Source organism: Bufo bufo, chromosome 1 (assembly GCF_905171765.1).
Source record: "Bufo bufo chromosome 1, aBufBuf1.1, whole genome shotgun sequence".
Lineage (NCBI taxonomy): Eukaryota > Metazoa > Chordata > Amphibia > Anura > Bufonidae > Bufo > Bufo bufo.
Window position 1 is genome coordinate 277,734,084 of NC_053389.1, and position 250,759 is coordinate 277,984,842.

At 44.1% G+C, this 250,759-nt stretch overlaps 2 protein-coding genes across 3 annotated transcripts; one reads left to right on the plus strand and one right to left on the minus strand.

Moving 5' to 3' along the window:
* The first annotated feature begins 79,484 nt into the window (after positions 1-79,484).
* LOC121007699 (matrix metalloproteinase-21-like) lies at positions 79,485-167,531 on the plus strand. Of its 2 annotated transcripts, none has more exons than XM_040439824.1 (8): positions 79,485-79,564; positions 154,191-154,489; positions 157,857-158,505; positions 160,379-160,518; positions 161,348-161,489; positions 161,824-162,081; positions 165,661-165,833; positions 166,924-167,531. In XM_040439824.1, the coding sequence occupies exons 2-8, from the start codon at positions 154,319-154,321 to the stop codon at positions 167,227-167,229; spliced, it is 1,839 nt and encodes a 612-aa protein (XP_040295758.1). In that variant the 5' UTR covers positions 79,485-79,564; positions 154,191-154,318; the 3' UTR covers positions 167,230-167,531. The 2 variants fall into 2 exon arrangements, with proteins under 2 accessions (XP_040295758.1, XP_040295750.1); XM_040439816.1 differs by lacking the exon at positions 79,485-79,564 and adding an exon at positions 139,512-139,728.
* Positions 167,532-183,410: 15,879 nt separating this feature from the next.
* On the minus strand, positions 183,411-222,895 carry UBLCP1 (ubiquitin like domain containing CTD phosphatase 1). Its single transcript, XM_040439837.1, has 10 exons — positions 222,573-222,895; positions 221,402-221,493; positions 217,369-217,454; positions 216,480-216,595; positions 214,489-214,587; positions 211,073-211,110; positions 198,964-199,062; positions 195,196-195,312; positions 191,844-191,971; positions 183,411-183,881 (listed from the first exon to the last, which is right to left on the minus strand). The coding sequence occupies exons 1-10, from the start codon at positions 222,751-222,753 to the stop codon at positions 183,854-183,856; spliced, it is 984 nt and encodes a 327-aa protein (XP_040295771.1). The 5' UTR covers positions 222,754-222,895; the 3' UTR covers positions 183,411-183,853.
* Between the last annotated feature and the right edge of the window lie 27,864 nt (positions 222,896-250,759).

Below are 250,759 nucleotides of genomic sequence, written 5' to 3' on the forward strand. Positions count from 1 at the left end.
AGTCTATGGGTCCGCAAAAAAACGGAATGCATACGGAAATGCATCCGTATGTCTTCCGTATCCGTTCCGTTTTTTGCGGAACCATCTATTGAAAATGTTATGCCCAGCCCAATTTTTTCTATGAAATTACTGTATACTGGATATGCCATACGGAAAAACGGAACGGAAACGGAAACACAACGGAAACACAACGGAAACAAAAAACTGAACAACGGATCCGTTTAAAACGGACCGCAAAACACTGAAAAAGCCATACTGTCGTGTGAAAGAGGCTTTAGGGTGAGAAATTGGAAAAAGTGCTGTGTAAACAAGGGCCTGCATCCTGGCTGTGGGTCACCCAAGGTTGAAAAGCATCAATTTTGACGTAAATTTGTTTTCCCTTAGTCCTAACAGCAGCACAAGTGGGGTATTTGCCCCTGTGAAGCTGGTCAGGACAGGCGGAATTTTTAATGAACAAAAAAATTTCTGCCTAAGTATCCTAATTAGTAATTAACTAATTAAGCCCCTACCCCATATAACCCGGCCCCAACTGGACGGGGTTGCTTTATAACAAGTAAATGATAAATCACACAAGGGGAGGGAAATTTGTGTGCTGTTAGGACTAAGGGAAAACAAATTTACGTCAAAATTGACGCTTCCCTTACGTCCTAACCAGCAGCACAAGTGGGGAAGTAGCAAGAAACCTCACCCAAATTGGGAGGGCTCCCTACTCCCCTCTCAGTAGAGGGCAGCACTTAAAACGGATTGTCCAAAGGCCATTCCCTCTGCCTGTCTAGCCTCTAGACGATAATGCGAGATGAAGGTGTTCAGAGAACTCCACGAAGCGGCTGCACAAATCTGATCTAAGGGGATCAGTTTCTTCTCTGCATAAGAGGTGGATACAGCCCTGGTAGAATTGGCGGAGACAAAGGAAGGAGGCGTCAAATCTTGGGACAGAAAGGCCAGACGGATTGCTTCTTTAATCCACCTGCTCAGAGTGGGTTTGGAGGCCTTCAGACCCCTGTTTTTCCCTGCATAGGTCAGAAGGAGGTTTTCCGATCTTCTAAATTCGCTTGTTCTGTCCAAATATATTCTAAGACCTCTTGAGATGTTTAATGTACGGAGCCTTTCCTCCTCGGGAGAAGTCGCAGCCGGTGAAAAAGTGGGCAGACATATCGTCTGATTGATATTAGAAAAAGTAGGAACCTTCGGTAAAAAGGTTGGCAAAAACCTTAACAGGACCTTGTCCTGAAGGATTTTTAAATAGGGCTCAGAAGCCCCCAGAGCCTGAAGTTCCCCAATTCTCTTAGCTGATGTGATAGCTAGTAAGAATGTGATCTTTAGGGATAGGAACCTCAAGTCCACCTCATTTAAAGGCTCAAAAGGGGGGACACATAACCCTTTTAGAACCACCGTTAAATCCCACTGTGGGATTGGTCTCAGGATTCTGTGTTTAAGCCTTTCGGCTCCCTTCAGGAACCTCTTGATTAGGGGGTCCTGATAAATCGGTCTGCTAAGGCATGCCGATAAGGCAGAGACGTGAGCTCTGAGAGTAGATGGGCTTAGACTCTTGTCTAGACCATCCTGGAGGAATTGTAGAATAGCGGAGAGAGGAGGGTCTGAGGCAACTACCTCTCTGTTATTACACCATTGCAGGAATATTCTGTAGATTCTAGAATACTTCTTGCTTGTAGATTCCGCTCTGGAGTGAGAAATTGTTCTCAGGACCTCCACAGATAACCCTCTAGCTTCTAGAAGGGACCTGTCAATCTCCAGGCTGTCAGATTGAGCCTCCTCAGATCTAGACAGGGACCTGTGTCCTGATACACAAGGTCCTGTATTAGGGGAAGTCTCCAATAATTGCCCTGACTCATCTGCATGAGCTGGGTGAACTGAGACCTCTTTGGCCAGAATGGCATGATGGCGATCACCGAGGTCTGGTCTTGCTTTATCTTCATCAATACCCTCGGTATCATGGAAATTGGAGGGAAGATGTATGCCTGCCTGAACCTCCAAGTTATGGACAGAGCGTCTATCGCTACCGGGTTGTCCTCCCTGTAAAGGGAACAGAACTTGCTCACCTTGGCGTTCAATCGGGTAGCCATCAGGTCGATTTCCGGGGTGCCCCACCACTGGACAATCATGGAGAAGATACTCTTGTTCAGGGACCACTCCCCTGGAACTGGTAGACCCCGACTCAGGCGATCTGCGACCACATTGAGATCCCCTTTGATATAGACTGCCATTAGGTGGGACAGGTTGACCTCTGCCCAAGAGAGAATAGAACCCACCTCCCTCAGGAGGGTTTGGGATTTCGTCCCTCCCTGTCTGTTCAGGTAAGCGACCACAGTTGTGTTGTCTGTCCGGACTCTCACCGCCTGACTGCGGATGAGAGGAGCAAAATGAAGGAGGGCTAGTTTGAACGCTCTCAGCTCTCTCCAATTGGATGAGACGATTCTCTCCTGGGGATTCCAAGTACCTCGTACTGGGTTGTCCTCCAGATGGGCCCCCCAGCCCAGCAGTGAAGCGTCCGTGGTCAGCGTGACCCAACGAGGTTGGATCAGAGACCTCCCATCTTTTAGGTTCTTCCACCACTTGAGCGAAGAACGGACTTCTACCGACAGGGAGTGCATTCTGTCTAGGTCTTTGGGCTTGCGACTCCAAGCTGCTAAGACCTCCTCCTGAAGGGGGCGTAAGTGCCATAAGGCCCAAGGAACTGCCTCTGCAGATGCTGACATGTGGCCTAACATCCTCATAAGAACCCTTATGGAGACTCGTTTAGGCGGTATAAGAGACTGTGCAGCTTTTATTACTCTGTCCCTCCTCTGTGGGGACAGGTACAGGGTCATCAGTTGTGAATCGATCACAAACCCCAAGAACGTTCTCGTGGTTGAGGGGACTAAGTGCGACTTGTCCCAATTTATCAACCAACCCAGACCCTGGAGAATCTGGAGAGCTTGTTGAAGCTGACTGCAGGACGTCTGCGTTTGCGGCTTTTAAAAGCCAATCGTCCAAGTACGGTACGACCTCTAGCCCAAGAAGTCTTAATTGGGCAACCACAGGAGCCACTACCTTTGTGAAGGTGTGCGGAGCTGAGGATATGCCGAAGGGCAATACAGCAAACTGGTAGTGCTTCACTACCCCTTGCAAGGCCACAGCAACTCTGAGATATTTCCTGTGTGCTGGGCAGATGGGAACATGAAGGTAAGCATCCTTCAGGTCTATAGTTACCATCATATTTCCTGGGTTCAGGATGTTTATTACAGAGCGAATGGTTTCCATCCGGAAACGCTTCTTCCTGATGAAACGATTTAGATAACGTAAATCGATGATCATCCGCCAGTCTCCTGATGGTTTTGGTACCAGAAAGATGGGGGAATAAACCCCCTGCCGCCACTCGCGAGGAGGAACCTCCTCTAATGCTCCTTTCTGTATATACTGGAGAACCGAGTCTTCCAGGATTAATTGTTTGTCGGGTGCTAAAGTCCTTGTTAGGACGAACTTGTCCCGAGGAAGGGAAATTAAATCTATAGTGTACCCTGATGCTATCACTTGTAGCACCCAAGGGTCTGGAATTTTACCACATGACAGGAGGCTTCCTATTTTGCATTAAACTCTCTTTACTAACTCCATATAGCAGTAAAGAAAAGAGAAAAAACGATGACCAATCAAAATGCAATAGGAGGTATATAATGCACTGCGGTGAAACTCCTCCTCCTCTTTCTTTACTGCTCCATCAAGCAGACAGGTCAGAGTTTTCAGCTCTTCTATTCATACTTGTTTTAACATGTTTTAACCTTTGGTTATGAGAGGGGTTTTGATACTAGGGGTTTACTTATCTCCCAGTGTGGGGTTTTGTCGGGACAGGTGTTTTTTCTTTATCCGGCTCACTGCGCTTTGGCCTTTTCGGCCAGGCCGGTCCGCCGTTTACCCTCGGCGGTTTCGTCTCCCCTCTCCCTCCCCTGGGGTAACGCTCACCCCGTTTACATAACATAATCTATCTTACAACGTTCCTACCTGACCTCTCTTCTCCCGGCGCGCGCGGGATTTTTCGCCGCCAGACGTCTGTAGCGGCCATCCGAGATCTCGCGAGATCTGAGGCCGCCATCTTGGATGACGCCGTGTCTTTGCTCATCCGACGTTCGGCTGTGACCAGCATTTCCAGCTTGTCAGCCTACTCTTCGGCACTCAGGTGGGGGTCGCCAGGTCAGTACCGGAGTCTGTATTGCTGCTCTCTAGGGTTGAATACCCGGTGCTTCAGGGTGAGGCCCTGTTTGCTTACTGCTGCTAACGTGGTGTGACTCATACATCCACAGTTACCTGGGTGTAACCCAGAGACAAAAAAAACCAATTACCCTGCTGGGGTTATAGGTACTGCTGGTACCATATTTTCCATACAGACCGACCCCTAGCCCTCCCTGCCCTGTGCCGTGTGCCATCAAAGAACATCCGCCATGGATCAGAGCGCGGCAAATTTTCAGGCCATGATAAATGAGGCTGTGGCGGCCTCCATGGAGAAGGCTCTCTCCAGGGTTATGACGGCCTCTACCGATCAACTGAAGAACCCCACGGTGGCCCAAGCCCAGGACTACGATTCAGAGGCTTCAGGATCCCAGGCCTGTGCCGAAGCCCGACCACCTAAACGCCACTGGAAAGGTGATAAGGGGACCACCAACTCAGACAGGGGCAAGGCGCCTAAGCATAGCCGTAATGTTCCCTCCGCTCCCTCTCCAAGACATCATTACTCCTCGGACGAGGAGGATAAGCTTCCGCCTTCCATGAATATCGTGGATTCGTGGCAAGCCGCGGACTCCGACTCTCCAGAAGACTTTTGGGGATCGGACGACGGTTCACAGACCGGATTTCGTCAGGACGGTCTTACTGACCACAGGCCTCTTCAGGACGACCCAGTACCAACACTGGACGAAGAGGAAGCCATCTTAGACCCCTCAGGCCAACGTCTTTTTGACCCTAGAAACATCCGCCACCCGCGTTCAGGGGACTGGACACCGCCTGAGCACTTAGCAAAGTTTATGCACCTGTGGCTGCGCAAGCCTATGGACAAGACGGTGCGCAACCGTCTGCGTTCCGAGTGTCCTCGTCCTTCACTACCCGATCTAGTGGCTCAGACACCGGAATTTGATCAAGTCATGACCACCTTTATGTCTAGAGGAGGTCGCGATCCCCGTAAAGGGGTAGAAAAGGCATTCCATGGGGCTCAAGACAAATTACTGGACTCCATCGGTCCACTTTCCCGCATCTTATACTTGGCGGATGACGCCCTCACGCGAGCTGACCAGTTCGATACCAATATGGTCCGTGAATGGGCGCACGATATTCGCGAATGGGCACAGTGATGCTTCTGCTTCGTGGGTAACGCCAACGTATCCCTCTCCGCTGAGAGGAGAAAAGCAGCACTACTCCGCTTAGACGGAAAGTTGGTGGAATTGGGCACCAAGGAACTTGGACCACTGGCACAGGGCAAGCTCTTCGGGGACGCCTTCTTGAAGGAGCTCAACAGGCATGTGAATGTCTTCACGTCACTCAACAAAGCACAGACCTCTATGAAACGAGTCTTCAAGGGCAACCCCCAAAGGGGTGTTTTTGGAAGGGCTGGCCGCTACAGGGGCCGTGCAGCCAGCCGCTTCTGGCCTTTAGGCCCCCGATCACAGAGACCCCAGCCGTTTTACCCAGAAGTGGGCTACAGACAGCCTCCCTCCTTCACCAGAGGAGCCGACAGAGGTCGGGGATCACGTTTCCGTGGCAGAACACGTTTCAACTCCACAGGTAAGTCTTTGGTCTCAGGTACCCCTCGCCAATCTTACTGCAGGTCGTATTTCTCGTTATTTTCAGAACTGGGCGACTATCTCGACAGACGCTTGGATCCTTCAGACGGTGCGCGGCTACATCATAGACTTCGTGGGTTTCCCGGAGCAGACGGTCCCGCCACGTTCTTTAAACTGCTCCACGGAAGACGGCCAGCTCATCGAACACGAGTTGCAGGAGCTCCGCTCGAAGGGAGCAATAGAACCGGCTCACGACCAGGGGGGGTTTTTCAGCAATATCTTCCTGGTGAAGAAGAAGACCGGGGACTTCAGGCCAGTCATAAATTTAAGGAGGCTCAACGCCTTCGTTCTATACAGGCACTTCAAAATGGAGGGCATCCACCTCCTAAGGGACCTCCTCCAGGACGGAGATTGGTTCACAAGACTGGACCTCAAGGACGCGTATCTGTCGGTGCCCGTCCATATGGCCTACCGACGTTTCCTCAGGTTTCTATGGCAGGACCTCCCCTGGCAGTTCACATGTCTTCCATTCGGCCTCAGTTCAGCTCCATGGTGTTTCACCAAGCTGCTGAAGCCAGTGGTCGCTCATCTACGCACACAAGGAATTCGGTGCATTATTTACCTGGACGACCTGCTTCTGTTTTGCTCAGACAAGTCCAGACTGGGTCTACACACACGCTTTACCGTGGATTTCCTGACATCTCTGGGTTTCGTGGTAAACTTCATGAAGTCAGAACTATACCCAAGGCAGACGGTACAGTTTTTGGGCTTCGTGATAGACTCCAAGTCCAGCACGTTAAGTCTGCCAGCGTCAAAGATCACGGCCATCAAAAAGGAACTACGCAGGGTCATTCGGTGTCACTCCATTCCACTACGTGCTCTGGCTCGGATTGTAGGTCTACTTTCCGCTTCCATCCAGGCCATATTCCCGGGACCGCTTCACTACAGGGCGATGCAGCGTCTGAAGACCTCCTTTCTCCACCGGAATCCTTCCTATGATCAAACGATCCCGATAACGGAAGAGGTCAGGGAGGAGTTCAGGTGGTGGCTCGACAGTATGGAGGCATGGAACGGCCGGGCCATCTTCGGGAACTCGCCCGACATCGTTCTGGAATCGGATGCCAGCCTTTGGGGTTGGGGTGCAACGGACGGAGGCGAGTCTACAGGAGGCGCCTGGTCCTCTCAAGAGACCTTTCTCCACATCAACTGTCTGGAACTCCTCGCAGGGTCATTCGCAATCCGCAGTCTGGCAAAGGGCAGATCAGACTGTTGCATTCTTCTCCGAATGGACAACATCTCGGCGGTTCGTTATATCAACCGACTGGGCGGAGCCCGGTCTCGACTCCTATCCGAAATAACGAAGGAGATATTCGACTTCTGCCTTCCCCGCAATATCTCGCTCAAAGCGGAGTACCTTCCGGGGGAAACGAATCTGACAGCGGACTGGTTTTCACGTCATTGGTGGGACAACAGCGACTGGAGACTGGATCCTCGGATCTTCCGAAGGCTCTCTACCAAAAGGGGCCCCTTCAGGCTGGATCTGTTTGCCTCCCGCAACAACAGACAGACTCAGGATTATTTCAGCTGGCTCCCGGATCCGGAGAGCAGGGCAGTGGACGCGTTTCTCCAGCAATGGCCAGTCGTAGGGGCGTACGCTTTTCCCCCATTCTCCATGATAGCGAGGACGATTCAGTACCTGAGGAGTCAACGTGTCTCTCTGCTTCTCATCGCCCCCCTTTGGCGGAGTCAACCGTGGTTCCCGGACCTCTTAGCGCTGTCCTACACCGATCCACTACTCCTACCATCATATCCGTTACTCCTCACGGATCCGAAAGGGAATCCCCATCCCATGGTGCTCGAGGACCGTCTCACCCTGGTGGCTTGGACTCTTTCAGGGGAGCCTGGCAGACCAGCGGCTTATCTCAGACGGCTAGAGACCTCATTTGGGACTCCTGGGCTCCCGGGACCAGAAGATGTTACCTTTCAGCTTGGGATTCCTGGTCCTCTTGGTGCGGTGAACGGGACCTCGATCCATTTACGGCACCTGTGACGGCCATACTTAATTTTCTTTTTTACACCTTTTCTCTATGGGCCGCTCCTATCGTTCCCTCAATGTAGTTCGCTCTGCTATTTCAGCGGCGCACGTTCCCGCCTCGGGAATCCCGGTTGGTAGGGACCCGCTGGTGTGTCGTCTTCTAAGGGGTATACGTCTACAGAGGCCCCCAGGACCTAAATACTCTCATCTGTGGGACGTAGAACTAGTCCTGCAGTTTCTGAGGGATTGGCCGTCGAATGATAATTTGTCTCTTAGACAACTTTCGGCCAAGTTAACTCTATTACTTTGTTTGGTTTCTTTCAGACGGGTTTCTGATGTACGTGCTTTTGACATTGACGCCTTTTCGGTGTCCCCCGATGGAGTTACCTTTAGGGTGTCTAGACGTACCAAATCGGACTCGTCATCAGTGTTTTATCCTTTCTTTGCCTCTGAACCGCAATTATGCGTTGTTTCTACTTTACACCGTTACGTGGAGGTCACTTCTGCCCTTCGGGTCTCGGCCTTGGGGCAATTGCTTGTGTCCTATGTTAGACCTCACGTTCCCGTCTCTACTACCACGCTTGCCAGGTGGATACGATGGATCCTGTCTCTGGCGGGAGTGGATCCCACTTTTGGGGCACATTCGGTACGCGGGGCAGCTGCCTCGTCGGCCTTCTTGGCGGGTGCTTCTCTTTCAGACATCCTTCGCTCGGCGGATTGGTCTAGAGAGTCTACTTTCCGGACATTTTACGGCTATGTGTCTACTAAATCAGCGTTAAAAATGCAAAATAGGAAGCCTCCTGTCATGTGGTAAAATTGAAGATTATGCTAGCGTTAGTGTACTTATAATCTTAATTTTAGTAATGACAGGAGGCGAGTATTTTCCCACCCTTTTATCCCACCTTCAGGTTTGCGGTCTCGTGTAAGTACTTTTTTAGTTTGGTGTGCTCACATTCTTGTTCATCCTTTTCAGGTTGGGGGTGTGTTGTTTTTATTTGGACAATATTCGTTGCGTTGATGTGATGTTGACAGTAATTATATTTCAGGTCATTACTGCATTCGGATTCATAATCCGGTTCCTGATCCGTGTCATGTTTCCTTTTCAGTGTAAACCCGCAATGATAGCAGTGTCGTCTTAGGATGGACGTATTTGGGTCGACCTTCGGTTGCTGAGGATCTTCGTTCAAGCAAGTTACCCTTTGGCGCTGGTTCAAGTTTGGGGGATCAACCTTCTTTCCGCGAGACTCCTCGGTTTGGGGCTCTGCTGTTGTCGTGTTATAGACGGTTGGACTTTGTACTCTAAGTTACCTGATGTCGCGTATGAAAGAGGAGGAGGAGTTTCACCGCAGTGCATTATATACCTCCTATTGCATTTTGATTGGTCATCGTTTTTTCTCTTTTCTTTACTGCTATATGGAGTTAGTAAAGAGAGTTTAATGCAAAATACTCTCCTCCTGTCATTACTAAAATTAAGATTATAAGTACACTAACGCTAGCATAATCTTCAATTTTTTGCATCCAAAATTTTTTGGATAGACTCAAACGTCCACCGACTGGGGGACTGAAAACCGGTCCTTCCTCTGGGACCCCGGGGGGTGGGGAAGGGGAATTGACGGGCTGTAGAGAGTCATAGGTCAGCCCTGCGGTTCCCACGACCGCGACCCCTACCTCTCTTACTACCTTCAGAACCCCCCTGAAATCTTCCTCCTCCTCCTCCTCCTCCTCTACCTCTTCCTCAACCCCGAAAGGACTGCTGGGGGAGGGATTTACCTTTTTTGTCCGCTAAGTTCTCCATGAGAGAATCTAATTCAGAACCGAACAATCTCCCCAGCTCATAAGGAAGGGAGCAAAGGTTAAACTTGGACGTGTTGTCCGCCGCCCATGGTTTTAACCAGAGTGGGCGCCTGCTGGAAGAGGAGAGCGCCATAGACTTGGCCGCTAATTTTAATTGCTGTTGGGAGGAATCTGATAGGAAATCAATGCCCAGTAAGAGAGTTTTAAATTGGTCCAGGATGTCGTCCCGGGCAACCCCAGAATCCAAGTCTGATTGGATTCTGAGAGTGCGTGCACGGACAAACTCTGATGCTTCAGAGCACGCTATAGCAACCGAGGCAGAGGCGGAGGCAGCTGAGTAGTTGCGTCTAAGCGTGCACTCTGCTCGTCTGTCTAGGGGGTCCTTTAGGTTGCTGCTGTCGTCTGCGGGGACTAGAGTCCTTTTAGAGAGCTTTGATATGGCCATGTCCACCTTTGGAGGTGGAACCCAGACTAAGGAATACGCATCCTGTAGAGGGAACATCAGTTTAAATCTTTTTGTTAATACTGGCCCCTTCTCCGGGTGTTTCCACTCGGTCGCCATTAATTTCTTTAAAGACTCGTCCACTTTAAAGGCCCTTGGCCCCCTAGAGGTGGACTGTGGAGCTTCCCCTTACTCAACAGCATGGTCCCTCGACCTGATGGAGCGTAACAGTCTTTGAGTTTTTTCGGCCGGAAAAAGGAAGGCCGAACTCTCTTCCTAAGAGGAAGAATTATCCTCAATGGAGACGACGTCTTCAGACATGGGTACAGGACCAGGAGAAGCCTGTCTGGGCCTCTTGTTAGAGACTGCTCCCTTGATCTCGGCAATGGACGTATCCATGAACTGTTTCATCCATGAGAACATATCCACCACCGTTGGTTCTGGGTCCACTGGTCTGGGACGGCAGCCTGGGCATCGGTGGAATTCGTATGAATCCGGTAATGGGGTGCTGCAGCTGGAGCAGGCGAGATGCTTCTGCTTCTGGGTAGATTTGCCTAAAACACAGACAACAGAATAAGAATTTGGACCCAAAACGGTACAAAAAAGGGAGAGCAGTACCTTACCGTGAGGTGGCGATGCCATCTTAGAAGAAAGCAAGGTGACTTCAAGGAAAACTTCCTGAGCGCAGGAGTAACCAACAGCAGAAGTCAGTTGAGCTCAGAAAACTGAGAGCAACATTGACCTGCCTCACACAGGTGCCTTAAATAGCACAAGGGGGAGGAGTTTATCATCACTCCCCCACCCAGGGGGTGGATTCCCGGTTAAAAGGTACAATTTTAATAAATATAACATAACCTTCCTAATTCCCCCGTTAGGTGCCCCAGCAAAACTGAGGCACGAACTTAAGGTGTATTTTGAACAGGGGAAGCACTGAGCACAGCGCTGGAGGTCGGAGCCGCGGACCTTGAAGTGACGACAATGACGCACTTCCGGTACTCGCGAGACGCCGGAGGAGCGAAGCGACTGCTTTAGCGGCACACGAGGTGAAAGGCAGGAAGCCAAACCGCCGCCATCTCCCCCCTGCATCCGATATGACTGTAACACAAATGGGCTCCGAAGTGATCCACCGGAGGCACGCTCCCACAGAGGTAGGAGAGGGCAGGTTCAGGATACCTAGAAAAAACAAAAAGGCAGAATTAAAGATTATAATAACCATATTATAACTCTATGGCTAACAATGGGAGACTCCAGAATGGAGTCTAGTCTGTCCTGAAGTCCACAGGACAATAAAAAAGCAACCCTGTCCAGTTGGGGTCGGGTTATATGGGGTAGGGGCTTAATTAGTTAATTACTAATTAGGATACTTAGGCAGAAATTTTTTTGTTCATTAAAAATTCCGCCTGTCCTGACCAGCTTCACAGGGTCAAATACCCCACTTGTGCTGCTGGTTAGGACGTAAGGGAAAGATTCAATCCCTTCAGGACCCAGACAGTTTTCTTTTCTTCTCCCCGCTTTCCAAGAGTCCTAACTGTTTTACTTTTCTATTCACATAGCCAGATGAGGATGTGTTTTTGTTGCAGGAAAAGTTGTATTTTTTTTAATGGCAGCATTTCATTTACCATGTCATGTATTGAAAAATAGAAAAAAGTCTTTGTGGAGTGAAATGGAAAATAATTCTGTCATCACTTTTTTTTTGTTTTGTTTTTACAGCGTTCCTTATGTGCTAAAAATTACATGATGACCTTATTTTGTGGCTCAGTACAATTGCAGCGATGTATGTAGTTTTTAGTATATTTTATTACTTTTTTAACTACTTTTAAACTTTGAAAAATGTGCAGCACCATGTTCTGACACTAATAACTTTTTTTAAGTTTCCATTGACAAAGCTGTACAGTTTTCATTGATACAATTTTAGGTACATATCACTTTTTGATCACTTTTCTTAATTTTTTTGGGGGGGGATCAAGGTGATAAAAAATGTCAAGTCAACCATTTTTTCTTTGTGGCATTCACCATGCATTATAAAATACAGTGTTATTTTTTAATAAATCTGATGGAACAATACCATTTATGTTTATTTTTATATGTAAAATTGGGAAAGTGGTGATTAGAAGTTTTAATATTTTTGTGTTTTTAATATTTTTAAAAACTTTTTTACAATACTTTGTAGTCTCCTTAATCGCTTCAACACCAAGCTAGTTTTTAACTTCAGGACCAGACTATTTTTAGCAAATCTGACATGTGTCACTTTATGTGGTAATAACTTTAAAATGCTTTTACTTATCCAAGCGATTCTGAGATTGTTTTCTTGTGACACATTGTACTTCATGACAGTGGTAAAATTGAGTCAAAATTTTTTATTTTTATTTATTAAAAAAATACCAAATTTACCAAAAATTTTAAAAAATTTGTAAATTTGCAAATTTCTATTTCTCTACTTTTATAATAGACAGTAATACCTACAAAAATAGTTATTACTTTACATTTCCCATATGTCTACTTCATGTTTGGATCATTTTGTGAATGCCATTTTATTTTTTGGGGACGTTAGAAGGCTTAGAACTTTAGAAGCAAATCTTGAAATTTTTCTGAAAATTTCCAAAACCCACTTTATAAGGACCAGTTCAGGTCTGAAGTCATTTTGTGAGGCTTACATAATAGAAACCACCCAAGAATGACCCCATTTTATAAACTAGACCCCTCAAGGTATTTAAAACTGATTTTACACAGGGAGCAATGAGGAGCGTCTGACGTGTGACGCTATGCTCCGCCCCCCGTCCCCCCTGCACGCCGGCCGCTGGATCGCTCGCTCGCTGTGCATGTTTGCGATGCCGCCTGAGACACCGCCGATGCCTGGGTTCTGACCTCTGCCTGTTGCCGCCGGGAGCCGCCTGATGAAGATGCCGCCGTTTGGGTGGTGAGTCGCCGACGCGGTCGGTGGTGAGGAATTGAGAGGACTTACACCAGAGGAGCCGGTGAGCTAACGGAGCTGGAGCGGCTGGGACTATAAATGTGAATAGGGGGTGAAAGATGGAGACCGCAGCGCTTGGCTAGGATTTGCGGGGCTGTTCGTCTCCTCTCCCTTTGGAGTGAGCCTACTGCTTTATTTCTCACATGTCTGCACTGATGTCCCCCATTGTATAACCGATAGCGTCAGAGATATCCCAAAAAGGGGGTGAAGAAAGAAGGAAAGAAAGAAAGAAGGACGGAGAGGAGAGAGAGGGGGGGGATAAAGAGAAGTAGAAAGGGAGAAGGAAGAGGAAAGAAAAGGAAGGAAAAGAAAGGAGTGAATATAGAGGTGCCGGAGTGCGGCGAATGGAGGATGGAGGTTGTTATGTAAAATTGAGGGGTTGAGTGTCTTCAATATCGGTGGAAGAAAGAAAGTAACAAGTGAGGGAAGAGGGAAGTAAAAACAGAGGAAAAAAAAGAAGTAAAAAAAAAAAGGGGGGGAGTGAAGATATTTAGTCGGTTGTCGGCCATAGTGCACAACAGCCGTTTTATTTATACCCCCACTGCTTCTTCTATCTGGACTTTGACCCTAACCCTCTGAAGAAGTTCTTCTATAAGACTAACCTCCTCTCTAACATCTCCAAACTCTCCCGGACTAACCAGGGACTAACTCACTCCTATGCAGCTTCACCCTCACATTTAACCGTAAAAAACGGACATTTGTTTTGCCAAATATCCATGACGTTTCCATTCCCTTTTTGTGGAATGGTGGACATTGCCCTTTCTGATTAATTTTGTGCGATATTTCTCGATACTAGGAAAACGTCTATAACTTGGTTGCTGGACTTTGTTTTTTTTTTTTGTTTTTTTCTCTTTGTAATATTAACTTTTGTCACTAACAAACTTCCTTCCTTTTTTTTTTTTAAGTTGAAACGTATGGTTATGTCTAACTGATTGATTTTTGTAATATTTCACTATACTGTGAATTTCAGTGGGACTATATTCTATATTCTTACAGATTTAAGGTTTCCTACGAGAATCACAGTTTTGTAACGTGGAAGAAGAGGGAGGGAAAGCGAAAAAGGGAAAAAGTGAGAAAAGGGAGCTTAAAATGCCACCCAAGAAAAAGGAGGAACAGCGCGGCCCTACTGGTGGAAGTGGCAGGAGATCAGTAACAGGGTTAGAGAGAGGGTCCAAACAACAGGGATTGAATACATTTTTGGTTCCAAATTCACCAGGTTCTAGTTCCTTGCAGAAAGAAAAAACTACAGAGCCCCAGGGTTTGATGCATGAGAACGGGTCTACAGGTGGGGTGGGAGTGCGGGGACCCTTGGCGCTATCTACAGAGATAGATGCAGGAATGGTGAAGCACATATTTTGTCTCGAGGATGGAAAACGTAATGGGCAATATAGTGACACAGATCGGGGCAGTGCAAACTGATGTCAGTGTAACACGGGATGAGATGGAGAAAATAAGGCAACGATTGCATGAGATGGAAAAAAGGATCCCTGCTCTGGAACACTCTGTTCAGAATTTAGAGAAGGAGGTTGTACTTCTTAAACAGATGAATGGCAAGATGGAACAAAAACTAAGAATCCAATAAGATAGATCAAGAAGAGCCAATATAAGATGTGTAGGGATCCCAGAACGGGCTGAGGGGGACAACTGTATGGAATTTATGGAGGGATGGATAAAAGAGAATTGTAGGGAGGGTACTCACTCCCCATTATTCACTATTGAAAGAGCACATAGGGTCCCCACAAAAAGGCGGGTCCCAGGGGATTATCCCAGACAGATATTGGTGAAATGTTTACTTGCCAAGAATCGCAATATAATACTATCTGATGCTAGAACCTCCGAAAAATACCAGATACAGGGTGAAGAGATAAGATTTTTTCCAGATTATTCAGCTAACACTAATGCCCATAGAAAACGCTTAAACAACACAATGTAACTCCAAGTCAATCACACTTCTGTGAAATCAAACTGTCCACTTAGGAAGCAACACTGAGTGACAATCAATTTCACATGCTGTTGTGCAAATGGGATAGACAACAGGTGGAAATTATAGGCAATTAGCAAGACACCCCCAATAAAGGAGTGGTTCTGCAAGTGGTGACCACAGATCACTTCTCAGTTCCTATGCTTCCTGGCTGATGTTTTGGTCACTTTTGAATGCTGGCGGTGCTTTCACTCTAGTGGTAGCATGAGACGGAGTCTACAACCCACACAAGTGGCTCAGGTAGTGCAGCTTATCCAGGATGGCACATCAATGCGAGCTTTGGCAAGAAGGTTTGCTGTGTCTGTCAGCGTAGTGTCCAGAGCATGGAGGCGCTACCAGGAGACAGGCCAGTACATCAGGAGACGTTGAGGAGTCCGTAGGAGGGCAACAACCCAGCAGCAGGACCGCTACCTCCTCCTTTGTGCAAGGAGGAACAGGAGGAGCACTGCCAGAGCCCTGCAAAATGACCTCCAGCAGGCCACAAATGTGCATGTGTCTGCTCAAACGGTCAGAAACAGACTCCATGAGAGTGATATGAGGGCCCGACGTCCACAGGTGGGGGTTGTGCTTACAGCCCAACACCGTGCAGGACGTTTGGCATTTGCCAGAGAACACCAAGATTGGCAAATTCGCCACTGGCGCCCTGTGCTCTTCACAGATGAAAGCAGGTTCACACTGAGCACATGTGACAGACGTGACAGAGTCTGGAGACACCGTGGAGAACGTTCTGCTGCCTGCAACATCCTCCAGCATGACCGGTTTGGCATTGGGTCAGTAATAGTTTGGGGTGGCATTTTAATAGAGTAATAGATACAATAGATAAGTTATTTTTTTTTTTCTGGTTTGAATATTAATTGGGGGAAATCTCACATGATGATATTAGGAGATGCGCAATCACAGGGAGATTCAAGGGTGCATGTGCTTGAAAAGACGAGAGTTTTAAATATTTAGGTATACCAATCTCCGGAAATATAGAAGAATATGAAAAACTAAATGTATTCCCCATAATAAAAGAACTTAGAACTAAAATACATATTTGGAAAAGATTACCGATGTCAATACAGGGTCGGGCAAATCTAATAAAAATGGTTTTCCTCCTAAAAATACTCTATGTTCTACAAAATGCCCCACTGAGATTACCGCAGAATATTTTTAAGCTACTCGATAGCCTAATAGGGGATTTTATTTGGAAAGGTGCTATCCCTAGGATAAAAAATGAAAAAGAGAAGTGCTTCAGCTCCCAGTAAGAGAGGGTGGATTAGCTGTTCCAAACTGTTTTTTTTATTATTTAATAATACAATATGGTCAGATAAAAGGTAGCTTGAACTGTTTAGTGGGAAGGCAGGAAGTAAATAAACTGGGTTGGAGAGAGGAATGGAATCACTTAGAGGTATTGGAATCAGGCACACTAGGGAAAAATAATACAGCAAATAGAATATTAAATTCACTGGAGTATATATGGGTGGAAGTTAAAAAAATATTAGAGATTAAAGGTTTTTTGCACTATACACCTATTTGGAAAAATTTTAATTTAAAGGAACTGCAAACGATTAGGATTTATATAGATTGGGGAAAAAAAGGGGATGAAGTATCTAGGCCAGATATTTGAGGAAGATAAACTGAAGGACTTTAATACACTGTCTAGGGAATTTGGGATCCCCCAAAAGGATATTTATAAATACTTCCAGCTCAAGAATGCGTTGAGGACAGTGGTGCAGGTAGACAAATATAGAAGGGAAAAATCAGACAGATTACATAAATTTACCAATGGAGGAGAAAAAGGAGGAACAACTGCAAAAAGATATAGGATTTTGATGGAGGGAAAGAAAAAACGGATTATATTACTTGCCGGAAAAAAATGGGAAAAAGAACTACAGTCTTTTACGGAAGAGAAATGGAAAGATGCTCTTAGAAGCTATGCTATGGTGTCGGATAGGGGTTCACATAAGATATCACAGTTTTTTATAGTGCATAGATTGCATCGGTCCCCTTGGATGTTGAAGAGAATGGGCGTGAGAGCTACAGACAAGTGCCCAAAATGTAGGGGAGAGAAAGCAGACTTAATACACTGTTTTGCCCCAGACTGTTTAGATATTGGACAGAAATAGCAGAGACAGTATTAGCATTTTTGAAGGTTCAAATATTTGAAGATCCAGTAATCTGCATATTAGGGGCAACTGAACATCTGAAGTCAAACAAAGAGACACGACTGGTTCTGAGTAAGGTACTATTTCAAGCTAGACTCCTTATACTTAGGAAATGGGTAAAGGAAGATCCTCCGACAGTGGGACAGTGGCGAGAAGCAGTTGTCAACTTGATTAAAATGGAACGGGTGACAGAGAGACATAGTAAAAAATCACAAAAACTTGATGAAATATGGAAAAAATGGTTACTTTAGAGCTGGAAGTTCTTTTTTTTTATTTCTTTTTCGACCCCCTCCCTCTCCCTATGGGTGGTGGGTGGGTATCTGGGATGGAACGGGTGGGAGGAGAAAAGAGGAAAAAAAAAAAGGGGAAAAAGTCATTATAATATTTACCAATTTGTAATATGGACTTTTATACTGTTGAATTGTTGTGTTTTGGGTATAAAAGTATATGTTTTTATAAAGTTGAAATAAAAAGAGTTTAATAAAAAAAAATTTTTAATGATAATAAAAAAAATTAAAAATAAATGATTTTACAAACTTTGTTAACCCTTTAGGTGTTTCACAAGAATTAAAGGAAAATGAAGATGAAATTTCAGAATTTCACATTTTTGGCAGATTTTCCATTTTATTCCATTTTTCCAGTAAGAAAGCAAGGGTTAACAGCCAAATAAAACTCAATATTTATTACTCTGATGCTGTACATTACAGAAACACCCCATTTGTGACCGTAAACTGCTGTACGGGCAAATGGCATGGCGCAGAAGGAAAGGAATGCCATATAGTTTTTGGCGGGCCATGTCACATTTGATGCACCCCTAGAGTAGAAACTTAAAAAAATTACCCCATTTTGGAAACTACAGGATAAGGTAGCAGTTTTGCTGGTACTATTTTAGGGTACATATGATTTTTGGTTGCTCTATATTACACTTTTTGTGAGGCAATGTAACAAAAAATAGCTGTTTTGTCACTATTTTTATTTTTTGCTATTCACAATGTTCATCTGACAGGTAAGATCATGTGGTATTTTTATAGTGCAGGTTGTTACGGATGCGAAAATACCAAATATGCCAAAATTACATAATAAAGCATTTTAGAAATATTTTTTTTTTGTGTGTCCATATCCTGAAAGCCATAGTTTATTTTTATTTTTGGGTGACTGTCTTATGTAGGGTCTCATTTTTTGCGGGATGAGATGACGGTTTTATTGGTACAATTTTGGAGTGTATATGACTTTTTGATCGCTTGGTATTACACTTTTTGTGATGTAAAGTAAAAAAAAATGGCTTTTTTGACACCGTTTTTATTTTTATTTTTTTACGGTGTTCATCTGAGGGGTTAAGTCATGTGAAATTTTTAGACAGCAGGTGATTATGGACGCGGCGATACCTAATATGTAAACTATTTTTTATTTATTAAAGTTTTACACAATAACAACTTTTTTGAAACAAAGAAAATCATGTTTTAGTGTCTCCATATTCTGAGAGCCATAGTTTTTTAATTTTTTGGGAGATTGTCTTAGGTAGGGTTTCATTTTTTGCGGGATGAGATGATGGTTTGATTGGTATGATTTTGGGGTGCATATTACTTTTTGATCGCTTGGTATTACACTTTTTGTGATGTAAGGTGACAAAAAATGTATTTTTTACACTGTTTTTATTTTTATTTTTTACGGTGTTCACCTGAGGGGTTAAGTCATGTGATATTTTTATAGAGCAGGTCGTTACACACGTGGAAATAAATAATATGTCTACATTCTACATTGGGGTCCATAGGTCTGTGATCCGTGACAGTCTTCCTTGTTTTTTGGAGGATCCACGTCCTGAATTACAATGCAAGTCAATAGGGACGGATCCGTTTGACGTTGACACAATATGGTGCAATTGCAAACGGATCCGTCCCCCATTGACTTTCAATGTAAAGTCAGGAGTCCCTTTTATACCATCGGATCTGAGTTTTCTCCAATCCGATGGTATATTTTAACTTGTAGCGTCCCCATTACCATGGGAACGCCTCTATGTTAGAATATACCATCGGATTTGAGTTAGATCGTGAAACTCAGATCCGACAGTATATTCTAACACAGAGGCGTTCCCATGGTGATGGGGACGCTTCAGGTTAGAATATACTAAAAGAACTGTGTACATGACTGCCCCCTGCTCATTGGTGGCCAATGTGGCCCCCCCTCCCTCCCTTGTATTTAACACATTGGTGGCCAGTGCGGCCAGCCCCCCCTCCCTCCCCTGTAGTTAACACATTGGTGGCCAGTGCGGCTGGCGCCCCCTTCCTCCCCTGTAGTTAACACATTGGTGGCCAGTGCGGCCGCCCCCCCTCCCTCTCCTGTAGTTAACACATTGGTGGCCAGTGCGGCCGGCCCCCCCTCCCTCCGCTGTAGTACTGTAGATTCATTGGTGGCCAGTGGGCCACCCCCCTCCCTCCCTTTCCTAATTAAAATCTCCCCCCCTATCATTGGTGGCAGCGGAGAGTACCGATCGGAGTCCCAGTTTAATCGCTGGGGCTCCGATCGGTAACCATGGCAACCAGGACGCTACTGCAGTCCTGGTTGCCATGGTTACTTAGCAATTTTTAGAAGCATTGTACTTACCTGCGAGCTGCGATGTCTGTGACCGGCCGGGTGCTCCACCTACTGGTAAGTGAAAGGTCTGTGCGGCGCATTGCTTGTAGCACAGACCTGTCATTTACCAGTAGGAGGAGCGCCCCGGCCGGTCACAGACATCGCAGCTCGCAGGTAAGTATAATGCTTCTAAAAATTGCTAAGTAACCATGGCAACCAGGACTGCAGTAGCGTCCTGGTTGCCATGGTTACTGATTGGAGCCCCAGCGATTAAACTGGGACTCCGATCGGTACTCTCCGCTGCCACCAATGATGGGGGGGAGATTTTAATTAGGAGGGGGAGGGAGGGGGGGCCCACTGGCCACCAATGTGATAACTACAGGGGAGGGAGGGGGGCCGGCCGCACTGGCCACCAATGTGATAACTACAGGGGAGGGAGGGGGGGCCAGCCGCACTGGCCACCAATGTGTTAACTACAGGGGAGGGAGGGGGGCCGGCCACACTGGCCACCAATGTGTTAAATACAAGGGAGGGAGGGGGGGCCCACTGGCCACCAATGAATTTAAAACTGGGGAGGGAGGGGGGTGTGCCCCCTCCTGCCTGGCACCACATGATCTCTTACAGGGGGCTATGATACGCACAATTAACCCCTCAGGTGCAGCACCTGAGGGGTTAATTGTGCGGATCACAGCCCCCTGTAAGAGATCGGGTGCTGCCAGGCAGCAGGGGGCAGTCATGTACACAGTTCAAAGTATGTTCTAACTAGAAGCGTCCCCATCACTATGGGAACGTCTCTGTGTTAGAATATACTGTCGGATCTGAGTTTTCACAAAGTGAAAACTCAGCTCTGAAAAAGCTTTTATGCAGACGGATCTGCGGATCCGTCTGTGTGAAAGTAGCCTACGGCCACGGACCACGGACGTGGATGCCAATCTTGTGTGCATCCGTGTTTTTTCATGGACCCATTGACTTGAATGGGTCCGTGAACCGTTGTCCGTCAAAAAAATAGGACAGGAAACACGGATCACGGATGCTGCTGCAAAACTGTGAATTTTCCGATTTTTCCACGGACCTATTGAAAGTCAATGGGTCCGCGAAAAAAAACGGCACAACGGCCACGGATGCACACAACGGCCGTGTGCATGAGGCCTTAGTGTCTCCATGGTCTGAGCGCCATAGTTTTTTTTTATTTTTTAGGCGATTGTTTTAGGTATGGGCTCATTTTTTGCAGGATAAGATGGCGGTTAGATTGGTACTATTTTGGGGGGCATATGCCTTTTTGATCGCTTGGTGTTGCACTTTTAGTGATGTAAGGTGACAAAAAAAAGTTTTTTTTGGCACAGTTTTTATTTTAATTTTTTGACAGTGTTCACTTGAGGGGTTAGGTCATGTGATATTTTTATAGAGCCGCTCTATACGGACACGGCGATATGTAATATGTCTACTTTTCTTTCTTTTTTTCCTAACTTTTACAAAAAATTTTTTACTTTATTTTGGGAAAAGGATGCTTTTTTTTACTTGAAACTTGAGGTTCACTTTATTTTACTTTTTATATTTGTCCCACTGTGGGACTTCCTCTTTTCAGGGTTTGATCCCTGTTTCAATTCAGTACAATACATTCTGTACACACCGCACACACTGATCCCGGCGGATGCAGCAGGGGTCCAGCTATCAGTAACAGCCGGGCCCGTGCTGCGGATTGGGCGGGTGCAGCTCCTGCACCCGCCCGATCCTATCACGTACATGCATGTGAGGATGCAGCAAGGAGCCACATTAGCTCACGTACATGTACGTGATAATACAGGAAGGGGTTAAAGGAGCTGTCTCACTTCAGCAAGTGGCATTTATCATGTAGACAAAGTTAATACAAGGCACTTACTAATGTATGGTGATTGTCCATATTGCCTCCTGAGCTGGCGTCATTCATTTTTCTATCACATTATACACTGCTCGTTTCCATGGTTATGACCACCCTGCAATCCAGCAGTGGTGGTTGTGCTTGCACACTAAGAGAAAAAGTGCGGGCCTCTCTATGTGGCTGCTGTAAATTATATCTCTAAAATGCTAAAATTCACTCCTATGACCATGCCCAAGGCTAAAGACTGCTCAGAAGTGTCTGCTCCAATGATGATGCCCAAGGTTAAAGACTTCTCAGAAGCAGCGGCCCCCTAGTACAAGTCATACCTCTTCTGCTGCACTCCTCCCCACCCCCTGGCAAACAGAAGGAAACTTAAGATGTGGCTGTGCTGGTTGCTCCCCTTCCTTCAATCCTAACTGCACCAAGGGAATTTGCCCACCCAACTCCTCCCTCTACCCCACTACGTCCTTGGAAATATAGAATAAAGCAATCTACAATCAGAAAATATGTGTAGAGTATCTGTTTTTATTAGTAAAACATACATAAGAATTTGTTTATGAACCAGTCTTAGAGATTATCTTGGTTCATAAACAAATGTTGGATTATCACAATTTTTGGACTGTCATATGCCGAATTGTGGAGTTAGTTAGGATTAAAAAACATGGCTTCCTTTTTCTAAGAACAGTGCCACACCTGTCCATAGGTTGTGTGTTTACTGCAATAACACACCTCCCAACTTTAGAAAATTGCAAAGAGGGTCAATATGTGCTGCAATTTTTTTAATAGTAGACCACGCCTCTAACTCCACGCAAAGCATAACTATACATGCCCAGTCCCCTTAATGCCCACACACAACTCCCTTTGAGCCACCACACAGTAGTAATGCCCACACTGTGGCCACTTCACAGTAGTAATGCCCACATTGTGCCCCCTTCACAGTAGTAATGCCCACATTGTACTCACTTCACAGTAGTCAAGAACATATTGTGCCCCCTTCAAAGTAGTTATGCCTACATGTGCCCCCTTGACAGTAGTCATGGCCAGATTGTCCCCTTCACAGTAGTAATGCCCACATGTGCCCCCTTCACAGCAGCTATGCCCCGATGTTCCCTCTTCATATTAGCAATGCCCAAATGTGCCCCCTTAATAGTAGCAATGCTCACATGTGCCCCCTTCACAGAAAGTAAAAAACAAAAAAAACAGTAAATACTAACCTAGCTCTGCAGCCAGCCAGTCGCAGGGGGAACACGTGAGGTTCACAGTAGACCGATGAGGGGTCAAAAAGGGGAAAAACACACAGTTCATCAGTTTACTCACGGTTAGCAGATAGCCTCCTTGGGCTGGCAGCACAGTGTTGAGGTGGACAGCACAAAATCCTCTGGGGCACGCTCTGTGGTAGGAAGCATCAGCCAAGATGGTGGTTGAGGTGCCCTTGATGTTAGGGGTGCTTGTTGCGGCTGAGTCCCTTGATGGTTTTTGTCATGACGCCAGTACCGTTAATGGTGGTACAACCATAGGTAGTAATAATGAGGTAGACAGTGGTAAGATGCAACTCACAACTTTTACTTTAGAGGTCTTTCAGTTGCAGCAGTACAATTATGCAGTCTTTAGATGATAGAGGAAATTCTGCAAATCCACTGTTGTAGGCTTGTCAGGTTTTGTGGTTTTGGAGCAGTGGGTTAGGTGTACCTGGTTCCTTTAGATGCTTTGGATCCTATTCCTTGTCTTTCCCTACAAGCTGAATATTTGTAGACAGGAAAACTCAACTGTCCCTTAGAAGGTTGGTGTGGCTGCCTGAAGCTATAAAACCTCCACCATGCAAAAGTGTCTGTGGCCCTCAATAATGGCTCTTATCACCGATGAATTCCTAGGAATGCTTGTTTCTCTTCCAGGGAGGCAAACTCTTCTCCTACTTCCAGGGATGCAAGTCTATAGTCCAGCTACAGAAGGAAAACGCTCTTCTGCGCCTAACATCTGAGTAAACACCTCCTATCGAAGTTGGCTCCACTCACTAATCTGTGTTGCGAAGTCTTCACTCTATCTTTCCTCCCACTAACTTGATCTGACTACCTCAGATCTGCTCTCTTCTGAACTACATCCTGGTTTCAACTACTCTGCCTCCACTCCTCAACTGACTAACTAGGCCTGACCTGAGTATATATAGGACCTGAACTTTATCCCTATCTAGTGGCGGGATGTATTAATTACACCCAATAGGCCTGTTAACAGGGATTTTGCAGATACACAAATGCAAAGTTATACATGACAACCTAGTGCTTGTAATAGAGTAAAAAGCGCTTTTTAAGCAGTGCCCACACACACGTAGTGGGACGCTGCAGTTCCTCCGATGATTACAGCTCAGCTGACGGTGCTCCCCAGCAGGCACGATACTGTTACACATTGCACTGCTGGGCTGTGTAGGAGGAGTCCACAGGCTGATTCCACTGCTCCTCCTACAGAGCCAGCAGTGCGATGTGTGACAGTACATTGTGCTGATGCTTTGGAGCGCCAGCAGCTGAGCTGAGCGGTGAAGCGGGAAGCGGATGGCTCCCTGCTTCACCATTACAATCAGCTGAGAGACATACCTCAGCCATTCCGGGACCGCAGGACAGCCACTAAAATCCGGGACTGTTCTGATGGATCCAGGACGGTATGGAAGTATGCAATAACAGGCACAACCCATGACCCGTGTGAGGCTGTTTATAGAAGCAACCATGTTTTTCTGATCCTGTACAACCCCTTAAAACAAGTTGTCCCATGACAAACACTTATCCCTTATCCACTGGATAGGGGATAAGTGTCTGATCGGCGGGGTTTGAGTGCTGTAGTTCTGCCAATCACAAGAACAGGGGCCTGTGTTTCACCATTTGAATGTAGCAGCGGTCATAAATTTGTGTGGCTGCTCCATTCAACTCTATGGGACTGCCGAATGCTTGTACTTAGAATGTCCAGCAGTCCTAAAGAAATGAATAGACGAACAGTGGACATGTATAGCAGTGATGCATTGAAACAGGGGAAGAAAGGGCAAGCATTCTCACGATGGCCAGGGCCCCAGCAGTCAGACCAGACACTTTTCCCCATCCTTTGGATTGAGGATAAGTGTTTGTAATGGGACACATGGGAAACTTTTTAATTCAATTTTAAACAAGAAGTCTTGCAAACTCAAGGATTACCCATAGGTGGCAGCAAATCACCCTGAAAAGAAAAGGCGGAAATCTTCTTTCACTTTTTGTTTCCTTCTCCAAGACAAACAAGACCCTTCACTCTATGTATATAATTATTGGGATAAAGGATGTCTTTTATAATTCATTGATTTTGCGGAGGCAGAAACAATAAGTAAAAGCTTTGACAAATTGACATATTACCTAAATTCAAATGCCACATTAATCCTTTAATTCTCTCCATATGTCAGCAGGAATGCTGCACTTTGCTATGTTAGCCATTTTCATAACTGAAACACGTTTGCACCTGCAGCAAAACAAGCAGGGTTTATACATTATTCTTGCAGGGGAGTGAGCATATAGCATTCAGAAACCCCAGGAAAATGCTTGTCCCCTGCAATTTCACCCAATGTTACTGGCAGAGGCATGCCTTGAAGCTCCAATGCAAAATCTGTGAAAGGGTCTCCAACCTACCCTGTGCCTTTTATAATACTGGCATCTTCTTACTCGGCGGAGGAGTTCCTCACCAGGCACCGGAGCTGGAGCATAACGGCTACTTCTGCATCCCTTATAGCAATTGAGCAGTTCAATTTATTGTGGAAGGTTATACCTCCCAATCTCCCAGGATCTGTGGGACAGTCCCAAATTTCAGAGGCTGTCCCACGGTCTGGGGAAAGCTGTGGCATGACCCATTCTCAAAATCCTGAGAACACAGATACGGTTGAATACAGTGGTGAAGCAGAGAGTTGTCAGCCATTCTCCAGCTTGTGTGCTCCACAGCAGGTGCAATGCAGTGAAGACATCACTCCTGCTGTGCTGAGCAAGAGAGAGCACTGGTTGGAGCATGATGTACTCCATTCATCAGGGGAACGGGGCTAGGTGAGTATTGCAAATCAGTCTTACTATTACTTGTATTATTTAAAAGGAATGTCACCTCCAGCAAGGCCTAATAAGTACAGTAATGCATATATGGAACACAGGCCGCCAACTCTGGATCAGTAATTTATATGATACACAGACGTATTCCTCGTTGTGCGCCTCCAAATCAGCCATGGAATTCATTGAGAGGACTCCTGTGTATGCACACATAATGGAGAGGACTGCAATGGAGGTCCTCTCTATGCCGTTTGTGGGGAATGGGGGTGAGTATTGACATAAAAAGGACTGATATGGAGTCAGCGGCAGGTGCTCTATACAGTGCCTTTTTTCGTGTTTTGGTGCCTTACAACCTGGAATTAACATGGATTGTTTAAAGGATTTGCATCATTTAATTTGCAGAACATGCCCACAACTTTGAAGATTTTTTTTATTTTTATTGTGAGGCAAACAACAAATAGGACACAATAACAGAAAAAGTCAATGTGCATAACTATTCACCCCCCTAAAGTCAATACGTTGTAGAGCCACCTTTTGCGGCAATCACAGCTCCAAGTCACTTTGGATAAGTCTCTATGAGCTTGCCACATCTTATCACTGGGAGTTTTTGCCCATTCCTCCTTGCAAAACTGCTCCAGCTCTTTCAAGTTGGATGGTTTGCGCTTGTGAACAGCAATCTTTAAGTCTGACCACAGATTTTCTATTGGATTGAGATCTGGGCTTTGACTAGGCCATTGTAACACATTTACATGTTTCCCCTTAAACCACTCGTGTTGCTTTAGCCGTGTGTTTGGGGTCATTGTCCTGCTGGAAGGTGAAACCTCTGTCCTAGCCTCAAATCACGCACAGAGTGGTACAGGTTTTGCTCAAGAATATCCCTGTATTTAGCACCATCCATCTTTCCCTCAACTCTGACCAGTTTCCCAGTCCCGGCTGCTGAAAAACATCCCCACAGCATGATGCTGCCACTACCATGTTTCACTGTGAGATTGGTGTTCTTTGGGTGATGTGATGTGTTGGGTTTGCGCTAGACATAGCGTTTTCTTTGATGGCACCTTCCTCCATACATTTTGGGAGTCTCCCACGTGCCTTTTCGCAAACTCACAACGTGCCTTTTTGTTTTTAGCTGAAAGTAATGGCTTTCTTCTGGCCACTCTGCCATAAAGCCCAACTCTATGGAGTGTACGGCTTATTGTCGTCCTATGTACAGATACTCCAGTCTCTGCTGTGGAACTCTGTAGCTCCTCCAGGGTTACCTTAGGTCTTTGTGCTGCCTCTCTGATTAAGGCCCTCCTTGCCCGGTCCGTGTGTTTTGGTGGGCGGCCATCTCTTGGCAGGTTTTCTGTTGTGCCATGTTCTTTCCATTTGGTTATGATCGATTTGATGGTTCTCCTGGGGATGATCAAAGATTTGGATATTTTTTTATAACCTAACCCTGACTTCTACTTCTCAACAACATTGTCCCTTACTTGTTTGGAGAGTTCCTTGGTCTTCATAGCAGTGTTTGGTTAGTGATGCCTCTTGCTTAGGTGTTGCAGCCTCTGGGGCCTTTCAAAAAAGATGTGTATATATAATGACAGATCATGTGACACTTAGATTGCACATAGGTGGACATCATTTCACTAATTATGTGACTTCTGAAGGTAATTGGTTGCATACGCACATGCCAATTTTCTGTTTTCTATTTCTAAATAATAGTTTTATTTATATATTTTTCTCATTTCACTTTACCAACTTAGACTATTGTGTTCTGATCCATCACATAAAATTCAGATTAACAAAACATTGAACTTCAGTCTGTAATGTAACAAAATAGGAAAAAAGTCAAGGGGGGTGAATACTTTTGCAATGCACTGTACATGCATTATCATACTTAATAGGGCTTGTAAAGGTGACAGAGTCCCTTTAAACTAAGGGGGCAGCACTACAGTAAGAGCAGCACTAAGGATGCAACACTATTGGCGAGGGGGCACTAAGGGGCCAGAACTAACATAAGAAAGGGCATCAAGGGGATAGCACTTTTGTGAGGGGAGAACCAAGGGGACAACAGTATTCTGAGGGGAGCACTAAGGGGGCAGCACTATTGTGACGGGGCACTAAAGGGGGAAAACTATTGTAAAGGGGTACTAAGGGGTTATTCTTACTGTAAAGGGACATTAAGGGGGCATGACTACTTTGAGCTGGTACTAAAAGGACATAGCTACTTTGTGGGGACACTAATGGGGCATCACTACTGTGAAGGTGGCACTAAGGGAGCATAACTACCATGTGTGGGCACCAAAGGAGCATTCTATTGTGAAGGGGGAATAAGTACTGTGTGAGGACACTAATAGGGTATAACTTCTATGTGGGGGCACAAAGACGACTGAGCGGAATTAGGCATGAATAGATCGGTATTAAGTGGAGTTAGAGGCATGGCTTAGTGTAAAAAAAAATCCATCTGCCGCATGATGACCCCAATAGATGAGATAGGAATTACCTGTAACACTTACATTATATATTAGGATGACTGCAAAAAGTGCGTCCACAGAGAAATCTTCAATGCTACCTAATGTAAGAGTAGGGAGTAGTCCTTATACAACTGTGTATGGGCGGAGGCTTTCCCTTTTTTATAATGATAGGTGCAGCAGGGAAAAGACCAGCTCAACTGCCATGCTTGTCAGTCGGTGAACACGTGGTGAGCGCATGTGGCAGTCCTGAGAAAGGGACAGAGTTGAACACAAATGGTGGCAGAGTTTGTGCAAATTTACCCCAAAGTGGATGGTTTATGGAAGATTTCTGGGCATTTTATGGTGTTCATGGAGGTGGAGCTTGGCAGTCTAGGGCAGTTCCTGGGCAGTCTTAAATGCTATAGTATGTTGCCAATTTGTAGGAGACATGACTGTATAGGGGTATTTTGATTTGATTCTACCATTTGATCATATTTGCCACATTCCCTTTCAGAGTGTGTCTGCATTTCATATCTAACCCTTCCCCTCTCTGCTTTTTTTTCGGCTTTTTTTCATGCATATGGTATGACCCTCAGTCAGTGTCTGGCCAGTGGACTTCTTGCTCCTAAAGGGTCCATTCAGACGACTGTAAGTGTTTTGTAGTCCGCAGATACCGGCCGTGTGTGTTCCGCATTTTGCAGAACGCATACAGCCAGCCCTATATAGAATGAAGGAACGTTGTGCTGTCAGCATCTTTTGTGGCCCAATTGAAATTAATTAATGGGTCCACACCCATTCCGCAAAATTGTCATCTGAATGCACCCTAAACCTGAGGGTTCTAGAGCAGCCTTGTGTTGCCTGTGCCGCTGACGTTCCCATGAGCATGGCTAATACTGATTTATTTAATTTGTATCGGCATGTATTCAGAATGAAAGGGAGAGATGGTTGGGCTGATTTCAGGGCTGACTTGGTGTCTCCTCAGTCCAATCTTAGCTCCTCATGTGTTGAACGACAGGTGTACCTCAAGGAAATCTTGCCCTTCAGCACATGTGAGCCTAAGCCCAAGGTCCTCTAAGCAGGTTTGGTGCATTAAAGCCCACAGGATGCATTTAGATCCTTTACCCCCTTCTTCAGCAAACCTGGTGGCACTAGAAGCTGTTGCCCACACTCCTTATTTTTTCAGCCATGACGGCTTAGACCACTTTCACACTAGCTTTTTGGCTTTCCGTTTGTGAGATCCGTTCAGGGCTCTCAAAAGCGGTCCAAAATGGATCAGTTTTGCCCTAATGCATTCTGAATGGAAAAGGATCCGCTCAGAATGCATCAGTTTGCCTCCGTTCAGTCACCATTCTGCTCTGAAGGCAGACACCAAAACGCTGCCTGCAGCATTTTGCTGTCCGATGGATGAAGCGGAGCCAAATGGACACGTCCTGGCACACAATGTAAGTCAATGGGGACGGATCCGTTTTCTCTGACACAATCTGACACAATAGAAAACTGATCCGTCCCCCATTGACTTTCAATGGTGTTCAAGACAGATCCGTCATGGCTATAGAAGACATAATACAACCGGATCCGTTTATGACGAATGCATGCGGTTGTATTATTGTAACGGAAGCGTTTTTGTAGATCCATGACGCTAGTGTGAAAGTAGCCTTAATCCCCTCTTAGGCTGCACATTGCTGACCATACGGAGAGGATGGGTGCACTGGCTGTTCCCTGAGTAAGGTCTCATGGACTTGAACGTGGGGCCACTGTGCTTGTATTGTGGATTGCAAACTCACTTCAATGAGTCCATGATCTGCAAGATGCGGCGAAAGATAGGACATGTTCTATCTTTTGCGTTGGGTAGGTGCAGCGTCCCACTAGTGTATGTGGGCACTGCAAAAGCTTGTTATGTCATATGTTATATCATGCTGTATTTCATTCTTATGTAGAATCCCTGTTACCAGGCTGTCAGATGCACTACACACATCCCACCACTAGATGGGGATAGCACCACAGTATATATGCAATGAGCAGGACACTGGGTCAGTGGGCATGCTATGCAGTGGGTCAGATTTAGGTGTAAATAAGTTTGTGACGCCAGTTGCAGCTTGCGCAGGTACTGTAGCAGGGCCCTTTAAGATGGTATGAGCTCATGTACTAGGTTAGGAATGCCAGAGGGGGATATTGTCTTTGTATTGTGTCAACGGTGTCTACAACCTGTAGTACGGCTGGACTCCTGTATCCTGGCTCACATGCAACAACATTGAGTGCTGTAAATAGGAGTAATGTAGGAATGATGGAATTCCACACAGAAAAGAGGGTCCAACTTGTCTTTACTTGATGTTATAAGATGCAGCCTTAGATCCATACAATGTTACAGCAATAGTCTTTAGGTCCCAGCAGGTGTTGGCAATATGTGGCAGGAATTATATATATATTCTGCATCTGGTACATACGCCTTTAAGAATCTGGCAGGTATCTGTCTTCTGCTCTGTTTATGTGGTCTGCTTGGTTTGGGCCTGACTAGCTATGGAGGTACTTATCTTCTCCTTGTATTTGGAATCTGTACTTACAGGACTGCTCGCAGGGAATGGTGGTTTCTTCCTGGAGATCTAGTAGTTCTGAAGATGGCTGCTTTCTTTGTCATCCAGCTGAGGTAAGGAACTCAGGCTGGGAAAGTTGATCTTGGGCCTCAGGGAGAGGCTTGGATCCCTGGTTGGGGTCCCTATTTCTGGGAGCTCCTATTCACACAGCCTACCCCAACAGGGGGTGGCTGGTACACTGCCTAGAACTTTCTGTCCTCCCTCTGAAGTAGGATGTGGGAACATTCCACTCCTCCTCAGATAGGGGGAAGCTAGCATGGAATGGTTTATTCCAGTCTAGGTATACTAACTGGCTTGATTCTGCTACATACTGCTGCCACCTGCCGGTGTATATGGATATTACAGCATAAATACAATGCAACAGACCTGGAAAATGCACATTATGGGAAAAATGATGCAAACTTATACCAGATGACATTATGCATTTACCTAACATTATGAAACAGGGGAACTGAAGTTTAGTGACATACTTCAGGATGTTACATATATACTACAGTTCAGGCCTAGTGAGGGGAGTTAGAGTTAGAGTGTGAAAGCAGGAGGAGATAGAGTTAGGAGCAAGGGGGAAGGAGAGGACCCCCTCCTCTCAGCTCTCTCTTGGGCTCCACGGCCCAGAGGAGCCAATTCATGGTCTCAGTGTCAAGCAAGGCCGAGGTGAAGTCTTTATTCTACCATCTACTCTTCCGGAGTGCCAAGTGGATTTTACTAAGTTTATTGTGGAAAGACAAAGGAAGGACAAAGCCATTATTCTAGGTTCTAGGCGCCTTTGTAATAAAGTGAAGGTTTATTAGCTTCCAGCAGCCTCACCGTTACTTCAAGAACAGATAGGCCATCTGTTGCATCACTTGTGTGTAGAAGAAAAGGACTTGAATCACCCTTACTGATATTGGAGCAAGGCAAAGAGCTGAATACTAGTGAGTACACAACCTCCTAATATAGCCTGAGATATAGCCACATATACAGCCTGTTACTGGGATTTGCCTCATCCAACCTACATGTTTATCAGAGACTGTTTTATAACTGGATGTAAAATTGCTTGCTGTCAAGACCCTGGTTACAGTAAAGTTCTTATTTAGATTCAAACCCTGCCTCATTCTTCTATCTCCATACTACAACCACTCTCATCATTTTGCACCATCAAGGTGCTGGCGTCACGACATTACCTAAGTCAGGGACCCGGCCGCACAAGCACCCGGAAATTCAATCACCATCAAGGGCACCTCGATCACCACCTGGCCGGTGTCCCCTGTAATAGAGTGGGCCCTGGAGAATCCAGTGCTGTTCTCCCCTTCACTGCACTGCTGGCCCAGGGAGGCATCTGCTAACCGTGAGTACCCGAAGAACTGTTGCACCCATCGGCCAACCGTGAACCCCACGCGTTCTCCCCTGCGGACCGGCATGTTGCAAATAAAATTGACGTCACGAACAGGAATCAAATCCTCTGTGCCTAGTAAAGAACAGGATCTAATTCCTCTGTGCCTTATGTGAATGAGCCCCATTTGTTTGACTGTTTTGTTGGGCTAAAGAACTGTTCAAACTACTTGAAATGTGCATAAATATACTGTGCCAATTGTCTACTTTGAAATCGCACTGTTAAAACTGGAAAAATCGCAGATTTTTGTGTCACCAAAACTGCTTGCTGTGACTGAATTGACTTTTGTTTTGGACCCAAAATGGCCGCCGGAGGCCTTCTTGTCTAATCTATGGCGCCATCCCTTTGCAAAACATCCTGCTTGGCAGGAAAATTAAGTGCCGCCCCTTGAAAAGTGCGGGAAAATTATAGCGACATATACAGCCTGTTACTGGGATTTGCCTCATCCAACCTACATGTTTATCAGAGACTGTTTTATAACTGGATGTAAAATTGCTTGCTGTCAAGACCCTGGTTACAGTAAAGTTCTTATTTAGATTCAAACCCTGCCTCATTCTTCTATCTCCATACTACAACCACTCTCATCATTTTGCACCATCAAGTTGCTGGCATCACGACAATACCTAAGTCAGGGACCCACAAAAAAAGAGGGTTAGTCAGCACCTCCCAGTGCGCAGGTGCACGCCGCCATGGCAAAGACCTAGAGGAAAAAAAGGGAAACAATGCGGCAGCACTCTGCAAATCAGACAAAGTACAACAATGCTTACAAAAATTGTAGTGCTAATACTACGCTTAAAAAGCGAGATGCTTGGTCAATGCATTTTGTACAAAACCATCTAAGCCCGTATGCCAAACGTCAAGGCGATCTCTGTTACACGGGTCCTAACACTAAATACTACCTGTTATGCGCCATAATGACCGCCATAAAATTCAGGGAGTGTTGGACCTACATGCATGTTGGATCCACTCTGCCTTTTTCCGTTTTTTGTGCCAAAATGGCCTCCATTACAAGGGATGCAGGTACCAACATGCATGCTGAGCCCACTCTATACCCTTCCTGGTGCTAAACAGCTTCCAATGAATGTAGTGAGAGCAGGCCACAGCTTTATACTGAAAATAATTAAAATCAGCCTATGGGGCAGACAGGCTAATCAGGAGTGCACGACTCGCTGGAGTGCCACATCTCCAGCATTGTAAATCTGCAAAAAAAGAGGGTTAGTCAGCACCTCCCAGTGCGCAGGTGCACGCCGCCATGGCAAAGACCTAGAGGAAAAAAAGGGAAACAATGCGGCAGCACTCTGCAAATCAGACAAAGTACAACAATGCTTACAAAAATTGTAGTGCTAATACTACGCTTAAAAAGCGAGATGCTTGGTCAATGCATTTTGTACAAAACCATCTAAGCCCGTATGCCAAACGTCAAGGCGATCTCTGTTACACGGGTCCTAACACTAAATACTACCTGTTATGCGCCATAATGACCGCCATAAAATTCAGGGAGTGTTGGACCTACATGCATGTTGGATCCACTCTGCCTTTTTCCGTTTTTTGTGCCAAAATGGCCTCCATTACAAGGGATGCAGGTACCAACATGCATGCTGAGCCCACTCTATACCCTTCCTGGTGCTAAACAGCTTCCAATGAATGTAGTGAGAGCAGGCCACAGCTTTATACTGAAAATAATTAAAATCAGCCTATGGGGCAGACAGGCTAATCAGGAGAGCACGACTCGCTGGAGTGCCACATCTCCAGCATTGTAAATCTGCAAAAAAAGAGGGTTAGTCAGCACCTCCCAGTGCGCAGGTGCACGCCGCCATGGCAAAGACCTAGAGGAAAAAAAGGAGACAATGCGGCAGGACTCTGCAAATCAGATCGCCTTGACGTTTGGCATACGGGCTTAGATGGTTTTGTACAAAATGCATTGACCAAGCATCTCGCTTTTTAAGCGTAGTATTAGCACTACAATTTTTGTAAGCATTGTTGTACTTTGTCTGATTTGCAGAGTGCTGCCGCATTGTCTCCTTTTTTTCCTCTAGGTCTTTGCCATGGCGGCGTGCACCTGCGCACTGGGAGGTGCTGACTAACCCTCTTTTTTTGCAGATTTACAATGCTGGAGATGTGGCACTCCAGCGAGTCGTGCTCTCCTGATTAGCCTGTCTGCCCCATAGGCTGATTTTAATTATTTTCAGTATAAAGCTGTGGCCTGCTCTCACTACATTCATTGGAAGCTGTTTAGCACCAGGAAGGGTATAGAGTGGGCTCAGCATGCATGTTGGTACCTGCATCCCTTGTAATGGAGGCCATTTTGGCACAAAAAACGGAAAAAGGCAGAGTGGATCCAACATGCATGTAGGTCCAACACTCCCTGAATTTTATGGCGGTCATTATGGCGCATAACAGGTAGTATTTAGTGTTAGGACCCGTGTAACAGAGAACGCCTTGACGTTTGGCATACGGGCTTAGATGGTTTTGTACAAAATGCATTGACCAAGCATCTCGCTTTTTAAGCGTAGTATTAGCACTACAATTTTTGTAAGCATTGTTGTACTTTGTCTGATTTGCAGAGTGCTGCCGCATTGTTTCCCTTTTTTTCCTCTAAGTCAGGGACCCAGCCGCACAAGCACCCGGAAATCCAATTACCATCAAGGGCACCTCGATCACCACCTGGCCGGTGTCCCCTGTAATAAAGTGGGTCCACTGTGAACGTCACGCGTTCTCGCCTGCGGATCGGCGCATTGCAAAGGTACGGACCCGGAAGCCCACGGAAGGGCTGCCATGTGTTTCAGTGGCATTCCTAACCTCAGTATCTGAGGAAAGGGATTTAGGGGTCATTATTTCAGAAGACTTAAAGGTAGGCAGACAATTTCATAGAGCAGCAGGAAATGCTAGCAGAATTCTTGGGTGTATAGGGAGAGGCATTACCAGTAGAAAGAGGGAGGGGCTCATGCCGCTCTACAGAGCACTAGTGAGACCTCATTTGGAGTATTGTGCTCAGTACTGGAGACCATATCTCATACTTTAGAGAGAGTTCAGAGAAGAGCTACTAAATTAGTACTTGGATTGCAGGATAAAACTTACCAGGAAAGATTAAAGGACCTTAACATGTATAGCTTGGAAGAAAGACGAGACAGAGGTGACATGATAAAAACTTTTAAATACATAAAGGGAATCAACAAGGTAAGAGGAGAGAATATTTAAAAGAAGAAAAACTGCTACAAGAGGACACAGTTTTAAATTAGAGGGGCAAAGGTTTAAAAGTAATATCAGGAAGTATTACTTTACTGAGAGAGTAGTGGATGCATGGAATAGTCTTCCTGCAGAAGTGGTAGCTGCAAATACAGTGAATGAGTTTAAGCATGCATGGGATAGGCATAAGGCCATCCTTCATATAAGATAGGGCCAGGGGCTATCCATAGTATTCAGTATATTGGGCAGACTAGATGGGCCAAATGGTTCTTATCTGCCAACACATTCTATGTTTCTATGTTTCCGGGTCGGTGCCTTCATGCTGCATAAGATAAGACGTCTCCTATGTTTCCCTGCATCTTTCGGATCGAGGACCAATTGAAGTTAATGTGATGTGGAGGGCACACGAGCGATGCCCGTGTTTTGCGGACCCATAGTAGGACCCAGGTAGTCATCCTCTTCTGAAGTCTGCTTCTGTGAAAAATCTATTTTCACTGACCTCCCCCTATTAGTGGCTGCCAGCATTGCAACAACAAATGAGGGCCAGATTTACTCAGACTGCACTTTGACATCATGTGTGCTTTATATCAGCATGTGACATCACTATATATTTTTTCCTATGCTGCAAGCTCATAGGTACATAGTGTGTGATATCATGCTGTGCATTATTCCTGTACTGTAACATTACAGTGAGCATTATTCCTGTTCTATTACATCAATAAGTATGATATCCTCTTTCAATTTTTGCTAGTGATTATGCCCCTGAAGTTAAGGGTAAATAGCTGCACTTGTCGTACCCCAGAGTGGTACCACCATTCCTACACCCTGCTACTGTCTCTAATGGCTAACAATAATGTCTGTGTATTTATTCCAGGTCCTCCTGCACTGTGCATTCATAATATTGCTATGAAACTGTTATGTTCATGTCATGTGCCTGGTTGTCCAGCAGATAGCAGTGTGCATCTGGCAGAGACAGAGAGGGATCTTTAGTTAGAATGGAACTTACCATTCCATTCTCCCCCTTTCGGGCAGAAGTGAGCTAGTCCTGTTTCCTACCAAAGGAGTGGTTGCAGGAAGCTATAGTTATTTTAGTGAGAGTGGAGTCTAGTGTTGGAAGTAGTAAGTCAAGATGGCGTAGTGATGGAAGCAGCTCATAGAGCACCATGACTCCTTACAGATTAAGAGACAGAGTATCACGAGTGGGTCAACAGTCAAAGGCACCCCACTCAAAAGGTACTAGAACAGTTCTAAAGTCCAGCTACAAGACCGAAGCCAGAGTCTAGCACAGCAGAGAAAGATAGAAGAAGCTATTCAAGTTTTCCTGACTGTTTAACCCAAAACCTGCTGGAACCAAGAGAAAGACCAAATATTGTCTGGATACAAGTGTATTCAATTAAAGCATTTGAAATGTATAAAGTCTGGAATCAAATTATTCTGTACCTCCTACTGGTTGCCACCACTTACAGAGCTGCCTAAGGGGGATGAGGAGGTAGGACCTCACTACACACTACACTATGGCACTTGCATATACTACATATTGGTGAGTTTTCTTGTCAAGCTGCTCATCCATTATGACATATCATAGGCAGGATCTCATCATTATCACCTATTGTGGAGCAGTGTAGTGAGACCCCGTCCCTTCACCTCCCTAGGCAACTCTGTAAGTGAAGGAAATCTGTCCTGCTCTCATTCTAGAACAGGTTGCTGGTGGCCATTTAAATCCCGGAGAACCCTTTTAAGTGTCCCCTTATTTATTGGGGTGCAAGCATAATGATTACATATCTGACACAGGCAAAGGTATGAAAGTTTAGCAGTTTTTCTTCTGACATCCACAGGCAAAAAACCTGAACCCAAAGAACAGTTTCAGCAGCATGGTTGTGGTTCCTTCCACCGTCTGTCAAGAGCTGAGCCTTCTATAAATATCTCTCTCGGACAGAGTACTGAGCTCTATTTGGGCTGCAGCTTCCATATCATGACCATTTGTCTGCCATTGCAGAATGCTTGTCTCTGTCTCTATTTAGTTACTGTCATCATTTGCATGTCTAGCTTGGGGACCATGCAGGTCAAGGGCTGCATGACCTGCTCTTCCACTGTCTAAGGGGATGTTCACACGGCTTCTTTTGACAGTGGAATTTGTCACACGTTCCACACAAAAAAGCGGTCTGCAACCAGGTGGAGTCCACCTCTCGTGGATTCTACATGGCCACTGGTGGTTCTTTGGCGTAGGATCTGAGCCAAATTTTGCTGTCCATGTGAAAAGCCCCTATAAATTCAGCCCAACCACTATTCTGGAGCAAGGGAGTATCTGGTTTAGCTGTGTGCTCAAAGCATGCTGGTATTCCTAATCTGTATTACACTGGGATGTATGAGAACCCCCTATAAGTACAGTGCCAATGAATGGCCCTGTTAATTGTTCTCTATGTGGTAGTATTATATAGAAATTAACTGAAGTTCAGCACTCAGTGGGAGAACATAAAACATTTAACTTGAATGCAAATAATGAAAATAGTACAAAAAAAGTTTTTGACTTGCATCCATCCTTATGTCCTAGAGGAAGCCCCTGTATTACCTCCATAGCAAAACATATTTCACCTCTGTAACAGCACAAAATACCTCTCTGGCAGTGCCAAAAAATATGACAGCTCAGCACAACATACCTTCCCAACACTGCCAGATACTACAGTCTAGAACAAAATGCCTTCCCAACAGAAACAAACACCATTGTACAGTACAAAATACCTCCCAGCAGAAGCAAATACTACAGTGCAGCACAAAATACTGCCCAGCAGTGCCAAACATCAGCACAATATATAGGTGCATCTTAATCAATTAAAATATCATTAAAAAGTTAATTTATTTCAGTAAATCAATAAAAAAATAATGAAACTCATATATTACATAGATTCATTGCACACAGTGTCATCTATTTCAGGCATTTATTTATTTTTATGTTGATGATTAGGGCTTACAGTTAATGGAAACCTAAGTCAGTACTGTATCTCAGAAAATTAAAATATTGTAAAAAAGTTCCATATTGTAAATTCATTGTGTTACACTCTAATCAGCTAATCAACACAAAACACCTACAAAGGTTTCCCAAGCCTTTAAATCAGGATGGGGGGAACCTCCGGTCCCCCGGCCCCCTGCCAGAACATATTGTGAAAATGCTAATGACCGCCTCTATTATGGAAGCAGTCTTTAGCATGCAGGAGGCACAGGAAGGTGAGACCTGCACAAGCTGTACTCACCTTTCCTGGCCTTCTTCCAGCCCCACACTGTGTCCTGACACATACAGCGTCAGGACGTAGTGCACGTAGACGAACACTATGACCTAATGCTGTGCGCTGTCAGGTCACAGTACAGCACGGCGGGAAGAAGACCAGGGAGGGTAAGTGAATCTGCCAAGAGGCAGCGCCGTCTGGAGCTGGAGAGGTAAGTTTATTTATTTATTTTAAATGCCTGAGGTCTGGTTTGGGCTGATCTGAGGATAATGGAGGGTGGCGAGGGTCTGATCTGAGGCTGGGGGTTTGATGGGGGCTGAATTGAGGCTGGCAGGGTCTGATTTGTGGCTAGGGGTCTTATCTGAGGCTGGGGGGCCTATTGGGGGTCTGATATGAGGCTGAGGGGCTGATGGGGGCTGATCTGAGGCTGGGGAGGGTTTGATGAGGGTCTGATCTGAGGCTGCGGGGTCTGATGGGGGCTGATCTGAGGCTGGGGGGTCTGATGGGGCTAATCTGAGGCTAGGGAGGGTCTGATGGGGGTGAGATTTGAGGCTGGGAGGTCTGATGTGGGTGTGATCTGAGGCAGGGTGTCTGATCTAAGGCTGGGGAGTGTCTGATGAGGGTCTGATCTGAGGATGGGGGTCTGATCTGAGACTTGGGGGGTCTGATGTGGGTCTGATCTGAGGCTGGGAGTCTGACAGGAGTCTGATCTGAATCTAGGGAGGGTCTGATTGTGGTCTAATCCATACCTCCCAACTTTGTAAACGAACAAAGAGGGACACATTATATATACCTAATCCCACCCAGTCCCCTAATGATCCACATAGTAATTATTCCCCCTTTATGCCACCGCACAGTATTTATGCCCACATTGTGCCTCCTTCACAGAATTATGCCCAGCTATGCCCCCAGTAATATGCCCAGCTGTGCCCCCAGTAATATGCCCACATTGTGCCCCCACTAATATGCCCAGCTGCGCCCACAGTAATATGCCCACATTGTGCCTCCAGTAATATGCCCAGCTGTGCCCCCAGTAATATGCCCAGCTGTGTCCCCAGTAATATGCCCACATTGTGCCCCCCAGTAATATGCCCACATTGTGCCCCCAGTAATATGCCCACATTGTACCCCACAGTAATATGCCCACATTGTGCCCCCCAGTAATATGCCCACATTGTGTCCCTCACAGAATGTAAAAAAATAAACACCACATACTTACCTTGTTCCTAGCAGCAGCAGGACATCGACTGCTCTGGTCTGTGAAGGAGGCAGAGCCATGGCTAACTGCCGGCCGGCCCCGCCCCCACACAGACCAGAGGTGTGGAGAGCCGGCAGGAATGATGAAGCAGGGAGCCGATGCCTGCGACGGCTCTTTGCTTCATTATGGCAACTGTCTCTGCTTCCTATGGACATACCTCTCTCCCATACCAGGACAGCAGGACCGCCACTGAAATCCGGGATTGTCCCACCGGATCTGAGATGGTTGGGAGGTATGGTCTAATCTGAGGCTGGGAGGTCTGATGGGAGTCTGATCTGAGGCTGATGTAGGCTGGGGGGTCTGTTAAGAGGCGGATTTGATGCCGATGGAGGGGGGCAGATGTGAGGCTGAGAAAGGGACAAAGGCAGGGACAGTTGAGAAGAAAGAGGCAGGGACAGTGGCAGGGAGAGTGAAAGCTGGGTGAACCCCTCTCTTGACACCCTTGGGATGAGCTTGGCTGCCATTAATGCCAAATAAAGAACTAAATATGTAACATTCTTAACTTAAAAATTAGACTGCTATGTGTGGTCAAAATGTCACTTGTACTATATATAGGTGCCATATGTTTCACCAAATATAGCAGTCAAATTTTTAAGTTTTTTAAGATTTTTGTATAGGCCACGAACGATGGTACAAATATCCAAATGGCCCTTGGCAGCAAAAAGGTTCCCTACCTCTGCTTTAAATGGTCCCTCAGTCTGGTTCAGCAGGCTACACAATCATGGGGAATACTGCTGACTAGATAGTTTTCCAGAAGACAGTCATTAACATCCTCCACAAGAAGGCTAAGCCACAAAAGGTCATTGGAAGGAAAAAATGTGGTTGAAAAAGATGCACAAGCAACAGAGACAGGCACAGTCTTGAAAGGATTGCCAAGAAAAGGCCATTCAAACATTTGGGGGACATTCCCCCAAGGAGTGGACTGCGACTGGAGTCAGTGCTTCAAGAGCCACCACACACAGACGTATCCAGGACATGGGCTACAACTGTCACATTCCTCTTGTAAAACCACTTATTAGAGACAACATCTTACCTGGGCTAAGGAGAAAAAGGACTGGACTATTGCTCAGTGGCCCAAAGTTCTGTTTTCAGATGAAAGTAAATTTTGCATTTAATTTGGAAATCAAGGTCCCAGAGTCTGGAGGAAGAGTGGAGAGGCACACAGTTCAAGTTGCTTGAGGTGCAGTGTGAAGTTTCCATAGTCAGTGATGGTTTGGGGAGCCATGTCATCTGCTGGTGTTGGTCCACTGTGTAAAAGCAGGTCCAAAGTCAGCACAGGAAATTGCCAGGAACTTTTAGAGCACTTCCAACTACCAGAACATTTTAGAGCACTTCATGCTTCCCTCTGCCCACAAGCTTTATGAAGATGCTGATTTAATTTTCCAGCAGGACTTGGCACCTGCTCACCCTGCCAAAAGTACCAACACTTGGTTTATTAACCATTGCATCACTGTGCTTGATTGGCCAGCAAACTCGCCTGACCTAAACCTCAATGAGAATCTATGGGGTATTGTCAAGAGGAAGATGAGAGACGCCAGACCCAACAATGTATATGAGCTCAAGGCTACTATCAAAGCAACCATTGCTTCCAGAACACCTTAGCAGTGCCACAGGCTGATCTCCTTCATGCTACAACTCATTGATGCAGTAATTTATGCAAAATGAGCCCTGACTAGGTATTGAGTGCATATACTGTACATATTTTTTAGTAGACCAACATTTCTGTAATATTCTATTGTAATTTTCAGAGATACTGACTTTTGGGTTTTTATTAGCTATAAGCCATAATCATCAATTTTAAAAGAAATGAACGCTTCGAATAGATGACTCTGTGTGTAATGAATCTATAGAATATATGAGTTTCACTTTTTTAACTGAATTACTGAAATAAATTAACTTTTCAATGATATTCTAATTTATTGAGATGCACCGGAACCTCCCCAGAAGCTTCACCTCTGCTGTAGCCAGCACTGGCTGCAATTTGCTTTCTTCCTCCTCTAGCTGTCGCTAATTAAGATATGGTGAAAGGGGAAGTGAAGATGACATGTGGGCCACAATACCGAATCAGCACGCTGCCTGGTCTTTTAGCGCTACCAAAGATACAGGAAAATACAGCACAACGTACGGTACCTTTTATATCCAGTGATGCCTCCTCTAATTGCAAATGCTCTCTTTCGTTATCTCAATTTTACTCAACTTCTGCCCACACTGCCTTCCAGCCACATGTTGTCTCTGCAGAGCTTGCCACACAAACGTTTTCAATTTCATACTTTTCCATCATCCTCCCCACCTTCTCAACACAACCCCCCCTCCTCCCCCAACCTGGTGCCCGAACAGTGTCAACCTGTTGCCACCCCCAAATTCTTTACTGAACAAATAATAGTGCCATACAGATAGTGTCCCCTTCAATAATTATTTTCATGCAGTAACATCAAAAATACATGTGCTCAGCATATAGTTCTCTTGACAGTAATAGTGCCACAAATGTAGCGTACCCTCAATGACCCTAATAATAATAGTGCTTCAGTAAGAAAAATGCTTAATTTAATGCGCCCTGTAAAAATACTGCCTCCAATAGCACCCCATTAATAATAATGCCTCCAATAGTGCCCCTAGTAGTAAAAAAATGGCCCTATAGAGTCCCCAGTAATGATAATGACTCTATAGTACCTCAATAATAATAATGACCCATTGTTCCCCCAGTAGTAATAATACCCCAATAGTGCCCTTAGTAGTATTTTCCCCCAAAGTGGCCCCATTATGTGCACCAATGATACGTCCTCTCATAGGCTCCAGGCCTTTGGCCTGTGGGCTGAGAAGGTAAATAATAGGGCAGTGACTCATCAGCTCCCATTGCAGTGTTCAACTGTATCAGCATCCTGGGAACAATGATAGAGTTGCATTCAGGAGGGCGACGTCTTAGTGAACAGCACTCAGTGAGCATGTCCACCTTATGTTGGCATCGTTGTTCAATGATCATACTTTTTTTTGGAGATGTTAAAGGTTATCTGTCAGCGGATCTGTACCTATGAAACTGGAACAGGAATCTGTGTTGGTCCCATGTTCATAAGTATCCGCATTGCTGAGAAAAATGATGTTTTAATATATGCAAATGACAGATTCCCTTTAAAGGCCTATACTTTTTGCATCAATTTTACAAATTTTCAAGAAAATTTCCAAATCCTATTTTTTTAGGAACCAATTAAGTTCTAAAGTGGCTTTGAGAGTCCTATATATTTAACTATTCCCACCCCCCATAAATCACCACATTTTAAAAACTGCATCCCTCAAAGTATTTAAAACCACATATAGAAAGTTTGATAGCCCTTTAAGTACAAAATGAATGTGAAATTTAAAGAGTCGCTGTACATTCACACAATTTCATTCATTTAATAGAGAATGGTGTAACTAGCAAATTTCTAAATCACTTCATTTAAAAAGTATGCCTGCATCCACCAGCTATGGCCACCAGCGGGCTCACTTCCACCAAATTTGCAGTCCACTGCCTGTTGTCAGACAAGATCTGTCCCTAGTAACAGAGACACAGCTCACAGGAAATGGCTGTGTGTCACAGCTAGCTGAGATTGTGAGCCTGATTTTAAAAAAAAACAGCTTCTACACTGATCCTGAAGATTATAGGAGCTTCCTATCTGTCTGCAAGCGTGATTTCCCCCACCTTATCTGTTGTGTAAGCTCCGCAGTTGAAAACAAATATAGTGGGAAGAAAGGGAAAGGACGTCACAGCAGTACAGTGCTGACAGAAGGGAGACGCTCCCTGCTTCCGAGTGCAATGAATCTAGCTGTGAAGCTGTAACAGGGAATAATATGGCTGAAAGAGACATTATGGAAGCCCAAAAAAGACCTGTTCCTTTACGATTATGCAAAAAAAATTAGAAATCGTATTACCCCGATTTTTAGAGTGCTACTTGAGTAAAATACCGGCCTCAGAATTAAAGCAGCACCTTGAGAAGTTTGGGGTCACCATTTTTTAAGAAGTTTTTCAGACACCATTTCAAAAGTTGCAGAGGCCTTGAAGTGCTAAAACATAAGAAAATTCTCAAGGAATTAATATCGAGGTGCAGTAAGCATTTTGACCCCACAGATGTTTCATAGAATTGGAAATGGAAATCATAAATTGCATGTTAGCAATAATATGTAGTTTTAGCTCAATTTTTATTTTATTTTTACAAGGGTTAACTAGACAAAAATCAAATAATCTGTAAGACAGTTTATAATACGTGGTTATAAACTGCTGTTTGGGGACACGGCAGTGCTCAGAAGGGATGGAGCAGCACCTGGATTTCCTAACATGGAATTTTCTGAAATGGTTTTTAAGAGCCATAACTTTTTTATTAATTTTTTTGTTGACAAAAATTGCAATTCTGTGATTTTAATTTTTAGTTTTTTTTATGGGTTTTATCATGTGGTATATATATGATACGATACCTTTATTCTGTGGCTTGATACTAGTATGGCGATACCAAATCTATATAGTTTTTCATCTTTTACTACTTTAAATCACTTTTTTCTTAAAAATATATTCCGTATTTTTCACCCTATACCACTTACTTTTTTTCCCCCAAAGTGGGGGGGAAATATCAGTACGTCTGATAATGAGCGCTTCCATTATGGAAGCAATCATTAGTTCAAAAGGACCAGAAAGTGGTGAATGCAGCGCTCCCCGGGCTCTGTACTCACCGTTTCCTGGTCTTCGGCTGCTCGCTGTGCAATGACTGCGGTAGGAAGAAGAGTGCCGGATGTGAGGAGCGGCGACGGCGTCTGGAGCAGGAGAGGTAAGTTGATTTTTTTAATCTGATCTGAGCATGGGGTTCATTCACATGGAGGTCTAATCTGAGGTCTGATTGGGGGTCATTCACATGGAGATCTGATCTAAGATCTGGTTTGGCGACTTATTGAGGTCTGGTCTGAGGTCTGATTGGGGGTCATTCACATAGAGGTCTGATCTTAGGTGTGATTGGGGGACTTATTAAAATTGGGAGTCTGATGAAAAATAAAATATCTTATTTTCCTCTTATGGGCAGATGCGTCTTATAGTGTGAAAAATACAGGTTTTTTGTTTTGTTTTTTTGCATCGCCATATCTAAAACCCATAACTTTCTATTTTTCCATCAATGTACCTGCTTGAGGGCTTGTTTTTTCCGGGACAGGCTGTAGTTTTTATTGGTACCATTTTGGGGGACATATGACTTTTTTATACTATTTTTTGAGAGTTGATGCAAAACAGCAATTCTTTCATTGTTTTGTCCAGGTCGATACCAATTATCTGTAGTTTATTTTATATTTTTCATTTTTTTAACCAAATATAAATCCCTGGTAGGCTTCGGTACATAGCAGACCTGGATGCCTTTGTAAGGCCTTCGGCTGACATAGCAATCATCCGGAGACTGTGATGGACTCGTGGGGGGGGCCAAAAGGAGGAGAGAGGGAGATCGCTCGCTCTGTAAACCATTTGGATGCCGTGGACGCTACTAAATGCGGCATCTAAGGGTTTATATGGCCGGGATCGGTGCCAGCACCGATCTTGGCCATTGAGGCAGGGTGTCAGCTGTATGTGTAATGACCTGCTGGGCAGCGTGTGGAGGATGGGAGTGTCAGTTGTTATGAAGGTGCTAGTAATACTAAGTTCATGGTGGCTATCTCCCCTCTGGCGCTCCATGGGGGCATGCAGTGAATGAAGGGTGCACCCATTCTTCCCTAGGGGCACACCTTGAAGCTCTTGCCTGGTGGTAGTCACTAGAGATGAGCGAATTGAAGCTGATGAAGTGCAATTCATTACGAATTTTAGGAAAAATTCAATTTGCACCGAATGCGAATTTCCTCGCACTTCGTAGTAACGAATCGCATTTTTCCTAAAATGGCGGCTGCACATGTGAGGACATAGAGAAAGGAAGTCTGGAGGGTGGGATCACCCATACTGACATGCATGCAGCCAATCAGCAGCCAGCCCTGTGATATCACAGCCCTATAAATACGGCAGCCATCTTAGATTCTGCCATTCACCAGCGTACTTAGTGCAGGGAGAGACGTGTCTGCAGACGCTAGGGACAGTGATAGAAAAATCATCATTGTGCTAAAAAAAAAAATAGATTTACAAGTGCATGGAAAGATTATTCAAGGTGTAGTGAAAGGATAGTGTCACGGCCAATTTATGTTGACCGTGACGCTGTTGCGTGCAGACTGGTTGCCGGGGGCAACGTGTAGTTTTCTGTTTGCACGTACACTTTCCTTTATTTGGTGCATTCCCTGTTTTGGTGTTCACGGGGTTAATTTAGGTGTGTCTGCTAGGTGTCTTATTTTGTTGTCTGCCTGAATAGGAGCTCTGCTCCCTGGTGGTATGTCTTTGTGTCTGTGTGAGTCACCCTTATTTATTATATTGATTCCTTGCCCTGGCTGTATGTCCCCTCCGGTGTGTCTGTTTTCCTCCCCCACCTGGTGTATGTTGTATTGGTGTGGTTGGTGTATGGAGGTTTTCTGGCGTGCTTTCCCGGAGGGGTTTAAGCGAAGACAAAACTGTGGGTTTCCCAGCCTGGAGCCTCATTCCATCTTGGCTACGGCAGGTAAGTGTGGATTGCATAGTTATGTTGCTGTGTAACTTACCTGCCGTACTGTTTATCCCATGGTCTTGCTTCCTGTCTGCCACTGGGTCTCTGGAGACACCTTTTCATCCATGGTGTAGGATGAATGGGTGGTCTCTGCCCTGTCGTTTGGCCTAGGGCATTACAGGGATAGTAGGGTCCTAGGTTCGTTAGCATGAGCCCCCTTACCATCTGAGGCAGCTCATGCGCTAGGAGTCCAGGGAGAGCTCAGGGTTACTTTAGGTGGTGACCAGCTCCTTGTGACCTGCTATCTTGCGTTGCAGCCACTTCCATTGCATGGTGGGGGGTTGTCCCCGCTCCCCGCCGTGACAGATAGAGAGGAATCATTCCACTGCATTTCTGTTGAACAGGGTTCAGTAGGGGAGGTTACAGCCTGGGTAATAGGATCAATCCTTTTACACCTTGCTGCACTGACTGGGGATCCAAATTGCCATTATTCAGCTCTGTAATTCTAGCAAACCGTTCTTATTAGGGTGCAAGTGCTGTTTGATACAGGCATTAACAGGGTTCATTACAAGGAAATATTTCTACGTTTTATTTGCCCTAGTACAGTGCAGTTATATGTTCTAAAGCATTTTTTGGCTTTTATTAGTGGAAAAAAAGGGCTTATTAGCCATTGTGTGGTGAAGTGCGAAAACTACAGCCCTTTTTGTCGTGTATTAGTGGCCAAAGTAAAATAGATTTGCCGCTCAGCGGTGCAGATATATGTTCTAAAGCCCTTTTTTGCGTGTATTAGTGATAAAGGGAAAAATATCTTTGCTGCCTAGCAGTGCAGTTATCTGTTTTAAAGACCTTTTTTACATGTATTAGTGGAAAAAGAAAAAATATCTTTGCCTCCTAGCGGTGCAGTTATATCTTTTAAAGCACTTTTTTTGCATGTATTAGTGGAAAAAGGAAAAATATATTTTTATAGCCCACTTTGCCGTGTATTAGCGGCGAAATACAAATATATTCGCCGTTCATAGTTGTACTTATCTGTTGAAAAGCATTTTGTGCAAAAATATAAAAAAAATAGGGCCTAATTGCCGTTCAGCGGTCAAGTGAGATATTTTACAGCCCAATTTGCCGTGTATTAGTGCCGAAATACAAATATATTCGCCGTTCATAGTTGTACTTATCTGTTGAAAAGCCTTTTGTGTAAAAATATAAAAAAACTTGGGCCTAATTGCCGTTCTACGGTGCAGTGAGATATTTTACAGCCCAGTTTGCTGTGTATTACTGGCGAAAAACAAATATATACTCCTTTCATTGTTGCACTTATTTGATGAAAGACCTTTTGTGTAAAAATAGAAAAAAATTAGGGCCTATTTGCCATTTAGCGGTGCAGTGAGATATTCTAAAGCCCTGTTTGCTGTGTATTAGTGGAGAAATAAAAAATATTTGATCTAACATTTGGTTATTTGATCTAACAGTATGTCAGGCAGAGAAGTGCCAGGCCCTGCACAGGAAAGTGGCAAAGGCCTAAATGTTTCTGGCGCAGGCAGAGGTCACAGCAGAGTAAGGGGCCGTGGCAGCAGGGGTCACTTCGAGAGGCCTGAGCTCCCAGTGTCAGCTAGCGGTTGTGTCGTGACCAGCAACTGAGCGGTTCTTGAATGGTTGACTCGATCTTTGACTTCGTCGCAACTTACATCAGACACCCCCAGCCAAGAGTCAGTGGGTTCCTCAGACACAACCCTTAATTGGCATAGCCTGGGAGCAGGCCCTGTGCCCTCACCTGTACCTGTGAGTGGTCAGGCTCCTGACCCAGAGACGGTTGAGGAGGACATCAGTGACGTGCAGACAGTACTCGATGATGATGATGTAGCTGATCGCACTTGGGAGCTGGGTGATGAAGGAGCTTAATTTTTTTAAAATTTCTCTCTTTATATAATAATGTAATATTATAAAATTCGGTGTCTCCAGGATAAATCTGCAGCATGGGGGCCCCGTGTGGCTGCTACACACTTTCAAAATAATCCTTCAGCGGGGTGATGCCGGATGACCGGGACGCTCCATGACCTTCCCAGGAGCTTCTGTCGGGAGCAGCGGCTCATTTCTGAGATGTCCAAATATTGCGGGGGGAATAAAAGACCCTTTCCATCTCCGTGCACCACTGGATGTCCTCCTTCCCATCCATGATAACTGGGAACTTGTGATGTTTTCCGTGACGAAGAGACCAGGGGATGGTAGTTATAATTTAAATCTTGATGAACTTCGCGACTCTTGAAGCTTTGTCTTCTCATTGTCTGTAGCTACTAGATGGTTGCTCATGCCAGGTAGGTTCCCCCAGAAGTATCTGGCTCGATGAGCAGCCGTTACCGCACAATCTTGACAGGATTCATCTCCAGGTGGAGAGAAATAGTTTTTTGGAATGCTTTCTCCATCGCAACCACGTCGTCGAATAACCAGAAGACTGGACAATTCTCTCCTGTCTTAGGCAACACTTAATTTTTTTAATTAAATTTAGTAAATATTTAATATTAAATTGAACCAAAACTTGATTACAATTATAAGCAACTAAACTTAAATTCACCAATATATTATCCCAATCTTCAATGGAAATTCCCAGACAATCAATTTGCCAAACCTTTTGTGCCAGAGAACGTGTATTATTAAACCGTGCCGAGCCGAAGTGGCCTCCTCATGCTGCTGCCACCTCCACAATCTCTCATTGTCGTGCTACTCTGGCCTCCTTATGCTGCTGACACCTCCACACTTTGTCGTGGTGCCACTCTGTGGCATCCTCATGCTGCTGCCACCTCCACAATCTCTCATCGTCGTGCCACTCTGGCCTCCTTATGCTACTGACACCTCCACACTATGTCGTCGTGCCACTCTATGGCCTCCTCATGCTGCTGCCACCTCCACAATCTCTCGTCATCGTGACACTCTGTGGCCTTCTCATGCTGCTACCACCTACAGACTCTGTCATTGGGCCACTCTGTGGTCTCCTCATGCTGTTTCCACCTCACCACTTTGTCATAGGGCCACTCTGTGGACATCTCATGCTGTTCCCACCCTCCCCACTTCCTGACTGGGCCACTATTTAGCCTTTTTGGCTTGGCTGACATCATCTTTTATTTGACCCTTCTTCTGATCTGCCAGAAGGAAGGTAAAATGAGACGCACAACGGATACTCTGTGTAGCAGCTGTAAGGCCTGTATGGTCCCATCAGAATTGGCTTATGATTTGGTAGCAAAAAGCAGGAGTGGATATAAAACACAGAAGACTTGCAAATATTCATCTCTGTTTTGGATCCACTCCTGTTTTTTTTGACATTAGCAATACTAAAGGATTACTGACCAAATGCTGACCGAGTGAAGGCAGATGCTCCACAGACCGGATCCGTTTTTTGGGGGTTATTGTTCTGACGGATCAGAGGAAGGGCAAAATAATCAGTGACGTCAACACAAACTTACTGCTGACACCCTCACCACTCTGTCCCACTTGTTTAAGTGTTTAATAGAACAGGTTCTGTAGACATCTATATGGAATCGGCTGACGACGGTGTAAAAGGAGTGCGCTCTTTCACGCTACAGTAGGATCTTGGGCCTCTGCACGGTTCTTTAGACCCGGCGCTAACATCGACCTGTAAGGCTGAGTTCATACTTAAGTTATTTGGTCAGTTTTGGCCCCGTGACATCCCAAATAAGTAAAGTGTGCAGTGGTTCTAAGAGCAACAACTGTCATCTGCGTGTCATACTGACTCACAGTATTGTTTCTCTACCACAGCAGACTCCCTATGCCTGTTACTGCAAGGCACAATGTTCTACACCACTGTAAAGGCTCTCTGCAGCCAGGAAATAGCGAATTAATTCGGATCGATCCAAATTTTTCCCCAAAAATTAGGCCAATCGGCGAATCAAATTTTTGAAAAATTCGCTCATCTCTAGTAGTCACGGTGCCCTTGGTGGTGAATAGTTTGGCAGGGTGCAAGGCAGGAGGGCTGTTGCAAATGGACAAGCAGAGGTATGATGAAGTCAATAACCAAGCCTGTTAGTTTCAATAAATAAGTATCTCTATATTAAGGAGAGATGCAAATCAGAGTAGTAGTACATAAGGTAGTAAAAGGCACATTTAATAAGGGAAGTTGTAGTACTCCCTCTCTTTGAAGATACTTTTCAGTCTCTCGGCAGAACCACGGACATGCAGGGAGGTCCCTATTAAGTACTTCTGCAGTTCTGGGACTGAAGGGTGCAGATACAGTATAAGATACGGAAGGTCAGTCAGTCTTACACTGTGGTATAGTGCTTCTGCAATATTCCCTATCACAGCACCAAAGTCTTTCTGATATAAACCTTGCTGTCTGAATTAAATGCACAGCCTTGTGAGTTCTAGACCTTCTAAATTCCTTCTCTCAGGAGTACTCTGGTAGTAGGGTTGATTCCTTGGCAGTTAAAGTCTAGGATACTGAACCACTCTGAACTTGGGAATAGCTCTTAGGAGCTTGCACATGTAGGTCTGGACTGTAGCTCAGCTAGACATACACTACTTAGCCAGGGGCAAACCAAGTCCATTACCCTAGCAACCTAACAAAATTTGCCAAGTTGTTAACCACTAGGCAAATTACGACATTCAACTCAATAACATTACATTAACTCCTTGGCAATAATTAACCCTTGGCAGTAGTCCTTCTGAGGTACTGCATGTGTTACAGCTGATGTCTGTTACTGATGGTGGCAGCTCAGTTCCTGAGCCACTGCTATCTCCATAAGTATATGGCATGGTGCACTAATGTTCAGATTGCCATGCTGTATATTTACGGCATGTTGTGCTAAGAAGTTAAAGGGGTTATCCAGGATTTTGATATTGTAGCCTATCCTCAGGCTAGAACATCAATATTTGATCAGCGGTGGTCAGACAACCTGTACCTTGCCGATCAGATGTTACTTTGGGACTACACAGTTCTGTCCTATGTGTAGTGGACAGAGCTAGTAACTGCAGTACTTCTCCCATTGAAGTGAATGCACAATGAACAGAGCCTGTAAGTCCACTGCCTACTTCTGGTGCTAGAGCTACAAGTTAACAGCTAATTGTAGGTGTGGGTGTCAGACCCTTGCCAATGTTATATTGACGGCCCATCCTGAGGACAGGTCATCAATATCAAAATCCTGGACAACCCCTTTATGGTTTATTCTCACATTCTTTTGTTGTAATTAAGCACTTTTCTTGGAATGTGAGATATGCAGCCGCATTAATTAATATAATGCATTACTGTTAAGAGGATTCTTAACATGAGATGAGATCTTGGTAAAAGGTTTGGTGTCGTTTGGGTGATCTTCTGTCTGTAGTCTAGTAGATTGAGTACTTTAGTTCTTTGATGTACTAATGTACAAATAGCTAATGTAATATATAAATAGCTATTACAGGTGAGAAGACATTTTCCTGGGATATACTAATTTGTAATTGCTGTATAGCTGTGAAAGCGAAGCTTTATCTTTGGTTAAGCAAAGTCATCTACAGTAAGTAAGCATAAAAGAGTCTATACTTTCCTTCACTTGGTACAAACGTTCAGTTCACTGCCCTCATCCTGTATCTATATACCATGGCAGAATGGCACTTGGGGCACATGCCCTGGTGGTTTTACCAAAGCTATCCCCCTAGCATCTGTGTCATTTATCCTATGCATTAATTTTGTATTTTTTTTAAAACTAATTTTCAGTTTCCATTATCCCTATACAGTGTGAAATAATGTTACTGCTACCTGTAATGACTCCCTTGTTTTTAGTGGAGAAGGGAAATATGAAGTGATGATAGAGGGAGGCTAAGTTACATGCATTTAAAGAGAGGTACAGAGGCCCTTTGGTTCCTAGTCAAGAAGAAGGTAGGTAGGTTACTTGGTGTCTAATAGAAAGAGTAGGTAGTTACCGGATGGTGTGGAGAGGGAGTAGATGGATCATCTGATTGCTAAGAGGAGAGGTATTTGGGTTACCAAGCATCTAGTGCGAAGAGCAAGTAGGTGGGTTATCTGATGTTTAATAGTGAGAATCAGATACCTTTTGGTTAGGGGGCACAGATTGCAATGCCCCTGGAGTCTAGTGGTTTATAGCATGATTCAAAGAAAATCTGTCACCAGGAAAATCACAGAAAATCTGAAAAAGTGGGGTCATTTACAAAGGCTGTGTACCAGTTTTCTGGCAATCAAAAGTCACAAGTTTTTGCACAAGCACTTTTTGCCCAGAAAAATGTTTTAGTAATTTTTTTATTTTTATTTTATATTGTAGAAAGGTAAGAGAATACAGAAAGGAAGAGGAAGGTATGTAAACAAGGGGAAACAACAGAAAAGAAATGCAGTATCTTTCTCCAATGCAATAAAACATGCCACTTTTTGTTCCTTTTAAAGAGGATTTGTCAGCATGATCAACCCTATTAAATCAGGCATATTGCATGGTAGAGCTCATCATGCTGATTAAAACAATACCTTTCTTTTGTCTGCATGCTAAACAGCTGCAGAGAAATCTGTGTCTTCATGCTTTTATTTATATACAAATGAACAAGTTGGAGCATCAGGGGGCTGGGCTGAATCCTTGGAGCACTGTTTTTGTAGCACCCTCTGTGCTCTGCACACTCTCCCCTCACCTTCATTGACAGGGCCAGACCTCGGGTTGTGTACTAGCATGTACATATCATATACACTACTTACTGTAGCCTTACCACATTGAGAAGAGTGGATTTTTATTTGTAGAAAGCCAATATACATATTACCGCTTTATTCATAGGAATAATATATGATTATAAAGAAACCAGTAATATGTGTTAGCTTAGTTATAGAAAAACCACAGTCCTGAATTTGACACGGCTGTAGCCTGGAGGTGAGTGGTCAGCCTTAGATGTAGAGATCCTAGGTTTGAATCTTGGGAGAGACTTTCAGATTTTCTTCTTTGATATTTTTTTCTCTCTCTCATCTAAGCCATAATAAAAGGCTATAGTTTTATCATATTGAGAATAATGTTTTTTATGCTTAGAAAGCTAACCTTATTTGCAAGCTTGAATTCTGATTTGGTGTTTTGACAGTTGTCCTGCTATACTCCAGTAATAACCATTAGGCTGTACACCTGTTTGCTCCACCAGTCAGTGAACGTAACTTGGGAGCTCCCTGTACTGAGAGCCAGAAACTGAGGTGCCTTCAATTCTGCTAAGCAGAGTGGCCAGTAGCGGATCTGACCGAGGAAGCTGAATTTACAACAGGTAAGCAATACCATTACACTTCCTTGACTTTTAGCTCAATATGGCAGCCAAATTGTGTTGCAGGCTTGTGTACACCTCTCCTGGTGTTGAGCCCCGTTGATATGTTGGCCAGAAATTAGATTACTATGAATATGGCTCCCCACTTATGGCACAACTACAACTCCTGGAATGCCATTTGTGACCACTCAGCTTTGGCAAAATTATGATACCTAGCATGCCGTGACTTGTTTTTGTTGTTTAAATTCCTGATATATTGCAACCCACATAGTTTTGTATGGATAGGTCAGGGTTAACAATCCCGACTCTATCCTTGTAGGAGGCTAGGAGTTGGACCTAGTCTTAACATGTTGTGTTAGCTGGGGAAGTGAGAGGAAGCCACATGTGCTCAGTCCTCAATGTAATAGGCCTGAGTTCCAGAAAATCATGCACACAATGGGGCAAATTTATGAAAATCTTCTCAATAAAAACTCTTTGTTGCCCATAGCAACCAATTACAGTGCAGCTTTATATTTTTAAGAGTAGTAAATGACATGAAAGCTGTGCTGTGATTAGTTGCATGAGAGTTGCATTTTGTCCTGATGTCAACTGTATCTGTACCAAGGACGCAGATACAGTTGAATTCAATGGTGAAACAGGGATTCATCACCCCCTGCTCCACCATTCTGCGGCTTGTGTTCGCCTCAGCATCAGGTGCAATGCAGTGATGTTATTGCGCCTGATGAGCTGAGCAAGAGAGAGTGCACAGGCCAGGGATTACCCCCCAGCCTGTGCACTCCTCTACTCAGCTCTCTAAGCCAGATGATGTCACTGCATCGTGCCTGTTGCTGAGGAGAGCATGATGTTCTCCATTCATCAAAGGAATGGGGCTAGGTGAGTATTGAGTTTTCATTTTACTAACAATATAAGGGTTTTGCTATTGTAAGGGGGGCACTAAGGGGGCAGTACGTTGTGTGCACACTAAGTGGGCATAACTACTGAGTAGAGGGGCACTAAGGGGGAATAACTACTATGTCTGAGGACACTAAGGGGACATAACTGCGGGGTCATTAAGGGAACATAAATACTGTGTGGGAGTACTAAAGGGGGCAAAATTACTGTGTGGGGAACTACAAGGGCATCACTACTGTGAATGGGATACTAGGGAGCCTTCTACTGGGAAGGGGGCACAAAGGTGACTGGATAGGACTGGGTATGTATAGATAGGCATTGGGCAAAGTTAGAGGCATAGCTTAGCATAAAAAAACTGACGTGGCGCACTACGTGTGTCCCTGCTTTTGTCCCTCCTTGAGCTTTTCAAAAGTTGGGAGGTATGGATTTTATTTATTCTACAGCATAAATTCCTTTTTTTTTGTTAATTACACCATCTTGACTTGACCATCTAGAGGGGTACCCCCTTGTTATTTTACCAGGATTTAGTATGAAAAGATTAGGCAGCTCTGCAATGTTATATAAGGTCTGTCAATAAAAATAATTTCTAGAATATTCCTATATACATTGTTTCACATGTCAGAGACCAGACGGATGACTGCCAGATTAATAGAATTTACTGTAGTTATATAAACAGTAATATATATGAAGTAAGTAGGAGAAGGCATAGAAGTAAAGGGTTACTTTGAATCCTATGTTAGCTATCATGGAGGTTTTCAGGGTATGTAAAATAAGTAGTGAAAAGGTCAGCAGTAATGGAGTGAATTGTAAACTATCTGGGTATTTCTCCCACCTGGACATATGAGCTCTCTGCTGAGATTAGAAATCTGGAACTCCCCTCTTCTCGCCTCAGAGCGCGGTTCCTGTCACAGAAACATTACAGTAAATTATAATCATTGGGAGAGGTCCACCCTCCCTGTTCACAAGCTGGCAGCTGTATCATAGGAGTCATGAGATGTGAGAAGGAATCAAACTCAGCAAACAAAATCTTGTGTTTCTAGGATGGTATAGTATAGAGTCAAGTGTTAAATCACATATAATGCCGCAGACACAATATAGATACAAAGAGTTCACTTTACTGAAGTACTGCAGTAAAGTAAAATGGCAATACAGCAGTACAGCCCAGGGGGGATACACAAAGTCTACTCTAATTAGAGGTACAGTTCTTCAATGTTCAAAGTAAACAACTATAAGGCCTCATACACACGAATATATTTTGTGTCTGCATCCGATCCAACTTTTTTTGCGGGTTAGACGCAGACCCATTCACGCCAAAGGGGCACAAAAGATGCGGATAGCACACAGTTTGCTGTCTGCATCCGTATGTCCATTCCGCCAGGGGCGGACACAGACAGCAGAGGGCCCCTCTGCAAAGAATGTGCCTGGGCTCCCCCAAGCCAAATTCTCAACCCCACCTATTCCGTCCTAACATTACTTATAGCAATACAAAACATACAGGGTAAGGCTACTTTCACACCTGCGGCACCACGGTCCGGCCACCTGATCCGGCAGAGAATGCAAGGAATTGATCGGACACAAACTCAGGCATGCAGCGGTTTGTGTCCCGTTGATTCTCTGCATTTTTTCCTGATTGTGGCCGGATCTCTGCCAGACTCCATTATAGTTAATGGGGTCGGCGGGCATTCTGTCTGCATCCAGCAGTGCTGGAGCATTCCGGCAGGCTGTTCTCTGCTGGAAGAGCCTGCCAGAATCACTAACTCAGATGTGAAGGTAGCCTAATACAGGTCCACATTCCACTTACATCCAGTGACGTCTCCTTTGATGTAGATGTTCTCTGTCCTCATCTTCTCCTTTCAGACCAGACCGCCATGATGATTTCTTTCAGCCATCTCTTCTCTCTGCAGAGTTTGACAGACAGACATCTTAGTTTCCTAGTTTTCCATCATCTTCTCACCTTCTTGAACACCCCATCCTGCCACCCCCAATACTGTGCCCGCTGTGCTCCGTATACTAGTTACACACAGAAAGTTTCCCTTCAACAATTATTGGCACACAGTGTCCTAAAAAATAACTATGCCCAGGAAACAGTGTCCCTGACACTAATAGTGTAAACATAATGTTCCCCAAAAATAATTGTGCTAAGCTGATACCGTGCCAGGGTGCCCCCCACAGTAATAGTGCTCCCCAAAGTCCCACCAATAGAAATAATTATCTACCAGACAACACGTAGTAGTAATAGTGCCCCCACAGTAATAATGACCCCACTGTGCCCCAGAAATAATAATGCTCCCATAGTGCTCATACTAATATTCATGTTTCTCATAGTCCCTCAACTGTAATAAAGCCCACCATAATGTCCCCGGTAGTAATAATTCTCTTTATAATGTGTAACAATAGAAAAATGCCCCTTTATAATGTGCGCCAGTACATAAAAATGTCCTGTTGTGTGGCAGTATAAAAAATACATCCTCTTAGTGCCCCCTGTAGAGCCAATGTCCCCATAGTGCTCTCATAATGTGTTCCAATGCCCCCTACTGCCCAAAACCCTCTTAGTGCCTCCAGTTGAGCCAAGGTCCCCATAGTGCCATATAATTTGCACCAGTATAAAATACTCCTCTATTGTGCCCCGATAGTGCGCCTCCCCTTGTCCCCATGGTGCCTAACATAATGTGCCAGTATAAAATGCCCCCATAATGTGTGCCAGTATAATGACCCCAATAGTGCTCCTATTCCCCCATTCTCCATAGTGCCCCCCATGTGTGCAGTATATAAGATAGGGCCCCCATAGTGCTGATCCCCTCCACAGTGCCCCCATAGTGCCCCCCATGTGTGCCAGTATATAAAATAGGGCCCCCCCATAGTGCTCCTCCACCTCCATAGTGCCCCCCATAAGTGCCAGTATATAAAATAGGGCCCCTATAGTACTCCTCCTCCTTTATAGTGTCCCCATAATGTGTGCCAGTATAATGACCCCAATAGTGCTCCTATTCCCCCATTCTCCATAGTGCCCCCCATGTGTGCAGTATATAAGATAGGGCCCCCATAGTGCTGATCCCCTCCACAGTGCCCCCATAGTGCCCCCCATGTGTGCCAGTATATAAAATAGGGCCCCCCCATAGTGCTCCTCCACCTCCATAGTGCCCCCCATGAGTGCCAGTATCTAAGATAGGGCCCCCCATAGTGCTGCTCCCCCTCCATAGTGCCCCCCATGTGTGCCAGTATATAAAATAGGGCCCCAATAGTACTCCTCCTCCTTTATAGTGTCCCCCATGTGTGCCAGTGCATAAGATAGGGCCCCCAGTAGATGCCCCCATGAGTGCCAGATAGGACCCCTAGCAAAGCGTAAATAAAAAAAATAAACACTTATATTTATCCTTGCCGCTTTCAACGATGAGATGCAGGCCTCTTCCGGCCTGTGTCCCACACTGTACAGCTCAGGCAGCACGATGATGTCATTGCGCCACCTGCACCAGGGTCTGATAGGCTATAGGCACTAGGCCTGAAGCCTATGAGAGGATCGGGGAAGGGAGATGTCTCTCCCCTACCCTGCAGCAGCATCCATCAGTATCGCTGTCCTAAGGACAGTGATATAGATGAATATAGAGAGATGAGCGCTTCCACAATGGAAGTGCACATCCACCCCTGCTGCCGGTAAGAAGGGGCCCACTCCCGCACTGGACCCCTATGCAGCCGAACCGGCAGCACAGGCGGTATGTCTGCCCCTGGTCGCATCCGCCAAAATATAGAACATGTCCTATTCTTGTCCGCTTTATGGACAAGGATAGGACTGTTCTATTATAGGCCGGACATTCTGTTCCGTAAAATGCAGAATGCACAGCCGGTGTCTGTGTTTTGCAGATCTGCAATTTGCAGACCACAAAAACGGCAATGGTCATGTGCATGAGCCCTAAAAAGGGTTCATGGCTCAATTCATTGATATGATAATTAGCAAAGTAGAGTATAATAACTCTCCTCACAATCTATATATCCTCCTTGATAGAGGGGTTCCTCTTATCATGTCCTGTACAGCCTCTCCTCCGGCCTGGTAACTCCACCTACTATACAGACTGGAGGACCACTCTCCACGCACCTGTGATGACAATGCGGAGAGGTTTACTGGCAACTTTACCTGCTGATAGTTTCTGCTCCATTGAGGTGCTTTTTTAGCACAACCCAGCCTATAAAGGAGTAGTAATTCCCATTACAGGTCTACACACAGCACCTTGCTTATTCAGGATATATAAGGCTGGTTTGCATGCCTCGTAAGTTGAGTTGTGTATGCTAAAAAGTACAGCGTGTCAAGTGTACTGTAGATGCAACAGGTTTCACGGTAATGATGGAGAGCTGCAGCAGCAGGTCCCACCAGTGACCCTGTTGGGTGGCGAATTGCCACCCTGTTGTCTTGACCAGTACTGGGCTGCAGTGTTGATTGAGACTGCTGTGTCTGAAGTGAGCCCTTATACAGACGTGTGCCTGGAAGCATTGCAAGTGGTTCCTGAGTCTGACTGCTTCCTGAAGTGTCCTTGTACTGAAGGTCCTGGGGATTACTGCTGTTGTGGCCAGCGGCTCTGGGTGCCCTCACTGAGTGACTAACCAATAAACTATGTACTTTTGAAGAGAGGCAATTCTACTGCCACTAGTAGCCGCCAAGCTTTGTGCCTTTAATAGGCTCAGTAACCACAAAGCCTTGCACCTATTATGGCTGTAATCATCATGTGTTAAGACCCTGTAAGAGTAAATTGTTTTAAAAATTCATTGCCATGTATCTGCCTCTTCGCTGCACCATCTTCGAGTGTGGTCCCATTATTGCATCAAAGGCCACTGACCCTCTTACAAGTACACCTACCTTGCCACAAATCTTACCCTCGGCTAAATCATGATATATTACATTGTGGAATAAGTATTAGCTGCTAAAATGCTTCCCATGACCCTTTTCCTCTTTTCCTGCTATATGTGAAGTGTGGTTTGATTCCTGAGTCTCTTATGTCTAGTGCCTTAATCTCCCAGATCCTGGTGTGCAATGCTTTAGTCTCACAGTAGCCAATGTACAGTGGTTTAATCTCCCAGGCCTGGAGTGACTCAGTTCCATTTGTAAAATGGTCTGTCTCCGATTCCCAAACATTCACAGGACAAGCACCCAAGGCAAGGGTTTCACAATGTGCCCCAATACCCTAGGTCAATGAAGTTCAGCATGATATTTGTTGGATGGACAAGAATTCATTTATTATCTTTCCGACTTGAGGTAGTTTAGTGAACTTGGGCCTCATGCCTATTTATTTAGAAACCAAGTCCCTTTTTTCTAATTTCTAAGTCTGTATGGTTTAGAATGTTGTCCCAAGAAAAATATTCTACATTTTCAAACCAGCACCTTGATCTGAATACTTTTATATAGCCACTTAGCTATTCAATATAATGTATAGCATAACCTGCTGTTTGTTCTTATTTTTATTTCTCTGTCCACCTCAGTAACATATCTGAGGTGGTTGCACATGGTCAGTGTGGCACTTGGCAGGCGCAGCACTATGAAGTGCCTTTTGTGCTGTGGCATTAGAAGAATTTTGATATCTCTGACTTTTAATCTAACCAGACTGTCTGTTACTCTGTAATGCCTCTAGCGCCATTCTATGGAAACAGTAGGTTTAAAGAGCACACCAAATGCGTCAAATAACTTCTTTATTAAATTCAACTTTTCTTCATATATAACATTGCCGCCTCCGCAGCAGATAGTCCATATACATAACACGTGTTGAAAAGATATCACAAAATGGTGGTATACATAAGATGGTGGTTCAACTGTTCAATCTTGTCATTCAACATAAAATGGTGGATATATTTCTCTCTTCAGTATCTGTACTCTCAATTTAAGTTATTTAAGCACTTACCTCTGAGAGGTATATCTGGTCTAACTAATAGTTCACTTGCTGAATTTGGTCGCAATTTGCAGTATGCAGTTAGCAGTAACTATTTGCAGATTGGTTGAGTATGATCTGGTATGGTTGTATGCAATTTGGATTGCAATATGGAATTTGAATTTGGATTGTGAACTTTTTAGTTTGCAATTGGTGGAACTGTAAGTAAACACACACATAACTGGTTCAGTATACAGTTCTAATCATTATATTACCAGTAGGAACATTATATACCTGTTTTATAGCTTTCTGCATTTTTCAAAGTGCTGCTTTTTATAAGTGCATTGGAGATATTCAGGAGACTAACTTAGAGTTTTCCACTGTAGCAGAACTTCAGCTGTGATTCTGGTGGATACTCAGACCCTGTGTTTCAAAACAGGTAAGGAATTTGTTACACAGGTTATCACTATTGTCCGATTGCAAATGAGCATAGGTGATTAAGGTGTTAAACTTGTTGTTGGGGGAGGAGCTTTTGTGAGAGTGTGTGTATATATAGCCACATAGTATTAGCTTGCCTAATTATAGCTTGCTGCCTTTTTCAAAGTGCTGCTTTTTATAAGTGGATTGGAGATATTCAGGAGGTAATCTGGAGGTGGATACAATCTAAACAAGTAAGATTTGTTTGTTTAAAATCTTTCCCCTCTTTAAAATGGCAGACTTGGTTCTGTGCAGGAATTGTTGTGCTTTTATTTCAGGTTCCACTCTTCAGAGGTTTGTATGCTGTCTGATCTGTAGACAGCTCTCCATAATGCAGCAGGAAATTGCATTTTTGAAATCTGAAATTTGGAAATTAACCGTTAAACAAATTCAGGCTGAGAACGTTGCAATGCCACTGCCACAGTGTCACGGCGGACAGGATATAAGATACACAGATAACTAAACAAACAATATTTCTAGGCGAGAAGCGTGGGATAAGGTCACCTCCTAGCGAATCCCTAACCGCTCTCCCTATTCTGCTTTGCCCACATTCAGACCCTGAAGGTGGGAATAATGTGTCCTCGTGCCTGGGCTGAGAATACCCTAGAATCCCTGAGATGGTGAAAGGGGAAAAGGGGCAGCCTGCTCCCTCAGAACCAGGAGGGGACAGACGACACTAAACAGCCTAGACAGCAAACCAAAGAAATCAGAAACCAACTTATCTTATCTGAGCAGGAAAAGCCAATCCTTCACTTCTTGCTTCCACAGCCAGACAGAAGCTATAACCCGCACGGAACCCTGGGAGTGAGAGTAATTTAAACCAACGACCCCACCCAGAGCACCTAAAGGGAGGCGGATCCAGCACGACTCCAAAACAAAACAAATGACTAGACACGTGCTGCTAATCTGGCAGACCTCCGTACATAGTCTGAGCAGGGCATGACAGTACCCCCCCTTCTACGGGTGACCTACGGACACCCCGGACCAACCTTATCCAGGTGGGATCTGTGAAAAGCCCTAACCAGTCGGCTGGCACTGACATCCAGCGCCGGAACCCACATCCTCTCCTCAGGGCCGTATCCACTCCAGTGTACCAGGTGCTGAAGGGAACCCCGAAGAACTCTAGAGTCAAGAACCCTGGAGATCTCGAACTCTAAATTTCCATCGACCAGAACAGGAGGAGGGGGCAATGGCGATGGTTCCACCGGTTTCACATATTTTTTCAATAAAGACCTGTGGAATACATCATGGATCCTCCAAGTCTGCAGAAGATCCAGCCGAAACGCTACTGGATTGATCACCGCAGATATTTTGTACGGACCAATAAATCTTGGACCCAGTTTCCAAGATGGTACTCTCAATTTAATATTTTTAGTGGACAACCACACCAGATCACCCACACACAGGTCCGGACCAGTCACACGTCTCCTGTCAGCCATTCGCTTATACCTCTCACCCATCTTCTCCAAATTCCCTTGGATCCTCCGCCAGATAGAAGACAAGGCAGAAGAAAATCTCTCCTCCTCTGGCATCCCAGAGGAACCAGTCCCAGAAAAGGTACCAAACTGAGGATGAAAACCGTATGCGCCAAAAAATGGCGACTTACCCGTGGACTCCTGCCTACGGTTATTCAAAGCAAATTCTGCTAGGGACAAGAATGAGGACAAGTCCTCCTGATTCTCAGCCACAAAGCACCTCAAGTAGGTCTCCAGGTTTTGATTAGTACGCTCTGTCTGTCCATTCGACTGCGGATGAAAAGCCGAAGAGAACGAAAGTTGAATGCCAAGCCGAGAACAGAACACCCTCCAAAACCTGGGGACAAACTGCGTGCCCCTATCAGAGATCATATCCGAAGGAATACCATGCAATTTCACAATATTATCAACAAAAATCTGCGCAATAGTCTTGGCGTTAGGCAGACTAGTTAATGATATAAAGTGAGCCATTTTACTGAAACGGTCAACTACCACCAAAATTACTGTTCTCCCGGAGGAACTCAGCTGATCCGTAATAAAGTCCATAGACAAGTGCGTCCAAGGACGAGACGGAATAGACATGGGAAGAAGTGAACCAGCTGGTCGAGTATGAGCAACCTTTGACCGAGCACAGGTTTCACAAGCTGCCACGTAATCCTCAATGCTCTTACGTAACCCTGGCCACCAGAACCTCCGGGACACCAGATCACAGGTGGACTTACCACCAGGATGTCCAGCAAGGACAGTATCGTGATGTTCCTTGAATACCTTGTATCGCAGACCTTCAGGAACAAACAACCTCCCTGGGGGACAAGAACCAGGAGCCCCCTCCTGGGCTCCCAACACCTCCATCTCCAATTCGGGGTACAGAGCGGAGACCACCACCCCATCAGCCAAAATCGGAGCAGGATCCTCTGAATCACCTCCCCAGGAAAGCTGGGAGACAAGGCATCTGCCTTGACGTTCTTAACCCCTGGGCGAAAGGTAACCACAAAATTAAACCTGGTAAAAAACAGTGACCATCTGGCCTGTCTAGGGTTCAGACGGTTGGCAGATTGCAGGTAAGCCAAATTCTTATGATCTGTATATACTGTAACGGGGTGAGACGCCCCCTCCAACCAGTGACGCCATTCCTCAAAGGCCAACTTGATAGCCAGCAACTCTCTATCTCCAACATCATAATTCTTCTCGGCGACCGAGAGCTTCTTGGAGAAAAAAGCACACGGGACCCATTTGCCAGGAGATAAACCCTGCGACAGCACCACTCCAACCCCCACTTCTAATGCATCAACCTCCACCATGAATGGCTGAGACACATCGGGCTGCACCAGAATGGGAGCAGACGCAAAACACTCCTTAATAGCCGAAAAGGCTTGCAATGCCTCATCCGACCAGACAGAGACGTCGGCGTCCTTCTTAGTCATATCAGTGAGAGGTCTTACAATGGTAGAATAGTTCGAAATAAATTTTCTATAATAATTAGTAAACTCCAAAAACCGCATCAAAGCTTTCTGATTCTCTGGTCGATCCCATTCCAGAACCGCACGGACCTTTTCGGGGTCCATACGAAAACCAGAGTCAGAAAGCAGATATCCCAAAAACGGAAGCTCCTGCACCGAAAACACACATTTCTCCAATTTGGCATATAATTTATTCTCCCGAAGAATCGTCAAAACCTGTCTCACATGATCCTGATGGGTCTTCAGATCAGGAGAGTAAATTAAAATGTCATCCAAGTAAACCACCACGAACCTCCCCACCAAATGATGGAAAATGTCATTGACGAATCGCTGAAATACCGCTGGCGCATTCGTCAACCCAAAAGGCATAACCAGATTCTCAAAATGACCCTCGTGCGTATTGAAGGCCGTTTTCCACTCATCCCCCTCCTTGATTCTGATCAGATTGTAGGCCCCTCTCAAATCCAACTTGGAGAACACCTTGGCTCCAACAATCTGATCAAAATGGTCGGAGATCAAAGGCAGGGGATATGGATCCCGGACCGTAATACGGTTCAATTCCCGGAAATCCAAACAAGGTCTCAGCGATCCATCCTTTTTTTCTACAAAGAACAAACCTACTGCCACCGGAGACTTAGATGGCCTAATATGACCTTTTGCCAAACTCTCGGCGACATACTTTCGCATGACCTCTCTTTCGGGTTGAGAAAGATTGTAAAGCCGAGACTTTGGCAACTTAGCCCCTGGGATGAGATTAACTGGACAATCATAGTCACGATGAGGGGGCAATTCCTGAGCCCCACCCTCCGAAAAGACATCCGCAAAATCTGAGAGATACTGAGGTAAAGCCGTAGTGGACACACCAGAGATAGATGTGCCAAGACAATTATCCGAACAAAACTCACTCCAACCAATGATTTGTCTCGCTTGCCAATCTATAATTGGGTTATGTTTAGTCAACCATGGTAACCCCAAAACTATAGGAGCCGGCAAATCCTTCATGACAAAACAAGACATAATCTTAACATGTGAATCACCCACCCTTAAGTGAATACCATGAGCAATATGAGTGAGACTCCTTTAAGAAAGAGGGGAAGAATCAATTGCAAAAACCGGAATCTCTCTTTCTAAAGTGCAAGTACTTAGACCCAGATTTTGAAGAAAAAGAAAGTCAATTAGGTTTACCCCAGCACCACAGTCAAGGAATACTTCAACAAAAAAAAGTCTTGAGTCTAGCGGCACCATAGCTGGAAGGAGAAAACGGGTATTACAGGGAGCTTGCATACCTGCCTGCTCCACCACACCATTCACGCTACCAAGAGTCAGGAAAGTTTTTTTTTTCTTTTTCTCTTCCACCTGCGGTTTAACAAAAGGACAAGCAAAAATAAAATGACCACTTTTCCCACAGTAGTAACATAGTTTGTGCAATTTCCTAAAGTCTCTACTACCAGAACGGCAAGAAACCTGACCCAGCTGCATGGGTTCCTCCCCTACCCCAGAGTTACCTGTAACATCACCCTGGGAAGCAGTAGAGACAAAACCACTCACAGAAGGGATCCCTTGCGCGGAGGGAGCCCTACACCTTTCTCTAATACGTCTATCTAACCGTACTGCCAAAGACTTCGCATTCTCCAAAGAATCTGGGTACTCATGAAAAGCAAGGGCATCTTTCAATCTCTCAGATAACCCCTGACAAAACTGACTATGTAACGCGGGATCATTCCACTCTGATTCGGTAGCCCATCTCCTAAACTCAACACAGTAAGCCTCTGCAGTATGTTCACCCTGTAATAAATTACGTAATCTCGATTCCGCCATCGAGACCCGATCTGGGTCATCGTAGATTAATCCCAGGGCCTTAAAAAATTCCTCCACCGACCGGAGGGCCCGAGAACCGGGCGGCAGAGAAAAGGCCCAGGATTGCGCGTCCCCTTTAAGCAGAGAAATGATTATACCTATCCTCTGACTTTCATCACCTGACGACGATGGACGCAGCCGAAAATACTATTTGCATGACTCTCTAAAACGGATAAAGTCATCCGTACCCCCTGCAAATCTATCAGGAAGAGCGACTTTAGGCTCCCCACAAATTTGACCTGCACCTGATGCCAGAGCATTCTGACATCGTGTGACCGAACCACGTAGCTCCGCAACCTCTAGGGATAGCCCATGCATGCGGTCAACTAACGCATCAATTGACGCCATCAGAAAACCCCTGAGCAATGACAGTCAAAGTGTTGGCGGGTTATAATATCGCGGCGGACGGGATCTCAGATACACAGATAAACCAACAAACCAGTTTCTAGGCGAGAAGCAGGGGAAGGGTCACCTCCTAGCAAATCCCTGACTTCTCTCCCTACACTGCTAAGCCCACATTCAGACCTTGAAGGTAGGAATAATGTGTCCTCATGCCTGGGCTGAAAATACCCTAGAATCCCTGAGATGGTAAAAAGGGGAATAGGAGCAGCCTGCTCCCTCAGAACCTGGAGGGGACAGCTGACACACAAACAACCTAGACAGCAAACAACAAAAACAGAAACCAAACTTATCTTATCTGAGCTGGAACAGACAATCTTTCCTTCCTTGCTTCCAAGGCCAGACTGATTTCTATAACCCGCACAGAACACTGGGATTGAGTGAGATTTAAACCAATGACCCCACCCAGTGCACCTGAAGGGAGGCGGATCCAGCACGACTCCAAAACAAAACTAAAAACTAAACACGTGCTGCTATTCTGGCCGATCTCCGCACATAGTCAGAGCAGGGCATGACAATAGTACTACTTAACACACCACTCCTATCTGGTGGCACATTAGATTGCACGCGCAGTGCCCCAAATTGGAAGTAGGAGGACCAACCAAGCATCTTTTTCCATCTCTCAGTTCCTAAAATCGATGCCATATACACGTCCCCTGATAGGGGACGTAACAGGGATTAAACTGATAAGAATAGAACTACTTAACACACCACTCCTATCTGGTGGCACATTAGATTGCACGCGCAGTGCCCCAAATTTGAAGTAGGAGGACCGACCAAGCATCTTTTTCCATCTCCCGGTTCCTAAAATCGATGCCATATACACGTCCCCTGATAGGGGACGTAACAGGGATTAAACTGATAAGAATAGTACTACTTAACACACCACTCCTATCTGGTGACACATTAGATTGCACGCGCAGTGCCCCAAATTTGAAGTAGGAGGACCGACCAAGCATCTTTTTCCATCTCCCGGTTCCTAAAATCGATGCCATATACACGTCCCCTGATAGGGGACATAACAGGGATTAAACTGATAAGAATAGAACTACTTAACACACCACTCCTATCTGGTGGCACATTAGATTGCACGCGCAGTGCCCCAAATTTGAAGTAGGAGGACCGACCAAGCATCTTTTTCCATCTCCCGGTTCCTAAAATCCATGCCATATACACGTCCCCTGATAGGGGACGTAACAGGGATTAAACTGATAAGAATAGTACTACTTAACACACCACTCCTATCTGGTGACACATTAGATTGCACGCGCAGTGACCCAAATTTGAAGTAGGAGGACCGACCAAGCATCTTTTTCCATCTCCCGGTTCCTAAAATCGATTCCATATACACGTCCCCTGATAGGGGACGTAACAGGGATTAAACTGATAGGAATAGTACTACTTAACACACCTTATAATAATAATAATAATAATAATAATAATAATACTAGTGGACGTAACAGGGATTAAACTGATAGGAATAGTACTACTTAACACACCTTCTAATAATGCAGAGAGAGGCAATGCAGAGAGAGGAGTCTGAAGAAGAGGAGTCAGAGGAGGAAGGTGGCTTTGAGGAGGTGGAAGACCAAACACAGCAGGCGTCCCAGGGGGCTTGTTGTCACCTTTCGGGGACCCTTGGTGTTGTACGTGGCTGGGTGGAGGAAGAGACCTTCAATGACATCAGTGAGGACAAGGAACAGGACATGGCTAGCTTGGTATCCAACCTTGTGCAAATGGGGAGTTTGCGGTTGTGCAAATGGACTGTTTGCGGTTGTTTGCGGTGCGTTAAACGGGGAGTTTGGTCTGTCACTGTGAAGCGGGCGTAACCCTTACACTACCTGATCGATACAACATCATACCTGATGTTTTAAAGCACGTTATTCCAAACAATTTAGGAATTTTAGGTGATTTATGCCCTTTATGGATTAAAACCAGACTCTGCGTCAACTATGTAATTTTCCATGGGAGTTTTGCCATGGATCCCCCTCCGGCATGCCACAGTCCAGGTGTTAGTCCCCTTGAAACAACTTTTCCATCACTATTGTGGCCAGAAAGAGTCCCTGTGGGTTTTAAAATTTGCCTGCCTATTGAAGTCTATGGCAGTTTGCCCGTTCGCGAACATTTGAGGAAATTCGCATTCGCCGTTTGCGAACCGAAAATTTTATGTTCGCGACATCTCTACTTGGGAGTCAACCAACATCTTAAGCATCTGCTTTAAGGTGCCATTAAACTGTTCGCACAGGCCATTGGTCTGTGGGTGGTACGGGCTGGTCACCAGATGTTGCACCTGTGTTTGCCTACTCCATCAATTGCGACATGAACTGGGTCACCCGATCAATGAGCATTTCCTGGGGAAAGCCCACTCTGGAGAAAATCTCCAGCAAGGCGGTGGCCACCTTGTCGGCCCGGATGGATGACAAGGCTACCGCCTCTGGGTACCGGGTGGCGTAGTCTACTACCGTCAATATGAAGCGTTTCATGGAGCTGCTGGGAATGGACAGTGGTCCAATCAGATCCACAGCCATCCTCCTGAAAGGCTCTTCAATTATGGGCAGCGTTACCAGTGGGGATTTGGGGCGCAGGTGTCACATGAACGGCAGTAGGCAGCCACATCGGCCCCCATCTTTGGCCAGTAGAAATGCTGGGCTAATCTGGCCCTTGTCTTAGCGATCCCTAGGTGTCCAGTCATCGGAAGCTCATGCACAACTCCGTCCTGAACTGATAGGGTACCACTAGCTGTTGGTCCCTAGGCAACACCTCCGGTGAGCCCTGCTGGACTGTGACCCGGTACAGCCATCCTTGGTCCCAGACCATCCACTCGAGGTCTGAGTCCGAGGGGGGCTGTGCCGCTTGCTCCTTGAGAGCGGTCAGGTTGGCGTCAGCCGCTAACGCTGCCTAAAACTCCTGACAGGACGTGGCCAGAATAGAAGAGACTGCCACATCCCCTGTCAGGTCCCCGAGACCTGTCTCCAGGCCTCCATCTGACTCAGCAGCCATGTGGTCAGAAGGGGGAAAGCCATCAGACACCTAAGGGGCACCTAGGGCCCCAGCACTCCCACTGCGCGTGACAGCAGCTATGGCCGCTGCCACCGCTGGTAGTGCCTGCTTCCCCTCAGCTTCCGACCAAGTCGCCAGTCCAGACGGACTAACCTGGCCCTCTGACATCCCAGTGGTGGAGGAACCCTGCACTGAGACTTCACCTGGCAGCCCTACTTCTCCTGGAACAGCCCTGACCTCATTTCCATCCTCCTCCCCCGCAGCTGTCTGCCCCCTGCTTGTCCCCTCAGTCACCACACCGGAGGACAACAGATTCCAGCAGGCTTGCTGGCCACATCCTGGGGCCTCAGCACAGCTGGCAGGAATTACCTCCTCCCCACTGAGGGGAGAGGTACACATTACATCCCCCACCCCCACATCCCCATCAACAGGCATGTTAGGTACATTCACAGTATCATCAAGGGGGGATATTACGTCACACTCTGGGGAATCGGACCTCGGGTGTCAGCGGCCACGTACTTAGACACAAGCAACCCCAGGTCCGTGGCTTGTGTCTGGGGGGATATTTGCGGATACCCCCACCTCCTTTACTCCTCGACTGGCGCCCCAGTCCAAATAGACCTTGGCAATGGGCAGCGCCGGTTCTACTCTTCCAATCCCGGAGACAGTAAGGGATCTCCCGGGCAGTAAATCATGGGGTGCCACCAGTTCAGGCCGTACCAGTGTCATCTCAGCGCTGGTGTCTCTAAGTCCCATGGCCACGGCCTGGCCCACGGTGACCGGTTGAACATTGTCAAGGGACCACCCACCACCCCCACCCACACACAACACAGTGGACAGTTTCCGGGTCGATGACTGGGACGGGTCCCTCAGGCGCTGTGGACACGTGGCCTTGAAGTGTCCTGGCTTTTTACACAGGTGGCAAAGTCGGTGTTCCCCCACTGACGTGGAAAGTGAAGCCGGGGCCGGTGCCCACTTGGGCCTAGGGGCAGGGGTAGCAGGTGCAGCGTGCGTCTTACCGCCTCTCCAGCCGACAGGTTTCCAGGCCTCTGAAGTCCTGTTGTTGGTGTATTTATCAGCCAGGGCTGCTGTTGCAGAGGCCCCCTTTGGCTTCCAGTCATGGAGGTACTGCTGGAGATCCTCCGGGCAAGTCCACAAGAACTGCTCTGTGGTGATGAGCTCCTTCAGCTGCTGGACGGTGGTGAGCTCCAATCCTGTGGTCCATTGGTCGACCGCTCTCAGAAAGGCCCGCATGTGATCGGCCCAGCTCTGGGTAGAACCCCGCTGCAAATTCCTGAGCTTTTTCCGGTACGACTCAGGGGTTAAGTTATACTGCCACGACTCAGGGGTTAAGTTATACTGCCTGACCAGAGCCTGTTTGATGACCTCATAGCTCAGGATGGTCTCGCTGGGCAGGTACCCGAAGATTTCAAGGGCTTTTCCCCTGAGCTGTGGCTTGAGGAATCTGACCCACTGGTCCTCTGGCAGCTGGTACTGATGGCAGTTCGTCTCAAATGCCAACAAAAAGGTGTCCAGGTCCTTATCTTTGTCCAGTAGGGGAAAATCCTGGAGATGGTCCATGGCAGCTCGTAGGAGAGCAGCTGAGCCGGCTTGGCTGGGGGGATGGGCAGGTGAAGTGAGGCCCACAGCGGATCTCACCTCCGGCAACTGGCTCCTTGGGGAGCTTTGGCTGTGATCCCCCTTGACTGGAAGAAAGTCACCTTCTACCTCCTCTCAGCCCCCTATCTGGACTGCGTCCTCCCCACCATCATTCATAGCCTCGGCCATCTCCTTGAAGTAAAAATATTATCTGTTGTAGAAATTTTAAGCTGAGCAGCTTCTTGGAGTGACCCGTGTGGATCCAGTTGTCTCGTCCCTCTAACTTCAGAGAGGTTGGCGTCATCAGCAGCACCTGGAATGGCCCAAGATATCTCGGCTCTAGTCCCGTCCTCGGATGTTTCTTTAGCACGACCCAATCACCTGGTTGACTAGAATGAACACTGGTTATTGAGTCTGGGTCCAGGAGAGACTCCCGAACCTGGTGGTGGACATTGGGTGATAACCCGTGGGGCTGCCTGTGGGCATACCTGATGGAATAAAGGAGGGTTACAGCATAACGAAACATTCAGGCCATGGATCGGCCGTGACTTTTACCTTCTTTGCAAAAATCGGACCCAAGTACCGTCAAAGAAAAGGCAGTCTCAACGTAATTCTCTATTAGGTTAGAAAAATGATTGACATTTGAGAGGTTAGAATGGTTAGTAAAAAGTTTGAAGATCGTTGTTTTCGGCACCACTTTCCCCCCTTCTCATCTTCCTTAAAACCAGGATGAAGAGAAGCTCAAGGTTAGATAGAGAGATGAGGGAGGGATGAAAGCGAGAGAGAGACAGAGAAAGAGAAAAAGAAAAGCGACCCTGTCTGTAGTGGAGGTGGAAGTGACAGTTAGGGACTCACTTACCTCGGGTACTGTTTGTTTCAGTAGGCCGGGGTTTAGTGGATCCGGCCTGTTTCAGCAAAGTCAGCCCAGATAGAGCCTCCTCTGTTTCCTGCATCGGATCCCTAAACTCAGTTTACCCCTCAGGCCAGGCGTACATCACTCGGTTCTTCCAGATTGAAACTGGGTTCTGTACGTCCTGCTTAATTACCATGATTGACTTTTACAGCCACAATTGCGCTACCCACCTTCCAGAGGGATACTCCAATTAGTTCCCTTGGACCACCTACTCCATTCTTTAAGGGGCTTCATGACCTTCACCCGGAAAACTAGATTTCATGTACTGTGCAACCATCTGACTGTGGGAAGCCTCGCTTTCCTTCCCTTGCATGGACGGCCCATTGCCCATGGCAATTAATCGACTCTAGTCTTACCCCCGCGTCCAGGAAAAACTCTGCACCAATTTAGGAGAGCACCGCCCAGTGCCTTCTTCTGCGGTGGATTGACGGACTACAACCACTATACCCCAAACTAGAAACCCTAACCGAGGTGATGTGTAACTCTATGGCTTGTTGTTCAAACACTTTTGTTACAGAATTCAGAATTATGCCAAACGATTAGTCAACAACCACAGATCACACCCCCGCGTTATGTCTCTACCCCTCACAGTGTATGCACACAACCCTTACACTGCGTCGCCAGACTAAATTGCACAGCACAATGAATATCCTCTTTCTCTACAGAATAATGTGGCTCCACCAGTCAATCTCCTGCTGATAAAGTAAAAATAAATATGGGGTTAACCTCTGGTTGTTAAAGAGAGAAGAGTCCTGGTGTGTAGAACCGTCACTTGGAAAAGAGTAATAGAAGGAAAAAAGTATGCTAAGATTGAATATAGAACTGCAGAAAAATGTAAATATAAATTAATCAAAGAAATACCCAAACAAAAATAGACAAAAATAACTGAAAATAAAACCGAAAAAGATGCCAAAATATGAAAAAGGAAAAACTTGATTACAACAATAAAACCTAAAAATAAAAATGGATTAGTAAAAGGAGATCTGTAAAAAGGAGAGAAAAAAACAACATAGAAAACTTCAGTTACAGAAAGTCTTGCTATATACATTGAGATTCAGTAAAAAGTAAATTTTTATTTAAAAACCAAAACTCAAATACAAAAATAAAAACCTTAGGAACACATACAATTGTATAGGACTGAATTAACAAATCAATGTCTTTGAGGGTTCAACTCAAATCGTAAACACTGGCAGGAGAATTTCTACCCACCCAGTCATTGAAATGTTAATTTGCCCAGCCCCAAACCAAGAAGCAGGATTTAACATTACAAGGTCCCAAAAATTGTTTTTTTCTAGGGGAAGGGAGAAATCTATTTAAATTAGGTTTTAGATAAAGACCTTAATTTCAAATTTTCACATTTTAACCGTTCATATTGGGATTTAAAATCTGCTTCATGGATCAATGACCTTGGCTGTCCCTGGGTTCTCTGCCTTTGCAAAGAACCATGTCTGGGACCATTACCCCACCTTGCTGAATAAACAACTTTACTTTTAGGTGTGGTTCTGGGGTACTTACCATACCTGTGTCCGTTGCCATTAGCAAACGTTACAATATCGTGCAATGTGCCCGTATTCCCTGCATGCAAAACAACGAATAGCTTGCCTCCCTGCACAATACCTTGTCTGGGCACATGGTAATTTGACTTGGCGCTCAACATTAACCATCCCAGCATGACTAGATCCCACACTACCATCTGTATTGGGTCCACTTACCACGGACTCATCTGAGGAATCTTCTGGCCTTGTGTTAATACTTCCAACTCCAGCTTCAGACACATTGTCCATCTCCATCCCTGAGTCGGATCCACTATCTGACCCACAGTCCTCAGACTTCTCCATGCTTACAGCCCATACATTTCCTCTAATCCCAGACACATTACTCTCCAACGGTTGCTTCAATGACTCTGACAATTCCCTTACAGCACCCTGTGCATGCGTCAGGCTTTCAGATAAACATTCATTTTCCTTGCGCAGCTCAGTATTACACCTCACAGTACATTCATAATTAGCGCTAGCTTCAGCTGCCTGCTGGACAAGAGTTCTCAATTTAACAATTTCCACTTTTAAATCTTCCACTTCTCCTTCCAAACTCAGCTTCAGCCTACAAGACTCCTGATATTTATCCGCTATCCACCCAGCAGCAAAAATCAGAGCATACTTGCCTTTCCTTTTGCGCCATTTTTTGGTACCGATCAGGTTTGCTACACAATTCTGAGCCTGCAGCCATGGATCAGTAGATCCCTGCATAGCTTAAAGAATGGTGGCCGTGTCCTTCAACTTTGCAACTTCTTTAAAAATACTTTCCATTGCACAGCAAAACAAACACCACAATGGTTGCTACAAAAAACAAAACACTAGTACCAATTTCTAGGAGTTGTCCCAATACTTTTGGCACAGAACCTTTCTACACTGTAGTACCTGTATTAATTATGCCAAACAAGTCTACAATTCAGTGTAACAGCCACAGATATACAAACATTAAGCAGAATCATCAACTATAGGACGATTTCACCGCTAAACTGACACTAATGCTCACACAATGATTCCTGTATCAGACTGGTCACTGAGCTATACCATAACTGAACACTCCACTGATATCCAGCACAAAACTTATCAAAACAAAATCAAACTGTACATAGAAAGATACAAAAATACAAGATAATTATTTTGGACAAAACTAACATTTCAGGCAAAAACAACCAAATCGCTTTCTATAGCAAACTAACCAAGATGGCCGACAAACCACATGGCCTTCACACAAAGAAAATCAAGATAGTATCTACAATATCCAGCAATAGGAACAGTTTCTATATTCCCTGTTCCCCACCCCCGAAACCAGAGCGAAACATCCACTCTGTGGGTGATTTACAGGTTAACAATATAAAAATACTCTTTAAATGTTGTCTCTAATGTACAAACACTAAAACCAATTGCTGCCTCTATAAACCTCTATAAAATTGCCTCTTACAAAATCACAGTAATATAAAAGTTAAGAAGTTACAAAAAAACACAATACCCTGTACTGCTCAGCACACAGATCACAATCTCTGTACAATCAACTCAGATCCACCAAAAACGACACAACGGAAAAACTCTTACCTTATCCTTACACAAATAGAGCGAAAAAAATTCTTTTAACAAGCAGAAATTTTCTCTGACGCAGCAGACAAAACTACAGTTTACAATTCTCTCCCTTTTACCTGCTGTGCAGAGAAAAAAATCAGTTGAAGCCTTCCAAGCTCGCCATCTGAAGTAGAAATATTATCTGTTGTAGAAATATTAATATTAGAAATCCGCTCTCATCAGGCTTTGTGTAAGGAAAGGTAAAAATCTCAACCGCCGTCAGTCAAAGGTGTTTTCATGTTAAGTTCTGCTGAGCAACCGCGCCTTCCCCCTGCCCAGTCTGTTTCTTTTATTTATCCCCAAAGGTGTAAAAGGGGCTGGCCCATAACAAGGATGCAGGAAGTGATGACATAGGAAGACAAGACACTATCATTTAGAATAACATAGCCAGCTATCAAACACATGTTTACTATAACCTACCATTACCACTGGAGCTAATTTTATCCAGCCTTGCTCAGTGATCAATGCCAGATAAAATTACTATGATCCTCATGCATGTTTATTTACAGGACAACGTCATTATCTCTAGCAACTGATCAGGCGCACTAGAGACAACAAACGCACGTTCCTTTTCATTATATTGTTCTCTTAACAAATGCATTCACTCCAAGCCAATAAATCCGCGTCTTGCGTGGGGGCCCTAGCCGGCGTCCATACATCAGCCAACAAAACACTGCTCTGCTGAACACATCAGTCTCCCCGGACCACAGCCCAGTGCTTAGCACATGGACCATTCGCCGACGGAGACCTCTGCGCCCAGCAGCTGTGACAGGACATACACGGGAAGATATCCACTCTAATGGTTTACCCTGACACTGAGAGACATGATGACAATACACAATATATTAAATACACATCCTAATAAAATTTCCACAACATCCTTAGCCTTGCTTCTTGTGTAACTTGTCATCATTGCCACGGATGGTCACTGACACGGACTGCAACCTGATGCACACACACCTTATCTAGTGTTGAGCTGATCTTAAGACTCCAGCGGCAAAAGGTACTGCTGGTCGTCTTTAGTGTCTGGGAGTATGGGTCTCACACACACTAGTATCTCGATCCCACTTTGCTGCCACCAATGTGTGATGAATACCACGCCTTGCGCCCACTTGACGTCACCTACGTCGAGCTCACGAGACGCAGTATGGTCACGGGTTACCAAACCGTGACGTTACGCCCTCCAGAGGACCAGGTAAGGTCAGCTTGGTACAGTTTACACATACACCTCCTGTCCACGCGGGCACAGAGAGGCAACAAGCTGAGGGAGCCTTTTCACTGCCGCAGTGAAAACAGCGCTGTCTCAGCCCAGGTATCTGCCACCAGCTTCTCATTTGATATAAGCCTGGTCCGCTAACGGGATTATATAGGGTGAGAAACCAACCCGGGGTAGCTTATAACTAGGCCGAAAAACAGACGTGGGGATTTGTGATCGAGATACAAGATAGCACAAGATTAAATTATATATTTAATCGCCTTAAGGGCACACTAGATATAACACAATATACACAGAGAATATATACAGTGGTCTGAGGTTACAGATACAGGTTATATAGGTACAACAGGGTTAAGCAGAGCAAAAGTCAGTTACCGGGTAAGATGAAAGTTCCTTTGGGTTGGCACAAGCCTTTTAACCTGTAGCCGGCCCCTCCCCTCCTGGCCTTTAGGGTTCATAGCCAGAAGGTCAGAAGGTCACAGGGAGATGGTTCTGGAACCAAAGGATCCGCCTGGGTTCCGGCTACAAGTAGAGTCCAAATATGGTACCGTTAGTTGGTTTCTGTGGGGAGATATGTATATCTCCCTTCCCTGGCATCCCACCATCAAACCAAGAACATGGGCACGTTCCTCATGGCCACCGGGACACAAATATGTATTCGGTTTGCGCCTGCGATGGCCGGGCGATTCATAATTCCTTATGAAATGTAGGTGCCTGCTAGGAGTTTTCTGCTATCTGGCGGTGGTTTTGAAGAAGGGCCCCCCTGTGGAGTTTGATTTTCTCTGACATCTTTCAGCAAATGGTGGGTGTGAGGACATGGATGACAGTAAATATTAATCCATATTCCTCACAGCAGACCTCAATCAATATCTGATGGAAACAGGTATATCGAACCCCTTAATCAGTATTATGTGGAAGCAGGTATATCAAATTCCTTAGGGTCCATTCACAAGTCCGTATGTGTTTTGCGGATCCGCAAAACATGAACACCGGCAATGTGCGTTCCGCATTTTGCGGACCGCACATAGCCGGCACTCTCATAGAAAATGCCTTTTCTTGTCCGCAATTGTGGACAAGAATAGGACATGAAGTGAAAGTTCTCCTGAAGTGAAAGTGGCTTAGCTGCACTTCCTTTACACACAGGTTTTTTCTTAATTATACAGTATATATCCATTTTTATGTTTTCGTTTTCAGTCCCCGCCTTCCCCGAGCCATAATTTTTTTATTTTTCTGTTTATGTAGCCTCATGAGCGCTTGCTTTTTGTGGGACAAGTTGTACTTTCTACTTATTTAATATTGCATATGATGCAGTGGGAAGCTGGAAAAAAATTCCCTAGGCGGAAATTTTTTTACCTGACCTGTTACCTTTATTCTCCAGGTCAGTATGATTACAACGATAGCACACTTGTATAGTTTTTCTTGCATTTTAATACCGAAAAAAAATAAAAACCTTATTTTTTTTTTCATCGCCATATTCTGACTCCTATAACTTTTCTGTAATTTAAGGGGTTGTCCGGGTTCAGAGCTGAACCCGGACATACCCTTATTTTCATCCAGACAGCCCCCTGAGGCTAGCATCAGAGCATCTCATGCTCCGATGCGCTCCCGTGCCCTGTGCTAAAGCGCGCAGGGCACAGGCTTTTTTGTTTTCAATAATACACTGCCGGGCGGAAGTTACCGCCCGGCAGTGTGTTTGGTGACGTCACCGGCTCTGAGGGGCGGGCTTTAGCTCTGCCCTAGCCATTTTACTGGCTAGGGCAGAGCTAAATCCCGCCCATCAGTGCCGGTGACATCACCGGGGTTCCTGTCAGCTCCATGGAGAGCCCCGGTACGTCACCGGAACTCCTAAAAATGCCTTTGCCCTGCGCAATTTAGCGCAGGGCAAAGGAGAGCATCGGAGCATGAACTGCTCCGATGCTCATGTCAGGGGGGCTGTCGGGGTGAAAATGGAGGGATGTCCGGGTTCAGCTCTGAACCCGGACAACCCCTTTAAGTGTACAGAGCTGTATGAGGGCAAAATTTTTTGCGGGAGATCTGTACTTTTCAGTGATACATTCTGAAGTCACAACTTTAATGATATACCTTAAAAAGATCCCAATTGGATCCACTATGCAAAACACAAAAAAATACATACAGGATATGTGACCGATAATTACATCCAGCACTAGATAGTGACCTGGGGTACGGGAATAATTATCCCTAAGTCTACCCCTATCCTATAACCTCAGCCCAGGGAAGGCTCCTGATGGTGGAGGCCCCCTGTCCACGTGCCTAGACTACTATCCCTAAAAAGTCCCTAGAGGGGAACTGCAGGGATTGTTCTAGAGTGCCCCAGGTATGAGGTGAGGATAATGAAGTACCGTTAGTACACTAGTTAGCTGGATGAAAGAAAAACAGAAAACAAAACACATAGTACAGACATATACAAAACATATAGATAGTCAGGGTTGACTTTATAGTCATACGCCTGAGGTAGCCCTATATGTCTGTACTATGTGTTTTGTTTTCTGTTTTTCTTTCATCCAGCTAATTGGTGTACTAACGGTACTTCATTATCCTCACCTCATACCTGGGGCACTCACCTCATACCATTATCCTCACCTCATTGGCCATTTTAAATAGTACGCGCTTTTTGGATGCGGTGATGCTTATAATGTTTTTTTTTTATTATTGTTATATTATTTGAACTTTTATATATTTTTTAGTACACTTTTTTTAAGTTACCCTAGGTCACTATAACTAGCAATTATTAGATTGCCAATTGTGTTCTGTGAGGGGTATATATACATCACAGAACACACTATTTACTATATACCAACACAGGGCTGCCACCTGCTGGTCTGTATTGGTATATACTGGTATATACCAATACAGACCAGCAGGTGGCAGCACTGTGTTGGTATATAGTAAATAGTGTGTTCTGTGATGGGTATCACCTCAAGCAGGCTGAAATATAACAGCTTCCTCTGTCTCAGCTGTGGAACGTTGCTATGGGCGCAAGAGTGCGCAGCTCCAGCTTCTGCACCGCTCAGATCCCATGGTCACATTTTGTACGGCGAAGGCCGCCAAGGGGTTAAATTTTATTATATATCTTCTGAAGAATAATGAAGAATAATGAATTAGTCATAAAATATGAATTTATCTGAATAATATTGATAACAACATGAATAAGGAATAGTTCATGTATTTTAGCTAACGTGTACTAGCAGCTTATCTACAAATGAATTTTCATTTTTAAGCTTTGGATGAAAAATTTGTTCTAATAATATTTTTGCAATATTATCTTATTTTAATTTAACAAATTTATATATATATATTTATATATATATATAATCAATCAATGAAAAAGACCGGCACTCGCTGTTGATAATTCTACAAAGAAAGAATTATCAACAGCGAGTGCCGGTCTTTTTCATTGATTCTACATTGGGACGCCATCCCATAGACTCGTGCACCGTGACCATATACAGCAGTGCCGACCTGTGATTATTATACTATATATATATATATATATATATATATATATATATAAAAATAATAATACAATTTCAAATAAATTTTAAAAAATATAAATGATAAGTAAAAAAGGAAAAACTGTCTTAATCAGACACCCAGTTTAAGTAAACTCTTCTTGGCTACATTCCCGCATATTTCGGCATAGAAGAAAAAGTAGGTCTGAAAAAACAAAAATAAAACCCACATGATTTAAAAATGGCTTAGTGTGGGAGGAGCTGAAGAGAAACAGCTGTTCAAGATTCTTTTATTTTCCAGCACAGTCATCATCGTCTTTACATAGACTACGTGAAGCTTAGTCGATTCATTGTCTACAAACCAGAGGAAGTAGTAAAAACAAGCCACAACAAAAAGGTAATTTACTTATATATGTCACATAAGTTACACAAACTCTGGAAAGATACAATGTTACGTCTTCACAATTTGTTTTAGAATTTCAGCTAATGACTTTCATGGCACTTTTATAGGAGTGGGTGTTTTCACAATGTACATTGCGAAATCCTTTGCAAAATGAAAAAAAATGAAATTTCTTTATAAAATTCACAAAAAAATGTTAAGTTTTTCGCTTAAAAGACTATTCTGTTTTGGAGAATTGCATTGCTAATAAAAAAAAAAAGAAAACTGTATACTTTAATTTATAAAACTGTGGGATCTGACTGGCTCTGCTCTGGCTGTATACATAATTTATTTATTTTTATCATTAGTGTTGCATAACCTTTTTTAGCATTTAGGGTACTTTCACACTTGCGGCAGAGGATTCCGGCAGGCAGTTCCGTCGCCAGAACTGCCTGCCGGATCTGTCAAAACTTATGCAAACTGACGTTATTTGTCAGACGGATCAGGATCCTGATCCGTTTCACAAATGCATTGAAATGCCGGATCCGTCTCTCCGGTGTCATCTGGAAAAACGGATCCGGCATTTATTTTTTTCACATTTTTTGTGGTCTGAGCATGCGCAGACTGCAAAAATGGATCCGTTTTGCCAGAACACTTGGGGCCGGATCCGGCATTAATGCATTTCAATGGGAAAAAAAGTGTTCCGGAATTTTGGACGGAGATAAAACCGCAGCATGTTGCAGTATTATCTCCGTCCTCAAAAGGCAAATGGACTGAACTGAAGACATCCTGATGCATCCTGAACTGATTGCTCTCCATTCAGAATGCATTAGGATAAAACTGATCAGTTCTTTTCCGGTATTGAGCCCCTAGGATGGAACTCAATGCTGGAAATGAATAACGCTAGTGTGAAAGTACCCTGTTTACTCTGAATTTTACAGATTTAATATCATGTTCATATCTTATTTTTCTTAGATTTCAACAGTAATGTCTTCTTAAATGTTTTAGTTTTGTTTCAATGTTTTTAGCTTTAACTTTCATTTATTTTTTACCAGATCTTTTATTTTTATATTTTGTTATATATTTTTTATTTATTTATTATGTTTGATGATGTAACATAGTAACATAGTACATAAGGCCGAAAAAAGACATTTGTCCATCCAGTTCGGCCTGTTATCCTGCAAGTTGATCCAGAGGAAGGCAAAAAAAAAAACTGTGAGGTATAAGCCAATTTTCCCCACTTTAGGGGAATAAAAAAAATTCCTTCCCGACTCCAATCAGACAATCAGAATAACTCCCTGGATCAACGACCCCTCTCTAGTAGCTATATCCTGTAATATTATTACACTCCAGAAATACATCCAGACCCCTCTTGAATTCCTTTATTGTACTCACCATCACCACCTCCTCAGGCAGAGAGTTCCATAGTCACACTGCTCTTACTGTAAAGAATCCTTTTCTATGTTTGTGTACAAACCTTCTTTCCTCCAGACGCAGAGGATGTCCCCTCGTCACAGTCACAGTCCTGGGGATAAATAGATGATGGGATAGATCTCTGTACTGACCCCTGATATATTTATACATAGTAATTAGATCTCCCCTCAGTCATCTTTTTTCTAAAGTGAATAACCCTAATTTTGATAATCTTTCAGGGTACTGTAGTTGCCCCATTCCAGTTATTACTTTAGTTGCCCTCCTCTGGACCCTCTCCAGCTCTGCTATGTCTGCCTTGTTCACAGGAGCCCAGAACTGTACACATGTGTGGTCTGACTAATGATTTGTAAAGTGGTAGGACTATGTTCTCATCACGGGCATCTATGCCTCTTTTGATGCAACCCATTATCTTATTGGCCTTGGCAGCAGCTGCCTGACACTGCTTTTTACTGCTTAGTTTGCTGTTTATTAAAATTCCTAGATCCTTTTCCATGTCAGTGTTACCGAGTGTTTTACAATTTAGTATGTACGGGTGACTTGCATTATTCCTTCCCATGTGCATAACTTTACATTTGTCAGTGTTAAACCTCATCTGCCACTTCTCTGCCCAAGCCTCCAATCTATCCAGATCCATCTGTAGCAGTATAGTGTCCTCTTCAGTGTTAATTACTTTACACAGTTTAGTGTCATCTGCGAAAATTAATATTTTACTGTGCAAGCCTTCTACAAGATCATTAATAAATATATTGAAGAGAATAGGGCCCAATACTGACCCCTGAGGTACTCCACTAGTGACAGTGACCCAATCTGAGTGTGTACAATTAATAACCACCCTCTGTTTTCTATCATTGAGCCAGTTACTTACCCACATACAGATGTTTTCTCCCAGTCCGAGCATTCTCATTTTATATACTAACCTTTTATGTGGTACAGTGTCAAATATTTTGGAGAAGTCCAGATATACGACATCCATTGATTCGCCGCTGTCAAGTCTAGAACTTACCTCCTCATAGAAACTGATTAAATTAGTTTGGCATGACCGATCCCTCATGAAGCCATGCTGATATATATGTGCTTCTATACTTTCAAACATCACTTTAAATATATGCATTTCTTTACACTCAAGCCAATGTCATCCTACAAGCAGATTAAGGCCCCTTTCACACGGGCGAGTATTCCGCGTGGATGCGATGCGTGAGGTGAACGCATTGCACCCGCACTGAATACCGACCCATTCATTTCTATGGGGCTGTTCACATGAGCGGTGATTTTCACGCATCACTTGTGCGTTGCGTGAAAATCGCAGCATGCTCTATATTCAGTGTTTTTCACGCAACGCAGGCCCCATAGAAGTGAATGGGGTTGCATGAAAATCGCAAGCATCCGCAAGCAAGTGCGGATGCTGTGCGATTTTCACGCACGGTTGCTAGGAGACGATCGGGATGGAGACCCGATCATTATTATTTTCCCTTATAACATGGTTATAAGAGAAAATAATAGCATTCTGAATACAGAATGCATAGTAAAACAGCGCTGGAGGGGTTAAAAAAAATATATAATTTAACTCACCTTAGTCCACTTGATCGCGTAGCTCGGCATCTCCTTCTGTCTCCTTTGTTGAACAGGACCTGTGGTGAGCATTAATTACAGGAACAGGACCTTTGATGACGTCACTCCGGTCATCACATGGTACGTCACATGATCTTTTACCATGGTGATGGATCATGTGATGACCGGAGTGACGTCATCAAAGGTCCTGTTCCTGTAATTAATGCTCACCACAGGTCCTGTTCAATAAAGGAGACAGAAGGAGATGCCGGGCTACGCGATCAAGTGGACTAAGGTGAGTTAAATTGAAAAAAAAAAAAATTTTAAACCCCTCCAGCGCTGTTTTACTATGCATTCTGTATTCAGAATGCTATTATTTTCCCTTATACAATCTACAGAACACCGATCCCAAGCCCGAACTTCTGTGAAGAAGTTCGGGTTTGGGTACCAAACATGCGCGATTTTTCTCACGCGAGTGCAAAACGCATTAGGCCCCTTTCACACGGGCGAGTATTCCACGCGGATGCGATGCGGGAGGTGAACGCATTGCACCCGCACTGAATACCGACCCATTCATGTCTATGGGGCTGTTCACATGAGCGGTGATTTTCAGGCATCACTTATGCGTTGCGTGAAAATCGCAGCATGTTCTATATTCTGCGTTTTTCACGCATCGCAGGCCCCATAGAAGTGAATGGGGTTGCGTGAAAATCGCAAGCATCCGCAAGCAAGTGCGGATGCGGTGCGATTTTCACGCACGGTTGCCAGGAGACGATCGGGATGGAGACCCGATCATTATTATTTTCCCTTATAACATGGTTATGTAAGTAAAATAGCACTGGAGGGGTTAAAAAAAATAAAAAATAAAAAATAAAAAATAATTTAACTCACCTTAATCCACTTGCTCGCGTAGCCCGGCATCTCCTAATGCTCACCACAGGTCTTTCAACAAAGGAGACTCAAGGAGATGCCGGGCTACGCGAGCAAGTGGATTAAGGTGAGTTAAATTATTTTTAATTTTTTTTAACCCCTCCAGTGCTATTTTACTTAGCATTCTGTATTCAGAATGCTATTATTTTCCCTTATAACCATGTTATAAGGGAAAATAATACAATCCACAGAACACCGATCCCAAGCCCGAACTTCTGTGAAGAAGTTCGGGTTTGGGTACCAAACACGCACGATTTTTCTCACGCGAGTGCAAAACGCATTACAATGTTTTGCACTCGTGCGGAAAAATCGCGGGTGTTCCCGCAACGCACCCGCACATTTTTCCGCAACGCCCGTGTGAAAGAGGCCTTACAATGTTTTGCACTCGCACGGAAAAATTGCGTGTGTTCCCGCAACGCACCCGCACATTTTCCAGCAACGCCCGTGTGAAAGAGGCCTAAGGCCCCTTTCACACGAGCGAGTTTTCCGCTCGGGTGCAATGTGTGACGTGAACGCATAGCACCCGCACTGAATCCTGACCCATTCATTTCAATAGGTCTGTGCACATGAGCATTGTTTTTCACGCATCAGTTCTGCGTTGCGTGAAAATTGCAGCATGTTCTATATTCTGCGTTTTTCACGCAGCCCTGGCTCCATAGAAGTGAATGGGGCTGCGTGAAAAACGCATCGCATCCGCGAGCAAGTGCGGGTGCGATGCGTTTTTCACTGATGGTTGCTAAGAGATGTTGTTTGTAAACCTTCAGTTTTTTATCACGCGTGTGAAAAACGCATCAAAACGCATTGCACCCGCGCGGAAAAAACTGAACAACTGAACGCAATCGCAGACAAAACTGACTGAACTTGCTTGCAAAAAAGTGCGAGTTTCACTGAACGCACCCTGAACGCATCCGGACCTTATCGTCACGCTCGTGTGAAAGAGGCCTAAGGCCCCTTTCACACGGGTGTTGCGGGAAAATGTGCTGGTGCGTTGCGGGAACACCCGCGATTTTTCCGCGCGAGTGCAAAACATTGTAATGCGTTTTGCACTCGCGTGAGAAAAATCACGCATGTTTGGTACCCAAACCCGAACTTCTTCACAGAAGTTAAGGCTTGGGATCGGTGTTCTGTCGATTTTATTATTTTCCCTTATAACATGGTTATAAGGGAAAATAATAGCATTCTGAATACAGAATACATAGTAAAACAGCGCTGGAGGGGTTAAAAAATAAAAATTAACTCACCTTCTCCTCTTGTTCGCGTAGTTCCCGGTCTCTTCTTTACTTCTTTAATGATGAGCTGTGGGCTAAAGGACCTTTGGTGACGTCAGATCACATGCTCCAATCACATGGTACATCACCGTGGTGATGGACCATGTGATTGGAGCATGTGATCTGACGTCACCACAGGTCCTAGCCGATAGTTCATCTTTTGAGAAGTAAAGAAGAGACCGGGAACTAGGCGAACAAAAGGAGAAGGTGAGTTTATTTTTTTATTTTTTTTAACCCTCAATTGATCACCTACTAAGCATTCTGTATTCAGAATGCTATTATTTTCCCTTATAACCATGTTATAAGGGAAAATAATACAGTGAATAGACTGTCACCTAGCAACCATGCGTGAAAATCGCACCGCATCCGCACTTGCTTGCGGATGCTTGCGATTTTCACGCAACCCCATTCACTTCTATGGGGCCTGCATTGCGTGAAAAACTCAGAATATAGAGCATGCTGCGATTTTCACGCAACGCACAAGTGATGCGTGAAAATCACCGCTCATGTCAACAGCCCCATAGAAATGAATGGGTCGGTATTCAGTGCGGGTGCAATGCGTTCACCTCACGCATCGCATCCGCGCGGAATACTCGCCCGTGTGAAAGGGGCCTAAGGCCCCTTTCACACTAGCGAGTTTTCCGCGCGGGTGCAATGCGTGACGTGAACGCATAGCACCCGCACTGAATCCTGACCCATTCATTTCAATGGGTCTGTGTACATGAGCGTTGTTTTTCACGCATCAGTTCTGCGTTGCGTGAAAATCGCAGCATGTTCTATATTCTGCGTTTTACACACAGCCCTGGCCCCATAGAAGTGAATGGGGCTGCGTAAAAAACGCATTGCATCCGCAAGCAAGTGCGGGTGCGATGCATTTTTCACTGATGGTTGCTAAGAGACGTTATTTGTAAACCTTCAGTTTTTTATCACGCGTGTGAAAAACGCATCAAAACGCATTGCACCCGCGCAGAAAAAACTGAACAACTGAACGCAATCGCAGACAAAACTGACTGAACTTGCTTGCAAAATAGTGGAAGTTTCACTGAACGCACCCTGAATGCATCCGGACCTAATCTGTCACGCTCGTGTGAAAGGGGCCTAAGGCTGGGTTCACACGAGCGTGTCCGGATTAGTTCCGGATGCGTCCCGGTGTGTTGCGGCAAACCCGCGCGAGTAGGAATGCAATTGCAGTCAGTTTTGACTGCGATTGCGTTCCGATGTTCAGTTTTTATCGTGCGTGTGCAATGTGTTTTGCACGCGCGTGATAAAAAACCGACTGTGGTACCCAGACCCGAACTTCTTCACAGAAGTTCAGGTTTGGGTTCGGTGTTGTGTAGATGTTATTATTTTCCCTTATAACATGGTTATAAGGGAAAATAATAGCATTCTGAAAACAGAATGCAAAGTAGGTGATCAGTTGAGGGTTAAAAAAATAAATAAAAATTAACTCACCTTCTCCGTTTGTTCGCGTAAGTCCCGGTCTCTTCTTTACTTCTCAAAAGATGAACTATGGGCTAAAGGACCTTTGGTGACGTCAGATCACATGCTCCAATCACATGGTCCATCACCGCGGTGATGGACCATGTGATTGGAGCATGTGATCTTACGTCATCAAAGGTCCTTAAGCCCATAGTTCATCTTTTTAAAGAACTAAAGACCGGGAGAACTACGCGAACAAGAGGACAAGGTGAGTTAATTTTTTTTATTTTTTAACCCTCAATTGACCTTCTACTAAGCATTCTGTATTCAGAATGCTATTATTTTCCCTTATAACCATGTTTTAAGGGAAAATAATACAGTGTATAGACAGTCACCTAGCAACCGTGCGTGAAAATCGCACCGCATCAGCACTTGCTTGCGGATGCATGCGATTTTCACGCAACCCCATTCACTTCTATGGGGCCTGCGTTGCGTGAAAAACGCAGAATATAGAGCATGCTGCGATTTTCACGCAACGCATAAGTGATGCGTGAAAATCATCGCTCATCTGAACAGCCCCATTGAAATGAATGGGTCCAGATTCAGTGCGGGTGCAATGCGTTCACCTACCGCATTGCACCCGCGCGGAAATCTCGCCCGTGTGAACGCAGCCTAAGGTGTATTAGAAGAAGTGTAAGGCCCCTTTCACACGAGTGAGTATTCCGCGCGGATGCGATGCGGGAGGTGAACGCATTGCACCCGCACTGAATACCGACCCATTCATTTCTATGGGGCTGTTCACATGAGCGGTGATTTTCACGCATCACTTATGCGTTGCGTGAAAATCACAGCATGCTCTATATTCTGCGTTATTCATGCAACGCAGGCCCCATAGAAGTGAATGGGGTTGCGTGAAAATCGCAAGCATCCGCAAGCAAGTGCGGATGCGGTGCGATTTTCACGCACGGTTGCTAGGACACGATCGGGATGGAGACCCGATCATTATTATTTTCCCTTATAACATGGTTATAAGGGAAAATAATAGCATTCTGAATACAGAATGCTAAGTAAAATAGCACTGGAGGGGTTAAAAAAAAATAAAAAATAATTTAACTCACCTTAATCCACTTGATCGCGGCCCGGCATCTCCTTGTGTCTCCTTTGTTGAAGGACCTATGGTGAGTATTAAATACAGTTACAGGACCTTTGATGACGTCACTCCGGTCATCACATGGTACGTCACATGATCTTTTACCATGGTGATTCACCATGGTAAAAGATCATGTGACGTACCATGTGATGACCGGAGTGACGTCATCAAAGGTCCTTTACCCAGGTCCTAAAGAAAGAATACAGAAGCAGATGCCGGCTGCGCTATCAAGTGGACTAAGGTGAGTTAAACATTTTTTTATTTTTTTTTAACCCCTCCAGCGCTATTTTACTATGCATTCTGTATTCAGAATGCTATTATTTTACCTTATAACCATGTTATAAGGGGAAATAATACAATCTACAGAACAATGATCCCAAGCCCGAACTTCTGTGAAGAGGCCCCTTTCACACGAGAGAGTTTTCCGTGCGGTTGCAATGCGTGACGTGAACGCATAGCACCCGCACAGAATTCTGACCTACTCATTTAAATGGGTCTGTGTACATGAGCGTTTTTTTTTTCACGCATCAGTTCTGCGTTGCGTGAAAAATGCAGCATGTTCTATATTCTGTGTTTTTCACACAGCCCTGGCCACATAGAAGTGAATAGAGCTTCAGTAAAAAACACATTGCATCTGCAAGCAGGTGTGGATGCAATATGTTTTTCACTGATGGTTGCTAGGAAATGTTGTTTGTAAACCTTCATGTTTCTTATCACGTGCGTATAAAAAACACATCAAAACGCATTGCACGCACGTGGAAAAAACTAAACAACTGAATGCAATAGCAGACAAAACTGACTGAACTTGCTTGCAAAATGGTGCGAGTTTCACTGAAGGCACCCTGAACGCATCCGGACCTAATCCATATAGTTCATGTGAAAGAGGCCTAAGGTGATTCACCATGGTAAAAGATCATGTGACGTACCATGTGATGACCGGAGTGACGTCATCACAGGTCCTTGAACTATAATTAATGCTCACCACAGGTCTTTCAACAAAGGAGACACAAGGAGATGTCGGGCTATGCGAGCAAGTGGATTAAGGTGAGTTAAATTATTATTATTATTTTTTTAACCCCTCCAGTGCTATTTTACTTTGCATTCTGTATTCAGAATGCTATTTTTTTCCCTTATAACCATGTTATAAGGGAAAATAATAATGATCGGGTCTCCATCCCGATCGTCTCCTAGCAACCGTGCGTGAAAATCGCACCGCATCAGCACTTGCTTGCGGATGCTTGCGATTTTCACGCAACCCCATTCACTTCTATGGGGCCTGCATTGCGTGAAAAACGCAGAATATAGAACATGCTGCGATTTTCACGCAACGCATAAGTGATGCGTGAAAATCACCGCTCATGTGAACAGCCCCATAGAAATGAATGGGTCGGTATTCAGTGCGGGTGCAATGCGTTCACCTCCCGCATCGCATCCGCGCGGAATACTCGCTCGTGTGAAAGGGGCCTTAGAGTTCAATTCTCATGTATATGACACTGATTTAACTTTTTTATTATTAATAATCTCGTGTTGCTATAGTGGCTTAAAGGCTTTTTTCAACCATATATAGTTATGACATATGCATAGCACGTCATCACTTTATGATGGGGCGGAGTAATTCTCAGGATCCCAGAGGTCAGACCAACACCAATATGCCATAACACAGGGATGCTCACCCTGCAGCCCTCCAGCTGTTGCAAAACTACAACTCCCAGCATGCCCTAATAGCTGTAGGCTGTCCAGGCATGCTGGGAGTTGTAGTTTTGTAACAGCTGGGGGGCCGGATCCCTGCCATAACACATGGCAATACCTCTTTAAATGGTTGAATGTGCACCAGAACTCAGCTACAAATATCACAAACAAATTTAGATACATATCTGTTGGAGTTAAGTTAATGATTTATTCCAGAAAAGGGATGTTTTGGTAAAACACAGAAAAACTTTTGAAAACACAAAAATGCCAAGGCTTCAAGGCAATTTCCATCATGTGACATTTGGCCCAAGTAGACAGTGTAAGATATATAAACCACGTGCATGAAGTCTAGTGGTTAATTCCAGTAACTTAAAGGCGATATCCACTTTTGACAATACTAGACTGTTTCAGGGAACCCTGATAATAAACAGATAACAGTATACCCACCAGCAATTCCCATGCCGTGCCACCAAAGGAGAAATCATTTATTAAAAAGTTCTTGCTGAAATGAATGGGCTGTCCATATATTGCATGGTCTTCCAGAGGGAAAGATTAATTTTTTATGGAACTACCCTGTCAAGCTAGAATTCCCTAAAAGAATGTTTGAAAATGTATTTTTCCCAAGCAGACAGCCCCTTTAAATAAGGTATAATCTCTGCATTACATCAAATGCAGCTTTTGGAGATACCGTAGTTGCATTGCGGGAATTGTCAATGCATGGAATTCAATGCACTGAAACACTGCCAGGCAAAGTATACTGAACTGTATTTGCTGACCAGGTACAAGTGATTCCGACCTTTAATCTGAAAGTCGTATACAACAAAAAAAAGTCAGCAGGAACGTGTCAACCTCAGCTGTTTAATGGTAGACTTCAGTTGGACATAAACCAGACCTCAGAATGTACTTTAATGGGATGTGACAATATTGCAGAAAGAACTTTCTGTGTCACTGCCCTCAGTAAAGAGACGTTAAATACTTTTTTCAGAAAGTGGTATTTTTTGTTTAAACTCAATATTCATAAGAAACTAATATATTACATTTTATCTTTTCCATTTTGGCAGTAAAATGCCATTGACAATATTATTCCTTTGTGTAGTGAGAAGTTATACAATTGTCTAATATACCTTCCATATTAATGTTTCATTGTTTTTAACCCCTTCCCAACCACCTGACATAAATATATACGTTGGCAGTTGGGTATGTAAAGATGGCGCCCGCTGCTGCAGCAGACACCAGGAACAAAAGTATGTAAAATGTGACCACGGCATCTGGGAGCTCAAAAACTGGAAGCGCTTACTCCCGTCCATGCAACAGCTCTCCCTAGAGGGGAGCGGGGGAGCGGGGGAGCTGGGTGGTTTTGTGTCCCACAAAAAGCAAGCTTTCATACAGCTATGTGAATGGAAAAAAATAAAAAAGTTATGGCTCCGGGAAGGCAGGGAGTAAAAAACTAAAACGAATTGCATTTCACTAATTTTGGGCTTAAAATCAGCTTTTCAATTGGTCTTTATTAAAAAAAATATTTAGCAGCTTTGCCATAAAGCATTAACTTCTGCTTAGCTCTGAGAATCATACTTTTACTATGTGCTGGTCATCTAATAAAACTAATATCCAAATTACTAATTGCTTAAAAACACTTATTTAAGCACATTCTTATCAGTAAGATAAGAATTGAGCTATAATGAGTGTTTAGGAGGTTAGAGATCAGAGATAAGAGCCATCAGCTGAGCTGCCTGACAAAACAGAGTGAAGATAGCATGCTACTAGAGAATCTCAAGGCTATATAGAGAAAAGGGTTCCAAATTTTTAATAAAGACCAATTGAAAAAATATTTTAGCTCAAAATGTGTACAATGCAATAATAAAAAAAGGTGTACATAGCCTTTAAGATTTTTGTTTGCTATAACTCAATAGTTACCTTTATTGATTACTGACAGAGGATACATATCTCTCCTGGTCATGTGATGGACACACACAGGGACTGATTAGCGATAGAATCTACAAGGAAATGTCACTCCCAGAGTTAATTACCACTGGGAGTGTCAAGTAGTTATATACCTGGCTGGCAACCACAAGTGCCGTCCGGATTCCTGAGTTCAACTGTATTACCATCCTGTGTAGAAAGACAGAACATGGCAGCTGACGCTGTCCACCACAGAGGGACAGCTTCTGAGGAGGTAGTTTCCGCTGCTGGGACATTATTTTGTGCTGCACTGTGGTTTTTGATGCTCCTGGGGCAGTTTATTGTGTTGCACTGCATATTTGGCTCTGCTGGGGTGGTATTTTGTGCCGCAATATAGTATTGCTGGACCCACCTACTTGTGTTAGCCCAACCTTCTGTCAATTTTGACCTGACTACAACATGGGGCCACTTTTAGTTTGTTTTCCAGGGCCACTTAAAGTTCCCAGTCCGCCCCTGAACACAAATGCAGGGTTTCGTTACAAGACACAGCTCTGATAACTGCACTGTAATGATAATAGATTACAATGAACTGGAAACAGGTTCAAAGTCTCTTTTGATGTCTTCCAGTGAGACCACCGAGTTTTACATTGTACAATATATTCCTATCATGTCTTTTCCCTTCCCATATATTCCACAGAGGCAGCCCAAGTGGATGCTATGGGGAGCAAGGACAGAATGGACTATTTCTAGACTAGTCTCACCCCAATGGGAAAAAAACTGCCCAGGTCTTGCAATGCTGGCAAACAAGGAAGTCTTTTCTGGGTGGTTAGGGGGTGTTGTGTCAAGGGCCCTACATTTTTATCTTTGTCCGTCATCCTCTATGTATATCTCTGATCCGTTGACCATTTTCCAGCTTGTATTCTAAATTGCACTGGAATTCTAAAGACTTAAGATTATAAAAGGGAAAATGGATCCATTGGCCTAGGACCTTAACCATCTAGAGACTTCCACCACCCCAGCCTGATCATGATCCCTCTTTCTAGTCCTGAATTCTCAGGAGCGACTTCAAACATTTTTTTCTCTTTTAATCTTCAGGATTCATGCTGTCTAATAGTATATTCACAAAATGTGCCAAATTTATCATAATGTTGCCTACTGTGTGATCGATTTTAATGATGTTAGATACTTTCTATTACTTACAGCCACTCAAGGCTGGTCTGACTTTACATAATTTTTGTGGCAAAAAACAACAACTTGTGTACACAATGTGCATATCTGGTGTAGTTTACATATCCACCTAGCCATGCCTGCTTTTCTAGACACTTTACAAAACTGTCTTGTGAGGCTCAAAAAGTGTCTAAAACCCTTAGTATATTAGGTGGCTGTCATGCATGAAAAAAACTCACAAAAAAAAGTGCCCTAAACGGGTGGAAATGCTCCAAACCCAGACACTGTGGTGTGTCTATAACCAGGTGAGCAATTCCTCTGCATGCGGTCCGCAGACAACGGCAATCCCCAGCAAAAAATGCGTACAATGGAGGATGCCGGGGCGGACCGCATGCACCACAAGAACATCTTACACAAAATGATACATTGTGCAGATGAAAAAATATATATACACAAATCACTGCAGAAAATGCACCAAAATGATACGCAACTGACAATACTAGCCAATTCCTCAAGCCGATGTTAAAAGCTGAGAACTTTGCCAATATCTTCCAGTCAGGAACATATCGGAGCCCCTCATGCACCACGTCACGGTGTCTCAGTAGCTTCTGTGTCACATGGTCTGTTGTGGCTGCGGCTCACAGCTTTATTTTACCTCACAATGCATTGGTGCTATCACTATGGAGGCATGTGAGAGCCTGGCTGTGAGTTAATTTCTAGCATTGTTCAGACCCTGTTCACACACCACAGGCGTTTTAGTGGTAGGACCCCATGCGTGCTGAGACACCATGACGTGGTGCATGAGGGGCTCCGATATGTTCCTGACTGGAAGATATTGGCAAAGTTCTCAGCTTTTAACATCGGCTTGAGGAATTGGCTAGTATTGTCAGTTGGGTATCATTTTGGTGCATTTTCTGCAGTGATTTGGATGTCATGTATGCCAGAATTCTAGAAAACTTTGTTTAGTAAATATGCCCCTGTATGTTATTAGTCATTGTATGGCATTGTTATATGCTCACTGGATTGCGGTACTATTTGATTATGAAAGTGTTGCTTGGAAATTGCATGACACTGTTATTCAACCTGTCAGAAGGTATGTGCATCCAAACCACCACCAGTTCCTGACAGCTCTGCTCATCTAGTTTCCAACAATCTTGGTGGTATTACAAGACAACTTCTAGAACTATATTATCGCTGTATGGTTCACAATTTCATGCTACATTTTAAAGACCCATTTGCTATGATTACAGCATCACATTTCTGCATTATTTTTTGATGTTGAGAAGCTTTGCAGATAAAGTTTTAGTAAGCAATTCTCTCTAAATACGAGCCTACATTTTGGCAGAAAACAGAAGCTCATGGGATTACTATCTTGGCTGATAAAACTGCATCTAGGATGATATACAGGTTTCAAGAATGCCAGTCTGTTCCAGGAGAGAAGTTTCGGACAGGCTGGCACATAGTGAGCAGCAAATCTCATGGAAGCTTCTGTGTACCTTATAAATCAATAGACCACCAGATAAAGAGCCAGAATAAAAAAAGGGCAGTTCCCACAATATGCAAACCGAATGGGCACAAATTATTGTGATAACAATCACTTTGCTTTGGCCTGCAGAAAAACAAGTGCTTATTGACTTAAAGAGGTTGCGCATCGATTTATATATCTGATCTGTGGGGGTGAGACACCCGGCACCCATGCCAATCAACTCTTTGACGAGGAGGTGGAGCTCCATGCAAGTGCCACTTCCTGGTCATTACACTATGTGTCATCTCCTGTGGAGCAGTGGTGTAGTGTAATTACAAGTGCTCGCGCCATTCAAGTGAATTGAGTGAGTACTTGCCATTATACTGGACTTCCAAGACGAAGTTCAGCGTAATGAACAGGAAGCGCACTCACATGGAGCGCCGCCTCCTCTTCAAACAGTGATCTGCAGGGGTGCCAGGTGTCGGACCCCCTCCGATCAGATATTGATCAATATAAATCGCTGCACAAATCCTGTAACCCCTTAAAGACCTGCCCATTTTCATTTTTGTATTTTTTATTTTTCCTCCTCTTATTTTAATAGCCAAAACTTTTGACATTTTCTGTTCACATAGCCATATGAGGGCTTATTTTTGCGGGACAAGATGCATTTTTAATGGCACCATTTAATATAGCATGTTTATATTGGAAAACGAGAAAAAAATTCTTAGTGGGGCAAGATTGAAAAAAAATATAACAATTCCACCAAGGTTTTTTCAGTTTTAATATCACAACTTGTGTTGAGCGAATTGAAGTTCATCCTCCCCCCTAGGGGCTATGTAGAGAACAGGGCTCCCTGGCTCTTCACCCTCTGGGTTTTGCCTCTGGTCTACCGGTGCACTTGGTTCAGTGGTAGTGCTACCACTATTGCCTAACCTGCTTATCCTTTACTGTCATGTTCATTTATTACATGTGTAATAAAGTATTCTGTGATGTGATCCTGTCTTGTCCTGTTTGCAAGACGTTCCAGAGGTCTGCCCTGTCCTCCAGAATGTAACATTATTTTACATATACAGTTACCAGGGCCCTCAAAAGGAACTAGCAGTGGCAAAAATGTTGCTTGTGCCAGCAGAAGTAGCAGGAAAAGAAGGGAGTGTGGTAGCAGAAGCCGCAGCTGCCACTATCTTCCAGCGGTCGTGTTTTGATGACCAATCCTGCTGTCCTGGAATGGTTGACTCTGCTGACATCAGAGACCCACAGCCAGGAGTCGGTGGGTCCCTCTAACACCACACTTAGTTGGCATGGCCCAGGACCAAGCTCTGTGCCCTCACCTGTTCTGAACCTGTCTCTTTCCTGCTGTTCTGCTTCCTCTTGTAGGTGTGCAAGTAGTGACGATGGCAGCAGGTGTTGCCATCAATCAGGGAGGTGGCCATGAGACTGGTGAGGGTGACATAAGTGACAAGCAGACAGTAGTGGATAATGATGTAGCCAATTGCACGTGGGACCCAGGTGAAGAGGGGGCTTCATCATAAATCAGGAGGTTTGGGTGGCAGCTTGCCTGTGAGACAGGGTCATTGTGGCAGTGAGCGACTGAGCCAGCAGGATGGCATCAGTGTGAGATCTGGAGGCAACTGTGCCTGGGGTAGTGATGATACTCAGGAGCCTATCTGTCCAGAAACAACTACCAGTGCACAGCTTCATAGAGGCAATAGCAGTCAGTTAGGGGGTTAAATGCCATACTGGCCGGTGTGGGAATTTTTCATCAAATCGCCTGAGTCAGTCAGCGTGGCCATATGTAGGATCTGTGGGCAGAAGGTGAAGCACGGCCAGGCTGCCAATGTTGGCACTACAGCCCTGCATCAACACATGGAGTGTTACCATAAAGTGGCCTGGGAAAACTATGGCGCTAATGTAGTGGTACAGCCTGATGCACCTCCCAGCGGCCTGCACTGCTTCTCCAGCATTCAAGGCTCCTCCACCTCAGCAGAAGGAAGCTGTGTTTCCTTCCCAAGGTCTACTGGTCTTGAAGCTCCCCCCCCCCCCCCTTTTCCCACTCCTTGTCACACGTTTCACCAGCAATCGATCATAGAGGCGATTGTAAAGAAACAAGAGTATGCGTGCACTCATCCAACAGTGCAGAAGCTGAACGTGCTCCTGGCCAAGTTGCTGGTACTACAGTGCCTCCCTTTCCATGTGGTTGACTCTGCACATTTCAGAGAACTGATGGCTTTTGCAGAGCCAAGGTGGAGATTCCCAAACCGTCACTACTTCTCCAAAAAAGCTGTATCAGCCCTGCATACGCACGTACAGCAGAAAGTGAGCCAGTCCTTGAGCCAATCGGTGTCTGGTACAGTTCATGGCAGCACCGACATGTGGAGCTGTAACTATGATCAAGGACAATATATGTCCTTTACGGCCCACTGGGTAAATGTGGTTCCTGCCCAGACACACCAGCAACTTGGCTAGGTGATGGCAATGCCGCCTCCGTGTTCTCACGTTGTGATTCCAGCGCCAATGTCCTCCTCTGCCTCCTCATCCTCCACCACATCCTCAACCTCTACTGAACGCATAGTTCTGAGTGGTCTTCCAGCATACCACCTATGCAGAGAACGGCGGTGTCACACTGTTCTGCACCTGGCTAGCCTGGGCAAACAGAGTCACACCGGGGAGGAACTGCTTTGCGTCCTTCAACAAGAAATTGAATCCTGGTTGTCTCCTCACCAACTAAAGATAGGAACCATGGTCACCGATAACAAGAAGAACATTCTATTGGTGCTGTGTCAAGGAAGGCTGACCCATGCGCCTTGCATGGAGCACGTCTTTAATCTGGTTGTAACTTCGTTCCTGAAGTCTTTCACCCAACTGCAAAACATCTTGAAAATGGCCAGGAAACTGTGCATGCACTTCAGCCACTCCTTGAGCTGCAAAGGCAGAATGGTATTCCCCAACATCGCCTCATATGTGACGTTTCCACACCTTGGAACTTCACCCTCCACATGTTGGACTGACTATATGACCAGAAGAAGGCCTTGAACGATTTCTTCATGATGCAGATGGACAGGAGTACTCCCCTGTATAACTTCATGACACCTGCCATTTGCTCAGGCTCTTTGAGGAGGCCACTTTATTTGTCAGTCATCAGGACTATTGGATGAATGATGTCATTCCCATCCTTCATGTCCTGGAGTAGATGCTGATAAATCAGGCTGGCCAGGAGAAACGACATGTGGCGCCTACATATCAAGGCCACCGAATCCCTGTGGGGGATGAACTGGAGGATGAGGACGACAAGGAGGACATTAACACCCAGAAATTGCATACAGAAATAGGTTGTTTATCTGTCCAAGCAACAGGAGAGGAACAGGAGGAGCAGGAGGCACATGAGGAGCTGGAGGGCGATGAGGAAGAGAAGGCAGATGATCCTGACAGACCATGGCAGTAAGCAGTGGTGATGGAAGCTGGCAATCCCTCCGATTCCTTTGAGCAAATGGCCAGATGCATGTTGAGTTGCTTGCGGCAGAGGCACTGCACCCTCTCTCCCCAGATCCAAGATCCACTGGACTATTGCACAGCCAAACTTGAATTGTGGTCCCAACTGGCCAAGTTTGCCAAGCTTTCATGCCTGGCCAGTAGTGTGGCACCAGAGAGAGTATTTAGTGCGGCGGGTGGCATACTTACCCCAAAGACAACTCTCCTTTAAACACAATATGTTGAGAGACTAAACTTTATAAAGATGAATCAGGCATGGATTAGCGATGATTTACACACACTGATGCCTGATGCATCAGACTAGATAATTCTGTCAGTAATGTTCTGACTGCAGAGTGCTGCCACACCAGAACATTGTGAAATATGGCCTGTTACGTCTAGCCACGTGCTTCAACCACTATTTTGATGCTGCCACCAGCCTGATGCCAAACACCTGCTTCCTCTGCTGGCTGATCTTGTCTTACTGCCACCTTCTTGTGATGTTTCACTGACCGCGGCACGTGCGATGTCCGTGCGGGTTCGGAGCAGCCATCGGGTCCTGGCGCTGCTGTGACGGGGACCCGATGGCAGGGAAGGCAACCCAATGCCTTCCTTAGGCATCGTGGCTGCCTTCCACGTAACCCTGTGAGATCCAGCCCCCTGGATCTCACAGGAAGCAGGCTGTAAGTGTATTACTCTGTTAATACACTTACAGCCAATGCATCACAATACAGAAGTATTGTGATGCATTGTAAAGTGGATCAGACCCCCAGAAGTTGAAGTCCCAGAGTCGGACAAAAAATAAAGTAAAAAAAAAGTGAAAAAAATAAAGTTTTACAAAAAAATTCTAAGTTTCAAGTAAAAAAAAAAGTGTCCTTTATCCAAATTACAGTAAAAAATTTTTTGTAAAGAATAGGGAAAAAAAGAAAAGTAGACATATTAGGTATCACCGCGTCCGTATCGACTGCCTCTATAACAATATCACATGACCTAACCCCTCAGGTGAACATCGTCAAAAAAATCAAATAAAAACTGTGCTAAAAAAAATTTTTTGTCACCTTACATCACTAAAAGTACAACACCAAGCAATCAAAAAGGCGTATGCCCCCCAAAATAGTACCAATCTAACCATCACCTCATCCCGCAAAAAATGAGCTCCTACCTAAGACAATCTCCCAAAAAATAAAAATAAACTATGGCTCTCAGAATATGGAGACACGAAAACATGATTTTTTTTTTGCTTCAAAACTGCTATTATTGTGCTAAAGTGAAATAAATAAATAAAAAAGTAGACATATTAGGTATCACCGCGTCCGTAAGAACCTGCTGTATAAAAATATCACATGACCTAACCCCTCAGGTGGACACCGTAAAAAATAAAAACAGTGCCAAAAAAGCCATTGTTTGGTACCTTTCATCACAAAAAGTGTAATACCAAGCGATTAAAAAGTCATATGCACCCTAAAATAGTACCAGAGAATCAAACCGTCATCTCATACCAAAAAAAGTTAGCCCCTACATAAGACAGTCACCCAAAATTTAAAAAAAAACTATGGCTTTCAGAATATGGAGTCATATTTGGTATTGTCGCGTCCGTAACAACCTGCTCTATAAAAATACCACATGTCAGATGAACACTGTAAATAACAAAAACTTAAAACGGTGCCAAAACAGCTATTTTTTGTTACCTTGCCTCACAAAAAGTGTAATATAGAGCAACCAAAAATCATATGTACTCTAAAATAGTACCAACAAAACTGCCACCTTATTCCGTAGTTTCCAAAATGAGTTTTTTTGGGGATTTTCTACTCTAGGGGTGCATCAGGGGGTCTTCGAATGTGACAAGGCAGCTTAAAATTATCCCAGTGAAATCTGCGCCCTGTCGTGTTCTCGTACAGCAGTTTACGACCATATATGGGGTGTTTCTGTAAACTACAGAATCGGGGAAATAAAATGTGAGTTTTGTTTGGCTGTTAACCCTTGCTTTGTTAGCGGAAAAAAATGGATTAAAATTAAAAATCTGCCAAAAAAGTGAAGTTCAGAAATTTCATCTCCATTTTCCATTAATTCTTGTGGTTAAGAAAGTTTGTAAAATCAGTTTTGAATACCTTGAGGGGTGTAGTTTCTAAAATGGGGCCATTTATGGGTGGTTTCTATTATGTAAGCCTCACAAAGTGACTTCAGACCTGAACTGGTCCTTAAAAAGTGGGTTTTGGAAATTTTGCAGATTTTTTGCAGAATTTTGGAGATTTGCTTCTTAACTTCAAAGCCTTCTAACATCCCCAAAAATAAAATGGCATTCAAAAAATTATCCAAACATGAAGTAGACATATGTAAAGTAATAACTATTTTTGGAGTTATTACTATCTATTATAAAAGTAGAGAAATAGAAATTTGGAAATTTGCTAATTTTTCAAAATTTTTGGTAAATTTTTATTTTTTTTATAAATAAAAATTAAATTCTTTGACTGAATTTTACGAAAGTTTGTAAAATCAGTTTTGAATACCTTGAGGGGTGTAGTTTCTAAAATGGGGCCATTTATGGGTGGTTTCTATTATGTAAGCCTCACAAAGTGACTTCAGACCTGAACTGGTCCTTAAAAAGTGGGTTTTGGAAATTTTGCAGATTTTTTGCAGAATTTTGGAGATTTGCTTCTTAACTTCAAAGCCTTCTAACATCCCCAAAAATAAAATGGCATTCAAAAAATTATCCAAACATGAAGTAGACATATGTAAAGTAATAACTATTTTTGGAGTTATTACTATCTATTATAAAAGTAGAGAAATAGAAATTTGGAAATTTGCTAATTTTTCAAAATTTTTGGTAAATTTTTATTTTTTTTATAAATAAAAATTAAATTCTTTGACTCAATTTTACCACTGCCATGAAGTACAATATGTGACAAAAAAAACAATCTCAGAATGTCCTGGATAAGTAAAAGCGTTTTAAAGTTATTATCACATAAAGTGACACATGTCGGATTTGCAAAAAATGGCCTGGGGTAGATAGGGTTAAAGAGGACCTTTCAGCTCATGTTTTAATAGCTTCATGCATTCCCCATGTAATAACAATTCTGTCGCATCTACTCTTATAGCTCTTTGTTGTGTCATTCATTTATTATTTCTACTAGAAGTTATGAATGAACTGCTAGCAGTCTGCAGTAAGAGTACAGAGGGGTGGTAACAAGTCGGGGGGGGGGGGTGTACCTGCACAGTCTAAAAATGGCAGCACTAATTGGATAGTTGGGGCAGCACCCCCAATTTGTTACCATCCCTCTGTACTAATTGCAATTCATTCATAACGTCTAGAAGAAATAATAAAGGAATGACACAACATAGAGACATAAGAATAGATGTTCCAGAATTGTTATTACATGGGGAATGCATGAAGCTATTAAAGACATGTCAGGAGCGGTGAAAGGTCCTCTTTAAAATAACTTTTTTTTCTCCACTACTTTATTGGCACTGCCTCCATGTCCTTCTTTTGTTCCACTAAAGAGTCATTGGGACACAGGTCTTGTTTTTTTTTTTTTACTAAAGACTGCTGTATGCTTTTCTTTTGGTTTAGCTAGGGGTTAGCTAGGACTGTTGCTGGCCTGCACAGCTATGCGTAGGTCCATATACTGTATGAGACCTGCCTGTCATGCTGACGCATAGTAACTGTTTCACTACCAGAAAGGACTAGCTGCAATGCACAGTGGTGTACACCAAGATATACTCTTCTGCAGGCCAGGATATAGCTGATTTAATGCGCTTTGTGACAAATTAATTCAGAACTAAGTGAAGAGAAGAGAGTTCGAATCAAATTTTTTAAAACTCTGCTCATCTCTAATTATGACGTTCACTGTGCGTTAAAAATCACATTAAGTAAAATTGGAAAAGGAGATAAAAATTTCTAATATTTTTATTTTTTTTACTTTTTAATCAATAACTTTTAGCCTCCTTAGGGGGTTATAATCTGCAATGTTCTGATAGCTTCTCCTATAGACCATAATAGAGAACTAATATGGTTTATGAGATTTTCATAACCTGTATATGAAGGAGTGCCTCATGCACACTGCCTGGCCCTGTCAATCAAAGCAACAAGGAAGGGGCTGGCCACAGAAAGGAGTGCAGCTTGGGTGCAAAAAGAGCAATGGTGCCGCCCTGATTGCAAGAAAAGCCTAATCTGCATATTAAGAAAAAGTATCATAACTCATGAACGGAGCCGCAGCTCTACAAAAGAAAAACTGTGTTTTAATCAGGTAAAACACAGCTATGTGTCTATGCAAACAGTTTGAGGTCCCTAGTGACAGATTCCCTTTAACCCCCATACAGGCATCCGGACCCATGCCCTTCCTCTCCTTCCAGACGGGGAGCTCTGCTGGATTAGTGCTGCTCCATCTACCTCATGCAGGCTGAGGCCTGCTTCCTGCCGGGTCTGCCTCTCACTGACCAGAGGGTGCGTTTTTCTCTAGCTCTTAAAGGGCCAGTGTGCAACTTAATCTTCCCCAGACTGTGTCTGGCCACCCTAGGAGGGTGCCTGAGCAAAAGTTTCTAGTTGTCTATTTTACTGCTAAGGTATGCTACTTATCTTATTCAATATCCTGTGAACCCACTTTTGCCTGCCTCTGGATTTGACCCTTCACTGCCTGACCTGACCTCTCCTTGATTTCCATACTGACCCTGAACTTCCTGCCCTGACCCTTGAACTGACCTTAGATTGCCCAAATTCTGCCTGCCCTGACCTCGGTTTGACCCAATGGTTTTGCCTTACCCCTTGGTGTTTCGGACTGGTGTCCAAGTACTATTCTCTATTAAGAAGCCTGTAAGTGAGCACTGGCTAGAGGTCTTTATACCAGCAGATCAACACCTCTGCATCACAACCAACCCCCCCCCCCCCCCCTCCCTTTTCGATCTACAGTTAGTCTGGTCTGCAATCACTCACCAGTCAGCCTGAGGGAGTGGAACAGAAATGGCACAGGAACCTGCTTTCTCAGATCTAGTGGGTCTTCCATAAAATAGAAATGTTGGGCCAGGCAAGACGTGAAGCTAACTAGATTGGATTGCTAGCTCTGCCACTCAAAAGAGCCTGAAACTGCTAGTTGCTAGACTTTGAAGGAGGAAAATTCTGTCATATGCACTGTGGCTTTGATTTAAAGGGGTTATCCAAGACTAAAAAAAGCTCCCCCATATGCCAGGCTACTCAGAATGAATATACTTACCTGGATCCCCGCGCAGCGCCTGGTCCCTGCGGTTGATGCTAGGGAGGCTCATCCCCATCTGCCATTGGCTGCTCCCCCCCAACACTAGATGTTTTTAACTGCGCACGGGGAGAAAGTGCAGCAGCCGTGCTGGGACCAGGAATGCCGCAGGGAGCGGGGAGCCAGGTAAGTATATTCATTGTTTATTGGACCTGTGATAAGCTTGGCACCCATTGAGTTGGGTTCAATGCCAGAACCAAGCTTATTTATATTTATTCATGTGTTTTCTGCTAAAGGATTTATGAATTTAGCAGTGATGTGTCCTTTTTCTTCACATGTAACACCTAAAAGATGAAAGAGTTGAAGGAGTTCTCTGGGATTTTTATGTTGATGTCCTATCCTCAGAATAGGACATCAATATGAGATTCCCAGAACCCCAGTTGATCATCTCACCAAGCACAACTCCGTACATTGTATAGTGGCTGAATGGGGCTGAGCTGTGCCTAGGGCAAGTGACTGGTATATGGTGACATCACTGGCCTAGGAAGGGGCCTATGCACTCACGGAGTACCATAGCCTCCTCCTAATACAGCTGATCTGAGGAGGAGGCCATGGTGTCAGACCCCCGCCGATCTGATATTTATGACCTACCCAGAGGATAGGTCATCAATATAAAATTCTCAGATAACTACTTTAGGTAAAACTCATGTTTCCAAGTTACAAACCTGTCCACCTGTTTCATTCTACCCTCTTTGAGTGGGGAGCCCACACACATCACTAACTAGCCAAAAAAATCCTGGGTAAGGTCAGACCCCTTCTTACACTTTAGCTCTATTTGCTCTTATTTTATATAGGGCTCCATACTACATACTTGTAGGGACATGGGACGGTAGACAACTGAAATGTATGCTGCTCAACCACCTGCTTGGGGTCCTATCAGTGAACCACTTGTGATCATCTAATTGTCACCGAGCCCTTATGACAAAAATAAAAGCATTTTTAAAAATTGATAACCCCTTTAAGCTGTTTAGCAGCACTAGCATACTTTGAAGCCATGAAGATGTTCTTCAGAGAGATGCCCTCAGAGCTAAAGACCTGTCTCTGTGCCCAATACTCCTAAGTGCGGGTTGTTTTCTATGCTATATTTAGATACACCTTATCAACAAAAACGATTCTTTCACTAGAACACATTCTTCATATTCTTACAGTGCCAACACAGATTATTTCTTACAAAAATTCTGACCATGGTGTTATTGGCAACTAACACAGACAAGCTCATCTGTTTCCAATTCACATATACGGTATTTTTATGTGCTTTGTTATGTAGAAATACAGGTGCAAATGATGAATTATTGATTTAATAACTAAATGGTTTTGCCAACTAAATGCTTCTGCCAACAGTGCCCATTGCGGAAAGTCCCAGAGGAGCCGGTACAGAGCATAAGAGTGGTAGTGGACCTGATGAGACGTTGTGTCATGGTGTACTCCTTCAGGCTCCCTGGGATCAGTGCAGTGGAAAGGTGGATTGAAGAATCAGGCCAGAAGTAAAATAATATGTAAGAGTCTCAATTTACTCAGGTCAAAATATAACTTTTAGTACATCCAGCAGTGGTATTTACAAGGTGCAATTTCTGTCAATAGATGATGAGCTATAGTGGTTTAATAAGTGGTAATTTAACAACACTTCAGATGTGCTGCCTTGCTGATGGCTCTCTCTGGTAATTCTGGCTTACAACTGTATGCTGGCACTTGTGGAGGTAGGTGTCGACTGTGTGATACATGCTTGGCCTTAGACTGGCCTGGTTGTTGTTTAGGTGATGGGTGTCCGAACTGTATTTCCTTCACATGCAGCAGGCTCGGGGAAGCTGCGGTTGCTGGTCACTCGGCCGACTAAGCAAGCAGTAGCTTCTAAGATGGAAGTAGTCTTGGTTCTGTGAATCTTTCTGAAATTGTGGTCTCACAGGAGAACTGGATAAGGTCCCTTGGAGTAGGAGCTCTAGCATGTGCTTCCTTTCTCCACTCTATGTTCTGGCAGGAAGCAGGAGCAGTACACTCCTACCAAGAGGGGAGGAACAGGGTGGTTAACCCTGTCCCTGCCAACCAGTGGCGTACATATAGAAGTAAGGGCCCCATAGCAAGGATCAAATCAGGCCCCCCACACAGGACAGAAGGGTTTCTGCCTAAACTCCTTTCAATGACCCTTGGGCCATTTTTTCTACTGCTTCATTTGCTAAAAGTTCTTCCTTCAGAGGGCAGAGTGCTGACTAAGTTTTCACTCCCAGTAGAAGAGGGTATGATCCCAACTGGGCCCCCTCTTACCTTAGGCCTCATAGCAGTCGCATGGTCTGCCACTATGGTAGTTACACCCCTGCTGCCAACCATACCTCACATACCTCTCATGCTGATGTACTGGACATAACAATGCATAAACATAACATTAATAACATATTTCTGATATTCCCAAGTCTTGTGTACTGCACAATCTGCAAAAAGTTGGGTGAGAACCCCATGGAAAGTGTATTAATAGTGATATTAGTTGTAACCAGGGTTGATGAAGGAGGATGTCTCATGGAAATATGGGAACCATTCACTAAACTGCTTTTCCTGCTTCCAGATACATAGTAATAGCAGTTGTCTCCAGCATATTTTTAGCTGTACGAAGAGGCCACGGCGCTTCATGAGGCCGTATGACATTGCGTTCATCGATCACATGGCCTAGGCACAGTCAGCGGGGCTGGGCTGTGATACCAGACACAGCTGCTAACAAACGGACAGGGCTGTGGTTTGTAAGCTGTGAGGAGGCCATGGTGCTCGCTGCAGCTCTGGTGAGCACCACTGCTTCCTCAAACAGCCTATCGTCAGTGATGGCGGGAGCTGGACCTGATAGTAGAGTAGTTGGGGAAATTCATAAATTCTTTGGAAGCAAATGCACAAATAAATTTGACCCAAATCCAATGTGCTCAGATTCTCCAGAAAAGTTGTGTATTATACTCTCAGGTCTCCTAAGACTCATATTTTTCCTAATACCAATCGGCGCAGTACTTTCCAAGTGTAGTCTGCAGCTTTTTAAGCCCCACTTCGATCTTTAAGCAAATTTATATTCCCACCATACTTTATCAAATGAGGTGACTAGAGATGAGTGAATTTCTTGAAATTCGTTTCACCATAAAATCTGATTCGGGTGCTCAGATTGCCCTGAGAAGTTGTTTATTACACTCTGAAGTCAGCTAGGGCTCATATTTTCTCTTTTGCCTTTCTTATTTTTTTTCATTTTTCTCTCTCTCCCCTTCAAGCTGTTTAACACAAAAACAGCATTAGTAATGTCAGAGTGACAGTGACATATTTGCAGCAGGCAGCCCGCAGGGTAGAGTGCTGTGAAGAAGATGGGAGTTGTAGTTGTGGCACAGATAGGAGTAGTAGGGGTTCATGGTGGCTGTTCTCAGTCTGGCACTCCCTGGGGCCGTGCAGCAGTGAATGGAGGGTGCACTATTTCTTCCCTGAGGGCACTCCCTGACTCTCTGGGGCCCCTACTTGGTGGTAGTTGGGGTGTCCTTAATGGTGGATATTTGGCTGGGTACAAAACAGGAGGCCACGTGCAGAACTGAAAAATGGCAGCGGTGCAATGGTGAAGCAAGGAAATAATCAGGCCAGTGTAGGGGTAACAAATCCAATGTTCTTTACTTAGGTAGTTTAGGCAGTTCATAAACAAAGAAACTGGTGGCATTCAGTTCAGACTCTCCAGAGTACATACACGTGGTAACCAGCAAGATGATGCCTGACTCTGAGTCTCTCTCTCTCTCTATCATATCCAGACTACTTTTCAAATTGACCAAAGGGATGTACATTCACAATACGTACTACAGTTCCTAAAGTGGGGTGTAGATCCTCCAATGGATAACTAATTCGTGGTAAAAGCATGGTGGTTACCTTCTACTAGTCAGTATATCCTGTACTTCTTTCTCTCTCAGAGAATGGTAGTAGTTTTTGGCATGGAAGTATGAAGGTTCCTTACAGCAGGTCTAATTTCTGCGCAGGCACCTGAAGGTGCCTCCTCTCCCTTATACAGTTTGAGTTTACCTACTCAGCTCCTGAACCAGAGGAGATATAGGCCCACCTCCTCCCACTGAACAGGGCAAAATAACTAAATGATGTTCCCATTTAGGCTCTTGGATTACAAACATCACATTGAAAAAATGCATTAACATTAATAATACAAATTAACCTATTAAGTAGCAAATTAGCCATGGGTATATGCATGGTTGACAGTGTTTACAAACACACTGCATTGTTTACTTTGTTGTTTAACCCCTTAAGGACCAGTGCTGTACATGTACGGCCCTGGTGGACGTGACTTAAGGACCAGCGCCGTACATGTACGGCGGGCTGATCAGGCGGGTGCAGGAGCTGCGCCCTCCCGATCAGTGGCACGGACCCGGCAATCACTGACAGCCAGGCCCCTGCTGCATACGCGGGCATCGGTGAAAACACAGATGTCGGCATGTTAACTCCGAGGGTATGGGTGCCCTCCGCTTCCCCATTGGGTTACCGCGCCGCAGTGGCGTGGACTTGATGGTAGAGAACGCAAGCCTGATGCCTTTCATAGGCATCGGAGCTTTCCTTCAACGGAAGCCTGTAAGATCCAGCCCTTAGGCTGGGTCTCACAGGCAGGCTGTCTGCATAAAAGCTGATAGCCAATGCATTACAATACAGGTTGTATTGTAATGCATTGCAGAGGGGATCAGACCCCAGAAGTTGAAGTTTTGACCCCAGAGTGGGACAAAAATAAAAAGTAAAAAAAAAAGTTTAAGTGTTTTTCATGATAAAAAATAATAATAAAGTTTCAAGTAAAAAAAAAAAAAAACACATAAAATTGTATAAAAAAAATAGAAAAAAAAGAAAACCAGACATATTGGGTATTGCCACGTCCATAACGACTGGATATACAAAAATGTCACATGATCCACCCCCTCACCTGAACATAAAATAAATAAAAACTGTGCTAAAACAATCATTTTTTGGTCACCTTACATCACTAAAAGTGCTACACCAAGCAATCAAAAAGGCATATGCCCCCCAAAATAGTACCAATCAAACCATTACCTAATCCCGCAAAAAATGAGTCCCTATATAAAACAATTGGGTCAAAAATAAAACAAACTATGGCTCTCAGAATATGGAGACACCAAAACATGATTTTTTTTGTTAAAAAAATGCTGTTATTGTGTAAAACTTAAATTAATAAATAAAGTATACATATTAGGTATCGCCGAATCCGTAAGAACCTGCTGTATAAAAATATCACATGAACTTACCCCTCAGGTTAACACCGTGAAAAAAACTGTGTACAAAAAGCAATTTTTTGTCACTTTACATCACAAAAAGTGTAATACCAAGTGATCAAAAAGTCGTAAGCACCCTAAAATAGTACTAATCAAAGCGTTATCTCATACCGAAAAAAATGAGCCCCTACATGAGACAGTCGGACAAAAAAAAAAAATATGGCTTTCAGAATATGGAGACACTAAAAAATATTTTTTTTTAAAATGCTTTATTATGTAAAACTGTATAGTATTGTTGCTTCTGTAACAACCTGCTCTATAAAAATAGCACATGATCTATCCTGTCAGATAAACATTGTAAAAAAAACAAAAAATAAAAACGGTGCCAAAACAGCTATTTTTTGTTACCTTGCCACACAAAAAGTGTAATATATAGCAACTAAAAATCATATGTACCCTAAAATAGCACCATCAAAACTGCCACCTTATCCCATAGTTTCCAAAATGGGGTCACTTTTTTGGAGTTTCTACTCTAGGGGTGCATCAGGGGTTCTTCAAATGTGAAATGGCAATTTAAAATTATCCCAGTGAAATCTGCCTTCCAAAAACCATATGGCGTTCCTTTCCTTCTGCGCCCTGCCATGTGCCCGTACAGCAGTTTACGACCACATATGGTGTGTTTCTGTAAACTACAGAATCAGGGTAATAAATATTGTGTTTTGTTTGGCTGTTAACCCTTGCTGTGTTAGCAGAAAAAATGGATTAAAATTGAAAATCTGCCAAAAAAGTGAAATTCAGAAATTTCATCTACATTTTCCTTTAATTCTTGTGAAACACCTAAAGGGTTAACAAAGTTTGTAAAATCAGTTTTGAATACCTTGAGGGGTGTTGTTTCTGAAATGCGGCCATTTATAGGTGGTTTCTTTTATGTAAGCCCCACAAAGTGACTTCAGATCTGAACTGGTCCTTAAAAATTGGGTTTGGAAATTGTCTTAACAATTTTAAGATTTGCTTCTAAACTTCTAAACGTCCCAAAAAAAGAAAATGTCATTTACAAAATAATCCAAACATGAAGTGGACATATTGAAAATGTAAAGTAATAACTATTTTAGGAGGCATCACTATCTGTTTTAAAAGCAGAGAAATAGAAATTTAGAAAAAGAATTGTAAATTTGGTATTTTTTTATAAATAAAAATGAAATATTTTGACTCAATTTTACCACTGTCATAAAGTACAATATGTGACGAGAAAACAGTCTCAGAATGGCTTGGATAAGTAAAAGCGTTTTAACGTCATCACCACAGTGACACATGTCAAATTTGCAAAAAATGGCCTGGTCCTTAAGGTGAAAAGTGGCGGGGTCCTGAAGAGGTTCAATTGACCTTTATTGGGAGCAGATGCCTGCCTATGTTTTATACACACACACAGTAGTATTGGAAAAAGCAGTGGCTTGTTCTGAACGAGCATCCAAAAATTATCCCTTAGTCGGGAGCAGCAGCAGTACAGTATGGAATCTGAAAAATGCAAAACACGTAAGCGAAGGGATGCCATGTGAGTTTAATGTTATTGTTCGGTAAAAGTTATATCTTTTGAGGAGACAAGTGTAGTAGTAGTAGTAGCCACCTCACCAGCAATACAGTATGGAAAATGACAGACAAGGCAGGGGGTGTGTGGCTGCCTTAGCAGTGGCAGTAGTTGGAGCATCAGCTGTGGCAGCAATAGAAATACAGTATGGACCACGATGGACAGGCCGACAGCAGTAGGGGCATCATTGGGCCGGCAATAAATAGATATATTCATTGGAATCAGTGGTGTACGGAAATCCCCACTGATCCATGCCCTATTAATTTTCACAAACGTAATGTTTGCTACACTTATGGGGGGCAATTTTGTCCACTTTGGTGTGACAACGACATCTTCTGCTCTGAATACCCTGACAGTTCACTGGAGGCTAGAGAAGACAGTACACCCATACCAAACTTTGCCAGTTTAAGCCACTGTTCCAATCTGCCTTGCCAGAAGTCCATGGGAGTCAGAACAGAGAAAGAGCATAGTCCAGGTAGAACTGAACCTGGTTGTTTAGGCAGTGCATATCTGTTTGCTGATGTGCATTAGGTTGACGTGACACTTGAAAAAAATGTTGCATCATGTTAAGCAGACTGAATTAGTGTTGATGGTTGTGTTTGCTGATGTGCATTAGGTTGACGTGACACTTGAAAAAAATGTTGCATCATGTTAAGCAGACTGAATTAGTGTTGATGGTTGTGTTTGCTGATGTGCATTAGGTTGACGTGACACTTGAAAAAAATGTTGCATCATGTTAAGCAGACTGAATTAGTGTTGATGGTTGTGCTGAAGCTTCGGCTTCTTGTTGTAGCAGCAGCGCAGGCAGAGACAGCTGGAGATTGGTGACTCAACAGGTGGCAGAGAGAGGCCTCCTGGTCAGATACATGGACATCAGGCATCTGCTCGGGGAAAGCAGCTGCAAGCTGAGTACAAAATGTATCCTGGTTAAACAACAAATTTGCATACCTTTTGGTATCAGGAAACAATTCCCCCATTTTTCTTTGATAGCAAGGGTCTAAAAGCATGGCTATCCAGTAGTCATCACTTTTCTTGATGCTAAAAATACAATTGTCAGCACATAACCAATAAGGTATGCAGCTTGCCATGCTTGCCAGCATGCTCGAGGACCCAGCTCGTTCAGGCTGTAACCCACACTGAGATGGTTGGTCAAAGCCAGTGTTATCATGGTCATCAACATCGTTAGGTCTGTCATAACGCATTTCAGCCTCATCCCCTAGCTGTGCCTGAAAAACTCTGTCCCCCTGCACCACTCACTCCTCCTCCACTTCCTCCTCCATGTAACTTCATCTGTTAAAGTACCCAACAGCTACAATAGCAGCGACCAAAATGTGGAAGTTGTTCTTCTTCCACCTTCCCTTGTTGCCTCAGTGTAAGCATTTGCTCCAATATGATTATCAGTTGGATGACATTATTGGTGCTGCTGTTGTTCCTACTAACAAATCTGGTGTCCTCTTCGAAGGACCTGAGAACACAACATGCATCCTTGAGAGACCTGCCACTGCCAGAACTCAAAATAGCACAAGCTCCATGCTGTGGTTGTCTGGTACATGATATAATCACTGACTGCTTTACGCTGCTTGTACAGACACTCCAGCATATTCAAGGTGAAATTCCAGGAAGTTGGATTAAAGATCAACCTGTGCAAAGGCCAACTGTTCTGTCGCCTGTGTCCAGGAGGGCCTCCTTAGCCATATAAGAATAGCTGAAATGTGCTGACCTTGTTGGCTTATTCAAGAGCATCATGACTGGATAAACAGGACAAAACCCAGAGTCAGGTTTCTGCATGGACCGCTGCAATTTGTTGATTTCTTTTTAGAGACTTGTTTGTATGGTAAAAAAAATATTTCCCTAAAGAGGTGAATTTCTGGTGGTATTACGCTATTTTTGGCCCTATATATTATCTGTAGCATTGACTTTTGGGATCCAAGATTGGATTGGTTTATTTGAAAAAAAAAGTCTGGTGGTAACAGCGATTCACTAGAAGATCAAAAGGGGGCTATAAAAAGCAGCAGCCTACACCTGGAGAGTACTGCATTGCGGTAACAGTGTGGTTTCTTTTAGAGGTTTTCTGAACCTTCCACAAAAAAAGAACTACTTTGCTAAATGAGACTATATCTGGCATTTTCTCACCTTCCCCATTGGTTTGTTTAATATTGTATCAGTATATTATATATTTATACATTTGGTTTCTTTTATTTCACATTTTAGGTGTTACACATGACTGCACTATGATTCCATAGACAGAGTTTGTTTTCAGTCCATAACCATGAAAGTACATAAACCTGCACATCAGCTATAGCTATATACACAAAAATGGTGGGAAATTTGTAATCAAACCTACATGTAAAGCTGCATCAATTGTTGACCTTCAAACTCAGTGTCATCAGTTATCCTGATGCATAAACAAAGCAACTACAAAAAGTTTTAGGCCAAAATCAGCTCATGTGTAGTTGTAAATGCAGTTCCTTATAACTTTCAGCAGGCAGTGGATGTGTATAAATCAGCACTAATTAAAGTAGGTGGCACTCTGTTTGGATAAACCAATGAGTAAAAACAACATACACAGTAAAATCATTCAACTGCTAGTAACCTGGTCATATGCCCATAATAAATCACTATAAGTAATAGGATGTTCTGGTACTGGAATGAGACATACTCCATGTTCTCTGCTCCTTACATCAGTCATGTTTGTTTTCATTAATAGACACAATTTATCAAGCACTCATGCAACATACTCTCCGCTCCGGTGTGGAAGAGCTCAGGATAAACGTGTTTACTTCAGCAGTTCTTCTTTGGTATTGATAATTTCTTGTAAGAGTCGAGAAATTATTTTCCTATTGCTCATATAGCACTTACATATTCCGCAGAACTATACAGAGACTGTCATCAGTCCCTGTCCCTGGATGGTATGCCAACGGCATATATTGTTTGAGTTGTACAGTGCTTGCTGATATGATGTTGTGAAGAGGTTTTCTTCTTTATTTCGTGCTGCACAGTGTATATTACACTGCTATTGTGCACCATTAATGGCAGAACACCCTATTTTAATTTTATAGGTAAATATGATGACTTATTAGAATGTTATATTGGACAGGACACTGCAGACACTAAATGGATCTGTAGTGAATGGATATAAGTAGATGGGAGAAGGAAGTGAAGGCTGTATGTGATAGTTAGCCACATGGTGTGGCAGGGAAATCCACTACAGTCTTTGTTGGCCATGGGTTGTAGGCCATGGAGAGCATTCTCAAGCATCAGAGAGGGACTTCCGGTTCCGGCGCCATCGAGTGAGCAGCATGTGTTAGGAGCTCCGGCGCTTGGGGCACAGTGGACACAGAATCATTGCGATACTGGCTGTCGATTTGATCCAGGCGGCCAGGACAATCACCCAGAAAGGGAGGAATTCCTCTTTATTGATCGCTTCCTCATACACATGGGGAATAAGTCAAAGAAAACCCCAGCTAAACCTAGCACGGCACCTGCAGAGGACAAAATGGCGCCGACGACGGCTGACGCTCAGCAGTCTCAATCCTCGACCTGTGAAGATCCGGACTTGGAGACTCCAGACCTGGATTACAAACACCTTGCGATTGAGGTAACATCGCATATTCTTCCGGACCTGCAGGAAGCTTTATCGTCTACCATAGCTCAATCCTTTGCAGCATTGCAGGCTGAAGTGTCTCTCCACTCCACCAAACTAGATGAGCTGGAGCTTAAAGTGCAGGAGGTTGAAGCTCGAACTGTATCTCTGCAGTCGCAATTACAGAAATGCCTAGCCGAAAACAACAGGCTCTGGGACAAGCTGGACGATCTCGAGAACCGATCGAGACGCAGTAATTTGAGAATCGTTGGTCTCCCTGACTCCATCCCGGCTAAGGACTTGATCGAGATCTGCGAATCAGAAATTCCTGAGGCCTTGGGCATAACCTACCGCTGCAAAGTGGAGAGAGTTCACAGAGTGGGCACGAGCTCACCCCTCATACCGGACCCCAAAAGGTCTTATAGTACCGTGCTGCAAACGCCCAAGAAAGCTAGGCCGAGACAGATCATAGTCAAGTACTTGGACTATTTGGACAAGGCTGCTATATTGAGGACCTACAAACAGAATGGCAGCCAAATTTCCGTAAGGAACCAATGCATTCTAATATTTGGGGACTTCTCCGCGGAAGTAGCTCGTCGCAGACGAACCTTCGTACCTATTTGTTCCGCGTTGGTCAAACAAGGGACTCGCTTTGCACTTATGTTCCCGGCTGTCTTGAAGATCTTCAACCATGATGGCTCCATCGCGACTTACCTGGACCCGGAAACAGCGTAGAAAGAACTGAAGATCTTCTATCAAAAGGCGTCGAACCTGCCGGCGCTCACTTTCATAGACGCTTCGGATGCTCCAAGGGAGGCCTTACCACAGCGCAGAGGACCAGATCTGTGCCCGCGACCCCCCAGATCGCCTCGCCCTGTGGACAGGGCCACCGTAGCTGTTTTGGACACTGAAGCGGGCTGAGGTTTCTGCATCATGACATCGTTGTGTCGGATAAGTACTCAGTTAATTAAGCTATCATTTGAGGGGTAGTAGGGGCTATATTCTCCTTATTACCCCCCCTTTTACTGATTTGAGTGCCAAAGTGGGACTTTTATTTTATTCTTTTATCCTTTATTTTTTCTTCTCAATGGTAGTGATGCGTTGTTTTATTATACATAACAGGATTCAGCACGATTAGGCGCATATGGGAGATAGAATGGAGGCGGGAAGGTATTTTGGCGCCGGCGGGAACTTATTCCCACTCTGAAGTTATGTCTACTCACTGATGCCTCCCTGGTTACACGCTGGTACTATGTCTAAGATTTGTGAACCGACATTACCACAGGGTGCTAAAATGTTCACTGTCACTACTATATGCTAGTGTTTGGTAGCTATTGCTGAGGTTCTTTGACATGTGGCTTCACCTAATCACGGTTCCTTTCGCACCAGATCTGGTAACATACGCATGTCTCAGACCCTCGGGAAATAGGGAGTTCCTCATCTGGCTTTAAGACATAGATGATGATGTCCAATGCCCTATGAGAAATTCATACTTTCAAGCAAACCATGCGCTCTACGATGGAAAAAAGTGAAGCACGAGCTCATGATGTGTTATATATGTTTCTGTATTGGAAGGCAGGGGCGAAGGTTATTGCCTCTTATACCTTCATACAGTTGTTTTTGGAGGTTAATGTTCAGGGGATGGGAGGGGCAGGGTGGGTGGGGTTTTTCTTCAGTATACCGGAATACTATGTCCTATCTCTCTTGAATAATATAAATGGCTGATCACGTAAAAATTGTTTCGTGGAATGTCAAGGGCCTCAGATCTCCGTGCAAAAGAATGATGATCCTGAAACACCTGAAACGTCTCCATACGGACATCGCCTTATTGCAGGAGACACATCTGACTCTCGCTGACTTTCCACAAATGAAACGCTTATGGGTGGGAGAAGTCCTAGGTTCATCTGCAGATGGGAAAAAAGCAGGAGTTCTCATTTTATTGAAGAAGGGTCTCCCTTATAAGGTGGTGAGCCATGAGTGTGACGAGAAAGGTCGGGTATTACATGTTCATCTCACATCCCCATCAGGCGACCTGAGCATATATAATATTTATGGTCCCAATGCTATTGATGCTGTTTTTTTCTCGGCCCTAACGCACCGAATATTACAGGACCCGATAACTCTAAAAATTAACCGTCTGGAGGACAGGCAGAGAGGGAATGTTTCCTGCAAGGGGGCACCTCCAGGGGATGGCAGACTAGCTGCCTTCTTAAAGGATACTGGATTGCAGGACTTGTGGAGGTCTTTTAATCCTGAGGGTAAGGACTACACTCACTTCTCTCACGCACATGGTTCCTGGTCACGCATTGACTATATTCTAACTAATAGGGACAATATAGTTCTTTGCTCCAAACCTACCATAGAGGAGATGATAATCTCAGATCATGCGCCAATCTCACTTTTACTACACCGGAAATCCCCTAAAGGTACCGATTTTATATGGAGATTCCCCTCATCCCTAACCCAAGACGAAAATTCGAGATTTCTACTAGTCCCCAATTGTTATGGGATGCGGGAAAGGCGGTCGTTAGAGGCCGTATCATGGCGTATATGTTCAATAAAAAAGCTACCCTTAAAAAACGGATTAGCCAACTAAACGACAATCTGAACTCTGCGTACACAATGTTTAGAAATACCCCTTCTCATACCCTACTGCGAAAATGGCAAGCAACCAAGCTGGAATATGAAAACACTCTTAGGAGTTGGGAAAATATAGCTCAATCTAAATGGGAGGCTCATCTCTTTAGACACGGCAATAAGGCTGGCAAATTGCTAGCTGCTTTCTCGAAAGGCCATAAACCAGTGACAAATATTACCACCCTTAAAGATGACTCAGGGACTCTCTGCTCGGACCCCAAAGGGATCAACACCATATTAAAAGATTTCTATGCAACATTATATAAGAGCCCAGAACAACAAAACTGTAAATTGAGAGACTGGTTAGACGGGGTTCATCTTCCCACGCTTTCAGACCTAGACAGAGAAACACTCAATGCACCAGTATCAGTGGAGGAAATCACCAATACTATCAAGAATATGTCTTTAGGGAAAGCCCCGGGACCAGATGGGTACACGGGTGAATTCTTCCGTGTCCTATCGCAGGATATTGCCCCGACACTATCACAGGTCTATACGGGTTACATGCAGGGGTCTGATATTCCTCTACAAACAAACACGGCCCACATAGAGGTTCTTCCGAAGCCAGGAAAAGATCCACTCTCAGCGGCTTCCTACCGACCGATATCACTAATCAATGTAGATTTAAAAATAGTCTCAAAAATTTTAGCTGATAGGTTGGCACGCATCATGCCTTCTTTGATTTCCCCATCCCAAGTGGGTTTTGTGCAAGGGAGAGCGGCAGTGACTAACTTACGAAAGGTCTTAACGGTGCTGGATGAAGTGAAAATGCGCCCCCTAGTGCACCCATCTGCGGCCATAGTTTCGATAGATGCTGAAAAAGCATTTGATAATGTAAGTTGGGGGTGGCTGGGAGTCGTGTTAGATCATATGGGTTTCAATGGCCCTTTCCGTAACTACATCGCAGCTTTTATATACAGACCCACCAGCTAGGATATGCACACCAGGTTTTCTTTCACCATCTTTTAGTTTATATAAAGGGACTAGACAAGGCTGTCCGCTCTCCCCTCTGCTATTTAACCTTGCAATAGAGCCCCTGTCGCGTAAACTTAGCACTAGCCAAAATATAGAGGGTATCAAAATAGGCAAAATCTCCATTAAACACGCACTTTTCGCCGACGATCTACTGTTTTTTTTTTGAAAAACCTGAGAGAGATTTAACCAATGTATTTAAACTATTGGAGGATTTTGGAGCAGTGTCAGGGTACAAAGTAAACGCCACTAAATCTGAAATTCTCTTCTTGAGAAATAACCCCCACAGGAAAAAAACCCACAAACTTGATGTCCCTATCCAAATAGCCCCAGTATCCATTAAATACTTAGGAATCCATATTGGTAGGCAGCCGGAGTCACTATATTGCTTAAACTATCCACCGCTTTTTAAAAAAATTCTCTCAGATATGGAGAGGTGGATGAACCTCCCCCTTTCCCTGGGAGGAAGGTGCCAACTTCTGAAAATGATAGTGGTAGGTTGTGGTGGCTCACTAGCAAGTAGTTAAGGTATGGTGCTGCAAGCTCATATAGAGGGAATCACCCCACACTCTCTTAAAGGCAAATGTGGTAATAGGAAAATGAGCGAGCACTCATACACTTGGCAACCAGATTGACATAAAATACAAGTAATAAAATTTATAAGAACAATGTAGCAATAATATACAACATTACAGTCACATATATTGTGGTAGATATGATCGACACTATATTCATATGACTCAATAGTGTCGATAAATTCAATAATATACACTCACCTAAAGAATTATTAGGAACACCATACTAATACGGTGTTGGACCCCCTTTTGCCTTCAGAACTGCCTTAATTCTACGTGGCATTGATTCAACAAGGTGCTGATAGCATTCTTTAGACATGTCGGCCCATATTGATAGGATAGCATCTTGCAGTTGATGGAGATTTCAGGGATGCACATCCAGGGCACGAAGCTCCCGTTCCACCACATCCCAAAGATGCTCAATTGGGTTGAGATCTGGTGACTGTGGGGGCCGTTTTAGTACAGTGAAGTCATTGTCATGTTCAAGAAACCAATTTGAAATGATTCGAGCTTTGTGACATGGTGCATTATCCTGCTGGAAGTAGCCATCAGAGGATGGATACATGTTCTCATTCTGTTTACGCCAAATTCGGACTCTACCATTTGAATGTCTCAACAGAAATCGAGACTCATCAGACCAGGCAACATTTTCCAGTCTTCAACAGTCCAATTTTGGTGAGCTCGTGCAAATTGCAGCCTCTTTTTCCTATTTGTAGTGGAGATGAGTGGTACCCGGTGGGGTCTTCTGTTGTTGTAGCCCATCCGCCACAAGGTTGTGCGTGTTGTGGCTTCACAAACCCTAGAAATGGTTGTGCGTGAAAATCCCAGTAACTGAGCAGATTGTGAAATACTCCGACCTGCCCGTCTGGCACCAACAACCATGCCACGCTCAAAACTGCTTAAATCGCCTTTCTTTCCCATTCTGACATTCAGTTTGGAGTTCAGGAGATTGTCTTGACCAGGACCACCCCCCTAAATGCATTGAAGCAACTGCCATGTGATTGGTTGACTAGATAATTGCATTAATGAGAAATAGAACAGGTGTTCCTAATAATTCTTTAGGTGAGTGTATATCACACCAAAAAACTTCAAGTATATGCTGTTATTTGGGAAAGAGGGGGTATTATCTTCTAGCACTCTATCCCAATTTGGGAAACTGAATGTCACTGGAAATGTTGTAGGTGTATTCACTGGGAGCGCAGTATGTTCATAAAGTGTCCACAGGAATCCTGATAATGTGAAAAGTCTCTTATAGCATATCCTTTTAAGCTTGATATGAGCTTTGGATTGAAGAAAACTTTAAATCGATGTTTGGCTTACCGTCTAGCGTCTGCTGTCTCCCTATTGCTTCAATGGAGCTTTAAATATTTGCCGGCTTATTCAGTCGCTCCATACAGCAAGCTGGTTTAAATTTCGCAGGAGTTCCAAAGATCGCAGGAGTTGCCACTCTGTTCCGCAATTTCCTTTGGTGCAGCTTTCGACGATAAGAATAGTTAATCCTTTACTGTAGAGATTTTCTTCTGTATGGCCATACAGTATTATCAGAGGCTTTTCAATGCAGGTACATCACTTGTTTCACCATACGCGTTACGGGTAGATTCACTCTCCCTTCCTCAGTGGTCAAGTGTCTGCCTGCTCTGCCTCCATTTTTATCCATTCCTTTAATTGCTTCCCAAATCTTGGACACCTGTTGTTCATGCTACTCCCAGTTTGCCAGGGAATCCTCCCACATAATCAGGGGATAATTCTATACAACCTTGATTTATTTTTATTTTTTTTCCTCTTGCAGTTTCCATGCGTTTTTTTATGCTTTTTTTTGGGGACACATGCGTTTTTTGGCCCAGATGTCCCAATTGGTGTGATATATCATTGTGTGAAATATAAACTTGATATCTGATTGCTAACACTTATAAAATGACTTTTTATAATAAAATATTATTAAATAAATTTTCAAGATTAAAATATCAATATAAGAATATAAAACAATAAATAATAGATGTGAGGAATCTTGAAAGTTTCATAGGAATCCTAGAGTTTGATACAATTATTCGGATTTGATAGAGAAAGAAGGGTGGGTATCTCGGAGCCAAGGACACGTCGCAGCGCCGATAAATTTCGAACTCCGAATTAAGGCCTTTCGGTTGTAGAGATCCAAATTCATAAATCTGTATGATTTGGGTATTGTCTTTAATATAGGAATTGGTTTTCTTGACTATTGGCTGTAACTGTACGTCTATATATTTGGACAGGTTGGATGTGATAGATCCAATCCCTGAGACGATAGGGCGTCCTGGGGGATTATTCGGATTTTTATGCACCTTGGGCAGGCAGTAGAAGCATGGTAGCCTCCTCTGCGTGCCCAAAATGAAATTCAGTTCCTGCTGTGATATTGTACCATTATCCAATCCGTCCATACTGTATCTCCTGAGCTCCAACTCAAATCTCTCAAGGGGGTCTCCCCCCAATTTTTGATAGGTCTCCCCATCTGAGAGTTGTCGGAAACATTCCCTATTATAATTAATTGTGTCCATCACCACTACCGCACCTCCCTTGTCCGCGGGGCGTATAGTGATGGAGTGTTTTTTTTGTAGTTGTTTCAATGCCTCAAACTCTCCTCTGGTAAGATTGTTTGTGGCTCTTGGTCTAGCCTTTAGTTTGCAGATATCTTCCTCTACACACTTCTGAAAGGCTCCTATTTCTTTACTGATTTCACTCCTTGGAAACATATTTGATTTATTTTTTAGGAGGTTTTTGTTAGGGTTTTTTGTCTTTTTTACGGTTTTTTCAACTATCACTTTCTCATTCCTCACAATTGGATTTTTGATAAAATATTTTTTGAGGCAGATATTCCTTATTAGTTTTTGTACTCCTATATATGTAGAGAATTTATCCATCTTATTGGTGGGGGCAAACTTCAGACCTTTCTCTAACAGATTATTTTGGGTTTTAGTCAGGGTGGTTGAACTTAAATTAATTATTGCGCTGAGATCCGTTGCTAGTGATGTCTTTTGTGATATGTGTCTCTTCCTCTTACTTCGTCTTGTCTTTCTGACCTTCCTCTGTGTCTTGAGTGTTGATATCTTACTTGTTCTGTGTGATTCATCTTTTGGGGTGCATGGTGATCCTGTCTCTGTGATATGTGATGTTGTCCCTTCCCTGTGTTCTGGTATTGATAAGTGCTCTTTGGTCTTAAATTGTAGTGATGTGTCTGTGATTCTAAACTGTGATTGGGAGGTGTCCTTTCTCTGTGCCGTATTCGTGCTCTGTGATGTGCTGGGGTATGATCTAAAAAATGCAGATCAGACAGCTCCTCATATCTGTTGGTCACAGAGATTGAGTAGCTGTCTGATAAGCCCTGCCGATCCTATCCCCTTCCCTTTTCTTCCCTTTTGGGATCTCATTCTGTGATAAGGGAATTTGTTCCCCAAATCTTTCACCCTGGTGATTTCTCTGTGTATTCTGGTGTTTTTTTAGTTTTTTTATTAATGATCTCACTCTCAATTTTATCTAATCCACTACAGAGTCTTTGTTGCCACATTTCAAATTCACTATTTTTAGAGAATTTTTCAAGGTGGTCTTTTAATTTTCCAATTTTTTGATTCAGCACTTCCAATAGTGCTGTTCTCTTTTTTATTATGAGTTGCATGAGTGAAATGGAACAGGAGAAAAGTAATCTGCTCCATTCCCCCTCAAACTCCTCATCCAGGAGATCTTGTGCTGGGGTTTTGTTCAAGATTAACCCCTTAGGAATTTTACCATGCTCTATATACTGCTGTAGGGACCTTATCTCCCAATACTGTCTGAGTTGTTTCTGTAGTAGTCCCTCTAATTCTCTAAAGACATCTGCCATAGCTTTAAGTGTATGAGTGCTCGCTCATTTTCCTATTACAACTTCTGAAAATGATTGCCATCCCAAAACTCCTTTACCCCATGCAGACAATACCACTTCTTCTCAAACATTCTGACACCAAAAATGCTGGAAAGAGCTTTTAGTAAATTTCTATGGGCAGGGAAAAGGCCTAGAGTGGCGTTATCAAAATTGCAGCTGCCCAAATTGAAGGGAGGTATGGCGTTCCCAAGCTTACGATTGTACAATCTGGCGAGTCTCATGAGGCACTGAATTGATTGGATTTTTAATGCCAATTTCTACACTAATGGACCGTTGGAGTCCCAGCTTGTACATCCTTGGAGTTTGAAAGCCCTACTACACACCAAATACTCAGCCCAGCCCCCATTGATAAGATCAAGTCTATTAATAAAGGATACTATTGCCACATGGAAAGAAACCCGTAAAATTTTTAAATTGCCCTTTTCCCTCTCTAAACATATGCTATTATGGGGTCATCCAGAATTTCCAGCTGGTGTTCAACTTAAACATTTTAATGCTTGGAAAGAGGCGGGCATCATAAAGGTTTCAGACTTATGGCATACACAGGATCAGCGTTTCTATTCATATGCCGAGTTGAGTGAGAGGTTTCCCTTAAGACGCCCACAACATATTTTTGCTTTTCTTCAGGTCAAGAGCTTCCTATATACTAGAATACATGATCCCAGAGCGGTGGTCTCTGTGAGTAGCTTTGACCGTATTATAGGGCAAGGAACAACTAAAAAATCATTGTCGGAACTATATCAGGGGATCAGTGAAACCAAACAAAAACCTCTTGCGGAGACTCTCTTTTCATCCTGGAATAAAGACTTCCCGGATGTTGAAATGCAACAGATAATACAACAGGGTTGGGAAAGGATTAGAAACGTAGTTTTTAACGAGGGTTGGAGGGAAACACAGTTCCGATTAATGCACAAAGCAATATACGGATTTCGCTTCTCCTCTCAGACTCAAAAGCAGGACAGACTGACATGTTGCCCAAAATGTCACCTAGACGGATCAGATATGATACACAGAATTTGGTCTTGCCCCGAATCGTCGAAATTCTGGGAATTAATAAAACAGCAAATTAAAAGGCACTTGGACGTAAACATCCCCATCACTCCTGAATTTATCCTGTTCCATGTTCTTCCAGAACATAGGCACGTGCAACCAATTATCCATATTATTATTCTGGCAGCCAAGCGGTGTCTACTGAACAGCTGGCTCTGACCACAAATACCTTCAATGAACGAAGTACTTCAGCATGTCAAAAAATGCTTTGATTTAGAGAGAATAGAAGCGAATTCCCTTAGAGGAAAACGTATTGAGATTTTTTTCAAACGATGGGAGGAATTTATGCTAGTGGTTTACTCAAATCTGGAATTGAAAGAGTTAATGACACCCTTTCTGTCCTCAGAATGGTATTTAAAACGTAAAATTGCAGGAACTCTGGGGAGATTGCTGTCTGATTAAAGTATAGTGCTTATTAGGCCCCGGTATACTGGAGGAAAACGTTCTAGGGAAGAGGGGGGGTAAGGGTTTAACCTTTGTTTGTTCTGGGCTAGAGGATTTGCTTTGAATGTCACGAATGTCACGATTTGGAATGAATGATCATTGTAACACTATGGAAGTAGTACCAGTTGCAATACAACTACACGCATGCATAATTCTGTTCAGCATACCTCAGATGTAATGTATTACATGTGTTAACACCTGTCAAACTATCATACCATTGTGACATGCTATTGGAATGAAAAAATGACAAAAGCTAATAAAGATTATATTTAAAAAAAAAAAAGCATCAGAGAGTGCAGAAAGTGCTGCCAACTTTTACGTACTTGGAGTTGTGACAAATTGGTAAAGAAGACTGAGCTGCCTAAGTGGGATGACCATCGTGATTGAACTGCAGGTCCTTATTAGAGAATATGAGTGTCAGGAGAAAGTTTCTGAAAGGGCAAGAAATGCCACCACAAAGAACTGCACTCTATTGTAACTGTCAGGCTTGTGCCTCATCAGAGATAAAGCCTCCTATGCTATTAACTAGCCTGAGTGTCAATGTCTATTACTGTGCCATTCTTAGTGCTCTTGCCTTGCCACCTATGCCAAGCAATCAAATTTCCAATGAGACTCACTATATACTGTCATTTCCTTCACACACGTACAGTCTAGGGCAGGGATCAGCAACCTCCGACACTCCCATTATACTCCTTTCACTTCAATGGAAGTAACAAGAACAGCCGAGTAAGTGTGCATTCTGGGAATCGTAGTTTCACAGTGCTGAAGGTTGCTGACCCCTATCATAGGAAGCAAATTTTCGGAAACCAAAGAAAACCCGCACAGAGGGAGAAACGACAAACCTGCAGATGTCTTTGGTCAGATTTGAACCCAGAACACCAGTGCTATAAGGCAATAGGGCTAACAAACGATCATGCTACCCACAGTTGTCATGTAAATGTAACCACCATAATGCTGGCACCTATAGGTTAATACCACATTTAGTTAGCCTACATGTAGTAGACATTTACACTAGTGCCAATTCCTATTATATATACAGTACAGACCAAAAGTTTGGACACACCTTCTCATTCAAAGAGTTTTCTTTATTTTCATGACTATGAAAATTGTAGATTCACACTGAAGGCATCAAAACTATAAAATTAACACATGTGGAATTATATACATAACAAACAAGTGTGAAACAACTGAAAATATGTCATATTCTAGGTTCTTCAAAGTAGCCACCTTTTGCTTTGATTACTGCTTTGCACACTCTTGGCATTCTCTTGATGAGCTTCAAGAGGTAGTCCCCTGAAATGGTTTTCACTTCACAGGTGTGCCCTGTCAGGTTTAATAAGTGGGATTTCTTGCCTTATAAATGGGGTTGGGACCATCAGTGGTGTTGAGGAGAAGTCAGGTGGATACACAGCTGATAGTCCTACTGAATAGACTGTTAGAATTTGTATTATGGCAAGAAGAGAAAAACGAGTGGACATCATTACTTTAAGAAATGAAGGTCAGTCAGTCAGCCGAAAAATTGGGAAAACTTTGAAAGTAAGGGCTATTTGACCATGAAGGAGAGTGATGGGGTGCTGAGCCAGATGACCTGGCCTCCACAGTCACCGGACCTGAACCCAATCGAGATGGTTTGGGGTGAGCTGGACCGCAGAGTGAAGGCAAAAGGGCCAACAAGTGCTAAGCATCTCTGGGAACTCCTTCAAGACTGTTGGAAGACCATTTCAGGGGACTACCTCTTGAAGCTCATCAAGAGAATGCCAAGAGTGTGCAAAGCAGTAATCAAAGCAAAAGGTGGCTACTTTGAAGAACCTAGAATATGACATATTTTCAGTTGTTTCACACTTGTTTGTTATGTATATAATTCCACATGTGTTAATTCATAGTTTTGATGCCTTCATAGTCATGAAAATAAAGAAAACTCTTTGAATGAGAAGGTGTGTCCAAACTTTTGGTCTGTACTGTATATAGATATATATTAAGGTTAGTGTTGACCAAAGCATCCAAAGCGGAATTTGGTCCGAAGTTTAGGAAGCCTTCGATTCTAAACAAATTCGAATTTCCTCGCTCTTTGTGGTAACAAATCAGTTTTCCTAAAATGGCGGCTGCACGTCTTAGAAAGTAAAAGTAAGTGTAGAGGAGACAAGCCCAGGAACGCGAGATCACCCATAATGTCATGCAGATAGTCAATCCACAGGTAGCCATCCCACTGTCATGTCACAGCTAGGCAGAGCCCTATAAAACACTGATCCCACGCAGTGCAGTCGCCACCATTTTCCTGGGAGTTGAGGATAGAGAGACACCTGACAAGACACTTACAGTATTTACTAGGGACAGTGTTGCTGCAAAATGTTAATAGAGAGTGAAGGACAATATTGGAGAGGGAGAGTGCAGGGAGACTGGAGGGAAAGTGTAGAAGACTGCTGAACTACAGATTCTGCTATAATTTATCGCTGTATACATAACTGTGCAGTGTACCAAGAGTCATAGCCATTCTGTTTGCTGTAGAGTTACTGTGCGTCAGTATTACAGGTCACTGCTACCAGAAAATCTATTTTATTGCCGTGTACATAACTGTGCAGTGCACCAATATTTATAGCTAATCCGTTCTGTTAGCGCTAGAGTTACTGTGCGTTAGTATTACAGGTCACTGTTAGCGGCAGGTCTAATTTATTGCCTTGTACATAAGTGTGCAGTGCACCAAGATTCATAATCTGAAATTTGTTTTTATGTCAGATTTGAAAATGCTGCTTTTAGGCAGATTGCCCAGGGTATACCTGATTCATAGCGATTCCTGATGAATTGATTCGTAACTAATTGAATTTCTTGTTGCACTTCAGCAAAGCTGACAAATCTTATTTTTCAAAACTTCGCTCATCTCTAATTAAGGCTGCACTCATCTTCAATAGTCCCACTGACTTTGAATAGAGCAGCAATACAAATTCTCGATTGCTGTTCTATTCAAACAGGGATGACAAGGAACCCCTATTATCATGAATAGAGATGAGCAAATCGAATCCCACGAAGTGGAATTCGATCCGAATTTTAGGATAAATTAGATTCGCCTAGAAGCCGAATTTCCTCGTGCTTCGTGTCAGCAAATCGATTTAACCTGAAATAGTTTAAAAAACAAAAAAATTCAAACTTACCTCCTCCATTTGCTCACGATGGGCCGCCAGCCTCAGTCTTGCTTGAAGATCTCGGCTGAAATCCTGTGTGGCGCGAGATTACATGATCTCATGACGTCATAGGGGCTCAATACTGGCAAAAAAAACGCTTCAGTTTTTTCCCCATTCATTGTCAAATGGGGACAAAACTGGACTGAACAGAACGGAATGCTCCAAAATGCATTCCGTTCCGTTTAGTTGCGTTCCCATACCGGAGAGCAAGCCGCAACATGTTGTAGCTTGATTTCCATCCTGGGATGTGGAGCAAGACGGATACAGCATGACCCCCAATGCAAGTCAATAGGGACAGATCAGTTTTCTCTGCCACAATAGAAAACGGATCCATCCTCCATTAACTTTCAATGGAGTTAATGACGGATCCGTCTTGGCAATGTTAAAGATAATACAACCGGATCCGTTCATAACGGATGCAGACGGTTGTATTATCAGTAACGGAAGCGTTTTTCCTGAGCCCTGCCGGATCCAGTAAAAACGCTAGTGTGAAAGTAGCCTAAGACGGTATTACCTCTCCCCAACCTATTAGGCTCCTGCGCAGCTGCAGAAGTTGCACACTGGTGTGTCCAACCTTGCTTGGGACCTAACAGAAACAAGTATGTCAAGTGAAGAAACATTATCAATTAGTTAAAGCAAACATAACATTTTATTATACTGATACTTCCACTGCACAACATACATATAAAATAGCACTCAATATATTAATGTTGTATGTGTAATTCACAATTACCCAACCCCCATCTCGTTGCATACCAGAATAGCATCACTGTCCTTTCTATGTAAGAGATGAGCCACGGGGCATTGTTTCTAGGGGAAAATATGTGTGTCTATAGGTTTGTATTACAGACTCACATTGAATCTATGGGGGTCAATGCATATGGCAATACTGTGTAAATGTATTCTTTTAGCTACATGGGATCGGACTAGGTAACAAAGAGTCCGCCAGAGCAACGGATCCTTTGGATTCAAGTCAAGTGATTGGCTTGAAATGAGCTCCAAAGTAGGTGTCAGACCCCGGACCCATCTGAAGATCCACTGGTATTTATTGGGCCACTTTCACTCTGTAGTTAGACCACAGTTTTCTGCATGCCCAAGGAAGTCCAAAAGAGTATATTATACTATATTATATACTATGTAATTTATTGTTATCAACAAGCGCATCTCTGATTACATACCAAATGCTCCTTCGTCTTTAGAGTAGATAAGCACCGTTTACTAGCATTATTTCTTAAAGTAATGATCTAGAACTAATGTCAAGGACATCACCAAGGAAGAATGTCATTGCACGGCTGGGCACACATCTTCCATAAAATGCATTGGCCGGGCACACGTCATGGCATTTACATTTACATAAGAGTTATACATAAAGATTTGCTTCATTTGTTGGAAAGGGTTGGTTAGCTCAGTTTCTGTTTACTTAGCAAACAGGACCTTCCTAGCAAGGACCAGTTACACTGAATGTTTATATCTAATAGTGCTTGTCTCTGATATATAGTACGTAACAGTCTACAGGAAACATTAACTTCTTGAATAGTGACACTCAGAGACCATTTAGAAGAGTCTTTTATTCAGGTCTAGAAAACCTACATAAGTTTGTAGGGTACAGAGGTGCTGTATTGAAGCATTGCTGGTACCTTGGTATAGTAGCTTGATCATCGCTGGTACTACCCCATCTCAAGGTGTTCCTAGCCTCTCAACCAGAGCTGTGTACCTGTATGCCAGGGTGTATGTGCCAATATCTGTTGGAGGTATTCTCACTGTGCTTGTGCTAGGCTTTTAATAGATAGCCCAGTATATGCTCATAGTCATGGGAGTACGTTGATGTAACTTGTTTGAGTAGGGGACATTAAAAAACACTGTTCTACTTTTCAATAGGCATGGCTTCTTTGCATTTCATTATCTACTTTGATAAGTCAATCATGCATAATAAGGGGTAAACAGAAATCAAAGGGCTCATAGTAAAACTCAGAATGGGCCCACATCACACTAAAAGCCTTGGAAAAGTCCCCTATAACATTATAAAACCCTTTTTTTCGCCCTATGAGATGCCAAAAATAGGCATGAAAAGTTTTTCCCCAACACAGACCCCAATCTTAATCAGACCTCAGATCAGACACCCAATGCTAATCAGACCTGAGATCAGACCCCCAATGTTAATCAGAACTTAACTCAGACCCCAATGTTATTAAGACCTCAGATCAGACCAAAAAAAAAATCAACTAATCTCTCCGGCTCCACTCATGAGATCCAGCGCTCTTCCTGTCAAATTGTGCTGTGACCCAACACTGCACAGTGTGAGGCCACAGAGCGGGCCTACATCCTCACGCTGTGCACAGGTCACAGCACAGCATGTGGCGTTGGCAGAAAAAGACCATGGAGTGGTAAGTACAGAGTGTGTACTAATGAGCGCTTCCATAATGGAAGCACTCATTAGTATACACCCTATAAAATGTGCTACCATTTTGCCTCTAATTTTGGGGGGGAAAATTTGGTGTTATAGGCTGAACAATCCCATAAGTTCAAAGCATTTAATAGCAACTTACGACATCTAGGTGGTTAACAAAGGGGGGGAACTACCTCTGTACCCAATAGGCCCCCCGCTGATGGTTGCCTATTAGACTCTGCCAGAGGCCTTCCTTCCCAAAAAATGGGGGAAAAAAGGAATCTAAAGTCATATGTACCCCAAAATGGTCCCATTGGAATCATACAAGACAGACAGCAGAAAAAGACCACATGGTCCCTCTAGTCTACAATCATATTATTTCCTTTTTATTTTATCTAAGGATATCCCAGGTATGTTAAATTTACTTACTGTGGATCTTCCAAGCACATCTGCTGGAAGCTTGTTCCAAGCATCTTCTACTCTTTTATTACAATAATATCATAATATCTTCTGTTGTTTCCCCCTCAACTAATTTCAGATTGTGCTCCCTTGTTCTCACATTCAGTTTCTTTTAAAAAAAAAAAAACTCCTGAACCTTATTTATCATTTTGATATATTTAAAGGGGTTGTCCGAGTTATGTAAAAAAAAAAATAGCACTGTAAATCTGATGATCAGCAATAGGGATCGACCGATTATCGGTTTGGCCGATATTGAGGATTTTGAACGTTATCGGTATCGGCATCTATTTTGCCAATATACCGATAACGTATTGGGAACACAGAACGCGCTGCTCTCAGCGCGTTCTGTGTTCCCTCCGCAGCAAAGGGGAGAAGGAAGCAGTGTCTCCTCCCCCTGTGATGCTGCTGCCGCTGCCTCCAATGACAGGACGGAAGACAAGAGGAGGGGAGGGGCTGTGGCCGCTGCGCCACCAATGAAGATGAGTCTTTCATTAATTCAAATACAGGAGGCGGGAGCTGGCTGCAGAATCACATAGCCGGCTCCCGACCTCTATGAACGGCAGCTGCGGTCCGCAGTAGTTAACCTCTTAGGTGCCGCGGATCGCAGCTACCGCTCATAGAGGTCGGGAGCCGGCTATGTGATTCTGCAGCCAGCTCCCGCCTCCTGTATGTGAAAGAGAGGTATCTTCATTGGTGGCGCAGTGCGCCCCCCCCCTCAAGCAGTGCGCCCCCCACCCCAATAGTAAAAACATTGGTGGCGCAGTGCGCCCCCCCCCCTCAAGCCCCCTAGTATTAGTCATTGGTGGCGCAGTGCGCCCCCCACCCCCATCCCAATAGTAAAAACCTTGGTGGCGCAGTGCGCCCCCCCCCCCAGTTGTAATCATTGGTGGCAGTGGCCACAGGATCCCCTCTCCCCTGCTCCTCCGATCGGAGCCCCAGCAGTGTAAGCCTGAGGCTCCGATCGGTTACCATGGCAGCCAAGACGCTATTGAAGCCCTGGCTGCCATAGTCAGCTCCATGCTGCTGTGTGCACAGAGCACAGGGCAGCAGGGAGAGTGCGAGGTCCTATTCACTCTGATAGAGATCTATCAGGGTGAATGGGACAAGGGTTCTAGTCCCTAAGGGGGCTAAAAGTTAGTAAAAAAAAAAAAACACAAAAATATTAAGTATAAATGAAAAAGATTTACAAAAAAAATAAAATAATGATACACGTTAACAATAAACATTAATTTTCAGCAGATTTGTGTAGGAATTTTTTTTTTTTTTCAAAAATAAAAATACCCAGAATATCGGTATAAATTATCGGCTATCGGCCTGAAAGTTGACAAATTATCGGTATCGGTATCGGCCCTAAAAAATCAATATCGGTCGATCCCTAATCAGCAATATATACATAAGTTAAACAAGTTTAAGGCAAAAAAAAATTATATTTCCTTATTTCACTGGTTCTCTTCTGGCCCTTTGTTTACCTGCCATAACAACAATCTTTGAGGTTTTCCTCATGAATAATTCTGGGCGTCAAAAAAGACTGCTCCTCCCCCTGCTCTGCAAATGGAGTGAATAAAAGTCTGCCCTGAGTGAAATGTCTGACTGCTGGGATACTCAGCAGCATGTTGTATGTACAGGACTACGTGTTCTTGTGCAAAGCACTGCAGAACTTCTCCAGTCTGTCAGCTCTGTGTCTGCAGGATGAGGATCTTGTGTCTCTTCTTTGCCTGCAGCTGCTTAGCAAAGCCTCCAGCCCTGAGTCTGTGCTGCTGATGGTAGAAGGGGTTACATTTCCTGAAGAATCTAGTAGGAGGGAGACAGAGGGCACACAACAGAAGATCAGCCTGTGCAAGGGGGTTGTGGCCCACACAGTGACATCTCGTGCACAGACACAGACCTGCTCCTCAGGCTTGTGCACAAAACATCATTAGAGCAGGGAGAGAAGCTGACATCACAGGTCATGTGACCCTCAGTGAAATCTGAGAAAGATGCCACTGCAGATGAAGTAAGTGAATTGTAAGCCCCTTACATTTGATTAGTTAGAAACATACAAAGAACAAAAAAATAACTTAGACAACCCCTTTAAAGATTTAAATCATGTCCACCTTTCCCTTCTTTCTTAAATGCTATGCAAATGAATTTCTTTGTTTCTTGATAAGTTTTATGCTTAAAGGGTTTTTCTGAGATTTTAATATTGATGACCTATCCTCGACATAGGTCATCAATTATCAGATCGGCAGCAGTCCTACTCCTAGCACCTCCTCCTATCCCCTGTTTGAGGGTGCCGCGGCAGGCCTCCTTACAGCTTACAAAGCACAGCACCGTGGATAGCATCTGTGCTTAGTATTGCAGCTCAGCCTCATTCACTTGAGTGCCATGTAACTGATGAATGTGACGTCACAGGCTTAGGAAAAGGCCGCTGTGCTCACAAGAGTGCCGTGGCCTCTTCAAACAGCTGATCAGCGGGAATCTTTGGATTCAGTCCCCAACCAGATACTGATTACCTATCCTGAGGATAGGTCATCAGTATTAAAATCTCTGACAACCCCTTTAACACCATGCACCATTTTTGTGGCCCATCTTTGGACCCGTTTTATTTTATTAATAAAAACTACAGCCTGTCATGCAAAAAAGAGCCCTTTTTGGTCACCTCGGCTCCCAAAAAATGGAATAAAAAGCAATCACATATTTACCAAAGAAGTACCATTGAAAACTTTTCCCAGAAATATCAGTCCTCGCACAGCTTCATCAAGAAAAAAATAAAATAAAATGACTCTTGGAAAATCATTTCAGCAAAATATTCCAAAAGCTAAATGGCATTCCTTCCATTCTGAGACCCGCTGTTTTGCAAACAGTTTATCATAGTTTATGACCACTGTGACATGGGCACTACTGTGTGGAGGAGAAAATATATTATTCTTCTGTTTTCACCAAACAGAACTGGTCTTTAACTATGTTACTGACTATTTTGTCAGCGCTGGTCTTTTGGAAAACCCAGTGCAAGGATCTGGTAGCAACAGCAGGAGTGGAGAGAGAGAAGTCCACTAGTACAGGCCAGGTCTTTCACCATCAGATGGGTGCAATCAACTATCAAGTGTTCAGTCCCTTAAAGAAGTTGTCCGGGTTCACAGCTGAACCCGGACATACCTATATTTTCACCCAGCCCCAAGAGTATCAGAACATTTCATGCTCCAATGCTCTCCCTTGCCCTGTGCTGAATCGCGCAGGGCAAATGCATTTTCAGGAGATCCGGTAACGTACCGGGCTCTCTTTAGGGCTGCCAGGCAGAGGCTTCCGGCCAACAGTGAGCCTGGTGACATCACCGGCACTGATGGGAGGAATTTAGAGCTGCCCTTGCCTGTAAAACAGCTAGAGCAGCACTAAAGCCAGCCCATCAGAGCTGATGATGTCACCAAACACACTGCTGGGCGGAGGCCTCCGCCCGGCAGTGTGTTATTATAAATATAAAATATGCTCTGATGCTCTTATCAGGGGGGGCTGCCTGGGTGAAAATATGGGTATGTCCGGGTTCAGCTCTGAACTCGGACAATCCCTTTAAAGGCTATGTACATCTATGGGGACGATTTTTTTATTTTTGCATTTTGATCTAAAAATAATTTTTTTCAATTGGTCTTTATTAAAAATGTGGAACCCTTCTCTCTGTACAGCCTTGAGATTCTCTAGTAGCATGCTGTCTGTTTTCATTCTGTTCCTCAGGCAGCTCAGCTGACGGCTCCTTATCTCTGATCTCTAACCTCCTAAACACTTCTTATAGCTCAATTCCTATCTTACTGATAAGAATGTGGCTTAAAAAAAGTCTTTATGACCTTTTAGTAATCTGAAGCTAAGGGTCATTAGATGACTGGCACAAAGTGAAAGTATGCTTCACACAGCTAGACAAACAGTTTAGGCTACTTTCACACCTGCGTTAGGTGCGGATCCGTCTGGTAACTGCACAGACGGATCCGCACCTATAATGCAAACGCTTTGATCCGTTCAGAACTGATCCGTTTGCATTACCATGAACAAAAAAAAAAAAAATTATATATATTTTTTGTTCATGATAATGCAAACGGATCCGTTTTGACTTTACATTGAAAGTCAATGGGGGACGGATCCGTTTGAAAATTGTGCCATATTGTGTCAACTTCAAACGGATCCGTCCCCATTGACTTACATTGTAAGTCTGGACGGATCCGTTTGCCTCCGCACGGCCAGGCGGACACCCGAACGCTGCAAGCTGCGTTCAGGGGTCCGCCTGCTGAGCGGAGGACAAACAGTGCCAGACTGATGCATTCTGAGCGGATCCGCATCCACTCAGAATACATTAGGGCTGGACGGATCCGTTCGGGGCCGCTTGTGAGAGCCTTCAAACGGAACTCACAAGCGGAACCCCGAACGCAGGTGTGAAAGTAGCCTAACCCTTTGCAACAGAACAGCTGAAATTTTTTAATAAAGACCTATTGAAAATATATATATATATTTTTTTTTGTCTAAAATTAGTAAAATGCAATCATAAAAAAAATTACCCCAATGTCACACTGTGCTCTGCAGATTTTGTACAGGCTGCTATACAAAAGCACAGTTAAGGTGACAGTTAAGGGTTCCCACGGCGGGATGTTCAAGCTTGTCCAGGGCCAGAAGCCTGGACAATGTCTGCTGTGGAGTCTAGAATCTTCAGGGTAAGCAGTTTATCTCCACAGGGCATCTATTCACACATGCTTTCAACACTGGAATGCCTTTCAATCATATTTATATATTTTTTTCCTCCACTTTAGCTGGTGTTTCTTTGTGGCGTTGTGTTAGCTGCATGTGCACTCATCAATGTCTAGGCATCCACTGTCTCTACACTGAATCTTGTGTCTTTCTGCTTTCACAGCTATCCACGCATTGACTGTCTGCAGACTGTTCTAACTCCTCCTCTCTATGGGGAGAGGTATGCAGCCCATTAACTATTATCTGCCTTTTACACAATAAATGCAGTTATACCATAAATCACACTTTCAATCTTTTTTCAGCATATGTATGAAAATTGCACATAAAAACCTGTTTGCAGAGAAACCTCATCCATATTAGAGGGAAACTGCACTTTGAGCCCAGCAAAGATGATTCCAAGCAAATCTGACATCACATATGCTGTATTGCAGTACTATGAAGAAGCTTCAAAACAGTTGGGGTGCTTTTTCAATTAAATGTTGTAAAAATGAAAAATTTAAGGGGATATCTTTACTTCTGAGGCCTGTGTTTCAGACAAGTGGCACACTATGGCCACACATATGGGATATTTCTCAAATTGACAGAACCAAGGTTTGTTTTTCTGTTAAAATCAGTGCCTTAGACTTGGAGTGGCAGGGCTCATGCACGACTGCTGCTCCATGCAAGCTCCTCCTAGCCACAATCTTGCAAGACTGGGAACCTCTGTCCTGGCAGTCAGTGGAGGTCCTAATATCTAAGCGATATGTGAAAAATGCTTCAGACTGGAATTCCTCTTTTAGTTCTATCTACCAGTGACTCATTACATTGGATCTCTCTGTAGGTGGTTTTCAGACAAATTATAATTTGAAATAAAAATTTATCGAGTGCCAAGATAAGCATATTACCCTGAAATCTGGTTACCATAACTTCCTTGGTCCGTCATCCAGCTTGACCGCAATATAATTGTATCAACCTACATTTAGAATTTATCCTATAACATATGTCAAAGACACAAAGGGAGTTTTGGAATATATGAAAAACCTATCCAGCTATGTCTAACACAATGTAATTATTTACATAAAAAATCCTTCTTTGTAAAAAATACAAACACAAAACCTAAATACCACACAATTTCTTACAAATACAGAATGTTTCTCACGCATTTCATGAAGTTCTTGGCATTATTAAATAGATATCTATTCTTTGGTGCCAGGGAGTGCGGATTCCATAGGACAGTATAACTACATGAGTTTGATCCTCCTCCTCCCATCCTTCTGCTGCTCTTCTGCTGATCACAAAATATTACTGGATTAAATTTTAATCCAAAATCTCCTACTGGTCCATAATTTTCAGGGGTCAATGGAAAATATGTTTGGTTAATTGCAAAATTTGTAGGGTTGCTCATGGAAACCTTAGAGGTGTTGCAGATATACAGCCAGGTCCATAAATATTGGGACATCAACACAATTCTAACATTTTTGGCTCGATACACCACCACAATGGATTTGACATGAAACGAACAAGATGTGCTTTAACTGCAGACTGTCAGCTTTAATTTGAGGATATTTACATCCAAATCAGGTGAACGGTGTAGGAATTACAACAGTTTGCGTATGTGCCTCCCACTTGTTAACCCCTTAAGGACGCTGCCTTATTTCACCTTAAGGACCAGGCCATTTTTTGCAAATCTGACCAGTGTCACTTTAAGTGGTGATAACTTTAAAACGCTTTGACTTATCCAGGCCATTCTGAGATAGTTTTTTCGTCACATATTGTACTTCATGACACTGGTAAAATGAAGTAAAAAAAAAAAATACCAAATTTACCAAAAATTTAAAAAAATTTGCAAATTTCAAAGTTTCAGTTTCTCTACTTCTGTAATACATAGTAATACCCCCAAAAATTGTGATGACTTTACATTCCCCATATGTCAACTTCATGTTTGAATTATTTTGGGAATGATATTTTATTTTTAGGGGATGTTACAAGGCTTAGAAGTTTAGAAGCAAATCTTGAAATTTTTCTGAAATTTTCAAAAACCCAATTTTTAGGGACCAGTTCAGGTTTGAAGTCACTTTGCGAGGCTTACATAATAGAAACCACCCATAAATGACCACATTCTATAAACTACACCTCTCAAGGTATTCAAAACTGATTTTTCAAACTTCGTTAACCCTTTAGGTGTTGCACAAGAGTTATTGGCAAATGGGGATGAAATTTGAGAATTTCATTTATTAGCCTAAATTTCCATTTTAACCCATTTTTCCACTAACAAAGCAAGGGTTAACAGCTAAACAAGACTATATCTTTATTGCCCTGACTCTGCCGTTTACAGAAACACCCCATATGTGGCCGTAAACTACTGTACGGCCACACAGCGGGGCGTAGAGTGAAAGGTGCGCCGTTTGGTTTTTGGAAGGCAGATTTTGCTGGACTGGTTTATTTACACCATGTCCCATTTGAAGCCCCCCTGATGCACCCCTAGAGTAGAAACTCCATAAAAGTGACCCCATCTAAGAAACTACACCCCTCAAGGTATTCAAAACTGATTTTACAAACTTTGTTAACCCTTTAGGTGTTGCACAAGATTTTATGGAAAAAGATACAATTTCAAAATTTCACTTTTTTGGCAGATTTTCCATTTTAATATTTTTTTTCCAGTTACAAAGCAAGGGTTAACAGCCAAACAAAACTCATTATTTATGGCCCTGATTCTTTAATTTACAGAAACACCCCATATGTGGTTGCAAACTGCTGTACGGGCACACGGCAGGGCGCAGAAGGAAAGGAATGCCATACGGTTTTTGGAAGGCAGATTTTGCTGGACTGTTTTTTTTTTTTTTATTGCGTTCACCGTTCGGGTAAAGTAACATGACCTTTTTATAGATCAGGTCGTTACGGACGCGGCGATACCAAACATGTGTAGGGAATTTTATTTTTTTCATTTTTAATCAGTGATAAATGTGTTTTTTGATTTTTACTTTTTTTCACTTTTATTTACTTTGTTTTTTACCCAGACCCACTTGGTTCTTGAAGATCCAGTGGGTCTGATGTCTGTATACTACAGTACAGTACACTATATAGTGTTTTGTACTGTATTTTACTTACACTTTGTCTGAACAGATCTATGCCTTTAGCACAGATCTGTTCAGCACCATGGACAGCAGGATGCCTGAGAAGGCGTCCTGTTGCCATGGGAACCTTCCCCGTCTGCTCAGTTGTGGCCACAACTGCGCAGACGGGTAAGGAGGGGAGCTCCCTCCCTCTGTCACCCCATCCTGTCTGGTGGCTGCAAAGGCACAGCAGCCCCCCGATTGGAGAGGGAGGGAGCTCCCGACTGTTAACCTCTGCTTTTACATACTGCAGTCCGTACGGACCGCGGTATGGAAAGGGTTAAACGGCTGACATCGCATCACAGATGTCAGCCGTTTATACAGGTGTCAGCAATGTGCTGACACCCTGGTATACCCACTGGCCACCAACGATAATTCAAGGGGAGGCGGGCGGGGGATCGCGATCCCGCCTGCCTCTCGCACCGCCTGCCTCTCGCACCGCCCGCAACCCCCCTGTACCTCCCGTTGCCATAAAATCATTCAGGGGTGCAGGGGGGGTTGAAAAAAACGATATTTTTGGCATATAAAGTTTCTGATCCCGCTGAAAGCTCAGCAAACCGCAGGTCTGAATTGACCTGCGGTTTGTTGCGATCGCCGACATGGGGGGTTCACGGGACCCCCCCGCGCATTTAGCAGAGGTGCCTGCTCAATGATTTGAGCAGGCACCTTGTTCCGATCACAGCCGGCCGGGCGGCAGTGATCGGAACAACACATGACGTACCGGTACGTCATGTGTCCTTAAGTACCAGGACATCATGATGTACCGGTATGTCATGTGTCCTGAAGAGGTTAAGGGGCCAAAAATAATGGGACAATTGGCTTCTCAGCTGTCCGTGGCCAGGTGTGTGTTATTCCCTCATTATCCCAATTACAATGAGCAGATAAAAGGTCCAGAGTTCATTTCAAGTGTGCTATTTGCATTTGGAATCTGTTACTGTCAACTCTTAAGATGAGATCCAAAGAGCTGTCACTATCAGTGAAGCAAGCCATCGTTAGGCTGAAAAAACTAAACAAACCCATCAGAGAGATAGCAAAAACATTAGGCGTGGCCAAAACAACTGTTTGGAACATTCTTAAAAAGAAGGAACGCACCGGTGAGCTCAGCAACACCAAAAGACCCGGAAGACCACAGAAAACAACTGTGGTGGATGACCGAAGAATTCTTTCCCTGGTCAAGAAAACACCCTTTACAACAGTTGGCCAGATCAAGAACACTCTCCAGGAGGTAGGTGTATGTGTGTCAAAGTCAACAATCAAGAGAAGACTTGATGGGAAGAGTATGGAGAAGGAAAGGAACTGCTCATGATCATAAGCATACCACCTCATCAGTGAAGCATGGTGGTGGTAGTGTAATGGCGTGGGCATGTATGGCTGCCAATGGAACTGGTTCTCTTGTCTTTATTGATGATGTGACTGCTGACAAAAGCAGCAGGATGAATTCTGAAGTGTTTCGGGCAATATTATCTGCTCATATTCAGCCAAATGCTTCAGAACTCATTGGACGGCGCTTCACAGTGCAGAAGGACAATGACCCAAAGCATACTGCAAAATCAACCAAGGAGTTTTTTAAGGGAAAGAAGTGGAATGTTATGCAATGGCCAAGTCAATCACCTGACCTGAATCCCATTGAGCATGCATTTCACTTGCTGAAGACAAAACGGAAAATGCCCCAAGAACAAGCAGAAACTGAAGACAGTTGCAGTAGAGGCCTGGCAGAGCATCACCAGGGATGAAACCCATTGTCTGGTGATGTCTATGCGTTCCAGACTTCAGGCTGTAATTGACTGCAAAGGATTTGCAACCAAGTATTAAAAAGTGAAAGTTTGATTTATGATTTTTTATTCTGTCCCATTACTTTTGGTTCCTTAACAAGTGGGAGGCACATATGCAAACTGTTGTAATTCCTACACCGTTCACCTGATTTTGATGTAAATAACCTCAAATTAAAACTGACAGTCTTCAGTTAAAGCACATCTTGTTAGTTTCATTTCAAATCTATTGTGGTGGTGTATAGAGTCAAAAATGTTAGAATTGTGTTGATGTCCCAATATTTATGGACCTGACTGTAGATGGTGCAGTTGATGCATCTGCAATTTAGGCACTGTAATTTGGCCCTATGGAAAATTGTAGAGCTCTTCCACCACAAGGCCTATGAGGCTAAGTGGTAGGCACCCACATGAAACAAAAGAGCATAAAGCTAGCCACTCCACTATTTGTCACTATCAGACTTGACAGAGGTGCTGCCAGCATCAGAACCAGCAGTTATGGGCAAGCATAATACTGGAAGGTATGCTGAAGTTATGCAGATAGGGAATGCAATATCTACTTGTTTCACATCCCTTACTTATATCTATCTCTCCATCCCCACCTACTGGACTCCAGACAGTACATATCTCCTATATCCCCTGGATCTTAGGAAATATTACAAACTGGAGACTATTAAATATTACCAACTCTCATCCCTACCTACTAGAATCCAGGATTAGTAACTACTCCAATTCCCAGGTAATATTAACTTTCTCCATTAACTAGGCATCTGGGAATATAACTCTTCACAACAGCTACATACTGGAGACCAAGAAACCCAACCTTCACTTCTTCATCCAAAATTGACCACCACAGATTACACATCCCCAAAATCAGGCAACTGTTACCACTTACAACAAGCAGTGCATGTTGAATGCACCACTGACTACATGAAATGTGACATTGCCTGCACAATCAGGGACCACATTCTAGACGTAAGACTTCTGATGGACAAGTTGTATGTGAGGAGTGGACCGATACCACTGATATCATCTTATGGTAGAGTTTATACTGCACAAAGGCATCAGAAAAGACCACTGGAGTTCATGTTATTTCTCTTCTATAAGTCTATAAACTAAAGGTATACGAATACGCAACATTTATTGCAAAAATTTCAGAAAGTTTGTTCCACATATGAGAGCACCCCCCCCCCCCCCCCCACTGAGATGAATCAGATGCAATCTGCAATGTGTAAACATACCCTTAAAGTGACATTAAATGATGTATGCTGCTTCCTACATTCTACAATATGTGGACTTCTGAGGGCCAGCTCCATAGGATCACTACAGCTAAAGGATTTATTTGTCTTCTTAAAGGGCTTATACTACAGTATATCATATTAGTAAACGTTTCTGTCTTGTTTCCAGAAACATTGTCACTCTTGTCACACACTGTGCTATTAACTTTAAAATGGCTGAGCTGCAATACCAGATATCACTTATGGACAAGGGTGGCACTGTCCTCTCCTAGGACCTCTTTAACTCCAGTGTATCAGTCTCCAAACCTTATGTTATTTGGGACTCCTTGGAAAGTACCTAGTGTTTGAGTTTAGTAAGACTCGCTGTTCCGTGCCATTAATTCACATAGGATAAAGATGTGGTCACGTTGGACATTGTCCTATTGACGGCATTGTAGGTTAATATTTTCAAGCCACTGACTTTATGAGTGACCAGTCTAGGATACTGTCTGAAAACAGCCAGGACCAGCCAGCTGTAGACAAGTAGCTTGAGTGCAGAGATACATAATTAGGATTTTGACATTCCTTCTTTATTCGTTATAAGCTAACAGCTTGTATGACATCTCAGATGAAAGCTTTTGATTTATTCATGGGCGGGATTGCACACATCCCTGCCCTGACCTTGTTAAAGAAGACCAGTCAGTAGGCTGCACACTAGAATCAGACACATACCGAAGGGGAATCTCAGCAGGTGAGTACAACCTAACCCAACCAAGATGATCCTGAATTCTATTACAATATTACTTCCTATTAAGCCTTCTACAAGAAAAACAAATCTTTAAAGACCTATAAAGCAAAAGCATTAGCACCACGGTGTTATTTTATTACTTTTGTGATATTAATGTTCATTTTAACTTTACGTTTTCATGACTTAAAAAAACATTTAATGAATGTTTCTTTTTCTCAGTTTGATATTGTTTTATTTATTGGTTTATTATATTTGTTTTCTTAGTTTGATAACTTTTTACTTTTTAGTTTTAATATATTTTTCTGTGGGACAGCTTTTTTTAGTATTAGTTTTATTATACTAAGTATGTTTTTTCCTATATTGTCAACTGCAACATATTATAAATCAAAAGGGTATTCCCTGGATTTGCAGATGCAGTTTAAGATACCGTGTTTAGAGCAAAAGTACTCCAAAAGTACAAATAAAGGAACACATTTTGTATCCAACCCTGTGTTTAGCTCATAAACTGCACCAAAAATGTACACGTGTGATTTCAGCCTCAAAGTCAGATATGTAAGGGTCTTTCAGCTGGGACTCCCACTGGTTCTTCTACTTCATTTAGATTCTATATACTATTTCACAGTATTCTGTGTCTTCTTATACATTGTCATTATATTTTATGCATGGCAAAGGCATAAAAGAGCAAAGTCCTACATGTAATAATGAAATCATTTTAATGTAACTGTAATTTAAAGGGGTCATTCACTGTAGTCTGGTTTTGATCATTGTGACCTATGTGACCGGTTCCCTGACAGATCTCTACTGATTACCAGACTGGTAGCCCCTGTGATCAGCTTTTATTGTCAGGGAAGGTCCATGGGTCATTCCCAGTGAAATAAAGCATTACTGAAATCATGCACTTTGCAGCTCTTCTCCGTTCTGGCTAAGAGAGGTTCTGATCATGCCCCCACCTCCCTTCCCCTTTAATTCCATATGGCCTAAAAAGGGGACTTGGAAAATGGTTGTCTAGTATACAACCCCTTAAAGGGAACCTGTCACCTTCTTTAAACCCCAATAACCAGATGCCAATTCTGCTTACACTTATTATCTAGTTAATGAGCCCCAAATTTTTTAATTGTCGACATGTTCCCACCCTATATGTAAAATAACTGAGATGAGTCCTTCTTTCTTTGGGTTACCAGAAATGAGTTCAGCATGCTTCCAATTTCCCTGCATAGCTGCTTCCCCAAGATCTTGATTGACATGCGCAATGTGGGGCTCATCAACTAGATAATGATAAATATAAGCAGAATTGGCTTTTGGTTGTGGGAGGGTAAAGCGGGTGACAGGTTTCCTTTTAAACTTAAGGTCAAATGAATACATGGATATCTCATTCTATTGGATTTTCATATACTGAGTGTGTGGTAAGCCACTGATTCACACAGTACACTCTCAGCATTGCACCATTATACTGCAGAGAGACATAATAAGAATGACAGATCTGTCAGCAGCAGCTTGCTGGCAGTTTCCACCTCCTATATTTTTAAGCAGACAGTACAAAAGCTTCAGGCTGGGTCCACACATGACTAGCTGCGGATTTGCTGTCGGGGATCTTCATGTGGCAAATCTGCAGCATTGTACAGTACCGGCAAAGTGAGTTTTTTGGCAATTCTACTTCACATGTGGTAGAAAAAATGCACAGAAGAACCTGTGGTACGGATTTTAAATGTGCAGCATGTCAATTTATACGGATACGGATTTCACCCTTTCCAGTGCAAAGAATGAAATCTGTGACAAAAACACACCATTCATTTCGTTTTTTCTACTGCGGATTACAAGCAGAAATGCTGCAGACTTTCTGCCGCAGAGAATCCGCAGCTAAACAGTCATGTGTGAACCCATCCTCAAAGTGTTTAGGTAGATGTCTTCATGAAGGATTGCTTAAAAAAAGAAACTTGTGGCAGTGTAATGGTAAAAAGATGGTGGGGGAAGGGAGGTGGGTGTCTGGATTTCATCATAAAGGAAGACATTTTGCTAAAAACATATTATAAACGCATGGTGGAACAAGTTTTCGTGCAGTTTTCGATGCTTCACCGCACCAAATCCACATTTTGTCATGGATTTTGATGCAGATTTGCCTAAAATCAAATCTGTACTGAAAATCCGCACAAACAATTAAAATGCTGTGGATTTCAAAATTTGTACTGCAGGTCAGTTTCTGCATGGAAATTTTTTTCCCACCACATACACAGGATTTTATGAATCTCATCTAGTTAGCTGGTACTGTATTACACCGGATTTTCTGCACGAAAATCCATGCATAAGGATTTGATCAGTGATTTCTAACAGTGATTTTGAGCCAAAACCAGGTGCGGCTCTAAACACAGAACAGGTGCAGATCTTTCCCTAAGGCTGGGTTCACACTTGAGCGTTTTACAGCGCGTTCAAACGCGCTGTAAAACGCTCAACACATGAAAACCAATGCTTCCCTATGGCCCTGGTTCTCACTTGAGCGTTTTACAGCGCTGAAAAACGCGCTGTAAAGCGCCCTACGCTCAAACAAGTACTTGAGCTTCTTTGGGGCGTTTTGACGCGCGTTTGTGGCCATAGGACATTGCAGTCAATCACACAAACGCGCGTCAAACGCGCGTTTACTACTGCAAAAAACGCTCGTCAAAAACGCGCGTCAAAAACGCGCGTTAAACGCGCATATCAAAAGACGCTCAGGTCTGAACCCAGCCTTATACCTTATCCCTGTGGAGGCTCCAATCCTGGTTTTGGCTCACAGCCACTGATGGAAATCACTGACCAAACACTGACGTGTGAATGAGGCCTCATGCACACGACAGTTGTTTTTTGCGTCCACAAATTGTGCGTCCGCTAAAAAAAACGGATGCGGCATCCGTTTTTTTTTGGATGATCCATTTTTTTCCACAGATCCCTTGCAATAAATGCCTATCCTTGTCCGCAAATGTGAAAAAAGTAGGGCATGCACTATTTTTTTTGCTGAAGGGAAAGACGGACAACGGACGCGGAACACAAACGGATGAACTATCAGCATTTTTTTGCTGACCCATTGAAATGAATGGGTCCCCATCCTATCCGCCAAAAAAAACGGAACGGAGGTCGAGAAAAACAACTGCCGTGTGCATGAGGCCTGAGGCTTAATATGCACTATGTGCATGTAGCCTCAAGTGAAACTGCTATAATTTACCATTTGGCCCCTTTCACACGAGCGAGTATTCCACGTGGGTGCAATGCGTGATGCGAATGGAATCCGGACCCATTCATTTCAATGGGTGTGTGTACATAAGCGTTGCTTTTCAAGCATCACTTGTGTGTTGCGTGAAAATCGCTGCATGTTCTATATTCTGCGATTTTCACGCAAAGCTGGCCACATAAAAAGTGAATGGGGCTGCGTGAAAATCGCATCGCATCCACAAGCAGGTTGCTAAGAGATGTTGTTTGCAATCATTACGTTTTTTATCACTCGCGTGCAAAACGCATTGCTCCCGCGCGATGAAAACTGAACGCGATCGCAAACAAACCTGAATGGACTTGCAAAATCGCGCAGTTTTCACTGAACGCATCCGCAACGTATCCGGACCTAATCCGAGCATTCTCATCTGCAAGGGGCCTTAGGCAGAGTGAGAATATGCATTACGAATCGGGGATAATCAGCAGCGGGGAACTAAAATCCCCTATAATGGCCTTTATGTACAGTCAGGTCCATAAATATTGGGACATCGACACAATTGTAACATTTTTGGCTCTATACACCACCACAATTGATTTGAAATGAAACAAACAAGATGTGCTTTAACTGCAGACTGTCAGCTTTAATTTGAGGGTATTTACATCCAAATCAGGTGAACGGTGTAGGAATTACAACAGTTTGCATATGTGCCTCCCACTTGTTAAGGGACCAAAAGTAATGAGACAATTGGCCTCTCAGCTGTTCCATGGCCAGGTGTGTGTTATTCCCTCATTATCCCAATTACAATGGGCAGATAAAAGGTCCAGAGTTCATTTCAAGTGTGCTATTTGCATTTGGAATCTGTTGCTGTCAACTCTCAAGATGAGATCCAAAGAGCTGTCACTATCAGTGAAGCAAGCCATCATTAGGCTGAAAAAACAAAACAAACCCATCAGAGAGATAGCAAAAACATTAGGCGTGGCCAAAACAACTGTTTGGAACATTCTTAAAAAGAAGGAACGTGCTGAGCTCAGCAACACCAACAGACCCGGAAGACCACGGAAAACAACTGTGGTGGATGACCGAAGAATTATTTCCCTGGTGAAGAAAACACCCTTCACAACAGTTGGCCAGATCAAGAACACTCCCCAGGAGGTAGGTGTGTGTCAAAGTCAACAATCAAGAGAAGACTTCACCAGAGTGAATACAGAGGGTTCACCACAAGATGTAAACCATTGGTGAGACTTAACAGGAAGGCCAGATTAGCGTTTGCCAAACGATATCTAAAAAAGCCTTCACAGTTCTGGAACAACATCCTATGGACAGATCAGACCAAGATCAACTTGTACCAGAGTGATGGGAAGAGAAGAAAATGAACTGCTCATGATCCTAAGCATACTACCTCATCAGTGAAGTGAAGCATGGTGGTGGTAGTGTCATGACGTGGGCATGTATGGCTGCCAATGGAACTGGTTCTCTTGTATTTATTGATGATGTGACTGCTGACAAAAGCAGCAGGATGAATTCTGAAGTGTTTCAGGCAATATTATCTGCTCATATTCAGCCAAATGCTTCAGAACTCATTGGACGGCGCTTCACAGTGCAGATGGACAGTGACCCAAAGCATACTGCAAAAGCAACCAAAGAGTTTTTTAAGGGAAAGAAGTGGAATGTTATGCAATGGCCAAGTCAATCACCTGACCTGAATCCCATTGAGCATGCATTTCACTTGCTGAAGACAAAACTGAAGGGAAAATGCCCCAAAAACAAGCAGGAACTGAAGACAGTTGCAGTAGAGGCATGGCAGAGCATCACCAGGGATGAAACCCATTGTCTGGTGATGTCTATGTGTTCCAGACTTCAGGCTGTAATTGACTGCAAAGGATTTGCAACCAAGTATTAAAAAGTGAAAGTTTGATTTATGATTTTTATTCTGTCCCATTACTTTTGGTTCCTTAACAAGTGGGAGGCACATATGCAAACTGTTGTAATTCCTACACTGTTCCCCTGATTTGGATGTAAATAACCTCAAATTAAGGCCCCATGCACACGACCGTTTTTTTTTGCGGTCCGCAAAAACGGGGTCCGTAGGTCCGTTATCCGTGTCAGTTTTTTCTACCGTAGGTCTTCCTTGATTTTTGGAGGATCCACGGACATGAAGGAAAAAGTTGTTTTGGTGTCCGCCTGGCCGTGCGGAGGTGCCGCACCTGAGGGGTTAATTGTGCGTATCATAGCCCCCTGTAAGAGATCGGGTGCTGCCAGGCAGCAGGGGGCAGTCATGTACACAGTTCGTAGTATATTCTAACTTGAAGCGTCCCCATCACTATGGGAACGCCTCTGTTAGAATATACTGTCGGATATGAGTTTTCACGATCTAACTCAAATCCGATGGTATATTCTAACATAGAGGCGTTCCCATGGTGATGGGGACGCTTCAAGTTAAAATATACCATCGGATTGGAGAAAACTCTGATCCGATGGTATAATAGGGACTCCTGACTTTACATTGAAAGTCAATGGGGGACGAATCCGTTTGCAATTGCACCATATTGTGTCAACGTCAAACGGATCCGTCCCCATTGACTTGCATTGTAAATCAGGACGGATCCGTTTGGCTCCGCACGGCCAGGCGGACACCAAAACGACTTTTTCCTTCATGTCCGTGGATCCTCCAAAAATCAAGGAAAACTGACACGGATCACGGACCTACGGACCCCGTTTTTGCGGACTGCAAAAAAAAAACGGTCTTGTGCATGAGGCCTTAATTTGAGGTTATTTACATCCAAATCAGGGGAACAGTGTAGGAATTACAACAGTTTGCATATATGCCTCCTACTTGTTAAGGAACCAAAAGTAATGGGACAGAATAAAAATCATAAATCAAACTTTCACTTTTTAATACTTGGTTGCAAATCCTTTGCAGTCAATTACAGCCTGAAGTCTGGAACACATAGACATCACCAGACAATGGGTTTCATCCCTGGTGATGCTCTGCCAGGCCTCTACTGCAACTGTCTTCAGTTCCTGCGTGTTTTTGGGGCATTTTCCCTTCAGTTTTGTCTTCAGCAAGTGAAATGCATGCTCAATGGGATTCAGGTCAGGTGATTGACTTGGCCATTGCATAACATTCCACTTCTTTCCCTTAAAAAACTCTTTGGTTGCTTTTGCAGTATGCTTTGGGTCATTGTCCATCTGCACTGTGAAGCGCCGTCCAATAAGTTCTGAAGCATTTGGCTGAATATGAGCAGATAATATTGCCTGAAACACTTCAGAATTCATCCTGCTGCTTTTGTCAGCAGTCACATCATCAATAAATACAAGAGAACCAGTTCCATTGGCAGCCATACATGCCCACGTCATGACACTACCACCACCATGCTTCACTTCACTGATGAGGTAGTATGCTTAGAATCATGAGCAGTTCATTTTCTTCTCTTCCCATCACTCTGATACAAGTTGATCTTGGTCTCATCTGTCCATAGGATGTTGTTCCAGAACTGTGAAGGCTTTTTTAGATATCGTTTGGCAAACGCTAATCTGGCCTTCCTGTTGAGGCTCACCAATGGTTTACATCTTGTGGTAAACCCTCTGTATTCACTCTGGTGAAGTCTTCTCTTGATTGTTGACTTTGACACACACCTACCTCCTGGGGAGTGTTCTTGATCTGGCCAACTGTTGTGAAGGGTGTTTTCTTCACCAGGGAAATAATTCTTCGGTCATCCACCACAGTTGTTTTCCGTGGTCTTCCGGGTCTGTTGGTGTTGCTGAGCTCAGCACGTTCCTTCTTTTTAAGAATGTTCCAAACAGTTGTTTTGGCCACGCCTAATGTTTTTGCTATCTCTCTGATGGGTTTGTTTTGTTTTTTCAGCCTAATGATGGCTTGCTTGACAGCTCTTTGGATCTCATCTTGAGAGTTGACAGCAACAGATTCCAAATGCAAATAGCACACTTGAAATGAACTCTGGACCTTTTATCTGCTCATTGTAATTGGGATAATGAGGGAATAACACACACCTGGCCATGGAACAGCTGAGAGGCCAATTGTCTCATTACTTTTGGTCCCTTAACAAGTGGGAGGCACATATGCAAACTGTTGTAATTCCTACACCGTTCACCTGATTTGGATGTATATGCCCTCAAATTAAAGCTGACAGTCTTCAGTTAAAGCACATCTTGTTTGTTTCATTTCAAATCCATTGTGGTGGTTTATAGAGCCAAAAATGTTAGAATTGTGTCGATGTCCCAATATTTATGGACCTGACTGTAGATGGTGCAGTTGATGCATCTGCAATTTAGGCACTGTAATTTGGCCCTATGGAAAATTGTAGAGCTCCACTTGGCCTATGAGGCCAAGTGGTAGGCACCCACATGAAACAAAAGAGCATAAAGCTAGCCACTCCACTATTTGTCACTATCAGACTTGACAGAGGTACTGCCAGCATCAGAACCAGCAGTTATGGGCAAGCATAATACTGGAAGGTATGCTGAAGTTATGCAGATAAGGAATGCAATATCGACAAAATTTTATGGGCCCCCCTCCCCTCCCGGATTTCCTGTGTGTGTTTTGCGGATCCACGAATCCGCAAAACACGGACACCGGCAATGTGCGTTCCGCATTTTGCGGACCACACATCGCCGACACTATATAGAAAATGCCTTTTTTTATCCGCAATTGCGGACAATAATAGGACATGTTCTATTTTTTCGGGAAGGCAATTGCGGACCCGGAAGTGCGGATCCGCAATTGCGGATGCGGGCAGGACATAGTGTATCTCCATAGAAATGAATGGGTCCGCAATTCCGTTCTGCAAAATGCAGAACGGAATTGCGGACGTGTGAATGGACCCTTACCCCTACACCATGCAGTACAGAATGCATTATAAAATCCATACCCCATGCCATACAATATACAGTATAGTTCATACACCATGATGTACACAGTATAATCCATACACCATGCCGTACAATATACACAGTAACCCCACAGTGTAGGTGTTATACTGTATATTGTATGGCATGGTGTATAGATTATACTGTATATTGTATGGCTTGGTGTATGGATTATTCTGTATATTGTACCGCATGGTGCAGGGATTATACTGTATACTGTAGTCATCTATAGTGCCAGGTGCGGACACAGACAGCAGAGGGCCCCTGTGCAAAAAATGTGCCTGGGCCCCCACCCCCATGCCAAATTCTCAACCTAACCTATTCTATTCTAACATTACATACAGCAATACAAAACATACAGGGTAAGGCTATTTTCACACCTGTGGCAGTACGATCTGGCCACCTAATCCAGCAGAAAATGCAAGGAATCGACTGGACACAAAGCACAGCGTGCAGCGGTTTATGTCCCGCTGATTCTCTGCATTTTTCCCAGATTGTGGCTGGATCTCTGCCGTACCCCATTATAGTTAATGGGGCTGGCCGGCATTCTGTCTGCATCCAGCAGTGCCGGATCCAGTGAATTCTCAGCTGGAACAGCCGCCAGGATCACTAACGCAGATGTGAAAGTAGCCTAATACAGCGCCACATACCTCTTATATCCAGTGACGTCTCCTCGAATGTAGTTGTTCTCTTTCTTCATCTTCTCCATTCAGACCAGACCGCCATGATATTTTCTTTCAGCCATCTCATGTCTCTGCAGAGTTTGACAGACATCTTAGTTTCCTACTTTTCCATCACCCTCCAATTAACATCCCATCATCCACCCCCAATATTGAGAAGCTGTTCTCCCCAAAACTATACTGCAAAAAGAACTGTGCTAAGCTGATGCTGTGCCAGGGTGCCCCCACAGTAATGGTGCTCCCAAAGTCCCAACAATAGTAATTATCTCTTTGCCAGAGTGCATTTAGTAGTAATAGTGCTCCTACAGTAATTGTGTCCCACAAGTAATAATGCTCCCATAGTCCCCCAGCTGTAATAAAGCCCACCATAATGCCCCGATAGTAATAATTCTCTTTATAATGTGTGACAGTAGAAACCCCCCTATAATGTGCACAGTACAAAAAATGCCCAGTTGTGTGGCAGTAAAAAAAGAAATACCTCCTCTTAGTGCAACCAGTAGAGCCAATGTCCCCAGAGTGCCCTCATATGTTCCAATGACCCGTACTGTGTGCCACTACAAAAAACACTTAGTGCCACCAGTTGAGCTTAGGTGCCCATAGTGACCTTATCATTTGTGCCAGTATAAAATACTCCTATATAGTCCCCCCAGAAGATGCCCCCATAGTGCTCCTTCCCCGTCTCCATAGTGCCCTCCATAATGTGGCACTATAAAATGCCCCTATAGACTGCCCCACATAGATGCCTCCATAATGCTCCTTTCCTCCCTTCCCCATAGTGGCATCAAAATGGATGCCAGTATTAAATGCCCCTATATAATGCCCTCATAGTGCTCTTGTCCCCCACTTCTCCATAGTGCCCACCTATAATGCGTGCCAGTATATAGGGCCCCCAGTAGATGCCCCCATAGTGCTCCTTCCCCTCTTCTCCATAGTGCCCCCCATAATGTGCCAGTATATAGGGCCCCCATAGTGCTTCCCCTCTTCTCCATAGTGCCCCCCCCCCATGTTGTGCCAGTATATAGGGCCACCATATGGCTTCCCCTTTTCTCCATAGTGCCCCCCCCCATGTTGTGCCAGTATATAGGGCCCCCATAGTGCTTCCCCTCTTCTCCATAGTGCCCCCATATTGTGCCAGTATATAGGGCCCCATAGTGCTTCCCCTATTCTCCATAGTGCCCCCCCCCATGTTGTGCCAGTATATAGGGCCCCCATAGTGCTTCCCCTCTTCTCCATAGTGCCCCCATATTGTGCCAGTATATAGGGCCCCATAGTGCCCCCCCATATTGTGCCAGTATATAGGCCCCCCATATTGTGCCAGTATATAGGACCCCATAGTGCCCCCCCCATATTGTGCCAGTATATAGGGCCCCATAGTGCTTCCCCTCTTCTCCATAGTGCCCCCCCATATTGTGCCAGTATATAGGGCCCCCCATATTGTGCCAGTAGATATGGCCCCAATAGTGCTTCCCCTCTTCTCCATAGTGCCCCCCCATATTGTGCCAGTATATAGGGCCCCCCCATATTGTGCCAGTATATATGGCCCCAATAGTGCTTCCCCTCTTCTTCATAGTGCCGACCCCCCCCCCCCCATATTGTGCCAGTATATAGGGCCCCCACCCCCCTTCTTGCCACAGTATAGTATAAAATTAAATAATAAAAACAATAAACTCATATACTTACCTCCATGCTGCTGTCAGCGATGCGATGCAGGCCTCTTCCGGCCTGTGTCACGCTTTGTACGGCTCAGGCGGCTTGATGATGTCATCGCTCCGCCTGCACCGGCCTCTGATAGGCTACAGGCTTAGTGCCCCCAGTGGCGTAGGGCCCCATAGCCATTGCTATGGCTGCTATGGCGATCCCTACGCCACTGCATTGTGGTGGTGTATAGAGCCAAAAATTTTAGAATTGTGTCAATGTCCCAATATTTATGGACCTGACTGTATATGATCCAATGTTCTGTTCACAGCAGAACCGAATTTCTTAGAACAATGATGCTAACCGTGGGCTGTATGAAGTCCCCATGTGTGACCCCTGGGCCCCAGAGGAAGGAAAGTTCATTTGGTACATCTGTCTATCCTAAGTTAATGACCAAGCACAGAATTGTACAGTTTTATTCTCACTCAAAAATGGTACTAGTGTGCTGCTAGTGCCATTGTGCTAGTGTGAGCAGAACAGCACAACAACACAAAAATGTTTTTTTGGGACAATCCTTTCAAATGTCATGTTGAATTTAACATGGTTATCAAGTCCCATAGGACTGTCGAAAGTGTCCCTTTCAACCCAATGGTCTCCCACCACTATACGTAGGTAACTATAGTTGAACACACCCAGAATAAAAAATATATATATATAATTCAACAAATACAGATATGTCCTCTTTTCTCATATGGTGCAAAAGGAATATCCTTTTGGCATACGCCAAGCCAGTGGCTTCAATATATTTTTTTTCCACTGTTTGGAATAGAATAGTAGATTGTGCTGTTTCATACAGAGGCATTTAGTAAAAAATTTATATTGTACCACATATTTTTTTTATTTTTTTTTAGAGCATGTACCACTGTATGCCTGAGTGGCTTAAATCAGAGTTTTCTGTCAGACGTATATGTCAGGAAATACTCCCGATGAACAGTGCATTTGGAAAGTCTTCAGACCCTTTCACTTTTTTCACAGTTTATGTTGTGGCCTTGTGCCAAAACTTAAAAAAAAATTTAGTTTTCCTCCTTCAACCTCCATTTAATACTTCATAATGAGAAAACGAAAACAAATTTTAGACATTTTTGCAAAGTGAAAACTAAAATGCATGGACATACTGTAAGTAATCAGACCCTTTGCTATGACACTGGAGCCTCCCAATTCTCTAGATCATCTTTGAGATGTTTCTACACTTTGGAGTCCACCTGTGGTAAATTCAGTTGATTGGACATGATTTGGAAAGACACAGTCCTGTCTATATAAGGTCTCACATCTGGGTGCGGACCCATTCATTCTCTATGAGGATAGAATGGATGCGGAGAGCACACTATGTGCTCTCCTCATCCCCATTTCCGGAGCGTGCCGCCGAATCTTCCGGTCCGCGGCTCCGGAAAAAATTGCGGACAAGAATAGGCATTTCTATGGGGTGCCGGCCGGGTGTATTGCGAATCCGCAATGCACTACGGACGTGTGAATGGACCCTTAAATGGAAGAAGTTTGGAACAACAAGAACTCTTCCTAGAGTTGGTGGTCCTATCAAACTAAGTAATCAGGGGAGAACGGCCTTGGTAAGAGAAGTGACCAAGACTCCAATGGTTACTCTAGCTGAGCTCCAAAGATCTTGTGTGCAGATGGAAGAAACGTTCACACGGTCAACCATCAGTGCAGTACTCCACCAATCCTGGCAAAGCACCACTACTGAGCTGGCACTAAGGAGGCATTGCATCATCTCACCCAAATTCACTTGAATTGGGCTGTTTTGCTGTTCTTTTGCACAATGCCTCCGGGAGGGGAGAATAAGGGTTTCAACAGTTAGATCCCAGTGATATGCCATCAAATGCTTAGATAGGAATCACTGTTTAAAGGGATACCTGTCAAAAAGTGATATTTTCCTAAACTCAGTGGGAGTCATTCATCAAAGAACAGTGTTTTAAGCGCCTCCAAAGGAGGCGCAGAGCTTATCATGAATTAGACCCGTCATCTGGCAGTCCATGCGCCTAGATTGAAATCTACTCCAGTCTATTGTTGGAGTAGATTTCAGTCATCATTTGTACCAGGAAACTGGCATAAATGATGAATATGCTCCACCCGGCTCCACCACTCTCCAGTGGAGAGGGTGGCATAGAAATGCCAGGTGACCTAAATTTAGGATCTTTTGTGACTTTTCTTTATGCCAGTGTCTGTCATAGAGGTCATTATAGCTTACCCCAATGTTTTTTGTTTTTAGAATTTTTCACTGTTTTTCTTTTTAATTTCGGCAGTGCTATACCAATAATATTATCCTTTTTTTAAAGTCAGAGATAAAATTGCTATACAGATAGGTTATAATTTACTGCTGTTGTGAGGGGAAGCTATTATCTGCTGCTATAATAGTAGAGTAGCAGAATTGGGATAAAAGTATGACAACTCAATTTTTCTCTTGATTGGCCTAGATATACACTGCCTGTCCAAAGAAAAAAGTCGCCACCAAAAAAACAGGTCACGCACTCTAATATTTCGTTGGACCGCCTTTAGCTTTGATTACGGCATGCATTCGCTGTGGCATTGTTTAGATAAGCTTCTGCAATGTCACAAGATCTATTTCCATCCAGTGTTGCATTCATTTTTCACCAAAATCTTGCATTGATGATGGTAGAGTCTGACTGCTGCGCAAAGCCTTCTCCAGCACATCCCAAAGATTCTCAATGGGGTTAAGGTCTGGACTCTGTGGTGGCCAATCCATGTGTGAAAATGATGTCTCATGCTCCCTGAACCACTCTTTAACAATTTGAGCCCAATGAATCCTGGCATTGTCATCTTGGAATATGCCCGTGCCATCAGGGAAGAAAAAATCCATTGATGGAATAACCTGGTCATTCAGTATGTTCAGGTAGTCAGCTGACCTCATTCTTGGAGCACATTCTGTTGCTGAACCTAGACCTGACCAACTGCAGCAACCCCAGATCGTAGCACTCACTGCCCCCACAGGCTTGTACAGTAGGCACTAGGCATGATGGGTGCATCACTTCATCTTCCTCTCTTCTTACCCTGATGCGCCCATCACTCTGGAACAGGGTAAATCTGGACTCATCAGACCACATGACCTTCTTCCATTGCTCCAGAGTCCAATCTTTATACTCCCTAGCAAATTTAAGCTTTTTTTTCTGGTTTGCCTCACTGATTAGTGGTTTTCTGAATGCTACACAGTCCTAATCCCTTGAGTTCCCTTCGCATTGTGCGTGTGGAAATGCTCTTACTTTCACTATTAAACATAGCCCTGAGTTCTACTGTTGTTTTTCTTCGATTTGATTTCACCAAATGTTTAAGTGATCGACGATCACGATCATTCAGGATTTTTTTCCCTCCACATTTCTTCCTCGAATACGATGGGTCCCCACTATCCTTCCAGTTTTTAATAATGCGTTGGACAGTTCTTAACCCAATTTTAGTAGTTTCTGCAATCTCCTTAGATGTTTTCTCTGCTTGATGCATGCCAATGATTTGACCCTTCTCAAACAGACTAACATCTTTTCCACGACCACGAGATGTGTCTTTTGACATGGTTGTGTAAGAAATGAGAATCAACTCATTGCACCAGTTGGGGTTAAATAACTTGTTGCCAGATGAAAGATAATCGTCCACGCAGTAATTATCCAATAGGAGGCTCATACCTATTTGCTTAGTTAAATCCAGGTGGCGACTTTTTTTTTGGACAGGCAGTGTATATACCCACAAAAGAGCATTCCCCTTTTCAGTATAACGTATGATGCTCTAATTGAGTCACTCATCCCCTTCCCTCTCTGGTCACAGTGATGGTCTGATTGAGAAAGTCAAGTGAAGCCGTTTGCTGTGCTAAAAGTCCAAACAAAGCAGGAAGTTAAAAAGCCAGGACAGGAAGTAGAAAACATGGAGTGACTTCAAATAATCATATTCAGAAAACCATATTCACATATAGGCTGTTAACATGTGGGAAAAATTGATGGTACAGTCCCTTTGAATATATGCATTTGATACGAAGGGTGTAACAAGCTTTATTCTCTTTCTTCCAGATTTGACATAAGTCAAGTTTTGAGGAATTAAAAAATAACTTGACTAAACAAAGAGGAACCATTACTGACACTACAAGAAATTGTAACGCAGATCACATGAAAACAGAAGACGATCTGGTACAACTGGTATGGAGCAAGTTGCCTGCCTGAAAACTGTGTTGATCCTGATTACTGCCCCTTATCTCCTATTTATAAAGGGGATCAGCTCAGAAAAGCTCTTCCACAGTAGGGATCATTCAGACCTTGAGCTGCAAAATCATCCACAAGCTGATGCAATTCTGAGCCCAGAGGCTGCACAGGTATGGTTGTTAGAGCTGGAGAATGTCTAAAGTATTGGAATACGTAATTTAAAGGGAATTTATAAACTATGGGATTTATCAAACTGGTGCAAAGTAAAACTGGCTTAATTGCCCATAGCAACCAATCAGATTCTACCTTTCATTTTTCACAGCTCCTTTGGAAAATGAAAGGAGGAATCTGGTTGCTATGGGCAACTAAGCCAGTTCTACTTTACAACAGTCTGATAAATCTCCCGCTATGTTTTTATTGATTAAACCAGATAGTGAAACAAATCTATTTGTTGTAATCTGATGTTGTTTTCTGATTACATATTTTTTTTTTTTCTGTAAATGAGTGGCTTTACAGCAGCCACATGGACCACAGGCACAAAATACTGGAGACGTTCATTGCCTTCTCTGGCAAAGTTTTCTAGACATGCTCTGTGACCTGTGCATAGGTCATTGTACACGGAGAGGGAGGAAGTAAGCTGTGACCATCACCTGTTGTAAATGGTGTGAACAGGTGTTATCTGTATATTGTAATACAGCCTGTGATGATAATGAGATGACTGCTGAAAAGTGATCTCTACAGAATTGTCAGCCTATTATTAGGCTTAGAGGCTAGTATAAGGGTCCATTCACACGTCCGTAGTGTATTGCGGATCCGCAATACACCTGGCTGGCACCTCCATAGAACTGCCTATTCTTGTCCGCATTTGCGGAAAAGAATAGGACATGTTCTATTTTTTTCCGGAGCCGCAGACCGGAAGATCGGGGGCGCGCTACGGAAATGCGGATGCAGACAGCACACTGTGTGCTGACCGCATCCATTCCTGCTCAATAGAGAATGAATGGTTCCGCAACCGTTACGCAATTTTCGGAACGGATGCGGACCCATTCTACGGATGTATGAATGGACCCTAACACAGGATGCCACAGAGTTTACAATCGATGATAGGCACATCTCACCTCCTTCCGTACAGCAGCGGAATACAGCATTTACTGGTCTTAAAGGCTATGTACACCTTTGGGGGCAATTTTTTTAATTATTGCATTGTACTTATTTTGAGCTAAAAAATCCTTTTTTTCAATTGGTCTTTATTAAAAATATGGAATCCTTTTTGTGTACAGAGCTGACATGCTCTACTAGCTGCCTGTGGATTTTTTGTCTTTTCCGTCATCTGGGGAGCTGACGGACTCCTTATCTCTGCTCTCTGACATTCTAAACACTCATTTAAGCTCAATCCTTATCTTACTGATGAGAATGTGGCTCAAATAAGTGTTTATCATCTCTTAGTAGTTTAGAAATAAGGGTTATTAGATGACCAGCACAAAGTGAAAGTGAAAGTACCAGTCACACAGTTAGAAAAACAGTTAACCCTTTGTAACAGAACGCAGAGATGGGTACGTTTATGGCATATCTTGTGGATATGCCAAATATGTTTGAGATGAAAATACCACTTTAAGTAGGATCTCCCCTTTAAAGATATATTCCCATTTCAGACATTTATAGCACATTTGACGCCTTTATATACACGGAGAATAGATACAACATAAAGTGGAGAAATGGCTCAATATTCTTGTGCAGTGCATATTGCATATATATTTTGGGATTCACGTCCCCACCTATCCCTTGGTTGAACTTGATGGAATTATGTTTTTTTTCAACCATATTAACTATGTAACTATTTTTTACTCACGGGACACCATCCCACAGTGTTCCTTGTGCTGCAAGTGCCTCACTCTTCTAATTACTACTTAGCCAAGCCTGAAGAAGGACCATTAGGTCTGAAACGTTGCTACTGGCTACTATTTTACAGTCACTATCATGGAAGTGTGACAGACTCTTCAGCTGTTGCTAAACTACAACTTCCAGCATGCCCACACTGCCTACAGCTACCAGTTTACAGCAGGGCATGGTGGGAGTTGTTTTTCAGCAGCTGGAGAGCCACAGGTTGGCCATCCCTGGACTAAGCGGACTATATATTTACAGCAAAGAGTGCTGTTTCGTATTTCTCTTCTGTTTCTGTCTGACCACAGAATTCAATGGAGAGAACATAATCTGTTCTCCATTCATTCTCCCTCCTATACTCTAACACCTAAAGCTTTGCTGAAAGGGAGTCAGAGGACCAGTAGAAGCTGGACCCACATCTTTCTGATATGCATCGCATATCTTCTAAGTATACCATAAATGAGAGTACCCCCTAAAAAAAACAGCTTTAGGCTAAGAAATACCAAAAACAAGTTTAGGGTGTAAATCATTTATACATGCAAGAGAATGAAACTGATAACATCTGAGCAAAACCATGACCAGGGAAGCAGTGTAAACATCCTCTAAGCACATCTCCACCAAGCACTCTGTGTAAACAGCGCAGGGAGGGTAAATCATATTTCATGTAGGTTTGGCTGTAAATGAATCACAAATATTTCTCACACTTCCACAGCAATGACGGTTAAGAGCCATAATCCTCGAATGCCCACTCAGAGCATATTGAATTTTTTTGTGTGTGCTTGCTCAAAATACGATCAGAAAACTGCTCTTTAAACCAACAAATATCTTACCAATTCAGGGTAAATTTTCAAATACTATGGGTGACCTTGATTTGGTTTATGAACTTACCTTGAGTAGCTACATGCAAATAAAAAGCTTTTTTAGAATTCATGAGATTATATATTTCTGCAGTCCCTACTGGTTCAGCATCTGTACATTGCCTGCTCTGATCTGTACACATCGGACCAATAATGTCTCTACATTCTAGGTATTGGATGTACAGTATTCCGATTTGTAAAAACCAAAGTGCATTACATTATAGCAGGCATGCGGCCCTCCAGCTGTTGCAAAACTACAACTCCCAGCATGCCCAAACAGCCTACAGCTATCAGCGTAAAGCAGGGCATTGTGGGAGTTGTAGGCTTACAACAGCTGGAGGGCCGCAGGTTGAGCATGCCTGTATTATAGGATTTCCGCTAACCCCTTTATGTCCACATGGTGCTGAGAGATTTTAGGCAGTGGGCAGCAAAATATTAAATGCAGGTCTAATTATGATTGATGTATATTATCCAAAATTAAATAGCAGACACCTTTCAAATGGGCATAGGACAGTTGGGTGGGTACAAATCGCATTTAGATCAAATGTACTGGATGGCAGGATGTTTGAATGGCAGAAGCACGATTAATGATTCTTGCTGATGTAGCCCATACAGTGTTGGTATAAATGTCACATCTGCCAAAATGCTTCCCTCTGCAGTCAGGGAAGGTTGGTGACTAAGGTAAAGCTTCCAACTCACCTTGTGTATGGCAAATCCATGGGTATATACTAGTTAAATCACAGTAAGTTCTGATCAAACCTATACAAGTTCTGACAACCTTATTTTGTCTTTTCAATAGCAATACCTTGTGAAATATGGATGGGTGACACCGGTAAATTGGGAGGAGCAAGCATTGGGAGACATTCCTGAACTTGACCAAGCACCACAAGATGTTTCTCTGCTCATATCAGAAGGCGAATCAGGAGAACGGACTATTGTCACGTCTCCTAATAAAACTGAAATTAGTCCAAATTTTTCTGAGTCTTTGAAAAAATTTCAAGAAGCCAATGGACTGAATGCAACTGGAATCTTGGACACTCCAACTAAGCTGGCCATGAACAAGCCTCGCTGTGGAGTTCCTGATATAAAAGCACCATCAAAACGTAAAAATGCAACCTTGAGTTTCTTGGCTACAAATGAAACTCATCATGATTCTTTACACACTGAAAATTTGCGAGGGAAGAGAAGTGTTTTATCCAAAGTGGTTGACCACTTTAGAAGAAAACGGGACAACAAAGAGGCTGTGGAAAATGATAATCCGATGAGTTTTTTCAAGAGAACACTGAAGTGGAGGCTAATGGGAGAGGGATATAGCATGCAGTTGACGATTGAGCAACAGAGAAGAATACTAAACACGGCATTCCGCATGTGGAGTGAGGTGACCCCACTTCAGTTCGAAGAGGACCTCACAGGAGAAGACATAGACATTAAAGTTGGCTTTGGCACAGGCAGGTTAAACCTCTTCCCCATTGATATTGCAATGTAAGAATTCTACACAGAAAGACTCCTATTTAGGCTAACAAGACCAAATGTTTTCTAGAACATTCATTGTAGAGGTCCATAATTATTACTATTATTTCCTAAGGGGATTTCTGGGATTGTTTTTGATGACTTTTCCTCGGATAACTCATCACTGGTGAGAGTTTCACTCCCCCACCCCCATTTATCATCAGAAAGAAGGCAGACTAAATAGACCATCGTGAGTGTTCACTGCCATACCAACACAGCATGTGCGGCTGGGCTGAAACAGCAGTTCAGCCCATTCAAGTGAAGGAGGCTGCAGCAGTCCTAGACACAACGTCATGGACATGTGCACCACTGTGTTTGTATGGCAGTGAAAGGGATTTGTTCTTCATAATTTTTATTGATAGGGCACCCAAGACTCCTACCAATCTTTAGGATAGGTCATCAATGTAAAATTTAAGAAAAAGCCATTTAATTATTATTCCTGGAGAGATTTCATCTTTGCGATACTTTGCTTAGTTCCACTTTAAATTTATGATGAGACATTAATGAGGAGTGAAAGTCTGTTCTTGTTATCAAGTTTGTCTGAAGTTACTATGCTTTTTAGTAAAAAGCTGGATGTGCACTATTCTGACAGCAAAGATTGGGAAAGCAAGCTGACTCATTCAACCTATGAATAGAAACCACAACGCAAGGCTATATTATATTAAAAGATTTTGCAGGCAATTGTAGGGAAGGAGGCATTCCTTCCTGGAAATCGCCTGCTGGTTAGTGGAAGAGACAGCTGCTATTACATGCAGCTATCTCCTCCACAGTATGGGGAGGAGCGATCGCTAATGCCATCGCTCGCCCCCATACTACATTGTGGTTTCCATTCATCACTAGTATATAACCAGATCAGGCAGACATCACCCGACATACGCTACTGACTTACAATGGCGTCTGTTAGAACAACAGATCTGCATGAAGTGATATTTTTCCTGTCAGATGTGACAGTATCTGCAATGGAGGAATCATGCACATGTGAACATAGCCTGAGCAGACTGAGCTACTCCGTAAATTCAAGCTATGATTTAAAAAAAAAAAAGTTTTTGCCACATTAAAAGCATATGATATGTTAATATCATAAATGAACCAAAACATAAAAAGTTAAAAAAATATACAAGAAAGACAAAATAATGAATAGGGAAAAACTTGTATTAGAATGTATTGTTCTGATATGGGCTGCATATGTGGATTATAAAGAGTTTAGGGGTCCAGATTGGTCTTTGCTGTGGCCCCTTCTCTTCTATGTACCAAACTAGTCATTATCACGCATATAAACAATGCTGGTATCAGCACCAGAAACCCGAACAGATTCCACAACCCACTGGACATAGTGATATGGATATAGCGATCTGTTTAATTGAGGGTGGTTGAGAGGAGGCCCACTGTATATGTTTTCACGGATCCACAAAACACGGATACCAGCTGAGTGCGTTCCACATTTTGCGGATCTGAGCGTCCTGCCCTATGACCGAAATGCCTATTCTTGTTGGCAAAATGGACAACAATAGGACATGTTATATCTTTTTTGTGGAGCCGTGCAATGGACATACGGATGCAACACACAGTGACACTACGGTCACATGAATTGGGCCCTTTACTATGTATACAGGCCTTCGTACATCTTGAGCCGGCCATATTTGAGCTCTAGTTCACTCTGAACTTGTGCCCCTTTCTCAAGTAGCCTACATTTTCTGCATTATCTTTGGCCCTGCCCAAATTTGAGTAGTGATTTTAATGTTAATTGCCTGACACCCAAGATATGAAGTTTCAATTTCAAAATAAGTGATCCTGTTTTTTTGTTTTTTAAAGGCCAGCACCTTGGTTGCTCCCAAGCATTTGATGGTGTTGGACAACAGTTTGCACATGCTTGGTATCTGGGAGACATTCATTTTGATGATGATGAACATTTTGTTGGGCCAAGCAGTGAGCAAGGAATCAGCCTTTTAAAGGTAAGCCTAGGATGATGGCATATTTCTTTGGATTGTACTTGGACATAGTTGATGGAAGGATCTTCTTCAAAAAGTCTACAATTAATTGATTGGTTTGGAAATCAATGACCAATTCTCTGTGCTAAAGAACAGTAGTAGATATTAAAGGAGACATGAAGCTTGGTAATTATTAATATGTTAGAATAGAAAATCCCAGCGGCTCAACCTCTCACCTTGGATGGATAAGGTGCTCACCTAAATGGCCCACCCTCAGGCCCAGATAGGAACGTATATGAAAAAATATATAGGGGCACACTCAGACTCAAATAAGGGCACTAAATCCGCCAAATAGGTACAATTTATTGAAACATACACATATGAACAATATCAATAAAATGGCGACAATACATAAAATAAAATAGGCCCTAACAGCCAAGACCCCTAGATATCCTGTACTGGCTGTATATCACTTGTGGAGCAAGTGTTCCGTCTCATGCACCAGTGTATAGCTGCTCCTCAGACCGTCCAGCATAGAATTGATGATAGCTTAATGGTGAGTCCCATGTGCCAATGCACTGTAATTGAACATGCAACAACACTGGTGCATGAGACGGAACACTTGCTCCACAAGTGATATACAGCCAGTACAGGATATCTAGGGGTCTTGGCTGTTAGGGCCTATTTTATTTTATTTTATGTATTGTCGCCATTTTATTGACATTGTTCATATGTGTATGTTTTAATAAATTGTACCTATTTGGCGGATTTAGTGCCCCCATTTGAGTCTGAGTGTGCCCCTATATATTTTTTCATATAAATCATTAATATGTTGTATTTGTTCCTTTTGTAGGTTGCAGTTCATGAAATTGGGCATGCTCTTGGTCTACCCCATATTAATCGCATTGGATCAGTGATGCAGCCAAATTATACACCTCAGGGGAAGCATTTTGAACTAGACTGGGAAGACAGAAAAACTGTCCAGAAAAAATATGGTAATTGCTCATGCTGTTTTAGGACAATTTATGTGGGTCAAGGTTGCTAGTTCCATTAAATTATTTTCAAAGTCATCATTTGAAGCTCCTGGGTTTTAATACAACATTTGTAATGGAGCCCCACCACCCATGCTTCAATTATAATACTGGTGTATTCTATGTGGCAGCGTGGCATCTGGGCCAACTCAAGCACCAGGACCCAGACATAACTGCTACCTATACAACCGCTAACACTACATCAAGTTCTTCCAAGGAACATGTTTTTCTGTTCTATAGGTACACTGTAGCGCCTACAAATATAATACTTGGTTTATCTGTATCTCTTTCCCACCAGGTGCTTGTGACGGAAGCTTTAGCACTATTTTTGATTGGGTGAGGAAGGAACGGAATTCACGAGGGGAAGTTGTCTACAGGTTCAACACTTACTTCTTCAAGACTGGCTGGTACTGGATGTATGAAAACAAAAGCAACAGAACTAGATTTGGAGACCCCCTTCCCATCAAGACAGGCTGGAAAGGTCTCCCAGAAAACAACATGGATGCCTATATTCATGTCTGGAATTGGAATATTGATGCACAATATTTCTTTAAAGGTATGAAAAGTAATAGAATGGCTATGTGGTAATAAGCATTCATTTTTGTTACTGACAGCTATACCCAAAGCCATATCACTGACTCAGGCATGGTTGCAACTCCCCAATCTAGATATTACTAGGTCAACAATTCCTGGTTTTCAAAATACCCTAAAGTTGCAATTCTATCTGATTAATAGACTAAAGCTTATATTACACCTGCAGATAATCGTTAAGATCATTGCTATCAAGTGTTCGTATGATCTGGCAGTGTAATACTGCAGCCGATTACCCAAATCGGCTAATTGAAATCTTTTAGCAGGTTTAAAAATCATTGTTTGCCAGCGGTAGATCGTGCTGTGTAATCAGAGCTCTGCTGCCGGCAAACAATGATTTAATATGGGGAAGAGTGATGGCACAGCGATCACTCGTCCCCATAGTGAGGAGGAGATGGCTGCATGTAATAGCAGTGGTCTCCTCCGCTGACTAGCAGGTGATTGCCGGAAGGAACACTTCCCTCCCGACAATCGCCTGCATAATCTCCAGGTGTAATATAAGCTTTATGCTGCATGCGGATGCTTGATCCACCACTGACAACCACTCTAAGGCCCTGGTTTATCAGGGGACAAAGTGAAGTTCGCCTTCACATTTGTCAGATTGTGTAAAGGTAATGGCCTGAGTGTCAAATTTATGACAGTAGCATACAGCACTGGTTAAATCGAGCAAAGGCAAACTATCAAACTCAGACTTATTTTCACCTGCCACAGATACGGCAGGTCATGAGTGGAGTGCAGTCGAGACAATTGTTTGGGACTTTGCCTATAATTAATAAAGTCAAAAACTGAAGTGCTCCATAGGAACGCTCACATAACAGCTGGATTTTTTAACTGACTTAGGCTACTTTCACACTAGCGGCAGGACGGATCCGACAGGCTGTTTACCCTGTCGGATCCGTCCTGCCGCTATTTCGCCGTGCCGCCGGACTGCCGCTCCGTCACCATTGACTATAATGGGGACAGGGGCTGAGCTCCGGCGCAGCACGGCGAGAGGCCGCCGGACTAAAAAGTCGGACATGCAGTACTTTTAGTCCGGCGGCCTTTCGCCGTGCACTGCCAGAGCTCCGCCCCCGTCACTATTATAGTCAAAGGGGACGGAGCGGCAGTCCGGCGGCACGGCGAAATAGCGGCAGGACGGATCCGACAGGGTAAACAGCCTGTCGGATCCGTCCTGCCGCTGGTGTGAAAGTACCCTTAGCAGGCACAACAAATGAATTGGCTTGTGGCAGACTATTGATAAATGCGTCTTACAATGAAAACAACTGAAAAGTTGCAATTTACGGTAGGTACTTCAAAATAAACACAACGTTTGGTAAATTGAGACCTAAGGGGAAGATTTATCAAAGCTGGTGTAAATCAAAGGTGGTGTTTGGTTGGTTGCTATAGGCAGCTTAGCCAGTTTTCCTCTGCACCAGTCTTGATAAATCTCATAAATCTCTGTCTAGATGTCTTTTTGTAGTACAAAGAAGTTGATGGGGATCTTTTGTTCAGGAATCTTATTTATTAGCCAAGGTGAAGAGCAGCCTATCAGGTCATGACAGATTTAGGGCTCATGCACACGACCGCAAAACACGGATCCGCAAAAAAATGGATAACATCAGTGTTGCATCCGTTTTTTTTGCGGATGCATTTTAACAATGCTTGTCCGCAAGACGGACAAGAATAGGACATGTTTTATTTTTTTTGCGGAACGGACATGCAGACATGGAAGGAACTCAGTTTTTTTTTTTCAAGCCCCAGTGAAGTGAATGGTTCTGCATACGGACCTGTAAAAAAACGGAACGGAAATGGGGAAAAAATATGTTTGTGTGCATGAGCCCTTAAAGTGAACAGTAGGTGTCCCAGCTGCAGGATACTCTGCAATCAGCTCATGGGGAGGAGGGGTACCCATTTGATAATAAAGGATTGTTCATGGTAAACAACTCTTTTTAGGACCTAAAAGAATGTTCTTGTTCAGGAGACTGTTTGTTCTATATTCAGTAAAACCAGAGGCTACCAAATAGTACATAGCATCCCTGCATCTATAGAACTAAGGCTACTTTCGTTTTCAATTCCGCTATTGAGATCCGTCATAGGATCTCAATAGCGGAAGAAAACGCTTCCGTTTTGTCCCCATTCATTGTCAATGGGGACAAAACTGAACGAAATGGAATGCACCAAAATGCATTCTGTTTAGTTTGGTTGCGTCCCCATCGCAGACAAAAAAACACTGCAAGCAGCGCTTTTCTGACCGTGATCTGGTGCGGAGAAAGACGGATCTGTCCTGACACACAACGTAGGTCAATGGGGACGGATCCGTTTTCTTTGACACAATAGAAAACTGATCCGTCCCCCATTGACTTTCAATGGTGTTCATGACGGATCAGTCATGGCTATAGAAGACATAACACAACCGGATCCGTTCATAACGGCTGCATGCGGTTGCATTATTGTAACGGAAGCGTTTTTGTAGATCCATGTCGAATCCGCAAAAAACGCTAGTGTGAAAGTAGCCTAAGAGATAATGATAGCGGTTATTATTCAGCTACAGATGGGATAGGGAACAATAGATTTTTTTCCGAAAACCGCAGGAGTGCAAGAATTTTAATAAGTATATTTATTTTTGTTTAATAGACGATTAAGTTTAAATGATCAAGTCATTATTGTAGGTCCCACTTCAAGCAATTAAAGGATAGGTCCACCTTCACACCCACATTTTTAAAAGTTCCAGTGCATTTAAAATATAAAATCGAGGTAACTTTTGACATGGCCTTAATTAAAAATTTCCCACCATTTGTGTCTACAACTCTTGTGCGGAGCTGTGTGTCTCTATAGTACCAGCCTATCGAAAGAAAAAAAAAAACCTGTGTAACCTCATCCTGCACTATATGCTCTTCCATACGTGTAGATAAAAGATGCCATTATGAACAAAAAAAGTCTAATTTTTCATTTTAGATAAATTGGAGATTAAGAAATGGTTGCAAATGTGGGCATGGACTAGAAATCAATAAATAAATCAATGTTTATTGCTATCAGTACTCCTTTGCAGTCATCTAGTATCAAGAATTACAACTCTCAGGTTTTGAGCAGCTGGACAACCAAATAATTTTTTTCATTATGGACAAAGATTCATTTTGCAGCACCTCTCCATCAAAGTAATACATACAAATCCATGGTTACTAATATGAGCTGTAGTTCAGGGGGCTAATAAGTAGCAGGCCATAAACTGTCAATGGTGTTGGTGTTGGCTACCTTTTCCATCTTGAATCTGTTATAGAATTATTATTAAAGCTATATTATGAACTCTTGTTGTTGTGCTGCCCCTTACACACAAAAATGCAACCCCCATGGTAAATGCCCTATCAGCCCTTCCCGTAGCTATGCCCCTGCTGAGCAGGACACACTCTGTCAACCTTGTAGCCTATGATATGTATGAGGTGTAGAATAGGATTTCAAACCACACTGATCTTTGTATAGCTCTACAGAATATGTGGGCACTATATAAGCAAAAGTAAACTAAAGTATATAATGTTTTACTTAATTGGGATATTCATTTCATTGGAAGGTACTCAAGTTTGGCGTTATGACCCTGAGAAAGACATGGCATACACTGAAGACTGGAAAAAGAATAAGTACCCTCAACTTATTTCAGATGTCTTTCCAGGAGCCCCAAGTCCTGTGGATGCAGCTTTCTTTGACAGGAAGGACAAACTGATATACTTCTTCAGAGGAAATAACGTATGTAATATTACCTAGAGGACACCCTGGGCATACTACATGTTCATTCCCATCCTTTAGGGCTTACTTAGACAATCGTTGTAAAACATGTCCATGTTCTGCCTGCTAAAAATGGGTAATTGTCTTGGCATTGTCTTTGACTGTCTTCTGTTTGTCTATTCATCCATTTTCAAGTCTTGCAATAGGCTACTCTTGGACAATAATTGGACCAAAGTAGTCCATGCTGCAATTTTTCTGTACATAGAACAATGGTCCATGAGGAAAATTGCCTATTGACTATAATGTGAATATCACTTAACAGATATCATGTTGCTTTAGGCAGTAACTATTTTCAGCTAAGCATTTTTACTTGCGTTATTCTCCGTGATAATAGCCCCCAACTGACCTCATTAACGATGATGGGATGTTCGTCTTTTTAAACAGGCCTTGAGACATGATTGGATAATAAATAAGCCAGCACCTCATCTGCAGACAGCTGTTTCGGGGGGATTGACCCTCATCAATGCAGAGCAGAGAGTACTGACTTAACTGTGTGAGAGGCCTAGGTTAGGATTCAGGGGATACTATATCTCCTTATGTAGAGTGACTTATCATCGTGAGGAGTCTTACAAGCCAGGCAATGCTCCTCTGGAATTCTGGGAAGAGGGTATGCAAATAAGTTCTTAGCAAGCTTTGCCTCCAATGCCACCAGATGTAAGGTAGCTATCCTTTAAGTCAATGTTCAACCTTTAGCAAACTACACTTCACTATTTTGTCCCATATTCTCTGACGTTAGCAGGGGATGAAATATATAATTTAGTATGCGTCACATGATCCATGCCGGAAATCCTGCAATGGGGGGAGCTTGTGTAATGCAAGTAAATTACAAAGTGACTGCTTTATGGATAACAGGGGTGGGTAGAAGAAAATGTCTAAATATTTATTTTCACATTCCCATAGTGCGAAAGAAGTAGAGATTTCAAGCTCCCTAAGATATATAAAAAATTACTTATTTCAATGAAATTTTTTTATAATATATACACTTTAGTAAAAGCAAGAAAACCTTCCAGTATTTCCAGCACAGAACTCTAATTCCTACTATTTGTTTTAGGTAACAGCCTTCAGTGTAGAGAAGAACAAGGTGAATGATAATTTTCCAAAACGGATAATAGACGTCTTCCCACCGGTGGACCCTTCAGACCATCCAGTTGGATACATTGATGCGGTCTATTACTCCTACACCTACCAAGCCACATATTTCATCAAAGACAGGTATTATTGGAAAATGGTGAATGACCAGAACAGACAAGTCAATGCGTCACTGCCTGTGAATGGACTATGGCCGCGGAAGAAGATAAACTCTAAGTGGTACGATATCTGTGATGTCCACCCATCTGTTCTTTTCAATGCGACTTAGGCCAGGAAGTTTTTATGCTCGGTCTGTAAGCCCACTAGAAAGGAAAAAATATGTTGCAACACACTGCTTATTATTGCATTCCAGCCACCTCCAACGCTTCTCTATGTACCAGAAGAGATGTTCCCAGGACTGCTTCTAGAGAATGAGGAGGCCTGGCAGTCATGGGCTCTTCCAAATACCTTGTGATATGAAAGTGATAAACACAAAGCCCTGTAGGAAATGTTTAACCTTATACAAAGTGTGTATATTGCACAGCTTCTGATTTTCATACCTTGTTCTGTTCAATATCTTAGTGTTATATAAAAAAATAAAATAATCTGAATGACTCGCAACCGAGATGGCACCATGGAAAGATTATGGCTGCAAGATACTGAAGCTCACAGAATGTATAGTAAGACCTTAGAGTGGAATATAAGAACATAGAAGTTTATGGTACGTTTCAGTTTGGATTAGCTTTGCAAGCTTGACAAATGCCATGTTAAAGGAGAACAACTATTATATAATAGTCCATTTACCTTTGTCTCCTTGACACTTCTTTCCCTGCACCCAGGCAGTTCAGGGTTGGCATAGACAAAGTTAGGGGGCCCACCATTGCATAGTTTAGGAAAAAATATTAGCGGTAGATGAAATACAAATAAAACATTTTCTCTCACCACTACTGATTTAGTAGATATCACTATGCAGTGAGCTCCCCCTGGTGGTAGTTTGAGGCATACAGAGTTGGGAGGCTGTATAAAGGATTTAGAGCTTTGTATCAGATTCAAATGTTCTGACCCTATTTAGATTCATATATAAATTATAGGTGCATGTTCCTTCCCTTCACCATGTTACATACTATATTAACCATCTATATTAAATATATTATTATATAATATTAAAGGGTAGCTAAATCTTTGAAGAAAACATGAAGGGACAAACAGTGTTGCTGCCCCTTCATATTTTCATCAAGTTTAGTTACCCAAAGTTTAGTTAGTGAACCACTAAACCCTAGACCTCCAGGGATATTAGACATCAACCCATAACCATCTCTGGCCACCTTAGATAATCAATATGAATTCCTCCCTCTCCCTAGACCACCAGGGATATTAGACAACAACCCCTAACTATCCCTGGCCACCTTAAATAATTAAATATTAATTCCTCCTTTTCCCTAAACCACCAGGGATATCAGACATCAACCCATAACCATCCCTGGCCACCTTAATTAATTAAATATTAATTCCTCCTTTTCCCTAAACCACCAGGGATATCAGACATCAACCCATAACCATCCCTGGCCACCTTAAATAATTAAATATTAATTCTTCCTTCTCCCTAGACCACCAGGGATATTTAAGGAATGTTTTCACTAATCCCTAAACCACCTTTGTAAAAAAAAAAAAATAATAATAATAATAATTGTGATGTAGGGTATTTTATAAAGGAGAGTATAGGGGATATAAAGGAAGGAGAGAGATTGTGCTGGTATTGTATACACCAATGCACTTACAAGCCCCCTTTAAAAATACCCTAATAGAGATATTACCTGATTCCAAATCCCCATCCACATCAATGCACATTGCCAAACTGACTTGTACTGACATTTATGATTTAACATTGAGAAAGATGGTGATTTGGCTTCAGATAACCAAAATCTTCTGGATCACAGGTAAATGTAATTTAAACCCTCCTAAATGGACTTTGTATCGAACTTGTTGGTGTTCTCCTTTAATTATCCGGTTTGTCAGAAAAATGACGCAAGCATACATTTTGCTAGACAGGTTTTTTTTTGTTGGTTCAAAACTTATAGAAGACTCACCAGAAGAAAAGGCTCTTACTCTAACATTGTATGGAGATAAATCACCATCCACATCTTTAAGCACACATATGTACACAAACCTATAACTGCCAAGATTAAAGACAATTAGGATGTGAACATTGATGGTGACTTGGATCCACAGTGTCCCTATGACAACAATGAGACTAAGTAAGTGTTATCAGAAGGTCAGAGTAGCAGTGTAGCCTAAGGCCTTGGAGCTGTATTTCTACTGGTAGATCTTCTTAATGTATTGTGTTTTATTAGGTAGATGTTCATCTGACGTGGAACCATAGCAGTAATGTGTTTGCTGCTATGATTGAGTAGTAGGTATGTAGAAGACCCCATAACCTTAACAGTATATTTATTTAACCCTTTTCTTCCCAAATATTTATGTTATCTTATATTTCTGAAATGTACAAGTATATTGCTTGTGTTGGATCATCATAGACTACATCAATATTCTGACAAAGACACGTCATGCCTTGAACAGTATGTTAAGCTAGGCTGCATGTGTTGCTATTACTATGCTCACGATCATGATAAGATTCTTGTTACAATCTTAGATTTAATATACTATACCTTGTTATAAAATATATGCTTTAAATCATGTGAATAAAAGGTGATTCACTACATGGCTGTTTTATTATGCTATGTCTTATCTTATTTACTGGTTTAACCTGTCACCAGCACGGCCATATTGAGCTCATCACATGTGCACACTGGTCACGCTGCCATGGTTCCAAAGCTGGTTTTGTTCATAATTAGTGTATTTGTGAGAAATACTGCACGTCAGCGCCTGGCCAGAAGCACTCCCTCGGCGCCTGGCCAGAAGCACTCCCTCGGCGCCTGGCCAGAAGCACTCCCTCGGCGCCTGGCCAGAAGCACTCCCTCGGCGCCTGGCCAGAAGCACTCCCTCGGCGCCTGGCCAGAAGCACTCCCTCGGCGCCTGGCCAGAAGCACTCCCTCGGCGCCTGGCCAGAAGCACTCCCTCGGCGCCTAGCCAGAAGCACTCCCTCGGCGCCTGGCCAGAAGCACTCAGTCGGCGCCTGGCCAGAAGCACTCCCTCAGCGCCTGGCCAGAAGCACTCAGTCGGCGCCTGGCCAGAAGCACTCCCTCAGCGCCTGGCCAGAAGCACTCCCTCAGCAGCCTGGATCCAGGTATGCACAGCGAGTGTTTGAACCAGAGGTGTATACACCTCAACGTCAAGCCCTCACTGCGCATGCCTCCCTGCGCATGTCTGGATCCCAAGGTGTATACAGAAAACCATCTTAGGAACCATGGCAGCGTGACCAGTGTACACATGTGATTAGCTCAATAGGGACATTCTGGTGGCAGGTTCCCATTAAAAGTTTGCATGAGACTAAAGATTGATGTCCTATGTTTAGCGTAAGCCAATAATGTAAAACTAGTGCAGGTCTGACTCCTTGGACCACTAATTGCAAGAGTTATGGTCCTTTTATATTTCCCCCCAGACACTGTGCCAATATCACCAAAGGACTGAGTCTGGTACTGCATCTTTGCTACAAAATCAGTAATACAACGTTCATTCTGAGCCTAAATCCCTCTTCCTTATGTACTATTAGGGCATATGGATGTCAGAGACTCCAACGAGCCAGAATATCGAGTCACTAAGAAAATGAAACTATCAATTAGTTTAACTCTGCCCATCCATGTCAAAAAACGTCCAACTTTCAAGTTAGTAAAACGGTATACCGCAAGTAATTGACGTGTTTCAAGCATCTTCAGTGGCTCTTAGGGTACTTTCACACTTGTGTTGCTGGATCTGGCAAGCTGTATGCAAACGGATAACATTTGTAGACGGATCCGGATGCGGATTGGTCTCACAAATGCATTGCAATACCGGATCAGTCTCTCCGGTGTCATCCAGAAAAACGGATCCGGTATTTATTTATTTATTACAATTTTAAAAGGTCTGCGCGTAGGATTTGTTACGCTTCTTAAAAAAAAAAAAAAAAAACATTGGGGCAGATGCCGGCTGATGTTTAAAAATATTTAAAAATAAATATAAAAAAAAACCAACAACAATGGCTTGTTTTGAACAAGTGGTTCAAAAATGATGCTTTAACGGGGGCAGATGCCTCCGTGGGTGACAATGGAGTGGAGAAGGAGGAGTGAAGCAGTAATTGATGGTGACAATGACAAGGATATTGCACTGCTTGTGGATGCAGCCTTGCTGCTACTAAAAATACTGGGGGGAGGAGGAGGATAGTCTTGTTCCGATTGCTGGCCAGTTCTGTTTTCCCACTGCATCTGGTGATGTCGCCTCATGTGCTCCAATACAGCCATGGTTCCTAAGTTTGTATTTGATTGCCCACAGCTTATTTTCATCTTGCAGATCTTGCACATATCAGCAGTAATTTTGCCTGCAGGCACTGTGGACAAAAATGGTCATATGGGAGATCCACACAGAGCCTAGTTCGAGCACATTTTAAGCTTCCTCTAATAGTATCAGGAGCATCACTAGTCCCAAGCTGACCACGATGGAAGCAGATCTGGCAGTTGCTTTGGCCGGATGTTGCCTGTGCTCTATATTGCTGCACCTCGATTTGGTTCCCAGGTCCTGTTCAACACACAATCATCAACATAGTCCTCACCCTCCCCACCACTTTTAACAGTCATCATGGACTCCTTGGCTCCCCTCATGATTCCCTGCTCTATATTTGCCCTGGGTGTCACTGTCACCATGGCTACCAGTGCCACTACTACTACTACCAACACTTCCAAGCCAGTTATGCCTTTGAGTCATCAGGTCCCCCAGCTCCTGCTTGAACCTCCTGCTTATGGCAGTCCAAACACTGACTGTTCTCACACAACTCAGCAACTAGAAAACAATTTTGGGTATCTTTCATAGCACACGGAGTGTTGTTGGTTGTTGTTTGGAAAAAAGACGGCACCCCACTAGGAGGGAAAAATAAAGACAAGAGATGATGCAAGGAGGCCTTAAGGAGGAGGAGCAGGAGGAATGTGCTGACTTTTTGCTCAAAGGCACGGTGTCACGCTCAGAGATGAGCCATCCAGTCCACAATGTTATCCTCTTTGTCCTCAATAATAATCCACTGCTTAGTGGACAAGAGGGAGAACTGTGGCCTGCTGCTACTACTACTGTCCAGACGGCTGGTACTTACTGTGCTGATACTGCTGTTTGCACTACTACTGCCACTCACATTCTCACTTGAGGATGATTAGGCACGGGTCTTTTATTTTCCACTCCGTCATTTACATTTTATTATAAAGCCTATTTAAACAATTAGAACTCACAGGTTTGATTCACTGATTATTAAATGAGGAATCTTTGCAAGAGGTTTTTGGGTTTAAAAAACTGCCCAGTTGTACAATCCCAGCGACTAAAATATATCTGCCTATGTTGACTAAAAAACACTTATTTGCGCACATATACGGTAAATAGTACAAAAATTGCAAGTTTTTTTTTAAATACATCTTCCTCTTGCTCCTCCACCTCATAATCCTCCTCCTCCATGGCAGATTACCTTTGTGTGTCCCCAACAGCTAGGGTAGACAAGATTCGGCAGCTGCTCTTCTTCCGCCGTGGTACCCTGCTGTAGGAGTGTCAGCGTCTATTCTAAGATAAATATAAGAGGGATGACGTTGTTCATGCTGACAAACTTTGTGGCCTCTTCGAAGGGCTTTAGCACCCGACAGGTGTCTCGGATGAGCTGCCACTGCCTGACCGCGAAGCAACACATACTCCCTGCTGCTGAGGCTTATTCGGTGCGTGACAAAACTAGTCACAGCTTTCCGCTGCTTGTAGATGATTGAGAATGTGCAATATCGAATTCCAGCGAGTTGGCACGTTGCAGATTAGGTGGTGTAGCGGCAGGCCGTTCTGTTGCTGCAGGTCTGGGAGAGCGTTCCTCGACATGTAAGAGTGGCTAAAGTGCTTGGTCAGTCTCCTGGACTTTGCCAGCACCTTGTGTAAGCCAATGTACTTATTTAGAAAGTGATGCACTACTAAGCTGATGACGTGCGGCATGCAGGGAGCATGTGTTATTTCTCCGGGGTTCACGGTTGTCATGATGTTGCATCCATTGTCACTGACCACCTTGCCCAGTTGCAGTCAGCGGGGTGACATCCAGCAGGATATTTGCTGCTTGATCTACACTGACCAAAAATATAAAACACAACACTTTTGGTTTTGCTCCCATGTTGCATGAGCTGAACTCAAAGATCTGAAACCTTTTCTACATACACAAAAGACCCATTACTCTCAAATATTGTTCACAAATCTGTCTAAATCTGTGTTAGTGAGCACTTCTCCTTTGCCAAGATAATCCATCCCACCTCACAGGTGTGGCATATCAAGGTGCTGATTAGACAGCATGAATATTGCACAGGTGTGCCTTAGACTACCCACAAAAAAAGGACACTCTGAAATGTGCAGATTGATCACACAGCACAATGCCACAGATGTCGCAACGTTTGAGGGAGCGTGCAATTGGCATGCTGACTGCAGAAATGTCTACCAGAGCTGTTGCTGGTGCAATGAATGTTCATTTCTCTACCATAAGCTGTCTCCAAAGGCGTTTCAGAGAATTTGGCAGTACATCCAACCAGCCTCACAACCGCAGACCAGGTATAACCACACCAGCCCAGGACCTCCACATCCAGCATATTCACCTCCATGAACGTCTGAGACCAGCCACCCGGACAGCTGCAACAATCGTTTGCATAACCAAAGAATTTCTGCACAAACTGTCAGAAACCATCTCAGGGAAGCTCATCTGCATGCTCGTCGTCCTCATCGGGGTCTGGACCTGACTGCAGTTAGTCGTCGTAACCGACTCGAGTGGGCAAATCCTCACAATCGATGGCGTCTGGCACGTTGCAGAGGCGTTCTGTTCACGGATGAATCCCGGATTTCACTGTTCAGGGCAGATGGCAGACAGCATGTGTGGCGTTGTGTGGGTAAGCGGTTTGCTAACGTCAATGTTGTGGATCGATTGGCTCATGGTGGCGGTGGGGTTATGGTATGGGCAGGCGTATGTTATTGACAACGAACACAGGTGCATTTTATTGATGGCATTTTGAATGCACAGAGATACCGTGACGAGATCCTGAGGCCCATTCATCCACGATCATCACCTCATGTTGCAGCATGATAATGCACGGCCCCATATTGCAAGGATCTGTACACAATTCCTGGAAGCTAAAAACATCCCCGTTCTTGCATGGCCAGCATAGTCACCGGACAGGTCACCCATTGAGTTCCTGCCAATATTCTGCAACTTCACACAGCTATTGAAGAGGAGTGGACCAACATTCCACAGGCCACAATCAACAACCTGATCAACTCTATGCGACAGAGATGTGTTGCACTGCGTGAGGCAAATGGTGGCCACACCAGATACTGACTGGTTTTCTGACCCAGACGTGGCCCTGGCTGTTCTTTGATAAGTACGTGGCTTCTGTTGTGTATTGCTGTTGCCATCACCCTCCTCCTCTGAAGTTGCCTCCACCTCAGCACCGTGATCCGGCTCCCAGGTCCTGTCCAGCACACAATTGTCATTGGAGTCCTCACTCCCCCTTCTATCAGACTGTGGGATTTCATGGTGGGTTCTTTGGCCCCCTCCCCTGCTCTTCGCAGACTGCCACTATTGCTGCCCCCAATGCCCATAGAGCAGCTACAGGGGCCATTACTACCACCACCAACACGGCTATGCCTGGGGTCTGACTGCTCTCACACAAGTCGTTAACACGGAGACTCTCTTGACTATATACCATAGAGCATGGGGGGGGGGGGTTCTTGCCACTTCTTAGGAAAAAAGGAAGGCGCCCGTCTAGGAAGGGGCAGTGAAAACTGGCAGGACTCCACTGAAACCTTCTTTTGGGCTGCAAGGAGAAGGAGCAGGAGAAACACTGTGACCTCTGGCTCCATGGCACGGTGTTGGAATTTGAAGTCACCTACATGTCGTCTTGCTGCGACTGAGAGGATGACTAAGCCATCCAATCCACTATCTTATCGTCTTTCTCAACTATAATGTTGCCTACTACTACTTCTGGACGAATAGTTGGTGCTGCTACTAACCACATTCTGTCTCTGGGTCTTTCCTTTGGAATCCTTCCATAGCCCGGACATTTTTGGGCCTGTCAGATAATGTTGTGCGCTACACTGTGTACTAGTGTAGTAATCATGTATATATACTGCTAATTTAAATATTATCACTCCCCTCCCCCACAAAAAATTAAAATAAATGGATTAAAAATGCGTGAATATAGGAAAAAGGTTTGGGCCTAAATTTGTTAGCACTCCCAGATACTTGTGTGCTACCCTGTCTATTGGTGTAGTAATCACGTACAGTGATCCCTCAAGATACAATAGTCTCAGGATACAATATTTTCAACATACAATGATCTATTCTCACTCATCGTAAGTTTAAACAGACTCAACATACAATGTCTTAGAGTCAGATCTAACCAATCAAGGCCACTTCTTTAGTAAAATAGCTGTACAGTCCCTGACAAAAGTCTTGTCGCTTGTGTACAAATTGACCTGAAGTGCCGCTAAAATATATTTCTAATCAAGATTTTGTTGCAAGAAATGGGTCATTTTAATCCCAACAGCTTTTGTAATAATGTTTCAGTGCAAAATGAAACTGACAAAAAGTATTCTAATATTCACAGCTTGGTAAAGCCCATTGAGTCAATTTTTGCCAAGACATAAGTGTTGTCGCCTTGTCATATGAGCTTCACCTGTGACTAATAATGGATCAATTAGGTCTCAGGTGTGTATAAAAAGAACCCCAGTACACTAGACCTTCACATCAACTGCAACTAGACCTCTGCAAACATGCCTAAGATTCACCCGGAGACTAAAGTGTTGATTATCAAGAGGCTGAAGAACAGATCCACTGCTGATGTGGCAGACACCTTCAATGTGTCTCAGTGTCAAGTTCAGAGGATAAAAAAAAGATTTGAAGAGACTGGAGACGTTTTGGACAAGGCCAGGTCAGGCCTACCCCGCAAGACAACTGCTCGAGAGGACCGTTTGTTGGCTCGAAAATCCAAGGCCAGACCATTTTCCACTGCAGCAGAGCTCCACGAGACCTGGTCACCTGAAGTCCCTGTGTCAACCAGAACAGTTTGTCGGATTCTGTCTCGAAATGGCCTCCATGGTCGAATCAGTGCCCACAAGCCAACACTAAACAAAAGACAATTGAAAAACCGTGTGGCATTTGTCAAGGGCCACAGCCTGCTAAAAGGATGGACGCTGGAAAAGTGGCAGAAGGTGGATTTTTCAGATGAATCTTCTGTTGAATTGCACCACAGTCGCCGCAAATATTGCAGGAGACCTACTGGAACCCGCATGGAGCCGAGATTTACCCAGTGAAGTTTGGTGGAGGCAAAATCATGGTCTGGGGTTACATCCAGTATGGGAGTGTGCGAGGGATCTGCAGGGTGGAAGGCAACATCAATAGTCTAAAATACCAAGAATATAAGAGCTACCTCTTATATTCCCAACCATAAAAAAGGCCAAATTCTGCAGCAGGATGGTGCTCCATCGCATACTTCCATCTCCACATCAAAGTTCCTTAAGGCGAAGAAGATCAAGATGCTCCAGGATTGGCCAGCCCAGTCACCAGACATGAACATCATTGAGCATATGTGGTGTAGGATGAAAGAGGAAGCATGGAAGACAAAACCAAAGAATATTGATGAACTCTGGGAGGCACGCAAGACTGTTTTCTTTGCTATTCCTGATGACTTCATCAATAAATTGTATGAATCCTTGCCAAACCGCATGGATGCTGTCCTTCAAGCTCATGGAAGTCATACAAGATATTAAATTTGGATCTCACAGCACCACTACTTAATTTGCTGACATATTTTTGGCTTTTGCAGTAAAGTTGTTCAATTTCTGTATAGGCGACAAAACTTTTGTCTTGCCAAAATTTGACCTTTCTGTCTTGATTAAATGATAAATCTTTTTTCAGTGAAACTAATTTATTTCAGTGCATTAAACATCATTTGGGAGGGCTTTAGCTTTTCATATGAGCTATTTCTAACACCAATTGATTAATTAAAAGTCAGGTTAATAGCAGGAGTTTCTACAAAATAGAGAAGCGACAAGACTTTTGTCAGGGACTGTATTAGTTGCTAGTTAGCAGCTATTCCTCACTGTTATATGTAAGGACTTGTTGTATCTGTCTAAGGCTACTTTCACACTAGCGTTTTTACAGGATCCGGCAGGGCTCAGCAAAAACGCTTCCGTTACTGATAATACAACCATCTGCATCCGTTATAAACGGATCCGGTTGTATTATCTTTAACATTGCCAAGACAGATCCGTCATGAACTCCATTGAAAGTCAATGGAGGACGGATCCGTTTTCTATTGTGATAGAGAAAACGGATCCGTCCCCGTTGACTTGCATTGTGGGTCATGCCGGGTCCGTCTTGCTCCGCATTCCAAGATGGAAAGCAAACTACAACATGTTGCAGTTTGCTCTCCAGTATGGGAACGCAACTAAACGGAACGGAATACATTTTGGAGCATTCCGTTCTGTTCAGTTTTGTCCCCATTGAGAATGAATGAGGACAAAACTGAAGCACTTTTTTTCCAGTATTGAGCCACTATGACGGATCTCAATACCAGAAAACTAAAACGCTAGTGTGAAAGTATCCTTAGATATCTGCTTATTTTTCATAAATCTTTATTTTCTCTTTTCTTGGATGACATTTTGGGGCTTTGGAACCGATTATTCAATTTACAATGGTTTCAACTTACAATGGTTGTCTTGGAACCAATTAATATTGTAACTTGAGGGACCACTGTATATATATTGTAAGGAATCGCTTTACTTCAGGGGGGTCACGCTCACAGACTTCTTTGGCAGACACCAAATTTAAGGTCCAAACTTGTGATTTATTATGGCACTTCAGCATCAACAAAACAAAACAAAATAAACACCTGCCCGTCTGGGCACTACCTATACAAAATACGTCCCTACCTCTCTTGTAGAGCACCGTTCACACGTGCAAGTCGGTCCGGCTTTACTCAGCCAAATAGTCCACCCAGGGAAGTGATCAGGCGTCGCATAGCCTTGTGGCCCCTCAGTCCTCCTGACTGAGACCACGCAGAGCCTCAGCAGGTCTCTGCTTGCAAGTCACTCTCGCTTCCCTAGACTGACACTCTGGGAGGTGCTTTATCCCCGTCTGATTATCGCAGGCCTCACCTGCGATCCTCTCTGGACCAAGGGAACACCCGTCCTGGAAGGGTGTTGATTGCCAGATCCCACTTCCAGTCCTATCTGCCAATCCAACTAAAATCCAGCCCAGAATATACCAAAAACAACCTTGTCTCAGCAACCTACATGCTGCTGAGACTATTGCATCTCTGATTTTAGCTATCCCACCCAGCTGAGGTATCTGAGTGGGATATACACACCTTCCCGCACTGTCCACCTTATCACAATATATATGTTATGAGAAGGCACAAGGTGTTATAGTAGATGATAGATACGTGTCACCGAGGTGCCTGGCCTCGGTGAAATAAACTAGTAACGTTTTGTCAGTAACCCTAGGTTACTGACACTTGTTAGTAGTAGTTTAGCTGCTGGCTGCAGCTGATCCCAAAGAGCAGGGTGGGATGACTACTCCCACGTATCCAGACCAGGTTTTCGCTGGCCTATATAAGCTAGGAAGCCCAGGAGAGCTGGAGTGTGGTTCCTAGTCTGGAAGAGTGATAGACTGGGAGTACAGCTATGTGGAGTGTTTCAGCAGAGAAGCCTGCTATTGCCAAGTCTTTTCCCCCTCAAGCTGCTGGTGGAAACCAGGAACTACAGAGGACTGTGAGTAAGACCACTTCACATGGACTGTGTTTTTTGTGTGTTTACATGCTGAAGTAAGGATACTTTCACACTAGCGTTATACTTTTCCGGTATTGAAATCCGGTAAAGGGTCTCAATACCGGAAAAAAAAACACTTCCGTTTTGTCCCAATGCATTCTGAATGGAAAGCAATTCGTTCAGTATGCATCAGGATGTCTTCCGTTCCGTCCCTTGTACGGTATTTGACCAGACAAAATACCGCAGCTTGCCGCATCCAGTTTTCCGGTCTGCGCATGGGCAGTTCTTTTTAGCTTTGAAAAAATGTAATACCTGATCCGCTATTCCAGAAAGACGGATCCGGTATTTCAATTAATAAGTCAAACGGATCTGTATCCGGAAAAAAAAAAGATATCCGTTTGCATACGGATTTCCGGATCCGGCAGGCAATTCCGGCAATGAAACTGCCTGCCGGATACTAACAACACTAGTGTGAAAGCACCCTAAGCGAGTATTTGTTGAATCCGTTTTGGACAAAATAAAAATACTATTGTTTGAACTATATCTGAAGTCACTATTAGAGCTGATCGCCACAATACTAATTATATATATATATATATATATATATATATATATATATATATACACACACACACACACACACACACACACACATACAGTACAGGCCAAAAGTTTGGACACACCTTCTCATTCAAAGAGTTTTCTTTATTTTCATGACTATGAAGGCATCAAAACTATGAATTAACACATGTGGAATTATATACATAACAAACAGGTGTGAAACAACTGAAAATATGTCATATTCTAGGTTCTTCAAAGTAGCCACCTTTTGCTTTGATTACTGCTTTGCACACTCTTGGCATTCTCTTGATGAGCTTCAAGAGGTAGTCCCCTGAAATGGTCTTCCAACAGTCTTGAAGGAGTTCCCAGAGATGCTTAGCACTTGTTGGCCCTTTTGCCTTCACTCTGCGGTCCAGCTCACCCCAAACCATCTCGATTGGGTTCAGGTCCGGTGACTGTGGAGGCCAGGTCATCTGGCGCAGCACCCCATCACTCTCCTTCATGGTCAAATAGCCCTTACTTTCAAAGTTTTCCCAATTTTTCGGCTGACTGACTGACCTTTATTTCTTAAAGTAATGATGGCCACTCGTTTTTTTTTACTTAGCTGCTTTTTTCTTGCCATAATACAAATTCTAACAGTCTATTCAGTAGGACTATCAGCTGTGTATCCACCTGACTTCTCCTCAACGCCACTGATGGTCCCAACCCCATTTATAAGGCAAGAAATCCCACTTGTTAAACCTGACAGGGCACACCTGTGAAGTGAAAACCATTTCAGGGGACTACCTCTTGAAGCTCATCAAGAGAATGCCAAGAGTGTGCAAAGCAGTAATCAAAGCAAAAGGTGGCTACTTTGAAGAACCTAGAATATGACATATTTTCAGTTGTTTCACACTTGTTTGTTATGTATATACTGTAATTTCACATGTGTTAATTCATAGTTTTGATGCCTTCAGTGTGAATCTATAATTTTCATAGTCATGAAAATAAAGAAAACTCTTTGAATGAGAAGGTGTGTCCAAACTTTTGGTCTGTACTGTACATACACTCACCTAAAGAATTATTAGGAACACCTGTTCTATTTCTCATTAATGCAATTATCTAGTCAACCAATCACATGGCAGTTGCTTCAATGCATTTAGGGGTGTGGTCCTGGTCAAGACAATCTCCTGAACTCCAAACTGAATGTCAGAATGGGAAAGAAAGGCGATTTAAGCAATTTTGAGCGTGGCATGGTTGATGGTGCTAGACGGGCCGGTCTGAGTATTTCACAATCTGCTCAGTTACTGGGATTTTAACGCACAACCATTTCTAGGGTTTACAAAGAATGGTGTGAAAAGGGAAAAACATCCAGTATGCGGCAGTCCTGTTGGCAAAAATGCCTTGTGGATGCTAGAGGCCAGAGGAGAATGGGCCGACTGATTCAAGCTGATAGAAGAGCAACGTTGACTGAAATAACCACTCGTTACAACCGAGGTATGCAGCAAAGCATTTGTGAAGCCACAACACGCACAACCTTGAGGCGGATGGGCTAACAGCAGAAGACCCCACCGGGTACCACTCATCTCCACTACAAATAGGAAAAAGAGACTACAATTTGCACAAGCTCACCAAAATTGGACTGTTGAAGACTGGAAAAATGTTGCCTGGTCTGATGAGTCTCGATTTCTGTTGAGACATTCAAATGGTATTTGGCGTAAGTCCGAATTTGGCGTAAACAGAATTAGAACATGTATCCATCCTCTGATGGCTACTTCCAGCAGAATAATGCACCATGTCACAAAGCTCGAATCATTTCAAATTGGTTTCTTGAACATGACAATGAGTTGTCACTGTACTAAAATGGCCCCCACAGTCACCAGATCTTAACCCAATAGAGCATCTTTGGGATGTGGTGGAACGGGAGCTTCGTGCCCTGGATGTGCATCCCTCAAATCTCCATCAACTGCAAGATGCTATCCTATCAATATGGGCCAACATTTCTAAAGAATGCTAACAGCACCTTGTTGAATCAATGCCACGTAGAATTAAGGCAGTTCTGAAGGCAAAAGGGGGTCAAACACCGTATTAGTATGGGTGAGTGTATATATATATATATATATATATATATATATATATATATATATACTGCTAGTTTAAATATAATCAACAACCCCCCCCCCCCCCAAAAAACAAAAACAAAACAACAACCTGTAAATATAGGGAAACTGATTTAGGCCTAAATTCGTTAACCCTCACAGATACTTTTGTGTGCTGTCCTGTGTATTTATGTTGATCACCTATATGCTGGTTTAATTTAATTGAACAAGTCCTAAAAACATTTTACATTCCAACCGTGTGGAAACAGATTTCACAGAAACAAACAATTGAGGCCTGATGCTCAATTTCTAGTTATTACTCACAGGTAGACTGCTGTCCTATTCTGTGTCTTGTAGTAATCACATATATATATGCCAGTTTAATTAAATGTAACAATCCCCCAAAAAAATGTAAATTCCAACCTTGTGGAAACTGAATATATGTAAACTGACAATTGAGGCTTGACCCTCAATTTCTCGTTAATACACACAAGTAGATTGATGCTATACCTTGTGTCTTGTAGTAATCACGTATATATGCTGGTTTAATTAACTTTAACAATCCCCGATTTAAAAATTCTAACATGTGGAAACTGAACATACGTAAGCGGACAATTGAGGCTTAACGCTAAATTTCACCTTAATATACACTGGTAGATAGCTGCCACATCAGGGGTATTGCTGCAGTAATCAATTCCCCCCCCCCCCCCCCCCCCCCCCCAAAAAATAAAAATAATAATTTTATTGCAACCGTGTGGAAACTGAATATATGTAAACGGATGATTGAGGCTTGATGCTAAGTATCACCGCAAAACACTGGTAGAGTGCTGCCACACCATTGTAATTGCTGCAGTAATCACGTATATATACAGCTTAATTAAACTGAACCACACAAAAAAGGATTTCTGTGAAAATGGGGGGGAATGAAAGTATTTGCTTGTAGGTAGCTACTTTTGAAATGCACCTGCACTTCTGATAGCAGGCACAGTCAGCCACAGGTCCTGTCTCTTCCCTCCCTGTCTGTCAGCTGCCCTGCTTCTCTCTATTGTACACAACACACACAATTCTTCTTTGGAATCCTAGCCTTTCCCTTCACTCTCCCTGGCAGTAGAATACACGCCTGATTGATATCTGACCGTCCCCGATTGTTTTCCTGGCAGACACTGATAGACCCAACCACTCTTATTCACAGCCCAGCACAGAATAGCGTTCTGCTAGGGCACCTCTCTGCCTGCTGCAGCACTGATTGGCTCATCCAGGCTAACTGTTAGCCTGGGAGACAATCAGGGCAAGCCTTCCCCCCCCCCCCCCCCCCCCCCACACTTCCTCTGAGAGTCATGTGAGAACCTATCTTCTTCCTTCCTAATGCTTTTTCCCTTCCGACATGTGCATCCGACATGTGCATTGGATTTGTCCGAAACAAACCTGAAAATATTCGGGTTCGGTCAGAACCGGTTTGCTGATCCTTATTTCAACTGCCCATCAGCTGCCCCTATATATACCTTGCTATTTCCTTCAGTCCTTGCCTGAGCAATTGGCCTCTACAGATCTTGCTAGGTCTCTCTAGCTTGCTAGAGCTTGTAAAAGTGCTATTACCGGTATCTGTTTGTCTGTCTGATTCCTGACCTGTGCATAGCACTGATTTACATGAACTCTGCCGGCCCTTACCTCTGCCTGTTTCCATGCACTGCCTGTTCCCTCGGTGCCATACACCGGTGTCTCTGGTCCCAGTGCATCAGCAGCCAACCACACCAGAACTATTCCGAGAGGTAGTGGCCTGGTGGCTCCCCTACAGAGGATTGCAGATCCATGTATTGGAAGTAAAGGGTAAATACCAGGCAGCTACAAGGATAATGCTCTTTAGCTCAGATGTTTAGGAAACATTAGAGGTGCATTTTGAATAACAAAAAATTACTTACTTAAGGCCATGTTTTATTTTATTGATATTTTCATTGCCATATCTTTCTTATCCTCAATGTTTGGTAAATCATATAAAGCTGCTCTGATCTGCAACTCAAAAGCAACTATTTGTAGAGAAAACAAAATTACAGAAGCCACAGACAAAAAGGATTCCATGTACTGAGCAGTCAGTATAAAAAATATAAATAAAAATCATAATTTTTATCAAAAGTTGATCATAAGCAGAAAGTACTGTGGCACAGTATCTGAATACTCTCATTATTCGCAAAGCAGAGCGAACCTGTCAAAATAAGTGTGTGGGTACTTAGCTGCTAGTAACTAGGGGGAAAAAAAAAAAAAAGATAAATGACTCAACATGAAACATTCAAGTTTGAACTCCGCAACTTGTCCATGCCGCCCCTTCCCGAAATAAATGATGTGATGGTCTTCATCTAAGATGATCTGTTATTCGCCTTGTTTTTTGGAGAGATATCTGCAAAAGGAAAAAGAAGAGGGAGATGGTGGGGGCTCGATCTCTGGGACCCACACTGATTCTGCACAGCCTCCAGTGTGGAAATGGTGCATGGGTGCTTGATCTACAACTGAAACAAAAGAAACGTCCAGCACGTAGTATGTTAAAGCGCTGCATCATCTTTATTCCATTGTGGATACAGTCAATGTTCAAAGCAGTGGTCATCAACTCCTGTCACCTCCCGTCAGACCGACATGTTTCAAACCAAACGGTTCTTAATCATGATCTGAGAAGAACCGTTTGGTTTGAAACATGTCGGTCTGACGGGAGGTGATGACCACTGCTTTGTACATTGACTGTATCCACAATGGAATAAAGATGATGCAGCGCTTTAACATACTACGTGCTGGACGTTTCTTTTGTTTCAAGTGTTCATACTGTCCGTGCACTGTGGATTACTGGTGAGCTGGACTTTTACTCTTTCTATTGTGCTTGATCTACAAGTCTGGTGACCAAGTGGAACAAAATCTTTTATAGTGTCGCTGTACTTTAAAAAAAAGTACGGTGGGTGTCTCGCCACTCAGACCTCAAGAACAAAAACTTTGATGTCAAAAGTTTTTTCAAACTGCAGTTACCACTTTAAGCTAGCCACAGAGGTCAGACTAAATCTGCACTGTATTTGCAATGTCCGTTTGCCATATGTGTCATGAAAACTCATGGTGCATAATCCATCGGCAATCATTCACCTGATGGAGGGCAAAATTGGGTCCTTTCAGCCTCTATTGGGTCGATATTCCTTTTTTTTCAGTTACGGGTGACTTATGACAATATAGACAGTGACATACAATAGGAAATCCTCTCGAAATAATTAACCAACTAACAGTTTTAATACTCCCTTAAATGAGTGAGTATTCCAGGATTGGGTTCCTTTTATAGCAAGCTTCCTAGTGTGTGGTACCTAAGAAAAATTGGATTTTTTGTACTCACCGTAAAATCCTTTTCTCGTAGTAGGCATTGGGGACACAGCACCATGGGTATATGTCCAACTACCACTAGGAGGCGACACTAGACATAAAAAGTGTTGGCTCCTCCCCGTTGGGCTATACCCTCTCCACAGACACTAGGCAGCTCAGTTTGTACCAAAAGCAGTAGGAGAGAGAAGAAAGGCAAGGAACCAACAACTCCCGTACCGGGAAAGATCAAATGACCAGCCCGGAGAAGCTGAAGTAAAACAACATAGGGAGGGATCTGTGTCCCCCAATGCCTACTACGAGAAAAGGATTTTACGGTGAGTACAAAAAATCCAATTTTCTCGTGCATGGCATTGGGGGACACAGCACCATGGGACGTCCCAAAGCAGTCCCCGAGGGTGGGAAGAACAACCAAGCCACCTGTGGGCATACAGGTGCGGGAGAACCATGTGACCCAACAGGAGAAAAGCACAGAATAGGCAGGAAGCCTCATAACAAGGGAGAAACTCCAAGGAGGCCACAGTGACGACTGTCAGCACCCCAGGACAAATGCCTGGGAAAAAGTCCCAAATGCAAGAAGAAGGCAAAGGAACACCCAGCTCAGCCGAAGGCTGGAGGGAAAGTAGGACAGCGTCGCGTATCAGATCTACCCAACATCCCAATTGCCTCAGGCGAAAGCACAGACACCCTGAGGAGAACCCCTGAAGGGCCAGGGGAGCAAGGGAAATTGGAATCACTGAAGGCCAAACGAGAGAGTGAAGCTATAGTAAGGCTCACATGTGAGTGGAGCGGGTCTCCTCTCACCTCAAAGCAGGTGAAAAAATTAAGCGCCCTATTGAAAGGAAAAGATCCTAAAGGCGCTAAGGGAAACCGCCAACCCCTGGAAGGGGAGGGGGTTGTAAGAAAAAACCAGGAAAAGAGAAAAGACAAGACCTGCATCCCCAACCAGGAGACGAGGAACGAGCCTCTGAAAACAAAATATCGCTGAGAAGCGCAAGACCGGAGAAACTCTGGCGAAACTAATTATCAGGGAAGAAGGGAACCAGATGCAAGCCCAGGAATCTCAGCAGGGGCACACTGGAGTGAGGGAAGCCATAGCAAGGCTCACATATGAAGGGAGCAGGACTCCCCCCACTGCAAAGCAGGTGATGAAGTTAAACGTCCTATTGGAAAGTGAAAACCCCCAAAGGCGCTAAGGGAAACCGCCAACCCTTGGAAAGGGAGGGGGTAGGAAGAAAGGGCCAGGTAAAAAGAAAAAAATAAGAGAAGACCTGCATCCCAAAATCAGGAGATGAGGAACGAGCCTCTGAAAACAAAATATCGCTGAGAAGCGCAAGACCGGAGGAACTCCGGCCAAATGAAGTATCAGGGAGATGCAGGGCAAGGAAATCTCAGCAGGGACACACTGGACTGAGAGACATGGGAGGAGAAGGAGAGTACTCCCAACAGTCTAAGGAGGAAGGCTCTACAAACAGGAGGAAGTCCCTCCCGAAGGAGACCATAAGGTGGAAATGCAAACCGTAGCACTAAACCACTCAATACCAGGTACTTGAAGTGGGAGGATGGGAAGACAGACATGAACCCCATGAGGTCCAAAAGGCTATTGGAACCCGCAAGGGGAACAATCAACCCAGGCCCCTCCCAAACAATGATAATCCTACAGAATCTGTGTGGTCAAATGAACGGGGACAGGGACTCCAGAAAGGAGTACCCGCAATGGGCTCACAAGGAACCGAACCACCAGAGGACAACAAAAACCAGAATATCCAGGAAAAAATGAAAAGAACCACCCTATGGGAAGGAATTGGCCATGGACAACTAGCCATTCAAAGAATAGTGGCTAGCAATCAGCATACATTGTCCCGGGGAGGGCAAATACAGCGGCTTGGGTTGTACCACTAAAACAACAGACGCCCATATGCATAAGGAAAGGTGAAGTCGCTATAAAAGAAGCGGGAGTGACTACACGAAATGTAGAAACCAGCTGCGACCGACATACAGAAGGCTCCCAGGGGGAGAGAGTACCGGAGGGGCGCAGACAATAGCAAGGTCCCGATGGACTCAACTAAGCAGAGAATATAAGGGAACACCCGGACCCAGAAGGAACTACGGAACCCTGTCCTATGTCAGAGCAATCAGCAGAAAATTCACCTACAAGGCAGGTGTGTGGCGCTCAGTGGTTCTGTCCCTGACTCATCAGGGAAGACGTCCAGCGAGGATAATGTCGCTGACCCCAGGAGGATTCCGTGTGGCGGAGGACATCCAGTGATGGCCGAAAACTGCTGCAGCGGCCGGTGCTCAGCAAGCTACGTATTCCAACAAGGAGAAGATCCAGTGGAGATCACTGTACTCCACCAGGAATGGTCCGCCCTGTAATAGAAAACAACGCGGTACTCCTTTATAATATGGGGAACGCGGAGTGCAGCCGAAAGTAGTATTTGATAGGGATGGCAATAGCAACCCTAGCACAAAAACCAACAACCACCAGGCCATGGTGTAGGAAGCGTGGTTGTATGTGGACCACCCACGAGATCAGAACAGATCAGTCATATACTGGGTACACCAGAAGCAGTAATAGACCGACAAGGAGGAGGTTGGGCTGGCCCACCCCTGCCAGATATGGCTACCATGTTCGTGCTGAACCAGGATGGCCGAAAAGGGAAGTAACCAACATCCGCAGCACAGATTAGAGCCCGGGGAAGGAAGCACCCAGTAATACAGAAACTGTATAGACCACAGATTGCACCATAGGGCCCAGCACGTGGGCACTAAAAATACACGCCTAAAATCGAGGTAAAGTGGCTGCATGTTGCACACTAAGAAGGGTGGAAACAAAGCCACAGCATCCAGGAATGCGACCGCATTTGGAGGGTACAGGTCCTCAACCTGTAAGGTAGAAAAAAGGCTGTGTAGTGAAGAGATACGACCAGCGAGGTGCAATGGGTACAGCATCTGGAGATGGCAGAGGTACTAGGTCTAAGATTAGAGCGATGTGGCCACATGGAGCACCCTAGGACCAGAGAAGTGCAACGGCTGCCACGTTAGCTATGGCACCTATATTTCGCTTGGGAAAAATAGGGCCGCACGGTACCACAAGGAACGACAGGTGCACACCACAACTAGGTAAGTGCAATGGCAACTGAAGAATGCCCTCTATTTCACCTAAAAGAGGGAAACAGGGCCACATGTCACACCATAGAGCCCGACAGGTGTAACGGCTGCAGCATCAGAGGCGGTGCAGGAACTCACCTAAGAAGGGAGTAAGATGGCTGTTTGGTGCACACTAGATGAGGTTGCAGTGGCAACGGCACTACAAAGTGGCCTCAATATCTCGTCCAGTAAGGGAGAAATAGTGCCGCAAGGTACACCATAAGGCCAGACAGGAGCAACGGCAACAGCTCCTGGAGATAGAGAAGTTAAATAAAAATGAGGGGCACGAGAAGGGAGAAATAGTGCCGCACGGAACACAATAGAGCCCGCCAGGGATATTGGATACAGCATCAGGAGATGGTGTAGGGACTCTACCCATGAAGGGAGCAAGGTGGCTGGAAACAGACAGGTGCAATTGCTACGGCAATTGAAGGCGGCCTGTGTATTTCGCCCGGTAGGGGGAAATAGTGCCGCATGGAACATCTAAGCAGTCAGCAGGAACTCTACCTACGAAAGTAACAAGGCAGCTGAAAACAGACAGATGTAATCGCCACGGCATAGAAGCCGGCCTGTATTCTCTGGTACAGGCACTACAAAAGAACCTTTAGAGGCCGAGAAGGGGAGCCAACCCTACAAGTGGCGTTTGCCTGAATTATCAGCTTGCCTAGAACATAGCCCCTGGATAGGGGAACCAGGAAGGTCTGTCGTGCACAGCCTACGAGGGCGTACATACCAGAGACACCGCGTAGGTGTCCCAGTTGCTAAGCACGGTGACGGCTGCCTTACCTGTGCGATAATTACCTGTGCAGGCAGGAGAGCCCCATCCGAAAGTCCACTAGAGGGGCACCAAACCTGGGTAGGGTAGGTACCACCATGCACGTTTGACTTGACCACGCAGAGGGATTCTGCACGGTGGAAAACCGCCTGATGCTCTGTTCCGAGGGAATCGGTGCAGAGGTGTCCCCAGAGGCAACTGACAGAGAAGGCTTCGTCACCAGCCTCCGGCCTGTCCTGGGGGACCCGAGGATGCCGAGGAGGGGTGGAAGCTAGTTGAGACCACCCGAGGTTGGTCCATGGGCTACTCCTTGCGTGACCCTGTATCTGAGTGTGAGCGTGGCTCAGGGGGGGGGAGACCGCAATTTGTAGGTAGCGCTCCAGTGACTCCGCCAGGGATTGGGCGAGTCAGGCAAGGTTCCCATGGAACGACATGGAGGGAGCCCACTCAGGGGGGACCTACACACAAAAGGGTGGGAGGGGGGACAAGGCGACCACGTGGAAACCTCTGAAGACAACGGACGCACGTAAAATACGTAGCGATCCGATAGGGAGGCTTGGAGAGGAGGCCCCATAGAGTAGCAGGGCTGTCCTATCTGACCCCGGATGTCACGTCCCCCAAGAGGTGCTGCAGCAGCTATAGAGCAGTGGAAGGGCTGCAGGAGAATGCAGCAATAGAGAGGGGAGGGAAGGAAAAGAGCCTGTGGGGAAATTCAGCCAGAGGCTGCCTACCAGACCCCAGTAACTGTGCAGCGCACCCCAAGCTGGTGCAGGAGCCGACAGCCGGATGAAGAAACGCCCCTCAGAGAGAGAGAAGGAACCTGGGGCTGGACTGGCAGGCAGGAGAGGCCCCTCCCAGGCTCCCCCCACGGAGGGGAGGCGACAGAGTAAGCCCGGGAAGGTCAGAAAGTGGGCGGGAAGTTACGGCCTAGTAGGCCCGAAAAGCCGGGGACTAAATTAGTGGAGCGCGGCCCAAAAAACGGCCGCGATCGCGATAGTGCCCCAGAGAAGCCGCGACGAACGGGGGCCAGGTGGGGGGGGGGGGGGGAAGAACAGAAGAAGCGACCCCCAGAGAGAGAAAAACGGAAGGCCAGGGGGCTTCTGGGGCCAGGATACAGCAGAGAGTTAAAAGTGACTGTTGGGGCCTGAACCTACAACCTGCTGTATCAGAGGTAAGGCACTTAACAGAGGCAAGGCAGTGTCCCACACAGCAATGGAGCTGTATCAAATATGGGGGAAAGGGGGAGAGGAGGGAACGCACCCAGGCCCGGGAGGGAGGGAGACCCTAAACTAAAATACTCACCCTCAGACGTCTTCAGGCGCAGCAGTAACCACCCCCTCGGCGGACTCAACACGGGAACCGTGGGACTACCGGAATTCCACTGCGGAAGCAGATTTGGGGACTGGGTGGCTGCCAGGTACCTGAGTACGCGCCCGCAGGGGGGCAACTAAAGTGGAACACGATGGAGCCACCCCTGCCGCAGGCCGGAACCTGCAGAGAAAGAAAAAATGATTAAAGAAAAAATTAAATAAAAAAGTAGCAGGATGACCTGCACAAAAAAGCAGGTCAGGTCTGCCTCCTACGGACACTAGAACAAAACTGAGCTGCCTAGTGTCTGTGGAGAGGGTATAGCCCAACGGGGAGGAGCCAACACTTTTTATGTCTAGTGTCGCCTCCTAGTGGTAGTTGGACATATACCCATGGTGCTGTGTCCCCCAATGCCATGCACGAGAAATAATCATTCACACTTGCTCCCTGCCGCTCCGGTGTTCTGTCATTCTGGTGGACCTTATTGAGATGCGAGTCTCTGGAAATCCACCAATCAGCAGCCTCACACACATTCACACACCCCTGCAAATACTCTAATCAGTATCCTGCGGGTGCAAATGTAGGCGGGTCCTGGCGGAGGAGGACTGCATGCAGCTCAACCCGTCCGTTAAAGGCATGGCCTGGAACTCCCTCATGGCCATAGATATGGCCATGTCCAAGAGGCTCGGCGTCTGTGCCCACAGCACCTCGTCTTGGGGCAGCGCCCGCTCCATGGTCAAGCTCATCGGCATAACCAGCCACGGCTTCCCCTGGATCCTGGGCACAGTGATCTGGCTGTGGAGACGCCCAGGACCCGCCTACATTTGCACCCGCAGGATTGTGATTGGAGGATTTGCAGGGACTCACATCTCGATAAGGTCCACCAGAATGACAGAACACCGGCTATGTTTGGCGATCTTCTGTTCCCTGGCTTGTTTACTATCAGCTGGGGTCACGTGTGCTGCAGCAGTAAATGAATGGTCTTAGCAGTGATGTGTCCACAAGAGGCACATGACTGAGCAGTGAAGTGCCGCTTGGGGACACGTTACCACTGAGGCTGCAGCAACATGAAACCCCAGCCATACCCTGGTGGGTTCTGGCATAGGACCACAGCAAAGTGGAGCAAAGGGGAGTATTATTGTTTTCTTACATATCACACGCTAGAGAACTTACTTTAAAAGGGTCCCAATCCTGGAATATCCTTTTAAGGTGCTTATACATATTAAGTGTTGGCTGAACGTGACTAGTTTCTCTCGACTCCGCCATAAACATGTATGCACGCACGGTTCAGACACAGCTTGAACATGCATGGTTATTTCAATGAGAAAGGAATAACATGAAATCAACATGTCTGATTCTTCTTTTCCCCAACATCTGCCTTTGAGGGAGACTTGGGTGGCTCCCAGACACATTACAATGTAGGCCGATCTCGCTAAAATCGACAAGTTTTGTCTAAAATCTATGGGCAGCTTTAGACTTTAGTCAGCCATGCCAGACATTGTTTAAAGGCATCTGCCAGCAATTTAATGTCTATGAGGCTCAGCAGACACTGCTTCTTACAAAAGGATCCCACATCGTACATTATCACTTGTCACATCATTTGTTTCCCCAAGAGATAAGAGGTACCAGAGGGGTCTTGCTGCGGCTCATCCTCCCTGCTAGCTAAATGAACTGTGTTTGGCAGAGTCAAAAATTCAGATTGTTAGGAGGTTCAGGTCTGACGGTTATCTCAAAACTATGAGGAGTGACATGCATATATGAGGAAAGCACAATGCTTACCTTTCCCAGTGTTTATGGTTAAGCTCTGAAAGGTCATCTAGTTTAGCAATTTCTTTAAGGTACTGAGATAGCTTCAAAAGTTCTTTATCTTTATCCCGATTCAAATGTGCTTTCATGAAAGGCCTGATCTGTTCAAGACGGAAAAGGTGATAGTTATGAAATGGAATAGACAGACAGGCAAGGCAGATGGATAGCTAGTTTAACCCCTTGGATACCAAAGTATTTTTTCATTTTCATTTTTCTTCCCCATCTTCCTTGAGCCATAACTTTTTTATTTTTCTGTTCACGTATCCATATGATGGCCTTTTTTTTTGCGGGACAAGTTGTACTTTCTAATGGCATCAATTATGATGGCATACAATGTGGTGGGAAGCAGGAAAATAATGGGGTCGAATTGGGGAAAAAAAAACGCAATTCCTCCACCGTTTAACGGGTTTTGCCCCTATGGCGTTCACTTTGTGGCAAAACTGAGTTATGCTCTTCATTCTCTGGGTCAGTACGATTGCAACGATACCACATGTGTATAGGTTTTTTTTATGTCTAAATAGTGTAAAAAATAAATTAAAAGTTTGACTTTTTTTTTTTTTTTCTTTACATCACCATATTCTGACCCCCATAACTTTTTAATAGTTATATCTACTGAGCTTTTTGGGGGCTAATTTTTGGCGGGACTATCTGTAGTTTTTATTGATGCCATTTTGGAGTGTGTGTGAGTTTTTGATCACATTTTATTATATTTTTTTGGGTAAAAGAAGCGATGAAAAAAAATATGGCGAATCTGCCATTTTAACCCTTTTTTCCGTTACGCTGTATTGGAAAAATATTTTTACATTTTAATAGTACTGGAGGATTCGGACGCCGTGATGCCAATGATGTTTATATTTTGTATTTATGATTTTTTTTTTATTCTATGGAAAGGGGGTGATTTACATTTTTAGATTGTTATGGTTTTGTAGCTCTTGTTTGAGGCTACAAGACTCATATTTTTTTTTTTATTCTGTACTATCATGTTTCATGATCCAAGATGATGCCAGAAATGCTCGTTTCTTACATTGGCCTGCCACCTGCTGGCCAAAATAACAATTGCAACTCAAATACCCTGGGTCTCTTTAGAGAGACCCAGCGTATTGAATTCAATTACCGCCTTTGTCATTGGCCGCAGAGGATGCCAGTAAGAAGCCCGGCATCCAAAGGCTTTAATGACCGAGATCCGCATTATGCCGGTAACAGTTATTAGCCGCGGGTCTCTGCTATTTAAAACAATGGAGACCTATCGTTCAAGCACCATACATGTATGGCGCTGGTAGCAAAAGGGTTAAACCCCCTTTTGGCCAATATTTTATATTGGAACGATATGTAAGAACACTTATTCCCAATATTTGCCCCTTATAAATTTGCCAGTGATCAGCTGCAAACGAGAAGACATTTTTTTGTCAGGTGATCAAATCATTCATTTAGAGGAGATGAATACTGCATGTAAATGCATGTAACAAGCGGGCAGCATTCCTATGAATGCTTGTTCCCGATCACTGGTGCTCCATCAGTGTAATAGAGCTCTCTGTCACCTATACTAGTAAAATATTATAGGCGGTAACCGATAATATTCATGAGGTGAATGTCAATTAAATCTACAAGTAGGACTAGATATCTCAACATGCTGTGGCATAGCACACACACAATGGCCCGCATTTTTGACTTTGCCTAGACTTTGTCGATAAGTGCGCTGAAATTTCATGCATTTGTGACACATATGGGTGCTTAGTTTCAGATATAATAAATGTTCAGAAACTAATAGTCCACTGCGTCTGGGGGCAGTGCTTAGCAGGAATGTGGGTGTGGCTTAGTAAAAAGGTGAGAATAGCGTAAAGGGTTGTACGGTTTCATGACATTGATAAACTATCCTCAGGATAGGCCATCAATATCAGATCCCGGGGGAGTGGGGGTCCCAACTCCCGGCACACCGGTTAATTAGCTGTCTGATGGGACAGAAATTCCCGTGTGAGCACTGGGTCCTCTGAAATGTTTACATACACGCCTTAAGTTTTGCAGTGGTGGTGCAGTGTAATTACAGATGTCTGTCTCATTCACTTGAAAGGGAGAGGAAGGTGTAATTGCACTGCACTACCGATACAAACTGGCTGGCGCGCATGTAAACATTTAAAGTGGCTGTCACCAGGAACAACCCTATTTAACTAGACATACAGCTGCAGTTTTTAATCATATGCAAAATGAGCAATTGGAACACCAGGAGATGGGGCTGAATCCTTGGAGCACTGCTTTGTAACACCCTGCGATCTGCACACTGCCCCCTCCCCTTGATTGACAGGGTTAGACATGCTGATGGCAGAGCTGTGTCCTAGCATCTACATATCATATACTCTATGTACTATAGCTTCACCACACTGAGATCTGCTCAGAAAGCTGATCTACATATTACTGCTTTATTCACAAGCACAATATATGGTTAGAAAGATAAACCTTACTATAGAGAGAATAGTGTTTTTTCACTATTACTGGTTTCTTCACAGACAATATATGATTATAATGAAACTATTAATATTATATTCTAAAAAACATAATTCTGAATACGAAAAGGATATAGACTTTTATTAGGAGTTAAATGTGGTAGAAGAAAAAAATATCTGAAGAAAAAAAATAAAATAGCAGTCTCTTCCAGGATTCAAACTTGGGATCTCTACATGCAACACCAAATGCTTACCACCAAGCTACAGCATTACTACATAGAAACATATGTCTTTTCTATGCTTAGAAGCTTACACATATTACTGGTGTCTTTATAATAACATTTTTTTTGTGGATAAAGCAGTAATATGTAGATCAGCTTTCTGAGCAGATCTCAGAGTGGTGAAGCTACAGTACATAGTGTATATGATATATAGATGCTAGGACACATCCCTGCCATCAGCGGGTCTAGCCCTGTCAATCAAGGGAGAGCTCTAGGTACAAAGTAAGCCAATTAATAGGCGGTGTAAGGCTACGTCTACACGACGACAATAAGTCGCGCGCCAGATAGGGCACAACTACACTGCAACATTTGTCGCACAACAGTCGCAGAAAAATCCATCTCGAATGGATTTTCTGCGACTGTTGCGTCGCAGTCGCAGCATGTTGCAGTGCGACACCATAGACTGCCATTATAAAAATTGCCGCGCGACATTAGTGCAACAAAATGTCGCGCGACAAATGTCGTCGTGTAGACGTAGCCTAAAGTCAGACAAGTGTCTAATCATGCACCAAATCTATCATCTAGCAAGAACCACTGTGATGAATTTAGTGCATCGTCAGACTGCCTAAGTTTACACTGTCTACATTTTCTACATAGTTCACTAACCTTTAAACCATTCTGTGGATTCATCAGGAAATTCCGACCGATATCATCAAACATTATGGTATTCTTCTTACTATAGAACTCACCATATTTGCCCCATATCACCCCAAGAGGCTTCACCTAACAAACAAAATGCACAGCTTATAACGTAAGGGTAGTAACTTCCCAACAGGTTATTGCAGAAAGACACAGTCATGGAACATGACAAGATAAATGGCTTTAAAATGTGCGAAATAGCAATGAAGCGACATTTAAAAAAAAAGAAGAGAATTCTCGATTTTGAGTTAAGAAATACCAAGACACAATTCTTTTACATGAGGGAATCGCACCTCAGCTATTCATTAAGGTATATATATTGATCATCAGAGTTGTAATGAAATTGTATGCACATCAATATTTCCATCTCAGCCATTGTGGGACTTAGGATCGTGCTCTGGTGATGAGCGTCTTGCTTGGACCTTACCGACAGGGGTGTGGAAATAAAAAAAAAAGACTACTTGTCGAAGGACTAAAGCGGGGGCTCGATACACTTGTCCCTCATGACAATCTACTTGACCTGATACAAAAAATAATTTTAAATCAAAACCATATTTCAATGCACCGCCACGCTTCCTTATGCAGGGAGGTGGCTGGCTTGCGTTCCTGTCTTTGTGGTGTGAAATGACTCTAAGTTTAGTCCTCGTTCACACCAGATGATTCTGTCCAGAATGCACTACATCGCGGCCGGCTCACTATGTTGTGGGGTAGGAGGGGGCGTGACGATCCATTGAAGTGAATGGCACCGTAGCCACAGGCGATCGGATGCACGGGATCGCAAGGCACAATTATGCCTGAGGTCCGGTCAAAATGCTGCTTGCAGCATTTTGTTTGGACTGGACCGCAGGCATAATGTGCCTTGTGATCCTGTGCAGCCGTCGGGCATGGTTATGGTGCCAATCACTTCAACAGATCACTACGCCCCCTCCTGCCACACAATATAGTTAGCCGGCCGCAATGCGGTGCAGTGCATTCTGGACAGAATCAGGCCGGAACGAACTGCCTGGTGTGAATGAGGCCTTAATGTGATCACAGCAATTAGTTTAGTGCACGCTCTTGCTCTTAGTACATTACTACCCGTACCTCTAGGTGGTTTAGGCAAATTAGCTGCTGATGTGGCATGGAAAGGACCCCCTCACCTTCCCAGTTTCACAACACCTGCAGAAAGGGGGTCCTCTGAGGGATGCTGGCAGAGTGGAGAGTTCTATCAATGTCCCTGGCTCTGTAACGGCTCTGTCAGTGCTCCTCCCCCTGAGCCGGGGACGTGACAGAACCTTTCATTGCTCCACCCCTCCAGCTCTGTCATTTCTTCTTCCCCACGCTGTCACTACACCACGCTCTGTCACCGCGGCTGCGTCACTGCTCTACGCCCACTGATTGGTCACCACTAGTGTTGAGCGAACTCGGGACCCGAACTCGACCCCGAACCCCATTAAAGTCAATGGGGACCAGAACTTCACTTTATTTTCCGTTATAACGGAAAATAATACTATTAGCTTTTTCAGATCTGAATTTTAACGATCGTGAAAACTCAGATCCAATGGTATATTCTAACACAGAGGCGTTCCCATGGTGATGGGGATGCTTGAAGTTAAAATATACCATCGGATTGGAGAAAACTCTGATCCGATGGTATATTCTAAACCCAAGGCGTTCCCATGGTGATGAGGACGCACCTTTGACAGGGCGCTGCCATCCGCGGCACCTGAGGGGTTAATTGCACGGACGGCAGCTCCCTGTCAGAGGTCGGGTGCCGGGAATGTTTCTACAATGTTTGCAGTGGTGGGCAGTGCGCCCTCCCCCTCCCTCCCCGGTATTAAAATCATTGGTGGGCAGTGCGCCCTCCCCGGTATTAAAATCATTGGTGGGCAGTGCGCCCCCATTCTCCCCCCATCATCGGTGGCAGCAGCAGTTCCGATCAGAGTCCCAGCAGTGTAATGCTGGGGCTCGGATCGGTAGTAACTCACACGTCTGTGCGGTGCATTGCTTATGCTTATAGCAATGCGCCGCACAGACCTGTGAGTTACAAGAAGAAGGAGCGCCGGGCGGCCACAGCGCATGTAAGTATAATGCTGCTGAGTATCTGACCATGGCAGACAGGCGTCCTGGCTGCCATGGTAACCGATCGGAGCCCCAGCATTACACTGCTGGGACTCTGATCGGAACTGCCGCTGCCACCAATGATGTAGGGCGCACTGCCCACCAATGATTTTAATACTGGGGAGGGCGCACTGCCCACCAATGATTTTAATACTGGGAAGGGTGCACTGCCCACCAATGATTTTAACACCGTGAAGGGGAGGGGGGGAGGGCGCACTGCCCACCAATGATTTTAATACTGGGGAGGGCGCACTGCCCACCAATGATTTTAATACCGGGGAGAGGGGTGAGGGCCCACCAATGCAAACATTGTAAACATTCCCAGCACCCGACCTCTGACAGGGAGCTGCCGTCCGTGCAATTAACCCCTCAGGTGCCGTGGATGGCAGTGCCCTGTCAGAGATGCATCCCCATCACCAACACCTCGGGTTTAGAATATACCATCGGATCAGAGTTTTCTCCAATCCGATGGTATATTTTAACTTCAAGCGTCCCCATCACAATAGGAATGCCTCTCCACGCCCAGCTCGTCGCCGATCCACTGCGTCCACTGCTCCGGTAAACAAAGCCATCTCAGCCCTGTTACTTGCCCGCAGCAGGGCTAAGCTACTGAACAAACTACCTGCTCGGAACCCGGAACTGCATGTCCCGGGCGTCAAGCGATACGACTTCCACACCCCTGTACCGATCAGCTAAATTATGATCTGGACAAAAAACCCATTGAGAAAAAGAGGAGAATCATGTGACTCTCGTATCATTTGAAGATGCTACTACCAACTGATCATGGGAATGTATACAGTGTAATGTTACAGGTGTAAGTTTAAGGAATTCTTATCCAAGTTACTTGCATAGAACGTCAGGGGGTGGCCGTATGCAAACGGGGAGAAAGGGTAGAAGTTGTCTTCCACAAAAAAGAAACCAGCGCACATTTTCCAAAGGAACTATAGGCAAGTACAGATCTCCTTTGCACTACTTTTTAAAATGAACCTCAAGGTCTTTTGACCAAGCTCTCTACCTCTGAAGTCACTTCAAAGACTAAATTGAAGAACTACTCATATAGTGATTTCATGTTGGGACAGATTCAGGTTTTCGTCCAGGTCTCTCATCTGCTGGTCTTCCCATCAGGACATGGCGGGTGGGTCGGCGGCAATGGGTGTCAAGGCAGGTGTGAAGAGCCTGCTAGACTTGCTGCTCTTGATAGGGTTGGCAAGGCATTTTAAAAGTCCTCTCTGGCTACCGTGGGGGAGGGGCTAATGTCAAATTCACAATTCTGGTAAAAACCAGGATTGTGCTTCATTGAAATGGTAAATTAATCGAATTAATGTCATTAACCTAGGGCCAAACTCTGGTTTCAGCCACCAATTTATCGAAAAATCCACCGTGTACATACCCTTATCTATTTAACTAGCAGTGATACATTTTGGGACTGCTGTTGTTGGGAGTACTTAGCTGAAAGGATTGCTTTAACCTCTTTGTGCACCTGGGTGTCACTGTACGCCCGAGGTGTGCGAGGAGTGTATGGCGTGAGCTCACACGCTTCATGTTCAGAGACATTGATGTTGGAGTGAAACGAAGTTGGAATGTGTTTAATTATTGTTTCTATGAGGTGTTCCCCGATGCATGCCATATGCTTACATCAATGAGGCCTCTTCTGGGTGTGTGCACTGTGATCATGGCTGCACTGTCCAATATGAAAGTGATCTTGTAATTGGCATTTGTGCTGACACCCAACTCCTAGATAAAGAAAAAGAAAGAACAATTCAGGTTGACACTTGCTTCAAGATGTATTTTATATGCACAAAATGCATCAAAACTTTCCTATTCTTTGCCAAATAAAGTGGAAAATGTTATTCCCACCTTGTAAAGTGATGAAAGTTGCTAGGATATGCCACCACTTTATGATCGGTGGGGGTCCAGCCTCCAGGAACCCACCGATACTGAGAATGGAGGAGGCACAGCAATGATCCAGTGCTGCAGGCCCTTCACAGTCTTGCTCTGTACAGCAGTGCCCATTCAGCCATTGTGTAAGGAACTGAAGCTGTCCCAGTCAAGTGAAAACGGCCCGCTACAGTTCCTAGGTGGCCGGGGAGATGCTGTGCAGGTGAAAAACTGCTGCGGTGTCTTCATTCTCATGATCAGTGAGGGTTCCTTAGGATAGACTAGGGCTGCAGTAAACAATTATTTTAGTAATCGAGTATTCTATCGATTATTTTTTACGATTAATCGAGTAATCTAATAAGAAAAAATGAATTAATAGACTTTTTTCCTTTATAAAAACTCAGACGCCCTGCCATCATTTCCCAACACCCTTTGTGATCAGCCCAAGTGCATCAGTTCCCGCAGTGCCATCAACTCCACTATCCCCCCCAGTGCCATCAGCTCCCCCCCACTCCAGTGCCATCAGCTCCGTTCCCCCAGTGCCATCAGCCCCTCCATGCCATCCATTGCAATGTCCCCCACTCCCCCAGTGCCATCAGATCAGGCCCTCCATGTCCCCCACTCCCATCTGCCCCTCCATGTCCCCCAGTGCCATCAGATCAGCCCCTCCATGTCCCCCAGTGTCATCAGATCAGCCCCTCCATGTCCCCCAGTGCCATCAGATCAGCCCCTCCATGTCCCCCAGTGCCATCAGATCAGCCCCTCCATGTCCCCCAGTGCCATCAGATCAGCCCCTCCATATCCCCCAGTGCCATCTGCCCCTCCATGCCATCCATTGCCACGTGTCCTCCTTCAGTGCCATGTCCCCAGCGCCAGTGAAATAAAATACTTACCTTTCCTGTAGGGGCGCCGCTCCACAGCTCCTTCCTCTTCTTCTCCGCGCGCTGCACTGGATCCTGACGTCACACAGCGTCGGGTCATAGTGCGCGCTTATGTGCACTATGACCTGACGATGAGTGAGGATCTAGTGCAGTGCGGTACGGGCCGGCGGGTGACCACGGAGTGGTAAGTAATAGAAAGCGCTTCACTCCCACTCCGTGGTCACATGACACAAACGAATCCTCGATGCAAAAAATTTGCATAGATGATTTTTTTGTGTCGAATTACTCGATTCAATCGAGTAATCGTTTCAGCCCTAGGATGGACCCCCAAAGTGATGGCATACCCTAGCGATATCCTACTCCTTCAACCTCAGACTAGAGTCTCGACCATTTGTAAACTGCAGAGATGGTAATGCAGCCAAAAGGTGAGCAGGACATGTCAACCCCTGAAAATAACAGCAATCTTCTACCAGATCAAAAGGAAAATAATAGAATAATACACAAATAATTCAGCGTCTAAAATCTACAGACAAGTGACAAAGAGGAAACCAAAGATATAGAAACATATAGAAACATAGAATGTGTCGGCAGATAAGAACCATTTGGCCCATCTAGTCTGCCCAATATACTGAGTACTATGAATAGCCCCCGGCCCTATCTTATATGAAGGATGGCCTTATGCCTATCCCATGCATGCTTAAACTCCTTCACTGTATTTGCAGCTACCACTTCTGCAGGAAGGCTATTCCATGCATCCACTACTCTCTCAGTAAAGTAATACTTCCTGATATTATAAATGAATATGTCGCACTAAAATAAGGTGGAGATCCAAACAGAGGTGCACCCACTAACAGACAACACCCAGTCTGAAAGGAATAAATAGTATAAATAATAGAAGTGGGGCACACTCTAAAAGTATAGGGATCTTTATTAACATATAACACTATTAATCACAATACAATAAGGTATCAGCATATATAGAATTGAATAAAAGAGCAGCAGGTAAATACTAATACCAACACTAAGATAGTGGATCTAAAAGGCAACAATAAATACAGAGTAAAAAATATATTAAATCGGACAATATAATATAAATATGGATCCCAAAAAAATGTGTGGTTGAGTTCAAATGTTCAGTAATGAATTAAAATATTCAGTAATGGTCATACAAATTGCAATGATGATCATACAAAAAATTCACTGATCGTACTTGGTATATTATTCCATAGGTTTTTGCGGTAATACAAGTAATCCTCTCCTGCAAACAGTCCTTAATCACAACTGTTAACGATAGTCAATATCCTAAGCGTATGCAGCCTGAAGATTTTGTTGAACAGTAATCTGGCTGTTCATTCGCACAGCGGCGTCCCGCTGTATTTGCTATGAGAAGCGATCGCTTGGAAGAGATGTGCAAGATCTTACCCTAGGGTTTTGATGTACTGGATAATGGGCTCTCGACTCGGCGTGTCTGTCCTGACTCCGGTCTCAAGAGCAGATGTCCAGATTCGAATTTTGGCGCCAGTGAGGTTTGTTTGCTACACGTGGTGTGAACCTGTCGTATAGTAGCGTTAAATCACTTCGGCAATTCGCTGGTTTGGACGGCAATCTTCCAGACTTCCTCGGTCTTGCAGTGTCTCTCTTCTTAATGGGGGGATCCAGTACATCAAAACCCTCGGGTAAGATCTTGCACATCTCTTCCAAGCGATCGCTTCTCATAGCAAATACAGCGGGACGCCGCTGTGCGTATGAACAGCCAGATTACTGTTCAACAAAATCTTCAGGCTGCATACGCTTAGGATATTGACTATCGTTAACAGTTGTGATTAAGGACTGTTTGCAGGAGAGGATTACTTGTATTACCGCAAAAACCTATGGAATAATATACCAAGTACGATCAGTGAATTTTTTGTATGATCATCATTGCAATTTGTATGACCATTACTGAATATTTTAATTCATTACTGAACATTTGAACTCAACAACATATTTATTGGGATCCATATTTATATTATATTGTCCGATTTAATATATTTTTTACTCTGTATTTATTGTTGCCTTTTAGATCCACTATCTTAGTGTTGGTATTAGTATTTACCTGCTGCTCTTTTATTCAATTCTATATATGCTGATACCTTATTGTATTGTGATTAATAGTGTTCTATGTTAATAAAGATCCCTATACTTTTAGAGTGTGCCCCACTTCTATTATTTATACTTCCTGATATTACTTTTAAACCTTTGCCCCTCTAATTTTAAACTATGTCTCTTGTAGCAGTTTTTCTTCTTTTAAATATTCTCTCCTCTTTTACCTTGTTGATTCCCTTTATGTATTTAAAAGTTTCTATCATATCCCCTCTGTCTCGTCTTTCTTCCAAGCTATACATGTTAAAGGGGTATTCTCATCTTAAAGATCACTGTTAAATCTGTTAATGATTTAACAGTGATCATTTTTCTAAATATATTTAATTAACTAATTCCCACCCCTTAGAAGAAAATAAATATATTTACCTGACTGTTGTCTTCCGTCTCCCCTGGTTACGGCCACCGCTCTTCTCAGACGACTTCTTCTCTTCTCCCGGCCGGCCGCGCGCAGTCCCGAAAGCGCACGCCGAGGCCGCACATGCGCTATGGTAATTTCTTCCTGGCCAGTATAGTATAATTGCCAGGAAGAAGTCACCAGGGCGCATGCGCGGCCTCGGCGTGTGTGTTCAGTCCAGGGCGTGGCCCGGCCGGGAGAAGACTTCAATCAAGATGGAGCCCGCCCCCTGCCGAGTGCCGAAACCAGGAAGTGGACAGCGCGCCGGGAGCAGGTAAGTATGAAACGGCGTGTTGATAATACCCCTTTAAGGTCCTTTAATCTTTCCTGGTAAGTTTTATCCTGCAATCCATGTACTAGTTTAGTAGCTCTTCTCTGAACTCTCTCAAAAAGTATCAATATCCTTCTGGAGATATGGTCTCCAGTACTGCGCACAATACTCCAAATCCGGTCTCACTAGTGCTCTGTACAGCGGCATAAGCACCTCCCGCTTTCTACTGGTAATGCCTCTGCCTATACACCCAAGCATTCTGCTAGCATTTCCTGCTGCTCTATGACATTATCTGCCTACCTTTAAGTCTTCTGAAATAATAACCCCTAAATCCCTTTCCTCAGATACTGAGGTTAGGACTGTATCATTGATTTTATACAGGGTGGGCCATTTATATGGATACACTTTAATAAAATGGGAATGGTTGGTGATATTAACTTCCTGTTTGTGGCACATTAGTATATGTGAGGGGGGAAACTTTTCAAGATGGGTGGTGATCATGGTGGCCATTTTGAATCCAACTTTTGTTTTTTCAATAGGAAGAGGGTCATGTGACACATCAAACTTATTGGGAATTTCACAAGAAAAACAATGGTGTGCTTGGTTTTATCGTAACTTTATTCTTTCATGAGTTATTTACAAGTTTCTGACCACTTATAAAATGTGTTCAATGTGCTGCCCATTGTGTTGGATTGTCAATGCAACCCTCTTCTCCCACTCTTCACACACTAATAGCAACACCGCAGGAGAAATGCTAGCACAGGCTTCCAGTATCCGTAGTTTCAGGTGCATCACATCTCGTATCATCTGAAGGCAATCGTCTATGCTGTGAAGATATGAGATGTGCAGCACCTGAAACTACGGATACTGGAAGCCTGTGCTAGCATTTCTCCTGCGGTGTTGCTATCAGTGTGTGAAGAGTGGGAGAAGAGGGTTGCATTGACAATCCAACACAATGTGCAGCACATTGAACACATTTTATAAGTGGTCAGAAACTTGTAAATAACTCATGAAAGAATAAAGTTACGATAAAACCAAGCACACCATTGTTTTTCTTGTGAAATTCCCAATAAGTTTGATGTGTCACATGACCCTCTTCCTATTGAAAAAACAAAAGTTGGATTCAAAATGGCCGACTTCAAAATGGCTGCCATGGTCACCACCCATCTTGAAAAGTTTCCCCCCTCACATATACTAATGTGCCACAAACAGGAAGTTAATATCACCAACCATTCCCATTTTATTAAGGTGTATCCATATAAATGGCCCACCCTGTATTCTGCTCTTGGGTTTTTACGCCCCAGGTGCATTATCTTGCACTTTTAACATTAAAATTTAGTTGCCAGATTTTTGACCATTCCTCTAGTTTTCCTAAATCCTTTTCCATTTGGTGTATCCCTCCAGGAACATCAACCCTGTTACAAATCTTTGTGTCATCAGCAAAAAGACACACCTTACCATCGAGACCTTCTGCAATTTCGCTGATAAAGATATTAAACAATATGGGTCCCAGAACAGATCCCTGAGGTACCCCACTGGTAACAAGACCATGGTCTGAATATACTCCATTGACTACAACCCTCTGTTGTCTGTCCCTCAGCCACTGCCTAATCCATTCAACAATATGGGAGTCGACGCACAAAGACTGCAATTTATTGATAAGCCTTCTATGTGGGACAGTATCAAAAGCCTTACTAAAGTCTAGATAAGCGATGTCTACTGCACCTCCGCCATCTATTATTGTAGTCACCCAATCAAAAAAATCAATAAGATTAGTTTGACATGATCTCCCTGAAGTAAACCCATGCTGTTTTTCATCTTTCAATCCATGGGATTTTAGATGTTCCACAAACCTCTCCTTAAGTATGGTTTCCATTAATTTCCCCACTATTGATGTCAGGCTTACTGGCCTATAGTTGCCCGATTCCTCCCTACTACCTTTCTTGTGAATGGGCACAACATTTGCTAATTTCCAATCTTCTGGGACGACTCCTGTTGCCAGTGATTGGTTAAATAAATCTGTTAATGGTTTTGCTAGTTCGCCACTGAGCTCCTTTAATAGCTTTGGGTGTATCCCATCAGGCCCCTGTGACTTATTTGTATTAATTTTAGACAGCTGACTTAGAACCTCTTCATCTGTAAAGAAACATGCATCAAAAGATTCATTAGTCTTCTTTCCTAACTGAGGTCCTTTTCCTTCATTTTCCTTTGTAAAAACTGAACAGAAGTATTCATTGAGGCAGTCAGCTAGTTCTTTATCTTCTTCCATATACCTTCCTTCTTTTGTTTTTAATTTGGTAATTCCTTGTTTTAGTTTCCTTTTTTCATTTATGTATCTGAAGAATGTCTTATCGCCTTTTTTCACTGACTGAGCTAATTTCTCTTCTGCCTGTGCTTTAGAAGCTCTTATAACTTGTACCACAGTGGTCTCTTCCTTTTTTTGCTTTTACTGACAAGCCTAATGCAATTTTCTGTTGCCTTCAATAGTGCCACTTTTAAGTAGTCCCATTTCTCCCGGACTCCATTAAAACTGTTCCAATCTGATAGGGACTCGTATACCACTAATCTAATTTTAGAAAAGTCCGTTTTTCTAAAATCTAAAACTTTTGTTTTTGTGTGGTGTGACTCAGTCACTGTACTTATAGTAAACCACACTGACTGATGAATGACCAGAAAATAAAAATTGGGCAGCTAATGAACCAAGGGGAAAAAAAAAGCCCCCAAGCCATGTCAAAGACTGCAGTAGAATGAAAAATGATGATTACACTTACCGGTAATCAGATTTTCCAGACCTCACGACAGAACCACAGAGAGAGGATCCGCCCCCAGGGACAGGAAACCTGCAGAATAAAAAGGTGGAGCCTCTCTTCCACCTGGTTTATAGAGCGTGAGAGTGACTCCAACAGATTTGCTCAATAGAGACATTAGATCTTTCTGCCCAAGAGGTGGAGTTTGCCCGAGTAGAATGTGCTTTAAGAGAGAAAGGAGGAGAATTTCCAGACGAAGTGTAAGCCAGGGAAATAACGGTCTTAATCCATCTGGCTAGAGAACTCTTTGAAGCTACCTTGCCCTTATTTACACCTGAAAAAAGGACAAATAGGTAACGTAAAAGACATCTTCTAACATCTAGGCAGTGGAACTCCCTCTTTTTCTCGTTTTTGGGATCATCAAAAAATGTTGGAAGCACTATCTCCTGGAGTCTATTATATTTTGATGGAACCTATGGTAAAAAGGAAGGATCTGGTTTAAGAACTACCCTATCAGAAAAAAATTACATAAAAGGGGGGTTGATAGAGATAGCCTGGATCTCATTGATTCTTCTTGCAGAGGTTAAAGCCACCAATAGAAATAACTTGAATGTAAGGAGTTTTAAAAAGCAAGATGACAAGGGTTCAAAGGGGCATTTAGCACTAGATTTAAGTCCGATGGGGCCATACTGGGTGCTTTAACCAGAAGCATTCTGTCTACTGCATTAAAGAACCTTACTACCCATGGGTCAGTAGCAAAGTTTCTGTAAAAGAGGGCAGAAAGTGCCGAACCTTGAACCTTAAGAGTGCTCTTTGCTAGCCCCATAGACAACCCTTTCCGAAGAAATTCCAGGACCTAAAAGACCGATGTCTCCGATGGTAGTGAATCTGATCTGATCCCCTAAAAATCTAAGATTTTTTTCCAAATTGTGGCATAGATCGACACAGTCACAGCTTTCCTACTTTTTAACAAGGTGGATAGATACCTAGGGCTTCTGAAAACCCTTGTTTTATTAATAGCGCCCTTTTAAATTCCAGGCCGTAAGGTGTAGACCCCCGACATTCGGATGACATACTGGACCCTGCGTGAGAAGGTCTGGGATCACTGGAAGGATCATGGGGTTGGTAATCGACATGGATCTTAGAAGGGAAAACCATGCCCTCTTTGGCCTAAAGGGAGCTATTACAATCATATTTGCACCCTCGTCTCTGATCTTTTATAGAACTAGAGGAATCAGCTGGAAAGGAGGGAATGCATAACCTAAGGGGAAATTCCACTTTAGAAGGAGAGCATCTACCCCATACGGGAACTCCCTCGGATTGAGAGAACAACATTTTTCCACTTTTTTGTTTGCCCTGGTGGCAAAAAGATCCCCACATCTTGGCTATCTCTGAAAAGACTATCGGATTTAGAGACCACTCTCCCTGTCTCAACTGATGTCGACTCAGGAAATCCGTCTGGAAGTTCTCCTTGCCTCTTATATGGAGAACAGAAATGTGACTGACCTTCCCTTCCAGGCTTTGAAACAAAAGAGTTGTTTCTTTTATGAGGGAAGTTGACCTTGTTCCCCCCTGATGATTTATGTAAGCAACCGCTGACTGATTGTCCGACATTATTCTTACGTGTTTTAAATGAATAAAAGGTATTGCTGCCTCCAAAGCTAGTCTTACAGCTAGCAACTCCTTTCTGTTCAAGGAAAACGTTCTCTGCATCGGAGACCAGCTCCCCTGAATGACTTGGTTCCAAAAATAAGCCCTCAACCCAAAGGGGCTGGCATCCGTTGTTAACACTACTGGATTGGCATGATTCCAAGTAACTCCCTGATTCAGATTAGACTCTTCTTCCCACCAGGTCAGATCTTTTAGTGTCCTTTTTAAGATCACTATCCTTGACTCGAATGAGTTCCCGCTCTTTTTTTACGGTTCAATCATTATCCCGCTTTTTTTTTAGTGTAAAAATGATCTCTGTAGACCCCCGAGCATGGAACTGAGCCAATGCTACCACAAGAATACAGGAGGTTAGCGTTCCCAATACTGACATTGCTTTCCGAATAGTTAGGTTCTGCGACGATTTTAGCATTTTTATTTTCGTTTGTACACGAGAGATCTTTTCCTTTGTCAGGAAAACTCTCTGGACCACTGAATCCAGGAGCAGACCCAAGAACAACTGACGAGTCTTCGGTACAATTCTGGATTTCTTTAAATTTATTATCCAATCTAATTCTTTTAAAATTTCCGTCACCTTCTGCACTGCCGTCGCACAGTTTTCCTGAGAGCATGCTATAATCAGAAAATAGTCTAGATAAGGCAGGAATAGAATAGTTTCTTTTCTTATGAATGAGGCTACTTCTGCAATCACCTTTGTGAATATTCTGGGAGCCATAGAAAGGCCGAACGGAAGTGCCTGAAATTGGAGTTGATGAATACATCCCCTGATGATTACTTCAACCCTGAGGAACTGTTGATGCAAGGGGTGTATGGGGATGTGATAATACGCATCCTTCATGTCTAGGACTGCCATAAAACAATTTGGAAATAGTAAATGGATCGTAGATTTCACGGTCTCCATTTTGAACTTTTGAAGGTGTCTATTTAACTGCTTTAAGTTTATAATCGTGCGAAAGGAGTTGTCCTGTTTTTTTACTAGAAAAAGAGGAGAGTAGTACCCCTTCTCTTGTTCCCCCTCTGGAACTGGGGTTAGCACCTGTTTTGCTAATAGATCTAAAACCTCTGTCTCCATTGTCGACAAACCTGAAGACGATCCCTGAGCTCTTGTGACTATAAATCCTTGAGGGGGTTTTGTATGAAAATCTAGCGGTAAGCCTTATCCTATGAGCCTTTGGACCCATTCCCCTGCTATCTTTTCCCATGCGGAAAGGAAGAACTTTAACCTTCCCCCCACAGCGCTTCTGGCATCATTGCTGGGGCGTTTTTTTTAGGCTGAGAGGAAGAATTTCCAAACAAGAATCCTCTGCTCCCAAACCCCTTGGACCTAGAATTTAGTTTAACACGACCTCTTCCTCGAAATCCAGATGAGGAACGAAATTGGCGTCTGGATCTGGAAAAGGAGTTGGAGGTAAACACTGTTGCCATACCGGGAAATTTCCTTTTTCTATCTGCAGCTTTTTCCAAAAGGGAGTCTAGTTCAGGCCCAAACAAAAACTCCCCCTGACAAGGGATACTACATAATCCTTGTTTTAAACCAGAGAGCATTCCGAGCCGAATTGGAAAGGGAGGAAGCCTGTTCTAACAGTTTTACTGAATCTATCGAAGTGTCAGCCATAAAATCTTCCGCTTTTTGTAAGGTAGGGAGAGAGGCTAAAATCTGTTCTCTAGGGCATCTATCCTTAATCTGACATTCTAACCGTTCTAACCAAATAATCATTGACCTGGCCGTAACAGTTGTAGCAATGCTAGGTCTAAATGCGGAAGCCGCCGCTTACCATGTACTTTTAAGACAGGAATCCACTTTCTTATCTAATGGGTCTTTAAGAAACCCCATATCTTCGAAAGTAAGGGAAGAATTCCTTGATATTTTGGAGATGGCTACGTCAATCTTGGGTGCTTTATCCCATGAAGAAGAAGGCTCTTCATCAAAGGGGTACTTCCTTTTCAAACTTCTGGGAGTAAAAGCTTTCCTATCTGGTTTCTTCCATTCTTTATTAATGAGGGCCATAATCCTTCAAATACGGAATCGACCATAGACTTATCATCTTTAACATCTTCTAATTGTAGTGTAGAACGAATAGCCTTTAATAATTTATCTGTGTCTTCAACAGTCAGGAAATAAACTTTTTCCCTCCACATCATCTCCAGAGGATGAGGAATACGGAGATTCGCCTGTCTCCTGCTCTTGTTCACTATCGGCTGCAGAATCCACTTCTGACGATCAGCCTTCTGCAGATTTTTTCTGACGTTTACAGGTTTTTAAGGAAGATTTTACCTCAGATCTAATAAGTGACTTAATAATTTTCAAAAAGCTAGGAGATTCCTCCGCCACCGTTTTGTCAATACATTTTTGGCAAAGCTTCTTAGTATATTAGGAGGATAAGGGACATCCACATAATGCACATGCCAAAACTTTCTTAGGCCTTGTCTAAAATAAAGAAATAATCAAAATATCAACTCGGTATCAAAGTTGGGCACTTACCCACTCCTATTTCAGACTTGAAAAGGTACCGGCGCAGGGATATCTCCTTCTGCCGGGTCTCTTTTCTTCCTCCATAGTATTACACTAGGATAATCTTTCAATATAAGAAAAGTAATCATCATACTTCTTATAATCATGGAGGGAACAGGATCTAAACACTGTCCCTTTTTGAGGACAATTGTTTGATCCAGAGGGAAGGCAGGATACCAGCTTCAATCACCAGGTAATTTTTTCCAGTCCAGGACCATGCCGGCCACTGCCGGTATTTGCGCCCTATCACTGCCCTTCCCCCACGGAAGTTTTGCGTAATTAGAATGTGAATTCTGGCTAAATCGTAAGTACGTCACATGGAACGCACGTTTTACCGGAAGTAACGTCCACCGCTGTTTGCGCCTCCTCCACGTCTAAACCGCACTTTGAGAAGTCACCTGGAGCTGCTTCCTTACTCTCCTGACGTTGCGTGGCCTTACTTCCGCGGAGGGGCACAAGCACCTGCTGCAAGAACCGGACGGAGGCCCCGGACCCCCACCGGCTCCTAGGGTCCTGCCAGCCCAACGTATGGGCGATAGGACCCAGAAGGAATTTACCACATAGCCCTCTGGGACTTCCAGGCCAGCGGTACCTGAAAGAAAACTGCAGGTCTCCCGCTCCAGGGACAGGAAACCACTGAGGTAGGAGAGAGGCTCCACCTTTTTATTCTGCAGGTTTCCTGTCCCTGGGGGCGGATCCTCTCTCTGTGGTGCTGTCGTGGGGGAAGGGAAAATGACAGATATTTCAAAGCTCCTATAACTGCTTGTGGTCACATCACCTCTGAAGCCACTCTTTGGCTGACACGGTGCTTGTGACCATGCCCATAGCCACCCGGATGTAAACAGTGCTGGTACCCGAAGATGAAGAGAGCAGAGGCCGTGCAGACCACGGATCGGAGTGGAGCAGGTAAGTAGGAATCTTCTGTTTCAGGGGCCATGTTGCAGGAATTATTAAAAAATAATTTTTACTGGAAAAACTCCTGTAAGGTAGCCAATGCTTCTATCATCAGGGATGGAATGTCAATCAGAGAGCCTGGTATGCTGTCCCATCTACACATTTAATTCATAAGGATGGTCTTCATACATTACACTAGAGGTGGGCACCAGTAACAGTACCTCAGTCCCATACATACAATCTAATAGACAACAGGAAATTGCTGGCTGCTTTTCAGGGGTCATTTTACCCACTGGGCCCCTGTGCAGCTACCTTGTATTACACCTATAAAATATGATATAAAACTCTGCTGCTTACCTTCATTTTGGCTTCTATCCATTTCATGCTTGTTGCCGCTATCAATCGAAAGAAAAAAAAAGGTAATTAGTTCCTAGATAAAGATAACCTGTCAGCTCAATACTTGTATTCCCATAAAATAACAGCATTGGATCATCATCAGTCTAAAGTGTGTTGTCTCTATAAGTCCTCCTAGAAATGTATGACAACTGGGGGTTACCATCCCCTTGTCATATGAATGTACTGCAACACACTCACTGACTGGACAGTGTCAGGCTGTGTAGTCATATACGTAACTGGTAACACCCAGTTGTCAATTCATTCACGAATGTCTAGCAGGAATAGCAGAGGAACATCAAAACGCACAGTAATAAAAAATATTCTCCAGAAAGATTATTTCATATGTAATACAGTTACGGTATTTTCTAAAACAGACATAGCTTATAGCAGTGTTTCCCAACCAGTGTGCCTCCAGCTGTTGCAAAACTACAACTCCCAGCATGCCCGCACAGTCAAAGGCTGTCCGGGCATGCTGGGAGTTGTAGTTTTGCAAAAGCTGGAGGCACACTGGTTGGGAAACACTGGCTTATAGCACCTGCTTCTCATCGGCCAACTCAAAATATAAAGGCTCGTTATGAAGGACTTATTTGAGGACATTCAATGTGAAAGGACCCAAGAAATAGCACATTTCACCTGCAATGTTCATTGCAATACAAATGTGCAGTTGCTGCAGGAGAAATATGCAGGTGCCATTAACTTTTATCCCACCAGTGATAACAGTCGATTACTAGGGGATTCCGCTGCTGGACCGATGACAACCAATTAATCATCAGTTCTTATTTTATACAGAGATATGGTACGTAAGGCTTAAATAAAAGCCATATGAAATTTAAGTGAGTTTAGTTTTAGTGAGTTTACCATTACAATCCCATACATAGCCTCACTTCTCTTACAGTAAAGAATCCTCTTCTATGTTGGTGTAGAAACCTTCTTTCCCCTAGACGTATCCTTGTAGCATTAAAATTAAGGATATAGTCAGACAAAGGGTTTTCTACGTGGGACAATCCACAAATCCTGAATCACCAGGAACTCCCAGATTTTAAGACAATATTTGGGCTATAGTAACTAGTGTCACTCATGCTGAATTAAAGAGGACTGGTCATCACAAAATGCTTTGTAATCTGCAGGCAGCATGGTATAGAGCAGGAGGAGCTGAGCAGATTGATATACAATTGTGTGGGAAAAGATTCAGTGTACTTCACTGTTTGAGGGTGAGGTGCCATTGATTGAAATAATTCTCTGTTTAAGGGTCCGTTCCACATCCGTTCCGCAATTTTTGCATTTCAATGGGGCCAGAAAAGATGCGGACAGCACACCACGTGCTGTCCGCATCCGTAGTTCCGTTCAGCAGCCCCACAAAAAAGAAAGAGCATTTCCTATTCTTGTCCGCAGCCATGGACAAGAATAAGCATTTCTAGCACATGGCCGATGTCCGTGTTTTATGGATCCGCAATTTGTGGACCGAAAAACACTTGCGGACGTGTGAATGGACCCTTAGTGTGTATACAGAGATAGCTGTCAGTCACTGATAGCTGTACACAGGGAGGTGTTATCAGTGATTGATAGGATTCTGTGTGTAAGTGTGGATACATAGATAGCTGTCAGTCAGTGATAGTTGTACACAGGGAAGGTGTTATCAGTGATTGCTAGCATTCTCTGTGTAAGTGTATATACATAGCTAGCTGTCAGTGACGGATAGTTGTACATGGGAGGTGTTATCAGTGATTGAAAGCATTCTCTGTGTAAGTGTGTATACATAGATAGCTGTCAGTCACTGATAGCTGTACACAGGGAGGTGTTATCAGTGATTGATAGGATTCTGTGTGTAAGTGTGGATACATAGATAGCTGTCAGTCACTGATAGTTGTACACGGGGGAGGTGTTATCAGTGATTGATAGCATTCGCTCTGTAAGTGTGTATACAGAGATAGCTGTCAGTCACTGATAGCTGTACACAGGGAGGTGTTATCAGTGATTGATAGGATTCTGTGTGTAAGTGTGGATACATAGATTGCTGTCAGTCACTGATAGTTGTACACAGGGGAGGTGTTATCAGTGATAGATAGCATTCTCTGTGTAAGTGTATATACATAGCTAGCTGTCAGTGACGGATAGTTGTACATGGGAGGTGTTATCAGTGATTGAAAGCATGCTCTGTGTAAGTGTGTATACATAGATAGCTGTCAGTCACTGATAGTTGTACATGGGAGGTGTTATCAGTGATTGATAGCATTCTCTGTGTAAGTGTGTATACATAGATAGCCGTCAGTCACTGATAGTTGTACATGGGAGGTGTTATCAGTGATTGATAGCATTCTGTGTGTGTGTGTGTATTAATAGACAGCTGTCAGCCTTTGTATACACACTTACACAGAGAATGCTATCAATCACTGATAACACCTCCCCCGTGTACAACTATCAGTGATGACAGCTATCTATGTATACATACTTACACAGAGAATGCTATCAATCACTGATAATACCTCCCTTGTGTACAATTATCAGTGACTGACAGCTATCTATGTATACACACATACACAGAGAATGCTATCAATCACTGATAATACCTCCTCTGTGTACAACTATCAGTGACTGACAGCTATCTCTGTATACACACATACACAGAGAATGCTATCAATCACTGATAATACCTCCCTTGTGTACAATTATCAGTGACTGACGGCTATATATACACACTTACACAGGAAATGCTATCAATCACTGATAACACTGATTCTATAAATGACAAGTTTTACTGATTCTTTCCCCACATTTTGTGGTGACAGGTCCTCTTTAATGGTTATCATGAAATTTAATTTTCAATCAGATTTAGAAAAAATGATTGGCTGCTGTGGCATGTTAGTTTTTCTCTATAGCACTTTAGATACTGTATATGTTAGCTATATATGTTAGTATATTATTAGCCACTATAAAAATGTATGGTGCTGTGCCTGGACAGCCATGGACTCTATAATTAGTTGATCGTGGGGGTGCTGGGTGTCGGGTAGTATTTAGTATTCAGTTCCTGTCCCAGAGAGATCACTTTGACGCCGGTGGAGAGGCACAAATGATTTTGTACAAAATGTATTTGCCAAGAATCTCATATTTAGAAAATGAGCATAGTATTAGTGCCAAAATATTTCTTATAACTGTGGCATTATTGGATATTATTTGTGTTTGCAGAGTGCTGTCGCATTGTTTTTTGGCTTTGTGTTTTCAGTCATGACGACGTGCACCTGCGCATTGGGATATGCTGACTGACCACTTTTCTCTTTGCGGGCCCCCAATGATGTGATATTCATGGCCTATTCTAAAGATAGGCCATCTAAGTCAAAGATAATGGCTTTAAATTTACCAGTAAAATAACAAGTACTTACACCATATTACAATATCATAATCTTCATAAGCAGAGGTAAGAAATTCATGCAGGTACGGCCTCATAAGCTCCAGTCCTGTTTCTGCACATGACCGGTGGTCTAAAAGATTGAGGAAGAAAATGCAGAAAGAATATCAGAAACAACATTATAGGAAGGAACTGCCCTTGAAGCAGTTACCTTGTATAGCTTGCAAAGTAGCTCCCGTGATGAAATACAGTTTTTGCATAAGATGTAGTGGGAAGATTTTTTTCCAGCTTCCCACTACCTATGCAATATTAAAAAGTGCTATTAAAAAGTACAACTGATACCACAAAAATCAAGCCCTCATATAGCTATAGTAAGGCAGGGAGTAAAAAAATAATAATAATTGGGTCGCCTTTTTACGTCGGTCCAGTTAAAGCGCTGCATGGGTCTCCATGCAGCGGAGTGCAGGGGCTTGGCTCCTACAAGCGAGCCGCGCTCCTGCTCAAACGGCCCAGTCCGCCAGAAGCACCAATCTAGACTTACTCTGTCTTCCATCAGCACCCAATGAATTAAATCGCAGGGTGTCAATGTCAGTGCAGGCAGACCAGGGCCTACTGAAGGCCGCAGGCTTGCCTCTATTGTGTCCCAGCAGACTGTGCTTCTCTGGCACAGCCTGCTGGTGAATGTCAGTATAGCACTGACATTAAAATACATTGAACTACAGGAATAGCGCAATATATTTTAGAAGTGAACAAAAGACCACTTATTATAGTCCCCTTGTTTGACTATTAAGTACCATATTTTTTCCCCCCATAAGATGCATTTTTCCCCCCAAAAGTGGGGGAAACATGCCCCTGAGTCTTATAGGGTGAATACTAATGAGTGCTTCCATTATAGAAGCGCTCATTAGTACCGGAGGACCAGGAAGTGGTAAAGGCTCTGAACTCACTCTTCCTGGTCCTCGGCTGTGGAGTGGCTGCGCACAGTGTGAGGGCGCTCAGTGACCTCACGCTGTGCACGCCAGCTCACAGCACAGCCGACAGCAGGAGGAAGAGGATTGCAGGCGGTGAGGAGTGGCAGTGTCCAGGTGCAGGAGAGGTAAGTGGGTCTTTAATTTTATAAAACATGAGGCAATATGGGGCTGCAGGAGAGGTAATCTGAGGCAATATGGGGCTGCTGGGGGGGTAATCTGGGGCAATATGGGGCTGCTGGGGGGGGTAATCTGAGGCAATATGGGGCTGCTGGAGGGGTTAATCTGAGGCAATATGGGGCTGCTGGAGGGGTAATCTGAGGCAATATGGGGCTGCTGGAGGCTGATCTGAGGCAATGGTGGATAATATGAGAGGCAATGGGGCTCTTATCTGAGGTCTGATTGGGGGTCATTCACATTGGGGTCTGAGCTGAGGTCTGATTTGGGGTCTGATCTGAGGTCTTGTTGGGGGTCTTATTAACATTGGGGGTCTGATTGGGGCTGTTAGCTGAGGTCTGATTAATATTGGGGGTCTGATTGGTCTTCTGACCTGGGCTCTAATTAAAAAATTTTTTTTCATATTGTCCTCCTCTATAACCTAGGTGCGTCTTATGGGTCGATGCGTCTTATAGGACAAAAAATACGCCAGTTAAAAGAATTAAAAAATAAAAAAGTTTTATAATAAATAAAAAAAAAATCAAGTTTAAAAAAATACACCTTTTTCCACTTAAAAATCGCTTTTCCATAGAAAAAATGGCAAAGATAATATTTCCTTCACATATTTGGTAACTCTGTGTGCTAAGCTCCCACACTATGCTATTATTATGTATATGATTCCATTCGAACGCTGTAAAAAAAATGCCAGAATTGCTGCTTTTTGCTTATTCGCCATAAACAAATGAAATAAAAAGCTGTTATATATCCCAAAATGATACCAATAAAAACTACAAGTTGTCCCACAAAAATCGATGGAGCTCTGTACTAAGAAAGCATGTTAGGCAAAACTGTGTGCTTGAGGATTAAAGATGAGAGCAACATTGGATGAGGACATACTAACCAAACAACGTGTAGTCAACGTCTAGGACCAGCAGCTTTTTCTCTTCTCTCGGTGGATTTAGGATCTCTACCTTGTAGTCTTTGACACGACGCGAAATCTTTGCAAGATTTTCTTCTCTGAAAATGATGAAAAATTACCCGGGCCAGCTCAAATATTTCATACACCTTCACTAAGCTCGGTTAGACTACTAAATACTGGCACAGTACTCGCATATATGTTCCAGTAATACAGGTGTAACATATCCATGCCACTCTTTACATAAAGCTATATATTGAACATCCCTAGTCCCTTATTCCATTTGGCGCCGATTTTGCTGGCAAGAATTACAGCAGATCCACTATCTATCAGTTATAAAACAATGGGGGTTATTTATCCAAGATCAGGGTTTTACGCCAGTCTTTAGATGCATCCTCCGGCAGTGCAGGGGATACTAATTTATGGCATGGTGCAGGCCTCGTGATAAATTAGGCGCATCCTCCGCCCGTCCATGTGCCTGAAGTGAAATCTATTTCAGCCCCTGACTGGAGTAGATTTCATAGCCTAAATGACAAAGTGAATTTGCTGGGGCTGATGGCCCTGCCCGTGCTGTTAGTAAATGACCCCCAGAGAGGGAGGAGGGGAATGCTGCTGCAGTTTCACAAGGGGAGTATCAAAGAGAGATACGAGATTGAGTCTGAGCGTACAGAACACATCACAACAGACATGGAGAAGGAAAATGTGCATTTACTTAGCAATAGGAAGGGGGAAAAAAGACCCAAAATCTGCATATTATACACACTTATGGCTGCACCACACCTAATACACATCTCTGAGAGTACTGCGATTCAAGCATACAATACCGCACTAGCATCAGGCTTCCAAACAGTAAAAAAGTAAGGCCAAGACCCACCGATTTTCCACTTCCACCACCTCGTCTTCGATGTCAAAGTCATTCACCACATCGTCGTTGTCCGGTGGTGGAGCCAGCACATCTTCCTGCAATAAACCATGGCATCAATTTCTGAGCAGCCAGTAACAAGCCAATATAAGGGGACAAATCTCAGAGAAATTCAATAAAGAAGAACACCAGATCCCTTTGTAATACCTTCTCTAAATCCCACATCTCAAATATGGACTTCAGTACTGGGCTTCAAATTGTAAACCGGATATAGGAGAGCTGGAAAGAGTTAAATGGCGGGCAGCTAGATTATCATAGGGGATGGAAGACATTAAAGGCTATGTACACCTTTGGAGGCAATTTTTTAAATTATTGCATTGTACTTATTTTGGGCTAAAAATAATTTTTGCAATTGGTCTTTGTTAAAAATATGAAGCCCTTTTTTCTGTACAGAGCTGAGATGCTCCGCTAGCTGCCTGTGTATTTTATTTTCTTTTCAGTCATTTGGGGAGCTGACGGACTCCTTATCTCTGCTCTCTGACATTATAAACACTCATAGATCAGTTCTTATCTTACTGATAAGAATGTGGCTTAAATACTAAGTGTTTATGACCTCTCAGTAGTTTAGTGATAAGGTTTATTAGATGACCGGCACAAAGTGAAAGTACCAGTCACACAGCTAGAAAAGTAGTTACCCCTTTGTGACAGAATGGCTCAATATTTTTAATAAACGGCAATTGAAAATATGATTTTTAGCCATAAATGAGTAAAATGCAATCTTAAAAAAATGCCTTCAAAGGTGTACATAGCCTTTAAAATTGGCCCTGTACTTTCAGTAAACTTCTGATATGTCATAGGGACATATCAAAAGCGTAGATTGGTGTGGGATCTGAGCGGCAAGACCCCCACCTATCTCTAAAATGAGGGGAGAGAAGTGCTCGCTTGGTGCACTCTCTCTCTTTTCGCTGGAAGCGAGACAGACTCGATAGAAAGTCTATGGGCACGTCTCACTCCCATAGCGCAGCAAAGAGTGAGAGGACGCTAAGCGAGCGCTTCTCTCCGCTCATTCTAGAGATAGGTGGGGGTCTCAGCGCTCAGACCCCTATCAATCTAAACTTGATAGTCCTATACATTTCAAAGGTTTAATGAAAGTACAAAAATAAATTTATCTATACGTCATCATGGGTCACATGGCCTACGCGCAGCTCAGCCCCATTGAAGTGAACGATGCTGAGCGCGTTACCAGGTACAGCCGCTATATAATGTACGGCGCTGTGCTTGGTAAGCACGGAGAAGGCGGTTGTGCTCAAAGGAGCACCGGTGCATTCTTTAACAGCTGATCTGTGCGGGTCCCAGGTGTCGAACCCCCACCAATCAGATACCAATGTCCTATTCTGAGGATAGTTCATCAGCATTAAAGTCTCAGAAAACCCCTTTAATATAACAATGTCATATAACTGATCTGAGGAAGGTTGAACCTGATGGGCACTTGTCCTTCACATAACTATGCATTATGAGCCATTCCCTATTATATGCCACTTGCCCCATGTGGGTAGTTAGGCGATGGGCAGGTTGCTTTTCCTGTGATTACGCTCAATTGCCCTCAGTGTGTATAGATAGGAACTGTAACAGCCCACGTTCCCCCCAGTCATAGAGGGGCAGTTTTCTGCATTCTAATGACACTGCTTACCTGCCTGTCTATAGCGGAGGCAGAAATCCTTATTTTATACACCTTTTCTGCCTTTACAGCTGCTGCTTGACATTGAGTACTGTTGACCATCTTCCTTGTATCCAGAATGCCCACATCCTCTTGTTCTGTTATCTATGCAGTATTACTATTAGGCCCCTTTCACACGGGCGAGTATTCCGCGCGGATGCGATGCGTGAGTTGAACGCATTGCACCCGCACTGAATCATGACCCATTCATTTCTATGGGGCTGTTCACATGAGTGGGGATTTTCACGCATCACTTGTGCGTTGCGTGAAAATCGCAGCATGCTCCACTTTGTGCGTTTTTCACGTAATGCAGGCCCCATAGAAATGAATGGGGTTGTGTGAAAATCGCAAGCATCCGCAAGCAATTTCGGATGCGGTGCGATTTTCACTCACGGTTGCTAGGACACGATCGGGATGGAGACCCGATCATTATTATTTTCCCTTATAACATGGTTATAAGGGAAAATAATAGCATTCTGAATACAGAATGCATAGTAAAATAGGGCTGGAGGGGTTAAAAAAAAAATAATTAAAAATTAAACTCACCTTAGTCCACTTGATCGCGCCGCCGGCATCTCTTCTGTCTCCTTCTTTGCTGATTGCAGGAAAAGGACCTGTGGTGACGTCACTTTTACCATGGTGATGGATCATGTGATGACTGGAGTGACGTCACCACAGGTCCTTTTCCTGCAATCAGCAAAGAAGGAGACAGAAGAGAAGCCGGGCTGCGCGATAAAGTGGACTAAGGGGAGTTTAATTTTTTTTATTTATTTTCTTTTTAACCCCTCCAGCCCTATTTTACTATGCATTCTGTATTCAGAATGCTATTATTTTCCCTTATAACCATGTTATAAGGGAAAATAATAGCAATCTACAGAACACCGATCCCAAGCCCGAACTTCTGTGAAGAAGTTCGGGTTTGGGTACCAAACATGTGCGATTTTTCTCACGCGAGTGCAAAACGCATTACAATGTTTTGCACTCGCGCGGACAAATCGCACATGTTCCCACAACGCACCCGCACATTTTCCCGCAACGCCCGTTTGAAAGAGGCCTTAGGGTTTGCATGTCACAGATTTGAATATGGCAAATCCAAAGTGTATTTTACCGCAGAAATCTGTACTGTGTATGAGCACAAGAAATGGTGTTCATTCAGCTTTGAATCCGCGGAAATTTAAGCATATTCATTATGTCAACAAAAAAATTATTTAATTTTTTTTAGTTTCTGTGGCAAAGACAAAAGATTTTTTTCAGGAGCATGTGAATGGGGTTAGGGTACTTTCACACTAGCGTTATTCTTTTTCGCCACGAGTTCCGTCCTAGGGGCTCAATACCGGAAAAGAACTGATCAGTTTTATCCCCATGCATTCTGAATGGAGAGCAATCTGTTCAGGATGCATCAGGATGTCTTCAGTTCAGTATTTTCGCCTTTTTAGGATGGAGATAATTCTGCAGCATGCTGCGGTTTTATCTCCGTCCAAAATTCCGGAACACTCGCATTTTTTTCCCATTGAAATGCATTAATGCTGGATCCGGCCCCGAGTGTTCGAGCAAAACAGATCCGGCATTGTCGTCTGCGCATGCTCAGAACGCAAAAATGTGAAAAAAAATTAAATGCCGGATCCGTTTTTTCAGATGACACTGGAGAGACGGATCCGGCATTTCAATGCATTTGTCATACAGAACAGGATCCTGATGCGTCTGACAAATGCCATCAGTTTGCATACGTTTTGACGGATCCGCCAGGCAGTTCTGGGGACGGAACTGCCTGCCGGAATCCTCTGCCGCGGCCCGCAAGTGTGAAAGTACCCTTACAAAAACCCCATTCACATACGTTACATGCGGAATGTTAGCAGATCTGTTGAGGATTTAGGCGCAGAATCCAAGTTGCAACCTTCTGCAATATGTTACAATCATATATTCGGGCAATAAAAAAAAATTGGCCATGGCCGGCAAATGGTTAAAAAAATAAAATAAGGGCATTTAGACTCACTTAGCAGCACCGATAACGCAGGGTCCCAGCTGCGTTTCACTCCCCGCTTCATGTCTCGACACAGCCAGAAATGACTGCGGGTGCCATTCAACCAATCATGATGGTTGGGCGACAACTGCAGCCATTTCCCGCTGAGAACAGGAAGTAGAGCACAGCGGAGGATCTGCAGGGGTGAAGATAAACTAATTTCTTTATTTATTTTAACCATTTTCAAGCAAAGTCAAAAAAAAAATTGTTTTCATTTTGCTGGAATTCCTCTTTAAGCATCCTACATAGTTTGGTATCAACCAGGCAAAGGTGAACCCATGGTTTAAACCCACAGGGAATATATTTACCAGACTCTCTTCCCGGGTTCCCATCATCATAATTTTCGTATTTGGCTTCAACTTCAGGACCCCCAGTTTCATGCTGTTGTCTACCGGTTTACCTGCACAGTATATGAAAGCAAAGGATCACAACCACCTATCACCGCTACACCAGTAAAGGGGTTGTGGGGTCTAACACATTTCTTTTAAAGGAGGAGACCACTAATACAGTCTGTCCATCCTCTTCTACTGACCTACCCTTTAGGATACCCCAGGTCAGCAATAACATGTCTGCTGAGTCCATGTTACACCTCCTGCACAGTTCCTTGCGTACCAGAGCGCTGATACGGCAAGAAGCGCTGGGAATTTGCAGAATTGTGGCACCAGAGGGGGAGGCAGCCAGCCCAGACCACTGGCACCAGAGGGGGAGGCAGCCAGCCCAGACCACTGGCACCAGAGGGGGAGGCAGCCAGCCCAGACCACTGGCACCAGAGGGGGAGGCAGCCAGCCCAGACCACTGGCACCAGAGGGGGAGGCAGCCAGCCCAGACCACTGGCACCAGAGGGGGAGGCAGCCAGCCCAAACCACTGGCACCAGAGGGGGAGGCAGCCAGCCCAGACCACTGGCACCAGAGGGGGAGGCAGCCAGCCCAGACCACTGGCACCAGAGGGGGAGGCAGCCAGCCCAGACCACTGGCACCAGAAGGGGAGGCAGCCAGCCCAGACCACTGGCACCAGAGGGGGAGGCAGCCAGCCCAGACCACTGGCACCAGAGGGGGAGGCAGCCAGCCCAAACCACTGGCACCAGAGGGGGAGGCAGCCAGCCCAGACCACTGGCACCAGAGGGGGGGGGGGGCAGCCAGCCCTGGCCACTGGCACCAGGAAGGGGGGGGGGGGCAGCCAGCCCTGGCCACTGGCACCAGAGGGGTGCGGTGCCAGTGGTCCATGATTATCACTAGGAACAGGGGTGGGACTATTATTTGGGCAGGTCCAGTAGCCAGCGCCTATTGGGTTTGGGCAGGTGCCAGGCAGTGGTTTGGCCCTGCACCTTCTGGTTTTGGGGGGTGACATGTCATACTGACTTTAGATTGGGATCCCCTCTCAGCCTCATGCCCAGCACCCCCATTCTGAAGATCACCTGGGTTGACACATTAGGTGGGTGCTGAACCTTCTCATCCACCAGCACAGCACCCTCATCTCACCCTTGTATTTGAGACCCAGCAGTTTCTGGCGCTCCGGCAGGACCCCGGTGAGGCTCTTCAGGGAATGCTTGAGATCCATCACCGTGTCCTCCTCAGACAGGGCAGACAACGGGAACTCCTGGCCGCCCCATTTGATGATCAAAGATAGGGTCATCGCCTTGGAACCGGGAATCCCGGACATGTCAACGGATGTCCTGTGACGGACTCTCTACACCATCAGAGCCGGACTCCTAAACACCCACAAGAGTCACTTTCATGAAAGAGCCGGCACCGGCACCTCAAGACACAACAACACAACGAGACAGAGCGGATATGACGTCTGAGTGACGTCTGACTACGTCAGAGGCTGCAGTGCCCGGTAGTCATGGTAACGCTTCCTGAAACTGCCTGCTGACAACACGCAAGAACTTCATATCCCGGGTCCCTGCTGTCCCTCTGGCACATGGCCTGTCACACCAGGACACGTGGTTCAGTCCAAAAAAGTGTCCTTGTTGCAGAGAGTGACACCCAATCAGAGGCCAGCTTTCATTTTCCCAGTGTAGTTTAGGAAATGAAAGTTAAACTAGTGAAGTAAACATGTTCCATAGCGCTGTACAGAGATTGTTCCCATTTATTTGAGCTCACACTCTAATATAAATTTGGTATCTCTGTATTACTATAATACTGTATTAATACGTAAAAAAAAAAAAGGTACGGGTGAAAAGTGCAAAATTTAACTCCTTTAAATCCACCATACCTGTAAGGTAAATGGCGGGTTTTTGGCATTAATACATTTCAATGGAAATTAATGGCGGATCCAGCATTCTGGCAAGTGTTACAGAATTTTGGAATACCGTAAGAGGGACTGAACTGAAGACATCCTGATGCATCCTGAACTGATTGCTCTCCATTCGGAATGCATTAGGATAAAATGGAAGCGTTTTTTTCCGGTATTGAGCCCCTAGGACGGAACTCAATACTGGAAAACTTTAACGCTAGTGTGAAAGTACCCTTAAGGCTACATGCACACGAACGCTGATTCTCATTTATTTTTTTTGTTGCTTGGCAAAAAGAACTGAACAAAATGTGTTACTGTAAGGGTACTTTCACACTAGCGTTATTCTTTTCCGGCACTGAGTTCCGTCCTAGGGGCTCAATACCGGAAAAGAACTGATCAGTTTTATCCTAATGCATTCTGAATGGAGAGCAATCCGTTCAGGATGTCTTTAGTTCAGTCTTTTTGACTTTTCAGGACGGAGATAAAACCGCAGCATGCTACGGTTTTATCTACGGCCAAAATTCCGGAACACATGCCGGATCCGGCATTTTTTCTCATTGAAATGCATTAATGCCGGATATGGCCCCGAGTGTTCCGGCAAAACGGATCCGGCATTGCGGTCTGCGCATGCTCAGACCGCAAAAAATGTGAAACAAATAAATGCCGGATCCGTTTTTCCGGATGACACCGGAGAGACGGATCCGGCATTTCAATGCATTTGTCAGACGGATCAGGATCCTGATCCGTCTGACAAATGACATCAGTTTACATACGTTTTGACGGATCCGGCAGGCAGTTCTGGCGACGGAACTGCCTGCCGGAATCCTCTGCCGCAAGTGTGAAAGTACCCTAATATGTCTACTTGCTGTCTATGAGCCACGCATGCGCAGTTAACACAGCGGGACGCTGGAGGATTGTAGAAAGACCGCACAATACACAGTAACGACCTCATCCTTGAGAGTCTGCAGTGAGCTGAGAAGCGCTGTTGTGCTAATGTGCCGATATACTACTAACAGCTATGAGGAGTCTATATATCTGGGAGAAGCACGGCTATGGTCATGTTTTATCAATGCAATTCCAGTCATATTAGGTATATGAACGTTGCGTGAACAAGGAGCGATGAAACAGTGCTACTACAGCATAGTGTAATACATAATAATGGAGAGGATATCAACTCTACATAATCTACTAGGAGGCATTAGCTAGTTATATCACAGCTCGCAGTTACCAAGTATTAGGCCTCATGCACACGACCACATGTATTGTGCAGTCCACAATCCACAGATCCCCAAAATACTGTCCGTGTGCTAGACGCATTTTTTTTGTTGACCTATTGACTTTAATGGGTCTGTGGACCTTATTTTGCAGATGAGAATAGTATGTGCTCCATCGTTTACGGAACCGACATACGGATGTGGACAGCACACGGATGTCATAGCAGTTAGGGTTACATGGCTGCTCTCAATGCACGTTGGGGGCCCCCTTCCAGAGATAGGAGTGGGTTCCAGAGACATAATACCAAATTATTCTGTTGCCATAACTAAGCCTTCGCCCTCATTGAGAGACTGTAGGCACTTAGCCTGTTAAAGACCACTGTAACCTTCAAGTGGAGGTGGCATCATGTATACTTTATTTAGGCAGCAAAAGAGCAAGTTCTTTATATGCCCTTAATTATACAGCTTTGTCCTGAAAGATTATTAACCCTTTCATGACTGGGCCTAAAAAGGCCTGAATGACCAGACACTTTTTCGCTATTTAGCTCATGTGGTGGTTTAACGGCCCTAACTTTTTTATTTGTTAGGCTACCAAATACATTTTTGCAATATATTTATGTGACACCTAGGACTTTTTATTCATGTGTTTTCAGAGGATTATTTTTTTTCTTTTTTTAGGTTTAATTTAGGAACAATTGCAATTTTTTTTTGTCTTTTTTTCTAACTATAGCTTTTCATTTTTTAAATATACAAACTGACACAAAAATAAATTATTGCAATGGAATTCCTATTTTTTGTCGATCGTTTTGATATATAATATGTATAGTTTTGCGTGAACAGGGTGACTATGGCGACGGTTTCAGCTGGAGTGGACTTTTTTAGTTTTTTACATTTTTTATTGTATTCACATTTTCTATTATATTGTTTTTACTTATTTTTTACATTTATTTTTGGCAGATAATGTTTCCCCCAAGATGTCATTAAAACACCTCTGGGGGACACTGACACTTTCTTTTTTCTTTTTGCACTATTTTTACTGTAGCTGGGGTATCCACAGCAGCCCCAATTACAGTGGAAAACAGCCCCCCATGGGGGCATGGAAAACTATTAGAGCTGATCAGGGTTTGCCAAGACCCTGCTGCTCTGCTCTTGCCCCGAGACACCCGGTGGTCACGTGACCGCCAGCTCCAACAGAGGAAGCGGCTTTCTGCATACTTAAGGAGACTCGCCAACTAAGGCTTAATGCACACGACCGTTGTGTGTTTTGCGGTCCGCAAATTGCATATCAGGAAAACACGAATGGCGTCCGTGTGCGTTCCGCAATTTTCGAAAAGGCACGGACAGCCATTGATATAACTGCCTATTCTTGTCCGCAAAACGGACAAGAATAGGACAGGTCATATTTTTTTCCGGATCACGGAACGTTGCAATGGATGCGGACAGCACACGGAGTGCTGTCCGCATCTTTTGCGGCCCCATTGAAGTGAATGGGCCTGCATCCAAGCCGCAAAAACTGCAATTTGCGGACCACAAAACACACAACGGTCGTGTGCATGAGGCCTAAGATGAAGGGCAGTGTATTGCTTAGGGACACGCTTATAGCATGGAAGGCTAAGGTCTCAATCTACATTTCTCGTTTTATGCCGTTATGGGGGTGTTTGAGTTGGGCAGGACTAATAGTCTATTTAGGGAGTGGCAGCAGAGAGGAATCATAGGGTTGGGGCATATTATGCATCCAACGGAGGACAGATTATTGTCCTGGGAGGAAGTCCAAGCTAAAAATCAATTACAGGAGGGACAATATTTGCCATACCTAAAGGTTAGCTCATTTTGCCGTAAAACAGGTCATAAATATAGGAGATGCAGTCCGACGTGGAGGTTTTGACAATCTTCTGGGTACCAAGGACAGGATAACCACCCTTTCAGACTTGTATAGAAGGTTAAGGGACTGTAAATACGATTAACGGAAAGACAAGGTATTTGATACCTGGAGTAAAGAACTCGTAGATAAGACCCTACCTAAAAAGATTCTTCAGGGTTGGGGAAAAGTCAGAATGGCAGTGATAAGTGACCAGTGGAAAGAGACAATATTTCCTATTATCCATAAAGCAATTTATGCATTTAATCTCCCGTATACTATTGCTCCAGCCCATTACCTAAACCAATGCCCGAAGTAGGGTTGTCACGATACCAAAATTTTGATTCAAGTTTGATACCATAAAAAAGTATTGCGATACTCGATACCATTCAATATCACGCAAAAGAAAAATAAAACACTAAAAAAGCCGCGTGCATTCCGCATTTTATGAAACATCCAGCCCATAATAGAACAGTCCTATCCTATTTTTTTGGGGACAAGGTGACAAAAAAATGGCGAATCACATGTTTTTTATTTATTTTTTCTGTTAGGGCGTTCACCGCATAGGAGATATTTTTTTATATTTTAATAGTTTAGACTTTTTTGGACGTGGCGATACATAATAGGTTTTTCTTTATTGTTTATATATTTTATATGTAAAATTGGGAAAGGGGGGGATTTAAACTTTAGTGTTTAGTTTTTACTTTTTATTTAATAACTATTGTCCTATTCACCCTGATAGAGATCTATTAGGGTGAATAGGACTTTACACTGTCTTTGCTGCTCTGTGGTTTGTGCACACAGCAGCAGGGAGCTTACTATGGCAGCCATGGATAGCTTTAGTAGCATCCTGGCTGCCATGGTAACCAATCAGATCCCCGCGATTTCACTGTTGGGGCTCCGAATGGAAGCTGCCACTGCCACCATTGCAAATATTGAGGGGGGGCCCTGTGGCCACCAATGAATATAAGGGCTTATGCACATGAATGTATTTTCTTTCCGTGGCCGTTCAATTTTTTTTTGCGGACCATATGCGGAACCATTCACTTCAATGGGTACGCAAAAAAACTGAAGTTACTCCGTGTGCATTCCGTTTCCATATGTCCGTATTTCTGTTCCACAAAAAAATAGAACATGTCCTATTATTGTCTGCATTACAGACAAGGATAGTACAGTTCTATGAAGGGCCAGCTGTTCCGTTCCGCAAAATACGGAATGCACACGGATGTCATCTGTATTTTTTGCGGATCCGTTTTTGAGGACTGCAAAATACATACGGTCGTGTGCATGAGCCCTAACACTGAGGATGGTGGGGGAGGCCACTGCGCCACCAATGAATATAATTAACCCCTTAATACAGCTGGCACCTGGCCTCAATGACAGGGATCCCGTCGAACCATGTCAATTAGCCCGTCAGGTTCCGCTCAGCGCACACCTTCTTCTCTAAAAGATACTAGCTTGTGCAGTAGTATCGGACAATAGCAAATCCCGGTATTGTATTGATCCGGGTGCAAAAGCTTTGATTGATTATTGAAAGTTCGATACCCGGTGCAACCTTATCCTGAAGTGTGGGTTCTAAAAATTAAATCTCCTACATGAGTTATAGGAATGCCCGGACTTAAAGGGGTTGTCTCATCTCGCTGTTAATAAGCCGAGATGAGACACAGTTGCGACCACCTCCAGGGTGGGAAACAGCAGAGCGATCCGGCGCTCCGCTGTTTCAGTAACTCTCATTGCCGTGCATGAGAGCTACTGAAAAAGTATAGCACTGCAAACTATGCTGCTTCCCTAACTCAGAAACAGCATAGCTTGCTGTGCTACGCTGTTTCAGTAGCTCTCATGCACGGCAATGTACGGCCTTAGTAACGGCGAGATGAGAAAACCCCTTTAAGGAAGCGGTGGGTGGATGTAGGTACATTCATAGGGGTGGTTTGGGGGGGGGGGGGGGTAAAGATGCCACTCTCTCCTCAATATTGTATTTTTCTCGATGTGCCTACATCTAGAGAGTAACGACTCAGTAGTGCTCTCGACAAAGGGGGCTCATTTCACTTTTTTAGCACCAAATCCCAGTGTTAGATGAGGTAAGGCAGGTACTGAAATGCTTATCATATATAAATAAGCTATATACTGAGAGGACAGAGGAACGCAATGGAGATAGTTTATTGAACATTCTTTGACACAACAGGAAATACAATTATTGATGGAACCTTTCAAGTACGCGACACGGTACTACATGCAAAAAGAAAAGGCACCTTGGGTAGGAGGTAGGATATTCCAGTCGTCATGTAATTGGCGAAGAGGGGACTTGTGGGAGGAGATATTAATGTTTCAGTAGCTATAAGTTCTCTTTCACACTAGCGTGACGGATTAGGTCCGGATGCGTTCAGGGTGCGTTCAGTGAAACTCGCACCATTCAAGTTCAGTCAGTTTTATCTGCGATTGCGTTCAGTTGTACATTTTTTTCTGGAAGGGTGCGATGCGTTTTTCATGCGCGTGATAAAAAACTGAAGGTTTACAAACAACATCTCTTAGCAACCATCAGTGAAAAACGTATTGCATCCACACTTGCTTGCGGATGCAATGCGTTTTTCACGCAGCCCTTCTATGGGGCCAGGGCTGCGTGAAAAACACAGAATATAGAACATGCTGCGATTTTCACGCAACGCAGAACTGATGTGTGAAAAAAACGCTCATGTACACAGACCCATTGAAATGAATGGGTCAGGATTCAGTGCGGGTGCTATGCGTTCACGTCACGCATTGCACCCGCGTGAAAAACTCGCCCGCGTAAAAGGGGCCTAACACAGGCGAGAATTCCGTGCGGGTGCAATGCGGGAGGTGAACGCATTGCACCCACACTGAATCCGGACCCATTCACTTCTATGGGGCTGTGCAGATGAGCAGTGATTTTCACACATCACTTGTGCGTTGCGTGAAAATCGCAGCATGCTCTATATTCAGTGTTTTTCACGCAACGCAGGCCCCATAGAAATGAATGGGGCTGCGTGAAAATCGCAAGCATCCGCAAGCAAGTGCGGATGCTTGCGATTTTCACGCATGGTTGCTAGAAGATGATAGGGTTGAGCAACCCCAGACCCCATTAAAGTAAATTCACTGTATTATTTTCCCTTTATAACATGGTTATAAGGGAAATAATAGCATTCCTAATACAGAATGCTTACTAAAATGTCGATTGAGGGGTTAAAAAAAAAATAATAATTAACTCACCTCATCCACTTGATCGCACAGCTGATATCGTCTTCTTACAGGACCTGCAAAAGGACCTTTGATGACGTAATCGCGCTCACCATATGGTGACCGTGGTGACGTCAGCGCAGGTCCTGCTGAATAAAGATAGAAAGATCCTTCTAGATAGAAAACAGTAGACAGGCACTCAGTATCTGATCCAACATATATAATTTAAGCAATTAATAAAAGTAATTAATGAAATCCACATTTATTCAAATATATAAGTTAAAAAAGTCAGCTGAAACCCCAAAACAAAAATAATTTCAAAAAATGTATATAATAAGGATAATAAAAAATGAACATAATTTGAGATGAATATGTTCAATTCCAAAAGTTATTGCTGTAGCTTTCAAACACTAATATTTAAACAAGCATATGATGAAATGTATTGAACTTTGTTCACATTGCTCCAGGTATTTAAAACAGATAAAAAGAAGTATATAATTGTGGAAATGTTTAAGTCTCTCAGTATGTGTGTATCACTCTGGTAATTCATCTATATATACACCACTCTGATTTATATATGTAGTGTATACCGCCTTCGTTTGGGTGGTTTATCCCCAAGGTAAGTAAATAGTTAAAATATTAGTCATTCAACCACACAGATAAGTAGCCGGTAAACATTTGAATGGTTAATATCTCATCCATGTGAAAGCTTCCATGTAAAAACTTGATACAGTAATTAATATTTCATAATATTTTCTGCATATGTCAATTTGGTTGCCAAGTGTATGAGTGCTCGCCCATTTTTCCATTGTAATATTTCCTAATGTTCATCATGGAGAGCTTGTTTACTATTGAAATAACATTAATGTAGCCAACGGGGTATGAAGTATAGATGGTGAGTCTCTTAGTATATTACTCACTGTTCGGTGATCTGTTGTTAGCTGATACTGGTAACGTCCCACCCGCTAATCAGCTTCACTCACCCTGCTTGCTGGTAGCTTGAAATTTTGGACTCTTTGACCGCGTAGTCAATGCGCTGAAGTTGCTTCTCCCCGTGGTGTACTACGTAGTCTTGGCCATATAAGCCGTGCGTCGAGGTCGGCGTCCCACGTGTTGTACCTCATGTCACGTGCTCTCAGATCGGACGTTGCTGTGTATCTGTGTTATTGCTCCACTGCTTCTGTTGTCGAGGCATAGTTTTAAAAAGTTGTGATGCCTTTTGAAGTGGGGCGAAGAGGGTCTTGGTGGATGGTCTCTGTATTGCCAGACGCGTTTCGAGGTTCTCTGACCTCTTCCTCAGTGGTCATGTTTTTGAGTACAGGACTTCCCTCTCATATACCCACTTGAGCCAAACCCAACCAATGACCCGACATGGAATTAGTTCACTTACATTCCTATACCATTTTTGCTATAAGATAGTTAAAAATACAACCAATCTGATATTTGATCTGTTATCTCTATTCTTCTTGTCCTATTTCTTGACTATATATAGTTTTGTGTTGTATACAATTGAAAAACGCATATGCGTTTTATGTGCGTTTTTCATGCTGTCACGAGAAGGGGATGGGGAAGGGGCAAACTGACTCCACCCACTTCTCGGTCCCTGCCTACTTGCACTTCCCCGTCCTAGGCAACGAAGCGCAACTGGCGGCAATCCCTAACCTGCGTAAGTGCGAAGGGACAAACAAACAAACAAACAGAGAGAGGTCGAATAGCAAGGTCAAAACCAGGAGGTCAAGGCGGTACAAGGGAAAAGGCAGAAGCAAAGTCAATGAGCAAACCGAATGTCAATACCAGGAGAAGGAAGTCAAACAAATGGAGCAAGCAAGAGACGAATTCAAGTAACGAGCCGAAGTTCAAATACAAAGTCCAAAGGCAAACCGAATAACCACAAGGTATAGGACCCTAATCATAGGCAACCTGTGGCCAGCAGGCTGCCTGTTAAATAGAGGAGCGAAGGAGTCATGTTACGTGGCCAGCGTCACATGACTCATCCCACTGCACACTGCTGAGCGCCGAGTGTCCAGTTCAGCGCTCAGACTTTTCAGCGAACTTATGGGAGCGGAGGACGCCGGCCACGCTAAGGAGGCGTGCGCGGCCGGGTCCTCTCCACCCCTTGTTGCCTTGGAGACGAGGATGCAGCACACGTCCTTGCTCCGAAGTTATCGCAGGGCGCCGGCGACCCCGAAGGGAAAGAGGACGAAGCTGGTGCCCTGTGACACGTGCGTTTTTTCCGCATGGATGCGTTTTTTCATCCTTCCTTGCTATTTTTGTATGTTATATTGGTTTTCCACCTTAAAACTAAAATACGTTGAAAATATATGATTTTTTTGGTCAAGCTGAAAATGTGAGTTGGAGACCTACATATCAAATAATGGTGTTGATTTCCCATCTTTCTTGCTGTACAGTTCACATGCGTTTTTCGTGCGTTTTTTACGCTGGTGTATCAGCTTAATAGTTTTTCTCCTTTCTACTCTTTCTCACTATAACTCTTCACGGATATGTGTTTTAGATTCCTGTTTCTATGCATTCTCACTTGGGGATTGAAATAGGGTGATCAACACCATTATTTGATATGTAGGTCTCCAACTCACATTTTCAGTTTAACCCAAAAATCATATATTTTCAACGCATTTTTGTTTGAAGGTGGAAAACCAATATAACATACAAACATAGCAAGGACTGATGAAAAAACGCATCCATGCGGGAAAAAACGCATGAAAAACGCACATAAAACGCATATGCGTTTTTCAATTGTGTACAACACGAAACTATATATACTCAAAAGATAGGACAAGAAGAATAGATATAACAGATCAAATAACAGATTGATTGTATTTTTAACTATCTTATAGCAAAAATGGTATAGGAATGTAAGTGAACTAATTCCATGTCGGGTCTTAGGTTGGGTTTTGCTGAAGTGGATGTATAAGAGGGAAGTCCTGTATTCAAAAACATGGCCACTGAGGAAGAGGTCAGAGCACCTCGAAACGCGTCTGGCAATACAGAGACCATCCACCAAGACCCTCTTCGCCCCACTTCAAAAGGCATCACAACTTTTTAAAACTACGCCTCAACAACAGAAGCAGTGGAGCAATAACACAGATACACAGCAACGTCCGATCTGAGAGCACGTGACATGAGGTACAACACGTGGGACGCCGACCTCGACGCACGGCTTATACGGCCAAGACTACGTAGTACACCACAGGGAGAAGCAACTTCAGCGCATTGACTACGCAGTCAAAGAGTCCGAAATTTCAAGCTACCAGCAAGCAGGGTGAGTGAAGCTGATTACCGGGTGGGACGCCACCAGTATCAGCTAACAACAGATCACCGAACAGTGAGTAATAAACTAAGAGACTCACCATCTATACTTCATACCCCGTTGGCTACATTCAAGTTATTTCAATAGTAAACAAGCTCTCCATGATGAACATTATGAAATATTAATTACTGTATCAAGTTTTTACAAGTTTTTACATGGAAGCTTTCACATGGATGAGATATTAACCATTCAAATGTTTACCGGCTACTTACCTATGTGGATGAACAACTAATATTTTAACTATTTACTTACCTTGGGGATAAACCACCCAAATGAAGGCGGTATACATATATAAATCAGAGTGGTGTGTATATATAGATGAATTACCAGAGCGATGCACACATACTGAGAGACTTAAAGGGGTTGTCCGGGTTCAGAGCTGAACCCGGACATATCCTTATTTTCAGCCAGGCAGCCCCGCTGACAAGAGCATCGGAGCATTTCATGCTCCGATGCACTCCCTTGCCCTGCGCTAGATTGTGCAGGTCACAGGCTCTTTTGTTTATCATAACACACTGCCGGGCGGAAAATTCCGCCCGGCAGTGTGTTCGGTTTTACTGCTGTTTTACTGGCTAGGGCAGCGCTAAAGCCTGCCCATCAAAGCCGGTGATGTCAACGGGCTTCCTGACAGCCCCATGGAGAGCCCCGGTTCGTCACCGGAACTCCTAAAAATGCCTTTGCCCTGCGCGATTTAGCGCAGGGCAAAGGAGAGCATCGGAGCATGAACTGCTCCAATCCTCATGTCAGGGGGCTGCTGGGGTGAAAATGGAGGTATCCCTTTAAACATTTCCACAATTATATGCTTCTTTTTATCTGTTTTAAATACCTGGAGCAATGTGAACAAAGTTCAATACATTTCATCATATGCTTGTTTAAATATTAGTGTTTGAAAGCTACAGCAAAAACTTTTGGAATTGAACATATTCATCTCAAATTATGTTTATTTTTTATTATCCTTATTAAATACATTTTCTGAAATTATTTTTGTTTTGGGGTTTCAGCTGACTTTTTTAACTTATATATTTGAATAAATGTGGATTTTATTAATTAGTTTTATTAATTGCTTAAATTATATATGTTGGACCAGATGCTGAGTGCCTGTCTACTGTTTTCTATATGATAAAAACCTTTTGAATCATTAGTGACTGGGTGAGTCACATCAGTCAGAGCACCAATTCCACGACAGTAGGAAAGGAGAGCCGCTATAAAGATACTATATACAGTCAAAAGTTTTGAGAATTACATAAATATTGGAAATTGGAAAAGTTGCTGCTTAAGTTTTTATAGTAGCAATTTGCATATACTCCAGAATGTTATGAAGAGTGATCAGATGAATTGCCTTAGTCCTTCTTTGCCATGAAAATTAACTTAATCCCAAAAAAAACTTTCCACTGCATTTCATTGCTGTCATTAAAGGACCTGCTGAGATCATTTCAGTAATCGTCTTGTTAACTCAGGTGAGAATGTTGACGAGCACAAGGCTGGAGATCATTATGTCAGGCTGATTGGGTTAAAATGGCAGACTTGACATGTTAAAAGGAGGGTGATGCTTGAAATCATTGTTCTTCCATTGTTAACCATGGTGACCTGCAAAGAAACGCGTGCAGCCATCATTGCGTTGCATAAAAATGGCTTCACAGGCAAGGATATTGTGGCTACTAAGATTGCACCTCAATCAACAATTTATAGGATCATCAAGAACTTCAAGGAAAGAGGTTCAATTCTTATTAAGAAGGCTTCAGGGCGTCCAAGAAAGTCCAGCAAGCGCCAGGATCGTCTCCTAAAGAGGATTCAACTGCGGGATCGGAGTGCCACCAGTGTAGAGCTTGCTCAGGAATGGCAGCAGGCAGGTGTGAGCGCATCTGCACGCACAGTGAGGCGAAGACTTTTGGAAGATGGCCTGGTGTCAAGAAGGGCAGCAAAGAAGCCACTTCTCTAAAAAAAAAAACATTAGGGACAGATTGATCTTCTGCAGAAAGTTTGTTGAATGGACTGCTGAGGACTGGGGCAAAGTCATATTCTCTGATGAAGCCTCTTTCCGATTGTTTGGGGCATCTGGAAAAAGGCTTGTCCGGAGAAGAAAAGGTGAGCGCTACCATCAGTCCTGTGTCATGCCAACAGTAAAGCATCCTAAGACCATTCATGTGTGGGGTTGCTTCTCATCCAAGGGAGTGGGCTCACTCACAATTTTGCCCCAAAACACAGCCATGAATAAAGAATGGTACCAAAACACCCTCCAACAGCAACTTCTTCCAACAATCCAACAACAGTTTGGTGAAGAACAATGAATTTTCCAGCACGATGGAGCACCGTGTCATAAGGCAAAAGTGATAACTAAGTGGCTCGGGGACCAAAACTTTGACATTTTGGGTCCACGGCCTGGAAACTCCCCAGATCTTAATCCCATTGAGAACTTGTGGTCAATCCTCAAGAGGCAGGTCGACAAACAAAAACCCACTAATTCTGACAAACTCCAAGAAGTGATTATGAAAGAATGGGTTGCTATCAGTCAGGAATTGGCCCAGAAGTTGATTGAGAGCATGCCCAGTCGAATTGCAGAGGTCCTGAAAAAGAAGGGCCAACACTGCAAATACTGACTCTTTGCATAAATGTCATGTAATTGTCGATAAAAGCCTTTGAAACGTATGAAGTGCGTGTAATTATATTTCACTACATCACAGAAACAACTGAAACAAAGATCTAAAAGCAGTTTAGCAGCAAACTTTGTGAAAACTAATATTTGTGTCATTCTCAAAACTTTTGGCCACGACTGTATATACAGAAAGATCCTCTTCATTCAGCAGGATCTGCGCTGACGTCACCGCGCTCACCACATGGTCCTGAAAGAAGAAGAAAGAAGATGATGCCGGCTGCGTGATCAAGTGGAAATGGTGAGTTATTTATATATTTTTTTTAACCCAATTGACATTTTAGTAAGCATTCTGTATTAAGAATGCTATTATTTTCCATTATAACCATGTTATAAGGGAAAATAATAAAATCTACAGAACACCAAACCCAAACCCGAACTTTAGTGAAGAAGTCCGGGTTCGGGTCTGAGTACCACATTCAGTTTTTTATCACGCGCGTGCAAAACACATTGCACCCGTGCAATAAAAACTGAACAACGCAACACAATCGCAGTCAATCCCGCAATGCACACGTGACCCATTCAGAGCAAATCCGGAACGCCTGTGTGAAAGAGGCCTAAGGCCTCTTTCACACAGGCGAGATTTCCGCGCGGGTGCCATGCGTGAGGTGAACGCATTGTACCCGCACTGAATCCAGACCCATTTATTTCTATGAGGCTGTGCACATGAGCTGTGATTTTCACGCATCACTTGTGCATTGCGTGAAAATCGCAGCATACTCTATTTTGTGCGTTTTTCACGCAACGCAGGCCCCATAGAAGTGAATGGGGCTGCGTGAAAATCGCAAGCATCCGCTAGCAAGTGCAGATGCGGTGCGATTTTCATGCGTGGTTGCTAGGTGACGATCGGGGTGGGGACCCGATAATTATTATTTTCCCTTATAACATGGTTATAAGGGGAAATAATAGCATTCTGAATACAGAATGCATAGTAAAATAGGGCTGGGGTTAAAAAATTTATTTTTATAATTTAACTCACCTCATCCACTTGTTCGCGCAGCCCGGCTTCTCTTCTGTCTTCTTCTTTGCTGTCCAGGAGGAAAAGGATCTGTGGTGACATCACTGCGCTCATCACATCATCACATGATGGACCATGTGATGAGCGCAGTGATGTCACCACAGGTCCTTTTCCTCAAAGAAGAAGAAAGAAGAGAAGCCGTGCTGAGCGAACAAGTGGATTAAGGTGAGTTAAATTGTTTATTTTTTTTTAACCCCTCAAGCCCGATTTTACTAAGCATTCTGTATTAAGAATGCTATTATTTTCCCTTATAACCATGTTATAAGGGAAAATAATAATGATTGGGTCCCCATCCTGATTGTCTCCTAGCAACCGTGCGTGAAAATCTCACCGCATCCGCACTTGCTTACGGATGCTTGCGATTTTCACGCAGCCCCATTCACTTCTATAGAGCTTGCTGCAATTTTCACGCAACGCACAAGTGATGCGTGAAAATCACCGCTCATGTGCACAGCCCCATAGAAATGAATGGGTCCGGATTCAGTGCGGGTGCAATGCGTTCACCTCACGCATTGCACCCGCGCGGAAAACTCGCCCGTGTGAAAGAGGCCTTAGGCCTCTTTCACACAGGCGTCCCGGATTTGCTCTGAATGGGTCACGTGTGCATTGCGGGATTGACTGCGATTGTGTTGCGTTGTTCAGTTTTCATCGCACGGGTGCAATGCGTTTTGCACGCACGTGATAAAAAACTGAATGTGGTACTCAGACCCGAGGGTTACATATTATAAAATTAATGGGGAAGCTACAGACTGGTGCTTGTAAGGCCCCTTTCACACAAGCGAGAATTCCGCGCGGGTGCAATGTGTGATGTGAACGCATTGCGCCTACACGGAATATGGACCCATTCATTTAAATGGGTCTGTGCACATGAGTGGTGTTTTTTTACGCATCACTTTTGCGCTGCGTGAAAATCGCAGCATGTTCTATATTCTGCGATTTTCACGCAATGCTGGCCCCTATGGAAGTGATTGGGGCTGCGTGAAAATCTCATCCGCAAGCAAGTGCGTATGCGATTTTCACGGATGATTGCTAAGAGTTGTTGCTTGTAAACGCGCGTGCAAAACACAGTAAATCGCATTGCACCTGCGCGATAAAAACAAAACTGAATGGCTTTGTTTGCAAAATCGCACGGTTTTCACTGAACGCATTCGGACATAATCTGGACATGCTCGTCTGCAAGGGGCCTAAGGGCACTTTCACACGAGCGGATCCCGTGCAGGTAATCTGCTGCATGAAAGAGAGTCAAGCCCCGCTCTGGACAGCAGAGACACGGAGCATTAACATGATTGATAATGCTCCGTGCCTCTCTGTGATCTTTTTACTACAAAATCACTGTGAGATAAAGTTGTCACCGTGATTTTGTAGTAAAAAGGTCACAGAGAGGCACAGAGCATTATCAATCATGTTAATGCTCTGTGTCTCTGCTGTCCGGAGTGGGGCTTGGCTCTCTTTCATGCAACGGATTATCCGCAGGGGGTCCGCTCGTGTGAAAGAGCCCTAACTTCTGACTACAGGCAGATATGGATGTTACTTTTACTTCCATGTATTATGTTATGTTTCTCTTTTGAATGTTATGTAATAGCAATATCTTATCCAATAAAACATTATAAAAAAAAAAGACTGCTGTAAACATCAGCTCTGGAGGCAGTTGAAGGATGAAACTGAGCATGTGCGCGGCCTTCTCAGTGAGCTGGAGAAAGGAAATAGGGAAAGAACAAACAGCAGTTGGCGCTATACAGATACATTTTATTGAATAACTCAGTGTCTATACAAACATTTTTATTTATTTATTTTTATCCTTTAAGTGTATTCACAGATACAAGTAAGGGTTACAGCGTGTACATCTGCAGGCAACGGAATAGATGCGTTGGCGCCCGGCCAACGTTGAGTCATAAACAGATCAGATAAATCCTGCCATCAAAGTCTAAATGTACTCAAAATATGACAAACATCTGACAGAGGAAATGCATAAGAAAGAAGTGAAGCCACTCTATGACGGCACGGAACACGTGAGCTTAATCCTATTCAAAGAAAGAAAAAAAAATCACAGTTAAGACTAGACAACAGAAAAGGGTAACAAGACTAACACACTAAAGCAGGGGTGGCCAACCTGAGGCTCTCCAGCTGTTGCAAAACTACAACTCCCAGCATGCCTAGACTGCCTACAGCTAGCAGCCTACAGCAGGGCATGGTGGGAGTTGTAGTTTTACAACAGCTGGAGAGCCACAGGTTGGCCATGCCTGCACTAAAGGAAAGGTCGACCACATAAGGTAGGGGGGGGGGAGAACAGCAATAGGATGGAGCAAGTAACAGGAGTAAAACAACCCCTTCAGGTCAATGAGGATTTGTATTCCGGGGAGTCCTGGAAGGTAAACCATGGTGTCCAGGCAGTAACAAAGGCCTTATGAGTATTCTTCATAAACGCCGTTAGTTCCTTCATTCTCCGGATCTCTTCCACCTTCTGAACCCAAAGCTCAGTGGATGGCTGAATGGGGGATTTCCATTTAGCTGGAATGCAAGACCTGGCCGCAATAACCAAGTGGCAAATGCAAGACCGGCGGAGCAAACTCCAAGGTAAGTCCGATAGAAGTAATAAGAAAAAAACGGGAATATTCGGTACAGAAAAAGAAAAAATGGCCGCCAAGGTCTTATGAACCGATTCCTAGAATCGTTTGATTTTGTCACATTGCCAGAAAACATGAAGCAACGAGCCATGAGATGCTTCGCAACGCCAACATAATGGGAAGGCCGTCGGAAACATTTTCTGAAGACGGGTCGGAACATAAAACCATCTAGATAGTATTTTGTAGCTGGCCTCTTGATACTTACTGGCAATGGAGGATTTATGAGCCAATTGGAACAGTTTTGGCCATTGGTCGGAGGAGATATCAACTTTCAAATCCTGAATCCACTTGTCAATAAATGGAGGGCGGAAGTCTGAATCAGGTAATACTAGCGCTTTATAGAATTCTTGAAGAGAATGACGGCAAACTCCTGAGCTGATACATGCTTTTTCATAGGGTGTAAGGGACCTATCAAGGCCTGGGGAGGAGGGGATAGAAGAAAGGAAATGATGTAATTGTCTGGATCTCCATGGTCTGAGGGCACAGGGGTCTGACAACCTCGACAGTTCAGCATACGTGAACCACCATCCAGAGGTTCTAAAGAAAGGTGCACGACACCTACCACTCGAACGCCACTGCATGAAGGGGCCCCAAGAACAACGTGCTGGAAAGTCTGGGTGTCCCAGGATAGGAAACATTGGAGAAGGTGTTGGAAGATCATGGGAACGCGTTGATATTTGTGAAATTGAAGTAAGGTAGGCCCAATGATGGGGTAACTGGAGAGTGCCGTGGGGGTTCTCCTCCCAGTCCATGGCAGGAGGGCCAGAGGGGTTAGGGAAGAGAGTTTTTCAGTGGAGACCCATTGTTTGAATAGAGCATGTCGACACCATTTTACAACCCGTTGGAGCATAGAAGCAGCGTAATATTTCCGAAGATCAGGTGTCACATCTGTGACAGGTCCCAGAAGGTCTTAAAGATTATCTATGCATTAGTGATCTGAAAGCCTCTTTTGGTTTCACTTTGTCTGTGTGTTGCTGGTATGTCCACACGCTAGTTTTTTCACCAGGGAAGGAACAGGTGGTCTCTGCCCTGTCATTATCTTTAGGGCATCTGAGGATCACCAGGGTTTTCTAGGTTCCCGTGTATGGGTATCTCTACCATTGAGAGGTGTCCATACGGATAGGAGTTAGGGTCAGGAGCAGGGTTTTATAGGTGGTGACCCTTTTCCTTCCCTAGTGGTGAGGCCTAGTGTCTTTCCCCTTCCTTCTTGATTGTCTTTTGGTGTTCTCCCCTACTACATCCGTGACATCAGGTATCCCCAATCCTCCCTTGTCCCTCGGAACATGGAGTAGGGACCTGGCCAGTCTCGGGTTTCCCCTAGCCCAAATGAATCTGAAAAGGTCACGGTGTACACTATCAAAGAAGCTAGCTGGTATGTGTATGGGGAGAGTCTGAAAGAGGTACAGCAGACGCGGAAGAACATTAATTTTTAAGATGGCACAGCTGCCAAACCAGGTATATAAACCTTAAGCCCATCTCTTAAGATCTCCCCTAATCTGACTCAGAAGAGGGGTGTAATTCCTGCAGTATACCTCCCTCAGGTCTCTAGGAATCATTGTACCCAAGTATTTGATAGCGCCCGCCGTCCATTTGAATGGAAAAGAAGTCGCCAGGTCAGCTTCAAGGGAGTTTGGCAGTGATATATTAAGTGCCTCAGATTTCAGAAAATTAATTTTCAGGTTGGAGAGGTTGTGGAACGCATTAAATTCAGCTATTAGGTTAGGGAAGGTGATCTGGGGTTTGGTAATCATGAACATCAAGTCGTCCGCGTAGGCTGCTATCTTGAACTCCTGGTCACCCACTACCAGTCCCGAAATGTCAGGGTTTTTCCTGATCGTCCTGAGTAGGGGTTCTAGGGTAAGGACGAAAATCAAGGGTGAGAGAGGGTACCCTTGACGGGTCCCATTAATGATATCGAAAGAGGACGAGAGCACACCATTAACCTTTGTGGCCGCAGAAGGCGAGGTATAAAGGAGTGGATCCATGTCAACATCGAACCCTCAATGCCCACGTGATTCAACACTGCAAATAACCAAGGCCATCCCACTCTGTCAAAAGCCTTTTCGGCGTCAGTGGATAGGAGACGTTGTAACCTGGCATGATGAATCAAGTTCAGCACTTTTGTGGTATTGTCTCTCGCCTCCCTCGATGGAACGAAGCCTACCTGGTCGGTGTGTATAAGATCAGGCAGGAGCGCGACTAAGCGCGTGGCCAGTACCTTCGCAAATAACTTAAGATCAACATTGAGCAATGAGATGGGACGGTAACTAGCGCAAGCTGTAGGGTCCTTACCCTCCTTGTGGACCATTGTAATGTGTGCGTGCGTCATATGTTTGGGTAGGGGGTTTTCCGAACCTACCCTATTCAAAGCAATTGTAAGTGGGGTCTGGAGGAGGGGGAGATATCTCTTGTAATATGAAGCTGGCAGGCCATCTGGGTCTGGAGCTTTGCTGGGCTGCATGGACTTCAGTGCCTCTCCAAGTTCCTCAGTGATGATCAGTCCGCCTAGGCCCTCAAGGGCCTCTCTCAGGATTTGGGTAAACCTGACTTGGCCAGGTATGTGTGCATAGCCTGGTCTAGAGACAGGCTATTGGGGTTAGGATGTGGGAGATTGTATAGGTTCTGGTAGAAGTGGGCGAAGGCCTCCGTTATGGAATCAGGATTATTCAGGACATGGCCCCATTTGGGTGCAATCCGGGGGACATAATTTCTCGCTCTCTGTTCACGTAATGATCATGCTAGAAGTCTACCACATTTATTACCATATTCAAAGAAATGTCTTCGACCCCTGGTAAGGATGGTTTTCGTGCAGACATCTAGCTTGTCCCTGAGCTTACCCCTGGCCTCTATTAGAGCCGAGCAAACAGTCAGTGAATCTGAGAAATTTCAGACGCCCTCTCCTTTTTACGTCGAGCTCCATACTTGATGAACTCCCCTCTTACTACACATTTGTGCGCAGCCCACACCGTAAGAGGAGAGACATTGTCAACTTGATTTTCCTCAAAATAGCGAGAGAGAACTAAGCTAATTTCTTGAGAGACTTTCAAATCTTGTAACAGGGATTCGTTCAGGCGCCATTGCCAAGATCTGGGAGACGGAAGAGGGGATTTCAAAGAAACATGGAGCATGGCATGATTCGAGAATGTCATAGGATCAATTGAGGAAGAAGCGATGAGTGGAACTGCCGAGAGTCTCAGCAGAAAATAATCTAATCTGGAGTAAACGTCCCTAGCTGCAGAGTAGTAAGTGAAATCCCTAGCGTCCGGGTTGACCGCTCGCCACACATCCACCAGCTGGTGAGTGTGAAGGAGATGTTTAATGCGACGGAGATAGGAAAAAGCTAGATGGGAGACTCTTCTAGAGACATCTACAAGTGGGTCCAGAGCAACATTTAAATCTCCTCTGACCAAAAGTGTGCCCTCTGCAAAGCCATCCAATTTTGATAGGATTCCTGCCAGGGCCCTGAGTTGCTTGGTATTAGGCAAGTATATATTGGCCAAGGTGTACAATTGACCCGCCATACGACCTTTGACAAACAGAAATCTTCCAGTGTCATCTGAGCTAGTATCTAACAATTCCCAGGGGGTGGGTCTAGCAATGAGGATACTCACGCCTCTCGATTTTGAAACGTTGTAACAGCTATGGTCTGCATCAGGGTATCTGGGGGATCTTAAAATTCGGCATCACATTTTTGCGAAAATGCGTCTCCTGAATGAAGGCAATTTTTACCTTTTTACACCACAGGAGCCGGAGAATGGAGGAGCGTTTCTCAGGCGTATTCAGCCCATTGGCGTTGATTGATGCAAAGGTAATACCGGATATAGTCAAGGCCTGCAAGAGAACAAAAGGGGAGAGAGAGACAACAGGGGGGAAGGAAAAGAACAGGAGGATAGGTGGACAGTGCACAAAATTTAATTCAAAGAAAGGTAAGTATGCCTGTAAGCCAGGTCAGGTAAGACAAAATTAACCAGATAAGTAGTAAGGAAAATATACTAAATGAATAAACTAGAACTGAACTAAACAAAACTGTGGAAGAAAGTTTCCACTATGCGACTCTTGGCAAACCCAAAACGAGCAAACCAAGACTCACGGTCCTAGTAGGGGTGAAGGAGAGCAATCAGAGATGCGTCCCTTTCTCCGGGTCGGACATATTCAGACAACGAAAGGAGACTGAAGATACAGAGGACAGTAAAAAACAAGGGTTTAACAACCACCAACGGAAAAACCTGTCAAGCGTGTAGGTACCACATACTGGCCACTGTATTTACTCTCGATCGAGATCTATACTAGGCACTGCAGATAGAATAATGGGGGCCCACCTCAGCCCACAGGACCCGAAGCTACTCTTGAGGAAGTCCCCTGTCCTGGAGGTTGCGAGTCTTGGGAACGGTTTCGTAGAGGTCCGACACTCATAAGTGGTGGGAGCCTAGTTGTTGGAGTTGAGGAGATCGGGACATCAAACCAGTCCGGCAATGAAATGGGCGGGATGTCCAGGAAACATCTAAGATCCCCCGACTGGTCCGGGGTGTGTAGGGCAAAAGACGATACATTCTTACGGATGATCAGGTGGAACGGATAGCCCCAGCGATAGGTGGCTCCAGTGTCCGTAATAGCTTGCAAGAGTGTTACGGCGGGTGTGCACTCAGACTCACAGATAACCCACCAACTAGGCTCTGGGCGAGAGACAGGGGAAGGGTCACCTCCTAGCTAATCTCTGACCTCTTTCCCTGCACTGCTCAGCCCACATGCAGACCTTTATGGTAGGTATGATGTGTCCCCGTGTCTGGGCTGAAAACCCCTAAATTCCCTTAAGATGGTGAAGAGGGGAAATAGGAGCAGCCTGCTCGCACAGAACCTGGATGGGAGAGATGACACAAAACAACCAAACTAGAAATCACACTTATCTTTCTGAGCTGGAACAGACAACCTTCCTTCCTAGCTTCCAAGACCACAATGATTCCTATAATCCGCTGAGAGCACTGGGATGGTGTGCTATTTAAACTAATTACCCCACCCAGTGCACCTGATGAGAGGCGGATCCAGCACGGCTCCAAAACAAACACTAAACTCGTGCTGCTATCCTGGCCGACCTCCGCACATCGTCAGAGCAGGGCATGACAGTACCCTCCCTTCTACGGGTGACCTCCGGACACCCCGGACCAACCTTATCCGGATGGGACCTATGAAAAGCCCTCACCAGTCGGCTGGCGTTGACATCCAACGCCGGAACCCACATCCTCTCCTCAGGGCCGTATCCCCTCCAGTGCACCAGGTACTGAAGGGAACCCCGAAGAACTCTAGAGTCGAGAATCCTGGAGATCTCAAACTCCAAGTTTCCCTCGACCAGAACAGGAGGAGGAGGCAATGGTGATGGTTCCACCGGTCTCACGTATTTTTTTTAGTAAAGACCTGTGGAACACATGATGGATCCTCCAAGTCTGCGGAAGATCCAGCCGAAACGCTACAGGATTGATCACCGCAGAAATTTTATACGGACCAATAAATCTTGGACCCAGTTTCCAAGTTGGCACTCTCAATTTGATATTCTTAGTGGACAACCACACCAGATCACCCACACACAGGTCCGGACCAGTCACACGTCTCTTGTCAGCCATTCGTTTATACCTCTCATCCATCTTCTCCAAAATCCCTTGAATCCTCCGCCAGATGGAGGATAAGGCAGAAGAGAATCTCTCCTCCTCTGGCATCCCAGAGGAACTAGTCCCAGAAAAGGTACCAAACTGAGGATGGAAACCGTATGCGCCAAAAAATGGCGACTCACCCGTGGACTCCTGCCTACGGTTATTCAACGCAAACTCTGCTAAGGACAAGAATGAGGACCAGTCCTCCTGATTCTCAGCCACAAAGCACCTCAAGTAGGTCTCCAGGTTTTGATTAGTATGCTCCGTCTGACCATTCGACTGCAGATGAAAAGCCAAAGAGAATGAAAGTTGAATGCCAAGCCGAGAGCAGAACGCCCTCCAAAACCTGGAGACAAACTGCGTGCCCCTATCAGAGACCACATCCGAAGGAATACCATGCAATTTCACAATATTATCCACAAAAATCTGCGCAAGAGTCTTAGCGTTAGGCAGACTAGTTAGTGGTATAAAGTGAGCCATTTTTCTGAAACGTCAACTACCACCAAAATCACTGTTCTCCCGGAGGAACTCGGCAGATCCGTAATAAAGTCCATAGACAAATGCGTCCAAGGACGAGACGGAATTGACAATGGAAGAAGTGAACCAGCCGGTCGAGTATGAGCAACCTTTGACCGAGCGCAGGTTTCACAAGCTGTCACGTAATTCTCAATGCTCTTACGTAACCCTGGCCACCAGAACCTCCGGGATACTAGATCACAGGTGGACTTACCACCAGGATGTCCAGCGAGGACAGTATCGTGATGTTTCTTGAACACCTTATATCGCAGGCCCTCAGAAACAAACAACCTCCCTGGGGGACAAGAACCAGGAGCCCCCTCCTGGGCTCCCAACACCTCCATCTCCAATTCAGGGTACAGAGCGGAGACCACCACCCCATCCGCTAAAATCGTCGCAGGATCCTCTGAATCACCTCCCCTAGGAAAGCTGCGAGACAAGGCATCTGCCTTGACGTTCTTGACCCCTGGGCGAAAGGTAACCACAAAATTGAACCTGGTAAAAAACAGTGACCATCTGGCCTGCCTAGGGTTCCGACGCTTGGCAGATTGCAGGTAAGCCAAATTCTTATGGTCCGTATACACCGTAACGGGGTGAGACGCTCCCTCTAACCAGTGACGCCATTCTTCAAAGGCCAACTTGATAGCCAACAACTCTCTATCTCCAACATCATAATTCCTCTCGGCGACCGAGAGCTTCTTGGAGAAAAAGGCACACGGGACCCACTTGCCAGGAGATGAACCCTGTGACAGCACCGCTCCAACCCCCACCTCTGATGCATCAACCTCCACTACGAATGGCTGAGACACATCCGGCTGCACCAGAATGGGAGCAGACGCAAAACGCTCCTTAATAGCCGAAAAGGCCTGCAATGCCTCATCCGACCAAACAGAGACATCGGCGCCCTTCTTGGTCATATCAGTGAGAGGTTTTACTAGGGTGGAATAATTCTAAATAAATTTTCTATAATAATTCGTAAACCCCAAGAACCGCATCAAAGCTTTCTGATTCTCTGGTCGGTCCCACTCCAGAACCGCCCGGACCTTTTCGGGGTCCATACGAAAACCAGAATCAGAAAGCATCTAGCCCAAGAACGGAAGCTCTTGCACCGCAAACAAACATTTCTCCAATTTGGCATATAATTTATTCTCACGAAGGATCATCAAAACCTGTCTCACATGATCCTGATGGGTCTTCAGATACTTTACATACTTTCGCATGACCTCTCTTTCGGGTTGAGAGAGGTTGTAAAGCTGAGACTTTGGCAACTTAGCCCCCGGAATGAGATTAACTGGACAATCATAGTCTCGATGAGGGGGCAATTCCTGAGCCCCACCCTCCGAAAAGACATCCGCAAAATCTGAGAGATACTGAGGTAAAGCCGTAATGGACACACCAGAGATAGCTGTGCCAAGACAATTATCCGAACAAAACTCACTCCAACCAATGATTTGTCTCGCTTGCCAGTCTATATTTGGGTTATGTCTAGTCAACCATGGCAACCCCAAAACTATAGGAGCTGGCAAATCCTTCATGACAAAACAAGAAATAATTTCAACATGTGAATCACCCACCCTTAAGTGAATACTATGAACAATGTGAGTAAGGCTCCTTTGAGAAAGAGGGGAAGAATCAATTGCAAAAACATGAATCTCGTTCTCTAAAGTGCAAGTACTTAGTCCTAGGTTTTGAAGGAAAAGAAAGTCAATTAGGTTTACCCCAGCACCACAATCAAGGAATACATCAACAAAAACATTTTTGGACTCTAGCGCCACCATAGCTGGAAGGAGAAAATGGGAACTGCAGGGAGCTTGCATACCTGCCTGCTCCACCACACCATTCATACTACCAAGTGTCAGGGAAGTTTTTTTTTCTTTTTTCTTTTTCTCTTCCACCTGTGGTTTAACATAAGGACAAGCAAAAATAAAAGGACCCCTCTTTCCACAATAGTAACATAGTTTGTGCACTTTCCTAAAGTCTCTACTATCAGAATGGCAAGAAACCTGACCCAACTGCATGGGTTCCTCCGCTACCCCAGAGTTACCTGTAACATCACCCGGGGAGGCAGTAGAGACGAAACCACTCACAGAAGGGGTACCTTGCGCGGAGGGAGCCCTATACCTCTCTCTGATACGTCTATCCAGCCGTACTGCTAAAGACATGGCGTTCTCCAAAGAGTCTGGGTATTCATGAAAAGCAAGGGCATCCTTCAATCTTTCAGATAACCCCTGACAAAACTGACTACGTAACGCAGGATCATTCCACTCTGATTCAGTAGCCCACCTCCTAAACTCAACACAGTAAGCCTCTGCAGTAAGTTTCCCCTGAAACAAATTACGTAATCTCGACTCTGCCATTGAGACCCGATCTGGGTCATCGTAGATTAATCCCAGAGCCTTAAAAAATTCCTCCACCGACCGGAGGGCCCGAGAACCAGGTGGCAGAGAAAAGGCCCAGGATTGCGCGTCCCCTTTAAGCAGAGAAATAACTATCCCTATCCTCTGACTCTCATCACCTGACGACGATGGACGCAGGCGAAAGTACAATTTGCAGGACTCTCTAAAACGGATAAAGTCATCCGTACCTCCTGAAAATCGATCAGGAAGAGCCACTTTAGGCTCCACACAAATTTGACCTGCACCAGCTGCCAGAGCATTCTGACACCGTGTGACCGAACCCCGTAGCTCCACTACCTCTAGGGATAGCCCCTGCAAGCGGTCAACCAGTGTTTCAATTGACGCCATCAAAAAACCGCTGAGTAATGGCAGTCACAGTATGGCGGATTATAATGTCATGGCGGGTGTGCACTCAGACTCACAGATAACCCACCAACCAGGCTCTGGGCGAGAGACAGGGGAAGGGTCACCTCCTAGCTAATCCCTGACCTCTTTCCCTGCACTGCTCAGCCCACATGCAGACCTTTATGGTAGGTATGATGTGTCCCCGTGCCTGGGCTGAAAAACCCTAAATTCCCTTAAGATGGTGAAGAGGGGAAATAGGAGCAGCCTGCTCGCACAGAACCTGGATGGGAGAGATGACACAAAAAAACCAAACTAGAAATCACACTTATCTTTCTGAGCTGGAACAGACAACCTTCCTTCCTAGCTTCCAAGACCACAATGATTCCTATAATCCGCTCAGAGCACTGGGATGGTGTGCTATTTAAACTAATGACCCCACCCAGTGCACCTGATGAGAGGCGGATCCAGCACGGCTCCAAAACAAACACTAAACTCGTGCTGCTATCCTGGCCGACCTCCGCACATCGTCAGAGCGGGGCATGACAAAGAGAGGTTTAAGAGATCGTCTCATAAGTAAAGTTCTCCTAGACACATCAGGTAGGATTTGAATCTGTGATCCAGCGAACAATGTAGGACCCTGCCTCCAGGCTCTTTGCAAAGGTTCATCCTTTTCTCTGAAAAAATGGACTCTACACATAACATCACGCGGAGCTGAGTTATCCGGACGCCTAGGGCCTAGGACCCTGTGAACTCTGTCGAGATCTATTTCTGACTCCGCAGGCCTGGAGGGATAAAAATTGAATATGGTGGACACTGCTTTGCGCAAATCTGTGGCGGGGACCTCCTTGGGAATCCCACGCAGCTTGATATTATTGCGTCGACCCCTGTTTTCTTGGTCGCCCAGCTGTAAAAGCAGGTGTCTGTTTAAAGCCTTTTGAGAGGCCATGGTTGTTTCCACATTCGTGAGACGAGCATCCAGATCAGTTGAAACTTGAGCTTGTGACGCCAGTTTAGTAGAAATGTCTGTTAGGTCAGCCTTGACCTCTGCTATAGCCTGGTCATGCTTAGATTCGACCCTTTGTATGATCGCCTCCAGGTCCTTCTTAGTAGGAAGAGTACTGAGGAGCGACCATATATCTCTTAGTTTCGGGCGCTTGGAACGTCTACCAGGCGAAGAAGATGCAGAAGATGGAGTCTCTGAATAATCAGAAATGGCTGGAGAGTGAAAAATAGCAGGGGTAGAAGGGAGATCTACATGTGAGTTCTGGGAGGGCCGATTGTCCCTGTTCTCAACAGGTAAATAATCCTGGGCATGTGGTGAGAGTGTGCATGGCTGTGCCACTCATGAAAGTTGGATGCCGCCAGAATGTGGGGTCAGTATCTTAGGCCGACAGCAGAGAGGTGGAGAGGCCGGCAGACTGAAGTGTGAGGACTGGATGTGGCGCCATGGGGTATATCACTCACCAGGATAGGTAAAGAGACGGCATTATCTGCTTCCATAGAGCCGGGTGGGGTCTCCAGGGGCAGTGGGAGAAGGTCTCCGGTAATCGATGCAGGAGGCTGGGGGGCCGTTCGTAATGATGCCGGCATGTTGAGGTAGTGAGTTTGGTCTTGTGGTGCAGGATCAGTTTTCTCATGTGCTCCCGAGGATGCAATCTTGGACGGGAGGGCCGACTGTTCCGGCGCCAGCGGGCAAGGGAGGTGAGTGCTCCCTGCAGGCGCGGGTGCCTTTGTAGCTGGGCCATCAGCAGGAGTCGTCCGCGACGAGGAGGCCGACTGCGTTGGAGCCGGTAAGCTGAGGGAAGAAGCGTGGCTTAGGGGAGCGTGTGCCGCTGCCACTTGTTCCTCTGCGGGCGCCATCATGCGGGAGCACGGCAGGTGGGCCGGAGCCGAAGTATGAGAGAAATACCTTGCGATGTGTGGTTCCGAAGTCAAATATGTGGACCCACGGCGGCCCGAACGTCTCACCATCCTCTTCCAGTATGATAGAGCGGTGTCGATGCGTTTAAAAGGCAGATGAGAGGGCCAAGGGTCCGGGAGCTCTGTAAAGTGCGTGTTCACAGCTCCATGCTCAGGCCACGCCCCCTATACAAACATTTTAATTACATGCAAAACAAAAGTATCCAGATCCAGGTGCTGGCTTGAAAACTGCAGAATATTTTTCGTTGGACAACCCCTTTAAGTTACAACTGTGGGCTGTGGCCATCTGATTCCTTATTCCATGCTAGAATGCTTTTCTGTTTGACTACACACACTCCCTTACATGTTGTAGAAGTCGGGTGGTCAGTCCGGTGGTCACCTGATACAGCAGCAGCCGCTGGGGACTGAGTTCTTTTCTCTGGTAGTAAAGCATCCAGTAGGTTGTAGCACTTTAGTACTCTCTCCCTTATTTAGGTTGCAAATGGGGCACAATGAAAAAAAAAAAAAAAACTTTAAGTACTTCTTGAAGGGGTTAAGCTTTTATCCAAACAGTGAAATATTTTGGGGTTTTATTGCATTATTGGACCTCTAAAAGTTCTGAAAGGGAGTGGAGCTTGGGCTGTTGTGTCCAAAAATTGGGTTTTTTGCAGTTTATTTCCCAGCAGTATATTGTATGAACTACTTGTGCTCACTGCGGACCGCACATGGCCGGCCCTATGATAGA

Bases quoted from the DNA above. Each gene is read 5' to 3' on its own strand.
- UBLCP1 (XM_040439837.1), bottom strand. From the start codon at position 222,753: ATGTCCGGGATTCCCGGTTCCAAGGCGATGACCCTATCTTTGATCATC. The intron at 221,494-222,572 runs GTGAGATGAGGG...TATACTGTGCAG, and splicing joins GCTGGGTCTCAAATACAAGG to GTAAACCGGTAGACAACAGC. The intron at 216,596-217,368 runs GTGGGTCTTGGC...CATCATTTTCAG, and splicing joins GTGGTGGAAGTGGAAAATCG to AGAAGAAAATCTTGCAAAGA.
- LOC121007699 (XM_040439824.1), top strand. From the start codon at position 154,319: ATGGAGCAAGTTGCCTGCCTGAAAACTGTGTTGATCCTGATTACTGCC. The intron at 160,519-161,347 runs GTAAGCCTAGGA...TTCCTTTTGTAG, and splicing joins AAGGAATCAGCCTTTTAAAG to GTTGCAGTTCATGAAATTGG. The intron at 161,490-161,823 runs GTAATTGCTCAT...CTTTCCCACCAG, and splicing joins AACTGTCCAGAAAAAATATG to GTGCTTGTGACGGAAGCTTT.